General features: G+C 39.7%; 4 protein-coding genes across 4 annotated transcripts; 1 reads left to right on the top strand and 3 right to left on the bottom strand.

Annotated features, from left to right (window-relative positions):
• The first annotated feature begins 28,224 nt into the window (after positions 1 to 28,224).
• On the top strand, positions 28,225 to 63,098 carry NRDE2 (NRDE-2, necessary for RNA interference, domain containing). The gene is made up of 14 exons (XM_009561301.2): positions 28,225 to 28,353; positions 36,175 to 36,283; positions 38,287 to 38,511; positions 40,596 to 40,745; positions 42,204 to 42,666; positions 42,871 to 43,273; positions 46,804 to 46,937; positions 50,267 to 50,387; positions 52,322 to 52,497; positions 53,159 to 53,545; positions 54,577 to 55,505; positions 57,778 to 57,916; positions 61,646 to 61,717; positions 62,371 to 63,098. The coding sequence occupies exons 1-14, from the start codon at positions 28,284 to 28,286 to the stop codon at positions 62,494 to 62,496; spliced, it is 3,504 nt and encodes a 1,167-aa protein (XP_009559596.1). The 5' UTR covers positions 28,225 to 28,283; the 3' UTR covers positions 62,497 to 63,098.
• A 4,499-nt stretch (positions 63,099 to 67,597) lies between these two features.
• On the bottom strand, positions 67,598 to 76,539 carry PSMC1 (proteasome 26S subunit, ATPase 1). Its single transcript, XM_054067134.1, has 11 exons — positions 76,440 to 76,539; positions 75,584 to 75,637; positions 74,649 to 74,745; positions 74,124 to 74,248; positions 73,426 to 73,611; positions 73,096 to 73,224; positions 72,111 to 72,207; positions 71,745 to 71,934; positions 70,635 to 70,786; positions 68,705 to 68,859; positions 67,598 to 67,893 (listed from the first exon to the last, which is right to left on the bottom strand). Exons 1-11 carry the CDS (start codon positions 76,440 to 76,442, stop codon positions 67,759 to 67,761), a joined length of 1,323 nt encoding a protein of 440 aa, XP_053923109.1. The 5' UTR covers positions 76,443 to 76,539; the 3' UTR covers positions 67,598 to 67,758.
• Positions 76,540 to 130,639: 54,100 nt separating this feature from the next.
• On the bottom strand, positions 130,640 to 202,533 carry KCNK13 (potassium two pore domain channel subfamily K member 13). Its single transcript, XM_054069069.1, has 2 exons — positions 202,164 to 202,533; positions 130,640 to 134,712 (listed from the first exon to the last, which is right to left on the bottom strand). Exons 1-2 carry the CDS (start codon positions 202,492 to 202,494, stop codon positions 133,820 to 133,822), a joined length of 1,224 nt encoding a protein of 407 aa, XP_053925044.1. The 5' UTR covers positions 202,495 to 202,533; the 3' UTR covers positions 130,640 to 133,819.
• Positions 202,534 to 211,938: 9,405 nt separating this feature from the next.
• On the bottom strand, positions 211,939 to 268,206 carry TDP1 (tyrosyl-DNA phosphodiesterase 1). Its single transcript, XM_054067971.1, has 16 exons — positions 268,111 to 268,206; positions 264,890 to 265,437; positions 263,326 to 263,369; positions 262,620 to 262,675; positions 261,498 to 261,594; positions 259,264 to 259,298; positions 257,198 to 257,290; positions 255,379 to 255,549; positions 254,751 to 254,829; positions 251,781 to 251,966; positions 250,955 to 251,003; positions 247,859 to 247,925; positions 243,170 to 243,277; positions 239,477 to 239,579; positions 225,954 to 226,068; positions 211,939 to 212,381 (listed from the first exon to the last, which is right to left on the bottom strand). The coding sequence occupies exons 2-16, from the start codon at positions 265,431 to 265,433 to the stop codon at positions 212,308 to 212,310; spliced, it is 1,821 nt and encodes a 606-aa protein (XP_053923946.1). The 5' UTR covers positions 265,434 to 265,437; positions 268,111 to 268,206; the 3' UTR covers positions 211,939 to 212,307.
• Between the last annotated feature and the right edge of the window lie 20,152 nt (positions 268,207 to 288,358).

Genomic DNA, 288,358 nt, shown 5'->3' with positions numbered 1-288,358 from the left:
GAACGGAGCTGGCTTCTTTTTGCAGGGATGTGGGAGACAAATTAAAATCTAGGCCTGCAACATGTGATGTATGGACACAGGTACAGAAGTGGTGTAAGAGGGCAGGTGAGAAGGCACGTATCTTCCTGCACATCCATGCAGACCAGTCTGGGCATGGAAGTTTGATGGTATCAGTTGCACCAAAGGCTTTCCCCTATCGTATGGATTAAGCCTGGGAGGCCCTGCTCCCTTATCAGTCTATTTTACTGTCATGAAACACAAGGCCTGTCTTCTCATTCCTTCTCCCCAACGCGGGATGCCAGAGGTACAAAACGTGGCAGTGCAAAAGTGCTTGTCTGCCCCCTCTGCTGTGAGCAGCATTTCTTGAACTGCTGCTCCAGGTGACTGTGTGAGCAGCAGCTGGAGGAGGACATGCAGAGTAATGTGATGAGTGAGCTCTTAAAGGTCTTGCTGAAACACTGCAAAGTCTGTCAACACAAAAAGAGATGCTTTTGCAAAACAAGATTTGAACAGGAGGGCAGTGCGCAGGCATGTCAGGCTGGCAGGCCTCCATCCAGGAATTGTGAACATGGATGTGCGTCCCAGGCTCCTTGGGCCTGGCCAGAGCCCATTGCAGCTCTGTTGTATAAGGTGCTGCAGACATGCTGTAACTACTTGTGCAGGGGTTTTCTGTGTCTCTTAATTGAAATAACATTGATAAACCAGAAGCAAACAAATAACAAAGCCTTCTCTGCACCAGTAAGAGCATTACAGGACTGCTTTAAAAATGGTGGGAGTGCCAAACAAGCAAAAACTTCTTGGCACATCTGCAAAGGTAAATACAATAACTGTCTGGATGTAGAAGTGGGGTACAGATGCTCATAATATTATCTAAATTCTTCTATATTTCTCTTACTGGCATGTTTTCACTGCTCTTTTTCCAAATCCCATTCTTGAACAGTGAGTCAGCAAGAAGTCTGTGAATGCATCACGGAGCAGTATTTTAAATAAGGTTTCACTGCTAAGTATTTACTAAAGAGTATGTCTACATATGATAATACTGTGAATTTGCATGTGAACATAACAGCCCAATTTCTTGACTCTAGTGGAAGTTTTCTTCCTAACTGAAGTTTTCAGGGTAGCATTTCCCATGTGCTGTTTGAAGGACTTTGAGTTAAATTCCATGGTAATTTGTTTCCTTTATTCTGTTTGCTCCCTAGGAGGTAGAACACTTTTTATTTTAAAATTATTGTGATTTCCTTTTCACAGCCCTACTAAGTACAAACTGCTTTCCTGCTGGCATGAACACTTCTTACTGTCTTTTTTCCAAAAATTATTTTGAAATATTAATAACAACCTAGTCACTCTGCCTTGTAGTCCTAGCCAAGTAGAACAAGTGCAATGAAACCTTTATGGGAAAATTACCTGCCTGTATAATTATAATTGTAATGCTTATGAGTGAGGGTTTGCTAAACTGAAACATAAAAGCAAGATTGCAAACTCATTCTGTTTCTTACTTGGTCGTTTCAAGTGTGATAGCGTTTTCGAAAAATTCATGGTTGAAAATCTTAGGTCTAAAACAGCTTGAGATCTTAACAAATGGAAAGGAAATGGGTATAAAGCACTGGTAAACACATCACACAGTATTCTCCACAACAACCTTAAACATTGTATATTAGTCATAAAGGCAATTTGTTGTATAAATTTACTATAGTGACTGTACAAATAATGAAACTACATTAATGTCGGAGAACTTGAAAAGAGCTTTTAGAAGTGACATCATCATTCAACGGGAAATAAATATGCCAATTTCAGGGTTAACAAGGAAATCATTGTTACCTCAAATAGTCTTCTGTACAGCAAACTGTTTAAAAGGTGAGCTTTGGTGTGTCCAGGTCAGCAATTATACTCTTAAGAATTGCCATACTTTAAGCACAAGTTGCTAGACTGAATCAGTGGGAATAAATGCCAATTACACGTTCTGAGAAAGAGTTACATCGATCAAGTTCAGCTAATTCCAAATCAATCAACTCTGAGTGATAATACTACATTTCATTTTTTCACAAGTGCTCTATGTAGGCCACGTCCAGAGCCATCAATCACTATTGGAAAGGTAATACAGAGCAGTAAGCAGAGTTCATTACAGTTCTAAATACAGCACATTCAAAACATTCTGACTAAAAAGATACACCATCCATTTAAAGCAACCATTTTAAAAGCACTGTATTTACAGCGATGTCATTACACTAACATCTGTTAAATATATGCAGGTCTGCCATCTTATGGAGCCTGAATGGTACTACCAAAGAGCAGAATATGGAACTACGTGTTCGTATTAGGAGAATAGTTTGGATTTTTCCTTTTCAGGTAATGTGTTCTTTCTTCTAGACCTTGCAATAGTTAGACTCTTTTGGTATGTGTATTTATTGCATTTATTTGTGCGTATGCATGTAAACAAGTAAAGGTGTTAGTTGCAAGTTCAAGCATGGAAAAGCTGGGAAGCATTAGAGTTGGAGCTGGTTGTTTATGTTATATTAGACAGCCTTGAAAAACATCATCGTGTGCTATTTTTTTGGGGGGGACCACTGTCTGATTCAGTGTTCAGGTTAGATGGTGCAATTTAGTGAATAGATATCTCAAAGTTTTGCTTTAGCCTCTTTGTTTGGAATGTGACTGTGTTGTATTTGCTGTGAGTAGTCAAGCCCTATTCTGAAAATGAAATTATTAATTTTTATGTGGGCTTTTCTGTAGCTATTATTATTATGAGTATTATTATGAGCAATTTTGAATGAAGTTTGTACAGGCCAAACCAGATAATCGCCATGGAATTTTTCAGCCCAAGTGATTAAAGTTTGGCAAAGATATTAAAGTTGCTAAAATTATGCTCTTTTGTTTGTTTGTTTTTATCTTCTATTTTAATAAAAGCTGATGTCAGATAAACTTCATAAGTGACTTTTGGGTCAGCCAAGAACAAATGCACGAGAACACAAGACTGTCATAATTAGTACACCAAGTATTATTATACATTATTTTCTCTTTAACTAGTGCAAATTTATTTTTAGTTGAAAAGAATTCCTCAGGAAGACTTTATTACTTTGTTTTTTAAAAGTCTGAGGTGAGTTAGGAATGTGGTTTATCTCAGTGGTTGTGATACCGTCAGATATTTTAGTGTAAGCAAATTGTCTAGCATTCAGTGAAGTTTTGCAGAGTTTTACCAGTTGCTGGAAATTCTGGTAGCACCTGGAATCTAAACACTTAAGAGGATGTCTGATTTTACTGAATTCTACCTGTACTAGAAAATACACTGTATTTTCTGTATTTAGTGTCATTTAGAAGTATTCACATCTACCTTGATGCTCTTGCTGGGAAAAGACACGGAGAACAAACTGCCAATTAGATTACTGTCAACTGAATTCAATGATCTGAAATACTACTTAACACCACAATAAAAGACTTTGCATAACTGCTTTTGTGTAACAAGTTATTTTCAGTTATTTCCCACTTATAAGAAGGGGTTTCTCCCGTATTTGATCTTGTTTGATTGCAGCATCAAATTTTCATCTGTCAGAGTTCAATAGTCTCTGACTAGATTCCTTTAGATGCTCCACATGAGGGTTTTATGTTTAATACCAAATTTATATATTTGATATATTTGGTGTTACATGGGATTTTGATTTATGAGACTCATACAACAATGTACTGAAACCAAAACACAAGGATAAAATAGCAATTGCACTATACAGGTGAATCACAATAAAAATGTAGTTCTTGTTATGGGTCACCATCATGATGCTGGGCATCCCTGGTCACCAGGAAGGAGTGTGTGGGTTGAAGCCAGTTTAAGCCCATTGCTTTCTCCAAAGTGCATGTTGTTGGTTGCTCAGTTCCTCTACTCTGTTTTTGGCTGAATCATGTATATACTTCATCCCTGCCGCGTTGGTCTGGCTAGCTCAGGAAGGCATTATTCTCTACTAGTTGTCTTGAGGAAGGCTGTTTATACAGTGTTGACCCACTGGAACAGCCGTATATCTAAACCAAACATAACCATGCAGTCACCTTTCCGTTGAGATAAGTTCAGCTTTAGGATAACTGGTGGTTATTGTTCACACTCTTCATTGAGATAATTATTTTTTTGCTCATCTCCTCTGAGACTTGGTCCATTGTAATGGGTGTACGTGGTTGCATTCCACCCTTTGGCTCAGCCCAGCATTCAACAATTGTTGGTGTCACACAGTGAGCTTAATATATTTGTCATGTGAATTACCAGCCCTCTTGTCTGTGAATGCTGAGGGTGGGAACATGTGGGAAGCCAATTATTTACAGTTTTAGTATGTGATTTAACTTGAGTTATCAATATCAAGGTTAAAAGAAGTAATAATACAATTATTATTAACAATGTAAGCATAGGCTGTAGCATTAGTTTCAGTACATTGGTAGCTTTTGATGACAAAGCGTTAAAGACATCATACCAATTATGTTCAATAAGGCTGATTTCCACTTTCACTAATCAAATCAGTTCATTATTATATCATTTTTGCTTGTCTTTCATTTAAACATTTTCCAATTTCAGACAGATGTTGGGTAACCTGGGCATTTTGTTTGAGAAAATAATCTTGTAGATCAAAGATCGATCCACATATTACTGATATCTTAAACAGTGCAAAATAAGACATCTTTTGTTTGTTCGACAGGAAGTTAACCTGTAAATCTGATTGGCTATTTGATCAAAAATATATGTAATAGAATCATAGAATCATTTAGGTTGGAAAAGACTTTTAAGATCATTGAGTCCAACCATAAACCTAGCACTTCCAAGTCCGCCACTAAGCAATGCCCCTAAGCACCACATCTACACCTCTTTTAAATACCTCCAGGGATGGTGACTTAACCACTTCCCTGGGCAGCTTGTTCCAGTGCTTGACAATCCTTTCAGTGAAGAATTTTTTCCTAATATCCAATCTAAACCTCCTTTGGCACAAGTTGAGGCTTCTGTCACTTGTTGGGAGGAGAGACAGACACTCACCTTGCTAGAACCTTTTAGGTAGTTGTATACAGCAATAAGGTCTTCCCTGAGCCTCCAGCAGCAAATGTTGCCAGGTTGAAAATTTACATCGTCTTCAAAGTGGATAGCATTGAAGGTAGATGCACACACATCCAAAACCATTGCCATATACTTCTATATCATTACTGCAGAAGTGCTGCAAATTAACAGCGGAGTGTTTCATACTGGAGTTCTAGGCATGATAGGGCAAGTCCATCCTCAGCTTAATAGTCAGTAGGTGTAGTGTTTACTAATTTCATAAATGTCAGTTGTATTACAATGCAAACAATCATTTGCTACTATAGGTATCTAAATCTTTTTATTAAAGACTTTATGAATGACAGCAATAATGATGTGATTTTTGTATGAGTGGCACTCAGTGCAGTTCCTTGCAACTGAAATGTTAACTCCTCTGTAGGTGCATTATCATAAGGGCCCTCAATAGTTTTAAGCCGTTCTCCTTTGAATTCGTCTTTCACCATGTCAGGGATCATTGGTTCTAGGGTTTGTCTTTAGCTACTTTTAATGGCTACGCAAATCTGATTAACCTGATATATACTATTTAATTGAAGTAGAATACAAGCTAAAGCAGAGCTGGCTTCCTCTGGTATGGTTTTGGTGGTTAGTCATGGGGACCACAGTGGTACATTAGTTCGTCACTAAAGGTGCCAAGTACCTTGCCAGTCTTGTATAGAAGGTTGAAAAGCTGTTAGTAACCAGTTTGCAGTTATTCTGGTTACACCAGCTTTCATTTCTTCCAATACTGATAATTTATTTGCTAGAGTTTCGGTATCATATGAATTCAATATTCCTGATCCTGTACCAATTCCACCCAGCAAAGTTTGCATGATTGAAACTCTTTTAGTTATATTCTGTTATAGAGAAAGACGATATATTAAGCACAAGTCTTGTTCCCTGCACTGGTGCTTGTGTTGGTTAAGTTAAAATGTATGTCATTAATTTTGGAACCATAATCATGGGCTCTCATCTATCATGCTGTTGCATTAAATAAATGAGTACTTAGTTGCTTTATAAGATACACAATCAGGAACAACTGGTGTCTTAATTTTGTCCATTTTTATCAACTTGCTATTGATTATTAGCAGTGTTTATGGAAAAATTGGTATATGTTATTACTCTGTTCTCACCATTTGCAATTCAAGCATAATTCTTATGAGCTGTTAAGGTATGATTAGCGGCCTTACATGTTGTAGCAACCACTTCATTTTATTGTTAAAATAATTAGCAATTTCCCATCCAGTATTACACATAGTTAAAGTCAGGTTAATTTTAGGTCTTAGGATTTCTCTAACATTATCACCTACTGTCAGTCCTTGACCTTGTGCTAATGCAGACAGTATTCTTTCTCTAACTAGTTTTAAAGTTGGTTGGCAGCTGATGTTGAACACCTAAGCTGTTCCAAATGCAATGTGAAAATAACAGAAGCCATTAGAGACAGTTCTCAGGCATACATTCTCAATGTCAGAATTCCCGTGGTGATAATGTAACTCTGTATTTTCCTGCAAAAGAAGATGTCTAGGTCTTGGACATAATCCAAGCCCCAGTTATTGTCAACTTACTCCGTGCAGAATCCCATACTAATTTTCTTTTGTAAAACTGTATTTTTAAAATGTGATCCTTTATCAGATTGTATTTCTCTGGGGAAGGGAAAAGTAGCAAACCACCGATTTAAAGCAGCAATGATTGCTGGACCAGTTGCAGCTTGTGTCGGGTGCACATTCCCTACAGCACTGTTTCTGCTTCTGTGAGGATGTATTCCCAGCCTTCCGGTGTTCACTTTAAAGGACCAATGTAATCTACTTGACAAGTTTCTTAGTGCAGTTTGTATTCCTTGAGATGGGCAAACTGTTGTCCTTCTACTGTACCGTTGTTTGAAAAAAATGTCATGTATCTACAATATGCATTACATTTCTGTAACCACTTACTAGCCTTTCTGCCTCAGGATTTGCAGTACATTTATTTTACCCAAATGATCAGTTGTCTGATGCCGCTTTGCCTCGGGGTTTTTAGTTTTTGGTGAGCAGATACGTGTACTATGGATAGGCGCTTAGATTGGTATGTAGCATAAATCTTTTTCCAGTGTTTTTCCTTATATGTCTCAACCTGCTGATTGTTTTTCACCCAGTTCTCTAGCCACTGTGAACCAAACTTCTTTCGTCTTGCCTTCCCGTGGTGGCACATCAGTTATTGGAGAGGAGGGTGGATTGGAGTATTCAGTAGGCATGCCAGTTCACTCTGCAGTCTCTGATGGTTTGTTTTCTTTATTCATCCTATCACTTATCACCTGGTGCCAAAGTCCATCGCTGCACAGCAGTTTTCTGAGCTACCATTAGGAATAATGGCTTACCAGTTAAAATTTGTTTTAAAATAAGAATGGGCACACAAATCTTGATTTCCCTTTCTTGAATTGAACTACCAATGGCTTGGTAGTTGGCAGCCCTTCATATGCAGGTAACAGCACTCTCTCAAAGAGACTGTAGTTGGGAACCTTGCCATGATGTAGAGCAGCACATAACAGGTAAGTGTTTTTACTGTGCACATCTTGTTGCTGTAATGCCCATTGATATCCCTCATAACCTACACCTATATGAAGTGTACTTGGGTGTGCAAGGTTAGGGTCCTATAGATTGGTAAGTAATATTTCATCATTTAAAACATCTATTGTTTCGTGACAATTTTGTTTCAAATTCCATGTTGTGTTTTTCTTCAGCAAATTGTAGAGATTTCCCCTAAAATACTGAATCCAGGAATGTGTGACATCCAAAGCCCAGAAGTTTTTAATAGATCTTGTAATGCCTTTTTATCAGAAGGTGCTTGAATGCTTTTTATCGTTGCTAATACAGATTCTGGAACAGTCTTCAGTCCTTCTATCCATTGCATACTTTAAAATGTAGCTTCTTGACTTGGATCTTGGTGTTTCAAGTCAGGAACACTAATATTTAGTTCTTGTAAATGCTAGATGATAGCCTTCATACTTTGGTGAACAATTTCCTCATCATGTCCTTCAGTTAGAATATCATCTATATATTCCAAAATTGCTGCTTCAGGTGGGAGGATGATTGATTCTAGCTCTTTATCTAACATGGCATGGGTAATGGTGGGACTAGATTTAACACCTCCTGGGATAGGTAATAAGACTATATTGTCTTCTTCTCCAAGTAAATGGAAACTGTGTTTTTGTCTTGCTCTTGTATTGAGATCATGAAGACCATACCTTTTGTAGCTAACACTCACACCCACAGAAGAGCATGTTCATATCTACTATGCTGGATACAAGGGCTGTTAAAGGGCCAGTTGCTTTACTTAAAGCCCTTGCAGCCAATAATCATGCGCCATGTCCTCTCTGGTTTCTTAGAAGGCCATACTAAGCTGTTAAATGGTGGGTGAGCTTTTTCTATAGTACTCCATTGCTCTAATTGTTTGACTAATTCTGTCACAGGCTTTATGGCAGGAGTATATAGCTCTGAGCTTTCCTCCATTGTGGGGGTGTGTTGATTGGTAACATGTTTAATTTCTTGGGTATAAGTCTTGTTTGTTATCTATGCTAGATAACATAGATGCCGTGACGGTAAAATAGACTGATAAGGGAGCAGGGGCTCCCAGCCTTAATCCATGGGATAGAGGAGAGCCTTTGGTGCAACTGATACCATCAAACTTCCATGCCCAGACTGGTCTGCATGGATGTGCAGGAAGATACGTGCCTTCTCACCTGCCCTCTTACACCACTTCTGTACCTGTGTCCATACATCACATGTTGCAGGCCTAGATTTTAATTTGTCTCCCACATCCCTGCAAAAAGAAGCCAGCTCCGTTCCCTCATCCATCTCCACTCCATTCGCATCACACTTCCTATCCTGCCTTGCTCCCAGAGTATTGGAAAAGGTGGCTCTGGCCAGGCTCCTGCATGAAGGGCAGTGACGGTGGAGAGGCAAGAGCTGCTGCGAGGTGTTAGCTGCTGCTCATGCAGAACCCCGGGCACAGAGGAGCTTCCTCCTGGGTTCCACATGCTGTTCCAGAGTAACTGCTCTATGCCAGGGCCCACTGGAGACACAGGGAGACATTGCAGCGTAAAGACTAGTGGCTGCTTGGAATTGCTTTTGCAGTGGTCTTTGCTCCACAGCACAGGTGAGTATCTATCTGCCACTTGTGTCATTCCTTGCACCTTAAGGAGTGTTGAAAAAAGTAAAAGTGATGTTTCTAATTAACGGGATTATTGACCTTGTCTGAATCTGGGAACACTTCAGTGCTTAAACCCTTACTGCATTCTGCTGCTTCAATTGATCAGAAGCTGGTCTGAAACAGGAGTGAAGGCAAAATGTGGATCAAGTTTTTGTGCAAAGCTGCATTTAAAAAAAAAAAAAACAAACAACTCTGTCTGCAGAGATTAAAGCATAGTTGAGTTGGTATGGAAAAAAAAATCTATAAACCAGTGACGTTATTTATGCACCTCATCCTTAAAATGTTTATTAATGATAAATCAAATGGCAAAAAATAAATGAAATTGGCATGCACCCTGCTTTCTTTAGCTGCAAAACAGGAGGGATGTAACAGCTCAGAGGTTGATGTATAGAAGTACTATTCTGAATCAAACTTGAGATTCATTGGGTCAGTACCTTTCTACAGCTATGGCAAGATCAAGTCCTTGAATAAAGTACTTACTGCTGGTTACAAGGCACTCTTGTCTCCATAAAAGACTGTAGTCTAAGCTGTAACAGCAAGAGATCTTAAATTTTAAGTATGACATGTAAAAGGCTTCAGGAATTATGGTAAGCAACCACAGCTCTCAGTAGTTTGTTATTCATATACATTTTTAGAATTTACTTGGTTGTTGACCTCAGTGGGTTTCTGTAGCAATTTGTTTCACCATGTAATTAGTCATTGATTTGGCAAAGAGTAATCAAGTACATTATTTCTTCTACAAAAATGATAAAAGATTTTATGTACCATTATAAAGGAGGCAACATGTCAGCTCTCATGTTGTGTCTGAGAAATCAATGCACAGTAAACTTCCTTCAGCTGACTGTATCTTTTAGCTTAAGAAATCATATTTGGATTCTTATGTTAATTTGCAGTATCAACATGTCTTAAGCTGAATGCTTACTCAAACATCATGTTTTCTGGGTTTTCTAATAATTCAAATCAGCTTTTTCTAGTTATTTTCAGCTATCCTATTTCTGTGTTTTGTTTTGTTTGTTTTTTTTTTTACCTAAACACATATATAAATTAGTATAATTTAGTCCAGAATTTGTTTTACTCCTGCTTAACAATAAAAGCCTGCACAGATGGCTGCAAAACAGAACCTTCAAACACAGCCAGATTTGTACATTTGAGCTGATTTCTTCCTTTAAGGGAACTTGGTTCAAAATAATGTACTGCCAAATCCATCCCTGCGGTAATTCTCTTGGCTTCAGTGGATGGGCACATGGGATTGCCTGTGAGATCTGGCTAAGCTACGAAATTCCATGCAATTCCAAAGGGATTTTTTTGACAATATGAAAAAATGAAGTACGAAGAACATGCTACTGTGTTGGGCATTGGACAATTCAACATTTTCTTCAAAGTAGTGACCATGAGAGCCACTTTCCGTTCAGAAGTCACAAAAAGCAACTACAATTTACTTTGATTGAGGTAACGGGCTGTAGAAAATATTGTACTTACTGTGCCACATGCAGGTGCGTACAATGGAAGGGTCAAACACTCCAGATGGTTTTCTGGGGATTTAGAAATCATTTCAGAACTGAGAAAGTGTTCTGGAAGCTGCTGTAATTCTATCTGTGTGGCATCAGAAACGCTGGAATGAAGATTTTTAGAATACAGCTGCCTACAGAGAGTCTGAGAACTACAGGTAAATAAATTGTTTCTACTCATCTGAATTTCTTTGTGCTCCTTCTTCCTAAATAAAAAGGATAATATCAAATTTCATGATTTTCTATTCCTAATGGAAACAATCTTAAAGATAGGGAAAGCTAACTGACTCTTTGGCGCAAAAAGAATTGGCGTTACTAGAGAATAATATCACACGAGACTGCAACATAAGAACAGGCCACCACCCTGTTTGGCTTCATTGTTGTTGTTTATATGGGGCAGACAAAACACATGAAAATGAAAGTCCCAAAGCCAACTGATTTAATGAAACAGTGCACTACCTGTGAGTACTTGCAAAGTGTTAAAATAATTAGGTTTTAATTTTTGATGATCTATTAAAGGCAAAGTAATAGCCATTGCATTAGAGTAAAAATACTTGTCTTCACTTGGAAGTTGGCTTGCTTTCCAATGGCAAAATGTATTCTTTTAAAACAATCCAAAATAGTAATCAGATTTATGGTGCAATATGAATAATGCAGAATAATCAGCTGCAAATCTGCTATCTAGTGCTAAAATGTCCTTCTGCACTGAGAGGTGATCATGTCATCGTAGTTTGTAGAAAATTGCTGAGCTTGTGAGCTTTGTGTTAGCTCTGTAACAGACAACCAAGAAATAGTTGTGTTATAACTTCAGCTGGATCCTCTGTGTCATCCAGCACAGTCGGGCTGGAGCTGAGCCAAAGATGGAATGCTTCTCGACATCCTACCCTAATTGTAATGTTTTCTTCTGCAAGTAATACTCTATAGCGTAAATGCCTCACTGGTGGTATCACCTATGACATTTTGGCCTTTTCATTCTGCTCCCATACTTTCCTCCAGAAACTGGCTGGCTTCTTGCTGCTGGTGTTCAAATTCTATCTCCTTAGTTCCCTGTAGGAGAGTTTCTTGGGTCAGATATCCAAACTAGATCCATGCCTGTGTATCGTATTCACCTGACCTGAAGGGTCTCCCATAATCCTGCGCTCTGGGCATCGTTTCAGCTGTCTCCGCATGAAGTCAGCTGCAGTTGGCCTGTAGCCCAGCCGGGTTTGAGCTGTTCCTGAGGGGAAGCAGGGAGGTGTGACTGCAGCATTCTGTCTGGGACTCCTAGCTCTGGGAACACAGTGAGGAGAAGCCTCGGCTGTTTCTTAAGAGGCAGCTTTGGTTCATCAGAATTTATGATCTCTGGCTGTGCACGAAGGTGCATGTATTGTTTCCAGGCAGGTATAATCTTGCAATAGACATTTGTACAGTGGTGGGCCTCAGCTAATAACTGTGCTGGATACAAAGTCGTTTTACATTTGTAGCACAGATTATCAATGTAGATAATTAATCATAGATAACTGAGAATTGGCTCAATGGGTGTTGCAAGCCTGCTCTCAGTTTTAATCTTGCACAGGCTGTTATTTCACTGCTGTTCAAGCATGAGTATCAGCTTGAGGTGTTCCCACTTCTCTTATTTTCTATTGCCTCTTGAGCCTGTGGCATGTCACACATTCAGTTGTGCTAGCACAACTTTTCAAGATCAGTAATTATTTTGTTTCTAAAATCCAGTCAGTCGCTTGACTTAGTGCGGACAGCCTTTTAAAAAGCCTTAATTAAGCAGTCCTACAAACAGTTGTGTTGGCACAGCTGAGGAGCAAAGGGGATATTAGAAAGCTTTAAGCTACCGTTGCCATTTTTTATCATGAAACAGTAGCCACAGGGCAGCTAGACTCCTGTAATTCCACTAATTTTAATAGCTGTACCTTTTGTAAATTAGGAGTAATCTCAAATAAAACCATGCTTCCAAGATCACCAGACATGTTTACTCTGAAAAGGTGAAATACTAAAAAATGAAAAATGTAGGTAGGTAGCTGGAGATCTGAGAGAAAGCTTTTTGTTCCCTGCAAATAAAATAATTTAGGAATGGCATTAACAAATATTATTTCATTTTTGGATATGAAAACAGTACTTTCTTTGTTTTAGTACTGAACCACCACTTAGAAAACTGCAGGGCAGCAAAATTACAAAGCACATACACAGTACTCTGTATAAAACTAGATGGCTTCACTGAGCAGTGTACCACTGTGCACTTCATGGCTTGTTTGGAATAAAAAACAATAGAGCCTCGGAATCCCAGTCATCTTTGTCAGTGACTTCAGTGAGGAAAAGGTTTCAAATTAATTGGCCTAGGGAGCTCTCTGCCCTACAGGCATCGTGTCATAGGGCCAGAAATTGCACAGAAATGAACCCTTGCTGCTGCCTCTCTTGCTTCACACCAGCTGGGGGTTGGGAAAATGGTACAGGGCAGAGGGAGAGAGCTTATCATCAGGCTTCAAAAGTCACTTCTAAAAGTGGCATGTGATAGGTCACACCATGATTTTCCTTGAGGTGAGAATTTTTGTGTGCTAAAAACTTCATAGAAATGGAAAAGAAATCCACACAAAAGGAATAACTACAGAACAGGCACTTTGCCAATGAACAAAAAAAAAAATCCCTTGACAGGCAAGGGAACTGATAGCTGTCAAGCTGTTTCCTCTACCGGAAAGAAAGAGGTCAGAATCTGCCACTGGAAAAAGCTCCCACCCAATGTGGCTATCAAAACACAGTCGGCAACGCCAGGGAAAGAGATCCCTGAACAACAGAGATCACCTGGAAATAATGTATTTCTTCTGACTTGAGAAGAACAAATTCTATAACCAGGAAACTGTGTTTGGCTACAGCTACTAATTCATAAATGTTATTCAGCAGCTCTCATGATCTAAGTCTAGCCTTTCTTATAGGTTTCCTCGCTCGCTTTTCTCTTTAGTCTCTCCTTATACCCCTCCCCAACTTATCTGTGCTCATGACAACTCACTGAACATATTATGCTGATTATCTGAATATGCTTGTCTCCATGCTTGTCTGCAACTGCCAGTCCTATTAACTTACCTTTCTCAAATTGTTGTTTACTGAAGAGTGATAAAAAGTAATTACTTCTAGCAGCCAAAGAAAAACCCTGATGTTAGTGTTTTAAAATAGAATGCTTTCTAGACTAGATCTTAAGGTCTTCAGGTTTCATATTTCAGCAGTGATACTCTGGTACAGGGCCCCCATTAATGATTATGGTCGTTCAAGCACTTCTATAATGTCAACATTTGATGTTTTTTTCCTTACCAGTATATTGTTACAGATTTGTTTACTAATACATTTGGGATACCAACTCACAAACCCCAGGTACAGTGTTCTATAATAGAACTTGGACGAACCTAGCAGAGTGAGCTTCATGCAGCTCTTCCTAAATGAAGGCTGCTTTGACAGTGGTTAGAGATTCCACAGTTCATACGAGGCTACTGTGTGCTTCTGCCAAAGGCTGTAACATAGTTTGGGGTGGAGTGCAGCTTCCTCACTCAGTGTGTAGGTGCCAGAAGTTTTTTATTTAAGCATATGGTGTGTTCTTCTTTATTAAAATGTCAATATGCTGACTTCGAAAGAAGTACTTCATTCTAAAACTCCCTGGCACCCTTTTGGTAGCAAAGGTGGTAAGAGTACCATTTCAGTGTTATTTGGATTTTATGACATTGAACAGGAATCAATGGTTACAGTTCCTGGGAAATACAGCTGCAGTGTTTTGTCTCTTCCAGTACAAGATTGTCTACCATGGTTGGCTACACTTTAAAGATTAATGAAACTATGCTGTATATACTAATGAACACTAATAATAATTTCTTAGTCATTAATGAATTGAGTAGATATGGTCAGGTGTGTATTTCTGTGTTAGCTGCATTTCTAGTTAGTTCTCTATGGACTTCCTTTTTTTTTATATAAGATTTCTAGTTTGCAATGCTAACCTAATATAATTGCTAGGCTAAATCATACAGAGAACAGCTCATATCTAATAAGGATAATAATGAAAAAGTAGACAAATTAATGGACTAAGGCTGTTTATAGAAGTAAAGTGTATGGAATAATACACTGTCAGTGCAGCATTTTAGAGGTTTCCCATTTTTAAATGATACTCTTCCACTTGTGCAAGAAATTCTGAACAAATTATACTAGATTATACAAATTCAGTAGATTTTTACATTTTTCTCCTTCACCCTTTTCTGTCTCGTGGTTATTTTTCACATGGTCTCACGTTGCTCTAGAAAAAGACTTTATTCCTATTTCTACATGCTTCTCAAAATTCTCTCTCTGGTGGCTTTTCATCAAGAGAAATAATAAACTTTGGGTACTGAGATTTTATTGGGTAATTTTTCCAGTACTTTTTCCTCAATAAAGCAAAGCAATTCTTGTGTTTGAAGAGTAAAGGAGACAATACGAAATGGAAATCTAACTTTTTTTTGTTTCTTGTTTAGTCTTCTAAATCATGAAGAGCTTTAGTCTGGGATCAAACCTGATTGGTTTCCAGAATTGTTTAACCTTTAGTTGGATAAAGGTTAATGTTTCCTTCCTTTTGTATTTTAACTTGCCCTCTCACAAGATCTCAAAGAGCAAAATGTACTTTTTCTTCAAATCTATAGTCAGAAGCAAGATAACCTATGAAAACAACACTCATCAGCTGCATGTGAGGAATTTTCCTGTTTGAATGGATGTGCAGAGAGGATCATGTTCATTTCTATGAAAGGGGAACTATAGCTTCATTTGTTAGAAATACAACCACAACATATACATCACCAGTAATCTATCAGAGGGCTGAGCAGATGTTTAGACATGTTTAGATGAGTAGTAAATGCCATTGCTCTACTTTTGGTCCAATGGAAGGACTCTCGGTATTCAGAATTTCAGCAACAAAACATAGTGAGAGGTACTACAGTGGTCCTATACAGATCTGTCTCTGGACTTGTGCTGCAGAACAGACATGACTAACTTTTGCTTTGAGAAGCATTTTTGTTTCTACATTTTGTTTGTTAATATGACCTGTAAATGAGAAAAGGGGCTTTTTGTTTACACTCCTTTTACACCTAAGTGAAAAAGAAATGCTTTAGGTTGACTATTCCACTTTGTATCCTGAAGCTTCTGGCTTCTAGCCCAAGGCCACTGTGGCTACCTCCCGCCTTGCTGTTTTGCAGAGATGTGCACAGTATTTGGGAAGCACAGTACAATCACGGACAAACTGATAGATACAAGTGAAAAAGCAGAAGATAATCTTTCATACTCCCATGTTCCTTCACCCACATGAACACACATAACGCTTCTTTTGCAACCTACCTAAACCTGGACTGATATGGTGGTGGTTGTTCCTTTGTCTTAGTAATGCCTTGGTTCTATCCCAGTGATATGTCCAACCTTGTATTTCCAAGGGTGGATTTTATGTGCTGCCAAAAGTTAAGTCATGAGAACAGGTAAGAAGTCTTCTGACGGAAAAGGACTGACTTATAGCCAGATGAGTAGAAAGTATTTCAGGTAACGGCTGCAGTTGTGAAATGAACTCAGGGTTTATGAAAGCCCAACAGCTTTGAACCAAATTGCTGATCTGAGAGAACGTGATGAAGAATCTGAGAAGAATTAAAAAAAATAAAGGAAATATGTATATATGGGAGACAGATTTAGTCTGCAAGCTATTTGGAAAAGCGTGCCATCTAATTTTATGCATGGCTGGATGTGGAATAGTGGTTATGAGAGAAAGAATTCTAGAGGGAGGGAGAATGCATACAGGATTGTAGCATGGGTCAGCTTGAAAGGCCTTCAGAAGGTCTTCTAGTCCAGCCTTCTGCTCAAGTGGGAAAGAAGATGATTGCAAATATTTTGATGAAGTTGTGCACATCCATGTTTGTAGTACAGACTGAGTAGCAGATTTTTGGTGTGCTCAGTCTTCTTGGAAATTTAAAACTGCTCCACACCCACAAGTGTGTGTAAAATAAACTATGAAACAAAAACTTGTATAGGCATATATTTTTTTTTTTCTCATACCTTGATGAAGATACGTGGACATTCAAGGTAATCTATCACAGGCCATTTTATTTCACTGAGAACTAGGTTTGAATTACCATCATCCTTACTTTTCCTCCTAACACATTTAATGCACATACAGCTGTTTTTTTCGAGCCCTTTGAATCAAAAGAACTGCTTTTATGCAACTTAATGGGTATAGGAAAACACTGAGGGACAGGTAAGGTGAAGAAGAAGTGCATGGAAGAAGCACGGTCATACCTTTGAAGAAGGACCATAAAAATAAAATTAATGTCCTTTCTTCTCTGCATAAAAATTAAATTTCCTAATGCTATTATAGTGCTTACCAAGCGTACTTGCCTATGCATTGTCCTCTTCTCAAGGTTGCGCAGCGCATTGCTGCTCTTCAGGTCAAAAGTAACAGTACTTCAGTAGAATAATTGCAGTTTGTATAAAAGGACTTTCACTGCTAGTAAGATAGAGGATTTCATTTTAATAAATATATAGTTGTTTAGTCTCAGTTAATATATTATTATGACTTAGTGATGCCATCCATAATTCAGGCATGTTAGGTATGTGTTTTTATAGGCATAATAATCCTCAGAGTGCTGAAAGAACAGGGTGATAGTTCAGGACAGCAGGATTCCAGTTCATTATGCTGTAGATTTTTTTCCATGTGTATATCAGGTAGTTTCAATGCCTGTCATGTCGGTTGTCTAGTGATGGTCATCAGCATTCTGTCAGGGAGGTGACATTGCATACAATTCAAGCATTAAAGAAATTGTCTGGTAATAAAACTTTTCAATAAAGGATATCTATGTAGTATTATTTACAAATTGAAATTTTCTAGAAAACTGGAGGAAAGTTTGGAATCTTGATGGTTGCTAAATTAATGGAATTTTTCAGCATAGATGGAAACTGGGGAAAGGAAAATGTGCAAGCATCACAGATCAGTTGTTGGTGAAACATAGGGATGAGGGAGATTTCTGACAAGGGTAGAGAGAGACTGAAAAATGCAGATGACCTTTGGAAAGCAGGAGCTACTACTACCAGTACCCTCCAGATATTTGTGCAAGTGACAACAAAAGCCTTTTCTTTCATGAGGCACAAAGTGATGCTATGTTAGACTAATTTTAAGTGGGTAAAAATGATGGGGAAGATAGCTGGCTGCATTTAAAATGAAAATAGCAGTTCCCTCTCCATCCCCACCTGGTTGAAAAAGCTAAATTAAATGGAAAAATAAACAAGGCTGTTTCAACAACTAAAGTTTTGAAGGGCTTTTTTAATACCATAAGAACAAATGTTAGTAGATAGACATAGTAATTGAGGTATTTGAATGGCCTGAATAAATCAAAGGCTTAAATGTGACAGAGACCTGGAATTTATCAAACTCAAAGATACAAAAATGTACATTTACATTTTGGTTATGGAAGTGGGATGAGTAAGTCAAGAGTGAAAACAAAGAAAAGGTCTGCATGGCATGGAAAAGGGAAATGAGTGAATGATGAAAGCAATGACTTGGAAGACTTGGAGTTGCAGGAATCAAGGAAGATTTGCCAAACCTAACACAGAGCTAGATCTTGCAAAAGACTAAAACAAAAGCAAAAGACTATTTAGCGACGTAAGTAGCACATTGCAACAAGCATAAAAAGGAGGGGAAGCCCCAAAGCGCTGAGATTATATTTGGTTTAGCTACATTCCCCAGCCTAAATGAGTCATTTTTGCAACTTTCAGGACAAAGATGTAGAAAGCAAAGTCAAAGCTAAGTTTGCTGCTAGAAGAGAAGTGAAAAGAACCACGGCATGGAAGCTAAACAAGAGAGCTCAACTTGCTTAAATGGGGAGGCGTTACTGACTAAGGAAATAACAAGGGCATCAAGTTCTATGGCTTGTGGTAGAGATTTTAATCCATCTGTTGTATTGTGGTGGTGCTATATGGCAAACTTTTCTTTTTATAAGGAATAATTTGCAATTATTCTGTTAGTTTACAATAACACACAAACTTTAAAACAAATTTTGAAAATAGTGAACAGTAAGGATATAAATGGAAGATGGGATAAGATGCAGTCCAACTTTACTAAAGGTGGATCATGAGTGTACTTTAATGGCAGCAGAATTTTTATGGATGGAAACCTGGTAGATCGAATTGATTTTTATCTCAGTAAAGCACTTGGCAATGTAGTACTTGCGACATTATCAGTTGAAATGGGAAATAGCACAAGTAATGTAAGTTAGAGAAAGAACTGCCTAAAAGAAGGATGACAATAGGTCTGTGCTGGAAAGGGCACCACGAGACCAGAGAGGGATTTCAAGTGGAGTTCCTTATACCAGCATTTGGCCCAATCTTAATTAATATAGGCAATGGCACAAAATAAAAGCATGTTTATTAAACTTGCTGATGGCAAAATCTAAGAGGCCTTGCTTACAACAAGGCATATCAAGGATTTCATTACTAAGAAACTGGTGACCTAGTAGCCTGGAGTAACAGAAGTTAAATTAAATTTAATACAAAATACAAGGCCATGTCCTTAGGGGTTGATAACAAGATTTTCTGGTATAACGGGGATTGATCGAAGGGAAGTGATAGATTGGAAATACCCAAGTGTAATTATGGATCATGGTCATTATGAGTCACTAGTATGATTCAGGCAACTAAATGATAAATACAGACTGTAGAATATTTTCAGTAGAGAACGAGAAGTAGATGGTTCTGTAGAGTACCACTGCATCTGGAATACCATGTACAATTCTAGTTTGGAATATGAACAGAGAAAATTGAAAAAAATTCAGTGGACAGAGTGACTATCTTACAAAATTTTAAAATTATTTAATGGAAGAAAGACTGAGTGGTGTATGATTACTGTCTATGCATAGATTACAGCCAGATTAGCACCTTCGTGAAGCAAAAGCTATTTTAAGCCATTGGAAAATGTTGGCCCAGAAACAGAAGTATATAAACGGAGCATGAATGAAAGGAAGAAAGAGGTCAGGATGTTTCCAAACATCAGAAAAATTAGGTTCTGGAACTGTCTTGCAACAGGAGTTTTGGGTAGAAAAGACCAACAAATTTCAAAATGAAATACATAAACAGACTTCTGTGGTAAGGTCTTCTGCAGAGAAGTCTGAACTCAGTCTCAGACCATCCCTTCCAGACCTGTGGTCACAAAAGATTAGAGACCAGGGATAATTGGCTAGATGAACTTTATTTGGGAAAAAGTCTAATGAGAAATTAGGATGGATTTTACGTAAGAGATCATGAAGCCCAGGGAAAAAGCAGAAGACTTGCTTATGTTTCAAAAGGAATGGATAATAGAATATGGAAAATCCCATCTGTTAGACAGTGTAGCCTGTGTATTTTCAAAGTACTGATTATTTAAGCAGGCTAACTATGTTTTACAGGCTACATTTTGAAAGATTCATCAGGGACATTACTTCCCCCTCCCCCCCTACACACACACACACACACACACAAATAAAACATCTTATCCTATGATCCCAAGACACCAAAAAGATCCCCATTACAGTAACTGGAATCTTCATCTGTGGCTGCAGGACGAAGCCACAAAGCCACCTCATGATACTTGTTCTGATTTGAGGATAAAAGGAGTGTGCCAAATGCATTATTCTTACAGGAAGATCTAGTCCTGTGTTGTTTTAATATGAAGCATGGTGGTCCTTCAGGACAGAAGGTATAAGAAAAGGCCAAAAATAAAGGTTGGGGAATGAAGTGAGTTTTTTGTTTGACTGGTTTGGTTTTTTTTTAGGAATCAAACTCCTTTCACTGTGTTTCTCTACCAAAAAAGATACTGGATAAAGTTGCATGGTTTTGGATATGCAGGAATTTCATACATTCAGAATTTCTTAAAGTTCTCTAGAGAGAATGTGTGTATAAAAAGCTAGTGAGCACTTATAGCAACACAGAATGCTCTTCTTATATCTGCAAATACCTCCTTCCTCTTCTGGGTGTAGTTTTGTTTAGAGCACAATTCTCAATAAACGTACTGGGAACAATCTCAAGACCCTAATTTTTTAATAATTTATATAGAAATACAGATTTATATTCATATATGCACATATGAACGTATAGCAAAAGTGAAAATACTTTACAAGTCTGAGGTTTGTATCTAAACCCCTGAGAGGCCTATCTAAATTATGGCTTTGAAACAGAAGTGTTTATATTAATTTGGTTGCTGTTTCTGTTTCATGTTATGGAACAGTATATACATATTTCATACATGCATACAAGGTTAGTCTGACCATGGCTTTAGTTCAGAGTTCCAGGCCAGTGCTGCCATGCAGCTTGAATAATCAAGAACAAAAATGTCCTTTGGGTTTTTATAGCATAGAATGTATATCTGAACTGAACCAGTTACCTTTATTACATATGTCAATCACAAACACACCCTCAATAGCTGACCTAACCAGCAAAAATTTGATACAATGCTTATCATAACTGAAGATTTTACAGATAGAACTTGGATCAGTAGATAAATCACCAGATTCGTAAGAGCATTAGAAAGAAGGTCTGACAACCTTTGTAAAAATATTAGCAACCGTGCATCTGTGAATAATATCAACTTATATATGCTTGGTTCCTATTAGTTTTATCTGTTGAAAGAAGAATGTTCAGTGTGATTCTATATCCCTGTTACATTAATAATTTAAACTACTAAGATTTTATTCAGGTATTATTTAATACATTGTAAGAGGAAAAAGGCAGTAAAATTGTATATTTTCAATGAGCAATAACATAGTTTTCAAAATCTGCATAAAAGAATACATACTGACCTGCAGAATGGGTATTTCGGGGGCAGAATATGATACATCAAATTTAATAGCAGTATTATGCGATCCCCTCAGTCAGGATACTTACTGTACATATAATACAATATGTCATTAAAAGCTGAGCAGAAAGTTAATTACATTTTGTTGCTAAATATAAGTCAGCTCATTTCCCTTTAAAATACAATAGAAGTGCTTTTGAAAGAGATGTAAAGTTATATCTTTGTATCAAACAACATTCAGTTTTGAAATGTCAGTTTTGAGGACTGGAAGAATAATATCTAGACATTTAAGAAGATTTTTTTTTTCTTAGAAAGTGTCTTGTTGAGCTTCCTCTCTCAAACAACGTCAGAAATGTGAGATGATGGAGAGTTCTACATCGTCTCCTCTCTGAAACGTCCTAGGCACGTAATGCCTGGTGCTCATGGGATGAATCTGGTTACTTGGGGAAGCAAGTAGGCAGGGAGGACAGCCGGCAGTGTGGCTGCAGTGGCTGTCAAGCCACAACCAGACTCGGGGGAGGCCAGTCCTCTCCCTTTTCACGTGAATGGTGGAGGTGGGAAAGGTGGGGGGGTGGGAAGTACAACAGCAGCTTTGAAGTGGCATGGAATGGGGTGAAGGTGTCATGATCCTAAGGACACTGACAGGCCTGACTGTTCCTGCCCAGCTTTCTCCAGGGGCTCCCCGACTCTGCCCATGCCCAGGGACCTCATTTCAGCCCCCAGGGTCACCAGCCCCTGCTTCAGCAATACTGCAGCCAGGCTGGTCTCCAGCTCCCCACAGCCCTGCCTGGCCAGGAGTACCTGTGGGCCCATGTCAGTCCCAGGATGATGCCCATTCCAGAGCTGGGACTGTCCCTGGTGCCCTGCTTCTGGCTGGGGAGCTCCTGTCCTGGCCTCAGCAGCTCCTGGTCGCCTAGAAGCTACCAGCCCACACGGGGTAGAAAGAGGAAATAAACTGGCTAGGGGGACCTTATCAGCTGCCACTGAAGTCCCAAACGTGATGCTACTGCAGGAGGTCCTATCTTCTGCATTGTACTCCTGGCCAGGCTGGCCACGGGACAGGGCTGAAGTTACAGCCTGGCAGCAGTGCCCTGCATCAAGCAGAGCTGAAACCCCAGCTCTCGCATTTCTGCCTGCCAAGCGGGTCTCAATAAAAAATTAGCCCTTGGTAAAATTACTGAGTATATCTCAATACATCGGAGTAGTGCTGGCATAGACAAAAGGATTTCTCGGTGAAAGAAACCTGAGAAGGAACTGGGAAAATGTAGAGGAAGGCTGGAAACTTGGCACACCATCAGAACAGAAACCTGTGTTATTGGAAACCCTGTTGTGCTCCATAGGTCTCACTGTAGGGAGATAAAGCTGTAGCACCCTCCTTTTACATATGCCCAGTTCCTCTTTCCGTCGGAACACGCTAAATGTGTCCTGTTAAAACCACATATTTTCTTATTAGAGTAAGCTGTGTAAGTGTTCTTATCATGATACAAGTGCATCATCACACAATGCTGGCAACACTCAGTACATCAGCGAGTTTTGAAAAGGCTGGTGCAGCACAGAGGTGGCAGCCTGCTCATCCATCCCGCAAGGGTCAGCCAGGGCAGTCAAAGAATGCACACAAAAATACATCCAATTGTCCCTCTAGCTCTGTGGGCAGAATTAATTTTGTGTCCTGTCTAACATGACCTCTGCTCTTACAGTCTTACAAAATTCTGCAATATTTCAGGGATGCTCACTTCTTTAAATGAGTGTAATGTAGCCCTTACTCAGAATGGTTGCCTTTATTTCTGATGCTTTTATTCAAGGTACCCACAGCGGATGCTTTAAATTACACCATTTCTCATACTATACTACAAGGCTTGTTATCTAAGTTTTTGCATATGAGAACAAACCTTCCTTTGTGAAAAGGATGGTCTCTTGATATCTTACAGAGAGATGAACCTTGTCTTAGCAGGAGCTCCTTGATCATCAGAATGGAAGGAAGAACTAACTACAGATTTACTACAGAGGAAAAAGAAAGCATGAAGAAGGAACAGAAAACATGAATTATATGAGAGGTGTCAAATCACAGAATGTAAAGTTAGAGTGTGGATGAAATGGCAGAGCAAAATGAGAGTGTGTGATGCCAAGAACCTAACTGCCCTGCTGTGGCCTTTCAGACCCTGGTGAGGGCCCCTGAATTACTAATTCATACTGTCCCCATTTAATGAAAGTCATATTAACAAATATCTAAAACAATTTTATTGTTGTGAGAAAAATATTATGGACCTGATGAGAAGGGAATTTTTTTGTCCCCAAACAGAATGCTGCGTTTTTTGTCAAAATATAAAAAAAGCCTTAAGTCCCAAATCTACTGAAAACTCTCACTCTCACATCTGGTTAGGCAGTTCCACATATTATAAAACATATGGCTTTCCAAAGAAGAAAAAATCATAAAATGGGTTACTAATAAAAAACACTAACTATACCAGACTTCAGTATGTTACAGGCAGGCTGTAAAAAGCGGACCCGAGTGTTCTTAAGTAAGGAACTTGTTAGTTCCCCTAGTTCGTTCCTTCTTATTTACAAGGAACTCTTGTTGCATACAGCTGCTGTGGTTTTGTCTGTATTGAAAAAGGCTTGATGGTTTGTTGTTACTAGGGTAGAACTGAAGAAACAATGCTGAGTGTAACTTCATTCTAGAAATCAAGACATGTTTTGGGCAGGTTATTTACTAAATCCTAAGAAAAGGGTTGGCTCAACTGAGTCAAAGCAAACTATTTATAACAGTACTTTTTGCCTGTAAAGGCTTAGTTAAATATTTGTATAACATTATTAAAATGCATTTTGCAGAGTTTTAAGACAAAAACTGCAAATAAAACTCGTTAGGCGTGGAGCTAAATACATTGCAGAAAACTACATTTCATCAGAATGGGCATTGCTCACTCAAGTAATTCAAGGAAATGTCAATGTGGCAGATTTTATTATGTTACCAGTTTCTACTAATTATAAATAGGAAGTACTTGTACAAATAAATGCAATAAACTAAAAACAATGCTTACAGAAGTTGTGAGTTCCACTTATGATAATAGGCCTGCATTTATGTAGTAGTGTTAAATATGGTGAGGGGTTTCTTTTTTGATGTCACAGTAATATTATATATGTATGGCAACAGTAATAACACCCTTTGTTAATTTATCCCTCTCTTTATCCATAACGGGGGATAATTTCCATGGATGCCAAGCATAAATCTGTACTTAGGTTTATATATAAGCTCTGTCTTCAGTCATCTACTTTACTCTCACGAAGCGCATTTTCTGTATTTACTTTGTTGAGAAGTTGTTAGCTACCATCACTATGAGCAGCTGAGAGATAATGTATCAGAATAATAGAATGGTTTGGGTTGGAAGGGACCTTAAAGATCACCCAGTTCCAACCCCTTGCCACAGACAAGGACACCTTCTACTAGATGAGTCTGCTCAAGGCCCCATCCAACCTGGCATTGAACACCTTCAGGGATGGGGCATCCACAGCTTCCCTGGGCAACCTGTGCCAGTGTCTCAGCACCCTCATCATGAGGAATTTCTTTCTAATATCTAGTCTAAATCTTCCCCCCTCCAATTTAAAGCCATTCCCTCTTGTCCTATCACTACAAGCCTTTGTACAAAGTCCCTCCCCAGCTTTCTTGTAAGGCCCCCTTCAGGTACTGGAAGGCCGCTATAAGGTTTCCCCGGAGCCTTCTCTTCTCCAGGCTGAACAACCCTAACTCTCTCAGCCTGTCCTCATAGCAGAGGTTCTCCAGCCCTCTGGTCACCTTCGCAGCCTCCTCTGGACCCGTTCCTACAGTTCCATATGCTTCTTACATTGAGGATTCCAGAACTGGACACAGTATTCCAGATGAGGTCTCACAAGAGAGGAATAGTGGGGCAGAATCCCCTCCCTCGACCTGCTGGCCACACTGCTTTTGATGCAGCCCAGGATACGGTTGGCCTTCTGGGCTGCGAGCGCACATTGCCGGCTCATGTCCAGCTTCTCATCAATCAGCACCCCCAAGTCTGTCTCCGCAGGACAGCTCTTATTCACATCATCCCCCATCCTGTATTGAGAACACTATTGCATTGACCCAGATGTAGGACCTTGCCCCTGGCCTTGTTGAACCTCATGAGGTTCTCGCAGGCCCCATTTCTCCATCCCATCCTTCTGGCGTGATGGCTGCACCACTCAGCTTGGTGTCATCTGCAAACGTGCTGAGGGTGCACTCGATCTTGCTGTCTGCATCACTGATGAAAATATTAAACAGCGCTGGTCCCAGTACAGACCCCTGAGAGACACTACTTGTCACGGATCTCTATCTGGACATCAAGCTATTGACCACTACTCTCTGAATGTGACCATGCAAACAATTCCTTATCCACCAAACAGTCCACCCATCAAATCTGTATCTTTCCAGTTCAGAGAGAAGGATGTTGTGGGGCACTGTGTCAAAGGCTTTACAGAAGTCCAGATAGAACCCATCTATTGTTTTTCCTGTATCCACTGCTGCGGTTACCCCATCATAGAAAGGCACTAGGTTGGTCAGGCAGGATTTGCCCTTGGTGAAGTCATGTTGGCCATCTTGAATCACCTCCCTGTCCTCCATGTGCTTTAGCATAGCTTGTCCATAACACACTGCGTTGTCCACATTTGAATGTGGAAAAACTTGATAGATGTTGAAAGACTTGAACAAAAACATTACTCCACTGAGCATACATTTTAAAGCCCATTCTTTCCAAGCTGGCAATAAGGCCCTACTCATGTGATGATTTCCAGGCTGTCATTGTCCATGACCACTATTTTGTTCCAAATCCTCTTCTCTCAGTACTTATATTCGTCTCTCCTGTTGATGCAAATGAATGAGCATTTTACAGATTAATAATAAATTAAATGTAGGAAACAAGGATTAAGAAATAGTTTTATAGTTTCTAAAGGAAGAAGTCACCAGTGGGATTCCTCAAGATCTGACTGTTCAACATCTACAAAAAGGCTGCAAATGGCAGTGAACATACAGTCGACAAAGTCTGCATATGGTACAGAAGTATTCAGGATTATCAGCTGGAAAGCTGACTGAGAAAGGTCACTTAAATATTCAGAAATAAATTATAAAATGGCTGAAAAAATCATCCTGGTATGTGCAAAGTGGTATATATGGGGAAGCTAATTCCAAGGTCTATACACAATAGTTACCTATTATCTTTTGCCACTCAGCAATGGGCTCTTAAGACACATGTAGCTCAGGAGAAGCCAAAAGCCAAACAGAATGATCAGAAGATATCGGGAAAAGAGCATAAAACAAACCAATCATTATAATTCCATTTAATCCCTAAATCCATTGTACACCTTTAGCTTAATCACTACATGAAATTCTGGTTGTGCAGTAGGATTAGTGTAGGAGTTAGAAAAACTAAAGGAATTCAACAAGGAGAATATTATGGAAGGGCTTTAGTATGTGAAGAAAAAAAGCAGATTCTCCTCTCTTTTTCAGTCCAGAGAGGAGAATACTGAAGTAAAACATCTCAACAACGTATAAACTTTTGCAGACAAAGTGAAAAGGGATGCTTATTTTTCCTCACCATGCAAGAATCAGGCACTGGGCTTGAGACAAAAAGGAAATAACTGTTTCAGATAACACATAATTAAGAAGTGGAACAACCTGCCGAAGGCAGCGCAAAGTGTGAAAGGACTGAAGATTACATTTGCAGTTCCTTTATGGAGGGCGGGCTCATGGATGCCAGTAGGCACAATGAGTGATTCCCTGGTTGGAGGCTTATAAAGGACTGACTAACTAGAGGTCATTACTTCCCTCAGCCCTTGCTACTGGTGCCCGATGGAGGATGTCTGGCTAGATGGGCCTTCAAACATAAAATGGGTACAAACAGAAAGGAAACATGGCTTCTTAGAACGTTCTCCTTTACGAAGCTGAGCATTCCAGTCTCAAGGAGACATTGTTCAGGTATTCCCTCACAGTGAACTCCACAAGGGAAGAGAGGGTGGTGGTGAAGGAAAGGCTGGCTCTGGAAACCCCATCCCCTCCTCTTCCCTCTGCAGCCCCCTCCTCCAGTCCTTGCAGTGATGGCAGCTGAAGGCACAAGGTATGCAGAGAACCATAGAATCACTAGGTTGGAAAAGACCCTTGAGATCATCAGTCCCAAACATACCTGTCCACTACTAAACCATATCCCTAAGCACTTCATCTACTCATCTTTTAAATACCTCCAGGAATGGTGACTCAGCCACTGCCCTGGGCAGCCTCTGCCAGTGCCTGAGAACCATTTTGGTGAAGAAATTTTTCCGAATGTCCAATCTGAACCTCTCCTGGTGCAACTTGAGGTCATTCCCCCTTGTCCTCTCACCTGTCACTTGGGTGATAAACCAACATCCACCTCTCCACAACCTCCTTTCAGGCAGTTGTAGAGAGTGATAAGATCTCCCCCCAGCCTCCTTTTCTCCAGGCTAAACAACCCCAGTCCCCTCAGCTGCTCCTCATAAGTCTTGTTCTCCAGCCCCTTGCCCAGCTCCATTGCCCTTCTCTAGACACACTCCAGCATTTCACTGTCCTTTTCGTAGTGAGGGCTTAGAGCTGATGCTCGTGTTGCCTTGCACGTACTATGACATGACCCCGAGCTCGCACCGTAGTCAGCACCCGCTCTGACTACGCCGCCATTTTGGGCGGGCGCACGGCGCCTCCCGGCTTGCCCCGCGCCGCCGCCATCTTGCCCGGCTCCCCGTGCGGCGCGGGGCGGGCGGGGACATGGCGCTGTTCCCGGCCTTCGCCGAGCCCGGGGAGCCCCCCGCCGGCGGCACCGGGGGCGCCAGCAAAGGTAAATGGGTGCAGGCGTCCTCTCTCTCTCTCTCGCTCCCCCGCATGGACCCTGCCGCCCTGGGGGCTCTGCCTGTGGCCTCCCCCGCGCAGGGGGCGCCCGAGCGAAGCGCCTTTCTACGGGGGGAGCCCTTGGGAGGGGGCAGCCCCGTGACGGGGGGGTTCGGCTGCTGCCTGAGGAGCAAGCGGTGTCACGAAAAGTGGAGTATTTGCGATTTAAGTTTCGTCTAAGTAACTGTATTATTTTTAAAACTAAACACGATGTCCCTCTGATGGCGTTTTCTTTCAAACAGTGTTTTTCCAGACGCTGTTCATTCTTTGGGGATGGTAACGTCTTGTGTGGGTGTGATCTGTGATGAACAAATGTGTCTTCTTCTGTGATCGCCTGTGTTCGCAGCCTTTCCCCATCTCAAGTGCAAGGTCAGGCAGAGAGCTGGCTCCAGAGCTCCAAGTTAGCAATAGTTTTGACTGTTGTGAAGTTCATAATAACACTAAAATGAGTCCTTGGAAAGTAGTAGAATATGCATAGATTCCTGTGAAAGTTTATATACGTGCTTCTCAGTGGGGAATGCATTTTGTAACCAGCTCTTGTCTCGCTGCACATGATTGAATGGAGATTGCTCCCTCGTGTTACCCAGGCCTGATAAAGGATGCTTCCTTTCTAAAACTTTAGAAATTTAGAGTCTTAGTGTTTATTTGCTGGCTTTTTTGGTATCACCTCCAGCTCTGATGGTAGATGCTCGGATGCAGGGCTGTGAAAATAGCGATCCTTGAGTATCTTAGCTTTGGGTGTGCGGTGGATAAGGTTTGCTTTGTGCAAAAAAACTGATTTTGAGTTGGCTTTATTTTCCTTTCTAGCCTTGGGTAACTGAAAAAAAATTTCTCATTTCCTTGCTTATTAAGCCACATTTCACTTGTAAAGGATATTGTCGTGGAAGGTCGTGAGTGAGATTATGATTCAGTTTATCATATTGACTGCCATGGTTACTGTCCATCAGTTATGCTTTTATTAGATTGCACACTCTCCTGGGTTGAAAACTGGTTGGATGGCCGGGCCCAGAGGGTGGTGGTAAGTGGAGTTAACTCCAGCTGGAGGCCAGTTACAAGTGGGGTTCCCTGGGGCTCGGTACTGGGTCCAGCCCTGTTCAGTGTCTTTATCAATGACCTGGATGAAGGCATTGAGTGCACCCTTAGCAAGTTTGCAGGTGACACTAAGCTGCGTGGAAGCGTGGATCTGCTGGATGGTAGGGAGGCTCTGCAAAGGGATCTGAACAGGCTGGACCACTGGGCCGAGGCCAGTGGCATGAGGTTTAACAAGGCCAAATGCCGGGTCCTGCACTTGGGGCACAACAACCCTATGCAGCGCTACAGACTGGGGGAAGAATGGCTGGAGAGCTGCACGGAAGAGAAGGACCTGGGGGTGCTGGTTGACAGCCGACTGAACATGAGCCAGCAGTGTGCCCAGGTGGCCAAGAAGGCCAATAGCATCTTGGCTTGTACCAGAAACGGTGTGACCAGCAGGTCCAAGGAAGTTATTCTCCCTCTGTACTCGACACTGGTGAGACCGCACCTTGAATACTGTGTTGAGTTCTGGGCCCCTCACCACAAGAAGGATGTTGAGGCTCTGGAGTGTGTCCAGAGAAGAGCAACTAAGCTGGTGAGGGGGCTGGAGAACAAGTCTTACGAGGAGCGGCTGAGAGAGCTGGGGTTGCTTATCCTGGAGAAGAGGAGGCTGAGGGGAAACCTTATTACTCTCTACAGCTACCTGAAAGGAGGTTGTGGAGAGGATGGAGCTGGCCTCTTCTCCCAAGTGACAGGGAGCAGGACAAAGGGGAATGGCCTGAAGATCTGCCAGGGGAGGTTCAAGCTGAATATCAGAAAAAAATTTTTCACGGAAGGAGTCATCATGCACTGGAACAGGCTGCCCAGGGTGGTGGGGGAGTCACCTTCCCTGGAGGTGTTTAAGGAAAGGGTGGATGAGGTGCTGAGGGGCATGTTTTAGGGAGTGTTGGGAATGGTTGGACTCGATCCAGTGGGTCCTTTCCAACCTAGTGATTCTATGATTCTGTGATTCTAAATGAGTAAAGAACCGTGTCTGGTGTAATGCCAAATTCTGAAGAATGCACAACGTTTATTAATTCTCTGGGGAGATGTTTTAAACTATGTTTTTTGCTTGGAGCTTCCACTACTCTTGTGTCTGCCCATTCTCTTGACACCACAGCAAAAGGAGGCTCTAAGAGAATTGTATACCTAGGTTTAATTTCTTTTGTGCTTGGTCCAGCTCTTATGGTAAGTTCTTGAAGCTTTTAGCAATAGAGGCTGGGGTTAGCTCCTTGTTCTAACTCATTTTGCATTACCCGCTGTTGGCATTGCAGCTGCTGATATTCATAGCTAATATTCAAGCTATGTGCAGGAGCCTTTCTGGCAGTGACGCTCGGTGCAGCTAAAACATAGTAAGAGTAGTGGACATAGTAAGATCCCCAATTACAGCTTCTAGGAAGAGAGGAGCCTCTGCCAGACAGAGTTACAGTAAAACTCTCTACTAGAAAGACTCTGCTTGTGTTTTAAAGCTCTGGGAAGTTAGCCTTCGTGTTTGTTATGCTTGGTCTGTGCACTGCAGGCCACCTGTCTGGATGATCAGGTTACACACAAAAAGATGTTAAGGCTGACTTTGGGATCTAGATTTCAGTTATTAGCACTGTTTATAAGTTACATTTTGAACTACTTGAAGTTTTTTATATGACAGTTACTGACAAAACTTTGAGGAACGGTGTTTGCTTTATGTTTTAGCCAATATTGTACTTTGTTTTTAATGAGCACATTTCAGCATAAATTATAAAAATTAAGCATTAACTCAGAATCACATTTATGGTGACATGTATCAAATTTCACATGTTCAGTTTGAGAGAACTTGAGAACTTGACAGGCAGCTTCAATGTCTCTGATAGATGACTCTGCTCAGAGCTGAGGCAAGGTCCATCATAATACAGACATCACAGGGTGTGTTGTGTTTAACGTCATATGCAAAACTGAGGTGTCTTTTGCAGTCATTTATGACTGCTTCATAGTTTGATTGTAAAAGTTGAGGCAATAATGTAAATATGCCAGCCGTGTTTTATTCCTCTGTCCACCTGTGTCTCATACTATCACAAACTACCTTTCCCATTTTTCAATGTAAGTGCTGCTGAAACAGAAGTGTTACTGTACGCTCTTCCTGTCCTGCCAGATTGCTGAGTTGCAGCAACCTCTAGAGTGCAAAGTAGTTTTGTGTATGGTTTCTTACAATTATGTTGTCAAGCTTAATTAGTTTTTGGTAGAAAATAAGTCACAACTTTATCAGTAGCCATACTGAACCAAGCACTGGTAATAATTAAGTCCACTCACAGCGGTAAGGGGTATGCACAGTGTTATTTACAGTCTGAACTACTCTGTAAGACATTGCAGTGGTTTTTGCCGAGAGCAGATTTTAGGGATTGTGAGAGGCAGCAAAAGGCTTTGCATAGCTCTTAAAAATTGTCTCTGTCGACAAGCACTGTAAATCTTAATTTATTTTGTACTTGGGAAGGTATAAAAAGAATGCCATTGGATTACTTCTACTGTTGTGTTTATGAATGTGGCTGGTAGAGTAGAACAAGTTTGTGCATATTGTTACAAAAAAGTATTTTATATCTTTTATTCTTTGAGAATATAAATCTAGTCTGTGAAAATGTTAAAACTTTTTAGGCATCTGACAACAAAAAGTAGCAAAAATGAAAAGATAGAGTTTTAAAGTTTGGAATACATTTTGATGTTTGAAATGTTTGTATCCAGCTGACTGATTCACTGGAGATTATTTACAAGAGGTTTGGTCTTAAATGTTGTGTAATGGAAAAAATTGTTCAGTTATTTCTGAGTATTACGTCAGTTTGATTAAATTGTTCAGAAAATACTGTTATTTGGAGAATTCTAAACATTTCCCCGGTGTATCCACGGAGGAACATTGACTGTGCTACAGGACTTGGTTCTTGCGGTGTGATTCTTCGCATTTTTAAAAATGCAATTTGATCTCATCTGCTGAGGTAGAACCAAGCTGCAGGTGCAGTCAGGGGATTAGTGTTTATGGCTCCATTTCTCAAGATGAGTTTCACTTGGAGGCCCTACAACAATAATTTAGAACCTAAAAAATAAAAGTATTCTGCTTGTGCTCACTGTTGGAATCATATTGCACCAAGTTAGTGAGTGACTTCACATCTGTAAGGGAATAATTGATGCTTTCAGGTAAAGTTAAGTCAAAATAATATCTTGGAAATTAATTTCTAATCGCTAATGGTGATAATAGACATTATCTTGCTATATTTAAAGGCAAATTTCCTATGAAAATGGATCTCATGAACACTTGCTGTACATCTGTCTGCCAGCTTGCTTCCTCAATCTCTCCTCCTGCTCAGGAGTTCTAACCCTTTCAGGCAAATTTCTTGTAGTGGGAGAGAGAAATGACAAAAGTAGACGAGGTCTGTGAAAATCTACATCTGCTTAGAGAAGATAAACCTTGCTTAAGTGCCAGGACAGAGAGGCTGTAAGGTGACTTGGACTGTTACCAGGATGTATGGGTTTAGCAATGAGCACATGTACATCAGCCACCTAATAAACATCTCCAGAGATCACAGTCTGATGCAGCACAGGCTGTCTGTTGGCCAGAGAGTAGTTAGGGGATGCGGCAAAATACTGTAGAAGGGTCTAGAGAACACAGGTAATTCCTGAAGCTGTGACAGTAGTGGGGAGTGTAAAGGATGGAGGACACAACTCGGAAATGGAGGCTTGATCCTTTTGTGACCTGCAGGATTTATTTGCTGGGAGAAGGAGAGGAGTGACGGTTTTGCCAACTCGCTTGTATTTAAGAATGCGGTTCTGGTCTTAAACAGAGAAATATAAAGACAACTGCTTTCCACTATTCTGCCAGTTCAGGTGTAGCCATCTTTGTTTGAAGTGTGTTTTGTGACTTGTAAATGTATAGGGTTGGTCAGCCCCATGTTTTATTGTGCCTTCTAAAACAGCTGGAGTTTTACTGCTTCCTGTGTTTATTTACGTCTCTGTTCATTTTGTCAATGTGGTCAATAATGTAATTTTAAAAAGAAATGTACCAGTTGCTTTCTTGTTTTCAGTTAAGACTGAATTACTTAGTGCTGCTATGAATCTGTATCTTCATTTGGAGGTTTTGCCATAAGGCTCAAGGTTATAAAATTTAGCATGCTTGCTGTTGTATGCAAACTTATTTTTCCCTAGTGTGGGCTGTTCTGTATCTAACGTGTTTGCACTGATGAATAATATAAGAAAAAAATCATTATTGGCATTAATCTTTGGAGAACCTGGTAGTATGCTCCTGAAATTTATGAAAAGCCTGTTTTGATGCTTACAGCATTTTTAAAGACCTTAGATCAAGATCTTAAACATCTCAGACGTTTTTTCTAATTGTCTGAATGTTCTGTCTTGAATTCTGAATTTTGTCATCCACAACTCCGCTTGACTGAAGGCAAATTATTTAATTTCTTTATGCTTTCAAGCTTGCTTTTTTAAAAAAAATGTAATGCGGTGTTTTATTGTCATGAGTATGAGTATTAATATACTTGAACTGATTTATAAACAGTAAATCTTCATTCAAATCAGTACAGAACTACCTTACAATAAATTTTTTTCTACCAGAAAGTATCATTTGTTACACATTACAAAGGAAAACAATAATTTACTAGGAAGAACAGACACTCAGGCTACAGAGAGTATCTTTGTGCCTGAAGTATGTTATTGGAGATCTGGCCAAAGGCCAGTTAGATCTGTTTTGTGTGTCTTTGGAACAGATGTAATAATTTTAAGGAGACCTGACTGCTAATAAGTTATCGTTCTATGCTGTTACATGGTAAACCTTTATGTCAGAGACAGCCAACTGGTGATATTTTCTGTTTTGTTAGGTGTGTCTAGGTAATGCAACACATATCAGAACAAAGATGGGAATTTTTTTTTTTTTTTCAGTGAATTAAGCTCACTGAAGATTTTGGAAGAATGCTTTATGGTAGATTTGCAGTTTTAGAATCATAGACACATGCTTAAAATGAAGGCGTTTGTGCAAACATGGATTAATATAAATTAAATAGCAGATTTTTGTCGTATTTAAAGAGGCAAGTGAGGGTCATGGTTTTAAGGTTTCAGTTTTTATTCTAATTTTACATTAATTTGTCTTAAGTATTTTCCAGAGGCAGGGGTGTGTGTGATCTCATGTTGATTTGCAACAAACTAGGGCAGTGTTTTTGCCTCAGATTTGGTGATTCTGTTTGCTGCTTCCAGCTGGGGAGTGGTGTGTGGGTTGGGGCACTGGTTGGAACCGTGTTTCGGTCTTGACAGTGCTGTGGATTGTGGGTTCTGCTTGGCAGAGAGGTGGAGGTTCAAGACCAACTGCCCCCTGGTCAGTGTAGGAAGGAGCAGTCTCCCAGGAAATGCAAAGTGGAGCTTTGTTTGATTCTTTGTATTTCTTGATGAATTTAACTTCAGTTAACTAACTGTTTTGCAGTTATTATTTTGTGGGCAACAATTCTGAGATATGAGATGGAAGAAAGAATTCTGATATGAAAACCTGTTTCTGAAGGAAATACTTTAGAAGAAGGAGAGATGTATGGCTTGGCAGACAGCAAGTGCATGGTATTTAAGGATTAGAGGTCAGCGTAGTCAAAAGCAGAAAGACAAGAGTGTGATAGGAAGAACGCTGAGGCAAAAATTGTTGTAAAGAGCATGGAGAACAGGCAGGGAGACCAAATTTGTTCCTTTTGTTGTTATCTCCTGTGGTCTGGCACCGGAGATGCTGATGTTGAATTCTGTGCTTGTGTAAAAATAATATTTACTTAGCATGCTAGAAAATTTCGCATACTTAAAAGAATTCTAGAAATGAAATCTCTGAGAAAATGGTTATAGGAGTTGTAATACCATAATAATTTTGGCCAAAATATCCCTCTCCATGGGCTGTCAGTATCTAATCATATCTTGTGGCTGAAATGGTCAAGGTGTTGATACAGAATGCTTAATGAAAATTAATACATGAAAATTGCCATCAATTAGCCTTTTCTTTTCCAGATTATTTAAAAGTCTAATAGTATTTTGATGGTTAGAAAACTGAGAATCTAGTGGCATGTTTTGATGTAGTATAAAACGCTTGAATATTTTTATCAGTAATGTATGTCCCTATCAACAAAATAAGTGTTAGAATTATTTTCCTTACAGTGAATAAAGTACATTTTCGTAACTTTGTGTAAGTTGTATTGTATTCATAAACTACACCTTTCATTTAATTACGCCTTTCAGTATTGTTTCAGTGTTAATATTTAAATGTGTAAATATATACATATATGTAAAAATATATATATTGGTATAATTATGATTAATACAGATAAATTATATGAAGGTTCATTAGAAGATCTTGTATAATTGTGCACATATAACATTTATACAGTAGATAAATAAAAATTTTTACGTAGACAGATTTTTTTTTTAAACTACATAGTAATGTATGAAACATCTGCTTGCAGCATGAACTTTTATGTCTTATGATATTGAGGGTTTTAGAGCTTAGTTTGGTATCAGGGGAAGATTCCAGCTCCTAAATATTTTACTTCATTACAAACTAGCAGAAAGACAAGAGCGTGAGATACTTCTAAATGGAAATTTCATGGACTGCTTTCAGATGTTCAGTTATTACAGGTGACGTAGTGACATTTGCTGTGAATTTAGCTGTCTGCTGATTAGGTTAATGACTCAACTTTAAAAAGTACAGAAGCTAATTTGTACTTTCCTTTACCTGCAGATTTGGACTGGCTTAGTAACCCAAGCTTCTCTACAGAAGATGCACTATTACTGCATCAGCGCACTACAGAAGTTGCAAATCTCATCCCTGAAAAATCACCGCTAATAAGGTAGAATATACTTCAATATCTTTTAAAATAGCCTCTTTCTTATGTCCTTCTTATCTTCTGTTGTGTGAGGACAAAATCAGGATCTTCTGGGGCTGGTTTTCATTCCACTGCTCAGTATTTAAAAAGGCCTGAACTGAGTTATATATAAAAGAGTGAATAATACTTTCGTGTCCTTTAACTTAAAATAATGAGAAATTATGCTTATGCAATTACATTCCCATTTTTTCCCCTCACAGCTGCATTTAAATCATTGTTATTTTGGAATGGAAAGGGAACTGAGTGATCATGATTCTTCATTAGCTTTTGAGTGTCCTAAGTGACCCTTGAAATAGCGTAAAGATTAAGCATCATCTTTGTGATTCCTCTGTGAAAACCAGTTCAATCAACCATTCCACAGTTGGATTTTTTACTTTTTAAAGGCTAGTTGGAGATGTGAATTAATGAAGTATTACATGTATCAAGTTGTGCGACTGTGTCGAACATGCTGATCACTGAAGTGGGTGATGCTATTCTTTTACTAAAATTGGTTCTAAGCAGCCACATTTGCTGAAGAACTGGTTATAATACCTTCATTAGAATAGTTGTTATGTTTGGCATATCTACACTATAACTAGCACTGAATAGTTAATGGAATCAAGTTGCAGCTGCCAAGTTAAAGAATTTGGTCACTTTTTAATTTGATACAAGCTGCTGTGTTTATGGTAAGTAATGTTATAGAATGTCTTTATAATAACAATTGCAGCTGAATACATCTTTTCCTATACATGGTCTTACATTTACATGTATTGTGTGATTGGATTGCACTCGCTGTTCTGTTTATCAGTTGTATATTCTGCTTATATTTCTTCAAATCTTTTCAGGACTTGAATGTCATAAAATTCAGAAATTTACAAATTGCCATTCAGACAGGATGATGTAGTAAACCATATTTAATCTTTGGAAAAGAGCGTTTCAAAGAATAGTTACAGAGAGGTGTTTGATCTTTTTGCTTATTACTAGGGTACATTCCCAGTTCAATAAAAACTAATTATTCCAATGTAGCTGGTGGTTTTGGGGGGGGGTGTTGATTTGATTATTTTGCTTTGAGGAGTATGTGTTTGTTTTAAAGGCCTGTTAATGGTTTTCCTATGGCTTCTTCTTTCTTAGTGCCCTTGAATAAATTGTGTAAGTTTCTTTTTTTGGGTGCCTTGCTTCAGAAATGCTGCATTTTCTTTTATTTATGTATTAGGAATACTGAGACTTGTCACTCCTTTCTTTTATTGAAAGATTCCAGACAAAATGTTTAGAAAGAGCTTGTGCTTTAATTAAGGGGTTAAAGAACCTTCATATTTCAGTTGACTGTTAAGTATAGGAGTGTAGGTACTATTTACAATGATATACGTGTGTTTTGACAAAACTGTCTCTTCTGTTGTCTCTCGGTCAGTTGTCTTGTGTATGTACTGTTTAATACTACCGTACATTATGTCATAGCATTAATTCGATAGTCATCAAAATTTGTTCTTGATCGTCGAGATCTGAATTTCTAATCTGGAAGTGATTTTAAAAGTATATATTTGATATTTCTTAAATAAATCATAAAGAAACAAGGAAAAAAAAACCAGACTCTTATTTTGCAGGTCACCCTGAAAGATTTCTCATCCTTTTAGCTTGACTTAAGTTGTCTTAGCAAAGTTAGGAAATTGTATCACCTCAGTCATCTTCTTTAATTTGGCAGTGATGACGTATTTATTCAGATCACACATTAAAATGCTTTTGACAATTAAAAATTTAAGACTGGTTGTCAGTAGTTCCAGCAGTTGAAAAAAATATAGTTGTTACTCAGTGTGGTTTTTATCACTTTCATCGTATCAGTCACTGCTAACTCTCTTCTCCAAAAATACAAGGAGAGTGAAAGTAAAGGGTGAAATGATTCCGAACTTCCTTATGGTGGTATTTCTTAACAGTTTTTCTACTTGAATATGTAAGTGTATATGTAATAGATAGGTATTCTTGCTTCCAAACAGGACAACTTCAAGATCAGAGTTGTCAGGGGAAAGTGATACAGATGAGAGTCTGAAACAGTCAAGTAAGAAAAGGAAAAAGAAAAAAAAAAAGCATCACTATTATAAGAAGACAAAAAAGAAAACCAAAGGGGACTCCAGTAGCAGTGAATCAGACCTGGACACTAAGCACATCAAGGACAAAGCGTCAGGAAGTGGCAGAAATCGTCAAAAGGAAGCAGCAGCAAAGTATGTATTTATTAATACTATGCAAGATGTAGATTCATTGTGCTTTTGTACTTGTCTCGAACTTTGAATGAAATTCTTGCCACAGGTGGGTCGTTGTTTTCTAAGCTGTGTATGACTAAATCTGCATTCAAAGCAATGAAAATAGAATTAGAACCATTTATTTAGTCGTATCTGAAAAACTGTGTCTAAAGTATTCTGTGAAGTACTGTTCTGCAGAACAAAGCATGCGATGGTGGTAATGAAGTATATTTTTAATGATATATAAAGGTCATGTTGAGTTTGTGTAACATCTTGTTTCCTTTCATGGGTCTTCTCTTGAGAGAGTTTGGAGAAGGGTTGTTGCATTGAACATTATTCTTAATTAGTGTAGACGTCTTAATGTACAGCTATGTTTGCCTTGTAAATATAACTTTCTCTTCACTGAGTTAACATTTACTTTTTTCATATTAAGGCAAAGTTTGTTGTACGGTGTAACAGTTTTCATGTCCAACCATTCATTGTTCTGTGCTATGTGCTTCATACTTCTTGCTCATGGTACATCTAGATGGGTAATTGACCAATTGAAATTGTTTTGCTAGATCTTTTTTGTTAATTCCAGGAGCTCCAAAGTACTGCATAATTAGTGGAGGTGTCGTTTTTATATAGAATGGGAAATGCTAGTGGCTAGCATGGTCTTTGAGCAGTAAGAGAGGTTCTGTGAACACACTGCATATTCAGTTCTAGCATACTGAGCTCTGCTTTTCTCCATCTTTTGGGTTTTGATTATTTCATTCAAAGTGGCCCAGTCTGACTGGCTGTGCATGTCACCTTAGAATAGCCACGTCTCATCATGTTTGCTAGTTTGAGCAGCCATCTTGCCTCTCTTTTGATTACCTAGTTCCTGCTTTTTTATTTCGGCATCAGTAGCTCCAGATCTAATTCACAGCACTGGAATTGCTTCTGCGGACGGTGAAGAACTTGTGGAATTGTTGTTACAGCTACGTATAGTCCAGGCAATCCTTGACTTTCCACTAGTTTACTGCTTTTCGCAAGACAGATTAACCATGAGCTGAGAGCACAGGCTTGTGGGCATGTGTCTATCCCGAGGGATCTTACCAGTGTTTCCCTGTGGAAGAATGGCAGTGGTACTAGGGGAATTGGCTGATGCCTATAGGCACAATCACTTCCTCCCCTGTGAAGACTCTGTTGTTGGCTTGTGGCAGCTAAGGCTTAGTTGGCCGTGAGGGAGCACGATAAAAATCATTGGGATGCTAAGACTGTTCTGCTCTGCCCAGGCACTTCTGTCTTTGTTGGAAGAGTGGGCTGGATGGAATGGACTTACATGTTGAACATGGGCCAGCCAGCTAGTGCTTTGTCCAAATGAAATGGTTGAAATTCTTTCAGGGTGTCTATTTTCACTTTTTCACAGAAATTGCTGGTCTTGAGAGAATACTGAGTTTTCAAGAGACTGTTTTTGAAACCTGAACCACAAAATCATTCTAAATGCCATGGATCCTGTGAAATTTTAGAAAGCTTCTCAAGACTATAAAACTAATTTACTAAGTTACAAATTTGTAACATGAATTCAGATTGGAAGTTCATAGTTGTCTACAGTTCCAAGGCAGGTGGCAATTTCCACTTAAGTGCACTTGTATAACTATAATCCATAAAGCACTCGGCACACTCTTTTATCAAATGCACAGGTCTAATTACAGTTAATCAACATAATATCTTACATATTATTCTCTTTTTCTTAGTTTTAGTATCTTACTAAGACAAAAGTAAATTTTAGAAGTAGTAACGTGTGGTGTTCAGCTTATAGTTTGCCAAGCACTTGATTGGTTAAATCTGGTTATTACCTTTCATAACTCTAAATCCAGTTTTTGGAGGTTCAAAGACTGTTTGTGTTTTGTTTTGATGATCCCATTAGTGTATTTCTAGTTGTCTTTTTCAGAGCATGTGACTGACTTTGCAATAATGGATCATATACCATTGCTTTGAATAAATTAAATTATTTTGAACTACAGAAATGCTGTTTCCTGGGTTTTGTAAATGCTGAGTATGTGCACAAATGTTTAGAATATCTTGCGTCTCCTTTTCTGCAGCCTAGATAAGAAAACATCAAATCTTACTGGCAGTCGCTTTATTTGGCTTGATGATATCCAGGCTTTAACAGCAGAAACCTTCAGAATAGACAAGAAACCAGACCCTGCAAACTGGGCCTACAAATCCCTGTATCGAGGGGACATAGCAAGGTACAGTATGTTGGCCTCTACTGGTATTTGAACTATCACAGCATCACTATGTCAAAATTCATTAATTTGAGTCTGGCTCTGAAATTTTTATATAGAAGATGAGAAAATAAGAAAAGTTAATAGTTTATTTCAGAATTTAAATTTGATTGGGCATAAATACTTTAAAGAGCAAAAGATACTATGAAATGTTGATAAAGCACGTGATTTTAATATATTAAGAAAAATTGTGTGGTAGACTACAGGCACGTGAACTTGCACCACTGCTTTCTGGAGGTAACAACATGAGGCAGATTCTAAAGTATGGTTTTGAGGTCAGAAAACATGGGTTCAGTTGTAGATGATCTTTGGGCAAGTGCCCCTTTTGATCTCTGTTTCTATTTCAGAACGGGAAATGAAGGTACTGATTATTTCATACTAGGTTTGCCAAGAGGTTTACTTAATTCTGTAGTTTGATATCCTTGTGAAAAAAAACCAGTACAGGTCCTTTCATAGTAAACAAGATTCTATGTTAGGTGACTCAGACACTGTACCAAAGAATATCTGTCATGCATTATTACATTTCAAATGAGTATAGATGAAATTGCACATTCAATGTTCGGAGTGATCTGAACTGGTACTATGATGACCCTTCAGAGCATTTCCTCAAGTTAATGGCAAAGCCCAAATAAGGAGCCTACACTGACCTTGTGTGTTATGTATGTAAACTTACTACGTGATGTTCTCAAGGAAAGTTGTTTACTCTATTTAAAAAGTTATTATTTGTGGAGGAGAGAGGACTTACAGGTTTTATTTGTATACTGTATATATTTTTGCAGTAAAATTACATTGCAATTTTCTGCTGCCTTTGGATTCTCAGCTATTGTTTGAGATGAAGTGTTAATTTAACATTGCAGATCACCATGTCTGCCACTGAAATTGCATTCTTGGTAATATTTTAAGATGGCATTTTCCTTTCTTAATCCTTAGGATTATTGTGGCCTTTGTGAACCTTGTCTTTCTTTCCACTCCCCTGTTTTTTTTCTCCACTCCATGGCATATAAAATGTATAGAGGTTTAGGGATGCAGAAAGGTATTACTGAACTGAACTACTGGTTTCTGGTTTTTCAGTTTTAATATAGTCTAAATAGCCTTAAATAATTCTGTCTGTTGTTGTTTTCACAACTTTGTCCACATGGCTTAAAAATGATAGGAGGAAAAATTAATTTTTCTTCTGCTAATAGATACCATTGAACTCGGAGGAAGATTAGTACGATAAGAAATGTTGTGATGGCCCTGAAAAACATGAAAATAAAGTCTTAATTAAGGAGAAAGTTACCAAGTTCTGCATTTTTGAAGGTCCATGCATAAATTATTTTGGTCAATTTGAATTAAAATACTTATTCCAGGCTTTCTCTTAGAAAGAAGGTATCTTTTCTAACGTGTATTTCAGAAGTGTTTAATTGTATTTTTCTTTCTAAGATATAAAAGAAGGGGAGAGTCCTGTCTTGGCTTAGATGCAAAGAAACAGTGTATAACTTGGGACAGTTCTGCGTCAAAAAAGAAGCAATTACAGAGACGACCTGACCGCTACTTCACAAAGGACAATGTGAAGATGCTGAACATAGATGGGATTCCTGTTTGCAATAAAAGTTCTCCATCTGACTCAACTGCTTTTATACCAGTTTTACAAGTGGAAATTGATGATCCTTCTGATACAACGGAGGTAAATCCTCTTGGGATTTATGACCCATCAGTTACAGAGTGGCTACAAGGAAAAGGGTGCAAGAGTGCAGACCATGAGTCTGTAAATACACAGCAAACAAATCAAGATCCTGGGATCAGCATTAGTTCCATTCTAATGGCAAAAGTGGAAGAACATAACAAGAAAGTCAGAGAAAACCCCAGAGATATTAATGCATGGATGGAATTTGTTTCTTTTCAGGTATGTGTTCTGACAGACCTAGTTGTAATAAGTACCTGAATGTTATACTATAGTTTCCTTTGTTTAGGACTTAATCGTAGAATCATATATATCTTCTATTGGTAAAGAATGAGCTGTTAATTCATCTTCACAAATGTCAGCATTCTTCTCATGATTCTAGGATGATTCTTCCTAATGTTGTCATTATTTTTCTTTTGTTTTAAGGATGAGTTAATGAGAGGACCTAGCCCTTATGCAAGTAAGGGGGAGCAGGAAGTAAGAAGAAAATCATTGAAGTTAATCTTAGAGAAGAAACTGGCTATTTTAGAGAGGGCAATTGAAAGCAATCCCAGTAATGTTGATCTGAAACTTGCCAGGCTGAAGATCTGTACAGAATTCTGGGAACCACCATCTTTGATCAAAGAATGGCAGAAGCTGATTTTCTTACATCCCAATAATCCAGAGCTGTGGAAGAAATATCTCCTGTTCTGTCAAAGTCAGTTCACAACCTTTTCTGTTTCAAAAATCAATAGTCTCTATGGAAAATGTTTGACTACATTGGCAGCTGTACAGGATGGCAGCATGGTGTCACATCCTCTACTGCCTGGTACAGAAGAAGCTATGCTAGGTAAGGTTCTTTCTGTTTCTTGTTATGGTCGGAGTTGACCACATTCCCTACAAGAGCAGACATTCCTATGTATTACAGGAATTTTTTATACTCTTCGACATGCCTGGCATACTGATTTCTTAGCAGAGAATAAAAGCAGATATTCCAGTCAAATATGGCTATAGCAGATGCTTTTGTTCCCCAGGAGAGTTTGTTTTACATTCAGTAAAGTCTCATGTGTTGAGTGGTTTACAGTACAAATGTCTAGGCTGGAGAATTGCAGCCAACAGCCAAGAGATGTTTGAAAACTGTTATTAAAACAGCTTATTAAAAAAAAAAGTTGACCTGCGAAAGAAACGGTTATCTCTTGTTCAAAATTTTTTTATAGTTAATAACTTTAATCCAGAAAGAAAGACATGGGTGGGAGGGATGTGAAATTTTCTTGAGCATCCCAGTTTGTAGATGGAGAATTCTAAACTGGAATATCATGTGATTATGCCTTTTTGTATTTATTGTATGCATCTATCTACCACTTATAATTTATCACATTATTACCATTAGAAGGAAAACTAATCAGATGGTTAGGATGCTGGACTGGATTCAGGGAAGAAACGAGTTCATGCTCAGTTCTGGGATGGGCTTTAAATTTATTCAGAGCTAAATGACTTAACCTCTCCCATTTGAATTTTCCTTTTCTACCTTGGAGGGTCACTGTGGTTATCAATCTATGAATACAGTGAGGAGTGGGAATTATTAGTGTAATCATGAATTTATTTGAGGTTTTCTTTTCCTTTTAAAATTTGTTTTAAATCTAGTGAAGAGTACTATGAAGCAGTCCATATTTTTTCTATGTGGCGTAGTCCAAGGAAACTCTGTTTTTACCCAAGCCCTGTAACTGTTTGAGCAACGATGCTATCTGTTATCCAATATCCAGTCTAGACTTATAGATTAAGATGCTGGGTTACAAATTACTTTCAGGTGTTCAGATCTCTTATGGTTTTCAGTTAATTCATCTTGGATCGAGCACAGGAAAAAGTGCCGTAAAGGAAAAATCCTCGGTTGGCAGGTGGATATTGTACTGCCTGATAGCTTCTAATTGCTTATACTGTCTCCAGTTTCGAGCACTTCAGTCACTTCGTACATTTACCACAGTGAATGATTATCAGACAAATGTTTTATTCAGCATTTTTTTTTCCCAGACAGGAAGGTTTTTCTTTCATTTTGTTTCCCTGCATGGAAAATATTTGACTCATTAAATACTGTTTGTCAACTGCTATGAGAAGTTTTTTTTAATGGCACTCCTTTAACTAGTTAACCATATTAGATTGACATTTTTCAAAATACTAGTTTGCTGGCAATGTCTGTAGGTAGGTTAAAGTTAAAGTTAACTCTGTGGTTACTTGACTGTGGTTATTTGTTTATGGACACTGAGGGTTTGGGCTTTTGGTTTCATTGGTTTTGTTGTTTTGTTTCTTGAGTTTTTTTTACCTTTGGAATTCAAATGATAGGAGTGGAGAAATTTCCAGTTGGGAGACTTCTTGATCTAAAAATTTTTCTTGGTGACTCAACTCTAATTCTTGGGATGAATTTGAACTGACAGTGTAATCATTAGCAGGATTACCAAGTTGTTTGTTAAGATAAATATACTAAGAGTTTCACAAATTAATTATGAGGTGAATAGCAGTGTTGATGTTTTATAGGCTTGTTATCTTCAGCCTTTGACCTTTGCTAATGACAAAGCATAATAACTAATTTTAAATAGTGGTGGATCATGCCATCTAGTGTTCAGTTCAGTACACAGTGCTATCTGCTTGGAAGTAAGCAGATGTCTTTTTAAAATGCGAAATCTAAGAAAGCAGATAAAAGTGGATTTAATTATGGATCATTTTTTTACTTAAATTTTGAGATAGTAATTTGTAATATTTTAAATTTACTAGGATCTCTTAATATAAGGCAAATAAAGGTAAGCATAAGTAAATTTCTTTGTTGAAAGGGAGTCCTATTTTTTAAAATTATACCTACTGGTTGATGAAAAACATCCTTATCTTTTAGGTCAGTTCAGCTGCAGAAATGTCTTAGCATCATGGACTAATTAATATGTATTCACACTGACTTCAGCTTTTACCACAAAGAAAATGCTGATCTTCGCATTTCTTCAAATATAGTTTTCTTTTTTATCATGCAGAAAATCGTATGCTTTAATTTATTTTTATCTGCAGTTCAGCAGCAAGTCCTGATGAAAGATTCTCTATAATCAGTCTATTTTAATCAAAGTTCATCCTTTTGAAGCTGAGAAAGAAGGGAAAGACAACATTTTCAGTGTCAGTTGGATACTGAAAGTACCTAAATGTATTAAAAAACTTAAATATACTCTTTTTGTTTAAATATATTTAGAAATCCCAGACTCTTTGTTATTGGAAAGAGTTATTGACTTAGCGGGAAAATCGGATGAAATGCCTAGTTTTTTATTCTAGATGAATTTGAATTTTTATGCGCACACATCTGATGTATTCAGATTACAAGTGAAGGGAGTAAATGGTTTGCTGCTTAGTATTAAAAAAATAAGATGATCATTAGAAGCAATTGATGTTAATGTATGCTGTTACATATGTGTATTTAGACGCTTAAATATTTTGTTTAAAACCCTCCAAAGCGAGTGATTTAGTGAAGACGACTAAGAAAAACCGTTTTCAAAACTATGACTAAATTACTCAAGTCTTGATTTACGTGTTTTGGGTTTTCTTGTAAGCTGATTAACAGTGACAGTTCTGTTAAGACTTGAGTGTAATTTGGAGTGATGGAATGTCTCTGAAACGTCCTTGAACAGCCTGGTAATAGAGGTGTTTATAATACCTGTTATTTTTCCAGCTCTTTCATTTAAGACTCTCATTGCTAATACATTAATAGAAAAAACTGGGGCCTTGCTTTCATTTTGAAGCTGAGACTTGAGGCTCAGTGTATAGGACGGACATAGCAGTGATTATTGAAGTAATTTGTTGATGGTCAAGGGTCGGGACATTTCTCTGCTTTCAAGCAGTAATACTTTGGCCAAAAAATCAGATGTCTCTTAACTGGTTCTTATATAAAAGAAAAGGAAATGGGAATGGCAGTTGGAATGAAAATTGTATATTACTGACACATTACCGGTGTAACTGTCTTGTACAAAAGTTAGGCAACAAGGACTTTTGTTGTAGCCACTTACAGTGTAAATTGTAATAATGCCTTGCATCTACAGACAGCTATGACCCACTCCAACAGATGTTGGATAAAGTGAAGATGGGACCTGTGTGTATAACTTCATCAACAAGGACAGCACATGTGCGCATGAATTAAAAGTGATCTATTTGGCACATTTAAAGCGGGAGTTCTTCATTTAACTACAACAATTTTGATATGCGTTTATGCTAGTTACTCTTTGTGGATACCGTTCCAAAACAGCTATCCTCAACAGTACTTCGTATATACCTTTTGTATAGTTGTAGGCTGTATTCAAATACTCTGCAATAAAATTAATTTGATATATTACAATTTTATCTCTTTTTACTTTACAGCTATATTTATTCAGCAGTGCCACTTTCTGAGACAAGCTGGCCATTCTGAGAAAGCAGTGTCTTTGTTTCAGGCTCTGATTGACTTTACGTTCTTTAAACCTGACAGTGTGAAAGATCTGCCAACAAGGGGACAGGTAGCAATTTTCGTTTAAATGCATGTGTGTCCTTGGGGTTACAATGAATGCTATAACAGAACAAATGTTGATGAATTTTTAAGGACATAGGGAAATATTTTGAATCACAGCTTTGTGGTTCTTCAGAGTGATGCTTGCAGTGGAAAAACGCTCGTTGATCCTCTGGTACAGCATGCCAAATGGCTGCTTCTGCTGTATATAATACAAGACTGGTTAGCAGCCATGAATGGACATGTATGACCTCTTTTTTTATTAAATAAGATGGGCGAAAAATCCCAAACATTTGGTTGACTAAAGTCTGTGTCTGATTAGCATTTCCCCTTCTTTTCCCCAGAACTGCTGTGGTTTTGTTACTGTTGATGGAGAAAGCTGATAAGACCTATAGTCTCTTTCTGTTCCAGACAGTTCTCTCAAATGTTTATGTTCTCTGTTATCTGTTGTTTTCAGTAATTCTTTGATAGCTACATTAGGAACATCTTCATGCTTTAAATTATCTTTTATTTGACTCATGAGTTTCCATTCAGCTTATTCTGTTAAAAGTACTAAATCACTTTTTCTCTTGATTTGCTTAGGAGAATGTTGAGCATGCACCCCAGTAATAATTAGTAAGTTCATATTCAGAGGAGGCTGTTGCAAATTTGTCTGGCACTGAATTGTTGGGAACCACTTCCTTTTTAATGAGTGGTAGAGAGGGCTACTAGTTGGGCAGCTGGGCTACTGTAGAGGACAGAAATTCAATTTCCTTTTATTACCTCACCTTCTTCCCCAGCAGCCACTACTGAGACCCGTGTCTCAGGAAAGGAGCCTCAATTTAAAAGGACAGTGTTTAGAATCATAGAATAGTTAGTGTTGGAAGGGACCTTAAAGATCTAGTTCCAACGCCCCTGCCATGGGCAGGAACATCTCGCTAGATCAGGCTGCCCAAGGCCCCATCCAGCCTGGCCTTGAACCGCCTCCAGGGATGAGGCATCCACAGCTTCCCTTGGCAACCTGTTCCAGTGTCTCACCACTCTCATGGTGAAGAAATTCTTCCTAATGTCTAGTCTAAATCTGCCCCTCTGCAGTTTATATCCGTTCCCCCTCATCCTATCACGACAAGCCTTTATGAATAGTCCCTTTCCAGCTTTCTTGTAGGCCCCTTTCAGGTACTGGAAGGTTGCTATAAGATCTCCTCTGAGCCTTCTCTTCCAGGCTGAACAAGCCCAACTCTCTCAGCCTGTCCTTGTAGGGAAGGTGCACCACTCCTCAGATTGTCTTTGTAGGCCTCCTCTGGACCTGTTCCAACAGTTCCATATCCTTCTTACGTTGAAGATTCCAGAACTGGACACAGTATTCCCGATGAGGTCTCACAAGAGAAGATTAGAGGGGTAGAATCACTTCCCTCGACCTGCTGGCCACGCTGCTTTTGATGGAGCCCAGGATACGGTTGGCCTTCTGGGCCGGCTCATGTCGAGCTTCTCATCAACCAGCACCCACAAATCCTTCTCTGCAGGGCTGCTCTCAATCACATCTTCCCCCATTGTGTACTGAAAACAGGGATTGCTCCAACCCAGGTGTAGAACCTACACTTGGCCTTGTTGAACCTCATGAGGTTCTCACAGCCCCATTTTTCCAGCCTGTCCAGGTCCCTCTGGATGACATCCCGTCTTTCCAGTGTGGCAACTACACCACTCAGCTTGGTGTCATCTGCAAACTTGCTGAGAGTGCACTCAATCTCGCTGTCAATATCATTGATAAAGGTATTGAACAGCACTGGTCCCAGTACGGACCCCTGAGGGACACCACTCATCACGAATCTCCATCTGAACTTTGAGCCATTGACCACTACTCTTTGAATATGACCATCCAAACAGTTTTTTATCCACTATACTGTCCACCCATCAAATCCATATCTCTCCAATTTAGAGAGAAGGATGTTGTGGGGGACCATGTCAAAGGCTTTACAGAAGTACAGATATATCGCATCTGTCGGTTTACCTGTGTCCACTGCTGCAGTTATCCCATCATAGAAAGCCACTAGGTTAGTCATAACAGGATTTGCCCCTGGTGAAGCCATGCTCACTGCCATTAATCACCTCCCTGTCCTCCATGTGCTTTAGAATAGCTTCTAGGAGGATCTGTTCCATGATCTTCTCAGGCACAGAGGTGAGGCTGACAGGTTGGTAGTTCTCAGGGTCGTCTTTTCTACCCTTTTTAAAAATGGGCACAACATTACCCTTCTTCAATTCACCGGGGACTTCTCCTGATAGGTCGGAAAGTACTAGTATTGAAAATTAGGAAAATGCCAGATTTATGGCTGATCACACATTCTGCCCTCTCAGAACAATTATGACTCAGTCTTGAATTACTTGTTTCTGTACTGTTTTCACAGTTCACCTTCTCATTTGGGGCAAAGAATAAATCCATGAGGAGCAGGATTAGATTTTGCAGTTGCTTTAAGCTCTGCATTTTCTGATATATTGATGCTTGATTTTCCTTAAATTTTAGTGTTAATATTTGTATTATTATATATTGCATTGTTGTAATTTTTATTGTTAATATTTATATTATTGTAAATTGTGGTGTTGTAAATTTTATTGTTAATATTTGTATTAAACAGTCACATCTCCAACATACAAGCCAAGATGTGGTACAAAGCAGAAGCATGTAATAGGAGAGAGGCAGTCGTTAGATCTAAGTGTACACAAAGCAGAGGAGGAATTGATGAATCTAAATATGACAGATTGCATATAAGCAGTGACAAAGTCAGAAATAGACTGGACTTGTGATTCACTGGAAAGTGCCTGAAGTTGTTGACTACACTGAAACTCAAGAGGTGAAATAACTTACTGATCTTTTCCTCTTGTCCCCAGTCCAGTCATGTTGATGTCCAATTGTAACATTTTGCTTTGACCAGAGGTTTATTATTGTCTGAATTATCATTCTGTTAGTCATATTCTTTATGGTCCCATGGAAGACAGTAGGGGAGATTTGTTTTCAGATAGCCACATCTTGGGGACTTTGGATCCTTATCCTTGAAGAATCTGTATAGGACATTTGGCACAAAAGTCTTTTGCTTTCTTTAAGGCTTTGTACCTGTTGAAAACATTTTCTTACGTTCATGAGAAGAGTTGACAAGAGTCTTGTTGTGCCACAGGCATAATTGGAGTGCTCAGTTGTTCCTTCTTTTTCTTAAGCAGCATCTTACATAGTCTTTAGTTACAGAAATAGCGCCCAGACAAGAGATTGTAGGGTCTGGAAAACCTAAGTTGACCCTTGTAGTGTCTCTTCAACAGCAAAAATTATTTTTCTGTATGTTTTGTTTTGCTTCTCCCTGCCCGAAACAATAGGTGGAATTCTTTGAACCTTTTTGGGATAGTGGAGAACCACGAATTGGAGAAAAAGGAGCAAGAGGCTGGAAAGCATGGATGCACCAACAAGAAAAGGGTGGCTGGATTGCTCTTAAGCCTGGTATGTCTATGTCAATATTTGTAGTTGTATGTCCACATGTTCTTCTATACATTCTGGTTAAAATTATACCAGCTGTTTCTTCTCATATTTTTGCATACTAATTTTTAAAAATATTTACCAAGATTAAGATACATTGTATCGCACTTCACAGGGAAAAGCATGTGTTCTGTTGTTTATGGAACATTGTCCTTCCTAGGAATGAAAATTTAGGGAGTGGATGGCATATCCTCTGCTGTGCTGCAAAGGCTAAAGGTGCAAGTACTTGGTTGAGACCCACACCTGTGTAAAGAGGAAGAAAGCCACTTCCCTTCTCTTTCATCATATTGATAGACCAGGTGGAATTCTAGCATTAGATGATAGTTGCCTCAAAGATTCCAAGCCTAATGATTTTATTTCTAGAATCAGATTTCAGTGTCTTATACCAAATGATACAGTAGAAATAGGTGGAAAAACTTTTCTTGCTCTTTGTGATGCAGAAAATGAAGGAATTGCTTCTTCACTTGGCTGGAGTGCTTCCAGGTGAGCAGGGATGCAGAAAACACCTCTCAGCTGCTTAGTCCCACCATGTCTTCTCGTCTACAGCGCTGCAGCTGGTGTTAAGGACTATTTATCAGACACATCTTGAAGGGAAGCAGGGGGCTGGAATGTGTCTGACCAAAGATGAGCTGTCTCTGCTTTTGCTGCTCCTGCTGCTACAGCAATTCTAATGAAGCAATTTTCTCTGAAAAATGATCTGGCACTTCCCTTGTCCCTGAATTAAAATGGAATGTCCTTGCCCCTTACCTGAGGTCAGCAGTCCCATTGCTGATTGCTGTAGGCATTTTGACCACAAATTGAGAAGTATTAGTATAGAGAAGAGCACCCCTGCCAGATTTGTGCAGGTCTAGCATACGTCAGTGCTTTTCTTCATTCATGCCAAGCCAAAAAATTCAGGTGTAATCTATAACTGGGTGCAGTCCCTCAAAGTGTTTGGTTTTTTTTTTTTTCCAAACTTTAGTTAATTGTGGAAATGCTGTCATTTTTCATAGAATGGAATAAAAATCTTGCTGCTGCCTGTTTATTTTACCTGAAATTTAAGAAGTGGGAGTGGGAGCATTTCACCTAGATGATTGCAAACGTCAGGAACAGGAATTTGGAGGTGGCATAGCATTAATTTTGTACGAAACAAATAGTGCAAGTAACGATAAATTTTGAGGACTTTACAATAAAGATCTGAAAATTCTCTGCAGGCTTTCCCTTAGTGTATGGGTGCTCATCGGTGTCAGCACAAAGTGAATATATTGTTGTAACAGGAAAACTATGCTAATTGTGTCTAACAGTTCAGAAAGATCATTGTAAATGTGGGATGTGGTTAAGCACTTTGTGTGTTTTTAACTACACTGGTTGTTTCAATTGCACATTAATTAAAATGTTGAAAATACCAGGTATTTTAAAGCAACCTTGCCAAGCTTCATTTGCAGTGTTTAATGTCAATGTACTGCTTTTTTACTTACAGTAGTGTTCTGAGAATGTTTTATGCACGAGTAGTCACAGGACACACTTCACATTGTGTGCCCAGGCAGGAGGTGAAGAACCTAAGTTGTACAAAAGGAGACTGCCTCTTGGTCATTGCTTGCAAATTGCTGTTTATAAAAGTAGTCCACAGCTTGTTGGTGCTTTATTCTCCTCTATGAGAAAGCTTGAGCGCTGACAATGTTTTCACTGGTTCAAAAGGTTTGGAAACCTGCTACTCTGTAAGAGTTGGTGTCAAAAACTAAAACTGTGGTGTGGAAATTTTCAGCTCTGTCTTATGTCTGTTTTAATAACACTGTATTTGTTTACATTTTTAAAGTAGTTAAATTGTGTGTCAAGTCTGGTCTTTGGATTGGCTGGATTAACCATCATTTTCTCTTTAATAATTTTATGTGTGTCTTGGTGTCTTGATTTTATTTTAGATGATGATGATGATGAAGAGATAGATGAAGATCAAGAAATAAAGGATAAAACGCTCCCTAAGTGGCACATTTGGTTAGATATTGAATATTCTCGTGAAGCAAGGCACTGGTTACCTTGGAGGCCAGACAAAACCAAAAAGGAGACTGAAGAAGATTGTGAAGATCCAGAAAGACAGGTCACTGTGATACAATAAAACAAGGGGGGATGATAAGACGAATTATTCTTTAATTTGAATTCATTACCAGTGGATATTTTAGAGGAATAATCCTTTTCTTTGTTTGGAAAAAAAATATTTTCTGTATTTGGAGTTCAAAATTTACTCAAGATTTCTTGCTGAGGCTGCTGAAAGCCATAGGAACCTCATGGTAGTCTTTAGAAAGGGCTGTAGAAAAACTGTCTGTGCTGCTCAGTGTTTTCTTGCATCTGTATGTGGAGATGTCACAGAAGTCTCTGTTTAAGATGATCATGCGTTAAACGAAGGTTTTGTTGCCTTCAAGTGAGATAGACAGCTATATTATTTTTTCCTTCTTGGTGACAGGTCAAGTCAGATATTGATTTTCAAGTAAAAATGTGTTAAAATGCCCTAAGCAATAATACCTTTCAGACCTTCATTGTGTAAGTTTTCTGTGAAGGTCTCTTGATAGCACATTTTTACAGTCTGACTGGAAGAACACATTAACTTGTCTGTTTTTAGTTTCAGTGACATTCTGTTACCATTTAGTGGTAATTATTAATCTTTATTGACTTGGAAATGTTTTTAATTACATAAATTACAGATTTGTTAATTTTATTTGATTGTATAAATTAACAGTTTGGTTTTATTTGCTCTTTTTTAGGTATTATTTGATGATCTCGGACCATCTTTAATCCGACTTTCTAGTCTGGATCTTCAGCATCAACTTTTGTACTCATTTTTGCAATTCCTGGGAGTTCCGTGTACAAGCAAACTCTTTCCTTCCAATCTCTATATTGCCATGGATGAAAATAACATATTTGACAGTGTGCTTTCTGATGAAAAGCCACTGACTTCTGTTGATTGTCCACTTTCTGGGTTCAACAGTATTGGTCACATGGATACCATGCTACGACGGAGACATCACATAGGGCACTATAAAGAAGGAGAGGAATTCATACAGAATGTTTTTCACGTTCTGTTCCAGCTATTTCCAGGAAAGGAAAAATCTAATCTGTCCCTTTGTTGGTTACAGTATGAAATATTTAAGGTAATGAGGAATCTGCATATACTCGCTTTTGTGGTGTGTGGCTTTCTTGTATATTAATGTTTATATTGAGTTAAAATAAATATTGATTAAATATTAGGACTAAGTATTCAAATCAGGAGATGAGGGTTGTACTGGGGGTAAAAAAACCCAGCCTTTTCCTTCAGTACGTGTTACACAGTGGCATATGTGTAACAATATTTTTTGCGGTCTTGGATAAATGTTATTATATGGTACATTGCATCCATTTCTGTCTCCCATACGAGTGATTTTTTACAAGGCAAAGTGAGTCAGTCAGGTTCTCTTACCAAACTGTTCTACAAAGTGTATAATCCCCAATACCATGATATAAACACTTTATCCAGAAACTTAGTACTTCCTATACGAGTTACATGTGTAGTGTTAATAAAAGAAATAACACCTTATCACTTAAGTATGTATTTATTTAAGTGAAACTGCTCTAATAGGAGCATACAAAAGGATGAGTGCCCAGGTTGTCTTCCTAATGCTTCAGGAAGTTTAGTGTTTTGTTTCTGTATGGAGAAGTTCTGTCTCTTACTGAAACACTACCTGACCAGAATATCTCCTGTAATCTTCCCATCCAGTCTCCACATTTGTCTGTCAGCACATTCCCCACTGTGAAAATCTACTTAGAGGTTTAATTGTGCTAGTCATAAACTGCATCTGGCCAGACAGGATCATTTATTTTCCTTTTCTTAACTATCACAGGTTAGCAGCTCTTTTATTTGAACAGTTGGCCTTTTGAAAGAGTGAATGTTGATATTACTTAATGACAGTGGCAGGAATACAAATGATAAGACTGCAATTTGGCTGTGTTGGAGAGAGCTGACAACAGGCAGTGGTGGCAACATACGGTACTCAGGAGCAACAGATATCTTCCTGGTGGTGAAATATGGAACAGTATGAAAACAAACGTATTGATGAAATTTAAAAAAATGCTGTGAGGTTTGTTTTTTATTTCCCCTTTCTTCTCTTTCTCTCTTAACATTTTTTCTGTTTATTCTCCCCTGAAGGTAGTTCAGTGTCTCCAAACAAAAAAAAAGAAGAAGCTGAAAGCACAAGGGAGGAAGAGTAAAAAGTTGGCCAAGAATCTCCTTAAAGCACCCGACAACCGTAACCACCTTTCTCTCTGGAAACTGTATGCCTATCTAGAATGGCTGCTGGGTAACACTGATGATGCCAGGAAGGTATTTGATACAGCTCTTTGCACAGCAGGAACAGGAGGACTGAAGAGTCCCCAACTCTGCAGCCTCAGTCTGCTTTATGCTCAGCTTGAAGTGGAACTATTAGAAAGTCTAGAAGGAGCTGCTATGTCACGTGCCGTTCATGTACTGACCAAAGTGGCTGAAAATGGACCGTATATACCCTATAGTGGACAAGTGTTACCTGTGAATATCTTGAAAGCTCGTAAAACGTACGAGCATGCACTGCAAGATCATTTAAGTAAAACACCAGTTTCTGATAAGGATCAGGTCAGTGCTGCCAATCAGCTGGTTAACTTGGTTGGTTGTTATGCACTGTTCCAGTATTTGACTGTTGGGATTGATGCTGCAGTATTAATATATGCACAGACTTTGGAAAAACTTGAAGCTTCTGGTCTGCAGAAATGTGAAAATACTGGAGAGAATTTTGGTGTTCAAAATTTTCCCACTGCTCTTGAAGCTGTCACAGTGCTGCATACAAATTTACTCAGATTCCACATGAAAATTAGTGTTTATCCATTGAATCCTCTGCGAGAGGCACTAACAGAAGCTCTGAAACGGTATCCTAGCAACCAGTCTCTTTGGAGGTCATATATCAACATCCAAAGGAAGTCTCACTGTGCTAGCAAAGCAAGAAGATTTTTTGATGGTGTCACAAGGTCTACTAACTCTTTAGAGCCATGGCTGTTTGCCATCCAAGCAGAGCAGATGAGAAAAAACCTCATTGAGAAAGTCCAGAGGTAATATCTTGCAGCTCCTTATGATTATGCTTTTTGTGGTCTGTCTGATCACTTAACGTGAGAGAGGAAATGCTGTCATAGATCTCATTTTGCAGATGAAGAAGCTGTATCTAGGGAAAGTTATTTGTTCAGGACTGAATAGTGAGTCAGTGGCAGGATCTTGAGTAGAATTAAAGACCTAGATGAAAATCTTAAGTCCTTTCTACTGGATCAAATTGTGTGATGCTTTGTATTTGATCACTTGCTGCTGTCATCAAGATGGTACACATTTCTTTAAGTGATTTTTAAATAAATAAGAGCCTACTTAGGTGACCAAGGTAGACACTGTGAGATTAGTAACTGCTGCATTTTAATACTACAGCAATTAGGAGTGTAATACAGAGCTACGCTGCAGTTTCTGACTGAGCTCACTGCCCTACTTTACTCTTGGATCACACAGAATACAGTTGTGGCAGATCTGTTTCCATAGTGAGTACTTGGGAGTTGAGTTTTCATAAGGAGCTGTTGCTAGGTAGAAAAGACTGGAAATTTCTTGAATTCGCAGTGCGACACGGGCTCAGATTTTTTTGCTCTTGGGAAGGGAGGAGAGGGTAGGAGATGTGGGGAACACATGTATGTGTTCATTTGTGAACCTTAGTCTCTAGCTGTTGTCTACTTGTTGCTTGGAGCTACCTATCCACCGCTACCTACCTGTCTCTAATAACATTGGCAGCTTGGTTCTTTGTGTCTGCACATAGCAACAGAGATTTCTAGGAAATTGTTATCCGGAAGCTTTACATAGCTGTAAGCTTAGAATATTCACACTTGATGAAATTGCAGAATTATCAGTATGCTTCAAAACGATGGTGCACACACTGCTTTGATCGTCACAGTCTGGCAACAGGCATGCATATATGATAGTGACATTCCTTAGCTGTTACTGTATGTCATCCTAAATTGTAATAAGAATTCTACAGTCACCAAATGTAAAGGATGATTGTAATTTGATTTACCATTAATTACAGACTGGCACTATGATAGATTTTCATGATTGTTACCGGAGACTAATGTTAACATTCCATAATCATTATTTTCTCTGTGACATTTATTTCCTTTTCAGATTGTTCTCTGCTAACATAGCCTTTCCTATAGGTTACATTAATACAGGGATAGATGGAATGTTGCAAGAGCAGAGCTGAACTACTCCAATAGAGAGAAACATGGCCTGTCAGACATGCATAAAACTGGTGTTTATGATGTTGTGACAAACCAAGAAAATGTCTGTATAATATGTGACTATTTCCTATTCTGTTCTATATTTCTGCTGTTCAAGTGCATGGAATTCACTTAAAATGAACACTAAGGGTGAAACAGTACCATATGTAAATCAGCATGAGATACAATGTTTTGAATGTCTGACTTTATGCAGAGTGCATTACATAATTTTCCTGCATGGCAAAGGTTAAGATGAGGGGAAACATGACCTCAAAGACTCTTGAAAAAAGAGGCAAGTTAGGGGCAAGTGTTAAGGGTGGCTGTCTAAGCTGGCTGTCTCTAAGAGAATGCACACAGACAGAAGTCATATTGCCCGGAGTGCTCCAGGCTGTTTCTCAAGCTCAAGCATCAAAAATAAGCCAGCTTGTATCAGCTGTAGATTGAAATAAGTGTTTTGGTGAAAAATACTTACCTGCTTTTGTGTTAACTTGGAATTTAGGGGATTTGAATCTCTGGGTGAAAAAGTAAATTAGTATTGTGATCAGGGTTGACATCCAGAGCTGTAAGCTAGGTCTTGATCCAAGACCAACGAATCGTCTTACAAAGGCACCAAGGGTAAATTTGAACAGGCTTGCCTGAGCACCAGAAAAAGGCTTGCTGACATAGACTTCAATTTGGTTTGAGCTGCTATGCCAAGTTTTGAATAATAAATGATCTTGAATGAACACTGAGATGTGTTTTAAGATCATATGACAGTGGATTATTGTACTCAAAGAGAAATGATCTCCTCCAGTTAGACAGGGTTAAATTTTTAACACGATAAAACAATTTTTATGAAAATACCTCATATATATTCTTTTAACTGATTTTCATATTTAGCTATGTGTTGATTACATTAGCAATTACCAAAAATCTGTATTTTTTTATAACAATCTGTAGCATGAAGTGCAAAAGCCTGGCTCTTGTACAGTGCTGTGCGAACAGAGACAGTACACTGATCTTTATCTTCTCTTACCTGGATGTGATCCTTTAGCTTGGCTTTAAGGGATTGTGGTTTCTTTTTTCCTCTGTGTTTCAGGGCTGGTGTTGGTGAAATACATTCCACTATTCCTGAAACTGGGTTAACAAATCGGATTGTAGCTCTATTTGAACATGCAGTTCAGAGTGAAAATGGTACCCACTGTCCACTGCTGTGGAGGATGTATTTGAACTTTCTGGTAAGAAAAGAGTATCAATTTTCTTTTTTTTTTTTTTTTAACCATATTTGGAATTTCTTATGAGTGCAGCTACAGTCCTGTGTAAAAAGGAATAGTAATGTTTCCATACCTACATGATTTTCAAGGTTATATATTTGAATTGTAGTGCACCTTATTGCTGGGAATATTAGGGAAAATGTAATTCATGTGGATTAGAAGGAGTAATAGTTTCTGACAGTGTTGTTTTAATATACATGTAGGCAAGTAATTGTGATTGCCATCTTGCCTAGATAAAAAAAATATGTCATAAGATGTCAGTAGATGAATTTCACCCACTCTTACTCACAATATAAAGGTAAGTGGGCAGGGCAGCAAAATTTAAGGAAAGAGGAAGCAAATTTTAGGAACTTCAGATTTTACTATTTTTATGTAAGTAAAATCAGCAAAGCTGACATATTTATGTTTTAGAACTGCCTTTTGTGTTCTGCAAGGAAATTGTAAGGACTTCGATATTTCTGTCAAATCTAGCTCCTGATTTTGTATAACTTCACAATCACAAAACGGTTGAGGTTGGTAGGAACTTCTGGAGATCATCTTGTCCAACTCTGCTGTTCAAGCAGAGCCACCTAGAGCCAGTTGTCCGTGATAATGACCAGAGGGCTTTTGAATATCTGCAAGGATGGAGACTCTAACTCTCTGGGAAACTCGCGCTACTGCTTAGTCACCCTCACAGTAAAAAAGTGTTTCCTGATGTTCAGCGGGATTCTGCTGTGTTTCAGTTTGCACATTGCCTCTGGTCCTGTCAGTGGCCACCACTGAAAAGAGCCTGGCTCCCTCTCCTTTTTGCACTCCTTTCAGGCATTTTTGCTTATTGATCAGATTCATCCCTGAGCCTTCTCTTCTCTGAGCTAAACAGTCCCTGTTCTCAACCTCAGGAGAGATATCCTAGTCGCTTTGACATTTTAGTGGCCCTTTGTTGGATTCTCTCCTGTATGACTGTCTAGCTCTTAGGGGGAAGCCAACAACTGAGCACAGGATGCCAGGTGTGGCCTCACCAGTGCTGAATAGAGATGAAGGATTGCTGCTGTGGACCTGCTGGCAATGCTTTGCCTAATGCAGTCCAGAGCACCATTAGCCCTTCTCTGCAGCAAGGGCACATTGCTGGCTCCTGTTCAACTTGGTGTCCACTAGGAACCACAGGTCCTTTTCTGCCAAGCTGCTTTATAGATGGGTGGATCTCAGCATATGTTGGTGCGTGGAGTTGTTCTTCCTCAGGTGCAGAACTTTGCACTTTTGCTTATTGAACTTCTTGAGGTTCCTGTCAGCCCATTTCTCCAGCCTGTCGAGGTATCTCTGGATGGCAGCATGACTCTCAGGTGTATTGGCCGCTCCTCTCAGTTTTGTGTCATCTGCAAGCTTGCTGAGGGTAAACTGCACCCTGTCAGCCAGTTCATGAACAAAGATGTTAAAAGGCATCGGACCCGATATTGACCCTAGGCATACACTGCTAATTACTGGCCTCCAAGTGGACTTTGTTTCACTCATCAACACCCTCTGAGCCCAGGAGTTGAGCCAGTTTTCAATCTACATCACTGTCTGCTCATCCAGTTCTGCTTGTCTCAGAAGATCTTATGGGAGACAGTGTCAAAGGCCTTACTGAAGTCCAAATAGGTGATGTCTGCTGCTCTCTCTTCATCCACCAGGCCACGCATTTCATTATAGTGTTTATCAAGTTGGTCAAGTGTGACTTTTGGTGAATTCAGGCTGACTACTTTAGATGATTTGCTTTTTTTTCGTGTGCCTGGAAATGGTTTCCAGGATTAGCTGCTCCATCACCTTCCAGGGATTAAGGGGAGGATGACTGGTGTGTAGGTCTCTGGGTCCTCCTTCTTGCTATTCTTGAGGATGAGTGACATTTGGCTTTCCTTAGTCTTTGGACACTTCTCTCAGTTGCAGTGATCCAGCTTTCTCAGCTTTTTTGGGTGCATCCCATCAGTGCCCATGGGCTTAGGCATGTCCCATTTGCTTAAGCAATCCCTGACCTGATTCTTTTACACTAAAGCTATGTCTTCCTTGCTCCACATTTCCCCCTGGTCTCTGGGATTCCTAGTGTTGCTGCTAAAGACTGAGGCAAAGGCGGCCTTCCATACATCAGCCTTTTCAATGTCCTGTGTAATCAGAATACCCTGTTCCATTCAGCAATGGGCCCACATTTTCCCTACCCTTGGTTTTGTTACCTATGTACCTACAGAAGCCCTTTTTGTTGTTTTCAACATCCCTTGCCAGATTCGATTCCATCTGGTCTTTAGTATTCCTCACTACATCCCTGGAACAACTTCAAGATCTGAATTAGAAAAAAGTAATGTGTCAGCATCTGTAAGTTTCTGACTTATGGTGGAATAAAGAATATGGTAAAAAGACTTTCAAATGGTCCTGTCAAATATTTTCTCTCTATTTTCTCTATATTGTAGCAACTTTCCCAGATGAAGATTTTTTTGTTGATTTGACATTGGAGCAAGGAAGGTGCGATCCACATGTAAATTAAATGCATGCTAGGATAAACATAACTATAGCTTTTAGAACTTGCCTTGATTTCTCACAATCTTTTTGTATCTTAAAAGCATCATGTATAAAGATTATGCTAGCTGGCATTTCGGAATAACACCAAAAACCAATAATGTTCATTTCTTCTGTAGTTCACCATGGAAGTACATAAATAAAATCAACTTCACATAGGCAGTTTTGTCATGTCGGTTCTTTTCTTGCTTCTGCAAAGTACAACGTGGAAGATTAAAATACAAAAGAAGTGCTTGGAACTCATGTAAGGGGAATTTCATTCCATAGTATTACTCACCTGTTAATGTCCTTGTTGTCAGAGGGGAACAGCAATTATTAGGCTGTGAAATGCGGAGGAGGCAGGGGAAAGAGGGGACTCATTTTGTATTTGAGATCTCGCGTCGGACTGTTACTGTGACCATTCCCAGACAAATACATGGTTGTAAATATTTTATACAACTTTGTTTATAGGAATGTGTAACTGAATTACTGTTACTCTTTGCAAACTACTGATGAGGCAACGGTTTGTGCAAATGCTGAAGTAAAATCACCCAGTGTATATTTTATCATTAATGATTCATTCACTGAAGATATCTTTTTCACAAGAATGAGAAGGAATATTTGTTAGATGCTAAAAAGATGAAGGAAAAAATACATTTACAGTAATAAATAACATTAAATAGCATTGTTATTCAATGAATGTAAGCTGATCCAGCCTTAACAAGCTTCTGCTGAGTAAGAAAGTGTATGTGCATGATCTCTTCAATGCACAAAAAAAATGTATTGCCACCTTCACTGTACCAGAGATGCTTTTATTGTGGTATGTGTGTAGTACATCAGGTGTAAGTTTTAGTTAATGATTAGCACTCTTTCCCCTTGTGGTATTATTGGCAAATACAGGCACGGGGACTGACTGTAACTGAACCATTCAGCAGAAGCTCTTCCTGCTACTCTTGGTTCTATTAGTTGTCTTACAAGTAAAGCCCTGAAGCTTCTTAAAGACATCTCTTCAATTACATCGAAGAATGTCATCAGTGTAACTTAGCAAATTGCACAGCTACCACAGTATATACTGATAAGAATTCCTTAGCAGAGGGAAGCTAAGCTTTTCAGCAGTAATGTCTCTCAGAGACAGTTGTTTTATTATTTCAGCTATTACTGCATTGAAGTATGAACATTTTTTTCCTCACACAGGCTTCACTAGGAGAAAAAGAAAAATGCAAAGGATTGTTTTATAAAGCCCTTCAAAACTGTCCTTGGGCAAAGGTAAGCACAGAAAAAAAAAAAGCCGTTGTCATACTCTAATTTTTGAAGTTCTATATTTAAAAAATAATTAGAATTTAGTAGTTGTTGTAATGAGTCATATGCAAATGAAGGGAGAGATTTTTGAATGAGAAGAACTGTCAGAATTTCTGCAAGTAAGAGATGCATCTGAAATGGAAACATACACAGTTGTCAGTGTTCTTTGCGTTTCAGAACAGGAAGGTGTTGCATTGTATGAGGCAAGGGGGTAATAAATTTCTCTCTGTGTGATCTAGAAGTAATCCCATCTTTCAGACCATGTTTTATCATGAGCATGGTAGTACTAGAAATATATAGGCAAGTAAAAATGTGTGTAGTGAATAGTACAGGAAATTATTCAGGAGCACTTGGGTAATACCTGTCAAATGCTCCAGTGTCTCTTGACCTACATGTTATATTTTGAATAAAATTATTTAGTAAGAGTTAGAAAAGACTTTTAACAGCTACATTGCCAGCACTGTAAAACTACTCATTCTTTTTGTGTTGTTTTAAAGAAATACATGATATTTCTTAACGTTCGTGCTACAGAGTTGTTTGCGTATCTCTGTACTTCTTTATACTCTGTTTCTTGCTTTGATAGAAAGGTGACACAGAAAATGTTCTCACTGTCTTTCTAGGTGCTCTATTTGGATGCAGTAGAGTACTTCCCTGACCATTTGCAAGAGACGCTTGATTTAATGACTGAAAAAGAATTGAGGCTGCGGGTACCTATGGAAGAGCTGGATCTACTATTAGAGGTTTAAAAGGAAGCTGAAGATGAGTGAAAGAAGTATGGAAGCTAGTTCCAAAACTACCAGTTAGACCTGTCTCTTTTCAGCCAGGAACTCTGTTGGGACTTGGGTACTATGTACTTTTTTCAGGGTTTGATTCTTTTTTTTTGAAGCTTTTCTATAAATTGCTATCCTGATGGAGTTCCACTGGCTGCAAGTATTCTGGAATCAAGTACTGCATTTTGCCCACAGAACTGCCTCCACTTTCCTGGAGTATTGCTGGCTCCCACAGAAGGATACCTCTTATAAATATCCTCCTGTTGAATGTTGCCCACATTGCGTTTTCTATTGTTGGAATTTACATTCCCTGCAGTTCAGTAGAGATTCAGTACACGCCAACTATGGCTTGGTGAGCAGCACAGGAAATAAACATCTGCCAAATGGATGCTTCACTGTCCTCCAGTTGGCAGACTTCTGTAATTTCCTTCAGCTTGGTGTGCATGCCTGTGTATATATAACTACCAAGTCATACAGCAGTTACAGTTGTACATAAACCCTTTCTAAAAAGCTAAAAAACTGCTTCTGCAGGCACCTATTTTGGAGTTGTATTTGTATGTTTTGACAGATGACCATTTTAATATGAATATTTATGATAAATATACAAGATTATTTGAAAATTCAAAAGGAACTTGAATTATTTTTTATTTCTTAAATTAACAGAACAGTGAATGTATTAAAAGTGAAGTTAGTTGTACCCATAGTGCATCTCTAAGCAGCTCATTTAAACAAGTTTTTGTAATGGATTACTCTGTTTTGACCCAAATATGTGCAATCATAAGAGAAGTCGAGGTCTGTATCTAATCGTCTCCAAAGAAGGCAAGGTAGTGAAAACGTGACTGTTTAGTTAGTAGCTTCTAATCCAGGAGCCTTCAGGCACGTTCCTACAGCTGCAATATGAAATACAACAACAATTTAAAGATAGTTATGTTACATACATTTTATAAGAAAGAATATGCTGAAACGTGTTTAGCACTTGACACCCAAGTACTCAGAAAATGGATCTTCCTCTGGAAGAGACTACCTGCACCCAAGGAATATCTGAAATTGTTTCAGAGGATTTTCAGGAGAAAACTAACAAATGTCACAGCACTGAGATGATTTGGATCATCCAGCTGGTGAGATGTGATTACATGGAAAACTATGGCTATGAAATGACAAAGCCATTGAACTTAAGGCTCAGGTCTGCCTGTAGAAGCTCAATGCAAGATACAAAACACTTAAGTTTGGCTGCAATTGTTTTAAATATTATCAGGAATATGCAGATTTTTCAATGGTACTGCGGTACTTCTTGAGAGCCGTGCTTCATTGCTGTGGCTGCAGGTGCTTCTGGTTTTGCTATAAAAGTAATTCATTAGTCAGGAAGACCAAGGCACAACTGGAGCTGAACTTGGCAAGAGAAGCAAAGACTAACAAGAAGGGCTTCTGCAGGTATGTCAACCAGAAAAGGAAGGTTAAAGAAAGCGTACCCTGACTGATGAACAAAAATGGTGACCTCATATCAACAGACATGGACAAGGCTGAGGTACTCAACAACTTTTTTGCTTTAGTCTTTGCTGACAACCCCTCTCCTCACCCCTGCTGGGTCAAGGAACAGCAAGATGATGACCAGGGGGGCTTTGCCTTATGTACAACAGATATAAGTCTATGGGACCTGATGAGATGCATCGCAGAGTTTGTAGGGAACGGGCTGATGTGGTGGCCAACCCCTATCTGAAAAGTCACTGGCAGTCAGGAGAAGTCCCTTGTGACTGGGAGAAGGGCAACATTGTGTCTATTTTTGAAGAGGGTAGAAAAGAAAGAACATGGAAGACAGAGAGGGGATTAAAGGCAGCCAGCATGGCTTCACCAGAGGTGGGTCCTGCCTGACCAATGTAGTGGCTTTCTATGATGGGGTAACATCACGCGGGTAAACCGACAGATGTGATCTATCTAGACTTCTGTAAAGCCTTTGACACAGCCCCTCACATGTTTCCCTGTAAATTGGAGAGAGATGGATTTCAAGGGTGGACTGTTCAGTGGATAAGAAAGGGGTTGGATGGTCGTTTTCAGAGAGTAGTGGTCAATGGCTTAATGTCCAGATGGAGATTTGTGACAAGTGGTGTCCCTCAGGGGTCTGTACTGGGACAAGTGCTGTTCAGTATTTTCAACAGTGATACATACAGTGAGATCAAGTGCACCCTCAGCAAGTTTGCAGATGACACCAAGCTGAGTGGTGTGGTTGCCACACTGGAAGGACAGGATGTCATCCAGAGGGACCTGGACAGGCTGGAGAAGTGGGGCCTGTGAGAACCTCATGAGGTTCAACAAGGCCAAGTGCAAGGTCCTCCACCTGGGTTAGGGCAATCCCCGTTTTCAGTACACAGTGGGGGATGATCTGACTGAGAGCAGCTCTGCAGAGAAGGACTTCGGGGTGCTGGTCAATGAGAAGCTCAACATGAGCTGGCAATGCGTGCTCGCAGCCCAGAAGGCCAACTGTATCCTGGGCTGCATCAAAAGCCGCGTGGCCAGCAGGTCGAGGGAGGGGATTCTGCCCCTCTATTCCTCTCTTGTGAGACCTCATCTGGAATACTGTGTCCTGTTCTGGAATCTTCAACCTAAGAAGGATATGGAACTGTTGGAACAGGTCCAGAGGAGGGCTGCAAAGGGCTGGAGCACCTTCCCTATGAGGACAGGCTGAGAGAGTTGGGCTTGTTCAGCCTGGAGAAGAGAAGGCTCTGGGGAAACCTTATAGTGACCTTCCAGTACCTGAAAGGAGCCTTACAAGAAAGCTGGAGAGGGGCTTTTTATAAAGGCATGTGGTGATAGGACAAGAGGGAATGTCTTTTTATTGGAGGGGGGAAACTTTAGATTAGACATTAGGGAAATATTCTTCACTATGAGGGTGGTGAGGCACTGGCACAGGTTGCCCAGGGAAGCTGTGGCTGCCCCATCCCTGGAGGTGTTCAAGGCCAGGTTGGATGGGGCCTTGGGCAGCCTGGTCTATGGGAGGCGTCCCTGCCTATGGATGATCTTTAAGGTTCCTTCCAACCCAAACCATTCTATGATTCTCTGATTAGTATTTGTGAAGAATACTGCCTTTATTTTTAAAATCCATGCTTCTTTCAGAAATGACAGAGCTCACAAGTTGGAGGTAGGAACTCTGTGCACTGAACAGGAACATCACAAATTGTGTCCCATGAAAGCAGAATGTTATTTCCTCTAAGTCCCAGGAGGGGAGAAGCTTCATTGTCCTTATGTTTGTGTTTCTCTTCAGCATCATAGAATCACAGAACAGCCATCGTTAGGAGGAACTCGGAAAGATCATCAGTTCCAACCTTCTGTGGTGACTTTTTGTTTCCAGTCTCTTCCCTGCGTCCCTTCCCCAGCGCCCTTACTTTTGTACAGCTTCTCCCAGCACAGCACCCCTTCATTTGGGGTGGTCAGAGGCTGCTCCCTTTCTCCAGGATCTCCACTAAACCCTGCCTTTAAAGGCAGACTCCAGTAGGTCTTCCTGTCCTTACAGGGAATACATTGTTTGCTTTCTCATCTTGAACTTTGTGAGTTGGGTTCAGAAATGTTGTAGAAAGTGGCAGAAGTTAAATTCTGCTGCAAAAAGTAATAATTTAATTTTCACATACATTTCTTATCCAGTTACTGTTGTAGCAGACAGGGTACCACATTTAGTTTAATACATTGCAGCTTTCATTCATTAGGTTGAACTGACCCCTTTGTGGTTGGTGCTTCTAGCCAGCATTAACAGCCGTGTCCCACAGAAGAAAAGCCACGCTCACCACACACTGTAACGCTCTTCAGCCCCTCAAGCAATGATGAGATCAACTGCCATGATTAGAAAGTGCTAAAAAATCACTGTGTTTTTGTGACCTTTCCATGGATGGATCTCACAAGGTTTATGAGAATGGGTAATAAAACTTTGCTTGTTGTTTTTCTATCTCCAGATGAAAAACAAGTCTATTTCAGGGTTCCTGTCATCCAGATGAAAGAAAAGAACTCTCTTCATCTGTAGGGCTTGTTTTTAACAATAAACCACATCATTTTTAACATAGAAAAACAAACCCAAAATCTCTTGGCCTTGCTGCTACCATTGTTGTTACAGTGCTAGCAGTTATCAAAGGATTTGCTGTGTGTATAAATCTCCAGCAGCTGTTACTAGCCAGGAATTGCTCCCACAGAAAGTTTCAAGAACAAAGACTGCACATTGCTTAACTGGAACTTTATACAAACCTTAATCACACGTACAGTGTTTGGAAATTAATTACTTGAAACTTAACAAGCACTTCACAAAGTACAGCATGTAGAATACTTAACAGGCAGGACATGCATCGCTACAACTTGGCAAAATAGAAATCTGACTCCTGTGAGGATGGAGCTGCAGGCAGTAGATTTGTTTAGAGGGGAAGAATCCATTTTAAGATTACACTGCAGAACAGGCGGCAGTTGAGTTATTCTTTGCAAACCATATACATCTAGCACCCAGGCTGATTGGTGACTTTACAGAACATACATCTTGCCCCGTGTAGTGCACGGCTGTAGAGATGTTGGTTCCTTTCCAAGACCTTCTCTAAGTGCAAAGAAAGTGTCTTTATATAATGAACTGTAACCTTCTGGTAAAAACACATCTATATAAACTCTTTACTGCTACCTTAACCTTAACATGTAGATCCTTAAGAATACTCAGGAGTGTCTACCCTGCTTTCCTGTAAGCACAAGTGCTGGATAGCAATGGGTTCTTTTAAAACTCTGACCGTTACCTAAGGTTGCGTGTTTTCCATTGATTTTTGTGTAAATGCCTTAGGACACTGAGGTAGGCAAAAGTGCCTTTTGTCCTACTTACTTAGCCCCTAAAGAGAGAGATAGAAAAGTAATTAAGAACAAGAGCAGTTATAGAGGAGTTGTAAAAGACTCCCTGCCTAGGAAGGACTGAGAGGTGGGGAACCTGCTTACACCCTCCTCACTGCACACTGTGCTGGGGCAGCACAGGGGGTTGGATCACAGCCCCAGCATTTTTTCTTGAATCTCAGATTGACAACAGCCAGTTCCATGTAAACAACAGATCTCTGCCACCAGAACAGGTCAGTTCAAGTAAATGTTTTATTGGGAAAGGAAGTGTTACACTGACTGAAAACCCACACTCCAGCAGGATTTAACCTCTTCAGGAATAAAAACTAGCTAGACTACGTAGTTTTACACAAGACTGTCAGGAACTCTTGATGATAGTCCCCCAAGGAGACAGACAACTTAAAGATACAGTCCCTCTGGCGTTCCCTCCTGTTTCTTATAGAGAACATTCTCTTTAGACTTTTTGAAGTCTTCATTTGTTACTTTCATTCGCCGTTCCCTCAAAGCCATCAATCCAGCTTCTGTACAAATTGCCTGCAACAGAGAAAGCAAGAATAAGTTGCTGGCTCTGTGCAGCCCCTTCAAGCCACACCTCAGAAGACAGCAGCATCTTCCTATTCCTCTGTAGCAGAAGCAAAGATTGTTAACAAAATCTACATTCTGAAGTTTGATGCTGTTCAGTAGCACTGAAGCATATACAACAATCTGGACAGAGCTAGCTGAGCACATCCTCCTGTAGTTGCAGTAACACCTCCATGACAGAAAGGCAGTTTTGCAACAGCATTTGCATGTGAGGAACAGATGCAGCCACAGCTCTGTAAGAGTGGCCCACATTATCCTTCTGCAATGAGGTGATAAAGTAATGTCATGTTTACTTAAGTGCACCAGTGTGGTAACTCCAGCAAGGTGCTCTGCCTGCTTTAGAAAAACAAACTATGTGTATCTGAAGCTTCCTAATCTACAGTTACATTTATAACTCTTTGCAATATAAGTCTCTAAAAATTATTATCTTGCACAGTCTTACATAATGTTTGAGACACGCTGCATGTTTGGGCAAAATTCCACTTTGCTACTTTTAAGATTTCATACTCAGGTAACAGAGGTACTTACTCTTATCAGCACAAGCTACCTCATAATTATGATTTTGATGAGAATTATGAGTTTCCTGTTACTAAAGTCAAGTACATGGCACTCACTCACAAAAGGTATTTTAAAGCCATCTAGCTGTCCCTCTGTGATGTAAGCACAGGTAATTACAGACCAGTTTGAACAGACTGTTTTTTGATGCAGTAACAATGAAAATTGATTTATGTTTTGAAGTATAACCATAGTCATGTACACTGACCTTAATATCTGCACCACTAAGATCATCTTTTGCCATAATCAGCTCATCCAAAGTCACATCATCTGCCAGTGTCATCCTACTTGTGTGAATCTGAAAGATGCGTTTCTTGGTCTTTTCATCCGGTAGAGGGAACTCTATTTTCCTATCGATACGTCCTGTGTGAAAGAAAGGTTCAGTCTTAGGTGTTTTGCATGCAGCTATAAGAAATGGAGCAAGATGAACATTTCAAGGTTAGACTGACAGTAACTGTTTCTTCACAGCACAATCAACAGCATCTTAGTGTAGAAAGTGCGATCAGACTATTGTGTTTGTAATGAGCAGAAGCTACCAGAGCTGAAAGCCTTTGCACTGCTGAAGAAGTCTGTGTCACTGCCGGGAAGAGACACCTCACCTGGGAAGCACTTGAATCACAGGTAAATATAAAAATCCCTAATGTGTCATAGGCAGAAGAGTATTAATCAAATAATTCTGTTCTTGTAATAAATTTTATTCTATTTTGAGATAACATTTAGCTCCAAAGTTTGATTTTCTGTCACACACACAAAATAAATCACTATGGCAAGGACTCAGGAATTCCTTTCTATATAACCAATCTCCTAAAAAAACCAAACCAAACAAACAAAAACCTCAAAACCCAAAACCTAACTGAAGAAGGAAGCTTTTGCCCAAGATGTTCTGTTGCAAGTCCCTACCAGATGTCTCCTTTCTGTCAGTAGACTTTGGATGTTCTGGTAGTCATTGTTCCAACTTTAATGAGCAACCTTTTAAAAAGATATTTTCTATCTCTGAATCACTCCTCTTTTTCTTTAGATTATTTACCTTTTCTAACAAGGGCTGATGGCCTCACATTGGATATTCCAAACTACCACACACAATGGAAATCAGCCTACTTATCTGCTAGAAGTGCCCTTGTTGCTCAAGCAATGCTTATAATTAAATACCAAACAGGTATAGGAAGTTTCCTTCCAACAAATTTTAGATTCTCTTAGCTTATCTTTTAATATTGGTACAGCATTTTCTGCTCTGTACTGTAACAGCAACTGGTTTTGATATGGAGGAGTAAGGCTAAAATGGCAACAAACCTAGACCTTTTGAAAAAACACAAATACACCTCAGCAGCTTCATACTGTGGAGTTTGCTAAATGCCTTGGGTCCATAAGTCCAGTGACTGCTCAGAGCAGTTCTTTGGCAAATTCATCTTCTGTTACCTTTGTCCTCTTTCTTAACTCCTGTTACTTCAGGAGGAATATCTTCACAACCTCTTCGATACTTCAGATATACTTGAGGACACTAAGAGGAGGCATAGCTTACTCTTTTGATCTTTGTGATGCTTTCTAACTTCTGATTTTACCGAACCTACAGGTGTGCTATATTTTGGTACATTTTTTAGTGGCCATTTAAAAATACTACTTTTGCCTGTTCAAGCCCTTGGCTCAACATGTAATACAGATTCAGAGTACAAGATGACTTCTCCTTCACTTATACCCCAGTGACAGCAGTGTAAGGAAGTAGACTGGTTTCAATGCATCAAAATCCAGGTTTTCATTGTTAAGGCTCAGGTTTTCATCTATGGAGCAGAAATGGGACTGCCCTGCCTTCCCCAGTGGCTGAAGATGTTAACAAAATGCTGCTACATTACAGCTTGCCTTAACAAGTACTTAAAGGAGCTACACCATCTTAATACAAAAGAAGAACATTCAAATTGTTTATGTATATCTAAGAGGAATTAAGACATTCCTTCTCTTCCATAGGTTTTTCTCCCATCTGGAAATTTGTGAATGGGTGCCAACTTTAACAAATACACCAACATGGATGGTGAACACAGACACACTAGTAACTCGCATTCTTTTTACCAGCCTATGGTTGATGAGTTATAACAAGTCCTTTCATAAGAAAAGTGACTTAAGCATTGCAGCAGGAGGTCTCTTACCTGGCCTAATTAAAGCTGGGTCCAGTGTTTCTATTCTGTTTGTAGCCATGATAACTTTAACATCCCCCCGAGAGTCAAAGCCATCCAGCTGGTTCAGCAGCTCCAGCATTGTACGTTGGATCTCTCTCTCACCACCTGAATTTGAGTCATACCTTTAAAGACAACAATATAGTCAGAAAAAGCACTATGCAAATTTAAGAACACACTTTATGTAACTACCACAAACGTATAAATAAAACAGCACGTTTTTTTTAAAACACCCATAACAGTGTTTTTTAAATTTAATGTTCACCCACAGAAAACAAAAAACAGGTTTCAGAATCATTTAGTGACATCTAAGTAAGGAGACACTGAACTATTCTACCTGGAGAAAGTAACAGCCATAATGTGCAGGGAGTCTGCCTTCTCTCTGTGTTTGTTATGTATTAGGAAATCTCTTTATTCTCCTAACAAAATTAACAAATTAACACAAAAAATAGGAAAAAACACTCATTCTTAAAAGCACGTGCATCTCCTTCATAGAAAATACAGCTTGTCACTCATTTTTCCATTTCAGAGTTTTTCCTCATGCAAGCAGTTACAGCTGTCCACCTTACTGGTGTGGATCCTGGTTTAACTCTGCTCTTCCTGAAACACAGCTGTACTTCTCTGCATTGTAACTCATCTATTTCATTTTGCTACTATCAGACTAGATAATCTACATCTGAACAGCATGGAACGAACATAACGTTCGCGAAGAATTCCGTGTGTTCTGCATTTCACCGTTGGTACAATCCTTTCTACCTATGCTGAAACACACAGGGCAGAAACTGCCTCATCCCAGAGTTCAGGCCAGTAGCTGTGCAATAATATGCACGAGCACCTTTTTATTTATTTAAAAAACATTTGACTGCTGTAAAGACTATTTGTGTTAGACGGTTCCAACCAGCCTGAGGGATTTTCAAAGCAATACAACTTGGACAAAATAGCTTACATCAAAAACAGTACTATGAAAGTGGCAGCAGAGCTAAGAAACTGAATTAACACTATGGTTACAAAAGAAGTGTTTCTAGTAAACCTTTTACTGTCCCTGACAATACTTGTGTGTGAAGTGGGAGCTGAATATTGTACCTCTTTGTACCAATGGCATCAATTTCATCAATGAAGACGATCGATGGAGCATGCTCTTCAGCCACACGGAACAGTTCACGCACAAGCTTTGGACCATCACCCAGGTATTTCTGTATAAGTTCTGAACCAACCACTCTCAGGAAGGTTGCTGAGGTTTGGTTTGCCACTGCTTTTGCTAATAAAGTTTTACCTGTTTTTAGTTGGAAATAAAAACTGTAATTAGTTCGCGGGGAGGAAAAGTGCTGTAACCACACAGTCATATGACATCTGAATTTGCGACAGACGTGGCAATGCTTTAGCGATAAGTAAGCATAATTTAATTTGCTTGCGTTAGCTCAGCATAGTTGTTCCTGTACTGTAAGATACCTGTGCCAGGGGGGCCATACAGGATGACTCCTTTGGGTGGCTTTATACCCATCTCTTCATAATATTCAGGATGGGTGAGAGGAAGCTCCACAGACTCCTGCAGCACAAGAAAAGCAAACCTGAGTTTTTATCACTATGAGCACTCTCTACAGAAATTCTGTGGGGCTTTTGAGAACAGTACTTATAAGAGTAATGAAGGCAAAAAGAACTCAACTAATTTCGAGACAGACCTTGAAAAGTATGTCTCTCTCTTGCCTCTAATTCTAAGGTGGACAACTGCTCTATAGAATGCTCTAGTCATCCTATTGTTTCCACTTCTCATGTGGAAGAGGAGCAGTGAGTGTTCCTCCTCCTCCAACCTAAAGGAACAACACTGCATTTAGAACCTGTGAGTTCCTGACTCTCAAACACTCATGGAGGACCTTGGGGTGGGAGAACTCTTTGTGAAAGGATGCCTCCACCATGAGTTATCAGATACAACAGATCAATATTTTAAAGCAGTTTATGATTTTAGACACATACTCAAAGCAAAAGGTTGCTTTGTACCAGGGTTCAGATAGAACTCCACTGGTAGGAAAAAACCGCCAACGAAACAAAACAAGCCAAAAAAACCCTACTCACCAAATCCTTAGACCATACAGCATCAGACACTCAAAACAACCTCTGTACTTATAAAACAACTCACAACTTTAGTTGTTGTAAAATAATAAGTTATTGCAGAGGTTTTATGACCTGAGAGCTCTACACATTCCACAACAACTATGAAAGGTTTCTGTGCGTACAGCTTGCAATGGGTGCGCTACCCACTTAAGAGATTCAAGTCCACGAGCTTGCCTAGCAAAAGCAAATGAAAAAATGCACTACAGCAAGACCGAAGAGAATACTACATACACATCAGCTGGTCCTGCTGTGACACTTTAGAGCTCCCAGTATAACAGCTACACTGCTGGTTTACTTAACAGTGTAAATTAGTACAACTGAATACCTTGATTTCTTGAATCTGGTTGTCAAGGCCACCGATGTCAGCATATGTTTCTTGAGGAGCTTTTTCCACTTTCATCACAGTAACTAAAGGGTCTGTGTCATCCATCAGGACTCCTATCACAGCATGAACCTAATTCAAGCATTAAGAGTTGTCAAAAAAAGCAAGCAGCATTACTAATACAAGCTCAATCCTAAGCCAAATGCCCATCTATTCAGGTGTGTGAAATAAACAGTATTAGCTCTCAGACCCTATGATCCTGTGACTCTCGGAAAAAAAAAAAGCGCTCTCTTAAACACAGTACCAGATCTTCATTTTATAAAAACAACTCACCTTGTGATTCAACAAAACAGAGCAGCCCGGCTCTAGCAGATCCTTGTCCACAAAAGACAGAATACTGACGTAGTGTTCTGATCCTACTGATGTGGACACGATAGCATGGTTGTCATCAATGATCTCCTCCAAGGTACCCACAGACATTGGTGTTCCCCTCAGATCATCCACCTTTGATCTCTCTTCCTGTTGTCAAGAAGAATCCAAGAAGCAACTCAAGAACACAGGGAAGAACATTCTTGCACAACACTGGCTCAACAGTTCACACCAAACATAACAGAATTAGCCTTTGCTAATGTTTCGCTGCCCAAAAGGCATAAAAGCATCAGACAGTAACAAATCCTTCCAGTATTTTAGTCCTATCCTATTAACACCACTATATGAGTGTGCATAGCTAGGATATTCTTTCTCTGTCAAGGGATATCTTGTAGCTGCATTGACAGACCACTAAGAAATAAAATAAGGACAGTGTGGATTCCTCTGTAGTAACTCGTGCTTAGACTCAAACCATTAAAACATAAGAAGAAAACTCTCTGTCTTCTGGACAGTAAATGAGGTTTAATGAAGAACTGCAAAATATATAATACATTTGTATTGACTCACACATTCATGGCACTTTATTTCTGTTGCTTTTGTATGAAGTAGTTTATAATAGAGCACATTGTAATACTAGAAGTAACAGTTCACTCAAATCTCACCTCTTGTTTTTCTTCCAAAGGTTTCATTTGTTCTTGATTCCTGATAAATTCTTCCTCCATTAAGAGGTAATCTTTAATTCTCTCCAGCTTCAACAATTTGAGTCTACACTGTGTGTGAGGAGTCACTGTCATCAAAGTAGAATCACAATATATTAGACCAAGTTTGACATGGTACCAACTGTTCACTAATTCATCACCAGAAATGCTGCTTTTCTGACAACTTCTATACAAGCAGCAGTGGCTATTTTACTTGTTCCACTGTAACTTGAGGTGAAACATTGTATTTAGAAGTGTTTCACCTGCATTTTTCTCATTGCAATTTCTCTAACCTGGGAATTCACGGGGCTGCACCTTGCATAAAAACACAAAGTAAGATTATTGTTTAATTAAGTAAATTAAAACCAAAATCACATTTGGCCTTCTGTTTAATCATTTGCAACCTCTATACAGCCACATCTAAGGGAGAGGATAGCTCTGCATTTCTCAGAGAGCCCATGGGACTGCTGGGGCAGGCAGAATGCTCACCCAGAGGGAGTTTGCTGGCAGCATCCGGTCCTTTGGTTTTCTTCTTCTTTTTCCCCACTCTGGTTGGAACTGGAGGTTCATATTTCTTTTTCTTATCCTTATTCATAAAGAGAAAAAAAAAAACATGAAAAAAAGAAAATCAGGGTATTAACAATGAAAAAAATACATGTGGATATTGGTTGCACAGAGAGCTCAACTGAAGCTGAACAGCTATGGAACAGAATTGCCTCCTCTATGATGTACAGTAAGAAGCCCAATCAGGAGTATTATTATTATTTTTTAAGAAAGTTAAAAAAATTTCTTCTCCTGCTTATTTTACATTCCTCTTTCTAATTTAGATTTCAGCCAATTTTCAGGACACAGAAGGCTGAGCCCTGAAGTAAGTCACAAACAAAACTTGCAGATGAAAGGATAAGGAAAATACTGGATGTCAACATTTCTGCTGCATTTCAACAGGTAATACACATTCAGTTGCCAGCTCAGGCACAGTTTGCTGTGTACATTACATTTCAATCTCCCAAGGGAACTGTAAAAGCCTCTAAGGGTCCACAAGAGGGAGTACAGACCTCATGCAGGTGATAGTCTGATGTCATTTTCAAACCAAAACCAGTTACTTAAGCTACAGCTTGAAGGCAAATAGTCCTTCCTAACCCAGACAGATTTATAGTTTCATTCTTTTTAAAATGAAATAACTACTGCTAAATAATTTCAGTTTTCCTTTACAGTTAAGCCCTGTTTTCTGTTTTTGAACAGCAACTCATCTTCTCCAACATGCACTCAGAAGAGATTAGAGGTTTCACGACAAGCAAGAGCATCATTTCACGCAGTTCTGAGTACAAGAATGAAAAAAAATTAATTGTAAAATAAAGCCTATTGCAGCCAGGCTCCGCAGCAGCACAGCCGTAAGTAGAAGCATTTGTTTTGTTTTCAGTTACCTTGTCATCCTTCTTGCCACCACCAGGACCATGTCCGCCACTCTGACTCTGGCCCTAAGTAAAAAGAAAAAAACAATAAACTAGACTAGACATAAGAAGGAACGTCTTCATGATGAGGGTGCTGAGGCACTGGCACAGGTTGCCCAGGGAAGCTGTGGCTGCCCCATCCCTGGAGGTGTTCAAGGCCAGGTTGGATGGTTTCTTGGGCAGCCTGATCTAGTGGGAGGTGTCCCTGCCCACGGGCAGGGGGTTGGAACTCGATGATCTTTAAGGTCCCTTCCAACCCAAACTATTCTATGATTCTATGAAACAACACAGCAGCCAGATACAAGGCCATCCCTAAGAATCTCACAGCCCACGGTCAGCTCTATGTAAATAATGAGATTTCTCCTATCTAAACAAAGTTCTACTACATTCCAACCAATCGTCAAAAGGCAGTGAATAAAGAGAACCGTGGAGTTACGCGGCAGGAGAGGACGCCTTTACGGCTGAGAGTTTTGACTCATCCGCCACTGCTCCGACTCCCTGTGCTGTCGCACCCCTCGCTACCACACTTTAACGGGCGGCACCAGGCGCCGCGGCGCGTCCCCTTGGCTCTGCCGCCCGCCCTCCAGCGAGCCTCCTCACTCCTACAGCGGCGACCAGCGAGGAGGCCCTGGCCAGCCTCGGCGCCTCCACTCCTGCAGGGCCGGCCTGTGGGCCCCGCTGACTCCGCAAATCTCCGCGCGATGGCGGTGGGCGCCCGAGGAGGCCCGGGACCGACCGACCGAACGACCGGCCGGCCGGCCTCGCTTGCTACCGCGCCAGCAGCACAGCCGGCGGCGCCCCGGGACAGGGGAGCGAGCGGCCCCCTCACCATGTCGCTTGGGCTCCCCGCACGGAAGTGCCGCACCGGAAGTGCTGCGCCGAGGGGCGCGACGCCGCTACGGCGTCCGGCGAGGGACAAGGGCGGTGTGGGCGGGGCGAGGCCGGGACACGTGCTCCGTGCTGCCGCCCCTCCGGGCCGCGGGTCGGTGTCGCCGCGCTCGGGGCGTCGCGCCGGCAGTGAGCGGCAGGGGGCGCCCCGCACTGCCGCTGAGCTTCGCTGCGAGGCACGGGCGGGATCGGGCGGAGTGAGCCGTGCCGGGCCCCGAGCTGCTGGCGTCTAGGGCTGGGAGGGGCGGGATCGGCTGTAAATTGGAGAGGGCAGATTTAGATTGGGCGTTAGGAGGGAACTCTTCACGCGGAGACTGGTGAGGCACTGGCACAGGTTGCCCAGGGAAGCTGTGGCTGCGCCATCCCTGGAGGTGTTCAAGCCCAGGTTGGATGGGGCCTTGGGCAGCCTGGTGGGGTGGAACTGGGTGAGCTTTAGGGTCCTTTCCAACCCAAACCATTCTGTGGTTCTGTGATTCAGAGAAGAGTAACGAAGCTGGTGAGGGGGCTGGAGAACAAATCTTATGAGGAGCAGCTGAGGGAACTGGGGTTGTTTAGCCTGGAGAAGAGGAGGCTGAGGGGAGACCTTATTGCTCTCTACAACTACCTGAAAGGAGGTTGTGTAAAGGAGGGAGCTGGCCTCTTCTCCCAAGTGACAGGGACAGGACAAGGCGGCCTCAAGCTCTGCCAGGGGAGGTTCACCCTGGATATAAAAAAAAAAAAATTCACAGAAAGGGTCATTGGGCACTGGCAGAGGCTGCCCAGGAAGGTGGAGTCACCTTCCCTGGAGCTGTTTAAAAGATGGGTAGATGAGGTGCTCAGGGACATGGTTTAGTGGCAGATAGGAATAGTTGGACTCGATGATCTAAGATTTCAATTTTTTGAACCTGGTCATTTTCCAACCTGGTGATTCTATGATTCCATGATTCTGTCCCCTCAGCAGACACTTTGTGGCCATATTTCAACTGCTGCTTAAGTTGTGGTGGCTTTTCTGAACAATTTCAGATTCATAACACTTCTCACTTAACAAGAGCCATGCTGTACGGCTGAGCGCAGAGGACGTTTTCAGCAGTCTGCTAACAACAGCGTTTCTGCAAAAGTGTGGAACTGCCTTCTCGTCTGTAGAACGCTAGAAGAAAGCAGAGCTCTTTTCCTGTGAGGTATTTCTGGGATACTCCCACAGTTCAGGTCACATCAGAACAAGAAGCTTATGGTACATATTGAAGTTCATAATAGCCAGCTGCCACAATGTCAGTATCCATAAAGAAAAGATGTTAAAACCCCTAAATATGCCAGGAAACTGTATCACAGAATAAATACATCCATTTTATGTATATATGTGTTTATACGGCCTGCTGCTCCACAGAGAATCAATGGAAGGGGGTCTCTGTCAGGACTCCATTTTATACCATAGTTGAATGTCATCTGTGGTCGTCTGACATCTGGGGCTCTGTGCCCTGCAGTAGTTCTCTACCTACTCCCCCAGTGAGGGAGGTGGAGAATGGGGGTTTCAAAGTTGGAAAGCCCCAGTGTTTGTGTCTTTGGGAAGCCCGGCATTTGCCAGGTCCTTGGTAGGCCATGACCTTTATCAGGCCCTTGCCGGGATGTTCACACCTGCTATGGGGTTGCGTTCAGTTCATCGCACATTGTCTATGCCTCTCATTCCTCCTCAAGGGGAGGACTCCTTACCCTCTTCCCCTGCTCCAGCAGGGGGGTCTCTCCCACAGGAGACAGTCCTCCATGAACATCTCCAATGTGGGTCCTTCCTGTGGGCTGCAGTCCTCTACGACCGGCTCCAGCACAAGTTTCCACAGGGTGCCAGCCTCCTTTGGCACCTCCCCTTGCTCCAGCATGGGATCCTCCACAGACTGCAGGTGGATATCCACTGAGACTCCTCATGGGTTGCAGGTTGACAGCCTGCTAGACCTTAGGCTCCTCCACTGGCTGCAGGGGAGCCTCTGCTCAGGTCTCTTGAGTACCTCCTCTCCCTCCTGTCCCAGGAGCAGCACCCAGATTGCAGCAGTATCTCTATCCCCCGAGTAATCTGTAGCATCTTTGAGGCAGCGGGTGAATTAGAAAGTTTCTCAGTAGTTTTTATTATGTGCAGCTGTGTGCAGAATGGTGTATCTGTTTCACGAGTCAGGCTCAGAAATTCAGATCTTGACCTTCGATCATATGATACCCAAATTTGATTGAAGATATAATATTTTCCCTCTTGAGATTTTGGGGAAACCCAATAGGGTTTCCAAATGTCTGACCAATTTTCTTGATTGAAGGCACATCTTTCTCCAGGATTATTATATCACCTATATATTGTAAAATATCTACGTTATCTTGTTTTTCCATTTCTACCCTAAAGTCACTTAGCACATTGTGTACTAGTGTGGGATAACATATATATCCCTGTGGTAAGCCTCTAACTGTATATTGCTTGCCTTCAAAAGTAAAAGCAAACTTATCTTTATCACTGTCAGCAATAGATATGTTGAAAAACACATCCTTAATGTCAACTACCATTTTAAAGGGATTGTCATTGTTTCTTAGGTAACTCAATATTTCTTTCCTATTAGGTACAGCAGCATGCAAAGCATTAACTTTAGCTTTTAGTTTTTTATAATCCACTGTGAATCTCCATTTCCCATTGGTCTTCTTTACTGGCCAAATGGGTGAATTGCATGCAATTCCACCCTCTTGCAATAATCACTTAATTTCAGGTTTAATTCCACAAAATGCTGCAGTGGATAAGGAATACTGTTTCTTGTTCACTACGTGATATCAGGGCAATTCTCCCAAGGTTTTGAAGGTGTTAACTTTAATTTACTCAGATTAAAGTCCGAAAGTCCACATTTTCTCCTTTTTGCCTGTTAAATTGAGACCCTGAAGGTCTCCCAGTCCTAGTCACTTGTACCCATCATGGATATTTATCACCAGGAAAGTATAGTTTGACTTTTCCTATAGGGGCAAAAATGAAATTATTCCCAACTGCTTCAGCTTTAACTGTATAATTGGTCCATAGTCCCCATGGTCTTTCAAATATTCTGAGGTAACATGGACATCTGTGCTTCTGTATCCATGATGCATTTAAGCGGCTTTCTTTCAGGGTCTTGAGGATACCGAAAGATTGTTGTGCTTTACGAGCCTTGAGAGACACCGAAAGATTGTTATGCTAAACGAGCCTTTCTTGTTTTAGGGACATTACTGGCTCTTTTAAGATCCCTGCCATGGCTTTCCTTGCTTTTGATTTTTTTCATCCATATTTCTTAAATCCTGTCTCAAGGGAGTATAAGGAGACTCTTCCTTTTTTTGATGATTCCTTCCTTTTCCATAATTTCCGTACTACCAACTGAGCATGAAGTATTGTGTCTATCTGACATAGAGGCACTCACAGTTTTAAAACCCATTGGAACAGTTCATTATGAGACCCCAGAATCCCAACGTGTTTTAATGTGTTTGGTGGCTCCTTGCAAAAATCCTCCAACTCTGAGTAAGGTAACAGTCTATGCTAACAAATCTGCCCACGAATTTGCTCGGGGAGGACCTTGGAAAGTCAGCATTATGTTTTTTTAGTTCTAATGGAGTCTCATAGGAGCCGATTTATGCCCCTATCACTCAAAGGCATCAGCCATGGATCAGGAGATCTCCCTGTCCAGGGAAGACACAATCAGTCTAATAGGTAATTTTTCTGAGTGGATTCTTGCAGTCCATTTAGGTTTCATAATTCTTTAATACAGGTCTCTATATCTACCAGGAAATAAAGAAAAATGATCAACCACTGAATAGCAAGAATCATAAGAATATAAATATATATTTCTTTTTTAGCTTAATAATTATCAAGGAAACAACTGAGTAGTACATCAAATGTTCACTCTCAGGAGCTGGATTGACTATATGACACTTAATTGTAGTGTAAATAGATACCAATAATTTTTACTTTCCCTTTCTGTTCTAGGACCTGAAGTGTACTGGCATGTTATAAAATATCTGTCTATCCCATTTAACTGCTGGCTATGTTTGGGGTTGATTTATGCCACAGCTGGTTTGTTTAAACCTATTTTTCTGCTGTATCTATTAATTTGGATAGTTTACTGGAGTTTCCAGCTATTGACTCATCTGTATCACTTTGTCTTCAAGTACTTATTCCTCTGCACAACAGCTCCCACTGGTATGCGTTGGTGTTGTGAAGTCTGATTACTACCGAAAGACAGGCTTCTCAGAGCAGGAATTACTTGGAACTGGACAAGCAGAATTCAAAACGTCCAAAGTGAATGTATACTTTCAAAAATTTCAATATAAAATTCTTAGGAACCTTTCAGTGCTGTAGCAAAGTCTAACACCTTGAAGACTGACTCATACATGTTTTCAGAACACTGCAGAACAAGTAATTATATTAAAAATTATGCTTGTAATATACTGTGACTTTATATAGTCTCATTTGGAAGTCTGAAAGCAACACACAGTTCCCCTCAGTTAAACCTCATAGTCTTGTAGGCAGGTAGGTGAAGGAGGCAGTATCAATCTTATCACCCAACAGCTGAAGTGAAATTACTTCTCTTACTGTAAGCAGTATCAGATTTCCCTCATTCACTTGGTGACACATTCCCATCAGTGATGGCAAAGTTTGACCCAAAGGGTTCCAATGAGTGAAAGCAGCACAAGAACAAAATGGCATCATCCTAAAACCAACTGGAAGTGAGTGCAAGAAGAAAATGTCTTTATCTCTGTTTCTGAAACAGTGCTTGGCAAAGTATTAGGTAGTGTGGCTTGTTAGTTCTTGTATTTCTGTAAGAAAAGGTCCTATAGTACTTCAGCAGTGAGCGAAGAACTGTGTTGCTATGGTGACTTTTTGTTGCGAGGCAGGCAAAAGTAATAACCAATTGATTTGCCTGTAAGGTCTAACATATTAGCCAGTCTGCATTTTCTAAGGCTTTTGGTAGCTTTATGAAAGCTGATACAAAAGACTGCCTGATGAGGAAATTACTGAACTTGGGGAAAGAAAAAGAGGAGCGAAGAAATACAGAGATATAATCTAAATGAAATACAGAGTTCTTACCTGGCCACTTAATAATTGTTGATGTTGAAAAGATGCTCCTCAGAGTTGACCCATTGATATACTAGTACTCTAGGATGGTTTAAACCAACTGAATGCTTCATCATCAATTACATCAGCATTTACATATACTGAGTTTGTTCCCGAGCCACTTTGCAGGAGTCGGTCAATTGATGAGGGCACTGAAATAGTTTTCATGGAAAGAGAAAAACAGGCTTTTCCTCTCATTTTACAGAAAGCAGTATTTCTAAAGACGCATATGAATGCTTTCTAAATATGATACTGACTACTACTTAGTCTGCGAGTCTGACATCCTTCGGCAGTAATAGATGTTTGCCAAGTCTGTGCGCTTTATTGAATTACTAACTGCTAATGATCTGTATGTTTTTCCTCATGAAAGGGCAGAGTTATTATAATTACTTATCTAACGCTGCAAGTGCTCATACTTTGCAACACTCAGGAAAGGCATTGTGGCTGCTCCACAGGGTTTCTGTACTCACAGTACAGTGCAGGAGGGAGGCCAGAGGGAAAAATCAATGAAGATACACTAGCCAGGGATTCATTAAAGACAGTTGTTTTGAGGAGAGATTTGAAATCAAAAAGCACTTAGGGACAGTCCCAAAGCCTACTGAAGCAGATGGAAAGAAAGGCTGAATCTAACAATGAATAGCATAAGTGGACTGAATGCACCAGAGTATTAAAGAGAAGCAGAAAATGAAGAGAAGGGAGAGAGATATCGTAAGTGTAGGAGAATGGGAAATCATTGTCTGAGACACCAGAAAAATAAGTGGAAAAATCTTACTCTCCGTAGTAACCTAGGAGTCACCAGCTTCACCACCTTGCCACTGGAATTGAGATGAAGATATGTTGGTTTTAATTCCTCCTCACTGAAGTACTGGTTGTGCGTTAGTCTGTTGGCTATAATGTAATCACTGTCATTTCCTGCAGCACTGTAATGTAATACTGCACAAGCGTCTCACCATGTTCATATCCTCTATTGAATAATTGTGGCTTCAGTTTCATGATGCATAGTCTGTTCAATCGGCATGTATTGCCCTGCATCAGTGCAAGGACTGCCACTGTCTGTGCTGTGATCATTTGGTAGGATTTGCCTGTATACCCTCTAACACAAGTTAAAGGCTTCATCCAAAGGTATATAGAATTATGCAAGTTAGAAGTAGAAGAGACATTACTTTTTGCAAAATATGTTTCTCAATCAGCAGAAAAAAAATGATGTAAACTATTAAGAGTACCACCAAGCTGAGTCTGAAGTGACATATCTGACACAGTATACGTGTGAGTCAACAGCAAGATGCAAAATTCTCTAGTCCATTACCCTGATTTCACTGCTCTTAACACCTAAAGACAACTTTCTGCAGCAGCATTGTCTCATGTCCAAATAATGATCCAGCTTACACATATTTATACATAAAATGTGGTAGCGTCATTGCACAATCATGGCTTCAGAAGCTTTGTGAATGTGTTCCAGTTAATTAAATATGAAACAGGAATAGTAATTACAACAATGTTGACATATTCTGCTGTCAGCTCTGAAAAGGAGAACTCTTTACCTCATGGTAAACTGAACCTCCTCAGCCTGAGAATAAAAAAGATAGATGCCTGCTCAGAGAAACAATGGCTTGCAAAACTAAAAGAATTCCAGCTAAAATAGTATGTTAAACTCAGTGCACCATTGGCAATAATTATGAAGGAATGTATCTATCTTTGGATCTAAGAGTATAATTTAATTTAGAGAAATTAGTGTCTTCCCATGACTGATTGTACTTTTATTATCAATATCTGTCTTTGTGAGCATATGTGCTCCATCCACCTGTGCTTCCCTGTGATTGACTTTAGTGATAACATAGTGTTTGCAATATATCACCAGGATTCAGAGTAGAAAAACATTTGCAATTTCAAAACTCTCTGGTGTCGGGTGTCAGATCTAAGTTGTTTCTAATTAATTCCCTGGAGGTCTGGCTACAAACTCAGTTTAGGGCTAAAAGTAAAATTTGCATATATTTCTCTCCTTCTCTCCCAAACTCAGACGGTCATGCAAGCCCTGGCTGACCAAGCATATGTTTTATGTTTATGCTGTAGGAAAGACACAGAACTGGAAGTATCAAAGACAGAGTCTGCCTGTAGGATTAGTTTTATACTTTCACCAAATAAAGGTGAAAGACTACATTGTTCAGCATATGTTTAGCTTACTAAAGGTGCTTCTGTCCAGATAAATGAAATGCTTGATTTGAAGAAAGATTAACAACTCAGTTCATCAAGGTGTGCTAGGAGTGTACATGCATGTGCAAAGGACAAGATAACTGCGTAGCTGAGTTTGCAGATGGAATTTGAAAAGGACCTTATGGCAGGACAAGTCGGGGAGGAAAGGTAGCGATGCCCAGGCTGCATATTGCAAGGCAAATTGTGGGAAACAACTGCCTGAACCTTTTAAACTACACTAGTAGTATATCTGGTAGAAAATACACCTTAAGAATAAATCATCCATTGTAAGAAACAGTGCCTTGACAACAGGACAATGTTGCTCCATAAATACACAGGTGACATTTTACAGTTAGAAGTAAAATTCATTAACGGTTTGACATTTTTAGATTTATTCTCATTTCAGTGATTCTCAAATAGAGATTGCCAGCAGAGACCTTCATGTGTGTATGTGCACTTTTTTCTCTAGGTTAGCATGTTTTTCCCCATTGTTATTCATTTATTGTTTGCTGTTGTTCTTATTGACGGTATATGCAGTGGTGATACAATCTAGGTAACCTGTCTCCCTACACAGGAAGTTCACAGCTGCAGAGAAGAATAAGCGAGACACATAAAATGTAGGCCAGTTTAGACACATGATAAAGTGAAAGATCAAACAATGACAGCATGGGATCTGATAATAAAAATGCAACATTGCATTTCTATTAAAAATCCCAAACCAACTAAGCAGTATCTAAATGTACATCCGAGTATACACATGGCAAGATCTGAGGCAAACAAAAGAATAGTTTGTAAACACTTGAGGAATATAACCACTAAGAAGGGAGAGGTAGGATGTAAATCAGAAAGAAGCAGAACATAATCTTAACTGCACCAAAAAAGCTTCCTAAAGATGAGCCTGTAGAGTATTCTTCTGAACAGAGCATTGGAAATCTAAATCCTAAAGACATTTAAAAGGACAATGAGACAAATGTTTGGGCACCCACTGTTGGTTATTTTCTCACCCTGGCCTTGAGTGGATCCAAGTACAGGGAAGAGAGTTCTGCTTCCTAGAAGTGTGTGGCACTTCATTTCTTTCTGTCAAAGTCTGCTTTCTTGGGACATCCCCATCAAGAATTACTCACTTCATGGTCTTTTTAGCCCACAATGCTCCTTTTGTAAATGAAGAATTGGTCATACAGTATGAATAACATTTGGAAATGGACCTTTTGAGCACATTTAATTGAGACTGAATATAGCACTATTGCAATAAAATAAATCTAGTTCAGCCTTCAACAGCTGGGAGCACCGTACAATTTGTATTGCATAGACCCAATAGTTCTCTCCGTTTTCTGCATTTAGGGGGTTGTTGGAAGCCATTTATTCATTGCATTATGGTTGTTCTGGGCACCTGTAATGCCTATGGCTCTGTGAATTCCCAGAAAACAAGTATTAATGATCCTGCGTACATCTATTTATATAGTGACTGTGGAGTTGTCTCTGGAAGTCCCCTCTGAACTCACAAATGTCTCATGTTGCATATGTGGGCACACTGAAGAGTCCCTGCCCAGCTGATTAGAGTTGGCCCCAGCCACGCAGCAGCTCTGCTGGGGAGAAAAGCCTTGCTGGCTTCTGTGGGACAGGGACATGGGAAGCAGTCAAGGGGAACCTGCCAAATTTGCTATTTGTTCCTTAAAAGCACTGTCAATCTGTTTCATAAGGACTTCAGGGCATTTTCTACTAAGACCAGACTTTCATCTGTTCAGAGTGGAGCATAGTTACTAGTTTGTAAATTAGAAGTGTGTTCAAGTTTGTGTTATAGCATGTAAATGGAAAGTATCACGGTTGCCCTAGAAGCTAGGCAAGAACTCTCTCCCATTGTTTGTGACTTCCACTCTGCTCTGAATATGGGACTTCATATGGAGATGAAATGTTTTCTTCTCTGCCATATAGGTGGTAAATAACATTCATTCATCTCTTCGTTATGTCTCCTTGATAATGAGACACTGTTTGCCATATTTCCCTGAAGCATTGTTCCTCTGAAGCAACTCTCAAGTCCTTGGAAGTGAGCATCCCAACAAAGGCAAGATCTGAGCATCAGGACTTGGATGAATGCAAACCACATTATCTAAACCCAAACTGATTTCATAGCAGAGGTGGCTAAGCAGGATAATTCTCTGAAACCTGGACACCAGCGATGTGTTTCCAGAAAGCTGGTACATTTCAGGAATCAGCTCTGATCAAGGAGAGTGAAAACTTCTCAGTATTTCATCCTGGGCTACTCTCTAAAGATGCCATGCTTCTATAACAGGTAGTACACAGCATTCCTTAAACGCCACATGGTACCTGTGAATCTTGTTCTGGAAGTGACAAGGGGAAGAATTCACAGTCATGTGATTCCAGAGGATTTTGGTGGGCGTCTGGAGCCCAACTTCACATTTACCCATTTCAGAATCTAGATTGATGCCCTTTATCTCTATAGTAACAACAAATTGCCCTGTAATATGAATCATACTCAGACAGAGGAGAAGTTGGCACATTACTTTAAGTAATTATGATAACTAGCTAAAACTGTTAATATAAAATACCTATTCCTTAGCCAGAAGAATCTATAGCCTGTATAGTTATGGTCCTTTTTACTTATGCTAGATTCCAAAATGTTAATATGCTGTCATTAAAATATAAGGAAAATTTTAAACAATCTAATATGACTCATTGCCTTGCAAGGAGACTGTCTCTCTTTTTATTAACTAACTGCAATCTGTATCTCCCTGAGGTATTTTGAGAAGCTGATCTGTCTTTCAACTGCTGAGCAGGTTATTGGTTATATCACAGCAGGATAAATAGTATCAAAATAAGTGACACACAAATGATGCATTTGCATAGTGAATGGCAGCACTGCCAATTATGGCTTGTGTGGACTTCATTGAAAGCCTGCATATTGTTCAATATCTTAAACAAGATAAAATAGAAGCAGGAATCTCTAGCGCGGTAGATTTACTACCCCAACCGGCTGTGTTTTTAGAGATCCTACTGCCAGTTTAGAAGTGATTGGCTGTGTAATTACAGATATGATTACAAATATTAGATCAACAAGCTGACAATAATCATGGTAGCCAGATTTTAGTCTCTGGCAGAAATGAGATTAACAATTGAGAAGTCCTCTCCTGGAGACTAACCAGATTTCCTGTACGACATAAGCATTCTTTATTAAGCTTGTTGAATGAAAAGGCCACAGTACTTCCTGAAATGGCAGTTCCAAGAAAACTACCTTTTCATCTACTTTTCTTTCTCTGAATAGGTCAGTGTCTGATGCTCATCTCGGTTTGTACTACAGACAACTCATGTGTGCAGAATGGGAGCCAGCTTTGATGAGCAATCCAGACCTGGCAGGGAAGGAAGCAGAGCTGGATTTCTTCTAGGGGAGGCGTCTCATCTGATTCTGGAGCAGGACAACTCATGCAAGTACTGGACAAGCAGAGGAAGGCTGGTGCATGGGCTGTTCTGGGCAGCAGCCAGGTTTGAATTGCAGCATTGGAAGTCACCAATGTCCAGTGCGGAGTAGGAAGAGATTTTGCCTGAAGGCAGTGCAGCCCCTAGGAAGGCAGCCAGCACCATGTGCTTGAGGGTCTGCGAATTTATAGACTGGGTACCTTCTGTTCTTGCTGTTTCACGCAGTCCCACACTCTCCCCCTCAAGGATGCTAAAACCCTTGTGAGAGGCTCTTCTCCGACTTATCTTCTTCTTTTCCTGGTGATTTTTATGTGGAGACTGCTGACAATCCAACCCCACACTGACAACTGCTGGCTGCAATGTCTGCATGTAGATTTCACAGCACTGCCAACCCCAAATCCCAAAGGCATGCTGTAAGCACAAAACCGAGAATCAGACTTTTTCCCATGATTTTTAGAAACAGGTTTTAATGATCCCTCTGTCCTCAGCCTAATGACATAACAGCATGCACCAGAACCTTGTGTTTAAGCTTTTCTTTGTGATAATGACAGTACTTTCTTTTACAGAAGAAAGCTGAGGAGCTCCTGGATCACAGTGAGGCAGGGGCTGGGAGCTCCAAGGAAACTGGCCAATGTTTGCAACAAACCAATAAAATTAGCAGTGATGACAGAAACCACGATTGCTGGTGATGGCTAGAGGAGTAAAGTGGTGACCTTGCAAGGCAATGATAAACCAGTAAGAGCTAGTGGGCTAGACAGAGGGCAATAACAGCTGAAGCAATGAAAGGAGAGGCAAAAGAGCAGAGCTTTATAGGGGTGTGCTGCCTGGCCACTGCCTGAAGCATGAAGAGATTTCAGCTGGATCCTGTCACCCGTAGCCAGAGAAGGTATTTCAGGAAGAGGAGAGTGAGAGTCTTGAGGAGATGTGTAACAGTGAGTAGAAAAAATGGGACCATCAGCATTTTTTCATTATTAGCCTGTGGTAGGAACATTGGAAAGTTGCTGTTTTACATACATTCCAAATAAAAATGGAGTCTGACATCCTCAATTAAAACAAAGCCAGCAGGAATACAATGTCTCTGGCCATGCCTTCAGACTCTTTAGAGGAGGCAACTCCCTGCACACACTGTCAAATAATAAATGTATATGGAGTTGGACCATTTGCTGTACCAAGGCACCAGCAAAATGAGGTACTTTACAATGAGAGCACTGTTGAGAAAAAGAAGAGATGAGACTTCCCTCTCGTGTGGCTTGTTGCAACTGGTTATGGTAGCAACTCACTGTGAGCTCATGAAAAGTGTTGGATTAACATAGTTTTTGCATTTAAACACAATATGTATTTGGAACATGTGAGAAACCTGTTGTTTTTTTGGCCACCTCTATATTACTCCTGGCAGTGCGGAGAAGCTCTGAAGTCCTTTGTACAGAAGTAATTGAAAAGAAATCATCACTGTCTGAACATGAATGCACCGCTCAGGTTATTGACTGGTTTTGGTCATTGTGCTAATTCAGCTGGCTCAAAGTACATTTATACTAGTGCTGACTGTAAGAGTTTCCCTGCTGTAAGCAGTGGCTGCGGCAAAGAGCTCAGATGAGAGTCCAGAAGCAGCACTAATACAAATATTGGGAGTTTTCTGAGTAAAAAAAAAGTGGAAATCTGTTACTGCTTTGTAAATTCTTTTCGTTAGGCTTAGGTGCATGGGAGCAGAGACATTTCATGATGCTTGAGTATTATGTTATTGAACAGCTATTTTTACAATTAGCCTTAATAGAAAAATCCTCTTAAAAGTATATTTCAGTTAATTGCCTGAACTCTGCCTTTAGCTCAGTTATTAATTTCCTATCTAATTACTAAGTCATATTTCCTCTTCCTCTGCTATTTTATCCCTTATAAAGAGCTAGCCTGAATATTTACATCCTTACTGCTTTATACCTAACATGTAAATTGCTTGGGGCAGTTTGTTAAGCAAAGCTCATTAGTTTGCTTGCCTGGATTGCCTACACACTTCTCTGCAGCTGCAAGTTCAGGGGCTCACAAATGCTGGTGACCCCATTTTAGGAGGTGCCATACTCCTTTCTGGCACACAGCCCTTCTTTCACTGCAACAAACCTGGTGCTGCCAGGCAGGCACCAGCACACTGATTACCTTCATTAGCAGCCACTTCAGAGAAGGAAAATATCAAGTTAACTTTGAGACTGGATTCACTTAGCATCAATAGCGGTGTTTCCCCTAACTGCAGGATGACACCTTTGGGAGGATTTGCAGGACTGACATTCATCTGCAAGCCAGCAGGTATCATTTGATACACTCTTTTCCACTGCTCACTCTCCCTCATAAGTTACACTGTTTGACTCCTTTTCTTTGCTCCTTTTCCAAATCATAGGGTCACAGGCTGTCTCTCTGTGGTTTTTATTCCCTCACAATCTGTGTGGGAAATGCTTAAGTAGAAAAATCCCTGGAAGCTGAAAGGCTGCTGCATAAAGTCCCCTGGACTTGTGCTATTGACTGCTGTTTGAAGCACAGCTAGACTTCTGGCCTGACCTGATCCGGCATGGTTTCATTAAGGCATATCCCATGAGTGCATTTTTCTTAGTTGTTAGTGCATTGTAATATAGAGGATGGTTTGTATACAGGAAAATGTTGAAATGAGCCTATACTGCTGCAACAAAGACACATCTATTCTTCTGTGCTTCATGAGGAATAAAAGCTCCTTCCTAGCCACAGAGAGCATGGCATTATGCAATAAAGAAACTTTTTTGTTCCATTGACAACTTTGTTTTAGGAAGGCTATGGGGGATCCTTGTCGGAGTAGCACCTCTTTAGGTAAAGGATGCCCGGGAATCACCAGATGCTGCCTCAAGAGATCTCCATTTTGCAGGCTGTTTCTGAGGTGCAGAAAGCAATTTATGAGACAGGGGACAAAGAAGTGCGTTTGCAAAGTGTGCTGACACAGGAGAGATGAGGGAAAACAACACCTGCCCATACCATGCAGGCTTATGAGGAGGAGCAGAATGGCCTAAAGTACTCTAATCCTTTCCCCTGCTGGCACTGGCGTGTGAAGCATGTGCTCTCTTAACTCACCAGAATCTGCTCAGAGCAGAGTCGTGTTCCTGTCTCCTGGGCTGGCAGCCACAGCATCTGTCTGTCGGCCAGGGATTGGCTGCCTCTGTCCTCAGCAAATTTAATTTTGGAGTCAAGAAAAACTTTACCTTGTGCATCAGAATCAAAACAGCTACCAAGCACATAACATATTCCAATAAGTTCAAAAAACTGGGAAGGGCTTTTTGAGTCATGAAACTCAGTCCCTACAATCCCAGGGAGCCACACAATAGCCATTTTATCCACTGCATTCTCCAGAGCATCCCCTCCATGCCATAGCTCTGGGCTGGAAATATTTCCCCATGTCCTGTGATAAATATCACCTCTTTTGTACACACTACCAGAGGTCCACAAGACTGTAATGCACGGTTGCAAAAAGGCACAGGAGACATGGAGAGACTTAGCACAGCTTGAGGTCTCTGCAGCAGTGGGGCTTTATTGGGTGAACATGCCAGTCTGGTCTAGAAACTGGCATCAGATAATCTACCCTTCAATTCAGATTTTAATCTACCGATTCTTCCTTTTGTCACTTGCAGACAATGAATTTCAGTGACTGTTTTCTCCCTGTAAATTCCATGGATGGTTTTGTCGCGGTGCCTGGTGCCATCTTTGTTTCTGTCTAGAAGCTGTCTAATGGCTTCTTACTCAATCGCTTCTGATTGGAGATTCCAGATTGTTTACCTGCATTTAATTTGGTTTCTTACACAATTGCGCACCAGAAACCACGTCCACAAATGAGAGAATAGGGTTGTGTTGCGAATCAGTGCCTTGCCGATTTATCATATTCCACCAAGCCTAAACTCTTAGCACAAGCAGCCACGTGTTACTTTGCTCTAAATTTGCCCAAGAGATCAAATGGACATTACACTGTTTCTTTTTCAAAGAAAAGGAAGCATTAAAATTAAAGTGAATGTCAAAGATATTCCAAGGCCTGTTGTCACACTTAACAATACACTATTCCTATTGATTCATCTAGAGTGCATGAACAACGTCCAAGCCATGGCACAGAGTGAATCTGAAGTCTATCAGGAGGGAACTGGTCCATGGAAAGGCAAAATGATAGGCAGAGGGGTATTGGCCTCCGTGTTCCCCAGCACTGCAAGCAGACTGCTGGGGCACTCATTGCACAGGCAGCTGCCTCTTGGCAGAGGCTGTACTAGAAGGCACACATGCAGAGAGCAGAGAGCCTGTCATGAGTGGAAATGTGTGTACAAATTCTTACCAAAAGGAAGCTATAAAACAGTGATGAAGTACGAGGGCAGTGCCAACACTCCCAACCTCTCAGCTGTCTTCCTGCTTTACACGTTAGCCCCACAGAGGTCTTCCCAGGTATTTTTCCCACAGCTGGGCCAGAGCAGCCACCTCTCTCCCTGCACTGGCCGGTTATCTTCTTTTGTTAGGATGAAAGGCACAACTGTGGTAATACAATTGCTTTTATATTTTGTTGACCCCCGCCTTTGCAGCTGCTGCTGCTACTGTCCTTGCACAAAGATGCCAACTCTGAGCTAGAGATGCAGTCTGAAGCAGCCTCCAAGCCTTCAGGGTGGAGTGAGGCATGAAGGAAAGAGCAAGCCACAGGAGGGTGGCTGCCAGGATTTTGTAGTAGAATATGCCAATGCATCTGCCTGTCTGTGGGAGATGTGAGAGTGCTTTGGGGTTAACTGTGGTGAGGCATTTCTTTTTCATACCTCTAGAAATCACTCTGAGCACGAGTACATTCCGGCAGGCGTATGTACCACTACTACTCATGATGTCAGCTAGGGAGAACATTTGGATTTGAAATATCTAGAAAGGACTGAACTGCCTCAGAAAACTGGGACAGTCAAGCCGTGAACATCTTGCACCCTGGAGCCCCCGCTGCTCTTCAACATCTGTTAATTCTCACAACATGCTAGAGTGTCGATTGGTATTCCTTTGTTTTTAGAAAGACAAACAGCTTGAAGAATAGGTGAGTGATGCCAGAAAAACAGTTCTATTTTGTATGATTTTACCAAATTTGTAGATCCCCTTAAACACTGGAGGAAATTTTATATACAGGTGCAGAGCTCTGGAGCTGGGGTCTGGATAAGAATGCCAAAAAGGGATCAGTAGGGCACAACCCCTTGCCCTCAAGGTGTAGCTACATTGCAATTAGTAACTAATGGTGCCATGCATTGGTGCAGTGTGGAGAATGGAGGGGTTTATAGAGGATTTTCCTGCTCAAAGGCAAAAGCAATCACTTAGATAACTAAAGAAAGCTTTCATGTCAGTCTGATGCCATTATGTTTAATGGAGCTGAATGTGTGACTTCTGAAATAAAATAGTCTTACAGCAGTGGGAGGAGAGAGACATACATTTTACATTGTAGCAGCCTCATGGGAAGGAGAAGAAAGCTATAGGTACTGTGAGGCTAATCACAGAACTGTGCGCCTAATCACAGAACTGTGCTTATTCTGTGCATTGCAAAAGTGAGCATGGGATTCATATTTACGCAAATCCTCAGGGGGAGCTGAGAAAAGGCAGAGTGACTGGCTTCCCTGCCAGCGCAGCCCAACAGGCACACACATCTCTGGCTGCCTCTTCTCTCCTTCGTAATTTCTGCTTTGCTTTCAATGTCATTCAATTCCAGAACTCTTGTTGTGTGTGTTTGGTAAAATTAACCTTCCCAGCAAAACAGATTCTCTCCTAAAATTTCAGAACTTTTAAAATGAATAGGTTAATAAATTTTATTTTGGATTCTCTGGTGAGAGGGGTAAGCTTGAATTTTTCTTTTCCATACCCATACACAGTCTACATTGGACTACTATGCAGTGGAAAACTGGAAGCAAAGAAACACTCCTCCTCTCCCTTAAACATGGTCAGGGTCTCACTCTCTAGTGCCACACAGGATCTTGCAGAACGGTATGGTTTGACTCTTACTTTTCCCCACTGACGTTTGTCTACCTAACATTGACTCTCTGGTCTCAGTTTTCCTCTCCATTGGGCAAGACTTGCTAGCTTAAATAACAGATCCACAAAGAATACATGTGCCCAAATTCACACAAATGGCCATAGCATGACAATACAAAAAGTCTGAGATGCTAAACTCTAAACACAGTTGCTGCCCAGCCCTGGAGATGCCTGCAGTAATTTCCATGGTTATGTCCTCAGAGTGGGTCCGTAAGCAGCTATGTTTTGGCTGAACACCTGGCTTACACTGCAGCATTTAGATGCTGCTCTGGCTGTTTCGTCTGCAGGTGGTTTTGGAGCATGTCTGATTGGCCTTGGAACAGTGTGGACCTGGGAGCAATGGGACCTCCTACTTACCCTTCCTCCAGTTATCACAGTGGCTGCAGCAGTGTACATATGCTGTTTGCCTTGGATGTCAAACAGACATGCACTTTTTCTGCCTACCCCCAAAAGCATAAACAAATGTATAAGTCATAGGGGAGATGATGGGTTAGGAACAGCTGAAAACAGCCTCTCATAGAAGTTACCCAAAATTCTGGTTCATATGGTCTGCAGATTATGAATATGCTATATTTCCCTACATCAAAGTCTTATTCATAGCCCAATTAGCAATTGTGGCCATGCTTGCAGTGCTTTTTACATGGGCAGATCAGCAGTGATGTTGCTACAGGGCAGGAAAAATCCCAAACTAAATGCAAAATACACATTAGCCTCTGGTCATCTTTCAGAGTTGGGCAGCTGGAACCAAACCACATGACTCGGACCATTTTTTTAGGAAATAACTAGAAACCATGTGGCTTTGTGGCATGGCTGACTGCAATCACTCTGTTCATATTTTCACTGTATCATTCAAGTAAATTTTGGAAGAGTAGGTGGCAATATGACTGCCAGTTAGCTTTTTCCTGCCTCTTCTGTTATAATTATGTGTCCATGTTCCTTATTATTCAAGGAATCTTTGGGTTTTCATGACTATTTAATTAATCTTAATATTTTTGGAATTACAAATCACATGCCCGGTTTCTCCATTTATCAGGGGAGCAAAACATTCAATTAGTTTTACAGTACAGAATTCCCATAGGGTCTGATTGTTACAGATTGATTATGAATCACTTTATTACATCTATCACTCAATCATTTCTATAACCAGCAGAAACCAAAAGGTTTTATATTTAAATGATGTCATTTTGGTCGCAGTTCAACAGAGCATTTAAGGTCATGCTTATGGCCTAGGATGTCACCAGGACTCAGTATGGATTTCGGCAAATGAAAGGTGCATTGTTGTGTCAGGAAAGAACCTGAAAGAGCTAAGCCGTATGAAAACAGAATATCTACCTCTTAGAGCACATTCCCTCCACACAGGACAGCGGTGATGCACCTCCTGCCAAGCTGTTTATCTTACAAGTTACACAGATGGTGTCTGCAGGAGTTAAGGGATGCTGGTAGAATCATCATCACTGTTTTTATCTGATTCATGTTTCTGAGGGTCTTGACCCCAGATCAGTATAACAAGAACACATACTGCAATCTCACTGCAGATAACTAGGGTGAAATCCATGCTGACCTGACAGCACACGCTAGCTGTTACCGCTCCCTCCCACTGCAGCCCTGCAGGGCTGTGTGATAGCTCTCCCTTACACTATGGTAGGAGGTACTGGAGCCCTGTAGTGGCTCACTCCTACTCTAAGGCTGACAATCATAACACATGCTTTTTAGAAAAATATTTTTCTTTGCTAGCTTGTGTTCAAAGGGAGAAGGGAGAGCCGTTAAAAGCTGCTTTCTGTGTACCCTCCACAGCCCCATTTTATCCAAATGAGGTGTACTATAGCAGCTGCTGATGCAGATCTCGGGGTGCAGGAGATCCACTGAGGACTGGCAAAGCAAGTGAAAACTCATCTATACCAAAAGGAAGCAAATGCCATTCAAAACCTAAATCTGACTGTGACAACTTGCAAAAGACTCAAAGGAAGCCACTCAAATCAACTCACTATTTTATTACCAATTGCAATCCTTGGAACTTACTCAATACTTTGCATTCAGTAGATTAAAACACTATAATAAAATTAAACCCCCCAAATTCCCAAAGGAAGATACCATGTTAGTTTACAGCATGGAAGCACTGGGAAGCTGTTTCCTCAACAGCAGCGTCTGAACAACCTTGCAGTCCATGCAGACTGGAGAGCTGGGGTGGAGATCCATGCAGCTGTGTGTTTGCCTCCCAGTGTACTCTCGGGTAATCTGCTCTGCACTAGCTGGGCTGTGAAGGAACAACTGTAATGCATGTCATGGGATCAAGCCTGGGAACAGACTATCAGTTCTCCATCTGACCCTGCAATTCTCTCTTTCAGATCAAAGAGGACAGACATAGAAGTTTTCTTCTGGAAGTATGAGAAAAAATGGGTTTATTGCTTTGTTTGTGGTTTTGGGTTTTTTTCATGCTTGGTTGTTGTGTTTGGTTATTTTTTTTCTGTCAATAATACAAAGTTCTACCTTTTTTTTTCCTGGGAGAATTTCCATCAGTGCTGTAGCCCCTTTGTAAAAGGCCACCAAATTCATCAGTTATGATGTGCCTTTAGTGAAGCCATGTTTCAATCACCTACTTGTTTTCCATGAGCCTCAGCAGAGTTTCCAGGAGGGTCTGCTCCATGATCTTGCCAGGCACAGAGGTGAGATGACTGGCCTGTAGATCTCTGGGTCTTCCTTTTATCCTTTTAAAAAAATTGAGGTTGTTTCCCCTTTTCCTATCAGTGGGAACTTCACTGGACTGCCAGGACTTTTCAGGCATGATAGATAGTGGCTTAGCACTTCGTCTGCCATTTCCCTCAGGACCCGCAGATACATCTCATCATGCCCCATGATCTCACACCCGATCCTCTTCTACAGTGAGTGGTTCTTTGATCTCCCAGTCCCTGCCTTTGCCTTCTGTACCTTGGGCAGTATGACTCAAGCCCTTAACAGTGAAGACTGAGGCAATATGTCATTGACGACCTTAGCCTTCTCCATATCCAGGGTAACTAGGCTCTACCCTCCAAGGCATTGGCATAGAGACACTTAAGTTGGGCCCCTGATAAAGTTGTCTTACTGGCTGGAAGTCCTTTGTGTTGCACTTCAAGCGCTCTCCTGCTGACCTGCAATCCTTCTTCAGATTCTGGGCATCTATTGCTGCCACTGGCATCAAATTAGTAGGAGCGGGATACATTGAGGTTCCCCTCCCTCAGCAACTTTAGTTTAAAACCCTTTTCACCAAATTGGCAAGTCTATGACCAAGGATGCTCTTGCCTTTCTCTGACAGATGGACCCCCATCAGCTCCCAGTAGACCAGACTGTCAAAGCGAGTCCCATGGTCTAAGTAGCTGAACCTGGCTGTAGAACTAGTCCTGCATCATTTGTTGTTTTGCCAGATTTGATTGACCCTTTCAAACCCCATCCCTTTGAGCAAAGGGATTGTTGAAAAAACTGCCTGTGCTCCAGAGTCTTTTACCATTGTTCTCAGGGCTCTGTAATCCGCTGTGATCAGTGTGCTGCTCCTGCAGTTCAGAATAGTCCCTACTGGGGGGATTTCAATTTTGTCCAGATATTTCCAAAACTAATATTAAAGTAACAGCTACTCTGAGAAAAGTTTGTACCTCTGATGCTACAACAATTTAGCACATTAATTCCTGAGTGAAATGCACTCTGGTGTTGATTCATGTAGTCTGTATTGACAGGGTTTCTCCCAGAAGAGAGTGCATTTCCTACTTCCTTCAACTTTTGTTATTTATTAGTCTTAAGAGTCTGAAAGTCTTTAAATCATCAGGAAGAAGTACAGGAACACACTGGAATGGAGTGGAAGTTAATATGCTGTCGCAACAGTTATACTCATTTGGGAAGACAATTCGTAATTACTTTCAGGTCCATAAAGATAAATGGAAAGGACTTAATGCACGCTGCAGTGCATAAATACTGTTTATTACCTGTGCTTTTCTTCTGCATGCCACAAAAATAAACTACTGTAATCCATTCTCCAGGTGGGCAAACTGAATTACCGAGAGCTTAAGTTACCTTTCCAAACCCTTCCTCTGAACAAACCTCATCCAGGCAAAGTCCAGGCTTCATAATGCCATATCTGATGCACCATAGTGCATGAAGTACTAATCACATATAGAGAACCAGTACAGTTGTGCTCCAGGCCACAGATTTCACATCTCAGTTTCCCATTTCCCAAGCCTCAGCTGCATTGGTGAGTTTGTGTGGGCAGGTCTACTGGAAGATTCCCACCTGAAGGCCGCTAAATGCAAGATGAGTGCAGCTTGAGTGCCAAGGTCTGATTTTTTGAAGGTTCAAGGGAAAATGAGTGTCAAACAGGTAGTCTGAGACCCTGTTTTGGTCTGCACATCTAGAAATTACAATCTAAGGCACCCACAGATACATCTGGACTGAAAATGAGCAGGGACTAGATCATCTAAGGATGTGGTTTTGCACCTTCCCCACTCCGCCCTCCATAAACCAAGACTCTAGCTCCCACAGGACCTTCTGGTGAAGGCCAGCTGAGATTTCTGCTGCTCTAGTGAACAGACATTTCTTTTCCCCAGTACTCGGAGCGTGGACAAGAGCCCTCCATCCCTCCAGAAGCAAGCTTTGGTTTCGGACTGAATAGTCTCAAGCTGTGCACTGGGGCAGCTTGCACTTTGACTGACTGTGGTTTGTCTCTAGACCTGGGTCTACTGTCTCATAATGCAGAATCCGGTAAGAATTCACTCAAGTAGCTGAAATTCCTTTATAATATTTGCACTGACAGGCTTGCCAATCTTGTGTTTTCGTCTCCATGAAGTTATGAAGCTGATGTAAACTGCTTATTCTGTGGTCTGGTTGATTTAATAACAATGCAGTTGCATGTATGTGTTGGCCACTCCAGGACTAAGTATTATTGCGTGGCATATGGATCTGCTGCTAACAATCAGACTATGACAGTGAATCTTATCACAAGAAGACTTTCTTCAGTCTCTTCCAGCTGCTCAATAAAGATAGATATTCAATGGCCAACCTGTTAAATTAGAACGGTTTATCTCCTCTGAGTTCAGATAACCACAATAAATGTAACACACTTTTGCACCGTCACTGAGGACAGAACTCAAATAACACTCAAAAGAGAACCATGAAAAAGCCAAAACATGATTCGTTCATCGTACTGTGGGAAGATAAACGTTCCTCTGCTTTTATACTTCAAGCAAAACAAGCTTCATTAGAAGTCTATTCACAGCTCATAACAAGCTATAGACTCAAAAAGAGTCAGTGCACTTCAAAAGAGGTGTAAAGGCCATTGTCAGTCAGAAAAGCTATAATTAATCATAATCATATTCTATGGTGACTAATTGGGAATTATACTATTATATTGTTCTTGTTTTCCAAACAAACCATAGCCACTTTAAATCGCTGAAGGGAAATATCACCTGTGATCCTAAGAAATGCTGTGATATATTTGGGTATTTAGTGTTATCATTTCTATCTATGTTTGAATTTGTTTACCGCATATGGCTCACTCTTGAACAGATGGAAGGAATTTTTGCTTCTGAATGTTGCTCTGATGGTGGAGGGTCAAGAATCATTCAGTTAAAACATATCGTTGCAAAGGGCAATAGTGACTGAAAAGTGAGTGTGGTTGCTTTCCTTTCCTTCACAGGCGACCAACTGCTCTCTGAAGAAGCTGGACCGTGTGCTTATGTCGAGACAGGCACCCGCTGCCGCTGGCTATGCACCTCTCTGCTTCCCCTGTGGTACCTGTGGAATATGCAGGTATAGAGAAAGTTAATGGGTAAATATGGTTTGATTATGCAAGTAAGATGTCAGCCCCAAGGATATCAGCTTGTTTTGAGACATCTTGTTGTGCAACACTTGTTTTTACCTTTGAGGATTAACTGTCAGTCACAATAAAATCTTGACTCAGTCATGAATATGCCCAAATATGAACCCTGAGAAAAGGATTCTAAGGCTTATAAAATGGCACCAAACAGGGCTCTTTTGTGTATTCATTAGAACAAATCAAACATTTCTGTTTAAAGAGTTTCCAGTATTATTGGTACTGTAAGAAATAATTGCCCAGACAGGCCCAGTGGTTTGAATCAATGCAGCAGCTATTATATCACTGAGTATATTCTGTAATTATTCTGTACTTAAACGGTGGCTTGAGTCTCATCTCCCCCACTCCATCATCCTGATCAAAGCTAGCTGCATATAACAAATGCTCTCAAAGTCTCCCTTCTCCTACCATACATGCTGCCAGCAAGCCTTGTTGTCCTATTTCTCACAAGCTCAAATACTTTGGCTTTTTGCACCAGGTTTTCCACCCAAGCAGAATGCAGCTGCTGCACTGTGGGCTCTCACCCAATACCCAAGAAGAGCTGCTACTCTTACACCCTTTACCAGTGCTACATCATCTGACTCATGCAATTCAGCACCTGCTCTTGCTGCCTCCCTGTCTGCACATTTATTCACTGCGTAAAGTCTGCTCCCATGTCCCAGGCTCCCTCCATTTCCCACCTCACACAATACAGCGGTTCATGTACTTTTAGACCAATAGCCTTGCTTTTGTTCTGACTGTACATTTTAGGAGACACCTCCCCAGCTAAGAGTCAAAAAGGACTTTGGCACTTGCTCATGATGGAGAGCCTGTGGCACATATAGGCTTCTACAGGAAATTGGCTCTGCTGGGAAGACCAATTAAGAATAATGTGTTTTGCCTTCCCTGCACTGTGCCTTTTAGCAAAGGTCACCCTGTTGATGTTTAAACCCCAAAACCACAGCAGAAGATGTCACCATCAGTACTTGAAGGGGGCCTACAACGAAGCTGGAGAGGGACTGTTTACAAAGGCTTGTAGTGATAGGACAAGGTGGAATGGCTATAAACTGGAGAGAGGCAGATCTAGACTAGACATAAGGAAGAATTTCTTCACGCTGAGTGTGGTGAGGCACTGGCACAGGTTGCCCAGGGAAGCTGTGGCTGCGCCATCCCTGGAGGTGTTCAAGACCAGGTTGGATGGGGCCTTGGGCAGCCTGGTGTGGTGGGAGGTGTCCCTGCCCATGGCAGGGGGGTTGCAACTGGGTGATCTCAATGTCCCTTCCAATCCAAACTCTTCTGTGATTCTATGATTCCATGATTGTACGATTCTACAATTCTATGATTCTGTGTTCCTGCTGCTGCTGTAACTCTTTCACTTCTCAGGACAGTAAAGAAGGAGAGCAAGAAGCAAAGCAAGCCCAGCTGTTGCCATGCCCCACTGAGGAAGCTGTGCCCTGTAGAATGCTACCAGATTTGCAGAAGGGCTGCTGCAGGGGGTGGTCTGAGTGGCCGAGCACAGGTGCACGTATGGCAAACTAGGGGACCCGCAGCTGTTAGAAGTACTGGTCAAAGCACCTCACTGAGGGGAATGGGGCCACTGCTGTAACCAGCGTTGGGCATTTTGGTGCATTTGTCTGAGCACAAGATTTCCCCTTCATTTCAAATTACCAGACAATAAATTCCCTGCACAAAACAAGGGGGTTTGGAAGCTTTACTCAGAAGGGGAAGACTTGCTTCTTGCGTAGCTTTCACCTGTATTGCCTAGTTAGCTTCCTGCACTCTGGTCTGTGTTGTTTTAGAACCTAATATATCCCATGTCCGAAGTCATTCCTGTTTCTATGTCATGCTTCATTGCCCCAGTTTGCAGGAAGTACTTGGATGTTAAATTTGATTTAAGCCATTATGTTTCATTTTTATTGAGAATCTTTGACTCATCATTTATTCAGCTGCTTCAGTCTCTTGTGTGGCAGGCTGCCCATTGCCAAGGCATACAGGCACCCCATCACCGGTTTGGAAACAGGCAGACTGACAAGCCCCAAATCCTGAGAGACTGGGCCAGATTTTACATGGGGTGATTCATCTTTCAATGGACAACTTCCAGCTGCTGATACTGGGAGGCTTAGTCCTCTGTATTGACAGCACAAATCTCTCAGCCAGTCTTAGCTATTTTAAGCAATACAAAGAGATCGCGTCTAAACTAGCTGATCCCTGATGGGAAAGGGCTTGCCACTGTTTATTTGTAATATGAAGGCTATGTACTCTCTCTAGTGCTCTCTCTGGTAGCCCTTGACATCAGCGAGAACAGAACAGAGGCAGACGTGTCTGTGTGTGTCATTTTGATCATCCGTGGTATCAAGATTATGAATCAAGACTGAAGACTGAATGTGAGGCATCTTGTAATGAAGCAGCATTGCTGGGAGCTGGAAGGAGGAGAGTCCATGGTACTCTCCTTACAGCCTCAGAGGCCCCAAATCAGTGAGTCAGTTTTGAGAGATCCTGGGATTGATTTCTAATTATCCTGATGGCAGTCTGCTCTCCAGTGTTGTTGAGAGGCAGAATTGTTTCACTAGACTGTAAAACGCATGAACAGCAGACAAGATTTATGACACGTTCTGTGTGAGCAATGAAGATGTTTTAGTAGTTACAAACATTGTCAGATACAATGAGTAACTGGTATTTTTCAAAATTAAGGTGTATTTTAAAGTTATCCTTAGAAAGCCTTAGAAACATTAAAAAGAATTGCAAAATCAAATTAGGGACTTCAGGGTGCATTCATAAAGCATAGTTGATGTTACTTTTAGACAACTAAAAAAAAAAATAGATTCTCAAAATGGATGTTCTGTTACTACCCAGCCCTTGAGCACGTATAAGACAGACTCAGTAAACACACAGAGCTTTTGGGCATGTGGACAACAACCAAAGTTGGAGTGGCATCCAGCCTCTTCAAGCCTATGAATTTGTGTTAGGCCAAGTGCTGTCTGACTCACAACGCTTGTGTGACTTTCGTCCAACAAACTGGGATAATTACTACATCAAAACACCACACGTTTTGGGAGAGGTAATGCCATCCTGTTTAGGCAATGCTTAGGGCAGTCTCCATGAAGATTTGCTACATCCTAGGCGAATGTTCTTAACACAAGCTATAAAGTTTACGGGAACATCAGCGCCAAAACCTGCTAAATACTCTTGAGGAATTGCCTGCTGTTTCTGGTGATTCCTGCTCACCTCACCTCACCAGCAGTGGCTATGCAAGAGTGTCTGTCAGCCCTGCATGGAGCCGTGTTCTGAACTTGTGACTGCTCCTGCACGACTTCCTGACACCATCAAATCTAACTTCTAAGACAGGGCTGACAAAGAGGTGTGGGGCTGCAGAGGCCAAAGGGAGTTTGCATGCTGCTATTTACATCTGTGCCTGCCTAAATACCTTCGAGTATCCTGCTCCCAGGACAATGCACACCATTTCAGCCTCAAGAGTAAACGTCACAGAAGACAAAAAATCAATCAGATGACAGAATAGCAGGATCTGGATCCTAAGAGTCACATAGATCTTACAGCACAAATGACTACTGACATAAACAGCTGCTGTGTTGTATAAAACTCTGCATAAATGTTTTACGGGTTTGGACCCCCAACAGCCTACTTAGTGCCAAAAGACTTGCTTGCCACACACTCTGAATTCTTTCCTGCATGTTTTTCTTATTTTATTGTTTTACTTAAAATACACAGGAAGAAGATGCTTTAACATTGTTTACATTACTATTTGAAGCATGATTATTGCAAAATTTGTACAGGATGATGAAACAGAGTAGAGAATAACCCTAATTTTGGATAAATTAATTTCCTAACATCTTAAGTTTGGGAGAGAAAAATAAAATTTTCTGTTCTATAACCCTTTATAGTGTTTTATTCAAAATCCAATTCAATCACAGCTACATGCAGGCACACAGCCCCGACAGAAGCCTATCTATCACTAGCAAAAAAGTGGAAGTCCATTTTCTGCCCCCACTCCTAGGAAGGACTGGTATAATAGGGCTGCAGGGAAAGGGAGTGCTCTTTCTTAAATTTCGTTCTTTCACTTCTTATCCCTAAGGCAGCAGTATATATATATATATATATATATGTATGTATGTATGTTTAAGTCCTAGCTCAAGGATATTAAAGTTGCCACAGGGAAAATAATTTTATTGGATAACCATCCAACAAATAACTAAAGCAATTTTCTGCCTTCAGACCTGTCTACTTGCCCTCCTTAAATGAACAGCTTCTCAAACCAAAATACTTTCTGGTGTAAAAAACATCTGTCCTGCTTATTCACACCTAGCAGGGTGAACAGTTCACTTAGTAGGCTTGAAAGAAGATCATTCTAAGCATCATTTGCAGCTGGACAAAGCTTGCCCCTGGGCTCCCTGAAAGTCTTTACTGTCTAGGTCTTTCTGTCACAATGTGCCCAAGACAGTGGGGAGGTTTCTGGCAGTGTCAGAGCATACAGGGCAGTGGTCTGTGAGCCAGAATAGGTAGGCGCTTCTTGCTGCAATTACGTGGCCCTGGCCAAGATACTTCTTGCCCTACCTCTTCTGTGGATTGTCTGCTGCTGGGCCAGGGGTTTTATGCAGCAGGGGCTGGCTGAAGCAGAACAAGCCAGGATCCTTCCTAAAGCCATGGAGAAGAGGAACAGTTTGCCTTAACTGTCAGAGATGGAGGAGGCCTTTCCACCTCCTCAAGATGTTCACAAACCAAATGCTAGCTCATGAAGTGAGGCTGGGGAGAGCTTTCAGTGTGCCCTAAAGGCTGGGATGTTCCTTTGAACAGTTCAGAACTTTCCAGTGTACAGGACAGAGAAGGGCAGCACTCAGTGTTGGCATTGTTCTCTGCATCATGGTTCTCCTTCACTGTTTTCTTTCTGAATTATTTTATCTTTCCAAACCTGATTTACAAATAATAAGGAAAATATAGCCAAGGGAGACAAGAGGGACCGCTGCCTGCCAGGAGTCAGAAGAGTAGACACCTTGCTCTAGAGCGGGAGCCAGGTCCCTTTACATGCAAAGGAAATCAAAGAATCATAGAATATTGTGGGTTGGAGGGGACCTGTAAGGATCATTAAGCCCAACTCCCTGCTCCTTGTGGGACTACCTGAAAATAAAACATATGACTAAAAGCATCATCCAGACGCTCCTTGAACTCTGACAAGCTTGGTGCCATGACCATTTCCCTGGAGAATCTCTTACAGTGACAGAGCACCCTCTCAGTGAAGAACCTTTTCCGAATGTCCATTCTGAACTACCCTCAATGCAGCTTCATTCCATTTTGTTGTGTACTATTTCAGGTCACCATAGAGAGGAGATCAGCACCTGCCTCTCACTGCCCTCCTCAAGGAAGTTGTAGACTGCCATGAAGTCACCTCTTCTCATCTCCAAGCTGAACAACTCCCCAGATCTCTTCCTGCAGGTCTGCTCTCCAGCTTCTCTCTCCCAATTTGTATGTACGAGTACAAGCAGTATTACCCAATCCCAGGTGCAGAATCTGGCACTTGCTTTTGTTAAATTTCATAGGGTTGGTGATTGCCAAGTCTATCCAGATCTCTCTGAAAGGTGTCTCTGCCCTCAAGGGAATCCACAGCTCCTCCCAGTTTCATTTCGTTGGCAATCTTACTTAATTTACACCTGATTCTGGTATCCAGATAATTTATAAAACATTAAAGAACACTGGCCCTAAAATTGAGTCCCCCAAAATCTAAAGAATTTCACATAACCACATAGAGCACTAGTTTTCCATCTAATCTTAACAGTACTTGCTTTAAGTCAGTCTTTTGAAGCTCTGTATTAAGTCACCTCACTGGTAAAGATGTAGATATGAATGTCAACAGAAGATTCAACTTTCACATTCATCACTGTAAGTTCAGTTTATAAAACACACCTGCTTTGGTATGTAGAAGTGGTAGTCCTATTTTGGCTTGATATGTTAATGAATTTACTAATGTAATCATCTCACTGTCTGGTTTACTTGTGAGTAGGAAAGTCTGGGCTAATAATCTTTTTAGAGGAAATAATACTTACTTAGTATAACTTGCAATTGTTTTTATTAGGCAACCCATGAAGAAGAGAACATGCCTTTGTCCTAAAAGTCTTCTAATTTTCTTGAGACAAGTTACAAAAAATTACAGAAGGGGCATCACATTGTGAACTGTAAGAAAATCTTCCCACTTTTTTTTGTACCTCAGAGTATCTTTTAAAGTAGAATGCTCAGTGCAAGTTCCATTATAAATGACCTAATTATACTTACTGAAGTTGCTAAGTCAAGCACAGCACTTTTAGAAATTCTAGGTTGTCTGATTATTATTTTCTCTTCTTATTCATGTGATTAGGCTGCATTTTTTTGTTTTATATGAGTTTTGGAAGAGTTCGATAGCCCCAGTAAGAGTCCTGTCTCTGCAAATAAACATCCAAACTGTCTATAAGTACGCATAAAAACAAAGGCCCTGGCTTGAAGCAGATGAAGCATACCTACATGGGTATGTCAGCAACAGAGGGAAAATCAGTGTAATTCCTTTCTACAAGAGGGGACCTTCAAGCTAAGGGAGAAAAGGTAGACGCCACATATCTTTGCTCAGCTCTGATGCCATCTTCCCATGGTATTTTCATAAGCAATCTACAGAAATGTGCTCTAAGTGAGACTGCTTAAAGGTGAATCTCAACTGCCTCAAAACTGTGTCAGAGACATGGCTCACCGTCAGAATGCAGGAAGAGAGGCTTGGTATAAATTCCATATTTTCACCAGTGAACAGGTCAAAGTTAATACTTCCTTTTCTGGGTTGAAAGCTACAGATACCATGGAATGTTTTTGAATGGCACACGGTAGAAGCAGCCAGGAGCTGAAGGCAGAGGTGTAGAGAGAGGTCAGGCTGTGGCTCCCTCACCCTAAGTTCTCTGCAAACAGCATCATGAGGCTTTCTGTCTTACTGAGAGCAAAGATAGCTGTTGTTCAGCCAAAAGAGACCTGCATTGCAGAAATTATTCTGAGACCATTCTTTCATAATTTTGTTTGAATACAAGAATATGTGTGCCTCAGATGTCAGGAGTGATTATGGCAATTAGATGAACGATTAGGGCAGATCAATGATTGCAAAATCTCACAGCAGTTTACTGATTAAATGGAATATATTTTCAACCTAATTTTCCTCCATCCAGCTTCAAAAACATAGCTAATATTTTATGTAACTGAATTCCCTAAACTTAGTGGTTTGGAATCTAGCCAAATGTCCTTAAGATTGATGAGATTATCTAACAGTATCCTAAAACAGTTTTGGAGTGCTAAGTTTATACCAAATCAGGAGCTGTGCATGCAACATTCACAGTGTGCAGAGCACTTTACAGTGGTACATAGCTTGCCCTGTACCACAGAGCTCCTGATTGTGATGGTACATCGCAAAGACAGTTTGAGAACCCCTGGTGTAAAATTGAGGAGTTGAAGTCCACAGTAACAGCCTGTAACACTAATGATGTTCATTAACACTTCTCACTCATCATTTTGCCTAGAATAAACTATGGTATGCTGCAAACATGGGATTAAAAGTTAATGAACAAGTGCCAGGATCTTCCCCTTCCCGCCTGTTAAAACTGGAATGCTGAAATGGTAAGCACTGACTATATAATTGCTGCAGCTCATGGGAAATATATAACAGTATGTCTTTCCCAGAGACTGTCACATGAGGTTAAATTCTCCTTTTCTGACTTGATGTTAGTCATCTGCCAGTATCATTACCCATGAGCAAAACTTGGAATTGTGTGTTTAGTTAGGGCAGTAATACCAGGAGACATCATAACACAAAACAGTGCAGTACTGAACTACAAGTATTTTTTCCAAGAACATTTTACATAAAAAACCAAAGCTGAGAAAACTTGCTCAAAACCAGGTGGTACACCAATGTTGTGAGTGTCTGTGTCAGACACAATTCCCAAAGTGATCTTGAGCTGCCTTGGGGTGTCTCATACTACAGTGTCAGCCTTTGAGCCCCTAATTACCCATACAGTTGTATATGTGCAAACGTTTCTGCACTTCTTGACAGTGCTCAGAAGCTACCTGTCTGGGGAGTTTTCTACTCCAGGGCAACAACGAGGAGGACAAAAAGACTTTGGCTTTTGTTCTGTAGCAGGTTATATATAGGTTCCCATGGGAGCAATAGACACCTTCACATCCCTCTGAAAGGGCCACTTGCACTCTTTCCCTCTGTGTGGCAACGTCCTACTGCTGCTTAATGTATGACTACCATACAGCTTTGTAATGCAAAGAACAGTTTTTAAGCTGAACATTTTGCAGATTCAAGTCTTGGTAGCCTCAGACTGCACGTGACCCTGGGCAGCTCCTCAGTGTGATGGAGGCCATGTTCACAGTCATAGAGGAGGATGCTTCTTTCCTTTCTCAAATGCTGTGGTGGCAACTGTCACCAAGAAACCAAACCAGCGGGAAGTGAATAAACATCAAAATCAAACTCCAGCCTTCCCTAACTTGCAAGATTACATAAATCAGTATATTGCTGCTTCCCCTTACACTTGAATCTAATGTTTTCATGCCCACCATACTATTAATTTCAGACCGGCTAAAATCTGTAAGTGAGCTGAGCTGGGACATAATGGAACATGCAGAAAGGATTGTTTCAAAGCAATAAAACTATCCTTTGGATGAAGGGTGTGCATCTTTTATAGTATGAGAAATAGGAAAGCAATAACTGAAATCCACAGTACAGTCAGATCCTTAAAATGAAATGATTAATAATTTAGTCAGTGTTGATAAAACTTAGGTAGTTTTTCATGAGAAAGATGCTTCATCAGAAGAAAAGATATTTTTGTTCTTTTCACTACTGCTGTTATCTTAATTGAAGTAGTATCATATGTCATTTTGCCTTATAAGAAAAAATAAGTACTTTTCCACCAACTTTGCAAAGTGTGTGTCTGAAAGGGATACATGGGTGTTTACATAGTTGTAAAAAAATTATTAGAAATGCAAAATGTGTATTGCCTCCCTTCAATTGGAAGGATGGAGAAACAGGCAAATGAGTGAGACTTTTCTGGGTCAGCTAGAATATCATATGATGAGGGTGGAGATGGCTCAGTGCTAAAGGTCTTCGAGAGTTTTGAGCAGGAGCCTTTTCTGTAGAAACATGCCAGTTTTAGTAACACTGGCCTTATTCTTCACTGCTTTTCTCTTACGCATTCTGTCTAGATGTTTAAAATGTTACACTCGACCCACGAAACTCCAATGCATGATTTCTTTTACACAGAACTAAGTATGACAGTAACATCCGTCTGAACAGAACCATTCAATATTAGACATGACAATCTTCTAAGGAATATAAGCTGCACTATTTCTGGACATAAGCTACATTATAAATGAAATACATAAATGATAAATTTCTCTGATAAGCAGATTCTTTCATAGCTATCCATTAATAAAGTTCAGGAAGTCTTCTCTAAGACATCCTGCACTGGTTGCTACCACACAGATTTGAATACACCATTCATCTGATTCAGAATTATATCATTCTCTCCCCATAAAGATAAAGAAAAGTCCTTGGTTATTCTAGGTTTTTTGGTTTTTTTTTTTTTTCAGGAGGTGGTTGTGTGGAATAAGAAAAGGAATTGGAGAATTTACGGTTTTGAAGCTTTTACCTCTGAATGCTCCCTACCCCTCTTACATTCAAGAATGTTACATTTCAAATAGAAACGGATTAACTGCACTTCAGTGGGGGGGGGGAAGAAAATTACCACTAAATCCAAAGTATTTCCACAGTTAAGGGCATTGGAATCTGGAGTACAGGTACACCAAAATAAAATAAAATTACATTATAATAATATTTTCCCTATGCAAGTATTGTCATTCTTTAAAATACTGATTCTGAAAGGTATTATTTTAAAAGAGAGACTGCCGTAGCAACAGATTTTGGAGCCAGACACATGTATATATCAGTTGGACAGGATCATTTTATCCAGAATGTCTTTATACCGCTTAATGGAGTAACAAGAGTGGTAGGTTATGACAGGCACTAGCACTAATTTGCACAAGCCTGCCAGCAAACTTTGGTGTTACTTTTGCATCTAAGGCACGCCACAGTGTTTGTACTGAAATTGTTATTCAAACTCACTGAACTGAGGGGGAGGGGGCTCTCTATAGTGACTACTATGACAGAATTAGTATCAGACCTCGGAATCCGTGAACTGCAGCTCTTTAAGCATGATCCCATCATGTCCAGCAGCGACCGAAAGAAAAGACAAAGCAATAACAAAATAAATATCAGCTTTTTTTTCACCCTTCAGTAACAAGCTGAGGAAAAATTCAGAAAGATGCAATGGTTCTGAAGAATCTGAGGCCAGAAATATCCTGTGTGTTGAAGCATAATGTAATTACCTGATGATAGGCTATGCTAGGGCAGGTCTTTACCTCCCTCTCTTTTAGTGTAGCTGTATTACATAGTGATATTTGTATAAAATATTTAGACACTCACAGTGTGATAACTTTACCTCTCGGGTAACCTAGCAGGTGAAATACCTGGTTTTCAGGCCCTGTTCCTATGTAACTAAATGTTATATATGAAAATTGTACTGTCAGCAAGATATTCCCTGGGAGAAGGAAGAACCCAGCTTGAATGCTTGGTGCAACTTGAAGTTAGACCTCTTGCAGTCTGGGCATATACTCCAACCATGGAAGCTATGAGATCACTATCAAGGCTAACAATAAGAGGGGCTTTTATTGTTCAGTTCTGGCCATTTGACCAACATCTATATTTTATGACTGAGAAAATTAACTTTTTATCTTGTCAATGTACTGTTCTGTTAAACTTGCATTACCTAAGAAGACAATTAAGGAATAAAGTGAAGTACTAAGCAATTGATCACCAGGAGCTGGCTTTGAGCCGAGGTCGGCTCAGGAAATGTGTTTCCACCCAGATGGATCTGTGCAGGGAGAGCACAATCACAGCTTCAGAAGTGCACGAATGGGCAGTAAAGCTGGTGGAGCTGAAGGGTGCTTATGAAAAATGCAGGCAGTATAATAGATGTTTTAACTGGGAATGTGACATTTGAGTCTGGCATAGCAACTTCCTAGTCTATACAGGGAAGGATAGAGGAAAGGTTGGAAGTTGCATGGTGAGAACAGAGTTGGCCTAGAGGACTGTTGCAGACCTAGTCTGTAGCTGGCAAGGCCATGGAAGGTTTGTTGCGGTCTGCATAATCACTAGCTCAAAAACATCTCATGAAGCCCAAACACTGCAGACATGTTTCTACATCCCTTGTGAAATGTTGGCACAAGTATAGAACACTCAAAGGAGAGAAGGAAAAGGTACACCTATCCATTGGAAAAAAATGGAATTGAAGCAGACACTAAGCTGAGTGGTGCTGTTGCCACACCGGAAGGACAGGATGTCGTCCAGAGTGACCTGGGCAGGCTGGAGAAGTGGGCCTCTGAGAACCTCGTGAGGTTCAACAAGGCCAAGTCCAAGGTCCTGCACCTGGGTTGGAGCAATCCCCATTTTCAATACAGGATGGGGTATGATGTGATTGAGAGCAGCCCTGCAGAGAAGGACTTGGCGGTGCTGGTTGATGAGAAGCTCAACATGAACTGGAAATGTGCGCTCACAGCCCAGAAGGCCAACCGTATCCTGGGCTGCATCAAAAGAAGCGTGGCCAGCAGGGAGAGGGAAGTGATTCTGCCCCTCCGTTCCTCTCTTTTGAGACCTCATCTGGAATACTGTGTCCAGTTCTGGAACCCTCGGTGTAAGAAGGATATGGAGCTGTTGGAACAAGTCCAGGCTACAAAGACAATGGGAGGGCTGGAGCACTTCTGCCATAATGACAGGCTGAGAGAGTTGGGGTTGTTCAACCTGGAGAAGAGAAGGGTCTGAGCAGATCTTACAGTGACCTTCTAGTACCTGAGGGGGGCTGTAGGAAAGCTGGAGAGGGGCTATTCATAAAGGTTTGTGGTGATAGGACAAGGGGGAATGGGTATAAACTGGAGAGGGGCAGATTTAGACTAGACATTAGGAAGAATTTCTTCATGCTGAGGGTGGTGAGGCATTGGCATAGGTTGCCCAGGGAAGCTGTGGCTGCCCCATCCCTGGGAGTGTTCAAGGCCAGGTTGGATGGGGCCTTGGGCAGCCTGATCTAGTGGGAGGTGTCCCTGCGCATGGCAGCGGGGTTGGAACTATATGATCTTTAAGGTCCCTTCCCAAACTATTCTATGATTGTACGATTCTACAATTCTATGATTCTATGATTCTATGAACCGCTACTGTTTCACCACAAGTAGCAAACCAAAGTATCTCCAAGTGACATCAGAAAAAAAATATGGCTGTTCAGTAAAACAGTTTTTCACACTTGCAGTTCCGAGCAGTCCGTGTTACCATAGGCAGTGTAGCAGACACCACCATACTTCAACTACCTCTGTATGAATGCATATTTGAAAAATCCAGCTAGTTAATGGGACATTTATAAGCAAGAGGAAGAGGGAAGCAATAGTTTCCTTCTGAGATGTTTATCTGAGGAGCACAGGACACATATGAGTGATTTAGTAAGAGGTGGAATTATCTCTCTCTCCTTATGGGCTCCGTTTTCTATTTGTTAGAGACAAGCAGCCCTCTGAAGGCTCAAAGTACCATTGTGTCTTTTTCTATAGACTCAGATAATTTTTTCCAAGAAAATATTCAATTGGGTCACTTGAGGTTTCTGAGTTTTGTCAGGAAGAGGTCTAGTTGCTGTACACAGTGAACAGAAATCACAGGGTCTTACTTTGATAAGCAAAGATAGTCCAGGCTGTTGGGGAAAAATTGTAATTTCTATAGCTTATTGGCTTCAAAATGCTGCCTTAATGAATACATTTTTGAATTTTACTTGTTTCACATTCTGAACAGATAACCTGGCAAGATCTATGGATGTTTAACCAGTTCCTGTCTTTGCCACAACACATGCAATAGTGTAATGATTAGCACAGAGCCACTTGCCTGATTTGAGTTCTGATTCTTGAAGGCATTTCTTTACTTTTGATATATTAGGAGTAGTTTACTCTTCTCTGCCCACAAACCAACATCCTGAACCTTGTCTAGCATCCCTACCTATAGCCCGTGTTCAGTATGTCTGCTAGAACTGAAGTTCAATCTTATTTCTCTCAGGCAGAGTAGTGGCTTGAATGACTCCTTAAGAAATACGAGCACATGCCACTCCAGATAAACACTAGTAAGTATGATGTAAATCCAAAACACTTAACACACTTTATTCAAATATGGATGCAGCCCATTGCTGTGCAAGATTAATTCTCCTCCCTGAGAAGAGTGAGGTAGAGTGGACTGGAAGCCAAAGTACTCAGAAGAGACTCCTCATGGTAATCACTACTGACAACAAAAGAGAAACATCTTAAATATACCAGAGAACAACCTGCACTGTGATCCTTTATTAAAACAAGTGTTAGTAAGGTATCTAACCCAGCTTGGTAATAAGCAGAATATTTACAAATTACCTGGCATCATATTCTCAGAATATTAGAGCTATTATAGATCAAAAATATTTTAACAAAATATGTATTTAAAGTGGTGCTGCTTTGGGGATAACTATGGGGAACTCATGAATTCTCTGGGCAACCTGTTCCAGTGCTTCACCACTGACACAGCAAATTATTTTTTCCTAATATCTAATCTAAATCTCCCCTCTTTCAGTTTAAAACTCTTACCCCTCATCCTATGACTGCACTCCCTGATAAAGAGACCCTCCCCAACTTTCCTGTAGGCCCCTTTGTAGTACTGGAAGGCTGCTATAAGGTCTCCTGGAGCCTTCCCTTCTCTAGGCTAAAAAAGGCCAACTCTCTCAACCTGTTTTGATAGGACAAATAAAAGAGAAGCCTTGGAGGCGTTAGTTCACATAAGTTAAACTAGATTCTTCTCTAGATGAATCTTAGAAAATCCACTTGAGTACATTTAAACAACTAAAATCTTGGAACGAGCAGATATTTTTGCTCTAGGTATGATAGTAGTATGTGCAAATAAATCCTCTGCTAGTTTTTAAATTATCTGTCTGGACAACAGTGGCAAGACTTCACTCTGCTGTTTTCCCTACTGCAATGCCTGAATGTTCTTATGCGACAGTATTCCAGGTCTCCTCAGTGTTGTTATTCTACTTTTACAGTTACTTCCTCTTAGAGAGCAAGAAAAAATATCCATGGCTTTGAATTGTGCCCTTATAGACTTGAAAAGACGTGTGCTCCAAAACTGCATAGACATCCCCACCTGTGAAATTGGCAAGTCTGAAGAAAAATACTAAACTTTAGTCTAGGGAAAAAAACTTGAGGTAAAATTAAATGATTCGTTATAATTTTTTCCTGTAGCTATTCCTGGAGAAGCCAGAATGAAGTATTCTGTAATCTCTGCAAATAAAGAATGGAAAGGAGAAGAATGTTTCCTTATTCTTTTTGAGGTCATCATCACAAATTCCATTTAAACAGGCTACAAGAATGCTGATGTAACAATCAGAGTGAAATGGAACCTTCTATCATCTCCTTTTCAATCAAACATTTTAATTTAGAAGCAGAAGACTGTAGTTCAGGAAGATACGGAAACTCATTCTGCTCCTCGATATCACATAATTAATTCATAAGGGTGCTACATCTGCTATTTGCAGGGGAAAGAGGGAGTGCCATAAATGCAGAGGAAACTGCCACGGTACTAAGTAGCATATTTCCATGAGTGTCCACCGATTTCTATCAATCTGCATATGTAGACTTCCTCTGGGCACAGCTTCCAACATTCAGATAAAAAATAATGGTCAAGAGAGGTAAATAAGAACCCTTACATTTATTTTCATCAGCAACAAGTGGGTTTAGATTGTCACGGTGTCACTGGCATACTATGAAACCTCTGAGTCAATCAGGAAGTAACTGGAAGTAATCAGTAAATTGAGGGAGTCTTGAAAGTGAAAAACAGGATAAGTTTAGCAGGAAGGTCTGTGAAACTTGACATGAAGGACAATTCTCCCCTCAGCTGCTCTCAGTATTGGTGAAAACAAATGTATTGTCAAAAGGTAGTTCAATCTACTTGGCTGCCCCTTAGGGTAAGAACAAGACTTTTCAGACATGATTAGAGTAACCACACAAAGTAGAAGATGTACAAATTGAAAAAAAAATCCCCAAATCTGCCTCATTACTTCATTAGGACTGTAATAATCAGAATCATAGAATCATAGAAAAGTTTGGGTTGGAAGGGACCTTAAAGATCATCGAGTTCCGCCCCCCTGCCGTGGGCAGGGAAAATAATAATGATAATAATCACTAAGAGAAACCAGTCACCCAAGTAAATTTCACAAGTAACACTTTAAGTGGAAGAAAAATGCAGAACTTGTGGTTATTTCATCTGAAGACTGAGATACTTAGAAATCAAAGACCAAAAAAAGAGAACCCAACAAATAATGCTACTCACTAAAGGAAGCCAAGTTAGAATGCAAACAAATGAAGACTACAATAAAACATTGCATAGCCTGTTCTATGATCTTCTTTTATCATGTCAGTACACTGGTCTTGTCCAAAGATCTAATCCTTTGGATAAGCTTTCAATTCTGTCTCTAATGTTCACCAGAAGTGATGAAGATTCAGTGTCTGGAAGGCAGGATCCTAAACTTGGGATCTGAACACGCTGAAAAGAGTAGAGGGGAAAGATTGTGAATTTTCAATACCCATACATTCCTGGAAGCTCCTCTAGTCTCATTGGTATTGATATGAAGGAAGGGTAATGTCAGGTAATGACAAGGCAGCGTCATGTACTCAGAGCTCTTAACATCGAACAAGCCTGCTGCTGTGTAAAACACAACACATTCCTAACAGATTACTTGCTGGTTGGTACCGATGGCACAGGAAACGAGGAGCAGCAAGAGGAAATTAAAATAATTTCAAAGCTACCGACAGCCAATGAATAAAGAACAACCAGAATCACAATGACTATTACATGCATTTGTTCTGTCTCAGCTTGGTAAACAGTTATCAGGCCTGCTCCATCACCAGTCTGTCGTGCCGCAGACCGTGCCTGACAGTCAGGATGAAAATGGTGGGTTTTTTTTCCAGCTAGCTAGCTGTATTATTCACTAAAATAGATCACACAGAATTTATTCCTTAGAGCAAAGCCTTTCTTGGTCAAAAAAAAAAAAAAAAAAAGAAGGCAGTGTTTTAATGTCTCCACTGTGACCTTAGTAATTGCCTTTTCTCTCTATAATTGTGTTAGGAAGATAAAGAAATTGAAGATGTGAAACGTGCTGAGTGGAGGCTGCAAGACTGAGCTCTTCCATGATGTTTGCTGCAGCTCTGGTCCCTCAGCTTTCCCTGACCACGACTCAGTGGCACATACAGAGACTGGGCTTGACGCCTACACGTACCTCCAGGTTTCCTTCAAAAGGAAGTGGTGGCACAAGCAAAGGAGGTGATTTGAGCTGCTTTCCAACAAGCCTCTCACAAAGCCTGGTGTGGAGGAGAAGGTGACCTGAACTATGGGACATACTAGGGAGAGTTCTTGTCCCACCACGTAGGTGCAGCCTCAATAATGATCACAGCAGTATCACAGAGGTCGGTTTTCAGATCAATACTTATACGTGGAAGCACGCTTAACAGACCTTTTCCTCAACTTCTCAGTCTCTTACTAACTGAAGAACTTTTCAGGCCCATAGTAATATTTTTCTAACACAGATATATCCCAATGAAATTAGTCCATAAACCTGTGGCAGAAGCACTAACCTGGGATATAGAAGTCTACTCTTTAGAAGACCAAAAATCGAGTCTGATAACTTGTTTCCAACAGAACTTCCATCTGAGTATTTGTCCTCCTCATAAACAAAGCCAGTGCATTTTCCTGCGACATTCATTATCTCACAACAAGGAAAGCAGGAGGAGAGGCTTTCAGGAATCTGTAAAACACAAACCTCAGGTGGTGGTCTAAGAACAGCATAATCGTTTACTTCCTGAGTGGGAACTGAGGTCTCTCTTCGCTCACTGCTGATACTGTATTTGTCAGGAGCACAAACGCAGCCACAAGAATAGATGCTGAAAAATAGAACTGAAGACATAAAAACTGTCTTAATTATAGTGAGTGAGTTTCAATGAACAGAAACATCTGCCTTTCAGCAGACAGCGTGCATAGGAGCTGTGTGCATGGATTTGATACACTGCATTAGAAGGGACAAGTGTCTCATTTAGCTGTTTGCGCAGAGCATGAGAGCATTTTGACAAGCTGTGCTAGTGTACCGATAGAGAGGGTTAGAGACACTCTGGCACAAAATGGCCTGAGTCCATGACAGGCAAATTAAATTAGAGAGCATTCAATGAGCAGGCTCCCATTTTGGCAGCGGGCGCTGATCATGTCTCCAGTCACAGGACACAGGAACAGCCTTGTGCAGCGCTGTGTCAGGCAAACGGCTGGTGGGATCCGGGGACATCACTGGTGGGACTTCCCTGAGGATCCAAAACTGAGCCAAGGCAAACCATGAACCTTGTCATGCTCTCACCTCCCCTTGAGAAGCTCCTGCCTGAAACAGCTGGTTCTCAGCTCCGTCAGATGAGACATCCGTGCCTAGGGTCAGCCCTGGCTCTCTGCGCCCGAGCTCAGCCTGGCAGCTGTGGAAGGGGGAGCAGGGACGGTGTGTGGGGCTAAAAGCAACCCTCTGCTTGGGGGGCTGCTATGGGGGCCTGACTGCGTCCCCGTGGTACTGCAGGAGCAACAAAAAGCCCTCTCGCTTGACAGGCTTGGAATCTCTGCTTATATAACAGCATTTTGACCTCTGCAAACGCCTCTCTTTTGTGTTGCAAAGTGCAAAATCCCAACTCGACCCCAAATCACCACCTAGAATTTTCTATGTCTTGGAGCAGTGCAGCTCATACTGCCCTTACACACACTGAAAAGGTGTTTGGAAAAAAAGCCCGACACGTTTCCTAATGTCTGCCTGTTTGTAGTACTAAGCAAATAGTTACTTTGGTCAGTGTTACCTGGAAATATGATCCACACACATATGATATTTTATTGAATAGAAAAATATCAGTTACTTAATTTTTAAATAACTTACAAGCCATTTCTGTGCGTGAGAATAAATGGATTGCATGCTATTAGTACTGTCATAGCTTCTTGTTGTGGGAGCAAAACTCAGTGACAATAGTGCTTTTATAGGGTCAGATTTTATACTTCCTTGCTGCTTTCAGCATGCTACACCTATCTTTCTAATAGCTGGTTGATAACTGAATATCTCTCAGTGAGAACATGCCATCAAATGAATAGATAATTCAAGAAATGGTAGGAAAATCACTTCGAAAGACTTGAATTTCATAAAATGTGAGTTTTGAATGATCTATTATCACAGCTGCCTGTCTCTGTTGAACACTATCCTAATCCTTGATGCTAAGCTTATGGACCAATTTCCAACCTCTGCAAAAAGCAAATAGCTCTTAAAGTAGAACGTGATGATGGAATAGAACACTTAAAATACAATCTAAAAGATTCAGACAGCTACATGTGTTTGCCACACTGGTATTAATTTTTCTTATGGGTCTTTTAATGTAAATGTACTTCTACACCGTACTCCTGCTACACTATTCTAACATCTAACTGCTGCAAGATTTGGAAATGTGGGTACTCCAGAAGGCTTTGGAGAGAGCAGGGCATTATTTTAATGGGAAAGAGTTGTCCTCACAGTGCCAAGGGCCAGATCTTTCTTTGGTTTGAATCCATCAGTTTAGCCCCACCTGAAAAATGTGTTTGTGTAACTGCTTTGCCCTTAAACAGTCCACAGCATTTACCAAAGCTGGAAATGAACTTAGCAGTTTGTGTCTGTTTGTAACAAGGCTGTTGCTTTCCTGAGCTTTTCTCAGTGGAGAAGAAAATCCTTAAAGGTGGTTGCAGTGTATAAACACAGATTTCACTTTTTCAATAAATATTGTGTTATGGCATCTGTATTTCTGTAGGCACATATATTGTTCTAATGTAAATTTGATTTATTCCTGTGCTTCCTGAGCAGTTTAGTAACATGGGAAACGGTGTTTAGGAGAACAGAAGAGGCTTATTGGTCTGATTGTGAATCCCTAATGACAGCTGCTAAAAAGAAAACTTCCACATACAATTTTTGTAAAATTTTGTGTTTTACAGGAGAGGGCATTTTTTTCTTCACACCATCTGCCTGGATGAGTGATGATTCAGAAGCATTATTTTATTTCAGATGGCACAATTACTATTTGTGTAGACATAATTTTAAAAAATTCTACTGCATTTTTTACATTATTGTTTTTCTGCTTTAACTAAACACATCTTAAAAGTGCACTTTTTGCCCTTGCATTTGCCCCTTTTTTTGGCATTTTTTTCTAATTCAATCTTTTTACTGCTTCAGCAGAGATAACCAAATGGGTTGCAATATTTACCTTTTCTGTTGCTTTTATTCTGCAAGTGGTCGTTCTGTGGGGCACCCTGGGACTTGAATGAGACATGTGAGCCTTATTCCTGTTGTACCTTGTGTAAGATGGATAGCTGCCCTCCTAAGCACCGAGCAGAGCTTGTTCTGGAGAACTGGCTTTTCTCAGTCATCCTCTCAGCCCCTTTTTTCCCCTCTTCTTTCCAGTCACAGTATAAGCAAGACTTATGCTTATTTCACCACTCAGATCTGCAGTAGTCTTGACAATTTGCTTTTCTATCTGTGTGCCTTGGGAATCAGCATTTAGTGACCTCTGATTTGACTATTTTTAATAGTCTATATTTAATTGGGCTTTATTTTTTTATTTTTGTAATTGTGTTTTTTTTGTCAAGCTATTGCAATAAGAACCAGGATAAGGACATATATCTGAACTATATAGCGTTATAACACATCTTCTTAATACAGTTTAACATGCTAATTCTTTTTCACTTTCTATGCATCTTGAGCAGATATCATCATTAGCTGCCTTTGGAGATACAGGCTATAGCTGTTTTACTTACTTCCATAAGTATCTTTCAGAACCCATCTCATGCAATTTAGGATTTATCCTCTGAAAAAAAATATACTGCAGTTGTCTGTGGTATTACATCTGCTAGTAACACAGTGTATTTGGAGTACCTCAGAGTTATCTCTAGCTTGATTAATGTTAAATGCTATAATTTGTTTACATTTTACACTGATCCCGAAATATGCCAATATTTTTTCCTGGAATGCCCTGATTCTGTTTGGTTATTACAGTATTTGTGCTGGCAGCTGGATTGAGTCAGATGCAGATTTCTTTCCCACCATCACAATATGTGTTTAGTATTAGAAGTATGTCATGCTTACAGCCTCCTGCTTACAGTTCTTACTGGTAATGAGCTGGGAACACAGCAGTTTGGAGTCTTTGAAAGCATTTGAGCCTCTTTGTTATTTTCAACTATATTTGATGCAGGTGTAGAAATATGAAAGATTAGATTTCTACAGATTTGTGAAGATATGTGCCTAGGACAGAAGTGTGCCTGAGGGAAGGGCAGGGCAAGATGTTGTCTGGTCTGTTAGCAGCCTGCTTTGCCACTGCCAGTTTAGGATGCCCTGGCCAGAGGACAGGGGGCAATGCAGGAGACAGGGGTATTAAAAATGTGGAAAATAGTTAGGATATCATAGTTGGCTAGCTGTGGCTACAAGAAAGAGCTGAGACTATCTGAATATTGGATATTGGATATCCACTAGTGTTATTGGATTAGGATATCATTGGGAATAGCAGAGAGGCTGGATTTCTTTGCTGGTTGTATAGGGAATACATGGATGTTTCAGGGAACAAGTATGAACTACTGGCTGGGCAGCGAATATTCTGTCAGAGGCGAGACAGACTGGTGGAGACCAGGCAGACAGCCCGAGGTGCAGCCTTCTCTGCTGCTGCAGAGCCTGAAGATGGGGTTGCAGATGGGCATCAGGGAAAGAGGAGCCTGGGAGGGCCCCAGCACATATGGCTGCCTAGCTGGCCGGTCTGCTCCCTGGGAAAATGAGGGCTGGATAACCATGAACACCAACCCGCAAGGGCAGGGAAATACCGTGGTACTGAAAACACAGCAGCTCTTGTGGGATAGGGCTGTGTGTGCTTTTGAAACGACCTGAAGTTCTGCCAGGGGAGGATGTTAGAAAAAATTTCTTTACTGAAAGTGTGGTCAAGCGTTGGAACAGGCTGCCCAGGGAAGTGGTGTAGTCATCATCCTTGGAGATGTTCAAAAAGAGTGTAGAAGTGGCACTTCAGTACATGGTTTAGTAGGCAGGGTGGTTTGGGGGTGATGGTTGGACTTGGTGATCTTGGAAGTCTTTTCCAGCCTCAGTGATTCTGTGATTCTATTAACTATCCAGGAGCGAAGGGGCCCCAGCTCAGCGTGTGCTGCAGGAAGCATGCAGTGGCTACATTCATGTCGAAAGAAATACCTGGGGTCTTGCAGTCACATTGCCCACTTTCTATGGAGCTGTGTCACATAGTCCCCTGCTGCAGCTCACGAAGGTAATAGGATTACGAGGATGCTGCATGCAGCAGGCTTTTTTTCTTACATGTGTAAGGGCAACTTGTTTAAAAGGTAGCCCTAAATATGTCTCACTTTACCATGTATCTGAAAGGAGACCTGTGCTTCCCTTTTAAAAGTCTCAACCTACACTGAGTCCTCATAGACATCCATTGTCAGTTCCTAGTGGTACTAAGAAGATGAGAAGTGTGTTTAGTGAGTTCTCATTACTTGCCTTTATGTGGCCCTGTTCTACACTGTCTCTGTTGTTTGCTATTTCTATTAACTTTTATTTGCTTCCAGAGGCCCCATTTAGCTCTGTGCTGTTTCATGCTGGAAATTGCTTATTGCAGTCATTACTGCTATCAAACAGTTGTGATGTAATTCCTCTCGTGAGCCCATTCACAGTTTATAAAAATCAAGGAAGCGATGACTTTACTGTATTAACCTGCTTCCTACAAAGTGGGTTTTCTATATTTAGGGCTATCAAGGAATGTGAGAGGGAGATTGACCACTGGTATAACACCCTGTTCTCCCTGTCGGGAGACCCAACAGGTAGACATGCCTTGTATGACAGAGGACTCCCCATCCTCTCTCCAGTCAGCCGAGGAGAGAAATTTAGGAGATGAAGGAGAATGGCAACAGATACCAGCCCGGCGCAGCAGTCGTATCTCCCCTGTGCCAGCCTCAACCTCCCAGGTTGACTTGCAAAATAGATATGAAGCTCTGCAAGTGGAAGCAAACCTCAATGAGGATGGTGGGTCTCACAGCCTAGAAATGTTCCCTAGGTTAAGACACCCTAAGCCGTCCATCAAACCGACTTCTGTGAAGACGAAAAGATGGGTCATTGTCATAGGGGACTCCCTTCTGAAGGGAACAGAAGGCCCGATCTGCAGACCAGACCCATTACATAGGGAAATCTGCTGCCTACCTGGGGCCTTGGTTAAAGATGTGGAAAGAAAACTTCCAACCCTGGTCAGGCCAATGGATTATTATCCACCATTGATTTTCCAAGTAGGTAGTAATGAAATCCATACAAGAAATCCGAGGGCAATTAAAAGGCACTTCAGGGCCTTAGGATGAACAGTGAAGGGATCGGGGGCACGGTAAGTGTTCTCATCTGTCATTCCAGCTACAGGGAATGACAAGGGGAAGACTAGGAAGAGCCAAGAAATAAATACCTGGCTCCAAGCTCGGCGTGAGGAGCAAAACTTTGGGTTCTTTGAACATGGACTGGTGTACACAGCACCAGGCTTGCTGTCCAAGGATGGGGTGCACTTGTCCCCAAAGGGTAAAAAGATAATTACCAAGAAGCTAGCAGGGCTCATTAATAGAGCGCTGAACTAGATGTGAAGGGGGAGGGGGACAAAACCAGGCTTGATAGGAAAAAGCCTGGGAATGGCACTCCAGTGTCTGGGGAATGGTGTGCAGGTGAGGACCTTTGGTCTGCCACCTCTGAGGAAGTGAGAGATAGCACTTCAAATGGCAGCACAGATGTAAAAGTTACTGATGGGTTAGAAAATTCAGTGAGTAGTCACTTAGGAACTGGGACTATTCCACTTAGGAGTGTAGCAGGATCAACAGCCCAGCTGAAGTGTATCTACACCAATGCACGCAACATGGGCAATAAACAAGAGGAACTAGAAGTAATTATAAGGCAAGAAGAATATGGTATAATTGCTGTCAAGGAAACATGGTGGGATGACTCACATAACTGGAGTGCTGCTATGGCTGGGCATAAACCCTTCAGGTGTGATAGGCAAGGAAGTAGAGGTGGTGAGGCAGCCGTCTATGTTAGAGAGTGTTTTGATAGCCTAGAGCTTAATGATGGTAATGATAGGGTTGAGTGCTTATGGGTAAAAATCACCAGAGCACCTAACAAGACAGATATACTGGTGGAAGTCTGCTATAGACCACCAAGCCAGGAAGAAGAGGCTGATGAGTTACTCTACAAGCAACTGGGAGAAGTCTCACAATCACTAGCCCTTGTCTTTGTGGGGGACTTCAATTTGCCAGCTGTCTGCTGGAATTATAATACAGCTGAGAGGAAACAGTTTAGGAGGTTCCTAAAGTGTGTGGAAGACATCTCCCTTACACAGCTGGTGAGTGCTGAGGGGAGATCTTATCACTGTCTATAACTACCTGAAAGGATGTTACAGTGAGGTGGGAGTTGGTCTCTACGCCCAAGTGACAGGAGGCGAGAGGAAATGGCCTCAAGCTGTGCCAGGGCAGGTTCAGACTGGACATTGGGAAAGATTTCTTCACAGAAAGGGTCATTGGGCACTGGAACAGGCTGGCCAGGGAGGTGGTTGAGTCACCAGCCCTGGAGGTATTTAAGAGATGGGTAGATGAAGTGCTTAGGGATACAATTTAGTAGTACACAGGTACAGTGGGACCCGATGATCTCAAAAGTCTTCTCCAACCTAGAGATTCTAAGATTTAACATGTAACTCTCCAGGGTTCAGAGAGGGAACAGCACGACTGAGCTTTAGCTCAGGCCATCTTCCCTGCAAGGAAGATTTATTTACAATGGGTATATGGTAGGAACACAAAGTACGTTTTATACTTTTTTTTTTCTGTCAGGTAGGCATTTGCTAGTGGACCATAAGCCAAGATGCCTTAGGCAAATTAATAATGAAATCACTCACATTCAGTACATTCATTATAAATCCACAAGATTTGTTTGTTTGGAATTGAAGCATGGATATTTCTATAATCTGCTGGTCACACAGCTCTATTACTTCTATCCTCACAGACATCAGTGTTTCAAAAAGATAATCAACAGCCTGACACATAAAGGAAAAATCAATCTTGAAAAATCTTTTTGTCACATACACCCACAAAAATTGTTCTGTATTTCAGTACTTTTAGTCAATCAGATTAAATATGTCTAACGTATCCTAAAATAGGATGTGGTGTACAAACTTAAATGGAAATTGAACTAATATTTATAGAAAAATATTCCATGCTGATGTTTGAGTTTTTTTAGTGGATTTTAACCAGTAGAACAGAAATACATGGTGTGGAGGAAAGAAAAACCAGCCCAAATCCTACCCAAATTGCCAAAGCACTTCTATATTTTTCAGAATTAATTCTTCAAAGTGATCTTTCAAGTAGTTTAATCTATTTCTGTAGCTTTGGAAATACAACTATTTTATAAGATGTAACTGTAAGAGGACAGGGTGGAGTTTTGTGTAAGAGGCTTGGTAAATCAAGATTTACTTTCATTTGATTTTAAATGTTAGCTACTTTTTTCCCCTAGTAACCAGTTGCAAAAATTCACTCAGAGATCTGAAAGCCAAAATTATTCTAGCTCATGTCTCAGAACCTGGAATAAAAATACCGCAATTGCAGCTTAATGTTATTTACACTTGATGAAACTAGCATGAGACGAGTGCAAAATCAGTTGGGAAACAGTATTCAGACAACAGTACATGCAGAGTGATGGTTTAGTTTCAAACTGGAAGAAGGTATCTGCTGGATTCTGTAGAACTTGCTGTGTGTCAATATTTGTATGATGAGAACACAATTTTGAAGTCTGAAGGTGATCTCAGGCAGTCAGAGGTGGCAAAGATGCTGGAGGATTAAGATTCAAACAAAAATGGATATGGGAAAGGTTTCTGAAGCAGTTCAACAACAACACGTAAGTTGGTTCATAGGAATCATCATCTGTGTAGACTGAAGGTACTACAGTGTAGGTAAACAGTTTTGCCCCCCAAAATTTGGTATTAATAGCACATGACAAAATGAAGATGAATCAACAGTGTTTTAAAATAGCAAGCACCAGCCTAGAACCTAAATGAACAGGTTTTTCTATGTAAGATGTGAAAAATAATCATGCTGCTCCATGTTCTATTAACAAAATATTTTCTGTGTCACTGGATCTGATTTTTAGTACCACACTTCAAAAGCGGGGGAAAAAAGTGGATCAAGCAGACAATCTGGAGCACAGTAAAGCAACTGTAGAAAATGTCCCTCACAGAAAGGGATTTTTCTGGTTGGGGGTAGCAAATCCACGAGGAGATACTGTTAAAAAAAACATTCCTTTGGAAAAGGAAGGGAACATTCTGTTCTCTGCATGCTAGAACGCAAACAATTTATTTGGAAAAATGTTTAAAATTAAAACTAATGATACTCTGTAACAGGTTGCCCAGAACAACCGTGCAATCTCTGGCACTGGAAGTTCATTAAGAGCATAACAAAGTCCTCTGCTTTCTTATAGTTGTAGACTCTGGTCTGCAGGTACTAGTTCTTGTTATTGCACAGACCTGTTACGTGGTCGCATACAAGGACCAAATAGTTTGCAAATATGGTGACACATTTCTGTAGTTTCACTTGTTTAATCTTTTAAGCCTTGGGCATCCAAAAAAAGCTAACAGAAGCAGCTAGCAAACACACTGATTGAGCTCTAAGTAAGTTAAAGTCCTGGAGGATTAAAGGGGTCTTTTTTAAGAGATTCTAATATATCACAGTGCTCTTTTTCATGCTTTGTGGAACCTGGCATTTCAGGAATTTGTAGAAGGAAGGTTAGAAAATCTTACTGCTGATATGAAACAATTTGTCAATCAAAGATGACTACTTTTACTAAAAGCTAGATATATTATAAGACAAAAGCTTAGGTCTGTGATCAGTGGACCACATGAAGCTGTTTTCCCTTCGGATCTATGCTGCAAGCACGTGTAAGCTCTGTTTGACACTTTCTTGGCTGACAGGACATTTCGAACATCATTCTATCTTTGTGCCTCACTTACTTTTCCTCGACCTGCTTTGTGTGGCTTTTCCTGTATCTAACAAATTGTGAGCCTGCCTCTCAGATTTTTTTCTCAGGTGGAGTGCTAATGTTTATCAACAGGTGTAGACAGTTGATCCTGTGTGAGTCCTTTCTCCCTCTTTGGCAATTTTGTTTGAAACTGGCCAATGCTTAAAATAGAGCAGAGGTACACAAATGCACATGCACAATTTGATCCCATGCACTTTGTTTACAAAAGGCATCAGGGAAAAATGCTTTAAGAACATCTTATTGTTGCCTCTGGCACTGGTGGGAGAAATTCTACTCAAATGCCAGTGAAATCGTGGCTGAGAAACTGATGAGAAAATATTTAACATCTATGCCATGGTGATGTTTTATAGCAGCCATGAAGATTAGACCTTATCAAGGGAAAAAAATTGAAGTCAGTACTACTGTTTCCCCAATACATGAGGAACTCTGGAGAGTTACTGATTGTTACTGTCCTCACAGGGCAATGCAGACCCATTCATTTACTAAAAATATAGTAAGCCAAAAGCAAAAAATATTGGTACTATGAAGCTGAATTAACTCATCAGTCTTCACTGAAGGCGTCTGTAGAGAACGTAAGCATCCATGCAAATTGCAGCCCAACAGGATATACAAAAAGGCTCAGAATATCCCTTGCAGCTGTCAAGGGGTCAAAGACACTTCTGCTGCTCTCCATCCAAGTACCTGTATGTGATACTTTCATTCCAACTTCCTAAAAAATACCTTGCGACTCCCAGTGGAAGTAGGAATGAAAATAATAAAGGCACATCTTTATCATTACATTTAATGGATGAGGAATGGCTCTGAATCTATATTGAATAAAGAGAAGTTTGTTTTGCAAAAATCTTTTTTTGACAGTGAGTCTGCTTTCAAGTGCAATATTCAACAGCGGAAACCCGATAATATTGAGCTGGAAGAAGGTTTTGGTGAACTAAGATTCACTAAGGTCAATGTAAAGAAAAAAAGGATGGAAGAGGATCTTGCAAGTATGGACTGAGGGAAGAATGTTGAAGGAAAGAACAAGTTGCCGCAGGCAGTCAGCAAAGAGCAAAATCCGTCCTTGTGGAACTGCAGAAAGGTTCAGGGAAAATGTGATACTTGTTAGAGTTTTCCAGCTGACGAAATGAGTGACTAGCAAAGAATTCTTAGAGATAATAATTTGGATACTTTCAATTTTAAGTGAGTCTTCCTTATAATTAGATTATTATTATTTTGTAGACCAATGATCCCTGGTAAGAAGTTGATGTAGAACACAGTACTGCATGAGTAGAATTAACATTTACACAGCTGGTTGTAAAAGCAAAGCAAAAGGCTAGTCAACATTTCCTTGGATTATTTTGTAAAGTGAAATTTATTCTTGTGAAAAATGACAGATAATGAGCCCAGTAGAAAAGTCTCCATTGATTCCAGTGGAGCAGAATCAGTTCCCAAGACATGAACGCAGCCAAATCCAACATGCAAAGCCAAACCAAGATGCTATGTGTTGCTTGCCAAAAGGGTAATACCCCTGCCTAGGAGCCTAGGGCTGACAGACTGACTGACCTTTTCAGTCCTTGCCATCTCAAATGAAACTGCCAACAATAATGACATCTAGCGATCAAAATACCCATCTGCTATGTATTGGGCTGAGAAAAGTGGCTGCGTAGATGCTATTTACAAAGAAAAGTGTTTAACACAGAGCTAAGTATTTGCCCAAATGCAATACCTGCAGAGGAAGGGGTGTGACTTCCTCTTCGTATGGGGTGGTGGTCAATAGTTCATGTGAAGGGCACTTTGAGCACACTGTGAACAGTGGCAGACACAGAAGCAGCATCACCCAGTAAATTGCAGGTATTTGCACCGAGACAGGCGGGAACTAGCTGGAACTGTTTTGGAAAAGGGTTTAGAGACTATATGGCATCCAGAGGTCCTTCCTCAGGAAATTCATATCTGAATTTCTGAACTGGTGGTTCTGGACAGCATTATCTCTGCTTCTGGCCCTGTTCACTAGATGGAAGCAATGTGACACCCAGACATTAGTAGCCAGCAATCGCTGCTGCTGCAGCAATATGGACTGTAGTGGTCACAGAGTGTCTCCCTGACCATTGCAGAGGTGTGAGGAACGGTGATTCCACCCACTATTTTGACCACCAGCTTGTTTCCAGCATTTTGGACAGTTGAACAAAACAACTTCAAAGTTCTTTGATTTGGACTGTAAGTATTCAGTAATAAGACTAAACCTCTTAGGTGAGAAATTAAACTCTGATGCAAACTTCAAGTTAGCATAAAGAGGAGACAGCTCCAAACAGTATATCTGAATGTTATGAAAGTTTATTTTAATTTTCCTTCGTGTGCGTCTTTTTCTTCCAAAGATATGAAAAAGCAAGGTTAAGTTTTCTCAGGTAAGACCACAAACAGAAAACACTGACCATGTTCTATTGCTTTGAAAGGGAGAATATATTTGAAAGACATTTTAAAAGATAAAGTCTGAAAACTAGGCTGTCTTGCTTCGATCTGGGAGATTCTTCATGGACACCTAGTAGGAAATTCATTCGGCATCCAGGAACTGGCACACTTGCTTGGAATTCTAATTTTATATATATAAAGTTATATATATATAACTTGCTATTAATTCTAATTTTAATCAAACTTCCCAAAAGCTAGGCAGCCTGAGGAAAATTACATTTAATTTTAAACAAATGCCACTAGTATACTTTTTAAAATCTTTTCAAATTATTGAAAAAAATTGCAAATTATTTCAAACCATGAGAATGGTGGGCAAATATTAAAATGGAGTCGTAGAAAAACAGAATATGAATAAGTGAATCTATTCCACAAGGTTGTTCTTACATTTACTAATGCTTTTAAAAATCTGCAGTGATGGTAGTTTTCTCTGGTTTGATGTGAGGCAGCTGTATAGAAATGGACCATATCACACAGAATCACACAGAATCACACAGAATCACACAGAATCACAAGGTTGGAAAGGACCCATTGGATCATCGAGTCCAACCATTCCTAACACTCCCTAAACCATGTCCCTAAGCACTTCATCCACCCGTTCCTTAAACACCTCCAGGGAAGGTGACTCAACCACCATAAAGCTTCCGACTACTTGGACCTGAAGTGTCTGTCTTTGTGTACCCACTGTGTTTCTTTTGAATCTGACACAGACAGGACTGTGTTAGTCCACTTAGATGAACAATGGCTTTAATTTTCCTAAATTAATGAATGTGATCTTTTAAGCAGTAATCACAGTCTTGTATGGGCATTGTTGATGAGAGATGTTTGGAAAATAGGGAAGAGGGAAGGGGTTGTATTCTTATTTCCTGGATTAAACAAAACACTACTGTGAAATTTCTCCAACAGACAGATTGTACTGGTCTATTTGGCAGTATTTTCAACCCAGGGGGAAAGATAACACTTGGTGATTCTCTGCAACTTGTATATGAAATTGTACGAAAGAACTTTACTACTTTTTGAAGATTTCAAGGAATTACAGTATTAGCCAAATGTCGGTAACCTAACTCAAAACAACAGATGATGCAAACTGTATTGATTGAAATCCTGACCCTTCTCTTAGCTAAGGCTCACTGTGCTGCTTTTCCCAGAATGGGGACATCAGCAGGTCATAGCAAAAAGCCCCACTTCCATAGCTGTTGGAGAAGAGTCATCCAAACAAATTAATCCACCTCCAGAGGAACTTTATTCAAATATAATGTTAATCAGAAAGTTTTCCCCAACATGACCTCTTTCTCTTGATGAATTCAGTCTCAGAAATGGAGCTGGTTTGTTTTTCACACCCAGGCCAACCTTCTCTTTGTTATTCAATTTATAAATTTGTCAAATATGATTAAAACTAGCAGAGGCCAAGATTAAATCAAACAAACTGTAAACATCACTTGTGCTATTTGGTTGATGCAAAGCTTTCACTATAAAAGGCTTTTAAATAAATGAATTCAGCTATTACTGCACTGAAACCTTGCTCCAAGTGTTCGAACTTTTCAGGGACACTGTCAGGTCAGCGTAGATTCCAAAACTAAAACATGGCTAGGATTTCAAAATTGCCTAAGTGAATCAGGTACCTGACTTCTAACGAAAGTCAACATACAGCAGGGAGTGAATTGACTTTCAGCAGGAATTAGATGCCTTTGAAAAGCCTATTCATGTCTGTAAACAGAGGACTATGTCCTTCATGGAGATAAATTAATGTAACTACTTTGACACCAACATACCCAACAAAGCATCTGATAAGCAAATCTTACAAAACCTAACACTAGCGAAAAAAAAAACCCTAAGAGCTGCCTTTACTTATACTTGCAATACTTATTAATAAATATTCTAATACTTATCACATATTTTGATTAACACTAAGTATTTCCTGTTCATTGTGACAATTATATTGTACAACAATGATATTATTAAGGGATGGCATAACTTCAAGCCCAACTTCCAGGCAATTAGTCCATTAAGCACTTTCAGTTTCAGTCTACCAGGCTGCAACTTGCTGTGCAACCCACTGATTTTAGTGGTACTCGTGACCTGTGAAGTGTGGATTCAGAGCCTCATTACATACAAGGTTGTCCTCAAGACACTTTTGCTGTAACCCCGCCTCCCTACCCTGAATCTCATTAGCCACCATGCAAATTCATAACAGACAATGATGAAACTCAGTTCTTTAGAAAGCAAGTTTCTGTTTCGTTGATTGAGATTTCAGTATTAAGAAATATGACATTAAAATTTAGATTATACAGCTTTGAAAATACATCCCTGGCTATTTGACAATATATCCTTTAATTCTTCAACATTTCTTTAAGAAGCAATAAAAGAAATGTGATGATGTCTGTATTTTTATTGTATCTTATTTTTTTACATGGGATTTACAAGGCATTTCTCACTTTTATGCTAAATTCTGCTCTTTTTGGCATGTGTATGTTCATATCTTCATGTTTTACAATTTTAATAACCTGATGATGAACCTACATTATGAACTGCACTTTTGGGGATTTCTCTGTCCAATGTCTTTAGAAAAAAGAACCATTGTACTGGAATCAGAAATTTCCCTTTTCAATGTTAAAATTCTTCTTATTTATCTTCAAATATTCTCTAAGAATTCTACTGGTCTCCTAGATAAAGCTACCTCGTTCAATGTTCAGCGTGGCTTCTAGAGGGCAAACTCAATGACAAAGTTAGAGGGCTTTTGGGAGCAGGATGACATCACGATACAAGACGGCAAGGTCACAGAATGTACTGGTCCTTCATCTCTGAAATGGTAATTCACATCTGAACAGAGAAAATTAGACAAAATTTGTGCAACTATTCCCTCTTTATCCTCAGTGGACAATAATGAGACCAAAAAGCTGCTGCAGAGAGCCCTGTAACTTGGGTCGTGAGGAAGCCCGTGCTTGAGAGAGAAGGTCAGGACTTGTTGACAAAGGCAGAGCTAGCATACACCAAAGATCTCATACAGCCTTGCCTAATCTGTTTGATCAAGTTTACATATCAGTCCCTTGCTTTCATAACCACAGAACTTTTCAGATCTATTGAAAATAGCTGATAAAGATTCCTTTATAGAGATGGGTAACTGACTCATTGCATCACAAAGAATGAAAACAGAATAACTGCCTCACGTCTTGGCAGCAGTTGAAACCACCTGAAGACCGTCTTAATGATCTGCTACTGGGCTGTGTCATCTTCTAAAACTTAAATAATCTTTGTTGAATTGACTGCTGAGATCGTAATGTTTCATCTCTTTCCAACAGTGTATATTTTTTTCTCTCCTTCAATTTCCTTTCTCATCTACTTGCTATAAATATTGGCCTGTGTTTAGATATCCAGAGCCAATTTTGAAAGCTAATTAGATATGGAAGGATTTGAGTAAAAATCCTATATGAAATCCAGATCCTTCATTAATGATGACATAGAACTACAGAATAAATTAACTAAAGAAACTTGCATGTTTTCATTATTTATCTAAGATCATAATATGCATTGCCTCAATCACCTGGAAAGGAGAGTAGTGTGGAGTCACTCATGTATTCAGTGCTCAGCAAAATCTGACATTTGCAATGGAAGTTACTAACTGTCATAAATGGAGAAGGAAGCTGTGGTTTTCAAGACTGCGGCTGTCCTGCCCAGAATGAGAGCCCTGCTTAAGCAGTACGCCAAGTCCTAAACTATTTCTGCTAGCTGGCAGCATAAGGAACACCTCTGCAACAAAGAGATCTCGGGGTTACAGGCAGTGAACAGAGGCAATGCTGTAGGAATGTGGAAAGAAGACTTCAGAGCAGTACTTTTGTCTTTTTATATCAAAGTATTTTTATTCAGTGAGTTTGAAACAAAGAAGGTCTTGGGAGAAAAAAACCTTAACAATGTAATGGATCCTGGGTACTATAAAATTATCTGAAATAATTCAGTGGCAATTTTTTGGTAATACATACCATTACCTCTCCCCACATGCTTCCCCCCTCAAAACAAGTCAGACTGCTTTTCTTACCAAATTTTGGGTTTAGGAACTGATTTGGCTTTTGTATGGATGCAAATATGAAGGGATACTACTAGGGAAACTCCACTGCTACGCAGCTGAGTTAATCCCAGAATTTGGACTATTAGCTTCAGCTGGAAACTCTCCTTGTAACTAAAGATGGAAGGATTTGACTTTTAATCAGGACATTTTAGCTGTAATATATCAAAAAGAACTTTCAATACTTTTCACTGGGTTAAGTACATTTGTTTAATCTAATATTTGGTTTTACTTTATTATATGAAAGGATTCCAAGAGGTATTTTTTTTTGTTTTCAAATTAAAATATTGCTTAAAATGAGTATTAAAACTTATCCTACAGTATTAGGAACCTAACTGAAAGGACTTTTGGCCAGAATGAAGAAAAAAGATATGATATTAATTCCTAATACAATTAAACTGAAGAGGCTATCTGAATTTTTCTGAATGACAAAAATTAAGAACTGCATACTGCTGCTTTTAATCCCCTAAAATTGTAATATTCTGCACGAATTTCTAGCTGTGAGTAAACATTTGATCTTGATGCATTTATTGTTTTCTTCAAGGGGGAACTGGTTCAGGTCCTTTTTGACCAATTCTGCTCTCACATACTGTTTAGTTTTAATCCATTGCACAGTTAAAGGAGTCAGGAATTCAACCCAGTCTTCTTTAAATTCTTGCTAGGCTTTATGTTAATTTAATCTCTTATTTCTCCAGTTACCTAGTACAAAGAATAATTTCACAGTCTTTATAAAGATTACCTTGTTTCCTGTTTTCATATTCTTCTCACTATTATTATTATTATTATTATTATTATTATTCTCGCTGAAGTCTCCTTTCTAGTCATAATGAACCCTTGGAGCATTTCATTGAGAAAAATGGGGAGTTAAACATTTTCTGTTTCCCTAATCAAGACCCTGTCATTATCATCACCAAAAGCCAGAAACACAGGTGAAGGATGACAGAATTACATGAAAGGTAAAAAGGACACTGCCAAAGTGATTTTGTGATCACAGTCACTTATAATAATACACTGAATGTTGTCATGGCAATCTAATTGCATACTAAAGCCTGTTGTGTAAACTCAGTTACTATTTGCATTACATAATGCCGATGCTCAATTGCATCAGTCACAATTGAGCATAATATGAATAGAAATTTGGAAAAATCTTTGATTGCCATTGTGGAATAATTCATGCAACTTGTCAGCATGACAGTTTTCAATTTAATTTGATATTTTTGAAACAGAAAGCTACAGTGATTCAATTCTAGAAGAAAAAGTAGCCTAGAAAAAAATCGTGTGTTTTGCAAATGGAGAGAAGAAAACAAAACTAAGAAAAATATTTATTCTAGTACTTTTGACAGTATCCTTTTAAAGGGAAGGCTAAATTAAATTCTAAAGGCTGAATTCTCTTCTCATGCACATCACAACAGTTCCAGAGTAGTCCTACCAACTTTCATAAATTACTTCAGATTTACACAAACATTAATGGCAGCAGAAGCTGGCTTTTCAAGCCTAGCTGTTTCACAATAAAAATATTTAAGTTGTAATATAAAAAAGAAAATAGTTCAGTGGGTTTGTTCCATTAAATTAGATTTGTAATACCACAGAGAAAGGCTGATGCCTCTTTTGGTCTCAGAAAAAACTACTTTCAGAAAACAGGTATGATAAAGGCAAAACAGAAAGCTCAGAACACTATTTGAATTAAGAATGCATTCAGTAGACAAATTTGGTTTCTTTTCATAGCACAGATTTCTTAACCTGAAGTCTGTATTTCACATAAACGGAGGAGAACAAGACATGGAACAATGTTCCGAAGACTAAATTAAATTTTTCCTGCAGTCACCTGTTTGAGGAACACAAGGAAGGGCAAGAAGGAAGGCTGAGGCTGGTGCAATGCAAAGAGCCAAGACATTAAGTGACAGCCCCAAAAAAGTGTCAGAGGTCTCCCAACAGGAGGTATGCCATTCACACCCATCCCACTCTCTGGCGATACTCTCTCCCTAGCTGCTTCCACTTAATTCATGCTCTTTCTATACTTGTTGAAATGGTTCATACTGTTATTATTTTACCTATCTACACTTGTCTCTGCCAGTCTGTTATTCATAATTGCTAAGGCTCCAACCCCACCAGAGAACCCATTTTGCTTTGAACTAGAGCTCATTTGCCTTGGGTAGCCATTAGCAGTTTCTGACAACTGTTTCTGCATGATGGCCAGTGAGACTTTGTTGGAGGCCAGGAAGTCTTTCATGGAGATCATCTCGCCTGACAGCCGGCGTCCATCTGTGTCACTGTCATTGACAACATCAGTCTCAATGGAGATGTTTCTCCGGCTGCGCACATTTCCTGGCATTACCACATTCCTCCGTGAATGAAAGAATTTTCTTTGGCATCTGTGGCAGCACCTGCAGTCCAGCTTCTTTAATATCCAGTTTATGGATTGTTTGATGACAATAGAGATCACATTAAATAAGGAATAGATGCAGCACACCCCCATGAGTATGAAAACAAAATTGCCAAAGCGGTAAAGGCCTTGGCTCTCATAGTTCATGTTCTGGCTACTGACCAGATCACCAAAACCAATGGTGCTGAAGGCCACGAAGCAGAAGTAAAGAGAGTCAAAGTAACTCCACCCTTCAATCGGTGTGTACATCGCAGAGGCACAGCAGGAAATTATGAGTGATGCTACACACAAAATCAGCATGACATAGTACACAGAGGGCTTCCAGCCTGCCAGGCTGTCCACCTCAGAGGTCCCTGAGCCCCTACGGCTGTTGTGAGGGAGGACCCCTTTCCTCCTCAGCTGTCTTTCATGGCAGGACTTCATGATGTAGGCTATGACAGTGATTAAGCGCTCCAGGAACAAGTTGAAGAATAAAATGGTCCCTGCACATCCTATAAGGCCATAAAATATAAGGAAGATTTTGCCTCCGACAGTGGCTGGGGTGGTCATGCCAAACCCTGGAAGACAAAACAGAACAGATGAATAAAAAAGCTGTAGTTATCATGTCAGGAGTTTTGTCACAGAAAGCACTGGCAGCAAATCCCTGTGACACATACCAGCTCTGGAAAAGAGTGAGGACACTCTCCCAAACTGTTACCAACTTGTGCTTTACCTTGTCCTAGCAGTAAGGGGAAGAAAACTCATGACAGCATTTCCTCCAGAATGAGAAAGAAAGAAAAAGCAGAAAAAAACACACTGGAAAGAAAAGAGAGTTTAACAAAGGTTTGAATTTTGATCTGGTTGCTAAGGTCACTCCATCCCTCTTTGTGCCTTGGATCACTTCCAGGCTTTGGGGTTATAGCACCCCCTTCCTCCTCTCTTATGTTGCTCTGCACCATGGATCTGATCCAAGGCTGTCTCTTAATTTGCAGGGGTCCATCCCCACCAAATCTTTGTAACCTAAGATGAAACCTTTCTGCGCCAGACTTGGCTCCTGCTGTAAATGCGGGTGGTGAATCAACCAGCACCAAGCATCCACCACAGCCCAGCTGGGGAAGGGAAATCCAGGCTGCGAGTGCACATCGGAGGGACCCCTGACAGGGGCAGCAGCCCCTCATGAGGGCCCCCAGCAGGCATTAGAGCCGCTCTGCGGCACATACTGGTGGTGTGGTCACCCATTATCAGTCCTCCTTTCAATCAGCATCGCTGAAGTTTTTGTATTTCCCTGCGTCCCACTCCACAGCTCAATCTGTATGTAAGTCTTATTTAAAGTCTCCCCTGGTCTCATTCCCTGTCATGGGATTTCTCAGGTCAGAAGTGCTTCAGCTTTCTCTCAAATCCCTCCCTTCATAAATCCTACAAATATTAATTTTATTTTACAACTCCTGATAAGACAATCTTGCTTTTGTAAGATATTACTAAAAAAACAAAATCATGCCCAGAACATCATTGAGCAAATTCGAGTAATAGTCATGATAAATAACTTTGATGCTGTTTTATTAGGATTAATCAGGGATTACATAACTGATTAATTAAGCCAAAATGATCTTGCTGAGAGAACAGAAAGATCACGTTGGACAAGAGACACTTTTATTTGTTTCCCTGTCTTTGTAATTGTGAGATGCTAATTATGAAATAAAGATGGTAAACTCTGGAGATAAAGGAAATCATATTGTTTGGTAAGCTTGTGCTTGGAAAACAGAGAACAGCAATGTGAAGAGACCATATTTCCAATAGCAATGAATTACACTCATCTTCCCTTCACGGGAAGATTACCAGCACTTGTTCCTCACTAACACTGCTCTTGCCTCACACAGTTAAGTGTCATTCCTCACCTTCACCCCCGTGGCATGACCTTCTCTGAATGACAGCCCCATGTGTGGGCTCTCAAGGCTCGCTGCATCACCTTACCCTGCATCCACAGCCAAACCACAGTATCCGGATCTAAAGGTGGTACACAGCTCCACATCAAATTTCTGTGCTAGAAAGAGCTGAACTGCAGCTCTGTACCATGGGAAACAGCACCACGAGACAAAACACATAGAGAAAATATTCTTCATGACATTGCCATTGTTCCCCGTGGCATGTAAATATTTCCACTCACTTTTTTCCTTCTCCTTGTGCTCCATGACCTGACCCCCTGTAATCCCAGTTTTGATGGATATTTTCTGGTCAGTCTGGTTTCTATGCAAGTCATGACCTCCACCCTGTGGACAGACATGTAAAGATCCACAGACAAGGGGAACTTTTCTGCAGCTGGTAGGATCTGCCCAAAGCAGCCAGTGGAGAGGGAGGTGGGGGGCCACTGCATCCCTGGTCCACCCTGTTCTTTGAAGAAGAGAAGTAGCTGCAGGCTAGGCAGAGGCGGAAGGGTGAAGAGCAGTGGGGAGCAGCATGCATCTCTCACAGCATAAAGCAAATGCCCTGGGAAGAGAAATGCAGCTCGGTCTCACGCCTCCAACATGGCATCACACCTTCGGGCTGCTTCCCACAGGCCCCTCTCAGGACCCTGCCACTGACATCACAGCTACAGCTTGAGCTCCTCGGGTTCATTTGTTTGGCTGAATGGATTTTACGATAGAGCTCAGATCTCTGTGGGTAGAAACCCACTAGCGGTCTTTACAAAGGCACCCAAAAAGCCATGATGAGAAATACATAGCGAACTATAAATACCCAAAGATGCAGAACATCGATCCAGAGAAACAGTGCAGCTCTGACTGTGACTCTGCCCGTTGTCAGCTGCCTCTCTTCAGCAGGGACATTGTTTTGACATCCTGGAGTAAATGTAATTTTTTGTTCATTTTTCAACTTATAAACTCAATATGTAGCAATCAATACTAACATTTCCACAGAAGTACCAAAACAGAAAACTCAAAGTGGTATAAAGACACTAATTTAACAAATATTTTCCTTCAAAGATCATTTGTCAAAACTGAGCTAAGTTTTTAGTTCCAGAAATAATTTCACTTCTTGAAATGCTTTGTATTTCCATTTCCAGGGCCACGCCATACCTGGTTAACTTTGACCATCACAGTAAATATATTCGGGATTAATTTGGGATGCTGTATTATAAAGTTTGACAGGACTTGTTTGGTAGTAAGTGCATTTTTCTCCAAATGCACTCTTGGGGGTGTTTGAAATATTCATAAATCCAAATATATTTGGTGAATTGTTTCAGTCAAGTAATGTAGGAGGGCAAAATTGTAAAAGGCTGTAAAAGCTGAAATGAAACTAGATATTCTTTTTTGCCATTTTTGTATTAAATCTTTTCATTTTGAAATATAAGTCACCTTTTGGTTAAAAAATTTCATTTGGAAGAAAAAGAACGGAAAAAATACTTAAAAAAATCTTTCATAAAGGAACACATTTCACTAATAACCAAATTAAACCTATGAAAGATTCAATTATATTTTATCCGTCTGAAAGACATAAAAATAATCTATTTCTACACAGCTTCAGGTTAAGTTTTTGTTCTATTTTTTTTCTTATATGCCATCAAACTAGAAATGCACTGCTTATCAATCTCTACTAAAAAATGTATTCTTTCAAAAACCCTTTTTGCACAACATCCCTGCACACACTACCTGGAAGTAAATTGTCATCCTTGATGGGATCTGCCTCTTTTTCCTCCCAAAGTTCTGTAAGGAAAAATGTGGCTCATTTGTGGACAAAAAGGTGCAGTAGTAGGATTTGCTCTTGTTTTAGTAAAATTAGTGGTGATCTTGTGCTGTGCAAACCCAGAGAATCTATGGATAAGTCAATTCTTTCATGAGGTCAGTGAAAGCTCTCCCTCTAATCTAAAGACACCAACATAAGACTCTTGTCTGCATGCTGGGAACACACGTTACTCAAGCATCTGAGAAGCCTTGAGCTGTTCTCTCTGAAAGAAAAGACAATGCTTATTAGGACAGCAATATCTGTCCTGATGACAGAGATCTCCATAAGTCCTGGAGGTACGGACCTATCTCCATACATCCCCACTGCATCCTCAATCTGGTCAGGGCCTGAGGTGGCTCTTCTGTGTGGAGAGCATAGGCTGGTGCAGAGTCACATGATTACTCCAGGTGAACCTGGGACACAAACCCAGACCTGGTAGCTGCAAAGTGCGCTCGTGTTCCCCTACAAAGACACAGTATTAGTGTCTCACTGTATATTTTCCAGAAGACTGATGACAGAGGAATAGGTCACAGAGTATGTGAATTACTACTGTCACACTTGATTGAAGTAGCAATTTTAATCTAAAATATTTAATTTTGGAGTCTAAATATATCAGTTTGAAGTCTTGGCAGAATGGTAGGACGCCTGTTCCTCTCCCTGGTGTCTTTTTCCAGTTCCTGCACCATCCCACGAGAATTGTGCTTCCCCTGTTTCTTGCTGGGGTACCCCCAACTGGGCCAGCAATCCCCATTTCCATGCCCATGACCTGTACAGGTAGAATTGCTCTGAACTGTCCTCTCTTCATAACAGAGGGTACAGCCTTACAAAACAGCAGACTTTTCATTTAATCCCTTAAAATGTTAAATGAAGGGAAAGCCCTCATAACTTCCTGCAGATGCTAGAGAAAAGATTGTGCATATAGACTTGCCAGTTTATTTTCGCTATCTTTTTTAGATGTCACATGCAAGTCCTTCTCCACTGTAATGATAAGATCAGGTTTATTCACAAACTGGACCTGCCTATCTCTTATAGCTGCAAGTCATGTTTCTCAGCAAATGTAGTTCTTGGTAGTGTCATTGGCAAATCAATCGTCAATACATACACTACAGTAGTGCAACTAAGCCTTCCTAGTTGCTTGGCTTTTCTTAGGGCCAAAATGGTGAGTTGAGAAGCAATTGCCCTATTTTTGCTTTCTACCTACTGCAGATGGTGGTCATCCATGTTCTAGGTGCCAGCTGGGGTGTCAGCTATCATGGGGTTGGAGACTTCAGGTGAGCAGGACCAAGCTGCAAGAAGACAGAAGCGCCATACTGGGTCAGATTGCCATCTTTGACAGTGAAAGGATATGAGAAAGTGTGAATAGGGAAGAAAATAAGAACAGAGTGATCTTTCTCTGGAATATCCTCCCAGATCGCAGAAATCAGTTTAGAGGATTTGAGGACATTATATATAATAATTTGATCATCAGTCTTGTCAAATCATTTTTTAAATCACTTACACTGTCAGTCTCCATTAAATCTCAGGCAGTAAGTTCCCCGATGTCATTATGATTTATGGAAGTCTTTCTTTAACCTTCAGTCTGACATTTCAGGCTTCCCACTTTTTGCAGTTAGCTGTAGCGATCATCATTCTCAATGCACATTTCCCTTTCTGATACAGACCTCTATTATGTCCTCTTTCTCATTTCTTCCCCAATCTGAGGAGGTCTACAACATTTATTCTATAGTTTCCAGTATGCTAAGACATACTTCTAACCAGTTCTATTACCTTTCTTGTTTCTTTTTTTACCTTAATAGAATCTTTCAAAGATAAAGGAGCAGGACTAGAACAGTATTTGCAACGCAGAAGTACTTTTGAATTGATGGAGGGAATACTGATGTATTGCACTTTGCTCTGTTTTTCACAGAAATTCCTGTTTTCTTTTTTTAATGGCTATTGACCGCTGAACTGATATTTTCAGCAAACTATCCACAGTGGGTCTTAGCTCCCTTGCTCAAGAAGTGATAGCTGTCTCACAGGTCTTTGATGTCTGGCTGTAATTACATCTATCTTTTCCCATGCACATTACTTTGCACATGTCACCACTGAATTTCACCTGTTTCTTACTTAGTTATTCAGTAATATGAAATTTTTCTGCAATTCATTACAGTCAGATTTGTAGCTGACCACCCTGAATACTTCTCTGTCCTAAGGAAATGCTATTATACATTTATCTACTTCTTTTCTTACATTGTTTCTCACTGTTGAAATGTGCAGGTCAGCAAAATGCCTAAGAGATCCTGTTGCCAATGTGCTTCCATTTTGAAAATGTAATATTGACACCTATAATTTTCTTCTATTCTTTTTAAACAATTATTAATCAATTATAGGACTCAACTTTTCAGACCATTAGAGTTTTAATTCTTTAGATGTTTGTGAAAAAGCTTTCTGAATGTCCAGGTACACTGTTATTTTAGTGCAACATGACATCCCTCGGCAAAAGCTGTGTTACCTTTTTGAATGTCCTAAATATTCTGGTTTACACTTTCCTACTGTACCTCTGTGGAAGACAAACTTACTGGCCTATGGTTTCTAAGGACATTTTTGCCACCTCTTTTACAAACTGTTGTTACATCTGTTATTATTTCTTCTCCATGCACCAAAGCTGATTTGGATCTATAAACCACACCTAGTTAAGCAGCAGTTTCATGTTTGAGTCCTTTCATAAGCCCTCTGTGAAAAGCTTCAGTCCTAGCTGTCTCAAAAAGAGAATCCAAATAGAAGAAGTAGAGCAGAAACCAACAGTCAAATAGAAAGAAATGCCTTAGTAAGCAATTAGAGCAACAGCCTAATCCATGCAGCGTTAACAGTGAAAAAGCGAGAAGTTAAATTGGTAGACTAAGGAGCAAATACAGAATGAAATTATGAAATCATATAAAAGAGGAAATAAAAGGAGTGGCTGACACAAGAGCTGATTTGAAAATATAAGATTGCTTCTTGTGATGAAGAAATAAAACCAGAAAACAACTGTAGTAAAAAAATTATAGTGATTTTTTTTATGGTGTGAGATGAAATAGAGCTCATGAATTTCAGTAATTTTTATTTTATATGTTGGGTGATGTTTCTTGAAAAAGAGTTATTTCAAGTAGGAATCAAGATTATAGTTAATTGAGCGGGAATGAGATAATCTTAAGTTTGGAAAATTGGATGTTTTTAAGATACTGAGAAGTTGTTCAATGGATTTGTTAGACACATCTGCAGATATAGGGCTACAAAGATATACCTGCAGATATTAGGGCTACAAAGATGATCCAAGGGCTGGAGCAACTTACATATGAGGACAGGCTGACAGAGTTGGGCTTATTCAGCCTGGAGAAGAGAAAGCTCAGAGGAGATCTTTCTTTCCAGTACCTGAAGGGGCTACAAGAAAGCTGATGAGAGACTGTTCATAAAGGTTTCTGGTGATAGGACGAGGGGGAACGGGTGTAAACTGGAGAGGGGCAGATTTAGACTAGACATTAGGAAGAATTTCTTCACCATGAGAGTGGTGAGTCACTGGCACAGGTTGCCCAGGGAAGCTGTGGATGCCCCATCCCTGGAGGTGTTCAAGGCCAGGTTGGATGGGGCCTTGGGCAGTCTGGTGTGGTGGGAGGTGTTCCTGCCCATGGCAGGGGGTTGGAACTGGATGATCTGTAAGGTCCCTTCCAACCCAAATTATTCTATGATTCTACGATTCTATGATTCTATATTGCCATTGATAGATATGCACGACAAACCTTAACTTAATCAGCTCAACAATGAAGAAGGCCTCCTTAGTAAAAATTTCAGGTTTCCTATTCTGAAATCAGAGTTATACTGGTTTCCCTGTGTCCCATAATACATTGATTACTACAGCCTGGTATTATCTTTCCTAATATGTAGATGAACTGAGCGACTACATTCCATGTAGTTTCAATTTTCCTTCAAATATTGCATTTTTTTTCCACATGCTGCTTAACCAAGGATTCAAATTTGTTTGCTGAATAATCATAATTCTGAAATTCTCTGCAGCAGAGCTACATTTTCAGAAGTTGGAAGCAATTTAAACTGTAGTATAACATAATCGTGCTTCATGATTTTCTGAAGGAAGTACTGGGTATAGCCAAAGAAAAGCAAGCAACTGTTGCATAAGGTCTTATGAACAGTGTGATAAGAACGACTGAGATCCACCAAGAAGTTCTCCTCAAGCAGAATCCTCTGACAGAAAGTAAATATTGACTACCATTAAGCAAATATTGATCTCAATCTCACAGTTATACTTCTGTATTGAAATCTAACAAGAAGAAACAGGCGTTGACTTTTTATACTCAATTAAATCTACAATTTTCTATACTTAACCTCTCCACAATTTCTACAATTAATCAACTCTACAAAAAAAAATCATTTTTCTAATTTCTTTCCTCAATACTCTGATTTATCAGCCTCTGAAGGTATAGAAAAGCTGAAATAAAACAAGCACCAGCCTGCAAAGGCCAGACCCCTAGGGACCAGGCTGTGCAGCTATCCCATCCAGCCATTATGGCTCTGCTGGATTCTCCCCATCCTGCCAGCATCCTGTTCTCCAGCCAAGTGAGCACCATCCAGGGGACTTGTGCCACCATGTCCTGGCAGGTCCTTAAGAAGCCAAAGGGCACAACATGCAGCCTCAGGGAATCCAGCTGCCTACTCCAAGCCAATATTAGGTTATTTCATCTTTTCTGTTGTAAATTGCTCCAGTGGTACAAACTGCCATAAGCATTTCTCCTGGATCGCTACCCACAGTCATCCATCTGTCTCTGCCTAGAGGAACATGGTTCGGCACATGGTTTAAGTCTGGATGCCCTGACATTCACCGTTGACAATAATTAAACCTTCAGTTTTCATTTCCTGATATGCTGATGCTATTAAAGAGTGTGAGAAACAGTTCAGCAATCCTAATCCCTCATGAATGAAGCCTGGGGTGCTGAATATTGTGTGTGTAGGAAGACTAGGATAGACATACAGATTCTACAGTTAATTTTGGATCACGAGATTGGGTCTTTCTATTGTTCTGCAAAATATCTCTCTTTTCTGAGAGATTTCATTTCCTTTTTGAATGTGTGCAGTTTGCTTCTCCTGCCTTTCCCACAAAAAGGAAGTGGGTAGAAAGAGGCGGTAACACCATAGCAACATTAATGACTCATTGTAGTACTAGAAATATAAATATAATGACAAAACAGCTTTCTAGTTTAACCTACAATCAGAGTTCTTTGTCTGATGTTATGGCTGAATTCCTAGTGTATTTTCTATTTATTTGATTAGCTCTTGTCCTTATTTTCCCCTATCAGCTCTACTTTGGTCATGACTCACTGGGAAAATTATGAATTTCACCAGTGGAAGAGTCACTGGAAAAAGACTGAGGATTATGACAGATGCGAACCAAGCTACACAGGAACAAGACTTTCAACTGCAGTGAAAAGATCATAAAGCAAACAGTAATTAGGAAAGAAAATACAGAAAGTCTTAGATACCTGCAAAGATGCTGATCCTCCTTTCCTCACATTCTGCACTGAGCTTCTACATAAGGATGCTTTGTGCTTCTAAAAGACAGGCAGAAGAAATTACTCCAAGAGAAGATGCACTTCAAAGACTTTAATAAGAAAATGTCCTGTACTGCATACTGTTCCTACACTGTGCAGACACTAACAATTTGGAAAAATTCACTTCTGCCATGATAGCCTATTCTGGTGCCATTGGAGCAGAACAAGTAGTCTTAGGAAAACTCCTATTCTGCTGGAGTAACTATCACCCATAGGAACGTTTGTAGGAGAAGATAAAGCACTCTCAAATCATGTCACATTGCTCCCCTTAGGACACTGCTACATCAGCAAGCTTGTAACAGAGTCCTGTTCTGGAAAAGAACAAGGACATTAGTTCCTTCCCAGGAACAGAAGAAAAAGATACATTTAAGTGAAGACTTTCACTGTGAGAGTAGACATCCATGGAAGTAGGCACAGTCCTCTCAAAGCTATCTGACAGCAGTAAACTTGGACTTGGTCCAGTTTCTGATATGAAAAAAAAATATCTAGCCTGGTTTAGTTGGCTAAGTGTATGCAAAAAACCCACCACCGCCGCCCACCCCTCCCCCCCTGCTCTGAGGTTTCCCATCAGGGGAAGCTCAGCATGTGCAGGAACCATTAATTTCAAAACCTTGGCCCTCTTTCTGACCATGAGGGGAGAATGAGTGAACTGCATTCTGAAACTCTCCATTACTTAACAAAATTATTTGATAAAATAATATTTATCAGGGAAAAAACTGAAACTCTCCATTACTTAACAAAATTATTTGATAAAATAATATTTATCAGGGACAGCCTGGTGTGTAGTAGTATTTATTTTATTGGCAATGCTATTTTCTTGTGCAGATGGCTACATCGTGGAGACGGGCTCAGCCTGCCCAGGAAGGCAGGGGATATATGGCTGTAACAGCACTCCTTTGTGCTATATGCTCTTCTGTTTCCAGATCTGCCTGCCCAGGCATCTCGAGCACTCTGTGGAGCTGCAAAAGCTGGAAATGTCTCCAGGGCTATTACAGCTGAGTCATATCCGCAGATACGTTGCTACACTGAGTGACCAACTGCATGGTGACCTGGGACCCTGCCTTAAGTGCTGTTGCTGCTGCTTCCTTTTGCAGCAGTCTCCTCCTGCAATGTCGTGTTCACGCTGAGAGAGATGTAACCTTCTGCAGAGCTCCTAGCAGGATTAACTCCATTCCTAAAGGGCAATATTGATTTTTAAACTAATGATATAAGATGGTTCGATGAAACAATAGTTACCCAAGTACAATTTATATTTTCTCATATATATATATATATAACTTTATGCCCGCTTTCTAACTTGTCTGGAGAGTCCTCAAACCTCTCCACTGTTTCATGAAAGCTGAAGGACAGTAGGGAGGTGGTGCTTCAAGGTCTGCACAAGTCATACGCTCAGTCTGTGCCACCGTGGGGATATAAAAGACTTGTGTGAAGGATTGTGCATAACACTTTGCCTCTACGAAAAGTCTTCTGAGAACCCAGTCTTTTAACACTGATGTAGGTTAGTATCACACTGAGTGTGCGACTGGGGCTTCGAGGGGAGAAATAGCAAAATCTTCAAGCTTTCACATCTTTGTTTTTGGAGAGCATAAGAAAATCTAGTTATCTGCTAGAATAGAATAGAAAAGAATCATTAAGGTTGGAAAAGACCTCTAAGAACATGAAGTCCAACTGACAGCTCAAGATCACCATGCCTACTAACCCATGTCCCAAAGTGCCATGTCTACATGTTTTATGACCATCTCCAGGGATGGTGACTCTACCACTTTCTTGGGCAGCTTGCTCCGGTGTTCCACCACTCTTTCAGTAGAGAATTTTTTCCCAACAGCCAATCCAAACCTCCCCTGACACAACTTGAGACATTTCCCTTCATCCTATTACTTGTTACTTGGGAGAAGAAACCAGCACCTGCCTCACTGCAACCTCCTTTTGGGTACTTGTAGAGAGTGATAAGGTCTCCCCTCAGCCTCCTCTTCTCCAGAATAAACAGTCACAGTTCCCTTAGCCACTCCTCGTAAGACTGGTGCTCCAAACCCTTCACCAGCTTTGTTGCCCTTCTCTAGACTCACTCCAGTACCTCAATGTCTTTTTTGTAGTGAGGGGCCCAAAATGGAACACAGCATTCAAGATGTGGTCTCATTAGCACCAAGAACAACAAGATGATCACTTCCCTAGTCTTGCTGGTCATAATACGTCTGATATGAGCCAGGATACCATTGCCTTATTGGCCACCTGGGCACACTGCTGGCTCATATTCTGCTGGCTATCGACCAGCATCCCCAGGTCCTTTTCCACCAAGCAGCTTTCCAGCCACTCTTCCCCAAGCCTGTAGCATTGCGTGGGGTTGTTGTGACCAAAGTGCAGAACCTGGCACCTGGCCTTCTTGAACTCCATACAGCAGACCTCGGCCAATCTATCCAACCTGTCCAGATCCCTCTGTACAATCTTCCTTCCCTCAAGTACTGATCAACACTCTCACCCAATTTGGTGTCATCTGCAAACTTATCAAAGCTGCAGTCAAACCCTTGCCCAGGTCACTGATAAAGATATGAAACAGAACTGGCCCCAACACTGAGCCCTGGGGAACACCACTTGTGACCGAGCACCAACTGGTTTCATTCCTACTTGCCACCACTCTCTGGGCTTAGTTGGTGTATGTGAGGCAACATCTGTATGTAACACAGGGAAGTTCAGCTCACAGTGATTCACTGTTAAAACCAGTCTGGAGAGTTGGATACCAGTTGATGCCTTTCTCTCTTTTCACATGTATAAATCACATCTTCTGCCTTGAACAGAAACCTAACTTAAGAAGAAATTCTAATATCAAGAAATCTAAATACATAAGTAAAAATAATGCTAAAGGGGCAACACTGGATGAAAAATATGATAAATATTCAATTTTAATAGAAATTGTCTCTATGGGTCTGTTGATAGCTCTGTTATAATGTCTATGTTTCCCTTAAATCATAACTCTCTGGGAGAGACAGCCTCTGTAATTTTCATTATTGTAAGTTTTTCCCATAAGGTAATTTATGAAAGCCTTGCCATTCTGCTTTATATAATTAAGGATATATTTTATCTAAGGTTCATTCCAGGTCCTATGTAAGAAATGTCCAGGTCCTATGTAAGCCTTGTTACAGCTCCTATACAATCATAAATTCCATGTATCGGTACCCCTACCTTCTGGCTTCTCTTTAAAATTTTTGTATAGTTTTTCAGAGCCTAAGGGGCTATGTCCGATGCCTTCCCATCATCCCTAGACAGATGTGTCAGTCCGCACACCTTTTGTGTTACTATAAGGACAGAGCAGGGCTCGGTTTTTAAAACACCGTATTATGATTTTAGAACTATTTTTGTGACTTATTGAACAGCCATTTAAAAGTGTGTGTAGTTTTTATCTAGTCCCAAAGCATAAGAACATCTATCTAATTACTGTAAATTTTATTAAGATATTTGCATTCAATATTTCATAAAATATTAATTTTAATATTTTGTATGAAAAGATACTCCAGCCCTATATATGTGGGCACACCACCACATCTAGTCCAGCCTGAATACCCATCAGACCCAGACATCAATAGTTTTCCAGCTCTAAAAAGAACAATATTGGTAACTGCTGAGACTGCAGGAGGCTGAAGTGCTTGATTATATCTATGCTAATACTTCCATCCCCTGGGAAGGAAGGGTTTAGTCCCTGCAGCTGTTTACAAATGTGGTGTAGACACCAGCTTCCACCTCTCTTTTCCATAGAAACGTCCAGCCCTGATGGTGACATCAATCCCAGCTTTGTGGGGCTCAGAGCCCCTTTCGGATGCAAACCTACATGTGTGGCCTCACCTGAAACCCTACGCTAAAATGTGCTTTGCAGCTGCCACCTTGGTATGGGTACCACAATAATGATGAGTGTTACCTCTGTGGATTAGTAGCACCAACTGCAATTCCGTGAGTGAAGCTGTCCCCCATCTCAGGCCTCCAGCAGAGGCTGCAGCTCTGAGGCCACAGTCTGAGTCTATTTGGACCCAGATTTTTGATATTTCTTTTTGGAGAAGTGTAAACCCTACAATTTACAATAAAAAAGAAAAACCCAAACCCTTCTCTTTGACACCTCAAGAACAGAAGGATACTAAAGCAATAGTGTTTCTCTTGTTCAAAGTAAAAATCCCTAAAATTAATTAGATTGTTATGTGCTGCAGTGATGCCCAGGTTGTGCCTTGTGAGGAGAGCGCGTCTCTTCGTCCAGCCTGGCTGCACCAAAACCAGGCGACTCATCTGACCCTGCCACTAATCCAATGCTTCACCGAAGTTCTCTCTCCAGGCTGGAATCCAACACACCTCACAGAGGTTGGCAAAACTGTGTTAAAGAAGTTTGACAGAAGTTCAAACTACAGCAAATTGTTAGACCCCTACAGCGGGTAAGCAGATTATTTGACACTAACTGGTTTTCATTAAAATTATAATAGCTGCAATATCCTAAACTCCAAGCTAAACACAAATTTATCAAAGAAACAATATGGAAATAGGGTAGAATAAACTCATGCTTTACATAGTTAAAAAAAATGCCATGGCTGAGGTGACAGTTTATATAATACAGTAAAAAATAGCAGTATCACCAGCTCCATTCCTGTTAAAAAACACCATAAAAATAAAATCCAAATTTTAATCACAACAGAAATACTTTCAGTTTAAAAGGCATATGCCTTCGGATTTAAGGTCATAACAGTCTGATTTGTGACGTAAGTTCAGTTAACATTTAGCACCAAAAGAAGTCCCTGTACAGACATATTTATAGGGAAAAATGCTTAAAAAATATTGTCCTTCTCTTACTGATCCCAGATGAGTATGTTCTGAAGACAGTGATGTGTTAAAGAATCAAAACCGGTCCTAAATATCTTGAAGCACGACTGCAATAGGCATTTAAAAATATTTCTTTCTCTCAGTTCCTAACAGAAGAAGCAACTTAAAATAACATATATGTGCAAAAATGGAAAATATAGATATCTGTCAGATAAGCATGTGTATATATGATAAGTTTATATGTATATAAACCTTTTTCTCTGAATAGCCTGCATTACTAAGAACTAACAGAAACTTCATGCTGTAATTCATCTTGATAATACTTAATCTGAATCATGAATATAGTTAACACTATTTCAAGGGCTTATTTCAGTAAATCAGTCTGTGTAACATAGTAACTTCAGCTCTTACAGAGTAGGAACACAATGTTGTGAACTATCTAAGCTACAGGCTCATCTACACTAAAACTTTCCCTTTAAATAGTGTAAATCTGCCTGTGTTTTAAGGGTTTGTAAAGGTTATCTTACATTTGCTTATTGTGAATTTTATTCTTGGCATGGATACATAAGATATCTTACTTTTCTCAGAGAAAAAAGAGTTTATGTGCCAGTATTATTTCACTTAATACTGTAGAAAAGGAAAGCACGTCTGCCAGCTTCCGTGATCTGCTTTTTCAGTCCGAGGCATATCAATACAGATTTCTTCTCAGTTAAAGCTTTACTGGTTTTTCTCATTTAGGCGTAAAACTATAGGAATTAAGGCAAGTTTTTTTTGTTACGCCCTGTGGGGGGAAAAAAAAGGGAGAAAATGTGGTACCTGCTTGTATCCTCTTGGTAACACGAGGCAAGGGAAATGCTGTTGGTGGTTTTTTTTAGTGAAAAAAACTTTTTTGTAAAGTTAAAGCCCCTCCCTGGCTTTAAATACCAAGACAATACCTGAGCAATTAAATACCTGAGCAATTAAATACCTGAGCAATTTTATGCAACAGCGGCGCTTGCGGTTTAACTAAATCAGAAAGACCTTGGCTGTGAATGTTAAGCTCAAAAAGGTAAAGAAAAGAAATTCCAGCATTACAGGCTGGAAGGAAGCTGCACACAGAAAAGCTAATTTTTGGTAATGTGAAGAAACAGTATATATGCATGTGTGTCTGTGTGTGATTACATTCTCCTAACCAATTTCAAGCCTTATCTTGATGGCAGTGAAGGAAGTTGAGAGCCATTGCTATCAGAACCACCAAGTGCCGAGGGCCTCAGTATTTGAAGGACAAATCAAAAGAGCATAGCATAAAAGATAGCACAAACACTGCTTTGGTTCCTCAGAGACTGTCAGACATCCCCCAAAATCTAAGAATAAAACAAAAAAATCCATAGTTCCCAAGTGGGTTCTGCAGGAACTCCAAATGCAAAGCAAAGACCATGAGCTCACACCATATAGAAAAAGCTGTTAGTATGGCATGTAGTAAGGTTTTTGAAATATTTGGTATAGAAAAGGAAACAGATATAAGTATTGTGATTAAAATCACAAAAAGTAGTAGACGATGCTGATAGCAAACATTACTAGAGACTTCAGTGAATAATTATCACTAGAGGACTGGTCACAAAATTAAATTCTGTGAGTGCTTGACATGAGCATATGATGACAAAATTGAACACTTGCTTTATTAAGTCTGAATTTCTTATCCATTTATCTGTGTCTCACAAGATACAAATTATGAGTGGACAAAGACTATTTGTCACCCTTTTTGACATTTTGAAAGAAAAAAATTATGCTTGGAGGCCTGACACTTGGACACTCGGGAATAAAACCTGCATTTGTGAAGTAATCATAGAATCATAGAATCGTTTGGGTTGGAAAGGACCTTAAAGGTCATCCAGTTCCAACCCCCCTGCCATGGGCAGGGACACCTCCCACTAGATCAGGCTGCCCAAGGCCCCATCCAACCTGGCCTTGAACACCTCCAGGGATGGGGAAGCCACAGCTTCCCTGGGCAACTTGTGCCAGTGCCTTGCCACCCTCATAGTTAAGAAATTCTTCCTAATGTCCAGTCTAAATCTGCCCCTCTCCAGTTTATACGCATCCCTCCTGGTCCTGTCAACACTAGCCTTTATGAATAGCCCCTCTACAGCTTTCCTGTAGCCCTTTCAGGCACTGGAAGGTCGCTATAAGATCTGCTCAGACCCTTCTCTTCTCCAGGCTGAACAACCCCAACTCTCTCAGCCTGTCCCCATAGGGAAGGTGCTGCAGCCCTGCAATCATCTTTGTAGCCCTCCTCTGGACCCGTTCCAACAGCTCCATATCCTTCTTATGTTGAGGATTCCAGAACTGGATGCAGTACTCCAGGTGAGGTCTCAGAAGAGAGAAATAGAAGGGCAGAATCCCCTCCCTCAACCTGCTGGCCACGCTTCTTTTGATGCAGCCCAGGATACGGTTGGCCTTCTGGGCTGCAAGCGCACATTGCCGGCTCATGTTGAGCTTCTCATCGACTAGCATCCCCAAGTCCTTCTCTGCAGGGCTGCTCTCAATCACATCATCTCCCATCGTGTAATAATAGGATCACAGAATGGTTTGGGTGGAAGGGAACTTTAAACATTATCACGTCCAATCCCCCTGATGCGGTCAGGGACATCTTTCACAAGATCAGGTTACTCAACCTGAATAATGTCAAGCTACTCCAAAGAATACATCCCTTACAAAAGAAGTGTTATTGCTACCAGGTGCAAAAATGTCAAGACAAACTCAGGATGCCATAGAGTGGAAAAAACAAAGCAAAGCAATGTGACAGCAATGGAACGAACAATGAATTTTGCCTTGGAGAAAACAGTAAGACATTGCTCAAACTGTACACTGGCTTCTATCTGCACAACAAGGCATATAGTTTTGGTTTTGTAACATCTGGCTTTTTCAATAAGCAAGGACTTGCTAAGTTACTGACTCAAGGATATTCCAAATGTAATGCATGTGTCCCTTCCTGTGAAGCCAGAAATTCTCTATTAGTAGAGATCTAGTGGCATATGTCTATAAGACAAGCCGAAGTTCAGTGACACAGCCTACTGATACGACTTTACAGGTTCAAGCACATGTGTAAAAAGGTACCCATATGTAAAACAGGACAAGGAGGTTCACACTGCACTACTCCAAACACTTCACAGCAACTTTGCTTGCTATTGAAGTGTTGTGCCACTGCAAATACTAAAAAAACTCTCAGCACAATACCTACTGCAAGGGCAGATTCTCCTCTTACCTATAATGATAATGTCCAGTCCCGCTCTCTGTATTCAAAATCTCAGCGTCAGCTGCCTTACCCATGCAAACAATTAAGAGCAAGACAAACATGCAGAGAATGGCAGAATTAAATTAAATTACAGCAAGAGTGGCCAAAAGCCACAAAGCTAGGCATTTTCTGATATAACTGTGATGTACTAGGACAACTTAAAATCAGTGTGCTGAGTAGGATGGGAACTCTTCTAGAGGTTAAAAAGGATGCCAGGCTATCCAGTTAGATATTTACAGATTTGTGAAATAAAATCATACTTTAATGATGTCTGGAAACAGGAGACATTCATATATACAGAGATAAAACTGAAACTAATCCTTTTAGACTTAAAATTGTGAAACTGTTTCTGAAACATTTTTGATTGAAGTGCCCAATAGTAGCCTTTTAGAGATTCATAAAAACTCTTTATTTGCTTTCTCTCTGCTTTATGAGGTTCCCCTCTGCAAGTTTGTTAACTGAATTAACTGCTTTTGTTTGTAAGCAAACACTGCACTGCTGTTAGAAACATAAGCCGTTTCAGAGGGTATCTGCAGGTACCCGGCCCAATGAAGGACATTCTTACTGGAGGTCAGTTTTGTGAGCTTCCAGAAGGGAGCTCTTCTCTGAGCCACTACTTGAAGTGATGCCAATCACTGAGTTGAAATCATAAGGATGAAAAATAGAAGAGTGAAAACTTTGGGGGGTAATGCCTGGCTGAACTTTAAAGAGATTACATGGACTTTGGAGTCCACACAAACACACAAATTTACTTCCCCAAAATCTGAAAGATCTAACCTAGGGCTGTGTCCTGGGCCTTGAGCTAAAAAACAGTTACTTATGAAAGGCCCATCATTTCAAGCACTGATGTTAAATGAAGGAAAGGCATTTAAAAAGCACAAAGAGAAATGCATCACAAGAATAATCCTAGACATTTCAGATTATTTTGGAAAATAGCTTTTCCCAGTCTTTTGGAGACTATTAAGCCTGGAAGGAGAGAGGTTTGGCTGTTGGCAGCTTGTGTACAACACTCTGCTTTGTAAATACTTTTTTCACAGATGCGTTGTAGTTTACTCGGTACTGTTAATGCTGATCAGTTAAATAACTACATTTAATTACAATTATTTTTTACATTCTGCTTATGAAAATCATGAAGCTGAGAAAACTTTTACTGCATATGTTTATCCCAGGAACTGAAGTATCACCTATTCAGTTCTCAATATATTCTGCCAGGGAAGGAAGAAATTAATGAATAACTCTAAATATAATGTGCTTGGCTCATCCTAAAACCCTTGGAAAACAACAAATTCCTGGCTCATTCTGGAATTTTTGAAGGTGTCATCTGTACCAATAATAGGTTTAGATGCTTCTAACCTCATTATTCACAGAGCTTATTCCCAAATAAACAGCACTATTTACTTTTGAAAAGAAGCACATCAATTAAATAACAGGATTTCTCAGGGCTGTTAAGTGACCAGTACCTGGCTAATTGTGTGAAAATAAATCTGAAAGTTTTGAGGCCATTTTTCAAGTCTTTTCTGCTAAAAGGACTCTGCAGTCTTTTGTCTCTCTATAATGGCTCCCTGGAAACCATCTCCAAACCAGTTTGCCATACATGAAAAGGAAACAGAGCTTTGATAAAGCATATAATGCACCTGCTGAAAAACAGGTGCAAAAAACTGTATATAAAGGAATCTCTTTTATAACAAAAAGCCTGTCTGAGAAGCAGTTGAGGAGAAGGAGTTTATCAGGCTTCCATTAGAGGATCATTTTCTTCTGAAAACAAGGCTTGTGAACTACATTGAAAAAAAAAAAAATTTCCTTTTCACCCAGACAGGAGCTGGAGAAATTAATGGTTTCAAAGTCACAGCAACTTTCTTAGCAGGCAGAGAAATAAGTGACATTCTCCAAAGGACAGTTTTAAATTAATGGAAAAAGATTTAAGCTTTTATGTTGTGTTTTCAAAAAATTCTCCACACATAATGATGCAGAATGATGTAGACAGAGAAAAATTAACCCTGTTTCAACAGTATAGACAGCCCATAACTGCCAAAATCCCACAAGTACAAAATACGGAAAAAACCAACCCCAAACACACCAAGCTGTTGTTAGGAGTATTGTTTGATTTGAATACGTGCTAACATTAAAATGCTGAACAACCTCATTAGCTGGTCTATTACAAAAATATTTTGTTATATAACAAAAGGGAGCTGTAGACCAAAAACTGGTTAGTAATTATTCCAATGCACTTGACTTCATCAAGGCTATTACAGCTCCTGAGGTGCTGATACTTTAATGAAAACTATGGCTCACTTAGTGATCCCATATTTTGCTTCGTGCTGACTGTTGCTGCCTTCCAGAATCCCTGTGAATACCTGAAAATCTGCATCACACACAGTGGATTTGACCAAAACACCCCTCCGTCCCTTTTGCTCTGGCCTCATAGAAAGTGAAAACTGGGTAAAATACTTTTTGCTTAGTACATTATATTTTAAGATGTGATCTTAAAGTTTGACTTTGAACAAAATTTTGCTTTAAAAAATATAACAATGAATGTTTTCTTAGAAGTGGTTAAAGCGAAACTATCAAAAAGTAAAACCAGCCACCAGCTGTCTTGCAGTCCGCTTACTTGGAAATATGACAATGACATTCCTTACCAGATTCATGTCTGGGATTGCAAAAACATGTTTGTAGATAATCTTGACAGAGTTATGGCTTTATGATTTAACTTTTACAAAATGCACCACTAAAAGTCCTCTTTAACAGAAGCACTGGCATAAAAAGCTTTAAGTGTATATATATATATATGATAAATCCTTCTGGTTGAGGTAAGAAAAAAGCATCCAGTGCTACCCATGAGAAAGAGGTGTTTTGAGTATCCAGTGCAAAATATAACAAAAAATCCACTCTTATTTGAACATCTAATGACTATTTTGGAATGGTACTTTGAGTTCAGGAAAAGAGTACTGAAAGGAGGCATTGAATATTCCCACCAAATACACTGGTTCCAGGCAGCATGTAGTACCCAGCTTTTAGTTTGCAATAGCCCTCCAGTTTTAGGATCTGGAGTCTTTGGACTTCAAAATCCTAGTGCAGTGCAGCAACTTTGCTAAAGCAAATGGAGATGTGTTCTGCTCTTTTCTGAATGATGATCATGTCAGGGTCATGTTTATTTACAGATGACATGAAGTTTGCCATAAGAGTTTGCATGCAGCTCAGTAATGTACTTATTTATTCTTCAGATGAGGACGCAATGCCGTAGGATATAAATAAAAAAACCCTCTATAAATGGTTGTTACTTGATCATGTACAGAAACAACCAGTTTAAATCTGTATTCATTTTTACTGAGGGCATTGGATAATCCCAGTGAATAAAATCAACAGATAATATTAAACTATTAGCTAATAATCCACTGTATCAGCAGTATCACAGGACTGAAGTCTATCCTTACTATCTCTGTGGGTTTTTTAATATATCTATAATGCAGAGTCGAAAGCTTTCCCTACAACTGTTATCTATTGGATCACCTAAAGTAATTAATTAAGAAGCACTTTTAAATGACCTTTTCTTCCCGACTGGAACATTTTAATCCTTGTCTTTTTGGGAGCTAAGTAATTCTTCAGTCAGAAACAAGAACTGTTTTGTAATCATTATACTTGTATTCAGCTCTCAGTTGCTTGTTTAAGTTACCATTCCTGATGAACAGTTCAGCAGTAAACATCTGTTCACACACTTTTAAAGATGTCTTTGATTACAGGAAGATGCTTCAAATGATCTGCCTTTGAAAACAGATTAGAGACAGGGCAGACTGTCCTGATAGACCCTTTCCATGCTCTCAGAAAATTTGAAGGGAAATGTCAGTGCATATGTGACATGTGTTTCACAAATTTTGTGTTAAAAATCTTCAAACGCCAACAAAATGCTTCTTAGCCAATGTTGCTGTGGATCATCAAATGTTTCCACATCCTAAATGCTGAGCTTCATTTTGTTTCCATGACTAATGAAGCAAAAGCTTTTGATAAATGGCTTCACAAATTAGTAAAAATGTCCCCTCTCTGTTGAAAATTTTTGGTATATGTGTCTTCTTAAAAAGCTTTGAAGAACTTGGATTCTTCAGCAATTCTGTGGTCTTTCAGACCTAAGGACTGAGCTGTTTAGAGGAAGTGCCTAAAATTTTACTCAAAATTTCAAACTATTTTTGGGTAGCTGCCACCATAGCTGTGTATTACTGAACCTCCTTTCCTGGAACACTTTTCTTCTTAAGTCTATTTACGCTGGTGTTTACAGTGGAAGCCTCCTGGCTTGGAAACCATGTTGTTATCTTGGCTTAGAAGTGCTTTTTGGCTGCTTGTCAACAAAAAAAATAAAAATTGACCACTTCAAATTTCCCACTTCATTTGAGGGATGATACATTATCTTTAAAAATGCTTTTTTAAATCTGGATCTGAAATACTGTCAACTAGTGAAGACATATCGGTTTCAAAGATTATAAAAATATTAAATTTTTACACACAAACTAAAATTATTTAATGAGGTGATAACATACAGTGTTTTACAGCTGTTTGATAAAAGCAACTCCCTTCCAAACTATGTTAATATTGCGTTTGAGATGATTTTCATATCATTTATTTCATACTCTGTGTGTCCTTTAAAGACCTCTGTCAGGTATGACCAGCAATGGAGGGCAAACAATATATTGCATTCTGCAGGACTGCCAGTGTGTTGTTTCTGAAAGGCTTTAGAAGTCGTCTCCACATATTGAGAATGAAGAGAAGAAACGATAATACATCATAGCTTCTGCTTTTCATGTAGTTGATCAATAGCTTTCCCGGCTGCATGCTGTCTTTCATTTTTTGTCCTTTCTGCTGTTTGCTATCTATTTGCCCGTGCAAATCTGTTCCTTGGTTCAAACCATTATATGGATTCACTGAAACATTTCTCCAACAAGAGTTCAGACTAAGAGTGTTTTTTTCCCTTCCTGTCTGGGTAGGGGAAAAAACATTGATCAACGAACAATAGAGAAAAAGTGATGAATTGGTTTTAGGAGCTGCCTTCTAGACATCCACGTTTCCACACCATATTCCAGCTCCTGGGAAGGATAATTTGTCCTTCTGTTTGAAAACTGCTTTTTTTGAGTACAGCCTCAGTCTGAGCAGCCCATTGCTGCCTTCTCTTCCAAATGACCACACAAGGAAGGGAAAATTTGCCAACTGAGAAATGTTTACGTTCTTTTCCACAACTCACAGAAATGGATTTCTTCATCTCTTGTAAGGCAGAACTAATCCTTATTCCTTCCTAAAAAGCTGTTTAAAGACAGAACAACACACTTGCATTCCCACCCCATTTCTCATCTCTGTGCATAACATCTCACACCCAGAGTTCTCATATTCTAGAAAAACATGATGTGATAGGTACACATTTCTCAGATTAAATGTCAATGTCATGGGAAAAAATTAGTGAATTAATAGGAAGACATAGTATGGGTCAATATCACCAAATGCATGTGTGAACACTTCCACAAAAACTTTTTGGCAGTATGTAAGAGAAAAAGCTAGTTACATCTTTTGATTCAACAAGAAGCTTTGGCATTAACAGGTATTTGGTCTGCGTTAATCTGAATAGCAAGGAGAATTCTGAATTATTAGTAGTTCCTTTCACATTTGCAGCCCCTTCTTTATTGAAGCACTTCATTATAAACTGTCCTTGCTATCTTCTTCGCAACCTTGCAAGAGACATCCTTCTATTTCAGTAGGATGGAAGTCAGAAGGAGTTAATAAAATTGAATATCATCAGTTGCAGTAGAAGATATGTTTCTTAAAATTACGTTAAATGCTTGAATTTAGTTGCTCATTACTTTTATTTCCAGTAGGCAGGAAACTCCAGTTGACCAAGCAGTAATTACACACTAGTTTTAGCCAGATTTCTGTACCCTTTGTACATGACAGCTTATCAGAGAAATTCACTGGGAAATCAGATTTTGGCCATGATACAAACCATACTCTACAAATTAGATGTAAATCCATTAGGATAAATAGAATTATACTGGTTTTGCAGCAATAAGAGGTAAAATTTGATCCACAGCCGTGGCATTCATTGGGAGTTAACTATTTATCATAAAAATATTTTAGTTGATAGAAGGATAAATGCTAAAAATAGAATAGCTACTTTTGCCAGCATTTTAGTTAGGGTTTTGCCTGCTGCTATTGATGTGAAATTCCTGGAAATAGCTACTTATGTGTTAGGGAGTGAAGTTTTACCATTAATTTTTGTGATGAGAGAAGATATCATATTGCAGAAACAAACTGTGGAAAACAAAGGAATGGTGTAAACTGAAAATCATACATAGCAATGTTCCATACCACTCTTGTCTTTTCCCAGGTTCGTTTAACCTTTCCAAAGATCATTCAGCTTCTTAAAACCTGACAGCTGATTCTGAGGAATGCATGAAAAAGCTTCATAACATCCAATGATGATTTGAGGACTCCGTGTAAAGCAAAATAAGTTCAAAGATAAGTTTGCAGTTGTATAAAATTGTCAACTTAGGGCTGACACGTATCAACATCCTCTCTGGAGTAACGAAAGAAACATAACAGCAGATGAAGATGTCAAGGGTCTAAAGCCAGAAAACAATCACTTTAATTCCTTTCCTTCTCAGGGAAGAAAAAATCGGTGACGGTAGGTCCTGCAAAGGAACAAACTGAACTGTTTTAAAGGAAAAAAAACCAGAGTAAAAGGCTGCCAGCAGAAGAAGAGCCCAGAGAATGTGACTTTCTGCAGAGCAGGAGCCATGCTTCTCTAGAGCAGAAGTTGTGATAGCTATGAGGAAAAAGATGGGAGATACTGGAAAGACCAGTTCAATACATCTTGGCAAACAGGCATTTCAGCTTCATTTGAATATTTATTCTACTTTTCAGAGAAAGTCATGGTTGATTTTGAACATTTGAACAGTTTTTGTGGGATGGGCTTCAATATGTGGTCCTGAAAAAGTAAACCACACATCAGAGGTCCCTGGGGCTCTGGGAAGAGTGGGGCTTATACTGACAAGGTCTCTTATGGGATCAGTATCGGTCCTGGAAGCCATGACAGACAAACAGTGACAGCTGTAAAATAAAAAAAATAATCAGTCTGTTCCTAGAAACTTGCTACAGAAAAAAAAAAAGGTTTCGAACTCAAACTCGGGAAGCTAAAGCACAATGTCCAAGAAGATGGATGCAAGCATAGAAGTTTGGTGAAAACAGAAAGTCATTGAAAGAGGGACTACACAGACAGATGATTTGTCTTGGTTGAAAAACAAAACAAAACAAAACAAAAGATAAAAGTATATAATCTTTCCATTAACATACTCTGGGAACAAACAGAGCTAGGAAAACTAGGATGTAAAAACACCCGTGCTGCAGCTGGATGTATGTCAAAGATCTACTGGCTGAAGACAAGAGGATATATCAACTATAAATTAAATCTTTAAATACTTAACTGAGGACCAAAGCAAAAATGGTACATCAGCACCCAAAGTGTGCCTCATGAAAAATTTAGATGGTAAAATCTAAGAAAGAGATACATGAAACCCTAGGCATTGACAAATCTGCAGGTAGTCATGGTCCCTCCCCTGAAACTTCTCTAGATGCTTATTTTTGCCCATGTGTGCCTACAGAAGCTGTTACCTCCACTGGCCTGAGCATTTCTGGGATGCACAGGCAAGGCAGTCCTCTGCTGAGGTCCCCGCAGCACTTGTACCATTGGCTGTACTTTAACCATGGTTAATGTGCAGCAGCAAGACTGCATTTAGTAGGAAACGCAACAACTAGTGCTACTACCACTTAAAAGCCCAGCTGGCAACATCTGCCTCTTATGGGAAGTTTGAGATTTGGATTTGGTTCATTTGACGTCACTCCCTTGTGCAGAGCATGGGGGTGGAAGCAGCATGCATAGAACTTGTGTAAAGCATGGTAAGGGATTCCCTTCCACGCTGCGAGGAGCAAAGCTGGAATTAGGAGGCATGGCATCCCAGTCCAGCTGCTTTCCAGCACTCCCTGCCTCAGTACAGCTACTTAGCGCCCCACGGCCAAAGCAGTGAGTGCTGTAATTGCATAGCTGTGGCTCCTTCTTCCTCTCTGCACACAGTCTCAGAGCACACACAGATGGGGAGCTCCTACTCATGATGCTCAAAAGGATTTAAGGAGAGGCAGCTGCAGGAAAACTGGTACATTCAAATTCCATGGATTTTGCTTGTGAGTGGATGCTGGCAGTGCAGGCTTCTCTGAATCAACTTGGTTTCTTGCATTACCCACATTTACGCTGACCTTTGCAGCACTGTGTGAGATACATCAGGCTTCTGACATCCCCTAAACATGTTCTGAATATAAGATGCCATCAGATACACCTGCACAGTAACTAGATAGCTTTCATGAAAAGCAGCATGCCATATATCTCCATGGACTTTAGAGTAACCCAAGAATAGGGAATGGAATAACTCACTATTGTTTTAACGAGGTATGAAGTTGCACACCTAATCAGATGATTAATGTAAAAAATATTAAAAAAAAATCATCAAATATCTACTTGAATGGGCCTCTGTTCAGAGTCTCAGGGTTTCAGTTTAGGTATCAGGACTATGGACGCAGCCTCATAAACATTCTGCTTTATGAGTTACTTCACATCCAAACCTTCTTTTTTTCCTACATTCCTTCTTTACCAATGAGTCCATCTGAACTTTCAAAGTGAAGGTGGCTTCATTTTTTATTTTTTTTCATCATGTCACTGTCAGTAAAAATGCAGAAGAGACATTCTACACGTTGATACAGACATGAGATCTTCTGAATGTGCCAGTTTCGCAGGAATCAGTATTGGGACCAGTTTCATTTAGCAACTGCACCAGTAACTTGGAGAAGAGAGTGCACTGTGAGATCCTCAGGTTTGTGGATGACACCAAGTTTATTTGGTAATCAAATGCAAGGAGAGATTTCACAGAATGCAGTGAGTTTGCAGAAAGGTAACAGATCTTGGAATCACTATTGGCATTTCTCCGAAATTATTGGCTCAGTGTGCAGCAGCACTCAAAAGGAAAAAAGGCAGACCAGGAAAAGGGCACTAAAAAGAGAAACAAGGGCACTAGAACATCCTCAACTGCATTCAGTTCTGTCTCTGCATGTCAAGAAGGAGGATCTGGAGTTGAAGAAGATACAAAGGATGACTAAAGTGATTAAGGGAATGGAATACCTTTTTTTAAGAGGTAAGAACTTCTCTATTTAGAGAGCAATGATCTGATATGATTAAGGGTTGCAAAATCCATGGAATAGAAAAGCTGAGTTGGAATATGGTATTTACCAGATTCTGAAATACCAGAACTAGCGTATCATTCTATGAAACAAGTAAGAAACTGCTTTAAAACTTAAAGAAAGTTCTTTTTTTTACACAAAGGGTTTTGAGCATATTGAATTTGCCTCCAAAGAACAGACAGACAGTGTAAGCAAACTCAAAACAGAACTGAACAAATTCATAGACAAACAGTCCAAGAGCAGAGAATAACTGGAATGGGTCAGAACATACCTTCTAACATCACACACCCAATGATTGCGAGTGCTGAGGGAATATGAGGGGAATGGACCCATGATGTCCACCAGGCTCACATTCCCAAATGGCACCACCTCCTGCTGCTGTTGGAACATGACACAGGACTAAAGCGACCATTGGTCTGGTTTTTTTTTGAAATTTCTCATGTTTTTATAGGAGCCTTGCTTCCTTGCTTGCCCAGTCAGGGTTTGCATGTTACTCCAACTTTGCTGAAAGTTTGGGAGTTAGTTTCTTTGTGTCCTTCCTCCCACTGTCTCCTTTAGTTTGGGGTTAATTTCTACTGCATTCTATAGCAGAAGTATTAATTCAAACTCAGAAAATCCTTTTTACCTTGCTTCATTACTTACTAAAGCATATATCTTAGGAAACAGCTACTACGAAAACATCTTGTAAACATCTAATGAATCACCTTCCATTATTTCATACAGATTAAGCATAATACACTTACTGACACAATAAAAAACAACACTGAGATGAGGGAGCATGGGCTGACTGACATCATGCACATGATTAAATTTTCAGTATCTCCTCCCAAACAGGTGTCAGTGTGAGAGCTAATCTGTTTTCATAAAATTATTACAGTACATTAGCAAACCAGGATTACTTTACTACATGCAAATTTAAATTTGAGTACAAGATTCTATGGCTAAAAAGATACAGTTTGAATTGTAAATCACTGTAGTGTCTCCATACATTATTAAGGTACATATTTTCCTTCAACACAGAATAATTGTGGCTACACATATTTCAGTTTTCCTTCACAACTCAATTACAAAAAGGCACAGGTGCTGCGTAGATGACCTGCCCTGTCTCTTGCCAAAGCTGAGGCCTTGGAGATTGTGCAGAAGAGGATGTGCAGTTCTTGTCATTCCACTGAACATTCACAGTTTCAGTCAAAGACTTTGCTATTTTTACCCTGGAACAATTGAATCTGAGGAGATGTCTGATGATTCAGGGAAAGACACCATTTGCTTTGCAGCCCATTCAGCATGAGGAACAGTAACTGCTTTTTTCAGGGACTTCACTCACTGCGGGTTTACTGAAAGCACTGATGCCTATGGTATTCTCTTACTTTGGTACATGACAAAATTCAAATAAAAAAACCCTCAAGCTGCCATGCTTTATGTATCCCCATAAAAAGTAAATGATAAAAATCTGAGTTCATCCTTTAGACTGTACAGTTATGCTTCTTATGCTACAAATGAATATTGCTTTACTAGTTCTACTTGGATTAGTAAATTCTGAGTCTTCATTATGGCATCCTCCAATTAATTCTATTTTAAATAGTCTGAAGTGGCTGTTCCTAAACTCAGCACGGTGGGGGCAGTAATTCAGCATAGTTACAACTTAACGATGTGAGCGGGTGTGAGGAAACAACAGATTTGTTCCAGGGCTGTGTAAGGAGGCATGTGCTAAAGCAGCCTGCTCAAGGATCAGTCTTCCATAATGTAATAATATCAACTGGTAGAGTGTAAATGGCTTTAAAATGAAACATCCTTTACCGTTTTGGCTCGTAAGATGCTAGAACATAATTTAAAAACTGCTGGATTCCCCATTTTATGCAACCCTTTGTTGCAGCAATGCTCTTTTTGGAGTGAGGCAAAGCATACAGCACTGGCTGTACCGATCCCCTGTGAGCTGGAGCAGGCATGCAAACAGTTTTGCAGGCTGAACTAATTTAAAAATTTAAAACGTGAGTTGAGTGCTTTGAGTAGGAAGGTAATTATGAGTCTTTGAGTTTTTCTACCCACTGCACTAGCTAAGGAAAATCTAGGTTCCCACTACCATTTCCATAAGCTTCTCCTCCAGGATTTACACACTACTATGTATTTTCCAAGTGTTTCTAAAATGTGTGCTTTACATAACAAATAGAAATTCACTTCTAGTTTGAAAAACTATAATATACTTCTATTTCCTCATGTTAATTAGAGATCTGCCACAGACACTGCTTTTCTAGTTTGGTTTTTAGACATAAAAACAGCACTAGCTTTAAGAACAGAGATAGTAAACTCCCTCCTATTAAGACAAATTCAGTGTAATGCACACCAAATAAGAAAATGAAAGCATTTTTAGCACTGATGAGGGACAGGCTCAAGGACTTTGAAGCTTCAATGCCCAGTTTCAAGCCGCACCACTATTCTGAGTTACAACATGCCAACTTCAGCATTTCTTGCTCAGAGACCTCATTGCATCAAGCCTTGCTAAATGCTGTTGCAGTTTTGCTATTTGAGTAAATGGTATTTGCATAATCTGATGGGTTAAAAGATACAGATCCATGGTTTCACACAACTGGCAGGTGGTGGCATATGTTGGCAAAGAAAGAAAGTAAGGATGCAGAAGGAATTTGGTGTGAGGATAAATGACCTGATGTAGAGAGTTTAGATCTGAGTTCAAACGCCGCAGCATCGAGGCTGAAAAAGATGGGGATTTGGATCTCCAGGAATGCAAAGTTGACAGATACTGTCTCCATATCAGCATTGGGCATCTTTTACGAAATTCTTTCTACTTGTATGCACCTACCAAGTTTTGTCTGACCCCTGTTGCTGCAGCTTACACCAGCATTGCCTGCATAAATACAGAAGTTGTCAGTTACACAGACAAAAAAATTTTGCTTTCGTAATTTACACCAAAATTTGATAAGTCTTTATCTCTGTGGCAATGGCAGCAGAAGCAGCACTTGCTCACTTTATACTGGCACTGGCTTTCTTGCTGTGCCAGTGCAATTGTCTGATCCAGAGGAATGTTGATCCAAAGGAAAGGTTAAAAATAACACTTTTGTCAGAGTATTTTTAACCAGATGAGTTCCTTGATCCAGCTAATTGCGCAGCCCTACAAGAATCAGGTAGGTGGGAGAGAGGAGGTGGTTCTGGATGTTCGGTGTGAACGGGATTCGGGGCTATGGGGTGCAACACCACCTCTGAAGAAAGATGCACAATGTTGGGGATGTGTTTTTTTCACCAGACCAGCTTATAGTGAGTAAGAGATCCATCAAATGCTTTTTGCTTAGGCTGGGCTGTCCTTTCATTCCAGGAAACTGTTGTTTTCTGAAGGTACATTTTCTTCCATCTCTGCTCACCAGAAAAGGCTGAGAGCACCCTTCCAGAGCTGCTGCTGGCGCAGGCAGAGGTCCCCTCCGGAGGACTGGAGAGACAGCACCAGGGAGGCCTTTTCAAATGCATGTTGCTATGGGCAACTGTACATAGAAGAACGTAGAAGTAGAGACAACAGCCCAGCAGGAACAGCTCTCACAGTGCGTATAAAAGCGGATATAGCAGCAACTCAAGCAGTCTGCCAGCAACTGCAAAAAGTCAGAGCCAATACATCAATGGGCTAAAAGTTATCACTCATGGCAGCAGATGTGAGTTTTCACACGTTTTGCCCTAAAATGAGGGAGCAGAGGTGCCTGCTCCTCTGAGGACAGGGAGCAGACGGAGAGGTGCAGAAACTCAGCAACACTGTCAGTTTTAAACCATCCTTTGCCATCCCTCTTCTCATGAAAAACCAGCTGACAACTGCTGAGGGAGAGTTGTGATCAATTCGCTACCTTCCTCACACCTAGGTGGCCGCATTTTATTTTTTTTTTATTATTATTATCTGGAACCATCAGGGAAATTCATATTTATCTTCTCTTAAGGCTCTTGCAGTGTGTCTGGCAGGCACTTACACAAACCAATTTAATCTGAGAAGTTTAGTTGTTCAGGAAAAGAGCAGATAACCTTCTGTGCAACCCTGCATTGAAGAAAAAAAGTTAGTTCTTTCCACTAACACAGAAGGGAACAGAAGCAGCTGTTATGCACCTGAGTTTAAAAGCTGACTTTCACCTTCAGTTGCTTTACAATTGCATTTAGAAATCTGAGATGGACAACTCCATGCATACCATCATGCCTCACTTTCGGCCATGACTGCATGGCACCAAGCCAGAAAGCACTGTGAAAAACAGATATCAGGTACATCAATGCTACTGCTGGAAACCCACGACAGAAGTGTTTTTCCTCTGCATCTTCCAGTTCGCCTTCCCTTGCTCTCACCCTTGCATAGTGGTGCAGAGAAGCCAGAAGTGCAATACTGCTGCTTCCATCTCAAAGGCCACCTGGACAATCAAGTCATTGATTTTTCTTAATTTAGCAGCTGATCCTGTTGCTGTTGCCTTTCTCTTACTACATCCAAGACAAAAAAAGTACCACCTTGCTCGCCTGTTTTACTTTTCCTTAGGCACTTTGGTGGCAGAGGTCCAGCCAGCTCAGGATCAGGGAGCTGAACAAAGACATTAGACAGCCAGGATTCTTTGGGACACACTTGTTCAGATTAGACTCCATTCAAATCTGCTTTATATAAAGGTGGCTAAATCCATTTTTTTGCTTTTTTTTTTTTCAACTACAGCGAATTTCTCACTTTTTAAGACAAACTTACATTAGACTAAAGTCTCCTGGGATCTCATTTAGCCAAACACTATTCATGTGCTGCTTTGAGTTTCACAAATTATGACATTTGTTTCTAAGGCAAGAAATCAATTGCAAAGATAAACCAGAACTTACCCTGAAATTTGCAAGCAGTTTTTTAATTTCTTATCATTTATCTTAGTCTTCTCTTTCCCAGAGTATACAAGCAAGGTCTATGAAGAAGTGATAGAGAAAGAGTCATTGCCAGTTTATATTTCATCACCATTTTTTCAATGGAGGATGACTTTTATCCAAGCCCAACTTTAACAAATTGAACTAAATCATATCATGAACTATCACATCTGCAGGTCTCCAATTATTTCTAGTATCGCTAAACAAGTACAGTAAGAAGTCTGATAGCACTGCATAGAAAAACCTGAGATATCTTCTAATTAGGTATGATTCTATCTGACGGCATCATCCAGCTTTCCTGACTCTGTTTTTTCTCTTCTCACTTTTAATACAGGCATAGTTTGCTAGAAACCAATAATCTCAATTTCTTAAGATTTTTAAGCTCCTTTTCCCTGCTATTTATGTGCATGTAAACTAACTGGAACATAGCAAAAGAGAATTATCGCTCTATATAGGAAATACAGAACAGGACAAAATATCCCTTTAAAGCAGAGGTAGAGCACATACATATCCACAGGTGAAGCACTGTGTCTATGAAACACCCTCCCCCGTGTAACATGGGAAAGTGTTGAAGAAATTGAATGAATGAAAATAAAGTCCAAAATATTGAGAAATTAAATTTATCTTTTCTACGTCCCCTTAAAAGAAATGTATTTGATTTTAGCATACTTGATGTGATGCAATTGTTGACCCCAAAAATTAAGAAGTAATATCTAACATTTCCCATGGTGGAACAAGCGAACAATTCCATTAATACAATCTGAGTCCTGCCAATTTGAAGTAATAATATGCAGGAAACTGCCATGTTCGCTCCTCATGGAAAGTTAAGCATATCTCCACAGGCAATGGACACTTTTGAGTCCAATTCCCACACCTTAAAACTCCTCTTTTTCTGACATTTTTTCTTGCCTTCCAGGATGAATCTCACTGAAGCACAATGAGCAATAAAAAACTGCTTCAAAAAGATGCTGTCTCTTAGTTTGACAGATAGATAGAAATTAAAGCCTCGCAAGGAAATGTGGGGCTTCTGCCTTGATGGGAAATCAAAACCTTGATGGTGATGGGAAACAGGAACCTCAACTGTTTTAAAAACAGCTGTTGATGGCACAGGCAAATAAGAAGCAAGTGTGCAATGTGTGCAGCAACACTGCCTCAAACACACAGGCTTCTCCTGGAGTTTCTCATCAAAAGGTTAATGTCTGAAAATATTGTCACTGCTTTAAAAACTTACATATTTGCTTAGTTTGTCCTGTGGTGGGAAATTACTGGCTGGAACTGGACAAATTAAACTGCATGTGTATATCTTTGAAAGACAGATGAATAAACCAATGAGTGGTTAGACAATTGCACTGATGATATTTTAGCGCAATGTTACAATGCATCTATCTGAAATGTTCTTTCAGTTATACAGAAATCTGATGTGCTGTGCTTTTTTTGAAAAACAACAACAGAGCATTTCAGTAATTGCCATCTGTGGCCTTTCTGAAGGGTTTTTCAGTTATTTAGCAGTTAGTTGTAATGGGTAAGAGTTCTGTCTTTATGTCTGGGAGGATTCTAGGGAACCAATGTTCAACATCACAATAGTTTGGCTACAAACACTACAGAAAAATTATGAATTAAAAATATTTCCATTAAATAACCACCATGCCTTCCACAATAATCTGTTCATCAGCATATGGAGAGGGAATTAAAGGCTAGAATGAAACATTACATTAGATTTCTAGACTGCCTGGAGAAAAACAGATTCTGCAGAGCATCACTATGATACCCACAACGCAGTGAAACATGGGAGGAGTCCCTGTTTTTCTTATGTATGACCTGAAGTTCAGAAAACATGGCAAATAAAAAATGGAAAAGCTGTTCATGTCTGAAAGAGAATATATTATGTAAGACAGAAGATAATGTTTGAAGCAATAAAATTATTTAGATTAAGGAAAATAATACATAGCTGTTTACTTTCAGTTACATCAATATTCTTTCTGGCAATTCTTCTTGACATAAGAAAGTAATGAAATCTTCATCAGGCAAAACCACCCTTCTTAATAGATTCTGAATGGAAGAATCCCTAACTGTAAATACTGATAGAAAATTCTGCTTTAAATCCAACAGTTAAAATGAACCATTGAAAGACTGAGCTGGCCAAATCATACAAACCAATATACTAGATTGCCTATCTCTAAAATCAGTTTTCGGTTCCTCATGCAGTCACAAAAGTATCATGCACCCTCCTTTTTCAGAAATTAGAATGAACTCAAGACTTTCTTTGGAAAACAAGTCTTGTGATATTCTGATATTCCCAATGCCCTTTCCTAAACCTTTGTCTTCTCCATTTAAGAGCGAGATTCATTGGCACTCAATACCACATAGTTGCTGGTGGAGCTGTAACCTCTCTACTTCTCTGTATCTCATTGCTGGAACAGTTGAAAATAAGCCCTGGATCTCTTAGTTTCAAAGCCAATGCAGGCTGCACGCCGAGCTGCTGACCATGCCAATCCCCAGAACTGCTTAGGAGCATTTCCATTCTGCAAATACCAGCTGCAACCTTTGTCGCAAAATGCACAGCACATCCCATTTGCCGTGAATGGAAAGTGTGCTGCCTGCTAGGGCTCGTTAGCCAGTAAAACCATAAGACACTTGGGAATTAACCTGGGCACATGAGTTTCTACCTGCTGTTAGGAACATGCATACCTCCTCTGCCAAAGGAGAAGCCTGACCTCCTCTTGCACTTTCCCTATTCTTTTTATGTAGTTTGAAGTAGGAAAGACAAAGCATAGACTAGACCAAGACACAGAGACCTGGAGAAGAGTTTACTAATACATGTCAGGTGTCCTATTTAGAAAAACAGATTTAGTGAAAAAAAACCAAGTAATGAAGCAGGATATTAAAGAGAGCCGGTTGTAATGGAAGTCTGTCAGTGCCTCAGCATTACTTGCCCTCGAAGCAGGTGAGGCCATAGGCAAATGCATCTCTATAACGGTAAAGCAGAAAGGGGTAAGCTAAAGAATCTGTTCCATCGGGTTAAATGTGCAAAAAAACCTCCCTGTATTTTGAGTGAAAGCTTGCCTTGCCAGTGGCAAAGCATCACCTTGAAAACTGAAGCAGCTAAAGAAAATTATGATTAACAAGGCTTTAAAATCAGTATTTATTTGTACTTTTCATAACTCATAAACACAAATATTACATTCCATTACCAATGTCATTAAAGTGAATCTTCCTGCAGTTGTGTTAGATAATTAAGCATTTTTGCCTAATTTGGCAGATGTTTAAACTGAGGCATGGGAAGAGCAAAGCCTGTCTATCAGCTAATGGCAGAACCTCAAGTAAATGCTAAACGGCTCTAACACCCATTTCTTTAAACAGCTTGCAGTACTAATTCCTTGACTAAGCAGCTGTCCCATGAGTATGAAATGAATGCTTGTCAGGAAAACACATTAAAATGTTAAATGTAACAAAAAGACTCTGCAACTCGTATCATCTAACAGATGAATCTCATTGGTATCTCCTGGTAGTGCACAGCTGACCTCTAACTGACTTTCATGGACAAGTTATTCTACATTTGCTCCACACAGCACTTCCATTACTAAAGCTTCAGTGCACTGCTGCTGTGGCAGAAAGCATGAACTGCAAAAGGTCACAAACAGCAATGGCCTTGCATCATCATACTCTGTGATATTCCCACATTTCCAGCCTCCTGACAAGGCAACTGCAGCACAGCTAAGATTACCATCTGTCCAGCTTTGGAGGCCAGTTTCAGTGGCTGCTCTCAGCCTTGCGTGCTCTTCTACATGTCAACATCACCTAATTACATCTGTGGTTTTAACAGAGACCCAGGCGTTGATGTTCAAATATTCTGCCTGCTACTTAGTACAAGGCAATATACGTAGCACAGGAGCCCTGCACTGGGTCACAAGCTGGAAAAGACTGTAAATGGCATTACATAAAGGCAAAAGTATGTTTTTAAAATTACATTTGCTTCACTATTCTCATGCTACTCTCTGGCTTCCCAAGGAATACAGATACATCATTGTGGGGTATGTGTGCCCCAAAGAGTGTCATCCATCTCTGAAAATAATCCAGTAGCTAGTTTTCAGAAAGAGAAGGGCTGTTGCGTGCTGACCATAAGACAAATTGGCTGCAGAGAGTTTCCTTCTCTCTATGCCAGTTAGAGAGCAGTTTCAACCCCAAAGCATAACAACTTAGATGGCTTGTAAAAAACACTCTGAAAAATTATCTCTATTTGTAGATATTCTCATTAGCCACACACAGATACTCACACAGAAAAATTTTAGACTAGCCAAAGAGTTTGGTCTAGTGCTATGTTACTCCTTTCTTATGTCTTTTTAACTCCGTTACAAAGAATCTGTTTACACCGGGGCAACACAAGGATGAGTCAGACACCAAAATAGCAAATTCAGTGACATATAAATGTGCGGTAAACAACAGATGTAAAACTTTGCACAAATGACTCAGAATCTAGCAAACAAAATAAATATTATATCAAAGGGCTAACAAAAATCAGACAAAATAACCATCAAACCCAAAATCATGTTAATAGCTTAGTTGAGTAATAAGCTACATAATATTTCAGCTACACTACTTTTATGCTATCTACAAAAAAATCTGAAAAGATTTAGTATTCTGAAAGCTTTCTACTTGTTGAGCATAGCTTCTCCATTAATACAAAGTTAAATGGTACTCCAGAATGTAAAGTGGGATTCTTATTATATCAAGATTTCTAATCCACTGAAGTTATTAAATTGGCTAAAAAGCATCATGTAGTAGGATCTGCATAACTTCTAATAAAATATTCCCCTTAGACTCAGAACAGATTAAAAAATCTCTTCCAGTACAAGAATCACTTCTTACCGGAAAAGACATTTCATATGTGCCTCTTCTACTTGTGACTGGACACATCAGTTCCCTCAGCATTTGCAACTGTAGACCAAGTTGGCACAATTGCAAACTTTGAAGGAAATAATAGAAAAAGTATCACAGGATTTTTAATTGCCTTGAACTCAACCTAGCAGCCAGAACGCTTAGAAGCAAGCATCTTCTAGACCACCGCTGATTCAAATCCACAATATGACACTTAACAGCTAATAAAATTTCCATTTTTTTTCCCTGATATTTATCTTCAACTTTTTCTTGCTTAATTTTGGCCTATTACTATTAATCACACTCCTTTTCATGCTAAATAAATCCACTCCTCCTATATGTTTGCCTTTTGAAATATTTATAGATATTTGAAAACTGTCACTACTTTATCCTATACTATCAAATATTTACAGGCTGCTACTTAACTGCCTCTTATCTTGCTATTAATATTACCTTGTTTATCCTCCTCCATCTACCTGCACCTTGACCCCCTGGAAGTTTGTGTGGCTCTCTGCTGAATTCCCTTTATTCTGTAAATACGTTGCTGAAAATAGAAAAAAAAAAAAAAAGTAAAATCAAAGGGGTCCAAAAAACTATGTGCCTTTACCCACCTGATGCTGTGGGTGAACATTTCTGGTCCCCGAAAGCCTCCTCCACTTTGGCCAGGCACGTGGAGGGGAGGTGCCCATCCTCTGGCACCATTTGTCTCCCCTCTGCCTGGCTGTGGACAAGCACATGGACTTCCAAACCCTGTTCTGATACCCAAATTTCTAGGCTTCAAGAGATATCGTCAGCTTCAGGGTTTTCTAGAGTCACAGTGCCAGAGAGGCAGTACCAGGACTGGTTCTACCCTGCTACTGAAATAACTGAGGGTAAGAGGTGCTCTAGGGAAGCTCCCGAGTGCAGGTATCTGCAGAACAAGGAGAAGGACATCTTTCCTCTAGTTCCTCATCGCCTCCACAAAATTCAATGAATTGACCAAGCAATAACTGAGTTTTCAGGTTTCTAGAAGTACAATGGAAATACATAACCTGACTTATAAAAAACAACTGTATGTCCCTTGCACTAAAGCATTTATCATGAGAACATGCTATTACTGCTTCATGTTACTACTGTGTTCGTGACTCAGGAAAGGAAGGGAACTGTAGGGTTGCTTTTTTAAAGAAAATATTTGCTGGAATTCTTTATTAGAAAAGAGAGAGTTTATTTTTAAACATCTGTAAAAATCACTTAGATTCCTTGCAGTTCTTTCGAACTTACTGAAATCTGTGATATATTCATACCTACAACAATCACATGAATATATTTATTAGGAAACTCATGTCTGCAGCCTCATACTGTCATTTGCTCTAAAACTCCATTTCCACTGATGTTCATGTTCTGAACAATGCTCTGAGTTAGCAGAGTTAACTCAGGGCAGCTCTAATGAGCGCTTACAAGAAAAACCTGTATGTAGGTCCCTGCTAAAGCTTGCGGCGTCTCTCCAAAATCCAAACATGGCCTCAGTGGTAAAATGCACAGTTACAAGTAAATTTACCCCTCAAGGTGGCCTGTGTTTTAGATTAAGTGGCTTTTTTTCAATTTTTCTGTGATGCAAACAGGCTCTCAAAACTTTATTTCCAAGCATTGATTTTAAATCACCATTCACATGCATAGGACACAACTGCTATCAAAGGCTACTTTATAGACTTTGGCCTTTTTTATTTCACAATATATATTTTATATAGTTTTATATTTTATAATATAATTATATATATTTTATTTCATAATATATATTTTATTTCATAACTGGCCATGGACAAAGTTAAAATGCACATCATATGCCAAAATGGCAATAATACAATGCATACATAGGCTAGGTTAATTTTAGCAGTAGCCATTTTGCTGTTACTATGGCAAGTGTGAAAGCATTCCCATTATTTAAGGCAGGATTTTGCAGTGCTGTAAGTCCTCATGCTGCTATTTTCTCAATGCTGTAAGAACAAACTATCCCTGAGATACTTAAACCCCCATTTTTCATATGCGAATCACTTCTACAACCATCTCCGGCTTTTCCCATGTGGAAAAACATTTCTAGCCCATGTCCCGGCACGTCAGTCACAGAGCTGAGGCTTTCGTGGCAGGTTCAGTGCAGCATCTGGACCTGATCCTGCCTAAAACTGCACGCATCCACTGGCTCTCCTCCTGATTTCATCCTCGAGCAGAGAGATCACAACTGGGCCTTGAATTTTGCTGATGAAGTTGTTCAGTAAAGAATCCCCCAGAAGAAACAGAAAACATCACCAGACTGTGGAAAAGAATAGGAAAATATATATGGAAAACCATGTATAAAGCAAAATAAAATAAAGGAATGGTTAGTGAACTGAACTAGTCTAATATGAACCTGCTTAGACTAGTCAAATGTACGCCTCTGGAAGGAACAGAACTCAGCCTTTCACAATAAAAGAGATGCTAACTTCCCACACCAACCTATTTTATCATTAAAAAGATGTAGCGCTAAGTAATGATCAAAATAGCTAACAAATGCTAGAACATAAAGATCAGGAGATAAGATTCATCTAAAATACAGTACAGGCTAAGGTACTATATGTATAATTAAAGTCAAGCACTTATGTAAATTGCTGGAGTTGGGGTCAGCGTGCAGAGCCCTGGTCCACATCACTGGTGTGATCTCATCGTAGTTATCATCAAGGGATCTCCAGCTATGGGCTTCTCTCAGCGTAGGAGAAAGAGGATTCAGGGTAATAATAATAATGATGAAAAGCACTGGAAATCTGCTGAATGAAGAGAGATTGAAAAGGCTCTGGATGTAAAATATGAAGAGAAGATACACAAAAATAAAGAAGGATACTTACTTGATGTAAAGAAAGTGAAGCATTCTGGCTCATGTTTTCTAACCCAAGAACAAGAGGGTATTTGTTTCAATACAAAAACTGATGAAGAAGAGAAAATATTTTCACATTATATGTAATGAGGAGATGAGGATTGCACTTTGCCACCCACTTGCACAAAGCAACCCAGAAGTGTGTGTGAGAACTTTATCCACTACTGCAATTTAAATATGTATAAATCCAAAAGGTCATCTCATCTATTATTCCACCCAGAGTAAGGCCTAGTATGGTTCTCCAATTGCTTAGTAAGATCCAAAAGGCACTGAAATACATTTCTGCTAATATCTAGTCTGACTTTCTCAGTTCACCAAACACACCTCACCCTGCTCACCGGACTGAGAGCAGACTCTCCCCTCTGCCTTTGCAGGTTCCTTTCATGTAGTGGAAGATTCTTAGCCCATTTTTCTTCCTCTTCTTTCTTCAGCACAAGATCAAATCTTCAGGTTTTGCTACCAGACAATGTTTTAAGGCTTTGATCATACTTGACCACCTCATCTGGATTCTCTCCAACTTAGTTCCACTTCCTTCTTTCTCAGGGTGTGGTGTCCAGAATGGAGGAGTACTCCAGTAATTGCAAACAGGGTCTGAGCAGATGGCAGCAGTTGCTTTCCATGCCTTACAAGCAATATTCTTGTTTATACACCACAAAGGGAGACCCTTTTTTTCCCAGTAAGATGTCTTCTCACATTCAGCTTATGATCCTCTATAACGCCCAGGTGCTTTCGTTGAAAAATTTCCACATAACTTGTTGTCCAGCTTCTGTACTCGCATACTTGGTCATTCTCCAGTGCAGGATTCTGCGTACTGCATAACTTTCCTCCAATTTGAGTTCTCATCCTGCTACTCAAAACACTTGCACCCTTCTCACCATTATGACAGCTCTAAGTTCAATAGGTGGAATCATAAAACTGTAGGATTATTTGGGTCAGAACAAACCTTAAAGATCATCCAGTTCCACACAGCCCCTGCCATAGGCAGGGGCACCTTCCACTAGGTCAGGTGGCTCAAAGCCTCATCCAGCCTGGTCTTGAACACCTTCAGGAATGGGACATTCATGACTCCTCTGGGCAACTTGTTCCAGTGCCTCATCAACCTCACAGGAAAAAAATTTCTTCCTAGTATCTAACCTAAATCTGCCCTCTTTCAGCTTAAAACTATTACCTCTCTTCCTATCACTGCGCTCCCTGATAAAGAGCCTCTCCCCAGCTTTCCTGGAGCCCCACTGAATAACTGCAGGGCTGCTATAAGGTCTCCTCGGAGCCTTCTCTTCTCCAGGCTAAACAAGCACAACTCCCTCAGCCTGTCTTCACAGGGGAGGTGCTTCAGCCCTTTGATCATGTTTATGGCCTCCTCTGGACTTGGTCTAACAGATTCATGTCCTTCCTGTGTTGAGGACTCCAGAACTGAACGCAGTACTCCAGGTGAGGACTCATGAGAAAGGAGCAGAGGACGAGAATCACCCCTCCTAATCTGCTGGTTGCAATTCTTTCAATGCAGCCCAGGATACGGTAAGTTAAGTAAATTACAGAAATCGTGGAAAGAATTCCAATAAAAATACTGAATAATTGTACTGGGACCAGACTACCTTGCCGCAGGAGCACCGCTTGACACATGTATACGCATTCACAGTGATAACTTCTGTTTGAACAGTTTTGAAGTCAGTTTATACCCACTTCACAGTAATTTAATCTAGACCATGTTTATGCAGGATATGCATGAACAGCCATGTGAGACAGTAACAAAATTTATGCTAAAATTATGATCTCTCTGTTTTTCCACTGAAAAGGTCCATTACCTTGTCATGAAAAAAAACTAATTCATGCAAGCCATCCCTCATACACCAGCTCTCATTGGTCTGGCCCTCATTTCCTTCCTCCTCAAGTTTTCTCAGCTTAAAGGAAAAAAAATTTCTTTCTTTTCCATTTGCTGTCAGTATATCAACATATATATATTTAGCCTGAAATGTATTTCTGCTGTTCTGTATTCCATATTATAAAAGAGGGAAAGAAAGAAAACACCCAGTTCATAGATGAAAGATTCTGGCTGTAACTGTAGTCCCTGTAGATGCAGGGATTTAAACTTCAGGCTGCCTTTTCCCCTGACTACATTACTAAAGTGGACTACAAACTGGCAATATAGCACAACAGACCTGGTGGGTTTTTTCCCTTGAAATGGTCTGAAACTGGAATGATCTAGAATGAAAAATACTGAAGTATAGCTAGGTAGGAATTTCCAGGAGAAAAAAAAGTTTTGAGAAGCAAAATCAATTATTCTCAGAAAGCAAATGATAAAAAAAACAAGGCCCAAAAAATGGTTAACTAAGTGAATCAGCGAGATCACCTAGCACGCTCACCTTACCTGTCCAATTCTCAGAGCTGTTCTTTCTTGCTCCTACTTGAGAGCCACTGTTCATAAAAAAAACAGCATTTTTTTCTATAAAATAATCTTATTCTTTAAAAGGATATTTTCTAATTATTTCAATAGAATATCTCCCCTCCTCAATCTAATACCAGTAACAAACAGCTGTAACTTTTCAATGGCTGCAACCAAGCCATTTGAATCAATGAACAGTCTCCAATTTATTCCACATATTTTTTCAATCAATAAAAGAAGTTCCTCAAAATTTGGGGGGGGGAAGTGCATATTTAAATGGCTCTTTTTTTTCTTAATATTTTTTTACTATTTGGAAAATGTCCTTTTTAATTAATTTGTTTCTTTTTATTCCAAAGGGATAGTAAAAACTCTGTCAAATATGTAAGAGTATACAGTCTTATATACAGCTTATATACTATGAAAGAGAGGAAAGGACAGGACAGGACAGGACAGAACAGAGCATCTCCTGAACTAGGTGGTTAATGATTTATTTTCTAAAATAATCATAAGTTAATTAAGAACATTTAATTTTCATAAACAGAAGTCAATCAGCGGAAGTCAACATAGATTTGTCACAGCTTGCTTTGTCAAGATATTGCACAAATATTTCTGCTATCTTCCTTTTCAGTTGTTACTATCTGATCTGTAACTCCTTCCTGCATTTCAGTGCTTGAATAACAGTCTGTCACTACAGCAGTCATTCGTCCACTTCAAAACTTTCTTTGAAGTTGTTACTAACACTTCAGTATTTTATTTCTTTCTGACTCCCACTGTGTATTTACCAAAGCTGCTCATTGTATGTCTCTTAACTAGCTAATGATTCCTTCAGCAAATTATGCCCAGCTGTTCCCAAAGAATTTAAGTTAAACTCCATCCTTCCTCCTCCAGGAAAGCAATTGCAAAATACTTTCCCCATAGTTTCCTGGTGTTCTTCTAAAATGCTACCTTTCAGTCAATAACTTCATGCTCTTTTATTGTCCTTCTATTGTCTTTAGGTTCCAAGAGAATAAGTGGTTATTTCATACAAAGCATGAAACGTGACAAGCTCACCTCTTTATGCGATCCAGTTAACAACTTCCTATTGAAGTAACACCAGATACATATGATCTTATTAATGAGAACATAATCTAGCAAGCTTTAAATGAGGTTGCTATGAAAAGTAAGGGGTAGTGTGACATCTGTGGCAGCGAGTACAAGTTTCTCTTGCAGGATTTAACTGTACTGTTCAGCTGTCAAATAGGGAGAAAAAGATGTTGCAGAATCTTGGGGTTCGTGGCACTAGCACAGCTTTCCTACGTGATGCAGTGTATCTTTGCCTTGGTTCTTTACAAAGAAATCTTTAGGCAAACAAGACGTGTTCATCCAGACAAGCCAGTGTGCCCCTATTCCTATTTCTATTTTGAATTAATTCTGCAAGTAAAGATGAGCAGTGCTTATGTAAGGCCAAAAACCAACAAATGCCTCTCTTCATGCTGAGACACCGAGCCTGTGTGCCTTCTATTCGTGCACTGTTGTTGTGGTGGTGGGATGTAAAGATCACAGAGCATTTCAGAAGCGTAGGGAAGTTCTGTAGTCCTAACCATGCTCCCATATGCCAAGGCATGGATCCCTTTTACTGAGAAGGGGAAGCCCCAAATATCACCATACTACAAGATCAAATTTGGAAATACAGGAAGATCTGCAGGAAAAAACTCACTTCAGAGATAACTAAAATAAACACTAACTTTCGGTAACTTGCAAATCATCCCTGACTTCATATCTATTAGAACTCTGCTATAATCCGAAACTCAGATCAATTTTAATGTTCAAGACTATCTGCAACAAATTGACAGCAACACTTTGGCTACCACATCTGTCCAAGTATGAAAACTAATTTCAGAGTCTAATGTCTTGCACTGAGATAACCAAGTCCATGTAGTCCAAAAGGACAAATTTATTCTATTTTTCTACTTAAAATACCGTGTCAAGTGATGCACCTTTGCAAGACGACACTATTTGCAGTACTGCAAAGATCTCAGTCAAATCATACCTTTGAGCACTACCTGACAAGCAGAGCTTGTTGATTTTTTGGCACATTTCTCATTGCAAAGCACTGATCCAATCTTACAGTATTCCAGGGTTAAATACAAACCACTACAACTTACAGAATTGGATGCATCACCATGAAAACATGAAATTATCCATTCCTTAAAGACATTTCTTTCCTTCTAGTTCACACATATACATTTAAGAATAAAGAATAAAGCACCTTTTCTCAAGGAATATACACAGTATTATAGAGCTTGAAATAAAGAAAAATACCTAATCCTAACTTGTTTAGGTAAGGAACTGTGATGTAGTTTCATTTTCCTTTCTTCCTCCCCTTATGAATTGACTACCAAGAAATAAAAGTCTTCCCGAGTTCCAAATTCAAGACTTCCAGGACTTAGAGCAGGGTGTAATATAAGACAGTAGACTCGTGGCTCAAAGCACATTCTATTCCCAGCAATAATCAGTGGCACTACCTCTATCAGGGAGGAACTAAAATCACTATTAGCAGTGAGTTTCACATCCAATGAGTTAAGCAAGAACGTTAGCAGCGTACAATGTGCAATCACTGTTTTTTCCTACTGGCAGAGCTACTAATTTCATTGCTATATGGCTCCTGAAGTGAGGACAGAAGTCTTGGGATGATTTGCATTTCAATATGGAAACCAGAAGAACTGGAGAGCTGCAAATTCAGTTTCATAAACTCATATTGCCATGGGTACAGGACGGCATTAGCTGTGATATTTTCCTAGCAACTAATAAACATTGTATCAGGCCAGCAGGCTCTCCTGCCTATGCCTGCAATAATATTTTCTCTGGCTGGTGCTATATATTGCTTCTAAATGAAGGCTCCATATTTTTAAAGTTATAAATACCTAGGTGAATCAGTGAATGGTTTCCATCCTTCACATTTCAAGGCTGATTATTTGTCCTGGATTTTCCCTACTAGCTACTGAGAACCTGGACAAGCTATGAGTCCTAGGATTACAGTGTGAGATGGAAGACTGAAAATCTTCTCCACAGAATTTTCCTCAACTGACTCAAAGCTGCTTTCTCCAGTAACTCTTTTCTTATCGCTGCTGAGGAAGACCCATTGTCTTCTTGATTTTCATTAAATGTGATCATGAGCAACGTGTAAGAGTCAGAGATGATTCGTCGGATTTTATGGGGGAAAAGCATGGCTGCCCAATTTTTACCCAGCAAGTCTTACATAGCCCCATAGCAATGAGGAGAAATGGCATTTTTCATCAGAAAAAATGGTGAAGGTTACAATAATGATGTCTGATGATAGCATCTGAAAGATGAAAGTAAAGGTTTGTCTTAGTCATTTTCATTTGCTGCTCAGAAGTAGCTCAACTTTTAATGTGTGTGTGAATGTCTCTATCCTTCCTGCTTTACATTCTAGTTTATTTAAAAATTTTACAAAGTAAAACTTTTTTTAAGCAAAGATCTATCTTACTTTGTAAAGATCTAGAACTCATGGGTTCGCTGCTAGGAGAAACCCTCTGTTGAACCTACAAATATACACATAAAACATATAAAGGCAAAACCATTCTTACCTCGCCTAGCCAGGCATTAACAACAAAGAAATTATACCCACAAGCAAGTTGTAAAGCTCAAAGCTTTCAGAGATCTAAAGAAAAGCTTGGCATACGAAAGACTAATAGCAACAGCAACTGAAAAAATAAGTACACATACCATTTTAGTTGGGCTTACAATAAACAGGAGCTTATCCGCCCACCTGCTCATCTCTCTGATTATCTGTCAGTCATATTCTGCTCGAGCAATTTTTGGAGCTGCTGATCAGCTCTGTCAAACTTGAAACAGAGCTAGAAGTCTACATGACAATTATGATCCTACAGATTTTCTGACAGTAAGAGTTTGTGTAGCAGAGAGAGAAGCTAATTCATGTTATTCTAAAGCAAGAGCCATCTGAAAAAACTTCAATATATTTGTTTAACAGCAATCTGCATATATACATTGCCCAGCATTTAGCAAAGCAGGTCGTGGTAAGACATAGCATGTGGTGACTTTTGTGAAAGAAAGGGGAACAGAAGATACATTGGGACCCTTAACAGTTACTGTAGAGTGGGTTGGCTGAGTGACTGGAAAGAAAAAACTAAAGGAAAACAGAGTTAAAGGAAAAAAAATTAAAAAACCCCAATAGAATTGATACAATTTTAGTAGTTTCAACACATCCTCACAAACATCTAGGCCAGTTGGAAAGTTACACACTCACAGTTCACTTGAAGCCTAAGTTGCACATAGGAAATGAGTTTCTACCCAAGTTTAAGCTAATATTGCAGCTATGCACCTGCAGATTAGCACAGTTTGTAGGCAAAATGGCCCTGGAAGTCAGGCTCCTGGCGGCACATCAAGGCAGTCCCTGGCAGTGAGGCTTTGTGTGCCAAAAGCTTGTGACTTAAGGTCAGAAAGCCACCCAGTTAAGGCTTCACACTTCATGCATACAGTTGACTTATGATGATGAAACTGTTACTGCCATGGCTCATTATACTATGTCAAAGGGGACAATGACTGTTTTCCCAACAAAATGAAACTAAACTGCTACCAATTACACTCCAGAAAGATTTGAAGGAGATAATAATCTCTAAAATGCTCCAGAGTCATTGGTTTCTATAGCTAATTTGTGCATGTTTTGACTGTAATCACTGAATCCTTTGATGTTTCCAGAGGTTCCCAGGGCTCTGATATCAGAAGCGCTGGCAAATTCTTCAGTCCTCAGATCAACAGCAGGAGGATTGATTCAACAGCAAGTATTGAGTCTATTCTTTTAATTCACTAAACAGCTTCAAGCCTACATTTTTTTGTCATAATTCCTTATTAAAAAAATTAAAACATAAAATTAAATAGATACTAAAAACTTGAGACTTAATGGATCTGAAAAATCACTAGCCTTTTGCCCTTCTGAGAATTGTTTGTAGTTTTACAGGACTTCATTTGCTCTTCTGTTTCACCTTGCTGTAAGAAATGCCAGTATGAAGAAAACTAACTACACTCCACAGTCCTGTGAAAAAATAAATGGAAAAAAAAGGAAAAAAGAAATTTCAGCTACATTAATTACATGTTTTATGTGTAATTGCAGAAGGAAAATTTTAAACTCATTCTGCACCGACCTGTTTGTACATATTACTTGCCTGGAATAAGAAAATAAGTAGTTCTGTTACTTCAGGGTGATGATCGAGGATGTGTATGATTAAGTATCAGCACAAATCTGCATTGTATGTGAGACACCGTTTTCAGCACTATCTATTTTAGGCACATTTTCAACACAGAAATTCAAAAGTGCCAGTCAGACTGTCTCCCTTTTGCAGATACCTAATTTTCAAAATCTCTAGAGCCCTGTTGTTCCTCCATGAAGTATCCGAAGCACCTAAATACAAGTTGCCATTAATACCCTATAGCAACTCACCCTGACCATCCAAACCTTGCATTCCAGGAGTCATGCAAAAAGATATGTATACTCTCTTTATGTCTCTTGACTTAAATTTGTTGACTTTATTAGGCACTGAAAATTATGAATTCTGTTTAAAATCACTAGTGGTGGTGCCTAATTTTATTGCATATAGTGAGCAATGACTGAAGCAACCAATCACCTGGGAAGTCAGAAGCTTCAACTCTTAAGATCTATTTGCCCACAGGGAGGTTTCAAGCATTGCTGTCATTCCCTGGAGCAGTATTTAAACCACCAACTTGAAAACAGGCTGAGACAGAGTCTTTTCTGTTTCTTCTTAGGGAACCTGGGCCACAGAGCCAAAGGTAACAGGAGGAGAAATGGAGCATGAACATAGAACTGCCAGGGAAGATACTGACCATGTACCCTCCACTTTTTTATTTTACCAGTATAGCAAAGTCCTGACACTGATTGTCACCTTTCATCCCTACCCTAGGAAAATGAGATACTTCAGAGGAATCTGCTCCTGGAAGAAACATTCCTGTCAGCCCCTTAGGTTATCATACCAGACAGCTGGCCCAGGAAAAGGCCCCCGGGGGCTCCTCCAGAGCTCGATCCTAGAAGAGCACTCTTCAGAAAAGACAAGATCCAGTCCGAGAGAGCCTGAAAGCCTCAGACACACCTGTGTTGCCATCAGGGACAAGGTAATGGTCCGAACAAATGAACTACTAGATAAAAAGGAACAAAGAGGGGTGGGAGGGGAAGAAAATTCAGGGGCAAAAACTGTGGTTGTTGGAAGTGATTCTATATAAAGTCAAAAAAGCATTTGAATTAAAACATTCAAAGCAGTGTCAGTTGGATTCCTGCTGCCATCAGACCCCACAGCTTTACTGAGTCCTGAAACAAAAAAATGACCCAGAGAGGCTCCGAGGAGGATATACTTCTCTGAATGGACTAGTTGCAAACTCTACATCCTCCATTTAGAAATAAACTTCTGAAATTAAACCCCCTACTACTACTGCTTCTATTTGAGCAAAACTGGACTCGGGATTTTAGAAAACAAAATCAAACCAGTTCATGGTGCTTCAGGGTCTGACCATCTTAAAGTACTAATTGTGCAGTGGTTAATCTACTCTGCTGAGTATCTCTTTCTTTTACATGGCTTAGTTTTGAGGGATCTTGCATAGATTTACTTTTTTGGGTGTCCTCTGAAAGTGCAAGTGCTACAGACAGTACGTTGGTAGAAAATTAGTAGCCATGTTGCTCAAAAGTCTGCCCATTCTTTTGAAACGGTTGTTGTCCCAAGTACTTAAAAGTTGTATTTGACTGAGGTTTTTGCTTCACTTCATCTATAGGTATTTTGATCACCTCCTAATTAATGTGGTAATTACAAGCAACTATATTTACATCTAACACAAAGCGCATTGTTAAAGTTTGTCATATCCACTTAACTTTCCTTTCTGGTAGGCTAACACTACCTTGTGACCTTAACATCTGCCTTTCTGCCATACTGCAGCTTGCTTACTTACTGTGTTAATCAGTAAAGTTATTCAATGTTAACAATTGGCAATTAAATATGAAATGTCTGTGTGACTCATGTCTCTCAGGATGCTTTTTCCAAGAAAAGCCTACAAAAGTCTTAAAATGCATTATAATTCTGTTGTTTGTTAAGGCCAGGCTGGATGGGGCATTGGGCAGCCTGATTTAGTGGGATGTCCCTGCCCATGGCAGGGGCGTTGGAACTGGATGACCTTTAAGGTCCCTTCCAACCCTAACTATTCTATGATTCTATGGACAAAGCCTCATTAAAGCCATGAAAGGGAGCTACACACCTCTGCAGGGCCAAATCCATGTTTTGTCACTGATTTGAGTTATCTGTTCTCCAGGTTAGAGCCCTGCAAGAGCACAAGCCTCAGAAATGGTTGTGAAGTTCTACTTCACCTCCTTATGTTTGCGACCATCATCACTGTCAGGATTTTTACCAAGGAGAATTTGAATTTGGCTCTGTGGTTAAGGCAGAGGTTTCTGACATCCTCTATGGAACAAAAAAGTTCATTAGTTTTCTCTGGATTCAAGTAAAATTCTGTTGGCTGCTGCAGATGAACTTCACCGGCTAGAACAAACTGACTTCTTAACAAGTCCCACAATAGTTATTTGATGTGAAGAAAAGCCCACATTGCCAGACGCTTGATTTGTTTCTAATTTTAAAAATAGAATATCTTTTTAAAAATGAAAAACAATAAGGGAACAAAGAAAGAAAATTACTTATACTCTAATTGTTTCTGCATCGTGGAATTAACTAGGAATTTTCTAACAAAACATTTTTTTCATAGGGAAATAACAAAGCATTAAACCCAAGCACAGTTCACAGAAACATTTTGGTTTTGACATATTTTTCCCAAAATAGAAACAGGATTCTGACAATTGAGAAACCATCTTCCTTAGTGCTCTGCTAAAGAGCCTCCGGGTTCCCTGTGTGTGGCTGAGAGACAGCCCTGCTCTGTGGGTCCAGCAACAAGGAACTTGTAACCCCAAAACAACCTGTGGCAGAGGTTCATGACAGCCCAGCTGGGCTGGAGGCTCTTGGATGTACAGTGCTCCTCACGCTCTCTTTGATGTAGGGAGAAACTATTCTTATCCTGGGAAGAGGTCTCCAAATATCCCAATGCCAGAAACTTTCGAAAAGCCATTCCCCTTTTCAGATTCAGCAAGTGGAGCCCTTGGTGCACTTGGCAGCATGCAGAATCCCTGACGCTACATATCTGGCTGCTCCCTGTTGCTTTGAAAAGTGAGAAAAAAACATTCTTGTAGACAACTTTTTGTACATGATCTGCAGAACCTTTTGGAGTCTCTGTGCAAAAGCATCTTGAGTCTAAATTAGCTCCACCTGACCAGGTCACCTGCTTCACCTAACTTTTCTGAAGATGCTGCTACTGCAAAGTGTCCTCTAGCACTGTAACTGAGCACTAACACTGTGTCCTGGGTCAGTTCCACAGTTCAAGCATTTAGTGGGCCAATTATCTACTACTAGCTAGCACCTTTCTTAACAAAGTTGAGCATCTGTTTTGTAAACAGTTCCGGTAAGAAACACATTTTCATTTTATAACTTGGTGTGTAATTCTGAATTACTCAATAGCACTGCAGAAATGAAGTCACAGGTATCCTGCAGTCTAATTTACCATTACTGGGTACATAAAATATTGACCAAATGTTTGGACTTAAATTATTCTTGATCAGAAGCTGAAATTCAGCTGGAGTCAGGAGGAGATTGCCCCCTTAACATCTACCTCTCTGTAGCTGGTGATCTGCACTCCATGATTCTGGCACTACAGCAGAATACAGGGCCAGGGCCCACTAAGCATTACACAGAAAATAACACTTGCAGAACACAACAAAATAGAAGAATTCAGAAGAAAATATTTTTTCGGAAACGAGTCCTTCCTTGGCTACAAGAGGCATAATTCCCTTGCAGTGAGGGTAGAGTGAGCTGGGTATTGTGGGCCAGAATGACAGATCTTCATCATAGGAGATTCTTACAGCAGCAAGTATTAGTTAAACACTTCTACATACTGCTTTGCTGAGAGGATCTTCTTTCTCTGAAATTGCAGGTATCAATCAAGATAAGAGGGTTCATTTTTTCCAGTTGTATAATTCGGATCCAGTTAACAGATAGGATTACAGACAAAACAACTCAGGGAGAGAAAAGGGGACTGCATTTGCAACCAAGACGCTATTGAAGATGAATGGAAATAAATGATGCGATTGTAATGTTTCAGCCCAATCAGATGAGTCTCCCCTACTGTGGATACTTGTTTTCCTGTAAATTCATAGCAGTTTACATTTATTCCTTTCTTCCACAGCTATTTTATGGTACAGCTTAAGTCACTCAACCTTTCTAATTTGAGAGCAAGGCAAAAGCTGGCTTCTGACCCCCACCGCAGCCCCCTCACTGCAGACAGCTGTACCTCGGACCGCTGGCCTGCACGAGGAACAAGTGCTGGAAAGTGCTTATGGAAGTCATTGTAGCTCTTCTTCTCACCCACAGTTCATGCTTTGATTTTTCTCTGTGTGGATCAGGTGCTGTTTCTCCATCATGTCTAAGATATCTCAAACTAATACTTAGATGTGTTTCACACTTTTTCTTTTATTATTACTCATTATGTCAGGAGTTGACATGATTTTGTCAGGATTGCAAACACTTGCCAATGCTCCCCCTTTAATTTGCCAGGGAGGCAATTCTTGGTATGAGACTGTTGTATCTCACAGCTCTAGTAGCAAATAAACACATCAGAAACTGCGCTGGCATTTTTGTATGCTTCCACACTGCTCATTTTCATGCTGGATTTGGGCTACTCCCTATGACTTCCATCTTGTGCAACATGTTCTGTCATGGAAAAAATGATCTGTTTGCAGTTGAAAGTGCTGCTGATATAATACCTCTCTAAGAACCCCCCATATATGAAGAAATGCTACTTTAAGTCAATTATTCTAGCCAGCACTTGATTGACCCTAGTATGGACAGAGTTACACCCCAGATAAAGGGATTGCTCTACTCTAATTTCTCCTGAGCAACTGGGGTGTGGGTGGGTGTGAATGGCAGCAGGATCACCCTAGGGATCCCGTGGAATCAGAGCAGTTTTGAATTCCAGCTACCATTGCACAAGACTTTGAGATATGATGCCCCAAAAGTATGCAGAATCAGTGACAACTAACACACTTTTTCCACCCTTTCCTCAGTTAACTTTGGTGACTGCTTAAATACCAACCTGCCTGTCCTGGAGCATCGTGACTCTATCCATCAGGAGAATTTTGTGCCACCAAGGTAGGTGCTGTAAGCGGCACTGATCGGGTAGCTATAGCAGTGTGATCTAGAGCTCTGCAGCAAGGATTGTGCAGAAATCCGCTTAATTTTTTAAGTCCTTAAGAAGGTTCCCAGCCACTGTGTCAGCATGGGAGAAGGTTCTGAGCAGGATGGCCAGGTTGAAGCTGCAACAGAGGAAAGCAATGTATAAAGAGAGGCAGTTTTCACTCTAATTAGGTTCCTGGTTCACGCTAGTTCCTTTTCCAGGAAATTTTTAGAACAGTCATAGGATGTGTCCCATACCTATCCATACCTACAGATGAAGGTTTAACTTCTGTGTTCTTTATTAGGATGAGATTAAGCAAATGTTAAGCCTTTGCCACAAGTAACAAAACCCACAAACTATATCCACTCCAAATGACTGTTTTCTACAAATGCTACAAAATTATTAAAATGCTTCCCACTGAAGAGGTGAGAAGAAAAACAGGCACTCCTTGTCTGAAATAGATGGACAAACACCATTAATGAATGGATCCTTTCATTGTCTCAAAGGTCTTTCCTCCCCAGGAACTACAGATACGCTAATTATCAACAAAACCTCAAGCTCCCAGTCCTTAATTAAGAACTGAAATGTTGTAGGAACAAGCATCTGTGTGATGCTATAATTTTCACGTTTAAGAGACGGAATCTATCCTAGAACTCATTAAAGCAGGCAGTCCGGGAACATGCAAGCCAAAAGCTTTTGGAGCATAGCTTCACTGTTAAGAAGCAAGTGTCTACACTCAACATGTTCTTTAGCCAGACCTATGTCTTCAAAAGACCTGGAATATCTGCGAATGAAGGACCAAGCCATTTATCCTAGATAATACTCAGTGGCAGAAAAAGGCAGCTGGATCACTTCAGTGTGAGCAAAGGACAGTGAGTACCTCTGCTGCTGCTGAAGGTCAGCAGGTGACTCTAAGCCTGTGACATCTAAGCCTATGACTTCTTCAACACTTGCTTGCCCACTGGCCCTTTACAGGGAGGTCCTTTTTCTCTGCAGCTGCTATAATTACTTCCACTGGCCACTTCTCCCTCATTTCTGCCTGCTCGTTGCCCAGGTACCTCCTTTACAAAGAGTAGTGATATCCAGCTGACTTCCACTCAGCACGGACAGAAGATTAAAATCAGGATTCACATCTTCTTTTCTGATGGGGTATTTAGGATAAATAATCTCAGAGGTGATGGAAAAGAACTTTAGGAAGAGCAAATACACGAACTAGTACTAACGGATGATATTTGATGGTTTTTATTCAATGGGAGCAAAATTTGATTTTTAAAGCGCAAGTCTGCTCTGAAACATGACTGTAAAATCACCTAGTAAACAAAGCAGACCTGTTCTCTGTGTATTTTGAGTCATGCCAATGTTTTCTTTTGAGGGAGAAGGCTCTGCAGACAGGTTATATAAAACATTGAATTTAGTGCCTTGAATGCTGGCAAGATAAAAAAATTAATCTTAAAATTATCTGCCCTTCAATGCAACAGCCTCTCCAAGATACAACATAGACTTGTAGACTAAATGTTATTTCAAAAAATAGTATTTTATTCTTAATTTGAGTAGTCAAACACATTACAATTCATATAGAAGTATGCCACAAAAGATAACTTTTAAGCTGATGGCTAATTCACCTACCTTGTTATTTACGTGCTCAACTTTAAACATATCAGGAAAATGGTTTCAGAGTTTCTGCAATAATATCTCATCCAGTTAATTTCTTTTTCCAGTACACTCCTGAATCAGCTCTTGAAACAGGAGATAATTCAATTTGGGGGAGCGACAGAGAAAAAACATCACAAACAGGAGCATTTCTCCTTATAAAAGGACTACTTGCAAAGCAGTAACCTGGCTCTTGCTGTATAAATTCCAAAACATTTAGTATCTAGTTATGACAAGTCTGCCACACGCTTCCTCCAATTTCTCTGCTGTTGCAGATTCCAGACAAAGAAATTGGAAGGAACAAATGTGGGGAACCTTGAAATTGTCACTAACAGCCCTCAAGAGTAAATGAGGGCATTCAAGAGTAAATGTTTTATTTCTTTGCAATACTTCAATACTAATAGCTTCTGAAACACATTTCCTTCCTCTATGATGTTTTTCAAGTTTATATAGGGGTGTTTTGTCACTGGCACTGAACTAGAGCAGTTCTGCCGTGAAAGAAGGCTGTGGTGTAATAGTAGACAAAACCCCATGAGCTATCAGAAAACAGTGTCCACCCAAAAATGTGAGGGAAACTCCTTTTATGTACCCATATTGGGAGCACCCAAATTTAAAAAAGGGCAAGGCTAACGTTTTCCTCTTACACAGGGTACCAGGGAGTTCTAACGATACGGGACTTTGGTTTACAGCTCACCTGGAAGGCAGAGTCTCTTTCAGCACAAGGATGTCTGAATTTATGTTAAAGCCGCACTTTGGAGGAGGGAATGGCCAGTATTGCTCCCCAGAGCACACAGGACAGTCTTAAGAACTTTCTCAGTAAGCCACAAACCAAGCTTGTACCTGCTTATTCGATGAACTGGGAATACTGCAGTCTGAGATGGACGATGCAGACTCCAGTTCTTTGGGCAGATGAAAATTCCTATTTAGAAGCATTACACATAAAAGATGAAAGGAAGAAGAGCAGCCTGTATAACAAAATTAACTCCTACTTGAAAAAAGGGAGAAACTGGCCATTATAAAATACATTTTTTTTGTTACAACAAACACCACCACAGTGCCAGCATCCAGGGAACAGAATAGAGATGTGGTGTAGGGAGAATACAAGAGGAAGGAATTAACAACAAAAAAAAAAATAACCCACCCACAACATGAAAGAGAAGTTGCATTTAAAGAGAAAGTTCTACTCTAATAGCACTATCTTATTTATGTATTTATAGAAATAACTACTGAAGAAAATTAATTTCTGCTTCTAACTGGACTACAACATTTCCTCATTTTTGAAGCAATTCATGTAATGTGCTGGTTTTGCTCTAAGTAGCTTTAAGATTTTTGAGCTTGACTACATAAGCAACTTCATGTCTGTGCGTAAGAACACGGAATACAATATTATTCCTGTTTGGTAAGCATCATTCTCTACCAGACAGAATCATCAAAGCTCAACTGTCTGCACAGGCTACGTCCACATTGCTGGCATGAAAAAGAGAATCACAAGTACAGATGTACACAAGGAACAGTCTATTTTAGCAAAAAGGACGGACAGCTGTTCCTGTAAAGTTCTGACTAATTACTGCAAGAAAGTGTTGCAGGAAAGTACAAAATGGATGCAAAACCACGCTTAAAATAGAAAACTTTTTTTAGTCTGCATCTTTAGTACATTTAAATTCAATGTTTTGTTACTTGATTTGCTTTTTTTAACAATGCTGCAGTTTTACAGTGAAGTAATATATACTTCCCACTTATTTGTTTCTTTTAATAACCAAAGGCTATGGGATTTTCAGCAGAACTGCTTTCTATTAAAAAGTGTCACACTTAAAATAGTCATAATTTCTTCTGTATGAATAAAATCACATTTAGGGTTTTATTAATATTCTTATTGTGAGAACAAAAAAAAAAAACTCAAGTTCAAAATTGGCTGAGGTTGCAAAAAGCCTGGGCTACATTTGCAGTCAACAGCACCTTCTGATATACTGAATTTTCACAAGTCATGAGACTGAAACAGTTCCACAAGCTATATTCTTCCTTTAGGGATGGCAGTATTAAATACTTAAGCCACAAGAATGATATAAAAATCTCAATCTCATAACCTTAAATATTTTCTTGGCAATCTAAATTATATAATAATATTTCAAAGAATACTATTCATACATAAAACTTTTTTTCTTTTCTAATATTGAAAAAATCTGGTTTGAAATAGCTTTTACTGTGCTGAAAAAGCTTTAATACATTAACTGCTGGTGTGTCAATCACCTGAACAAATATTTTAACAGATGAAATAACCAGTAAATAACCAGTACTGAATAACCAGTATTATTCATACAAGTAAACATAAATAGCAATCAAAGCCTTTATTTTCAGTACTTTACATCTTGACTCAAGTATTGTAAAATTTATTTCAGACAGCTATTACTGGGACTTAAGTTTGCAACCCTTCCCACAAGATTTATTATTTAATTAGCACAACATTCCCATTCTTTTTATAGGTTGGCTAATCCAAGTCAAAATAATTGAAGCGACTAGTTTTTAATAACTTAAGTCAATACAGTCACTCCCTCCTCTTTTTTTTTTTTTTTTTAATAACAATCTCACTACTCGCTGTACCTAGACCCTCTTTATTCCTAAAATTCATTCCCTGGACAAATTAATACAACTCCCATAACCATCAAGTAATTGGTTTAAATGAGCATTTTTCTTTTCTCCGTTCTCAGCCCTGACTAGGCTTTGACTTTCAATTAAAAAAGTAACTTTCCCTACAGGAAACAAGAAAACTTAGTGCTGCATGTGTCACCACTCCGGTCAGAAACCCTTATTTGCTGTGTGCTCCCATACTTGGAATTAGCCACCAGCTCAGCCAGCAGCATGCTCCTCAGGAAACTTCAGGCTTGGAAATTGGTAGATACCTAGGAAGCAAATAGCTTGGGGATGGAGGCTATGCAGTTCAGCACCGCCTGCAATGTTCCTTCCCACGTTTGCCTAGTGAACTCGCAATGTTTCCTTGGGTAACAGAGACCACCTACAAAGGTCCCCGCTGCATGTCACCTGAAGGATGACATTGCATTTTCACCAGTGTTCTGTGCAAAAAAATGCCTTGGCTTAGCTGTATACAGACTTTCTAAAGTTTAACGGTATTAAATCACTCCTGAATATAGGATTTGGCCAAATCATTCAGGCCTTGCAACAACTTCAGATATCTAAGACAGACTTATTATATCTCTGTGTCTGAAAAGTGAGATACCACAACAGTGGCCTCAGCAATGTCCCACCTGTACACGAAGGGCATTCCCAGCCACCCTTCCTCCCTCTATTGCCCACTGTCCCCTGGTTTCTGCAGGGAAACAATGCAAGGGTGGAGCCTCAAAATGAGCGACAATTTATTTTGCTAAGGAGATGAAGGGAGCAGTTGAGGGCACAGTGGAGAACATCCACTGCTCGGTTTATATGGAATTTCATTGCCTTAATTCTTCATCTGTGGAATACAGAAAACAGTACTTGCCTTATGTTCTTTGTCTCCAAGTCATACTAGTATATGTTATTGTAGTAGAAGGAGGTACGATTAATTACAGCTGCCAGAAGAGAGACTTCCAGCAATGTACTTAGCTCCTTACAGGACCAAGCTCTTCAGAGTAAAGATATTTACTTTTTGCTGCTTTTTGCTCAATTGTTTTCCTTTCAAGGTTTTTTTTTTTTCTCAATCCAGCAGCAGTAAAAATATTGTTATATCTGATTTCACTGTTTTAATTAAGTGCTTAGTCCATGATCAGTTCTATTTTAGGCTGGGTTTAAGTTTATTTAATTTGAGATGTATACTAAGCAGGGTAACATAATTGCACATGTCAAAGCTTGCTTCATTCTCATACTAAAATGTTGCTTTAATTTCCTGCAGGTTTCAAAAAAAAAATCTATGAAGTTCCATGTAAATTTGTCACCCAATTTTTTTAATCTGCATTCTAAAAATACAAGTGAAAAATTGCTAAAGAACAAGACTGTGCATGCAGTGTGCCAAACACCTTGCTTTTTTTTTTTTCTTCTTTTCTGAGAATAACATGGATAATGAATACAAACCACCATAAAACCTGGGCAGAAAAGTTCTGGCAGAGGCATAGAAAGGTCATCTTGCCCAGTGATGGAATTAGAAGATTCCACCGTCATTCTTGTGGGATGTCTGGTGATGGAGTCTGTACAGCGTTCCTAGGGAGACTGTACAACTGCCTCACCTTGATAAGTGTCAGGAAACTTTTTCTAACGTATAAGCAGACTCTTCTTTGCTGCAATTTAAGCCCATTAACCTATGTCCTACCTGCCACGCACTTTGAGAATAGAATGTTCAATCCTTCTTGTATTGGATTTTCATATATTATGTTCTCCCTCTTTAATTTCCCTCTTTCAGGAAGTTCCTTGATTCCTTTAGATTTCTGCATAAGTACTGTTTTCTAGATGTCTGATCATACCAATCTTCTCCTTCTAGACCCTGCTTCTAGAAATGAAGCAGCCAAAATCTGAAAACTGTAGTCCAGACAGTGCTTCCCAATAGAGCATATGGTGGAAATACTACACTGCAATCTCATATATCTCTATGTGATTTAAAACATTTTTTTTTACAAAGGCACAGCAACAGTTTGGACCAGAAACAGGCGTCAGGCCCCTGCAGAACCCCATGTGACACACCCTTCTATTCTGACGATGATCCAGTGCAAACTATTCGGCGCATAGAATTCCCAGCTGGTCCCATTGCAAGTTCATCACAACCATGTTTCCTCAGGTTGCTTATCAAATATGAGCCAAGGTCAAATGTCATGCTGAAGTCAAGATACCTGATATCAGTTGCTTATTTGTTATATACAGGGCTAGTTGTCTTGTCATACAACAAAACAGACTAAATTTGACAAGATCTACGAGGGATAATTTCATGCTGACAATTACTTGACTCATTGTTTCCATTTTGATGTTTACAAATAGTTGATCTGATTACCCACTTGAGAAATTTTCAGCAAATTAAAGTTAGGTTTTTGGGCTACCATTTTCTTTTTAAATTCCTTCCTATTAGCACCCCTTTGTTAAAGACTGGCAAAATGGTTACCATTATAAGTTGCCTGGAATTTCAGCCTCTTTCATGAATTGCCAAAGGGCTCCTTATGTTTTTAGTAATTACTTCAAATATACCAGAATGAAGTGGACTTGGCTTACATGATTTGATAAGATCTGACAGATTTAGGAATTCTAACCTGTTTTTTTGCTTTCCCCTGTATCACAAATGTTAATTGTAACGCACATCAGTTCAGAGTTGACCTTTGCAGGAGACAGAAAAAGGCATTAACTATTTCATCCTTCTTGAAGTAATTTGTTGAGAGCTCTTCCTCTTTTCTATACAGCAGTTCAATATTTTTCTTAGTCTTTATCAGTAGTGTATTGATGAATGAGTTCACATCATCCTTGATACCTCTTGCTAACAGCATCACGTTTTGAGAGGCTGGACTTTCTATTCTGTTCCTATATTTCCATATTATTCCTTTTATTTCTCTTCAATGATCTCATTTTCTATTAATTTTCCGTATGCTTCCTTCTTGTAACTGAAATTACTTACTAACTTAAAATTTAGACATAGAATCATAGAATGGTTTGGGTGGGAAGGAACCTTAAAGTACCCAGTTCCAACCCCCCCTGCAATGAGCAGGGACACCTTCCACTACAACAGGTTGCTCAAAGCTTCATCCGGACTGGTCTTTTGGTCTTTTACTACAGTTTGTGTCCTCCTTCTATATTTGGATCACTTGAGCCAGCATCTTTCCTACCTTTTGTCTGAGAAACTGCTAGCCTGCTTTAACTAATTTTTCCTTTTGTTTTGCTTCCCCCGATATTGTAAACTGTGGATCTTGGAGTTTATTAAAAGTTTTGCTTTTGAAAATCCCTGGTTTTCTGTTCTTCTTCCTTCTCCTCTGAAGAGTAATGATCTTTGACACTCTCTGGTCACAGAAGTTGCCTTCTACACTTCCACTGAAACTAGGCTGAGTCAAATCCAGAATCATTTCCCCTTAAGTTGCTTCTAATTTTCAAAAACTTGCTAGAGAACTTGTGCTCATGCCCCAGCTCGTAAACCACTGAACAGATAAATCCTCTATTATGATCAAGTCATGCCCTGGAGAATCTTGCCAACTCCTCACAAAAAAAACTAATCCAAATCTTCAAGAGAAGCTGTAAGTGGTAAAAATACTTCTTTCTTCTGCAGACTTCAGAGTGCTTTTTACTATTTGCTAATCTTGTTTAAGAGAGAGGGAAGCTGTGGCAGCGAAGTTATAGTCAGTACTGCCAACAGTGGTGTGTTGGTTTGGTTCTGCTACTGCCTGGATGCCCCTCTTTAGATTGCTAGGATGGGATTTATTTCACCCAAATTTCAACACCAATTGTATACATATCCACCTTTGCATTTGGCACCTCAGCTGTTTTTTCCCAGTCAGGGAAGAGGAACAGCATGTATTAATAAATCTGACCTATTTTAGGTATCTTCTGTAAAACTGGATGATTGAAGATCACTTGAAGGCTCTGGCACTTACAGAAGTAAGAAACTTAACAGAGGAGAACTGACCCGGCCTTTCCCCTAACCTTGTAGGTTACAACCATGTGGTTTAACCACGTTTAACTTTGTTTTAACCAGTGTCTAAGAGAGAACATGCTAGGCTATCACATCTGAACTCTTTTTAGATCTTGCTTGTACAAGGATTTCCAGGTTGATTTGATTTCATACTTCCTTTCTACCTGGTTTGTTTAGTTTAAAGAGTTCTACTTGGCTCAGTGTACAGCAGAGACTGGCAGATATTCTGTCACTGTAACTACCATTCTCTTTTTTTCCCCATTTTTTCCTATGTCTTTGCTTTATACAGATCTACTATATATTACAGAAAGCTTTCAGTAAAAGTTACGATGAACCATAAATACGCTTGAGTATTTAAGTCTTTCAAAGGTGGGAAACGTTCTAGTTTATTAACAGATACAGTCCTAGGATGGTAGCAATTACAAGTTAAGTGAGTTGACAACTACTTGCTACCTCTGTAAAGGATGTAAATGGCCTCAGCTTACCTGCACTTTCGCAAAAGCATCAGCCTAAGCAAAACACAGGACCAAAGGGGAGGTGGAGGGCAGAAGGGGAGAGAGATGAAGGATGGGAGCATAAAGTGAAGAGCATTTTGCTCTAGAGATGCCTCTCCTGAAGCACCCTCTCAAGCCCAAAGGAAGGGAATCAGTCCCATCCTCATTCTCAGAGCACACACAGCTTTGAGGCTTTTAGGGCTATCAGTGCAGGAGTATTACAAGGCATTTTTAAAGATGACCTGTAATTAATCAATGACTTTTTTATATTCATTAGACAAAACTTTTATCAAATTATCAAAATGACAGAGGAAATATTCTCCCTCTTTTTTTTTTTTTTTTTTCATTCTGTCAAATAAACCACCTTGTTCTTCACTGCTTCTAATCTCATTGTTTCTGGCTATTTTTTCCTCTTTTTGGCACGGGGCAAGCATTGTATTCCTCCTTCTTTTCTAGCTCTACTCTTAACACCTCTATTGAGTGAGATTTTTTTATATCTTTAATTAAAATCCCCTTTGCAGTCCTCTTAACGCAAATGCTACATTATTTAGAAAAAAAATAAACCCAGTTCTGTTGTATTTACACAATGAAGGCCAGCAGGATTGTTTCAATACCTTCTGAAAAAACAGCTTCCAAAGCAATCAGTGTAACATTTTTTCCCATTTTGTTTCTTGTATCTCCGTGAAATATTTCAAAGCAGATTGCTGCCCTCTAAATTTCATCTCCTTGCTAAATGTTACTTACTAAGCTAGATGCAATTTTCACTTTTAAATTATTGCCATACAGTTGTTTATCATTAATTACTGCAACGATGTTTTTATGAAGCTGGTTTTGTATGTTATTTCTGCTCACAGAATTCCTAGTTTTCTGCACTGAAAATATGAGATCTTTGAATATTTTGTCATAGCGGAAACTAATTATAATTCTTGAAGTATGCCAACAGGAAAAGGACAGCAGACATGACATTTGGTAACCTGTATTTCACTTTTTCAAGCCACAAGTGGAACATGCTTGTCAAGTTAGAGACTGCAGGACATGGTAGATTCAAAGGGAAAGACAGTGGGTGTCACACTAATGCCAGCAGTTATGACCTGCATTGACATTTGGGGTATTTCTATCCTTCTGACTGCTGTACAATAGAAGAAAGCAGGGAAATCATCACCACGTTACCTTCAACAGAGCTTGTTGGAACTAAATGTTTTATTTCTAATTGTTTATCTGAAAGACAATCTGAACAGCCTGGTGTAATCTTCTCACTTCTGCTGACAGCAAGATGACCAAAAGCAGTTTATATCCAGGAAAGAACTCAGAGGCTTAGTGATTCCAGGAATGTAATCTAGTTGCTCTGGTTCTGTACATCAAACCAGGGAGAAGGTACCCTCCAAAGGGTATCTGAAACAACCTCGATGCTGAACAATATGTTCTTCATTGGAATATCTCCATGACTCAGAGCCACCTTGGTGAAAAGCATCTTGAAATAGTAAAAGATCCATAAATATTAAAATTATGCACACATCATGCTCCACTAAACATGCCCTTCATCAAGAACAGCCAGAATGTGAGAGCTGTGGTCAAAACAGGTAACTGAAACCCGAACTCTTCTACTTGTGGCAGAATCAATATGCTTTAATCAATATGCTTTTGTTTAACAGCTCCATGCCACTGTTTTTAAGGAAAAGAAGGATGTCTTTAAAAGAAAACGTATAAGGAGTAGTACTTGGGACAGGATTCAGGGTCTGATGGTGCTTTCTGAAGTTTGTGATGAGGCAACTGACATTCAAGGACAAGAATTACAATACATTTTCTGGGCATAAAAATGAGTTTTACTTTGAGTCAAAGAATAGTTTTATTCTCAGTGTTGGACTGGATAAAGTAAACCAGGGAGATGACATGCTTTATTAATGAATGAGGGATATAGCTAGGAGTATAAATAAAAGCACGGAGTTGTATTGCTTTCCTCTAAATACTACAATACACTTACCGCATATGTACAACGTTTTTGAAGCATAGTCTCACCAAAAGGAAAGAAAAGACTGAAATCTATGATTAGAAAATTCCAGAAACTGAATGCATCTATGAAAAATAAAATACTAGCTTCTATGAGCTTATTTCATTGTTGCACCTGGGATGACAGAGCCTTGGTTATGTCTCAGTGGCTGAAGAAGCTGACTTTGAATTATTAGGGCTGCTTGCAGCATAAACAAAATTTCAAGAAGAAAAATGTTAGCTAGGAGAACAATGCATCTTGTGATGTACAAGTACAAATTTTTCAGGTGTGGTATGGTTAGGTAGTAGCACATCCATTGGTCTCTGTGACACCAGGAGTCCGCTTGGCCCCAGCGTGGAGCATTCGGTGCAGTTTCCACCCTTTGATCACTCTACATTTAGTAAAGACATGGTGATAGGAAGGCTACAAGCAGCAGCCCAGCTCTCTGGTTTTAATGACCGTGGTGGTTTGCTGGGCATTATTTCCCGCCCCCCTCCCTTTTATTTTTGCACAGCTGTAACTCCACTCAGTAGGAGGTACTGCATTTACACAGGTGAAAATGAGGAATCAAGCACTTCCTCTGGCATTGATCAGCACTCCCTCCTTCACTTTCTCACAGACTGCTATAATGTAGACATTGCAGCTGTCTCACTCCAAGTAGATTTCTTCATTAGTAAATGAGGGTTCCATCAGCAGCCCTCCCTAGGCTGCTTGAAGAGGATACTGTGACCCCTTCTACCTCCCTACCATAAAAATCGCACCCTTTGCTCCAGGAAATTTTACCTTGGGTCCTCCGTAATGCATCAGTGGACAAATCTCTTTTCTCACCTTGCAACAAGACTTTACACCTCCAGCCCAACATGCTACAGTTTCTTGCAGAGTGGAAGGATGCGAACTTTGATAATTTCTCCAGAAAATGGGCCTCATTTTGTGAGGATGATACAATTTCTGCCTTTGCCTCACTGCTTATAAACAGTGCATACAGAAAAGACGAGAGGCAACAGGCACAAACTGAAATACAAGGAGGAACAGGAGGAAAAAAAAAAACTTTTTTACTGACAGTGTAGTCAAACACTGGCAGAAATTGCCCTGAGAGCTTATGGAGTCTCTGTCCATGGAGACGTCCAAACCCCAACAAGACACAGCCCTGAGCAGATGGCTGTAGCTAACCCTGCTTGCAGTGGAGAGGATCTCCAGAGATCCCTTTGAACCTTACCAGCCTATGAAAAGGGCAGTCATAGCATAGGTCAGTCTGAGGAATTGCTTCCTTTAGGCTATGCCTTTATGACAAGACACATTTTATTCCATTTACAGTTAAACAGCTTTTAATCAAGGTCACAACATGGGCTGGGGTGTGCCTAAGTGGGGTTTTTTTTAAAAAAGAAAAAGGAAACAAAGTTCTTCCAGTTTTGTAACCATGCAAAGAAAAACAGCTGGATAAGGGTATATAAATGTACTAATACATAATAAGGGTATATCGATGTACTAATACATAATTCTTAGTTTTATGCAACTAAAGTCAATAACTTCTTCTTATCAAATGGTTTCAAAGGGCAGTGAAGGCTCCAGATGCTGCAAATGCCCCACAGTATGCTAATCCTCTGTATTGCTTGAAGCCAGCAGTGTCCACCTATTACCAGTGGAACTGAGGGTGCCCAGGTGTCTGTCAGAAAAGGTAAGCAGCAATCCAACGCATAGATCTTCAAACACCTGGGCAGCTGCTCCTGAGCTCTTGGAGGCACTGCTGTCCCAAGGTACCACAGAGGTCTTTAGATCTCAAGAGTGCCTTCTGATGGTCACAACCTTATGGTCTAATGCTGCTGAGCACTCACAGCCTACCACATGCTGTATCTTCTGTATAAACGACATAAACATTCACTGAAGCGCAAACTGGGACTTAGACCTCATTTTACTTTCTGATCTGCAGAATATTTTATTAGTCTATGCAAAGAAGATGAGTTTCAGCAGAAAACACTGAGACTCCTGGCTTAAAATTATTCCCTAGACTGGTGGTCAGGGCACTCTGCTGAGACACAGGGATGTTGCTTCAAGTCCTTACTGAGAAAGAAGTTGCTTCAGTCTCTCACATCCTGAGACAGTACTACTGCCATCCAATTTACAGGCAAAAGAGACATTATTTTCTGTGACAAAAGGCTGATCAGAAACCAAAGTAGACTTACAGTCGATCTTGCTATTCACATGCAGGCTCCTTCCCTGAGGTTAGTTAGGCACCTGCCTTCAACCCCATCTTCTTCCTTGGGATCACCTCCTGGCTAGTCAAGGCAGTCTCCCAGTTGGGCAGGTGTTTGTGGCTACCTTCTTACGTTCTAACATTTCCATTTATTTATAGGTAACCTTAGTGCTCAGTACTGGATCACACTAAGCAAAAAGACATGTCAAAATTAGGAGTTACAGGATGAGCACTGACAGGAATAAACATTTCTACAGAATAAACTCTAAATTGCTAAACTGAAAAAAGATGTTATTTATTTTTTATTAGTTCAGCTCTGTTTAGCCTTGTGCTTTCTTGAAAAATGAAAATAGGCCAGTCATATATAGTTTCGACCTCTTGACTCAATGCACTCATATCATGCTCTGATATCTGGGTGACAAACATTGTATGTGAATCTTAATGAAAAAGACAGTATTATTCCCTCAGATATGGCAAAACTCTCTTCTTTCCTCTCAAAGCCAAAAATATATGACGGTATTTCTCATTAGCTAAAGCACAGGAGGTGATGCTACAAGGTAATGTTTGAGTCATGCTTTAGCAGTACATCAGAGTGGTTTGTTTCGCCTTATTTACTGCAGAAAAAATAAATTTACTCTGATAAAGTGGCAAAATAATTTCCACTGTGCAAAAGAGAAAAAACCCATAAAGTTTACAAAATAAACAAGAGATGGCTGCTATTACAACAATTTACCTGCTAACCCAAAAGCTTCTAGACCAATATACAGTACTGAGAGTGGAAAGTTAAATGATATTAGAAATGTGCCACAAAAGTACCTATTGCTGAAAAAGTGTTTTTAACTGAAGGCACCAAATTTTATTTACCTGGAGAAATGATTTTAGCCACCAGAAGTACAGACTGAAAAACACACTAAATAATCCACTTTCCTCAGCACTAGCAAAGTCACAGCTGGAATAATACATCAATTTGGGGGCACCATACTCGGGTAGGAAAGAAGACATGGACCATTTTAAAAGTTCTGAGAAGAGAGCAAAAGTATTGATTCCAGATGTGTAAAGCAAAATCTATTGGCAAGACCCCAATATAGCTGATAAAAAGGAGTGTGTAGTTGCAGGCAACACTCCTGCACAGCACCTGAGGGGACACAGCAGTCTTGCGAATGTCTGGAGAGCCCAGCTCGTAGCACAAGCTAAGATAAAGAGCTGAAACGCACAGTCTCAAAGAGCAGCAATGCTACTGAAAGGATTAAGAAAGAGGGACACCACTGACAAGACTGAGACAGTGCAATGCCACTGACGGGATCAAGAAAGAATGATGCAACTGATAACTGCACACACTGAGAAAGTGACAGCATTGGTAAGCCCAAGAAACAGCAAGCCAGGTCAAAAGAAGGGACAAGACACAAACTACCAAAGTCTACAGACCATAGATAATCTGAAGGAAAAAGAGTTCTCAAGGACATTTTCCGCAGAAGCATTGATGGAGCTCTGAATTGTGGTCAATGGAAATCAGCAAGTCGAGAAATTACCAGACAGCGTGAGTGGATAAGTGGATGCTTGTGTTTGCAAGTGCCTACAGGTAATAAGACCACCCCTTTTCTTCTTAACAATCTCATTTATACAAGATAAACACTAACGTTACAGACTGCTGGCATCAGTTAACACATGCAAGAATTAACTGTATCGCTGCAAAGGGGAGACACAACATTGCGGCTCTCTGAATTGAGAGAAGACTGAAGGGGCAGATGACAATGGTCTTCAAGGCCATTCTCTGGGTATGAAGGATGGTAAGCCAAAAATAATGTGAGTCACAGAACTGCAGTAAGGTCAGCATCATGAAAATCTTTTCTTCTGGTGAGGATAATAAGACACAATGCCTTGTGGTAACTGTGGGTTCGCCAACATCGCAGGTTTGAAATGGTAGCTTAGACAATCAGGAAAAATAGCTGCATATTCCTCCTTTAGGAATAAAGGTGGACTTTGGAGATCCGGTCCCAGCTCTCTTTACTGTGATTTTACGGCTAGAGCAAAGGTTAGCATCAAGACTGTATTTTGATTCTACAAGAAGCACACCTTAACGGAGATGTTACAACTGCAAACAAACTACAGCAGTTTGCAGAAGTGGACTTAAAAAAGTTTTAAGTTATTTAAATTACCAGTTCAGCAGAACATTTAAGCACAGCTCTTGGGTCTTAGGTTGTAGAACACCCAAATCTTGATGCACTGAGGAAATATAAAACCAGCCCGATGATACCTTTCACAACAAAATTACCTCCAGACCTAAGAAACTCTGTATTAGGAAGAGGTTGAGCAGAACCACTGGAAAGCATCAGGCAGTCTGCAAACTGCAGGACAGCACAAACTCTCACAAGTCCCGCATAAAACAAGGCATCCTGAAACGCCTCTGTGGGGAATAAGCGTTAAAGGAGATTTCCCGAAGAACCGCTGTTATCACAAGCCCGTTTTTCCGTGTGCATTTCACACGTGGAGGGAGACCGACAAGAACTGGAGATACCGCTACCGAGTGACCCCATCTGCCACGGTGCTAAGCGCACACAAGACTGCCTGGCCGTGACTAAAGCGAGCTCCGTTTCTCCAGGGCTTTAAGCTGTCTGCAACCGCCCGAACGAAGCCTTTCCGCCGGCGCTCAGGGGCTCCCCGGGCGCCCCTCTCAGTCTCTTTTCAATCTAATTAGACTCCCGTCAGTCCCCTTGGAATTTCTCCTCAACATCACTTTCCCTGAAGGCTCCTCCAACCTGAATAAACCCGAGTTTATCCACACATGAAAGCAGCGGTGCCCACCGACTCGTGGATTCTGCCTCAGAAAGGGTTTGAGACCCACCTTCCCAAGTCGCGCGCTTTGCAGCCGGACACTTCAAAATCGATTTTAGGGTTCTTGTGGAGACCAGACCAGTTCCTCAGAACGGTCCCGTCTGAGCTTACAGCCCGCGAAGCCACCCACCTCCAGCTCCGAGATTCGCTATAAGAGGATGTCCCGGGATTTAAGGGCTCGCGGCTGCGGTGCCAGCGTTTTCCCACGCTGCCCAGCGAAGCTCCCGGGACAAAAAACTCCACGGGGCGCTGCGCCGAGCGCGGAGCCCGGCTGGGGATGCCCGGGGCTCCGGGGAGCGCCTCTGCGACGGGAGAAGGGACAGAGAGGAGCGGTGCGAGAGAAAGCGCCGTGCCCACCGCCCCGGCCGCCCCCGCCGCGCCGCCGCTCACCGATGGTGGAAACCACGGTGCCCACGAAGTAGAAAGCGCCGGTGAAATCCCACCGGGGCCGCACGTCGTCGACGCGGATGCCGGCCACGCTGGCCTCCTCGTACTCGCGGAGGAAGCGGCGGAGCTCGGCGCGGCTGAGGTTGTGCCGGCGGGTGAAGTTGTCGAGGCGGCGCTCCCAGCGCTCCTTGGCGGCGCGCTCCGTGGGCAGCTCGATGGCCGAGAAGACGGCGGCGCCGCACAGCATGTACAGCGCGATCAGCAGCGCCAGCAGCAGGAACCGCGCCGTGTCCGCGTTCAGCCGCCCTGCGCCGGGGCAGCAGCCGCACGCCATCCCGCTCCGAGCCTACATCGCGCCTCGTCCCGCTCCGCGCCGCCGGGTTCCCCCGCCCCGGGCGGCGAGGCGGGGCCGGCGGCAGCCCCCGAGGGGCCCCGAGCGCCCGCCCCGGCTGTGGGCGCCGCCCGGGACCCCCCGCACCGCGAGCCCCGGCTGCGGGCGGCAGAGGCACGTGGAGTTACGGGGGCGGGCTGCTCTTCCAGGAGAGGATTCCTCCGAAATACCTCGTTTGCCTCCAGCAGGGATGACAGGTGACAGGGTCAGGGTCTGAACTGGGTGGAAAACTGGTTCGATGGCTGGGAAACTGGTTGGATGGCCGGGCCCAAAGAGCGGTGGTAAATGGAGTTAACTCCAGCTGGAGGCCGGTCACAGGTGGTGCCCCCAGGGCTCGGTACTGGGTCCGGCCCTCTTCAATGTCTTTATCAACGACCTGGATGAAGGCATTGAGTGCACCCTCAGCAAGTTTGCAGATGACACTAAGCTGGGTGGAAGCGTGGATCTGCTGGAGGGTAGGGAGGCTCTGCAAAGGGATCTGAACAGGCTGGACTGCTGGGCTGAGACCAATGGGATGAGGTTTAACGAGGCCAAATGCCGGGTCCTGCACTTGGGGCACAACAACCCTATGCAGCGCTACAGACTGGGGGAAGTCTGGCTAGAAAGCTGCCTGGAGGAGAAGGACCTGGGGGTGTTGGTTGACAGCCGACTGAACATGAGCCAGCAGTGTGCCCAGGTGGCCAAGAAGGCCAATGGCATCTTGGCTTGTATCAGAAACGGTGTGACCAGCAGGTCCAAGGAAGTTATTCTCCCTCTGTACTCGGCAGTGGTGAGACTGCACCTCGAACACTGTTCAGTTCTGGGCCCCTCACCACAAGAAGGATGTTGAGGCTCTGGAGCGTGTCCAGAGAAGAGCAACAAAGCTGGTGAGGGGGCTGGAGAACAAGTCTTACGAGGAGCAGCTGAGAGAGCTGGGGTTGTTTAGCCTGGAGAAGAGGAGGCTGAGGGGAGACCTTATTACTCTCTACAACTGCCTGAAAGGTTGTGGAGAGGATGGAGCTGGCCTCTTCTCCCAAGTGACAGGGGACAGGACAAGGGGGAATGGCCTCAAGCTCTGCCAGGGGAGGTTCAGGCTGGACATCAGAAAAAAATTTTCCCAGAAAGGGTCATCGGGCACTGGCAGAGGCTGCCCAGGGAAGTGATGGAGTCACCATCCCTGGAGGTATTTAAAAGATAGGCAGATGAGGTGCTCAGGGATGTGGTTTAGTGACAGATAGGAATGGTTGGACTCAGTGATCTAAGAGGTCTTTTCCAACCTGGTGATTTTATGTTTCTTTAGGGCTCTAACTGCAGCTTGACAGGTTCTTGCAGTTCCATCCTCCGGCATGGGGCAGCTGGAGTTTGAAAATGCATCATTTTAAGGGTAAAAAAGCTCTCGATCCAAGCCTTCTGGAAAAATCATCGTTGCTATAAAAAGAAAAATCTAAACTTCGCAATATCAGGCAATTACCGCAGAGCTGAATTCTACTTTAAAATTACTGGGGCTAGAATTCAGCTCTATTAAGCATATTAGTGTATAAACACAGTGTATAAACACACTATGCTTTTTCCCAGTGAAAGGCAGTGTACTTATATTTTATTTTAGAAAGCAGGTTAATGAGGTATTACTTCAACACTTACCCTTTCCCCCATTCTCTATCAATTATGTTGCAGCTAAAATGCAACGGGAACTAAGGGTAAGATCTTAGTAATTATGGATCTCCCTTAATCGCAGATAATCATATACTTTGTGTTGAATGATAGAATAGTTTGGGTTGGAAGGGACCTGAAAGATCATCCAGTTGCAACCCCCCTGCCATGGGCAGGGACACGTCCTACCAGACCAGGCTGCCCAAGGCCCCATACAACTTGGCCTTGAACACCTCCAGGGATGGCGCAGCCACAGCTCCCCTGGGCAACCTGTGCCAGTGCTTCACCACCCTCATGGTGAAGAAATTCTTCTGTTTAGCCTAAATCTGCCCCTTTCCAGTTTATACCTGTTCCCCCTCGTCCTATCACTACAAGCCTTTGTGAACAGTCCCTCCCCAGCTTTCCTGTAGCCCCTTCAGGTACTGGAAGGTCGCTATAAGTTCTTCTTGGAGCCTTCTCTTCTCCAGGCTGAACAAGCTGAACTCTCAGCCTGTCCTTGCATGGGAGGTAAGAACCATTGGCGGTCTCACAGTGTTTGTACCTTGGGTATTGGTCTGAGCCCTGGGGAGGACTGTGTGCACTTCTGTGCAGGTGTTCCCTGACTGCATGGCACAGAGAGAAGCCAAGTCCTTTTCCTGTGTTGCACAGTAAAGCAGCAGCTGAGGATGAATGGGACTCTTGCTTCCTCTTTATTTTTTTTTTTCTCCCGTTTGTTGTTATTCAGAGGTCATATTCAGGATTTTATTCTCTTTTAATTAGGCTTCAGTGTAGACTGACATAGGACAATCAAAATTAGCAGCGATGCTGGAAGACATTGAGCGGCCAAAAAAAATTAGACAAGATGCCAAACCAACCACTCTGTCTCAAGTGCTAAAGGTAATCATGTGCTTCCATAAAAAACGCTGATTTATCTTTAAAGAAATGTATAATTTCTATTACAGGAGAAAAAAAAAATCACCTGTATTTCCCTGCTTTTCCAGTCTTTGCCAGCCAGAAAGAACAGGGATCTGAATCAGTTCACTCCCAGCTAGCAGAGGCAGCAAAACTGACTGAGCACCCTTGCCATGCACTGAAGTCTCCTTCCACTGAAGCTGTTCTTGGGTGGCTTGGATTAGCACAGTGGGAACAGAAGCCTTTAACTGCTTGCAACCATGACACCAATGTGATTGCCCAAAGGAAGGTGAAGAATACTATCCAAAGAGTTATCCGAAGAAAATAATCCAAAAATATAGAGTTCCTCCTATTATTTACATGTTATTTTGTTAGTGAGGGATAGCTATTTTTGTGTTGGTCTTGGGCACAGAGGGAGCATTACAGCAGTGAAGCTAAGAACATGTGGCATTGTTTTGAAAGACAATGAGCTAGGTATACCACTGTCACTAGGCACCAAAAATTGCAAACTCCCCTAATTTGTCAAATCTGATCTACACCAAACTAAAACAATATAAAGCGTGCAGTGATTTAGTCTCTTAAGAAAGCAGCTTTTTGAGGGCATGCTCCCTGTTAAGGGAAAGAGCAGGTGTGAGTTGATATTGACTGGAATCCTGAAGTAGAAAATGAGAAGGTGGCTGACAGATATCACAGGTGTTTTTATTGTTTTAAGTTCCTTCTCTTCCTTTACTTCCCCGTTTTAATTAAGGTACTTATTTTAAAGACTACTTTCTTGTTAAAAAAAGATCATGATTCCCATTGTGCTTGGGTAAATAGCTGGAAAAATTTCGGTGTGTGTAGAGCAGGAACGGTGTAGGGATGCAGTCACCCATTCAGAACATTTAAGCAAGGCTGAATAAAGAAATGCAATGTGTTCACTGGCATAAGGAAAATAAAAGTTATCGTTTAGTTTCAGGTTAAAAAAAATTGGTTAACAATGTTGCTGACATTTAAATTAACCCCAATTTGAAGCTAACATTTTGTGATCCCCAACACTGAATGCTTTGCCATTAACCTCAGTACAGTCACTTGAGGCACCATGATCAGGAAACCTGCTCCGTTTGCTCCACTCCTCAGCACCACCAGCACACATCTTCCTGGTGTCTGTATGTGTGCAGGCATTTAGTGACAAAAGGATTGGTGGCAGCGAGGCTTAGCACAATTGTAAATAATAGAAAAAAATCAATGCATTTACTAGTTCTGTTCATAATGTTAACTGATAACCCTGAAATTAAGAAATCTACAGTCAGTGAGTACCCTAGTAATGATTACAACCATATGTTCGGTCAGAACGGAGCTATTATTAATTCATCAGCAAAATCCCTGGAAGACTCACAGAGATCTAGTTACACTCTCTCATTGACGGTGTCAATACTTTTTAATTAAACAACTCCTTGGAAGTGATAAGCTGGTACACTTAACTAAAATGCACTGCTTTATTTATTCTTTTAAATACCTCCAGGGATGGTGACTCAACCACTTCCCTGGGCAGCCTGTTGCAATGCTTGACAACCCTTTCAGTGAAATAGTATTTCCTAATAACCAACCTAAAGCTCCCGTGGTGCAACTTGAGGCCATTCCCTCTCATCCTACTTCTTGTTACTTGGGAAAAAAACCAACACCTGTGTCACTACAACCTCCTTTCAGGTAGTTGTAGAGAGCAATAAGGTCTCCCCTCAGCCTTCCCTTCTCCAGACTGGACATCCCCAGTTCCCCCATCTGCTCCTCATACAACTTGTTCTCCAGACCTTTTCTCACCAGCTTTGGTGCCCTTCTCTGGAGCTGTTTCAACTCTTCAATGTCTTTTTTGTAGTAAGGGCCCCAAAACTGAGCACAGTGTTCAAGGTGCAGCCTCACCAGTGCTGAGTACATGGGCACGATCACTTCCCTAGTTGTGCTGGCCACACCTTTTCTTACACGAGTTAGGATGCCATTGGCTACCTCTGCCACTGCTGGCTCATGTTCAGCCAGAATGTTTCTACCTGCTTCTATCTAGTGTACTCATCCCTCACAAATTAGAAGATGCTTAGCTGTAAAAGTGACTGAACCTGACTGTATAAAAGAGATTTTCAAGAATGCGATATGTGAAAACTTTTTCCAGCTCTTTCACATCAGTTACTGAAGTGTCACTGATAATCATAGTCTTCTGTGTCTTCTTGGGGAAGACAATATTTGATTTATACTTAGAGAATATCCTATAAGGGTATTTTTATTTGAAGATATTTGCAAATTACAGTTTACTGTTGGGGAAGTGAGGCAGAGATAAACAGTGCTTAAAAATTCCTACCGGGGACTCTTGAAGAACAGCTTCCACTTTTGGAGACCACTTTGCATTTGCATGTTGTTTATCTTCCAGCCTTTCAACAGATAAGAAAAACTCAGGCAGGTTGACAGCTAACTTTTCAAACTGCATAAAAATCAACACAATTCAGAGCAAAGTATTTGCTTATTCATGCTTATTGGAACTAGAACTGTGTGCAGGAGTGATTTGCATGTTAAGTCAGAAATGGAGACACATGATTCAGCTTGGGTGAAGTCAGAACAGAATCAGAAAAAGAGTTGGTAAGAGTTTGGGACCCCCCTCATATTCCTCCATTCTAAGCAATGGAAAATGGTTTCAACTGCAGGATGATCTTTTTACTCTGATTAATACAATGGGGTCACATTGCTTTGAAGGTGCTGCAGCAACATTTAGAAACTGGGAATTAGTTGAGCAGTGATAAAATTTTGATAAACAGAGAAGCAGAAAAGCTAGTATTTTACAAAGAGGAAAAAAAAAGGCAAGGATATAGACTGCAGATTAACACAGGGACTTAATTCCCTGAACTTGCACAGTTCCTTTCAGCCGCCAGTACTTCTTTGCTGTTTCTTTCTCTTGCCCTTCAGGATGCCACTTACTGTTGCTCAGATTAAAAGAACTCAGAGGTAAGAGAGAGGGAACGGTGTGACTACTGTCAGTGTTCAGCTAGTATTCTGACATCCTGGGTCACAGTGATTAATTCTAGAGCTGCAAAATGTCAGCAAGTTTATTAATGTCAGTATAAATATCTGTGAGATTAGGTAGCATCTAGCATGACATCTCCATTCTAGCTTTTTTCAAATACACACATTGGGTCACCAGTGTGCCACAGGGAATATCTGTATATTACATTAATATACTGATTTCAGTATTCAGTTCTCAGTATCACATCTCTCTATTAATTTTACTTGGAATTTTTTGTGCAATTATTTTTGTTACTGTGTTCATATTTGTTTACTGCAAGACAGGCTGGAATATCAAAACCACAGAATGTCTTAGCAGAAGGAAGTACAAGGAATTAACACATCATTAATTGCTGAAAAAACCCCACATTGACGCATTTAGGAAAGCCACCAAATGGTACAGCTCTAATATTGTTGCATGTTTGCGCACCTAGCATGGAACAAAACACATGGTAGCATGGTACCTTTTATACCTTTTTACCTTCTGTGATGCTGTTTTTAATCTCCAGTGTGGCAAAAAAGACTCCAGGTGAATCACTGCATCATGGTCTCAAACAAACTGAATTAGATCACTGCTTTACTATGTGAGTCTAATAAGAAACTGCACAATGTTAGCTGCTCTTGACAGAAGATTTAACCTTTTCATAATCACAACCAGCCATTAAGTTTCCTTCCCTGTCCCAGGAAGAAGTAAACTGGTGTTAGCCCATTACATTAATGGCTGCAGCACTGAAGTCATTGCCATTGTGAAACCAACTTTCTGGCCACCCACCTTGGATCTCCTTCGGCAGAGTGTGCGGCAGCTCTAGTTTGCTTTCCTTCCCTGCTGTGACCTTTCTGATGGATGATTTGAAACACCAGGTTGAGATCTTGTACAGCTGAGGATTAGGGGTCAGCTGAGCTTTTACAAAACATAAGCGACTGCATTAGCCATTAAAACTGGCTAGGGTTGATTAAGTTGTTTTAGCCACTTAGGCACAGAAAAATACACCACTTCATTCTCTACAGCCTAATCAGTAGCACTGCAGAAATGTCCGCATGTTATTTGCACCAGCGTGTATTGATTTGCATTACAATAAATCCTTACGCTGTTGTTATAATGGAAAACACTTAATTTTGAAGAGGCAGCAGAAGAGATTCATCCTCAGCAGTAGCAAGAGAAATTAATTAGCAATTTATTGAGTAAAAAAAGATGTGCTGAGTAACAATTGCTTCTATAGACAATGCTATTCTCTTTTTATCTTTTTTTGATTTTTTTTTAAATTCAAATCTGCTTTAAAAATAAAGCAGCACACAGACCTCACTTTAACCAAGGATCCCAGATTCAAATTCGTCTTCATCTCAGATATTCTGCAGTGTGTTGGACTAATCTGTTTTCTTCTCTTTATTCATAGTTTCCTCTACTTTTCCTCAGACAGAATTGAAATCCACCGTTCTTTCAGATAAAGATTATTATAAACAGTTTAACTCCTTACCAGAATTAAATGAAATGGGAGTGAAATCAGTAAAATTGTGGAAAAAGAAATGAAACAAAAAAACAATTAGAAAAATAGAATTCCAAGATATTATGCACAAGAATTTTTAAGTTTTATTCTGACTCTTAAAAAGTGTTCTTAAATCTGCCCTGGCACGTGAGAGGCTGCACAAGTAGAAAATTGTGATTAAACAGCATTTTCTGGCCAAAAATGTTTTGTCAAGAGCCGTCCTGCCAGTTCCAATAAGTCACGAAGCCCAGCTGTGTCAGCTGACGGCAAAGGACTGTTGCTCCCCTGGATCTTTAGTTACCATTAGGCAGTTTCTTCAAAATAAATTTTCCTTGCCATTCTGGAAGAGCAGAAGTTAAAACAAACTACACACGAATCTGTTTCAACCAAAGTCAACCCTTATTTGAACCACTAGCTTGCCTCACATCACATACCATCCAGGAAAACAACCCCCCAGTCTTCACTCTCCTCACCTCTGCCACCGAGCAGTGCCTCACTTCCATGCTTAATGCCACATTCCAAGTCGCTTTGGGTCACAGCTCTGTGTTGGCATGATTTCCTTAGTTTTCCTAGCAGAAGTGATCACTTGGTTTACACTGATGAATTTTGGAAGGATCTTCTGAAAGTGCATTATCACGAGCCCTGGAGAGCTGAACTTAAATCCTACTTAAGTTCCTGGAAACTCAAAAATTCAGCTTAAATTTAACCAGGAGTGCCTCGGAGCCAGTCAAATATAAGTGCTCATAATACGTAGCATTAATAAATCTTAACATTCTTCACAACCTCATGATCATAGAATGGTTTGAGTTGGAAGGGACCTTAAAGATCATGCAGTTCCAACCCCGCTGCCATGGGCAGGGACATGTCCCATTAGACCAGGCTGCCCAAAGCCCCATCCAACCTGGCCTTGAACACCTCCAGGGATGGGGCAGCCACAGCTTCCCTGAGCAACTGTTCCAGTGCTTCACCACCCTCATAGTGAAGGATTTCTTCTTAATGTCTAATGTAAATCTTCCCCCCCTTTCCTGTTAGTCAACCTTCTAGAAGTCTTAGAGATTTCCTTATACCAAGACATCTTTTTACTTAGAACTTTTCCAATTCTTACAGAATGAAAATAATTAAAATGAGATCATACTGTCTTAAAAAGAAACTATAACACTGGTTATGAAGTAAATTGTTGGTTTTCAGAGCACACTTCTCCACTTCGATGTCACTTTTCCTGATCCTTATGTCTTCAGGCTCATCAGGGACAGAACTGAACAGTTTCTGCGTGTAGGATAAAGATTCTGGGTTCAGAATCGAGGAAAGGTGGAAAGGAGAAAGTAATCTTCCTGTACGTTCCACGGGCACCCCAGCAGCACTCTGACCCATACTCAGCTCACATTATTTGCAGAGTTCTCAAAACCAGATAAAGCACTAACAATTATTACTGGGCCTCCAAATTCCCAACACGAGCCAAGGAATGAGCAACCTAAATTCCTGATATTTGCTGTGAAGGGTGAGCGTAAAATTCCTCTGTGTTATAGGCAATGCTATTCCATTGTCTAGCTCCATTTACCCTTTGAATAAGAAACTGTACAATAATTTCCTTTCCCTAACAATAACTCAAAGACATAACCTTTTTGATTTGAAAGACCATCTGATAACAGCACTAGGCAACTTGTATGTAACTATAGAGAGTAGAACATAAGGTAGAGGATATGAAAGATGGGAGAGGAGCAGTACTTCATAGTGTTTCCCTACAGATTGGTCTGTGACAGTGTAGGAAAATGAAAGAAAACAACTCCTTGCTAGGCAGATGCCATAAGAATTTCCTAAACACATCTCTTTACTATGGTAATTTTTTGAATGGAAGAGAGATAAACATTAGATTAACATCAGGAGGTAGTGCACTCCCAGCGTACTGCAAACCATCTTGGGGAGTGACACTGCTAAATGAACAAGTCAGTGTTGGGACTGCTACCCAGTCAGATTATTTGGGATCCTGAGGGAATTATGAAGTATGACACTATACTACAAGATTCCCAGGCTGCAGGACCAGTTGTTCATACACCCCATAGCACTATTTCCGACTACTCTTCAGCACCCAAACCCATCCACAGCAGGTTAGTGTTGCGGACAGTACCTGGGTGTCTGCAAGAGTGGGAAAAAAAAAAAAAGAAAAAAACAAAAATTAGGAAATAACTGACAAGAAGCCAAATACTACAAGAAGGCAAAGCTACAAATATTAGAGCTTGTATTGGGAGTGATAATTGCAAAGCAAGCGTTCAATCCAATTTTAAATGGACATATTTAGAAGAAGATGGAATAAAGGATATATAAACAAGACCAATTTTATTTTTGTTTAAATTTTACATACAACAAATTTTATTCTAGCCACTGGGGCAAACTGACAGTCTCACAGACCGGTACATTTTAAACTCATTACAGCTACAAATACAGAGAGAGTCTCTGAGAACAGTCGACAATTGTGTTTGATCTTGAAGAGTGTATTAGGAACCACAGTAAGGAAAAAGTATATAAAAAGGTATTAAAAAAAATAACAGTGTTAAGAGTCCATTTATAATAATACAGTTACAAATCCCTCCCAGAATCTGCCCATTATCAACATTTCAATGTTTTTTTTCAACTACAAATTAACCATTTGAACAGACATCATAGCTTAATAACCAGAAAAAAGCAGTCTTGCAAGTAGCATGGCAGGCTCAGTATCACAGAACACTGGAAACATTCACGATGGAACCCACATATTTCCATGTGTGTCAGGGGCATTAGTGTAAGGAATATTCCAAATCCATGGTTGATCTGTAAACCAAAACAAAAACATGCTTATGACACATTCAGCTATTAAATGTAAAAATTTGATCCTCCTCCTCCCCTCCCTTCAGAGGAAGAGGAATGTTGAAATTCCCACAGGTTTTCATGTAACCCATGTGCAATTTCAGTTTACTGGAGATTTTTATTCAGCTATTTTTAAAACTGTATGGTTTAGAGTTTTCAACAGGCTTTGCATTTCCTGTGAATAATTTAAATACAGTTATCACAAGCTAACATACTTCCCCACCAGCTGCAAAAGAATTGTATTTCAGACAGTATACAAGAACAGAAATGCAGCTGAATTTGGTTTGGCCCATAGGCAGCAAGTTTTGTGCGGCACATCTCTTAACCCAATGGAATTATAAATAAGTGCAGTGACATATTAGTATTTTTCACAGGGACAGCAAGCATTATGTATCTGAGAACAACCCTGCCTGAACTCTGAAATGTTCAAATTCACACCTCACTTCTTCAAACACTAAATTTTTTTCCAATGAGCCATGGGGTTGCAGCAGACAGTTCCCTTCCTCCACTTCTCAGAATACAGAAGCTATTCTCACTCCGGGAAAGGAGAAAAGGCAACACAGCAGGAGCCAACTGCCAGCTCTGCAACCTGCTCTAGGTTCTTCCTCCAGCAGCTGGTCTGTGGCCAACCTATTATTTTACTTCTCTCAGGCTACACCTACTGAAATACAGAGAAGACTCCTTCAATCCTTTCAGTGATTTTTCTCAAATAAGAAGTTTATATAATCTACCCTGCTTCTTTTCTCCATCTACAAAATTACCCCTGAAGGAAGACAGTGACACTGATCCATACAACACAAGATTAAACTGAATTGTACCAAGGATGAAAGAGTAGTTCCTTTATCAAAATCAAGCTACTCATATAGATGACAGACTACATACACTTGCTAAATAAGATTTGCTACATGCTTGTCAATTGAAATATTAAGCTATTGATTAGGGTTACTATTATCCAATTCTACGTTTATGGGCTCTGATGCCACTTGTTAGAATATATAGACTAGAGAATTACTATTGCCAGAAAATGAAAGTAAGAAAGTGACAGAAACAGTAATGAAGGGATGTACAAATTACACAACAGCACACTGTGAGCAGTGCCAAGCCAATTAAACACAGGGCAGGGAAAGCGTTTCCACCAAGTACTCATTAATACTTGCTACAAGAGTACATTTAATTCTAGAAGTACTGTAATTCAGTATATAGCAGTGAAAGATAACGCAGCTATGCTGTGTTTTACAGAAGTGTCTGTTTACAGTAGTAAGATGGCAACAAGAAAAAAACAACTCTAAATTACAACACAATTTAATCCACTTGACTTGAAGAAAGACTTCATGTTTATGAAGACCAACAGGGATGTTACAAGTCACGGGAATGTGAACACCAGCAAAAGAACAGTCTGTGCAACAAATGCCATCTTTCACATAACATTATTATAAAAGAAAACTAAAAGCAAACATCCTTGTGTTTTCCTGACTTAAACTCATGATATAGCCTCTAGGTGGAAGAAGTAGTTGGCTAGCCCTTGGCTATACTGGATGGATGATTTCCAAGCACAAAGAGTTAAGGCACCATAAAGCTGAAGCAACTATAGCACTTAATTCATAATGCACTGAAAAAATTATTCTAGGATTCTGGATCAACTGCTGGATTTCTAGACTTTGAGTGACCTCTTATAAAAAAAAGCCCAAAACAATAAAACACAGTAGCACCTTTATTTTCCTAAGCTTGTTTTATCAGTCTACTGCCATGCGGACCATTTATATTTCAGATTAATATTTTACCACATAGTAAATAATAGTTTCCTAGTAAATCCTACTATGAAGCAGCAATCCTGAAGGTAAGGTGAAAAACATTAGAAGTTATAAGAACGGGTACAGAATAAAAAGTATACTTTATTTTGAATACTATGTCCAGCTCTGGAGTCCTCAGCACAGGAAGTAATGGACCTGTTGGAGCAAGTCCAGAGGAGGGCTACAAAAATGATCAGAGGGATGGAGCACCTGCCCTATGAGGAAATGCTGAGAATTAGGGTTGTTCAGCCTGGAAAAGAGAAGGCTCTGGGGAGACTTGATTTTGGCCTTTAAATACTTCAAAGGGGCTGATAAGAAAGATGGGGACAGGCTTTTCAGCAAGGCCTGTAGCAACAGGACGAGAGGTTCTAAACTAAAAGAGGGTAGATACAGACTACCTATAAGGAAGACTTTTTTTTACAATGAGGGTGATGAAACACTGGAGCAGGTTGCCCAGAGAGGCTGTGGATGCCCCATCCCTGGAAACATTCAAGGTCAGGTTGGATGAGACTCTGAGCAACCTGATCTAGTTAAAGATATCCCTGCTCACTGCAGGGGGGGCTGTTCTAGTTGATATTTGAAGTTCCCTTCCAACCCAAATTATTCTATGAAAGGAAATGTTAGAAGAAACATTGGGAATCCCGAGCATACATTCAACTTTAATTGCTGACATGTGTCTATGACATCAGAATAAACTCAGTCCCACTCAAGCACTGGAATCTGTCACTTGGAGTACATTATGCAGCTTGGAGCTACCTACCTTCACTACAATCTGCAGGTACTCTGTTAAATTCAGCAAAACATAGAGGCAGAAGAAGACTTAGATGTACAGAAACAGCCTCAGTCTCCCTTAAAGAACCTGGAAGCTTCCATACCCAATTTAGTTATTATTTTTTATTGTGGCTATTCTAATAACATTTTTAAGATAGCTATTAATGCAATTAGAACATTAATAGAACAAATTTCAATTAATTAATGCAGCACGAGAAAGAAAATGTGTATAAATACTGTATGACTGTAGCTGTTTACTGCTGCATACTAAAATGATTGTCAAACTTCCAAAAATTAAACCTGTTGATCTTCTCGAAAAAAAAGTAACTTCCCTATTTCCCTTACAACTGAAATATTCTATTCTAGTCTAGTCTATTCATAGCCCCAGTAGATCTATTTTTGAAGTCTGCTCAATGTACTTACCTTCCACACCTTTCAAGTCCAGTCTTTCATTTCTGTTACTCGAATTCTGTCTCAACTGCATCTTACTGGAATTAACTGTTATTTAGTGACTCAGTACCACTGCTTTCTCCTTGCCTCACTTATAAGCAGCAGAACTCTAGCACCAGAGTTAGGGCACAGTAAAATGAACAGAGCCATTGGTACTTTGCTGCTGCTTTAAGACTACCTGAAATCTCAAAGCACTATTTCAGTTGTACTCAATTATTCTCTCACAGCTGAATAGACTATCACATTTTCATTTGAAGATAAGAGTCCCTGGAGAACAAGATAAGTTTTTTTAAGTACATCCGATAAATCACTCACAGGATCCTTCACATTTTGAGATCATGTTACAGACTAGAAAGTCAAGAGCTGATAATGGTACAACAAAGGTGTTTTGCAAGTTTTAACAATAGTATTTTACAAATGCAGTATATTGTGTAGGTCAAAACCGTGTCAGCAAGCCATCTTAAAACTTTGTGTTCTGTTAAGTAAGTATGGCAGTTAAGTATGTACAGCCAAAACCAGAACAGTCTGTGAATTACAGGAACATGCAATCAAATAGTAAAGTATAAAATACAATTGAAGCATCTTTGTGATCCTCTTCCTACTGTTTAAAATACAAGTGCCTTTTGCACTGTGAGTAGAGATCTGGATGGAAGCTATACCTGGTTGATACCCTAACACAGGGATTGGATTCTTACATCATCTTTCAAAATGAGTATTCCAGCTGAAAAATGCAGCTTTTAAGTACTAAGTGCTCACATATATAGGAAGGTTACTCACAAATAACTTAGTGATTCTACATATATATTCTAATGTGGCAAACTTACTTCCTGCTGTATGAGACTAGAAAGTTCTCCCATTCAGCATTTGAGAAAGGTGCACACTATACTTCACTCTATTCTCCCCACCCTTTGGATGAGCAAGAAAAGGAACTAATCTTGTTACTTTCAATGCAAAAATCATACCCGAAAGATCTCAAGAAGGGGGAAAGTCAAATGGGGTACAGATTATCAATCACAAATATTATTCATAAACAAAGTAATAATTCCTGAAGGCCAGCACTATGACCGCTCATTGGTGAAAAAAATTACAAAGAAAAACAAAACCAAAACCCAGTACTGCATTTTAAAAGCAGGTTTTGCTTTGTTTCTGAAAGTGTTGATGTGATAACAAAGTAAGTTCTTTGGATTTTTCTGAGGCATTTCTCAAATTGTTCTAAAAAAAATCCTTGATGCACTTAGTTCCAAGTTCATCCTGTACAGCCGAAGACTTCCTCAGTCAGTAAATACTGTAGTATGTGAATCAGAAATTAAGTGATATTCCTTGACTACAGCAAGCAGCTTGTACCTTTCCCTGCACAAAGGTACAAAAAAACCCTCTGGGGTGGGATCCCTTCATGTAATTTAAGTCTGTTGTAATAAACTTCTCAATAGTGTTAAACAAGAGTAAGTTTTTTTGTTGAGGACATCAGTCCTCAAGCACTAAATGAAATTCTGTACTTCGAGAGCATCAGGACATCTTGTATCGGTAAGAGAGGTAATAGCAACATTGCAACTGAGAAGTGGCAATGCAGCTCAAAGAGTAGATAATTTTATAAAACCAAATAGCAGTAACTCATCTGAAAGATTAAAAAAGGAAATAAAAATCTGAATATTATCAAAGGCACAAAGAAATTTTATTTATAAAGATATCTTGTTAAGTAACATTGGCTGCTGCGTGCGTGTTTCCCAAATAGCAGACTGGATCATTTTGTTTTCCTTGCAAGAAATACAAATTATATTCCTGGTCTATAGGTTTCTTTTATCTTAGTATCCTCAATACATGCTGTTTTGTCATAGTTATTTTGTTATGATAGCTTGAATCTGTTGGTTAACAACAGAGCAGTTCAGGAAATTGTTGCATCTATATAGCTTATCTGTTAAGTTATTAGATAGTGCTACCAGCTACCAGGTAATATAGGTGGGTATTTTTAATTCTTTAAATGTTTTGCCCTGAAGATGCATCTTCCATGCTCAAATGGCCTTCTGCTGTTCAGCTGACTACTGGAGGTGAACAACTGCAATTGCTCAAAACAGCACTTTGCAAAGAGTTAATAATTTACGTATTGCACACAACAAATGTTATCTGCCAAAAATTAATGAGGTCCTTTGTCACTTCAGAGTGGGAACGTTCTTAATCTTTATTTTAAAACTGCCAGATGTAAAACACGCTTGTTATTCCCTGCAGCAAGAGAAAGATGCAAGCTATGTATATCATGCATAAAACTGGTTTGTGATGATAATTTAAAGCAGTTGGAAAGAAATAATCTAAAGGAAAAATGCCCAAGTAAAAGTTCTCTGTGTAACCTCAACACTGATCTGTTAGGATGACATATTGTTACATTTCCTCAGACTTGAACTACAAATCTTGCACTCTGCACAAGATGGATCAAATCACAAACGTTCAACTACTAGGCTGGATATCATACATCTATCCAAAATAAAGTGTATTTTTAAATTCTTGGGATGGCAACTATTGAAGCAAAGTATTGACCATCTGGTGAATTTGCCATCTCACGATGATGCTCTTAAATAATAATCTGAAGCATAATTTGGAAGATCCCTCTCAGGTAAACACAAGCTCAAAGAAATTGGCAAGTTAACATGTGGCAAATCAGATCAGACAATCTAATGGCTCCTTCTAGTCTTCAAGTCTGTAATCCTATCAAAACAGTACAACAGAAGTGGTCAAACTAAGTGGTGACTAACTCAAGATTCCTCTTTGATACAAAGTGTCATTATAAAAAGGTTGAAGGAAAACAGTTTTTGCTGTGTACTCAAATATTACACTTGAAATCTGGGAGGCCATTTGAGGAAGTGTGTGGTGTCAAGCTGTCTTAAGAGAGCTTCAAGCTCAAATTGCAGGTTTACCAGTCCATAACAATGCTTTTGGTTCCACCTCGGAAGAAAAGGATGTCAACACAGACTAAGACTGGTTCTAACCCACACACCTCACCACCTGCCCTGATATATGAACTACAATGAAAATGTATATTTGCTGCTTTAAAAAAATAACACTAAATTTCTACATATACTCACATACTATGTTTGCCATTTCACTTATTTAACACTCAGAGCAATGTTTTCCACTCAATGTATAAGCAAACCTAGAAACAGGATGACCTTCTAATTGTCATCTCAGAGGAAAGGGTATTCTCTCAGAATTCGTACCATATTAAGCATACTGAGAGGACCCGAGTTCATTAAAGTTCATATAGAATGCTAATGCTGCCCGTTGAGTTCTTTCAAACTCTAGAAAGTACTCAGGTCCTACATAGCTATGCAATATTATAGAAAAAAGTAGGGTATTGAAAAATGTCACTTCGCCCCCAGTCTTCTTTCTTAATTTTAGTTTCCTCAAAAATATTTTAATTACTTGGCAGAGAAAGTGAAGAATTCTAGATCTCTGGATGAAACACAAAAGTGGGAGAAAGGTGGACACCATGTACAGCAACATTTTCCCAGAAGTCATCTGACCTCCTGAGGATACAGCATGCTCCTGTAAGGGAGCTGGAGCTCACAGTATCAAAGGATTCTGCTAGCTCAGCTGCACAAAATACTGATCTCTTCTTGCAGGCACTCTGACACAAGGCAAGAGAAATGAAAAATATCACCACTCTTTAAATAATAGAATAAACACAAATATCTAAAACTACCACAGAGCTGGAGGCAAATATGCTATGAACTTTTTCTTGTTTTAATCCAACACAACAGCAGTTATGTGTAATAAAAAAGATGGAGCATTACTAGTTTCCTGAAACCACTAAAAATATTTACCAAATATAATTTCACCAAACTTCCAATTCTCACTCGTTGAAAACAAGACAAAATATCAAGCACTGAATATCTGAAGTTATAAGGAACAGGTCAATTTGCTTTACCACATTAAGTATGGCAATGGAATATTGAGCAGTGAGCTGGGCCCGTCACAAGGGAGAGCGCTGTTCCTGCAAGATGCATTACAGATCCTTTTGTGCATTCTTACGAAATCAAAATCACAGATGTCAGAGGTTGAAAACTTCAGCTACAGAACTAATGACTTGTTAAGTGGACTGTTCATTTCTCCACAATGCTTCATCTCACATTACAGCTAATTTCAATCTCATTTGCCCACCATTCTTCTAGCCTCTTACAGCATGAGGTTTGACAGCTTTAATCCCCAGGTACCAAAGGTAAAATAGATTTTCCTGCTGGAAAATAATGAAATACATTTTAATAGATCTTTTACAAATTGTTAAAACTGCTCAGGAAAGAAATCTTCAACAAACAGTGAAATAACCAAAACCTTATGTAATTCATAAAATTGGCATATATAGAGTGTAATATGTGGTTTCACGCTAGCTTTAATCTGAACTGAGCTGGAACTTGTCTTATTTTCTTGTACACAAATGTTTTTTCTGCATACTGTTAGCCAACTGAACAGTCAGTTTCATTTCTTGATTTAAATATATACACTGAAGAGAAAGATGATTCAGAAATTAATTGTTTATCAGAAATCACTTACGCTCCTTCTTTGTAGGTGTTACTTCCAGAGGGTTTAAGCAGTTCCAAAGCTTTTTGAACTAAAGAGCTCAGGAAAAGCTTGTATAAATTCCTGCCTTGTAACTCAGTCACAAATCAAAGAACTGCTTATAAACATATTTTTAGCTCATCCCTTTTCAGTAGCACTGTAAGAGAGTTCTGTAACAAGTGCATGCGACCAATAAATCTGAAATCTGGCAGAATAATAACGCAAAGAATTGTTTCAGAAATGTTTTACCTGCTGAGGTCCCTAAAAAAATACAGAAAACGGAGCCAATTAAGCAAAAACCTAATCACTCTTAAAGGTGTCTAGAAAGTGAAGTGCAACTCTCTAGAAAAAAAAAGAGACAAAGTAGCCTAAAACACTGCAGCTTACTATAACACAACAACAACATGGTTTACAATAGATGTAAACCACAGATTCACTTATTCACTAGGCTAATTACTTTCTAAAAGGTCCAAAAGTATTTTTTTCAACCATGACAGTGTAGTTGGTTTTTTGTATGTCTGTTTTTTTTTGTTTGTTTGTTTTTTAAATTATCCTATGCAGCCAAAATGAGCTACTTGACATGAAAATATTTCTGGTGTGATTTCTCTCACAGAAGAAATCTTACAAACTCACCTCATCTTGAAGTGACTATGATGCTACCAACTATAGTTTTGAGATCCCATTGTGCTCCCTTCAGATCAAAAGACTCTGGTTGGCACAAGAAGCTGGAATTTACCTGTCCATGTATTGTAAAATATAGCTTTGTGTAAGTTTGAAATACAACTGAAAACTAAACAAAAGCAATGGGAAAACTTTAAATGTGTCACAGAGGTGACAGGTCATAACTACCCTATCACTGACAACCTTAAGGGACATCAATACATCCTTGAGTGATATAAAGCTTAGCCTATGATTACATTTCAGTAAAGGATAATTCATCTCTCTGGGAGGGGAAAAAACAGCGCAAAACTAAAAAAGTTACCTGTCTCACAATGATCTCAATTTATACTCTTTGAAGTCTTTGGAAGAAGAGGAGAAGAAAATATTCACAATTATTTTTCCAAGAGATCCTATTTCTCCATTCTACCCAAGTTTCTAAGTTTGAGTTTCAGAATGAAACTCACTGACTAACAGGGCAAACCAGGCAAAGTTGGTCAAATTTTCTGTATTTTTTTCCCCTCCACATTATATGGGGTGGGGGAAAAGTAGGACAGGGACCAAATTATTTCATTATTATTGAACTTAATGGACTTCAAAAGATTGTGGATCAACTTCATGAATTATTATAACTGCAACGAGTCAGATTACCTACATCATGTACCAATGATTTTACCATTGTGTGTCTTGAGAATTATTTTCTTACTTTTCAAGACTCATGATGCATTTAATTCATTATAAAAATTTTCAAACTGGAGCTCCAGTCTCATCTGATCAACAGTAATTAATATGATAGAAAGCCATTGTGACAGAATGACAAAGAATCTCTGCAATTAAATTATTTCCACAAACTAAGGAATTTGAATTCGCACAAGTAGAGGTGTTTTAGTATACCTATCGTCTACTTAGAACTTTACATGGCAAGTGTATGGCTCTGTATGCTCCTGACCATCTGTTCACTACTCCGCCTGTTTCTCCTCCCTCCTGCTGCTGATAGGATTTTTCTGATTATAATGAAAGTGATGTGTACTTTGTTTTCCCATGACTAGAGAATCTGAGTTCATGGAAAATCCCCCGGAGCTTTTTCTCCTTCAATTACAGGGATCAGTCAATATGATTTCTTCAGGGAAAGGATAATTACTAGCATTTCTGCTTCTCAAGACTTTATTAAAATAGACCTATTTATATCACTCTCCAAAGACTCTGGGAGTTGATAATCTGTCCTGAACAATACAGTTATATTATAAGTCTATCCCATAACATGGGAATTCTTTAAACATCTTTTCCAGGAGGAGGCTGAGGAACTGAAACAGAATATTCACAAAAGATGTGTAAAAGCATAGGCAGATGACTTTGCTTTCATTGCCAATGGCTAGACAACTTGATTTCTGACATCTGTTCATATTATAGTAGAAAGCAGAGAACCAAAAGCTGAGCTACAGACAAATGAATTCTCTACAGAAATAAGCTTTCCATGCAAAATTGCAAAAAAGTTATTTGGGGAAAAAAATCTTTACATTCAGTCGAAACATGCACATGCACTGACACATTAGGTTAAATGCAGGAATTAAAACAAGAATGATATTAAATATAAAACTACATTCTTGTACCAGGAAGACAGCATATGTAACACATTTCAGAATACACAGAGATTCTGATTTTTAATCTTTGTTTTAAAATATATAAAAATTTAAGTATGACCTTTAAAAAACCTTCCAAAACTCATTTTGAGCATTAGTTGCCAAGCAGACAGTGCATATGCGTCCCAGAGCACGGCAGTTAAAACTGGCTGTATGTAAAAATTAATCCACAACTACAGACATTCATAGAGCTTACTGGAACATCAGGTAATATCTGACTGCTTCTTAAGAAGAGTTGAAAGCCAGGTCACATATTTTTCCCTTTTAGTTAGCTAGTAATCCAGGCACAACCCCTGCCACTCCTCCCTAAAACATTAACAGTACTTAAGTAGCATGTTTTGTACTAAATAAAACACTATAATAGATTGTATTATTATTTGTGCACTGAGTTTTTTTTTTTTCCTCTGTGGAAACTGAAGAACAATTTAAGAATTTTTAGGTAAGAAGTAAGCTCTTAAAGCAGAAAAGTAATCTTTAAAAGCTATAAATGTAACACACATCAAATTGAACAGGTGAATGCTGGGCTATGTAGCTGGCACAATACTCAAGGTTTTGGCTTCTATGATCATGGATCTACCTGTGAGAAGCCACGTTTGTTGGGAGCTGATGGGATTCACCTGGCCAACTCAGGCAAGAGCCTCTTTGCCAACAAGCTGGATGGACTTGTAAGTACGACTTTAATCTGGACTGAGAAGCAGAAAGCGATGGAGTTTTGAGCAATACAGAAGAGCCAGCCAGGGGCTGCAGGTGCATGAGGAAACAACAGGCAAATACTTATGAAATACTGCAAAAGAATTAGGAATTATTCCTCTAAAAAGACAACGTAGTTAACAGCCCAGCTGAAGTGCCTCTATACCAATACACACAGCATGAATAACAAACAGGAGCTGGAAGGCACTGTGCAGCTAGAAAGCCCTGATTTAATCATTATCAGTGAAACTTGGTGGGATGAAGCACATGACTGGAGCACTGCAGTCAATGGCTATAAAATACTCAGAAGTAACAGGCAAAAAAGAAAAGGGAAGGGATATCTTCCATGTAAAAAAAAAGTGGATTGACAGCACAGAGCTGTATTTGAAAAACAGCAATGAACACGCTGAGAGCTTTAGGGTGAAAAAAATCAGGGCTCAAGCCAAGAAAGGAAACCTCATAGTTGGTGTTTACTATAGGTCACTTGATCAAGAGGAGTACACTGCCAAAGCATTCTTAGTACAACTTCAGGAAGCATCAAGCTCACTGTCTCTTGTCCTGCTGGGGGACTTCAATCATCCCACAATGATGTGTCAATATCTTTATTAACTATATAAGATCCTATTTATTTCTTAGGTTTTAAACATTTTCTCTTCACATCGTTTGTTAGTTCAAATAGTATCAAAGTATCATAGTATAGTTAGGGTTGGAAGGGACCTTAAAGATCATCTAGTTCCAACCCCTCTGCCATGGGCAGGAACATCCCACAAAATAAGGCTGCCCAAGGCCCCATCCAACCTGGCCTTGAACACCTCCAGCGACAGGGCATCCACAACCTCCCTGGGCAACCTGTTCCAGTGTCTCACCACTCTCATGGTGAAGAAATTCTTCCTAATGTCCAGTTTATACCCATTCCCCCTGGTCCTATCCCCACAATAGGAAGGCCTTTAGGAATAGCCCCTCTCCAGCTTTCCTGTAGGCTCCCTTCAGGTACTGGAAGGATGCTATGAGATCTCCTCGGAGCCTTCTCTTCTCCAGGCTGAACAGGCCCAACTCTCTCAGCCTGTCCTTATAGCAGAAGTGCTCCAGCCCTCTGATCATCTTTGTAGCCCTCCTCTGGACCCCTTCCAACAGCCCCATATCCTTCTTATGTTGAGGATTCCAGAACTGGACACAGTATTCCAGATGAGGTCTCACAAGAGAGGAACAGAGGGGAAGAATCACCTCCCTCGACCTGCTGGCCATGCTTCTTGTGATGCAGCCCAGGATACAGTTGGCCTTCTGGGCTGCGAGCGCACATTGTCGACTCACGTCAAGGTTCTCATCGACTAGCAGTCTCAAGTCCTTCTCTGCAGGGCTGCTCTCAAGCATGTCATCCCCCATCGTGTACTGAAAACAGGGATTGCCCCAATCCAGATGTAGGACCTTACACTTGGCCTTGTTGAACCTCATGAGGTTCACAGAGCCTGACTTCTCCAGCCTGTCCAGGTCCCTCTGGATGACATCCCGTCCTTCCGGTGTGACAACTACAGCACTCAGCTTGGTGTCATCTGCAATTGCTGAGGGTGCACTCGATCTCACTGTCAATATCATTGGTAAAGATATTGAACAGCACTGGCCTCGGTACGGACCCATGAGGGACACCACTTGTCATGGGTCTCCATCTGGACTTTGAGCCATTGACCACTACTCTCTGAATACGACCATCCAATCAGTTTCTTATCCACCGCACCATCCACCCATCCAATCCATATCTCTTCCATTTAGGAAGAAGGATGTTGTGGGGGACCACGTCAAAGGCTTTACAGAAGTCCAGATAGATCACATCCGTTGCTTTACCCCTGTCCACTGCTGTGGTTACCCCATCACAGAAAGCCACCAAGTTGGTCAGACATGACTTGCCCCTGGTGAAGCTATGCTCGCTGCCATTAATCATCTCCTTGCCCTCCACATGCTTTAGCATAGCTTCTAGGAGGATCTGTTCCATGATCTTCGCAGGCACAGAGGTGAGGCTGACAGGTCCGTAGTTCTCAGGGTCATCTTTTCAACCCTCTTTAAAAATGGGCGCAATGTTACCCTTTTTCCAGTCACCCCGGACTTCTCCTGATTGCCATGACTTTTCGAATATCATGGAGAGTGGCTTTAGAAAGATTTTAATTGCTACAAATACTACCTTTCCTGAACACTTTGTTACTCTCTGTCATTTCAAGCTCTGCTGTAGATAATGTCTCTTTTAGACCAGGGCTTCTCAAAAAAAGAGAAGTTAGCATGCATTAGTTCTAGGAACAAATATATAAAAATTTACTTTTCCCAAATATTGCAGGTTGCACATCATCATGTATTTTTAGGTTTTCAAGCCATCATCACCCCATAGCAGCTTTACTTATCACTTTCCCGATTTGCATGTTCTAGAGATTGTCTCAGAACCTGAGAAGGCTGTGATTTTGTAAATCTCTTTAAGTGTTATGAAATATACCCCCTCCATCCCTCCAAGGAGGATTCCAACACACATCTTCAAGAAAATGAAGTCAAACTATGAAATACAGAATGGAACAAAAGAAATTCTTCTTTCTTCTGACTTGCAGCAATTCTTTCACACTCCCACTTCCAGAGGAATGTTTTTTCCTTACACCTGCTCTCTTTCAAACATTCCTGTCTCTGAACACTCCTTCCCCCGTTAGTTCTACAGAAAAACAATTTGATTCCATAAAGAATATCTATTTTCCTAACGCATAAAAGAATCCCAGAAAAAGAACGAACAAATATTTAGCTGATACAAAATTTAAACAGCAATAAAGAAAAAAAATAGAACCAAAAGATTCTATAGTTGCTTTCTTTGACAACACAAGTGGAAAGTAAGACGAATCTCTAATGCAGTCATGTCACAAAAGGGTTAAAATAAAGCTTTGGAATACAGAAGTGTTCAAATGACTGTATTACTCAAATCAGCTTGCTCCATATATAACACACCTACTTCTGAAGTCATACCTTACCTTTGCTTCCATACTTTTCTGGTGGCAGGTCATAAGGTACAGGAAAACATGTTGCTGAATCATTACTTTCTGAAAGCAGTTTCCCTTTCACGTGAAAGTAACCTTTGTCCAATCCCTATAAAGGAAGGGAAACATACAGAAGACAAATTTATTAGGTTTTGGGAGAAAAAGACAAACCTAATCCACATTAGATTCTTTTGCCACCTTTACTGAGATTAAATACTTTGTAAAGCACCTTCTTATCTTAAGAACTCAACTTGTCTTATCACTGCTGTTTCAGGCTCTTCTATTTTTCACATTCACAGGCTTGACCATGCAGTTAGGTCCACCTTGGATATACTCTACCTTCTTAGTCCCTTAATTATTCAACCTATTTCCATGTTCACTAGATACACAGATCTGTGTAAACTATTCTATCTACATTGCCTAAGGTCTTTGCTAGCACCACGTGGGCAGCATAACACAATAAAACAACATGTTGCTTCTTTTACGTAAAAGTGTACAGATGTTGTAATAAAACTTTAACTGCTAAACAAAATATTAACACTTTTGGTGTGTTGTATTTAACTAAAGGGAAAACCTTTAAAAATTTCTTCGTTGTTTAGTTTCATCTTGACCACATCAGTCAGATGTTCAGTCTGCTTCATGAAATGAATTAAAATCCAAATTCTGATACAGAAACAGGTCTTCAAACCTACGTTTTTCGGATACCTTGAGTAACATAACCCATATATGCTAAAAAAAACTATTGAAGATTTGAAACTGCTTGCATAAAAGTTTCAAAGACCACACATATTAAAGCAACAGTGAATTTTAAACAAGGTTAAGGACTACAAAAATCCAGCTATATTACAATATAAGAGCAGATAGATTTAAAGTGATTCAAGTAGCTTTGGCAGATGATATTGCTTAGCCACTTCTCTGGAGAAACTGGATCCCATTCACCAAATGCAATGAGTTCTACAAAAGCAAATCTCCAACACTGAGATTTCCAATGGCCTATTGTCCATCAAAGACAATTTGACTAGAATAGACTAATAAGTTTAAAGGCTATCAAGCTTTTATTATTTATTTCTAAGACATTACTAAACAACTGTATTTCCCTTTCTAAAAGTGCAGAATATTGGAATAGTTTGGGTGGGAAAGGACCCTTAAAGGTCATCTAGTCCAATCTCCCTGCAGTGAGCAGTGACTCCTCAACTACGCTGGATTGCTCAGAGCTCCATTTAACCTGACCTAATGTTTCCATGGATGGTGGATCCACAATCTCTCTGGGCAACCTGCCACAGACAACGTCAAGTTGCTCAGAGCTCCATTTAACCTAACCTAATGTTTCCAGGGATGGTGGATCCACAATCTCTCTGGGCAACCTGCCACAGACAACATCAAGCTGTATTATGGTAGTTCCAGCAACTCATTTCAAGAAACTCTTTTAGAAGCTAGATGCTTCTTTTGCCTCAGGACCCAAAGTAACAGGAAACTACTAGTTATGATACAAGAAACAGTGATATAATTCCAAGGACTAGGTAAAAGCCACTGCCTCTTAAAGGAAAGAACCGGGGAAAGAAACAAACAAGGTCCACGCTAAAGGACTGTGTGAATAGAATTTCATTTTAAATTTGTCCTTTGGCGGAATTCTGATAAAACTTCATTAGAACCAGGCTACATCCTTTTGTCGAGCGTAGCCTTTAAGAAACAAGCAATGTGTTCAAAACTAATGCAAAGATGTAAGAACACTTTTTAAATCTTATTAATATCAAAGGGTTTGAAAATGTTTGAACAGAAAAATACAAAACTCAGAATTACTTAGAAAAAATGCAACAACCAAGTTGTACATCTTTACTTCCAATGAACTTGAATCACTCAGAGATTGATAGAAATTTAATGTAAAAATGCAAATAACCATACTTATGTCTGTAGTGGAAAGAATACGAAATATGCCTAGGATGCTATAGCTCAAAAAGAACAGGAACTGTGTAAGTGGTAGTGGTGGCAAGAGCTTTTTTCCACAACTCATAGTAGTCAGGTTTCAGTAGGTGGAAGGTCTGGGTGGTGTGCAGGGTAGCACAACATCTACTTAGGCCTCTACATACATACATAATAATCTTAGTTTAATTCAGGTATCAAGAACTATGACCCATGTACTCCACTCTGCAGTTCACTGTAGTGGGTGCTTTCACATAACATGACAGGAAAAAAAAAAACACTTGTAGGGTTTTTAATCTCATTTTCTTTCCTGCTATCCATCTTTATTTTCAACCCAGTAATGTTTTGGGATTTGCTTCATTTCTTCTATCCCTCTGTGCCCTGTTTTAACTGCAGTATATTTCTTTTCAGGCATTTTGCATCCCTCTCTTGTTTTACACCTTTGCTTTCCCCCTCTTTGTTCTTCCTCAGTAGTCACCAGTTATGTATTCTCCTCTCCTCTGAGAGTCTTATTTCTCTGCTAATGCTGTCCTCCAACATTGCTGGACTCCCCCAGTTGATCCCAGACTGTTTTATTTGTCTGTCAAAATTTAAGCTGTAGAGTTCTTCCATTCAGGAAATGCTGATCTAAGAAAAGACATTTAGTCTTCCTCAAAACATCCCAGAGTAAGTCTACATTCTTTAATGAGGCTCTGTGAGGAGATTCACATGCTTTTAAAAATAACTCTCATGTGTCTATCTTCACACACATATGATCACACAGAAATTTAAATAAGTCACACATTTTGGCTGTTTTGACCATTTCCTGGATGTTTACAGCTCTCACTGCTGTTTCCCAAAACCAAACCAGCATGATCATGCCTAAAGAAATTCTGCCTGCCTTGTAAATTTTCCTCAGCCGTGCTCTAATTTTTAAGAATTTTTCCCTCTGCAGCTACATTTTGTTCTTTGACTGCTCCTTACAGCAATACATTTTTAAATGTTAAGAGAGGCTTTCCTAACTGAGAAATGTAATTTTTTTTTTGTACTTATGAAATTTTAGATACTATGGTGGGTTCTATTATTGCCTTAGCATCATACATTGTGAAAGTAGGCACTGGGAGGAAGAATGGGAAAAAGTAGAACAGCTTTTAAAATTCTGCTGTCCAGACAGCCTTTTTCTTTTCCCCCCACAAACACAAGGCAGATTGCAAGTGATAAAAAATATCACACAAGATAAATTGCTATCCCTACTTGTGAGAGAATTAACACTGGTATCACTACAGTATTTTGACACCACTGAAGTAATATCTCATACAATAGAGTTGATTATTCCACTGGACGATTATGGGTCTCCCTTTTCCTATGCCAGTAAACCGGAAAAAAGCCTGCTGTTTGGCAAAGCTATTTAAAAACTCACTAGTTTGGGACAGTAAAAAGTTAGAGGCACAGAAACTTTGCAGTGACCATGCTCCTCGGGCCAGGAAAACACACAATTAAATCCTTCCTCAACACTGAGGCACATTTATACAAAACAGAGCGTTACTGAATTATATAAGAACATTTTTTTCTAAGAAACCTACACTGACAAATTCAGGAATCTAAATCCAAAGTTCCTCAGCTTGAAAAACATGACTCTAGGTGTGTTTACCACTGGAGGTTGAAAACCTTATAGCAGTTCTGTGAACCCTAAAAGCAAGATTTAACATCCTAAAGCCCACATATAAAATCTTGGTTTACCTACACTGTGTTTGTTTCCCCACTTCTACTCTATTTCATACAGGACATCAGACCATCAGAAACTAGAGAAATCAAAGAAGGAAGTGGTACTACATTACTTTGGAAGTTAACATTACAGTCAAAGAGATTAACCTACTTAATTTTAGTTCTGGTATGAGTTGAACTATGACTGAAGGTGCCTGGTCCAGTTGTTTGAACTTAGCAAAAATTTAAGCATTTCAGTTCTAATGAGCAACCCCCTCAATACTGTAGCACACAGCAGCATTAAGTAGGCAATAATGGGTAATTTCTCAGTTTAATAGCAATCACTGTATTTCCGAGTTTATACTTCCAAAAGCTGACTGGCTAGTACCATATTTTTCAGACCTTTTAGAAGATGGAAGTATTTCACAAACTTTTATACCATTTCAAGTTTATTCAAACTTTTATACCATTTCAAGTTTATTCAAACTTTTATACCATTTCAAGCTTATTTCAAGCATTATACCAGGTCAAGCTCAGTGTAGCTTAGAACCTTACTGGTCAGAAGCTGTGAGGAGCAACTATTTATTTAAAGAGCTTTCCAGTAGACACTTCTAGGATTTTTCAAACAAAGTAATTACTACAACATGCTTCCCAGAACTACTTGCTGTTAGGTGATGGGGTTCTCTCAAGTTGTTTTACATGATAAAGATGTAATTTATTTCAGCCTCTGGAAAGGAATCCCGAGCAGCTGAAAGAACAAGCTGAGCACAAGTGAGAGTGAAGATGTAGGAGGTGAGAAATAGAAACAGAGATAGAAAAGGAAATGCAGTTCAAACACAGGGCATGATCATTTTTTTTAAACATTATTTTTTAATCAAGAGAAGCTTGTGTTCCAATGTCAGATTCAGCTGATTTTCCCCTAAACAGTAAAACTGTAAAGGATGACAGCTGCTGCTATGCTGAGAACAACCATTCAACGTATTTCTGAGAGTCTGCATTAGCACACCAGGCAAAGACACTACCTCAAAGCACGCATTCTGGAACCTGTTTAAAAAACAGACAAAAACTGGCAGTCAACAGATGGCAAGTGAGGAACGATCCACCTCCAAATTGGTATTCAGCAGAAAATAGAAGGCATAAACTGCAGAGCTGGTGGAGTTTTTAAGATCAGGAATATTAAATGTGTGCTATGCAAGTTCTAACTTCTACGAGAATAACTGTCATTAACTTTGTGATCAAATGGCATGAAACAATCTGAAGAAACAGACTATCAGAAATTATTTTTCTGTATTAAATTATTAGGCAGTATTAAATTAGCTTTCCAATAGCTGGAGTGTACCGAGTCTCTTGAGGCCTAGGAATGCTCAGTTACATTTCAATATGCTTAATTTAGTTTGCATTCTGAGATTTCTACTTGCAAAAAACTTTAAACATTCAGTTTCTAGAAGTGTTGGTCTATTCCTAGTTCCCCATTGTCTTCACGTAAGACTACTCTGCCACACAGTATGTTAAAACCACACTTTACCAATGAAAAACTTAATAACCAGATTATCACAGCAGCACTTTACAGAGTTAACATACAGGGGCATATATGTAAGACAGTCACAAGCTAAGCATTACAACTTCAATATCAGATGATTGCATGTACATAAGGCAAGTATTAATGTTTGTCTCTCCAACTACATCCTTGTTATCAAATGTCTCTGCAAGCACTTCCCAGTAAAGGAAAGAAAGCTGCAGTCCCTCTCCCTACATTGCTCCCATATGCACCAGATCACATCACTACTGACAGGTCAATTTTTTCCTAGTTGCCAGTCTTCACAATGAAGTATCAATATACAGGGAACTGTGAGGACAAGAACTAAGTATTCTCTTCCAAAATAAGTGTTGGATGCTACATATTTTTTTTTTAAGTTCCAGCTTTTCAAGCTTCAATTAAATTGTGTTCTGAGAGGTCCAAAACTCACATGTAAGACTATCTCATGCACACCAACAGATTTTAGTACAGCCATCTGTAGAGGAGCATTTTTGAATGCTTTATATAATTTACATAAGACAAATAAGAGCTGTGAGGGCTGACAAGAAAGCACTGTTCTTACAGAAAGTATCTTTATATTGCATACATTTTAATTAGCGCTATTTGACAAAATCAAACTAAACTTTATCATTAAGCACAATAGAATTGTTTCCCATGTGTACAACCTTCTGTCAATTCTGGGTGAACAACTTTCTCATTCACTTGTTGAAAAGAAATCAAAGCCTAACCTACTACATACCACTTGGTAAAAAAAAAAAATATATATAGCAGGCCAAACAGGTGCAGTGAAGAGAACCTTGAGAACATCTTTGTATCAGATTTATATCTGGATCTGGTTTTCCAGATCTATACCAGCATCTCATGTGCACCATTGTCCCCCCACTCACTACCCTCACAATCCAAACGAAACAGAAGGAAAAAAAATAAATACAGAAAAGCAGCAAGAATGATCAAACAATCTCTACCCTAGGAGCAAGTCAGCAGGCTAAGGACTCTTCAGCCCAGAAACAGATAAAGGTCTATAAAAAGAGTGGTGTGGAAAAGATGAAGAGGGGTCACATTGTTATCTTGTCTTTGATGCAAGAATGGAAAACAATAAAATCAAACTAATTTTCAGAACACTGTGCTTAATATGACATTGTTACATTGTGGAACTCAGCCAGAGCCAGCTGTGAATGGCAGAAACTCATAGACATTTAAGAGATGTTCACAAAGAGGCTAAAGTCTCTAGGTGAAGAAATCTTCGAGGATGAAGTACTACATACATGCCTGCCCACTATACTTTTCTATATGTATCTGCTTTTAGCTAATAAGAGTTTTGAAATAGGCCTTTGATATGAAAGCCTTTTACTCCGCCAACAGTGGCTACTCTAAATTAATCAGTGTCGCAACAAGTGAAAGATCTGGGGGCTTGACTTTGCCATCTATAGTACACAACACATTTTCCACAGCCAGGTCCTAGCCTTTTACAACTCTTAATCCAAAACTTCACTGATCAGCCCCCTCCAAAGGCTCTGATTCCCAAACCAGGCCAAAACATTATCTCAATTCTATGATATTCCCCTTTCTTCTCTGCCCCCTTTAACTTGTCCTTCCTACTTCTTCCTTGCAATAGGATGCACCTGACCATGTTGAGATGGTTCACAGAACACTTAAAAAACTTGTACAATTTGATTTTGGCCAATTCGAGCTGGTTTAAAGCACAAGGAATCCACCGACCACCAGTACCAGGACAACTAAAGAAGTAAAGACAGCCATGGACAGGCTACAGTCAGGGGACAGGCCAACAGATGACACAGTTCCACATGTTAAGCTAATCTATTGCTTTGACATATTTGAGGTAAGTCAGATGCTAACTTGCCTTATCAGGTGGTTAATTCTCTAACAGACTGATCTGCTGAGTCAGACAGGTACAGCAACTTACATGTCACCAGCACGTGCTCTTGAGTTGCAGCAAAGCTTCACTATATATTATGCTTCCTAGGCTGACAGACTAAGTAGATGGCAGTCATAAGTTTAAGGAAGAAAGGCCTTGAACATCAGACAAAAATGACTGCCACAATCCCAAGATTATTATTGAAAGAATGCCCTACAACTACCCAGAGAGATCAACAACTTGGCTAGGTTTGAGTAACTTCTGTTGTTTTGATCCACTGTACGTAGAGAAATTGGATTAATTTACTCTAACGGAGTAACTAGCTACTTCAATTTCTGCCGAAGGCTCCTTTTTAACTGAATATAGTTACAAAATTTCCTCAGAATTTTATGACAAAAGATGGCCCAATAAACAAAACTCTCATGCCTAATGACACCTTTGAAATGAATTATTTTTGACAGACTGAGATCCCAAGGGTAAGTTGCTATCACTATAAAATTTACTGCAGAGTATCAGAGTGAAACACAGTCTTAGAAAAAGTTATGCTAAATTAAATCTCATTTAAAGATATTTGGAACCATCTTCTTGAAATGCTGACTTTTAAAGCTGCATGAAGGAAAAACTCTGCCAAAAGCATTTGCCTAAAACATTTCAAATGTATTTAATGAAAGGCATGTTACTGTAGCAACAAAAGCTTATACAGATATGCCTGAGGAAGGATTGAAGTAGCATGCACAACCTCTAGAGTACTCATAACAAGATACTTACAGTGGTTCTGTATTAACTCTAGTACCTGGACTGGAGTTTTGCCAATTTGCACTGAACTCTACTGCTATAACCATCAAATGGCAATTTCCAAGAAAAAAACATCTTGTGTGCATTAAGCAATTTTTGGTTTTCAGATCAGAGAATCATAGAGTTGGAAGGGACCTTAAAGATCATCTACTTCCAAGCCCCCTGCCACGAGCAGGGACACCTCCCACTAGATCAGGTTGCTCAAGGTCCCATCCAACCTTGCCTTGAACACTGCCAGGGATGGGGCAGCCACAACTTCCATGGGCAACCTGTGCCAGTGCCTCACCACCCTCACAGTGAACTGGAAGGTCGCTATAAGGTCTCCTCAGGGCTTTCTCTTCTCCAGGCTCAACAACCTTGACTCTCTCAGTCTGTCTGTTGTAGTTTGTGAAGCAGAAGTTTGGGAGACATGAAATAATTTCAGGGTAACTAAGGTTCATCTAGCTTGTAGGCTGAACAGTCCCAACTCTCTCAGCCTGTACTCCTAGCAGAAGTGCTCCAGCCCTCTGATCACCTTTGTAGCCTTCCTCTGGACCCCTTCTAATAGCTCCATATCCTTCTTATGTTGTGGATTCCAGAACTGGATACAGCATTCCAGGTGAGGTCTCACAAGAGAATCCCCTCCCTCGACCTGCTGGCCACGCTTCTTGTGATGCAACCCAGGTCGGCCTTCTGGGCTGCGAGCGCACATTTCCACCTCACGTTGAGCTTCTCGTCAGTCAGCACACCCAAGTCCTTCCCTGCAGGGCTGCTCTCAATCACATCATCCCCCACGGTGTACTGAAACCACAGATTGACCCGACTCAGGTGTAGGACCTTGCACTTGGCCTTGTAGAACCTCATGAGGTTCACAGAGCCCCACTTCTCCAGCCTGTCCAGGTCCCTCTGGATGACATCCTCTCCTTCCGGTGTGGCAACTGCACCACTCAGCTTGGTGTCATCTGCAAACTTGTTGAGGGTGCACTCGATCTCACTGTCTATAGCATTGATAAAGATATTAAACACCACTGATCCTTTTACGGACCCCTGAGAGACACCACTTGTCCTGGATCTCCATCTGGATATCAAGCTGTTGACCACTACTCTCTGAATATGACCATCCAACCAATTTCTCATCCACCGAACAGCCCATCCATCCAATCCATATCTCTTCCATTTAGGGAGAAGGATGCTATGGGAGACGTTGTTGTATAAAATATAAGATACAAGACTGCATTATGCATACATCATAAGGATAAATTTACACTGCAATAAAAAACAGCCATTCAAATCCTTGAAGCCTACAGCTAAATCCATCAGCAGTACTTACTTGTTGGCAGTGACTCATCTTCCAGGCACGTAAGTTTTTGCACTCGGAGAAGTCAATGGGTTCTCAAACAACCCCACTGGACACCCCATAACCCCAAAACAGCTTACTTACACTTCTGTAACTACGTCAGAGGTACAAGTCGAAGTTCAGTTTTGAAAACACTAGGCCTTAGCTTTTGCATTTGACAATGACTATATTAAGTATAAGTTGTGTTTATCTTCAACTTTTAAAAGAAAATTCAAAGCAGCACAGAAACTGTATTTTTTCATAACATTTTTTTCCTTATTAAGAAGGTGGAAACTCCCAAGATGAAAACTAGGACTTCATTATTGCTGCAGGGTCAACAGTTATACAGGTGTTACACCAGGCAGCAGAACAATACCATTACAGTCTTAAAAGTCTGAAATCTTTTTTTTAGGAGACAGTTACAACAATCAGATATTAGGTAGTAGTGGAGTAGATCAGTAGCAGACAAATCCTACTTCTCTAATTAATCTGATATTACCTTGCAGACATAATATATATGAGACTACAGTTCCTGCCCTCAGTGTGTAACATGTATTAATTGTCCCCCCTTTTTGCTATTACAAACATTGAAAACAAAATGAACATTTTTCTTCCCCTTCCTCAAGGGTTAAATTTTCATCACAGCAAGTTTTCACACTGTCTGCTGCTTCAGCTAATGTCAAATTAAGAGCTATATAGCAATAGGTGAATTTGACCTTTTTCTGAACATAGTGGGGGCTGGAATAGTAACACCCTGGCAGTCTCTTTCAGAGGGCTGATCGAAAGGAAAAAAAACAGAATGCCAGAAGTCAAGAAGCCTTATACATTTAAAACCTAAGTGTTCTCTAGGGTTCATTTCACACAAAAATTTAGAGTGCGCATATGAACACAGCAGGCAGCAAAAACTGCTGAAAAGCCCTTAAGATTTAAAGCAATGCTGTCCCCTTCTCACATCTAGCAGAATTATCTGTCGCCTCTAAACAGAGGTTTGGCAAAAAAGGGAGAGGTCAAATCTTTGTAGTGTTTCAGTGAAACCCTTTCACTCATAAGGAGACCAATGTCTTTTTTCGCCTCTCAACCTAATGACCAGAAAACTTGAGCTTCATTAGAACTGTTTACCCAAGAGTATCTTCCAAAATCGTTCTTTACCATTGTCACTACTAGTAGACTACTTATCTGGAATTACAGAGGAATCTCTATAAATTTTCTTGTGTCAACAGGGCTGCCAGCTGCTGCTAAAGGCTGGAGATGCTTAGTAAGTATCCAATGTAGTTTTAAACATCAGTAAACTTAGCTTAAACGTTGCATTTAAATTCCAATTATTTTGATAAAACACAAGAATAGAAATACTTCTTCCATTTTAATAATTCCATTAAAAATTCCATTTTAATAATTCTCTATCTCTTAAATACCTAAAGCAGATTTTACTCCAACTGCTAAGATTGGACTGTGAGCAGAAAAATAATAATAGTTTTGGTCTAAATAAACAGCCAGAATGACAAAAGTCATCAATAGCAAAAAGATCTAACTAGTTTGCAAAGAAGGTAAAATTTTGACTTTGGATTGCTGGAATTTTCTAAGGCTTGAGTGCTTCAGAATCTTTTCTATTTCTGATCAGTTAATGCTCTTGACCAAATAATTGTGTTAATTTTGATCAAGTTTGATTTTACAATGAAACCAAGTTAGTTACAGAAATGCTCAAAAGAATGAGACTAAAGGCATTAGGACACAGAATGTTACGCATGGGAAGAAAATTGAAGATTTTTACATAAGTTTTGGTTGTCTGAAAAACATTCTGCTGATCCTCCTGCCCCTGCTCCATGCAAGAAATCCACACAGAATGCAAGATTTGGCATAGAATGCAAGCCAAAGATTCTTACAAGGGATTGGGGGGGGGTTTGTTTGTTTGGCTGAGGTTTTTTTTTGTGGGGTTTTAGTTTTTTTGTTTTGTTTTACATGACAATCTTGCAGATTGCTCAGATCTGAAAGAAGTATGGTCACTAATGGCACAAAAAATCTAACTCAGCTATTCCTGATTTTCTACTAATTTGAAGTATGTTTTCCCAAATTAGCAATGCATGGAAAAGCCAGAATTGGAACTGAAATACTGAAATTATGTAAATAACGAGTGCACGATCTGGTGATTGGTTGTGTTCATACAAAAAACTTAATCCACTAATTACAATCATGCCAGTACCATACATAAATTGTTTGGCAGTATCCGGAAATAACAGTAACCAACTTATTTTACCCTTGAGGTCAATTGCTGTCAAAAGCAAAATCTTTTTGCATAACTTTTCCCCCCAACACTTCATTATTCTGTGTTAATAGTTGTTTATGCAAGCAATGCTTGCTTTGCTTTTTTCAGAGTGCAGTGATACCAAAACCAATGCTTCCTACTACAGGAAATTGTAGGATTTTCCTTGTTTCAGTCTGATTAATGCATTTTCTCCAAAAGTTTTTTTCCCCGCATAAACTATACTGGAGAATGATGTTCAAGACTGCCTCTGAAGTTCACAATATCAGAGACCACACTACCACATAAATGCCTTAATAAATGTCGAGTGAGATACAAGAGTTCTTTACAGCCAGAAACCAATCTTAATAATGAGATCCTAGGAGACTGCAATTACACAGTGATGGTAGGTAAACATTTCTACAATGTCATAAGATGAGTAAATATTCATTTGGGAGAACATCACTAATCAACAGAAATGAAACATTATGTGACCATCCATGAATATTATCTAGGAAAGATATATTATTCATCAGAAAAATACTTTTAAGGACTTTTAGCATACAGGCACTTTACAGACAGAAACTTGTGATTTCTCCTCTGGAAAAGAAGAAATTTCACACAGGAAGAAGTCTGAATGCTTTCTGATCATAGACAAACTGCTGTAGATTACATTTTTGTACTAACATGTTCACCACAGAGAACAAGCAGTAAAAAGCAGGAAAAAGAAACTTGCATCTCCCCACTATCAGGCAGTAGATCTAAATAAGACAAAAACCCAATCTAAACAAAAAAGGGAAGCTTTTTTCTTAAATATAATGCATAACTAAGTTGCAGGACTCACTACTATATGGTTCTGCAGGTGTCTAAAAAGCAGCAAGGTAGTTCAATAAGGAACTTGATGTGTTAAGAGATTAAACAGAGTTGTGGCTACAAACCAATGTGATCCGGACACCATTTTCCTGCTGGAAAGTCTTTAAAATAAATTATAGGGAACATACACTAAAGAGCGATCACATGCATGCTGTTTATTGCGCTAATCCCCATGGCATCTGCTACAACTGCTGTAAGACTAAACTACATGCTAGATGGACCTTAGTTACCCTGAAATTATTTCACGTCTCCCAAACTTCTGCTTCACAAACTACAATATGACAGACTGAGAGAGTCAAGGTTGTTGAGCCTGGAGAAGAGAAAGCTCTGAGGAGACCTTACAGTGACCTTTCAGTACCTGAAGAGGGCTACAAGAAAGCTGGGGAGGGACTTTTTATAAAGGCCTGTAGTGATAGGACGAGGGGGAAGGGCTGTAAATTGGAGAGGGGCATATTTAGACTAGACATAAGGAGGAAATTATTCACTGTGAATGGGGTGAGGCACTGGCACAGGTTGCCCAGGGAAGTTGTGGCTGCCCCATCCCTGGAGGTGTTCAAGGCCAGGTTGGGTGGGGCCTTGGGCAGCCTGGTCTGGTGAGAGGTGTCCCTGCTCATGGCAGGGGGGCTGGAATTAGATGATCTTTAAGGTCCCTTACAACTCAAACCATTCTATGATTCTATGAATATTTTTTTTGGGTCAAATCTGTCTTCCATGTACCGAGACTGCTGCCGCATAGGTTTGGAAGATTTATCCTTCAACTTTTGAACAGTTTTTTATGAAAATGTTCTTAGATTTATATTGGTGATTTTCAAAGACACGTTTAAACTTGTTCTCAAAGCAGGAAGTTTGAAAAGAGACAGCCACGTGGCTTTGGCAAATGTATTTCAGGGAAAGAGCAAGACCAGCAATCACTTCAACATTAAGAATTGTTTTTTCAAATTACAACCCTTACACTTCACTTCAATGTGAACAGCTTAGTTTTAAAAAAACACGAAAGAGACGGCTTCATCACCCTGTTCAATAACATTCAGTATACATTACAATTTTAAAATATTGCCATTCAATAACATGACAAACATCACATCAATACCAAAATCCATATTTGCTGAGTAGGAAAACAGACTGTTTCTACATTAGAAAATACCTCGTGCAATTCCTCTTGCTAATAGCTTTCTAACCTGTAAACGCAGAACATCACAAGATTATCCAGTCACATTTGTATTCATCAATATTTGCAGATTCTCAGCATATCCCAGGATTTGTACTTGAACTACGAACTTACAAATGCTGAAGGCAAGAAAAGGACTCCAAGTTCATAAGAACGGATCATCAGTTGGGTGCCATTTCTCTCCAGAGCTCCCCAAGCTGCTTTAGATAGATTAGCACTGGAAAGAGAAAAAAAGCATCTCAGTCAGGCATAATCCTTGTCACAGAAAATGCTTCTGCACCACAGCTGTAGTAATGCACTACTAGGTGGAAAATCTCATATCAACATGAACAGTCTTTTTCTAAGAAGTGATTTGGGCATTATTCCTTATTGCTATTTTTACAGTGAAGTGGGAGCAGCAGAAACAATGCCTATAAAGGCATTTACACAACACCTGGATAACAATACTTCCTACTTGTGGCCTATAGAACTACAAGACAAACCTGGCTGTTTGAAACTTAATCACAGGATCATAGAATGGTTTGGGTTAGAAGGGACCTTAAAGATCATCCAGTTCCAAGCCCCCTGCCATGGGCAGGGACATTTCCACCACACTAGGCTGCTCAAGGCCCCACTGAACCAGGTTTTGATGACCTACAGGGATGGGGCACCCTTGACTTCTCTGGGCAACTGAAGTGGCAGGGCGTGATCAACAGGTCTGAAATGACATGTATGTCCCATGGATGATTCGTATTCCATTGCTATGTGCATAGCTCAGTCTGTAACTTTCCACACTGCTATCATCAATAGAGTTGTACCATTCTATTTCTAATACATAAATGTGTGAGAAAATGTTTCATTATCAGTAGAACTGTGCTGTGTGAAAGAGAGAGGAGCTGGACAGGAATGCTGTGTTTCTACAGCCCCTAACTTAAAGAAATATCCAGCAGCTTCCTCCTGCCCTCTCCTGGGACCTTGGACACGTTCTAGGAGAAGAAGGGGCGCAGTAAGCAGCTGAGCCAGACTGCTTTTTGATCATCTTTGTGGCTCTCCTCTGGACTCGCTTTAACAGACCCACGTCCTTCCTGTGTTGAGGACACCAGAACCGAACACCATACTCCAGGTGAGATCTCACAAGGGTGAGTAGAGGGGCAGACAGAATCACCTCCCTTGACCTGCCACTCACACTTCTTTCGATGCAACCCAGGATACTTTCTAGGCTGAAAGTACACATTGTCAGCTCTCGTTGAGCTTTTCATACACCAGCACCCCTAAGTCCTCCTCTTCAAGGCTGCTCCCAATGCATTCTCCACCTAGCCTGTAATTGTGCTTGGGACTGCCCCAATCCAGATGCAGGACCCTGCACTTGGCCTTGTTGAACTTCATGAAGTTAACACAGGCCCACCTCTCAAGCCTCTCGAGCCTCTGGATGGCATCCCTTCCCTCCAGTTTGTCAACCATACCACACAGTTTGGTGTCATCAGCAAACTTGCTGAGGGTGCACTCAATCCCACTGTCCATGTCTCTGACAAAGATGTGAAACAACACTAGTGGCAATACTGACCCCTAAGGAATACTACTCATCACTGTTCTCCACCTGGACATCAAGCCATTGACCACAACTTGTTGAGTGCAACCATCCAGACAATTCCTTATCTACAGAGTTGTCCATTCATCAAATCCGTATCTCTCCAATTTAGGGACCAGAATGTCATGCAGGACAGTGTCAAGTGCTCTGCACAAGTCCAAGTAGATTATATCAGTTATTTTTCCCTTACCTACCAATGCTGTAGCTCTGCTGTAAAAGGACAACAAATTTGTCAGGCATGACTTGCCCTTAGTGAAGTCATGTTGGCTGTCACCAATCACCTCCTTGTTTTCCATGTGCCTCAGCAGAGTTTCCCAGAGGATCTGCTCCATGATTTTCCCTGGCACAGAGGTGAGACTGACCAGCCTTTTTTAAAAATGGACATTACATCTCTCCTTTTCCAGTCAGTAGGGACTTCACTGGACTGCCAAGACTTCTCAAACATGACGGATAATGGCTTAGCAACTTTGTCCACCAGTTCCCTCAGGACGCACAGATGCATTTCATCACATCCCATGGACTTGTGCATCTACAAGTTCCTTAGATGATTTCACACCTGATTCTCTCCTACAGTGGGTGGTTCTTCAATCTCCCAGTCCCTGCCTTTGTCTTCTGTGCCTTACGTGGTATGGCTTGAGTCCTTACCAGTGAAGGGCAAAGCAAAAAAATCATTGAGTACCTTAGACTTCTCCATATCCAGGGTAACCAGGTCTCCCATTTCCTTCTGGAGAGGGTCCACATTCTCCCTAGTCTTCCTTTTATCACCGACATACCCATAGAAGCTTTCTTGATGTCCTTCACATCCTTGGACAGATTTTATTCTACCTGGGCTTTTAGTTTTTCTAACCTGATCCCTGGCTGCTTGGACAATTTCTCCCCTCACAATCTACCTGTTCTTGCTTTCACCCTATATAGGCTTCCTTTTTCAGTTTCATTTTGCACAGGAGTTCCTTGTTCATCCATGCAGGTCTCCTGGCATTTTTGCCCAACTTCCTCTTTGTTGAGATGCACGTTTCAGAAAGGAACTTGGTATTTTTAAATAGCTTCAATTTCATGACTTAAGAAGAATGAAGGCTAGTTCAATTATGACTAGTTACATTATAAAACATTTTGTATAGCATATTTCTACAAGTGTTAAACACTCTTCTCCTAGCATTTTGTTATTCTGATATATTTATGAAAACAAGTATTTATTGAAGAGGTATTTTTGTTTTAATGTGCTATTCAGCACCATGCTGGCTGTATTTAATCCTTTATCAATATCTGCTATGATGTTTATCAAATTGGGAGTCAAAATAAATGCAATTCTGTTGTTAAAATCTACTTCTACAGCAAAAAGCAAAGCTTAAACATTACATTTTAATTGAAGACATATTGGATGTTTTCTGATAGTAGCAAATAGTGAAATAGAAGCAAAAATAGAAGCAACCATGAATTTCTGTAGTAGATGAGCTCAGTATCATATTTGAATGAGTTAAATCCTTTAAAAAGTACCTTAATCACTACTAATATTGCAGGCAACAGTACCAGTGAGTGATGAAATTTAAGGAACTAGAATATAATGAGGAAAAAATAATAAAGTAATTGAGCATCTAAAAGTAAGGATACAAAGATCATGATCTTTGGCGTATAGGGCTACACAAAAATCAGTTTTGGCAAAACTGAAACATAACTGTATTTTTTGTTCACAGTAAGACATTCTCTCTTCATGTCAAGAAATTTCTTCCTCCCTTTTCTAGCTTTTTTAACAATCAAAAAATAGAAATACAAAGCTAGGCTTAAAGCTAGATTGTTGAACAACTCATTCTGACGAAAGGTTAGATTGCAAGTACTAGGCATCTATATATTTTGTAATGATAAGGCAACACAAGGATAAATTTAGATTTAACTCCTATCTATTTTGTGCAAATCAACACATTCATATACAGCATGTGCTAAAGAAACTTGATCCAAGGTGTAAAAATATTTATCACTTCAGTTGATGTTGAACCCTGAAATTGGCAGTTACAACCCTCACAAGATTTTCATGTCGTTGTCAACAGTTCCAGACAAGAATTTCAACTTGCAGCACCAAAAAGGGGCAATGCAATGAAGAAACATTAATTATGGACAAAAATTCATATTACTACTTCTGGTATTATGAGGGATATTGCAGTGACTCACTTGGGCCTGAGATTGACAAGAGTTTTCTATATTACTTTTTCTTCATGAAGTGAGAGGTGTATGGGTTAGTTGTTTACCTTGTCACTAAGAACCATGCAATCTTCTTGAAGTCAGGAGAAGGTCTCATGTATGTCTTAATGTGAGGCATAGCATGACTTCGACCTGAGACTTCTGCTGACCATTTGCTACAAAAAGAAGAAGTTCTTTTTACCACACAGATTCATTTTGAGGTCTAAAAAATACTCAGCATACTTAAGCACCATGTTTTCAGTAATGCTATCTTACACTTGTCCCATTTGGTACTTGTTTCCCCTACAAAAAGGCAGAAAATACTTTGACTAAATTTTTAATCCTGAAATCCAACCTAACTAGAAGCCAGAAGGGTAGGATTTTTTTTCATTTACATACCAGACAGATTTCTCCTCTATCAGGCTCTCCTAACAAGTTTTTTCCATTCCTTCACTCCAGCTAGCACTCAAGAAACTAACTCCAAACTTCCAGCTACTATTTTTTCTTTGAAGACTATCAATGGTTATGCTTTTAAGCAAAAGAGCTTGGCACCAAATTAAATCTCACCAATTCCCCAAGCTTATTACAATTTATTATGCATGAAGTAGAGGCAGGGAGCTACTAACAGACTGTTGGCACCACCCTTCCTGTTCCCTTTTCTGTGCTCCTAAGCCACAGAGAAATTTGAAGGCTTGAGAGTAGAGGTCTATACAGGCATATATAAAAAAACCCTAGTTTAAAGCAACAAGCCATTGCTAGGGTAAGTCGGCATCAACATTACAGAATTAAACCGTAAGCAAGCAGTAAATATTTGTACATAACTGAGGGCATGTAATCATGGTATTTGGAAGGGCCTTTAACTCATAGCTTTTAGTCCTTACTCTAAATTAGGAAGAAGGCTTCCAAATACACCTTTTTGTTCATTTTTTTTTTTCGTTGGTGTTTTCTTGGGGGTTTCTTTGTTTTTTTTTGTTTTTTTTTTTTTTTTAAAGTAATTATTTCACTGAAAAACTCGGCTATTAGGAAAGACATTATTAGCAAAGAAGTATTTAAGAAATATTTTCCCTTCAGTCTAAATGTCAGCTTATCTCCAGACTGCATAATGGAATGATAAATGGAAAGAACTGGAAGGGTTTCAGATGGATATATCTCATTTAATCAGTTCTTAATACAAATAAATTTCAACTTTACCATGGAACTTTCTTGGTATATTAAAAAAAAAAAAAAAAGGCAAAACAGATTACAAGAAGTCTAAAGTAAAATACAAGTGCAGTTGCTTTGCACAGCAAGTATATGAGCATATATATATCAATATAATAATTTTAGGCTACTTCTAGTCAAATTGGCTTTAACACATTCTAAGCTGTAAACTTTTTATCAGAATGCAGCTGGCAGAGAATGTGCACAGGATTGATCTCATGTTGCAGTAAACTTCAGGCATATTCAGTGTCAGAGATAAATATGGTAAGTTAAATGAAACTAGCTTTAAGAAATTTTGTGAGGCAAAACCACAGCTTGAAGTAGTTATTGTTGTTTCAACAGTTAGAGGTCCTGGTACCATGTAAACTAAAAGCTCTCGTGTGGTGAGAGGAAAAGGAGTTACACAAGTGCATATTATCAGAATTTGAACAGCAAAAGATGAAAGCTTTTTTTGATAGATTTTTTTATCTTTTACACTCCTAGGACTAGAACTCTTTATCACTAACACAACTTAACTCTGACTTTAGACCACTAATCCTGACATTTTGCCAATAACCTGCTGCTACATCCTCCTTTCCAGTCTTTTGTGGCATTTCAGTCAGCAGCTTTTCTTTTTAATCTTCACATTAAAGGCTGTGTAATTAAGTGCACTGAATTAAAGAGGTAATCTACTTTCAAGCTCTTGAAATGCAACAGCTTTTGCCCCTTCTAAGCCTTCCAATTTTCAAATTCACATAATTTGGGATTTTTTGGGAAAGAAGGAGGGAAAAAAATGTTCTCTACCACAAATAAGGTAACTTTTGCAATGCAGAAGACACTTTGCACTCACTCTGCACAAATATGAATGCTTACAAGTCATTGCTTTTACATGTACTTCACTTGCAAAATTTCAGAAGTATTATTTGTTTTACTCTGCAATGAACTTTTGAGTCTCAAAAGGAGACTACACTGCAATCACAGTGCATTTGGCTGGAAGACATACAGCAAGTGTTGATTGCCACCAACATGTGATACTTCTGACACAAATGAGGTAAAGAGGCAGCCACAGGCCCCATTACAAGTGGAGGTAATGAGACAGGGAAGCCAGATATCCCCAACATCCTGGAAATTTATCTGTGCAGACACACTCAACCCATAAGCAGAGCCAGGAACGGTTTCTTCCTACTCTACCATCTCTTTCATGACTTAGTTCTTATTTCAAATAGCAAATGTGTTTTCCCTCTCAAGATACTAGCAACTAGGCTTGAGCGTAGTTTAAACAACTCATGCCATTAGTCTCAACCATAAGAGACCAGGAGGTCCTCTGTGTAAATCCTCCATATAGCTCATCTTTCACAATGTTGGGATAACACCGTGGTTCCTCTAACTGAGAGGAATGATGATTATTCTTCAAAACTCTACAGGCCTACACAACACAAAGCTCTAATAGAACTACAAATATGGGCTTGTTAACAGTGAGTCCAACAAGCTGTTGTCAAACCAATTTCTTCCATTCTCTGAAAATAAGAATTTGACAAGGAACCTGCAGAAACACATTGCATGCGGTATTAGAAGTCAATCAACTAAAAGATGCATTAAAATACATTTTATGTACTGTCAAAGATGATCAACTATTCCAAAAGCAGCAATTAACAGAAACCATTAAGCATGGCAAATCTCTTCTTATCAATGAGTAATAATGAATACTGGAAGAAAAAAAACCAGCAACCTTCACAGAAAAAAATGAGCAAATCTCACCACTTACACAGTAGCTAATCTAAGAAAGCAGTCTACTCATCATCTGCTGTGATCAGAGAAAAAGAAATCAATATTAACTTTAGTTATCTTATTCTTTTGAGAAATTGCTTTACGAAATTTGAGAAATTACAATTCAGGCATGCATTACTGGTTACTTAAATACACTGAACTGTCAGAAAAGATAGAAAAGCAGCCACAGGCATTATAAGAACTGTATGTCTGGGGCAGAGTTTCTACCTGTTTGGGTGAGACTATATGAAACCATTTTTCAACTCCATTAATTTCTCCCTACTTGTAAGAAGGAACCATTCCTTCTCCTCTACTGTAAATACTTTATACTTATCTTCTTTCATCTCTGGTAGGATCCCTAATTCATTGCTGGTTTTGTATTATTTTCCAGTTAGGTAAAGAAACTCTTCTAATCCTTCTACAACCCAAAGCTTTGCCTTATGGCAACTCTTTAAAATAGCTCATCTTGTATTAAAACTCAATTGAAACAGGACCTACCACTTTCTGTATCTCTCTGGTTACCACAGATAAGAAGCTGCTGTATGTCATCTGCTCTATGGTAACAGCTCACACGCAGGTCCTCCTCAAGGGCTACTGTCTTTTATCACTGTTGGGTAAGAATCTGCACCTGGGTAGTCACTACACATCAATTATACAAGGCCACTCATCACCTCCAACCAATTCAACAGATGAATTTACATCGACCCTTTTGTAGCCAGAATAGGACTCCAATACACCCAATGAGACAGTTCTGTGGGTGTTTTCTCATTAAACAAGAATAAAACTATGAATGGTCTCATTATCAGGTAATGTTCTGTGCACTAAATAAGAGACCAACTGAAAAAAGGTTACATTTTTCTTTCAGTGAGATTCTCATGAGGTATATGCCTACAGAAACTGAATTACAAATACCCCCAACCTTATGACCGCCTCACTTTTTTTGAATCATGACTGAATAATCTTGAAGTCTTGAAGGTGTTCATAGTTCTCCTCCTTTGCTGAATGTGCTCAGAGGGCACACTTGAAAGGCAGGAGAGACAAAGCCTCACATGCTTGCTGTTCCAGTTCCATTCCTTTGGAAAAGTTTCTGGTGAAAGGAATGAGGAGCTATGGTCTTATAAGAGGTTACCAGATCTAATTTTTTTTTTAATCTGTGCAAAACAACTTTTCCCATTGTTCTCAAAACATGTTTAAGTTTTTAAAGATACAGCCCGAGGGAGACATCTGGCATAGAATGTGTTAGACTGTTAGAATTTGGCAATATTAGTAGCAAGTGAAAATAGAAGTTCTTAATGGAAAACATCAGGCATCTTTACCAAAAGATAGCATTACCACAAGAGACAGAATTTTTGCAGGACTGCAGCACTCAAACAAACCAAAAAAAGCGTTCCTAACCCTGTTGTGGCTCAGTTGATATCCTGTTATACCAAGGCATAAGTGGGAAAGAGAAATACAATGACAAAAAAAAAGGAGTAACATTATTCCATTTCCAAAAAGGAAAGCTTAAATAGAAGTTGACAGAATCAAAAATTTAGTAATGTTCTCCATTAGCAATGTTCTCCATTAGCAATGTTTAGTAATGTTCTCCCATATCAATTTTACAGGTAAAAAGCAGTTTTGACTACGTTTTGGAGATAAGACCACCATATAAGGAACTAAAGGCTTTGCTTTTAAAGAGTTTAAGAATATCATGCTTCTGACCATTTCCCCTTAATTTGCTTTTAATACTCAAACATTAGAGCACTCTAGGTTTAAACATACAGTATAAGAAGGAAAGAAAAACCACCACCAAACAAGTGAGTTTTACTTACTGAAAATAGGAATGCAACCACAGCTGTTTCTGTGCTGTTTGTATACTATATGGAAGTGAGCCACCAGCTTAAGAAAAAAAGAGAATACATACATTTGTTACTTGAAAAACACTGTAAAAACAGCATGCATCTTGTGGAAAAAGTTATTTGTACTATCCTCATGACTTATTTTCAGAAAATGTTACATAGTGTGCTTTTTTTCATTCTTAAAGTTTAGCAAGTTCCTGAGCATTATGTGGCAGATCTACACTATGAAAAAGAGCAACAGTATGTAGGCTATAGAATTAAGTCCTCTTAGAAGATAAACATTTATGGGTAATTTTTTTAATCATGATACCACTTGATCTCAACAGATTAGAATCACTCCCCACACAAGCTAGAGGGAATAAAATAAGCAGCTTTCAGAATAAAAATACCAAACAACAAATCACCAAGCGACATTAAAGAACAAGAACTTCTCTGAGGAAATTATATTTGTATTGACTTGGTCTTTTGCTAATACATGTTGTAATTTGTTGAAAAGAATTTAACAATCAGCCATGGAAATTTGAATTGTATTAGAGTTGCGTATTAAAAGTATGATGCAAAACCTACTGCATTCAACCTGTCCCTCTCGGTGCCCAGAAGACACTATCTAAGGATCTGCTGCAAAAGCTTTACTACTCTCAGGTATGCACTAACTGCAGGAGTCCACAGAGCTGTTCATTTGCCCAAATACGGAGTTATGCAATTCACCAAATTGTTTCACTATACGAAAGTAGTGACAGTAAGGATTCACCATGCAGACTGCACCTCTGACTTTTAAGAGTATTCATTTTGCTAAACAGATACTGTAGTCAACCAGATGTATTTCAAAAGACTCTTAACTTACTTGTTGGAACCATAGATACCTATAAACCCATTGGCTGCAGTTTCTCTGTATGTCAAAGCACTTCTCATTTTAGAGGAAAGGCAGAGATGAAAGCATTCCTGCTAGTTCTGTGTTCAAATTCCATCAATTGTTAGAAGGTCTCCTCTTTCATACTACATAGGAGCATTGTTACCCATCCAGCTTGGAACTGGAACGCATGTTTATGGATTCAGCAATGCTAAAGAATCACTGAGCTGTTGAAGTATGACACCATCTAGTATAACTCCCTGCTCAAAGCAGGGTAGAACAGGGCACATTGCTCAGTGCAGTGTACTGTCAGGTTTTGACCATCTCCAACACTGGAGACTTCACCACCTCTGAATAACCCGTTCCAGTTAAACATCAGAAAACATTTTTTCTGTAAGGGTACGCTAGAATCTCCTGTATCTCAATTTATATTCATTGCCTCTTGTTCTTTCACTGGCCACCATGGGAAGAATCTACCTCTATTTTTCATCCTCCTATTTATACACCTTGATAAGAAAGTTCTGTTCTTATCAAGGTGTATAAATATTCTCCAGGTTGAATAATTATCCATCTCTCTCTGCCTCTCCTTGTATGACAGATGCTCTCAATCCCTTATCAGTCTTTGTGGCCTTTTGCTGGACTCTGTTCAATATGTGCACATCTGTTTGATACTGGGAAGGCAACAACTGGACACAGCACTTCAGATATGGTCTCAACAGCTCTAAAGAGAGAACAGGTCACCTCTCTCAGCCTGCTGACAACGTGCTTCCTAATGCAGACCAGGATGCTGTCAGCCTTTTAGCCACAAGAGTGCATTGCTGGTTCAGCTTAGTGACCAGGTCTTTTCTGCAAAGCTGCTTTCCTCCCAGTCAACCCCCAATTTGTACTGATGTTTGGGATTGTTCTTGTCCCAGTGTGGTACCTTGCATTGCCCTCTGCTGAACTGCGTGAGGTTCCCATCAGCCCATTTCTCCAGCCTGTACAGTCCCCCTGAATAGCTGGACAATCATCTGATACATCAACCACTCCTCCCAAGTTTGTATCATCTGCAAAGTCACTGAGAGTGTACTCTGCCCCACTATCCAGGTCATTAATGAAAATATCAAACACACGGCCCCAGTATCAATGCTTGGCACACACCACCACTAGTGGCTGACCTCCAGTTGGTCTTCATGCCATTGATCACAACCATCAAGGCCTGGCAGCTCAGCCAGTTTCCAATCCACCTCACTGTCCACTCATCCAGTCTGTACTTCAACAGCTCAACTTGTTTTAGGAGATAGCACTGGAAGCCTTAAAGTAAAGGTAAACAACATCCAGTGCACTCCTCCCATCAAGCCAGTCATCTCACTGTAGAAGGACATCCGGCTAATTAAGCATAATTTCTCCTTTATAAATCCATGTTGACTGCTCCCAATCACCTTCTTATCCACCATATATTTGGAAGTAGTTTCCAGAACGCTTTTATCATTTTCCCAGGGTTGACAGGCCTATAGTTCTCAAATGCTCCTTCTTACACTTCCTGAAGGCAGGAGAGTTCCTTTCTTTCAGTCCTCATGAATCATTTCCAATTGCCTTGACCTTTTGAAGGCTAATCAACAACAGCCTCGCACTGACATGAGCCAGCTCCCTTAAGCATACATGGATATAACCCACATAAAATCTTGCTTTTTAGAAACAGAAGCTTCACTGCATCAGAACACTACAGTACCACTTCCTCTTCCAGGCTGCCTGAGGCCAAGCTTTCTATACAAATATGCTGACTTCATAAACACAAACATGGGAAGACTGAATAGTGCAAATGCATTCTGCAATATTAAAACAATGACTAATGAGTAGTGAAATGTCTTATTCTCTATTGTATTTAATGTGCAGGATGACCCTGCAAAGAAAATACAAGGAAAACTTGGCACACTTAAAACCTGAATTTTCTGCCAAAATGAAAGCATGACTGGAGTTAGAACAGCAGGCAAGAGCCGTTTTTTCCTACACAGTGACATATGAACAGACTTAAACATTATATACCAATGCCCACAAAGCTTCTTCTATTCAATCATAATAGGAGTCAGTGCTACAGTAACAGTAATAACGGGATTCTACTGCCACTTATTCTACCAAGTTCTCAGCAAGATGACAACTTCAAGTCCATTCAACAGCAACCACTGAAGTTACTTTGCAGTACATTATGACCACAAAAAGCTAACAGGTTATCTGCTTACCGGGATAGCCTTCCAGACTTTGTCTCACATTGTTCACAGTAGGATAAACCTTCATGGAGGGGGCAAAAAAAAAAAAAAAAGAGTAACTTTAATAATGCAGCTCTAAAAGTGACACAAGATGTCACTTTTAAAACAAAAATCACCTTAAAGAAAACCTGCTTGAAAAAACATTAAAAGCTTCATTTTTCAGAATGAATAAAATAACACTGCAACTTAAAATTAGAAACATGCCAGTAACAAAGATATTTTTTACCTGTGTTGCAGAGCTTAGCAAAATCAGCTAGCAAGAACTCAAACAATGCCACTTCAACAGCAGTCAAAGTAAACTCTTAATATCACTTTAAGAGATTTTTAGACTTGTATCTCAAGCATATAGGGATAATTAGTACATGCTAAGGGCATCGTTCTACAACATTTTGCCCTTCATTTGACAAGCTCCTGCCATAAATTTGTTTCTGCTCCTTCCCTTAATGGTGGTAATAACCTAAAATAACCAGATCAGAAAATTTGGTTTAGGTATTAATCACTCAGGTTTCAGTTACCTCTCAACAGCAGAAACATCTGCATCTACAAAATTAAACGGAAGATAAGCTATAGAATGAGAATGTAATTTTTATTAGATTACATATAATTCAGAGGCATGCAGATAGAGATCACAGCACATTTTTATGGCATACCATACATGAGTAAATGTCACCAAGTGGTATCGTTATGATTTCAGGATGAAAACTGCATTAATGTCTTCCAAAAGTTAAAAGCAAACCAATGACTATAGTTTTAAGCAACCAATGAATAAATAAAGGTCATTAGCATCTAAAAGACATACCAAATGAATCGGAACATCACATTTATGAAGACCTCTAACACTGCTGCCTGCAGCCACCAGGCTCTCCTGGAACTCTGAGAACAGCCATTTGGACTCATCAGCTCCCATTGAACCAATGCTTGAGAACTGTCCAACAATAGGCCAGGATTCCTGTGCTGGTATTAACGAAGCATGCTCTTTCAAAAGCTAGTGAGGGAAATTAAAACATTGTTAGAATTCAAGAGGCAAATAAAACCTTACTTAGGGGGTTGATATCTCTTCTGATATAATAAAACCTCTATCATTCACTACTGACAACAAAAGAGATTAACTCATACGATCTATTTAACTTCATAATAAAAAAAGTCACAGAATTGTTTAATTCAGCAAAGACCGTTAAAATTGTTGAGCCCAACTGTTAGCCTAACACTGCCAAGCCTACCGATAACCATATCTTGAAGTGCTACACCTACATATCCTTTAAGCACCTTCAGGGATGGTGACTCAACTACTTTCCTGGGCAGTCTGTTTCAATGCCTGACAACCCTTTCAGTGAAGAAATTTTTCCTAATATCCAACCAAAACGTCCCCTGGCACAGCTTGAGGCCATTTCCTCTCATTCTATTACTTGTTACTTGAAAGGAGAGACCAACACTCACCTAACTAAAACGTCCTTTCAGGTAGCGGTGAAGAGTAATAAGGTCTCACTGCTCCACCTCCTTTTCTCCAGGCTGAACAACCCCTGTTCTCTCAGCTGCTCCTCGTAAGACTTGTGCTTCAGACCCTTCACCAGCTTTGTTGCCCTTCTCTGGACACACTCCCACAACTCAGTATTTTTCTTGCAGTGAGGGCCCCAAAATCAAACACAGTATTTGAGATGCAGCCTCACCAGTGCTGAGTACAGGGGCACCATTGCCTTTCCAGTCCTGCTGGCCACACAGTTTCTGATACAAACCAGGATGCTATTGGCCACCTTGGCACACTGCTGGCTTACATTCAGCCAGCAGACTCACTCTCAAGCAGATCAAGGCTCCCGCACAACTTGGTGTCATTTACTAACTTACTGAGAGTGCAAAATTCCCTCGTCCAGATCATCGATAAAGATATTAAACAGAACTGGCCCAACACTGAGCCGTAGGTAACATCACTTGTGACTGGCTGCCAACTGGATTTAACTCCATTCACCACAACTCTTTGGGCCCAGCCATTCAGCCAGTTTTTTTACCTAAAGAATATTACACCTGTCCAAGACATAAATCCCTAGTTTCTCCAGAAGAACACTGAGGGAAACTGTATCCATGATTTTACTAAAGTCTAGGTAGACAACATCCACAGCCTTTCCCTCATCTACTAAGCAGGTCACCTGGGCACAGAAGATTAGGTTAGTTAGGCAAAATCTGCCTTTCCTAAACCCATGCTGACTGGGCCTGATCACCTAGTTATCCTGCAAATGTCTGTAAGTCATCAGGCTCTCCAAATAAAGCCACTGTTCCTCCAAGAGAAGAACATCAAAAGTTTTATTCAAAAGCACCAAAGCCAACCATTAAGTAACAGATAAAAAGAATGCTAGCAGCTCTTCCTAAAAACATGAAACATTAATTTACTGTGACTTCTGAAGCTAAACAACTAAATCTTTTTCTATTTGGTGGTTGGCGTCCACAAAATTCCTATCATATCCTAAACCCCTGCTACAATAGAAGCCAGAATAAGAGGGGGAAAAAGAACAATTGAAAAGAAAAATGAAATAATCCTTTTAAAGGAGTTCTTTAGCTGCGAATGGAATTTAAAGTCACATGAAAAACAGATGGATATAGGCACATACAATTTAGTATGTAGTAGCTACCCTTCCCCCCATTTAGAGAGGGCATCTAAGTAAATAGCTTCAGTCAGTGTGGTGTCACCAGGTCTAACTACATTGGCACTAATAATCTTTTTAATCACTCAAATATTTGCCACAAGACCATCTTTATCCTTTATAGGCTTTTTTTTGTTTGTGTGTTTGGTTTTTTTTGTTTGGCTGCTTTGGTTTTTTTTTTCCGGTTTGCATTTTTTTGTTTGGCTGAGGAGGGGGGGTTGTCTGTGGTGTTTTTTTTTTTCCATTCAGTGTCTTACTAAGGGAAAAAAACCATGTAGACGACATACATCAAAAAGGGCAACCTCCTTATGAGGAAGGAAGGGAAGGTTTAATTTTGTGTTGAAAAGCAATGTGATAAATAGAAACTTCGTAAGTCACTGAAGTTTGCCATGGACAACATTGGAATTCTATGTAAAAATCACAACAGAATTTGAAATAATGCCACTTCAGGAGATGCAGACTGAAATTTCTCCTATTACAAGAGGCATTTAACACATGACATGAAATACCTTACCTGATTCTAAATAAATACTGAAAAAAAGGGGCCCTATGAACTCGAGATACACAATCCTGTATGAAGATTTACCATTATGGCTTATCTAAATAATGTGGGAGGGTAAATAATACAGGCATTGTTGAGGTAAAAAAACCCAAAAAACCCACATTCCTAATCATTCAGCTGATTACAAAGTTAGGGTAGTAGAACAAAACTAACACTTGATGGAATTGATGACCTCAGCTATGATCAAACTGCTTTTTAATTTGATTTTTTCTGCCAGGTCATTAGAGAAAAAGAAACTGTAATAGCCCTTAAAATTTAGGTAAATAAAACAAGCCTGTTCCCTATGTTCAGGTAAGTCTCTAGCAACACATCTTTCCTCAAAGACTGCCTTTGAAAAAGGCTATATTTAGTTTCCAGTCACAGAAGATTGGATTTTGATAGTGTCACACTTGTTAGAAACACCAACAGCAGGTAGGAAGTCATTTAGTGATGATGTCTCCTCAGGTATCTGTAAGCACATGACAATTTAGACCACAAGCTGACCACGGTAATAATGCCCAGGAATATCGCGTGCAAAGTCTGCACTGTCATAAGTTGCAATGACATTAGCAAAAAAAGGCAACAGCTTTAGTACCTTTCTGAGCCTAAGATGACCCCACTTTTCTTTATCACTACCTTGATATCGTCCGGGGGTAGAACCAAGCAGATACACTCTACAGAAAGGAAAAAAAAACAAAACACTAAGTTATTTGCAGCTCTGGAGTGTTTTGGTTTGTAAAGTAGTAAGGCACTTGAGTAAAACCTATCAGCAAGGTTGAACATTGAAATGCAACCAGAAATATTTAATCTTTCACACTCAAAATTTGCAATATAAAGAAAAGTGGATTTTAAGCTGCATAATTTATTATTAGCATCCTATATGGCTGTCATGCACCACTAGGCTGTTCTATAGCATAGACAGGAGATGCATTTATTTCTGCGTACAAAAATGCAGAGTGCAGATGATGTTATCAAGTTACTGCTGATGCACCTTTTTTTCATTTCTTTAAAAGGTATGTTTATAAAACTAGAAGTTGGTTCATTCAACAAATTGCATAAAGTTATGCAATTTGCATATGCTTGGACACAAGTCTAAAACACTTGGACACTTAAGTCTAAAACAAGGTATACTTACAAAATAAACCCATTGTCTAGTAGATCCAAACAAATATGTTTACTTTCTTTGAAAAAAGCAAGTTAGTGTAACACAAAATACCATATACCTTGTCTCTGATAAATCATGTTCCTGAATCAGATCTGTCCATTCCTTAAGCGCGGGAGAATTGTAAGCCGTTAAGTAACTTATTAGGTCAGATTTAAAATGAGTTTCAGATTCACCAGCAGAACCAGTTGTTCCCTTAGGTAGCCTTGGATATAAAGGGCTTAGCCATATTCTTAAAAAAAAAAAAAAAAAAAAAAAAAAAAGCCATAGAAACAAGGACACCACACAATGAAACATGGATTTAGTAAGTGATTAAAACACACCTGAAGGTCCTAAATGACTATTAGAAAGATTTATGGCAGTACTTCTCTATAAAGCAACTTCTTTTTATTTTACAATTACAAGATTGCCCAGAGTCAATACCATAAAGTTAATACTTTCAAATGAAAACAATCTCACATTTATCTATGCATATATTCACAGCGCTCATCACTGTTAAACAGGTCAGGCTCAGACTTATCACCCAGTAATCCTTTCATGAAGATTTTCTGTATGAACAGAACACTGCAATGCATTCTGCTAAGTTACTGGTTTGTGTAATGATATCGAAAAAACACCAACTACAGCATCTGAAAGTTCTGCTGTTTGAAGAGTAGACCACAATGGTAACTTGCCCCTCCAGAACTTTCATCAGAATAAAATAGGGTAGACACTATGCAGGGAAGACATCTAGCATTTCTTTCCACATTACTGCAGTCATGGAAACCAAAGGTTCTGCATTATCAACTTCACAACATATTGATACTATCCTTTAATTCAGAAGCCTATAAAACAAAGAAGCCAGCGAACCATCATACTGGTGATACTGCATAGTACTGCAGCATGCAAAAGCTACAAAGACTAACCTTTCTCGTGTTTGACAAGGAGGGCATATTGTTAAGCATGCCAAATAGATATTTTCATGCCTTCTAGGCTTTCTGAGAAGCTAACTGCCAAAAGATACTGAAGCCATCCTTAAGTAAAAGATTTAAAGGCAAAAAATCAGGTTATAATTTTGCCAGTCAAAAAGCGTTACAAGAACTTGCCTCAGATAAGTGAAAAGCCTCAAAAATTTGTCATATTTAAGGCAACAAAATGTATGTCAAGGTGGCAGTACCTATTGAAAAGCCATTTTCCAATTAGTTTGACACAGAAAGCTTATACCCTAAGTTACTGTCAAGAACTAAGTGAAAAATGCTCCCATAAAAATAGCGAAGAAAACAAGAGGTCGAGAGGCCTTGTATTACCATATCATGTAGTCCTGTTTTTTGTGCTTTAAACAGAACTATGGCCCAAGTTGGTCGTTAAATCTAAAAACATCTATCAAAAAAAATAAAAACAACACAAAAAAAATGGGTGGATACTGGGTCATCAACTGCATTAAGGAAGAAATGGTGACCAGCATTTTCAGGTTACATTCTAGATACAGTCACAGCAGAACATTTGCACATTCACATTATTCTTGCACTATTAAGATTTTTTTAAAATAGTTTCTTCAGATTTGTATAAGCAGTACTTTATGGCTAGGTAGTTTTTTTATAAAGAGGCAGCATGGCATAATAGGTCATCTGAAATGAGTCAGACTGAGTTTAAGGCAAGAGCCTACTCAGAAATACATATATATACACAGTTTTATTTTTTACAGTAGAAAACAAATAAAGATCAGGCTTAGACAGCTACCACCATTCTAGGTTTGATTCTTTTTTTGAAGGACAGCTCTATCTTAGGACCATAAGACTTCTTGCACCATACCATCTGTCCTAATATCCTGTCTCCAGCAGCAGTAGATGCCTACATAAAGTATTAAGGTAAACATACACCCTATAGACATTGCTGCTTACCCCTGAGTTTTCTGGTGCCAATCATCAGCAATAAGATTGGATGTATGTATTACAACTCGGAGACCTTCTTCATATAACAACAGCATCATTTTCCTTTAAAAAAAAACATTTTATCTGTTTCAAGTACACTGACAGTAGAAGATAAATTAACGATTCATTAAAATGCTCAAAGACATTATTTTCAGAAGATTTGTTCTGCATGGCACTAACATTTAAGCTTTGATCCACGTGCATGCCAAACTCACATGGTAGTCATTAGTCTATCTCCACATTCTGTCAGCAGCGTTATATGATACATTTCAGAGTACAGCTTAACATCTCATGCAACTTATTTCCCAAAGCAAAAATAAATACTTGTAGAACACTTTCTATATTTGCTATGTTCTTCAGACAAACTCGTTCCTTTGAAGACAGTTAAAACCCAAATATTTAAGGAACACTAAAAGGCCTTTGGTTACAGCCAAATTTAAACCTAGTTCTTTTATCTAAAATTGACAACTTTCATTTTAAAAGATAACATGTAGATAACTGACCATTGGGATGGCAAAAAAAAAAAGCTATCCATCATAAATCTAAACTTAAGCTACAGCGCAAAGGAATTTCAAAACCAGTAACTGAGTTCAAAATAAATGTCTATTTTATCTAACAGAAGTGCTCCAATCTTCATATACAAGTTTTCAATAGTTGTATAAAGACAGCATATCCATGTGACCTTGAAAGATCAGATCGTTTCCATAGAAACCAAGGCTCAAGAAATGAAAACTTAAGGAAAAACAGAATTATTTCCATTGCTGTGCCTTGGCAAGATAATGCTGCACCAATCATATCAGGTTCAAATTTAGACAACGATTTATTCAGCAGTTTCTGCTGTTAAGAGTTCAGCAAACCAGCATTCAAGTACCTGCACATTTTCCTGTGCTTACCGCATAGTTTACTCAACCCGCAAGAGATTCTCCACATATGTGTGTGCCTTGATCTAGGCACAAATTGAGTTCACAGTAAAGTAAGTATCTTACAGCAAAATAAAGTGCAAGATTAAGGTATATAAAGTGATAACTGACCAAAACACCACTACCTCAAAAAAATTACTAACATAAATGGAATTTAAGCTTTATATCATAAGACAGGAATGATGTGAATTTAAGCCTTTATATTTGATGGGTGAAATCTGTTAATTGCTTCTATGTCTCTCACTAAACCTGAGAGAAGAAAGATTCATTTTTAACATGCTGATTTCTTTCCATTACTTGCATATTCTTGTCCAAACAGGCAACAAGTAAGTCTGTATACTTTCTACCAGAAAAGCAGATGTACCTTAATTGGGCATTTCACATCAATGTTTTAGTGTAATGTTTCATAAAACAAGGAAAACAAAAGGATTAATTAAAAAAATACTGCAATGCCCTGAAAACAAAGACCTTTGTTATGAGCCATAAGATTAAACCTATTTTTATCTGTAGCTTGCAATCTACAAGTTCCCTTTGTGACGTTTCTTAATAACAAACTAAAGCTTTTTCTTTTAAAAGACCCCAAAGTTTAGTAATTATTTCCAGACCATCCATGTTAACTGCAAAAACAAGGCAGGAAATTAGTGCTATATCTGACCTGCCAATGACTGATCAAACTGCATTACAGTTTTCATATTAAGTCATAAGCCAGGACCTGCAGGTCACTGACTTCAAATGTTTAACTTGAACTTCTATCTAACAGCAGATTTGTTTCCTTAAACTAGAACAATCCTATCATTTATAAATACAGAATAGTTACAGAAATTTCTCTTCAAGACTCAGTAATTTCTGTGAAACCTAGTCTTATGGCTTTAAAATAACCTGCAGATAAATGAAACAGATACACATAGAATATGAAAGATGCTACTTTTAAATTTTGTCAATATACAGCAGGCCTTCAAAATTATCATGTTTTAAAAAAGTAATAATCTGTCTTCTTATCCCATAAATACTTAAAGAAACTAGACACTAGTTACAAGTACAATTACAGTAACTGCATGTATCAATTCTATGGTCATCTCTAGGAGTGGAACCTTCTGCTTCATAGCTGTTACTTACGTATGATGAGTTCCAAATGCAATATCCAGTTTAGCCTATAAAATTAAAAAACTGATCAGTTAAAAACTCCTATTGCACATTCCTATATACAAGAACATTAAAGAAGGAGAGGCGTTTCTTCATTTTGTTTCATTTCACTGCTCTCTAGTGGACAAATCACAAAAGACAGTATTTTTTCCCCTCAACACCTTTGAATGTACTCTCTGATTTCTAGAGGTTAGACTTTAAATGGCAATGCAAATCTTTGCTGGAACTGCTCCAGCAGAATTTCTGGTATCTTACCAGCAATATTTACAAAAACAGCTAGCCTTGTAGAAAAGGACCTGAAGGTTCTGCTGGAAAACCAGTTGAACAGAAGCCAGCAATGTACCCTTGCAGCAAAGATGACTGACAGTGTCCTGGACTGCATTAGGAGTGTTGCCCCAGGCTGAGGGAGGTGATCCTCTATTCAGCCTTGGTGAGGCTACACCTGCAGTACTGAGTCCATTTCTGGAGGCCCCCATAGAGCAGATACAGACTTACTGAAGACAGTCTAAACAAACGCCTACCAAGATGATCAAGGGACTGGAGTATCTGTACTATCAGGAAAGGCTGAGAGCTGGGACTCTTCAGAGAAAGGACTCAGAGGAGACCTGATCACTGTGTACAAATACCTGAAGAGCAGGCGCAAATCAGAGGAAGTCAGGCTCTTTTCAGTAGTGAAAAGCCCAGTGACAGGCTCAGAGGCAATGGGCAAAAACTGAAACAGCTTCCCTCTGAACATCAGGAGACACCTTCTTTACTGTGCGGATGACCGAGCACTGGCATCTACTGCCCAGAGGGGTTATGGAGCCTCCATCCTTTAGTTACTCAAAACCTATCTGGACATTGCCCTGGACAACTGGCTTTAAGTGACCCTGACTGAGGAGGGAGGGTTGGACCAGATGACCTCCAGAAGTCCCTTTCAATGTCAATCATTCCATGATTCTGAAGCATATAATGACTGTTAGAGCAGAAGCTGCCTGGCAGAAGCCACACCAGATAGAAATGCCTTTTTATCAGTGCTCTGCTCTTAAGGAGTATTTACAGCACAATTTCTAGGAAGAGAATGAAACATGAGTTACAGATATTAAGAAAATACTTTTAGGCAGCAATGGCTCCAACGTTGTGCCTAGTTAATATGGGTGTGGAAGAGAAAATTAAAATACTTACATTTCATTTTGGAGTACTAACATAATGGAAGGCACACAGATTATCAGAAGAATCTGAAGCAGTATACCCAAATAGGAACATCATCATAAATGCCTTTTTCACCCACTACTTACTATTAACTACACTGACAAGTTTATCATACAGGACATATTACATCCAAATTCTTGTTCCATGTGAAAAGGAAACATATGCAAACCCAAGAATTTACTGCTAGCATACTTCAAATATTTATCCAAAATTGTTGCTATTCTACAGCTTAGTGTAAACACCTGATTAGCACAACACACAGCAGCCCAGAAATCCTGGCCTTGAGAACTCGTTTGGCATCAATACAGCAGTCCCTAGGAAGATTAGGGCTACCAGACTGCCTGAGAGCAAAGAAAATTCAAACATCATGCTCTTCCTAACAAAGAGTAAGATATACTCATGATTAATACCCTATTCTACCCAGCAAATCTCAAAACACTGGTATGTTTCCATAGGCGGATTTCCCCCCCCCACACCCCCACCAAGGCTGACACCAATAACTTTGACTTACGGACAGGAAAAGAATGAGCATAACATCAGAACAAAAAATTGCTACGAGCACAATTCCTGGCACATGCATTTAACAGTAATATAGAGACTATTTGTAACTGCATTTTCTTGTTGAAAACATTTTTGGACACAATCCTTTGATGTGATTTAATTACAGTGACACTAGGACTAGGTTCTGCACTTTACGCAAAAAGTACTTCCTTTTCAGCCATTAAAAGAATTTGAGTGCAACATGTTATCAGAAATCTACAGCAGTCACGGGAGCCCTATGACATTTCTGTGGGCAGCTGTTCGGTGCAATCCTTTTGTGGGTGACAGTCTGCTACAACCACGGAAGACCAGGAGCATAGTTACCATGTTCCTACGGTCCTGGTAAGTATAGTACTGAAAGAATAACAATAAATTCCTGACTTCCCATAAGGTGTGTTTCTCTTCAACCATAACAAGATATTTGAGTGCAACAGAAGGTATAATTTCAAACAAAGGATGATACAAACATTAATTACCTGACAGAAACTAATGTTCTCATAAGGGCGTGCTTGTGCAAGCAGTTCAGCTTTGGATTCTCTCTTTTCACCATGAACTATCAACAACGGCTTCTTCCTTAAATAAAAGATTACTATTAAAACAAATTGAATTCATAAACACCTAAATTAGTCCATGTAGTTATGACTTCCAGCCCCTAAATCTGATAGCCCAGCAGGAAAATGGCACTAAAATCTATATGACTTATAAACTAACTCAAAAAAAAGCAGTAGCTACAATAGAACCGCTAAGAGAAAGACACTACAAAACTTTAGTGGAAAAAAAAATGGAAAACAGGAAGTGTGGAGTAAATCAGATGCCAAAATAGAAAGTCATAACACAAAATCTTCTAAGAAACTCTTGTCTGTACATCCGGAAACAGACAGATAAAAGCTCTCAAAACCTATTGATATAGACAGCGTGTACCTAAAACAATTTAATCATTCAGAGTTGGCAAAAGTGAGAGGGAAAAGCAGAGGACTAAGTCTACTCAGGCAGTAGTTTCATGTTCGCTTATCTAACACTAATATTCTACTGCATTTCCAGTAAAATGCAAGAAAAAAAAGGACAGAAAACTGTATCTCATATGCTTACTTAATCTGCAGTAAGCTGCAACTACAAGAATGGAATTTAAAAGCAAATTACAAACTACTTTCATGACAACATCCAGCAATGCCAACTATATCATAACCATGACATATCATCATGACACTTTTCTCAGTTTTCTTGTGCCCCTTCTACGTTCCCTTCTTTCTCGCGCTTTACCTTGTTCTTGTCTCAGTACACTGTATGGCAAAAACTTTAGTTTCATCATTACGGGTCGTTTACTGCATTGTCATTGTGGACCACAATGGGACCTCCTAAATATTAATTAAATCATAAGCGATCCATAATGAACTCTGATAACTCAACAGTCTTGAAAAGAGGCAAGAAATCAATAGAGAACTACAACTAGAATACGTACACAAGGAAAACCAGGAGTCTACAAATACACAATTGGTAATAATTTGCAACTGCAAACAAGTGTTTATCACTGCGTTATAACAGCAACTTACGTGAACAGAATAATTTGGAAATTCTTCATCTTTCTAAAAGAAACATACCTGAATTCCCGCGGATACTGTCTTACAAGCCATCCCACATCTATACAGTAGTTGAACTTGTACATAAGAAAAAGAAAACAGACTCATTAAAAAGAAAAAGCAAGTTGTGAGAACAATGAACTATAAAAAGCTCTCTAAGTCAAGTCATTGCTCAATATCACTTACACAATAGACATTTTTAAAAACAGATGTATTTTTTAATTTCACCTACTTTCTTTCATGTCTCCTAGTAATTCAGGAATTAATTTAAATGTTTACTAGTGTTAATAAAATTAATATGCAGGAAAAAAAAGATTAGCATACATACGGTGTAAAAGCTTTGGTTCAAGAACCATCTCTTTGTTATGTGCTTATATCATGAATAGTAGCAAAAGCTTCTATGCAATAACAAAATTATCATTCCTAGAGTAAAAGGCTTTTTTCTAGAAAAAAAATTTGCATGCACACAAACATACATTTTTCAACTGCACGTTCCCCAAAATCAGGAGAGAGAAAGCAGTCTGAATTGCCTGAATTCTAAGCAGAACATGAGATGACTTCTATTATTTCAATAAATTGTTGTACAGTTGAAAACATCTAGAGTTTCCTCTGTTTTTTAACAGTTTCCTGCTAGTATCAGCTACATGGCACAAATGCTAATTACCAAGGTTAAAGTTAATAAAGTGAAATAAGCAAGAGAAATCAATTTGGCAAACAGGAAACTCACCTGGGCAGAAGATACAAGAGTCCCAAAAAGAGGAGACAAAATATCTATTAAAAACATTAAAACATAATTGAGTAAAAAAAGGTTCAAGTAAACATTTCACATCTTGAACAGCGTGATAGCTACTACAACACAAATGCCAGATTGTACACAGACCTGGTTTAACTCAGACATTCACAATTAAGTTTACTGTTTTCAATATTCAAGTCGTCGATCCTCTTGTGAAATCCTTATGGGTTTATGTTTACAAAAAGCATTAATCCTCTCAGAAGAAAGCAAATTTTAAAAAATTACTAGGAAAGACCAAGATCACCTGGAGAAAGGGACATCAAACTATTCTCTCCTGGAGAGACGGCTTGAAAAACTCTGGCAGGATGGAAACAATAAGGGTATAGTTAACGCCTAAAGACTTATCTGTTGCAGACTGATTGCAGGATATGTGTATCCCTAGCTTACTCATGGTAACACAGAAAACTAATTCAACTGAGGATTTATAAAATCAATAACTGAAGCACAGTAGCAACTTGAAAAACATATCCTACAAATACTTTCTAGGACAGACAAAATATTTCATGCCCTATCTCTACAGAAATCTGGTTTTGCAGATTAAACAATCCTCAGCCTCTCCCCCAGCTCAATTAATCACCTAGCAGGACAACTACTCCTGAGGGGACAGGCCAAAAGCCCCAACAAATTCACAAATAAAGACATAATGCAGTAAGGCAAGCAAGGTCTCTGACACCAGACTGCCACCAATAATCAAAGCTTGTAGAGAGCAGATGAGGCTGAGGAAAAGTTACTATTAATTGTATAGGTCTTCAGTCACTTGTTCGCCTTCAAAAACCTATCTTATTTTACTGTATTTCTGTGCATAAGCTTGCTTTTAATGCTTGTTTCCAATTCTGTCTTGTAATGTGAGATTTCATTTCTGAATGAGGTTTACAAGTACACAGTGCTGTGCCCCTTTACATCAAAGTATAAAACAATTACATAGCATTCCTGAGGCACCAGTATCATGCAAAGGCTCCACTCCACCTTGACTTACACTCATATCTAATTGAATTGAATTGTGGTCATTAGTCACAGCCACAGAACTTCAGTAGTAGTCTTATACTGCATCAAGTAAAAAAGAATCACTAGGTCCAAATCACTCAGCAGCTTGAAGACAAGTGCTAACAGCTACTCAAAGAGCATGGTTAGGCACTTAAGAAAAGTTTCCTCTTAAGAGCCATTGAGGCAAGTGGTTTTCCCTAGATTAACTCACACAGAAAACAGCAACAAGAAGTACCATAAGATCTGCCTTGGCTAAATCAACATTAGATTTGTACAGGATAGCTCAGAAGTTAGAACAGAATCAGTATCAGCAAATTGATGATTTATACACTATACTTCTAAAAGAAAAATGCAAAGATAACAGAACCAATTCCTACAACTTGCATATTAAGAATATGAATTCTTGGCTAAACCAAGGAATATAACCATTTAAAGATACCCACAAACTAAAAATAAGCGTTGTCTTGCAAACAAGTGTCCTAAAAACCCACTTCTGTAGAAGCCACTTGTTCACCTTTTATGTGCAGGGCTCCACAATTATAGCTCTGTTCAATTCCTCTGACTTTAGTGAGAAAAAACCTGAAAGGGTTTCCTCCATTCAAGAAATTCCAGGTATCTTGGGCTTCACTGGGTGTTTCATCATACTCCTCTGCTTTCTGATTGTCTGAGAGCTCATCATCTTTGCAGAGATTCAGATGTTCTTCAGGTACGTCATACTTTTCTTCTTTCAGTGCTTCTTTGTGGGCATACTTTTCCTGATCTTCAGGCTCTTCATCACTACTAGAAAGACACCAGCCTAAGCCTTCTTGGCTAGTTCTCTGTTTTTCTGCTGGAGGTTTTTCTGTAGAAACTTCCTGATCACTGAACTTCAGAGGAGAAGCTTTTCTCTTGTGAGCAGCTTTCCTAGCTTCAGAGCATGGATATTGTGGCCCACTAGTTCTGCCTTGTGCAGCATCCAATAGTGAAGATGTAGATGGTTTTTCGCTGTCAGAATTCTCCTCAGTACTTTCATCACTGCTAGATACTGTCCATCTTCCATGTGCACCTTCCTGAAGCATGTTCCTAGGGAATAAAAGGCAAACCACAAAAATATCACAGAATCACAGAATCACAAGGTTGGAAAGGACCCATTGGATCATTGAGTCCAACCATTCCTAACACTCCCTAAACCATGTCCCTAAGCACTTCATCCACCCGTTCCTTAAACACCTCCAGGGAAGGCGACTCGACCACCTCCCTGGGCAGCCTGTTCCAGTACCCAATGACTCTTACTGTGAAGAATTTTTTTCTGATATCCAACCTGAACCTCCCCTGACAGAGCTTCAGGCCATTCCCTCTTGTCCTGTTCCCTGTCACCTGGGAGAAGAGGCCAGCTCCCTCCTCTCCACAACCTCCTTTCAGGTAGTTGTAGAGAGTAATAAGGTCTCCCCTCAGCCTCCTCTTCTCCAGGCTAAACAACCCCAGCTCTCTCAGCCGCTCCTCATAAGACTTGTTCTCCAGCCCCCTCACCAGCTTAGTTGCTCTTCTCTGGACACGCTCCAGAGCCTCAACATCCTTCTTGTGGTGAGGGGTCCAGAACTGAACACAGTACTCAAGGTGCGGTCTCACCAGTGCTGAGTACAGAGGGAGAATCACCTCCCTGGACCTGCTGGTGACCCCATTTCTGATACAAGCCAAGATGCCGTTGGCCTTCTTGGCCACCTGGGCACACTGCTGGCTCATGTTCAGTCGGCTGTCAACCAGCACCCCCAGGTCCTTTTCTTCCGTGCAGCTCTCCAGCCATTCTTCCCCCAGTCTGTAGCGCTGCATAGGGTTGTTGTGCCCCAAGTGCAGGACCCGGCATTTGGCCTTGTTAAACCTCATTCCATTGGTCTCGGCCCAGCAGTCCAGCCTGTTCAGATCCCTTTGCAGAGCCTCCCTACCCTCCAGCAGATCGACACTTCCTCCCAGCTTAGTGTCATCTGCAAACTTGCTAAGGGTGCACTCGATGCCTTCATCCAGGTAGTATGGTGCATTTAAGCTAAACTCAAGTCCATTTTCCTCCCTATTTCCCATTTGCATATTCCTAGGGAATAAAAGGCAAACCACAAAAATATGGTGCATTTAAGCTAAACTCAAGTCCATTTTCCTCCCTATTTCCCATTTGCTTATTACTAGGGAGCTTTGCTTTTTGTATTTGGCAGAATCTCCATGCAGCATTCCTGGAGATGTTCAAGGCCAGGCTGGATGGTGCTTTGAGCAACATGATCCAGTGGGAGGTCATTCCTGCTCATGGCAGGGGGGTTGGACCTGGATGGCCTTTAAACGTCCCTTCTAATCCAACTCATTCTATGAACTTCTGACACAGTATAATGTCATAGTGCACAAAGTTTATTTGTTTCTGTGCCCAGGAAACAAAGAAACATGTGCAATGGAAGCCATTACCAAGTGGGAAACAGCTCAGGTGGAAATCTCCACACAGAAATTGGACTGAGCTAGTGACACATGCAGGAAAGCATTTCAGAACCAGTGCTGTGAAAAGCCAAACTCAATGCCAATTTGATTACTAAGCAGGTATTCTATATTATGTGGTGTTGGGCACAGAGGAGAGAATTCCACCTAACGCGTGCCACTACTGAGGCTGGTTACATGACTTTTCTACTGGTTAAACATACATTCTCACATAGATTTTGAGAAACACGTTACACATTCATTATTCTTCTGAGCCCCTCAGTGAACTCAGGTCTGTGTTCTTTGTTTCTGCTGCAGAACTGTTTTTTTCCTTTTTAGCCAGCCGTGCTGCAGTGGCCTTGAAGCATCAGCCAGAGATAAATTTCTTTAAGATACACAATACTTGATTTGTTGCTTGTTTCAACTAGTAAACCTTCACCAATCTAAACTCCTGTTATAAACACATTCTTTCTAACCCCAAACTGTCCAAGATTTATTGTTTAAGCCAATTCATCCTGTGAGAAACACTTATTCACTAGTAAAATATTGAAAAGGACAAAGTTTTTGAAGCAAAGGCAATAATATTTTTATTTTACAATTCATCACCGAATTGGATGCCCTTCTAAAAAGTCATCCCATCTTACAAAAGCAGTAGGTAGTTTTAGACAAAGAACAGTAAAAGTCCTCAAAGAAGGTTTAATTCTTAGGTTATCCAGCCATGTCTGGAGACTCTCTTCAGGTTATCTCTTGACCTAAGACAGCTACATTTTATGAGACAATTAAGCACATCAATAGATTCTTGCAACTCTAAGAGAGCGTTTATTCTTTCAGGTTATTTATCTGTGTCTGGAGACTATCTGCATATTATCTCTTGATGCAAGACAGATTTATACGACAAGATAATTAAACATACAAACCAGCTGCAGCAAACCTGATCAGTTAATTCTCACAATTCCCTTAACGTGGCAACTTATTCCTTCCTCTAGGACTGAAATCAGCACCCTACAGATGTTTCTCACGCCGAGAGGACCCGGGAGAGCGAGAAAGGGCAGCCCACACCAGCTGCCCCTGCGAGACCACGGCCCCCATCATCCCCGGGGGGCGGGGCCTGCGACGGCGAGAGGGCGGGCCCAGGGACGGCGAGAGGACCGCCGCTGCCGGCTGAGGAGGGTACGCGCCAGGGGCTCCAGGGACCGCTCTCCCACACAAACACCCGCACTCAAGCATCCGCCGCCGCCGCCCCGCCACGACCCTCACGATCCTCGCCGCTCGCCCCCGCTGCAGGGGCGGGGGACAGCGGCTTACCTTTAGGCCCCGCCGGCGCACCCGCAGCTTGAGAGGAGAACGCCGGGCCCGCCTTCCCGCAGCCCCGCCCCGCCCCGCCTCCCGAGCCGGCGGCGCGCGACCCAGTTCAGCCAATCGCCGCTGGCGCCGCGGGGACGTGGAGGGGGCGTCCCCCGCGCTGCCGAAAGGGTTTCTCTGGGCCCCCGACGGGCGCCCGGCCGCCGAGGGGTGCTTTACTAGATACGGCCCCTCTCTCAAAGCCGCTAAGCCGGGAACAGCCATGTCTCAGTGACTCGAATTAATTTAATCAGGGGCTTTATTTGACCTTAATGTTTACTGTAGGGCAGGTGCGGTATTTGCATAATCGTTGGTTCAGCTCGGTGTTTAATTTTACTGTGTCTGAAGTGCCCCGCTAATGAGATAACTGCTTGTCGGCTTCGAGAAGGGGGTGGGAAGGAAACAGGTGTGAAATTAATCAAAGTGAGAGCAGGGATGTATCGCAGCCTCTCTGCCCACCAAGGCGAGCTGCCAAAGCGCTGAGTTCTCGGCACTGTCGTTCATCTCAGGCGTGTGGCTGCAGGGAGCAGGTGATGTGAGTGGGGTGTGTTGACATGAGATAGAATCAGCAAGATGCATCCAGGAAAGTGTAAACTGATTTTCATAGAATCATAGGGTTAGAGTGGGAAGGGACCTTAAAAATCATGTAGTTCAAACCCCCTTGCTATGGGCAGGGACATCCCACTAAATCAGGCTCCTCAAGACCCCATCCAACCTGGCCTTGAACACCTCAACTTGTTTGTGTCATCTTAAAAGTACTTTCCTGCAGAACTGGTGTAATGCTGCTGCTAGTGGCACAGGTTGCCCGGGGAAGTTGTGGCTGCCCCATCCCCAGAGGTGTTCAAGGCCAGGTTGAAAGAGGCTTTGAGCAACTTGATCCGGTGGAAGGTGTCCCTCCCCACGGCAGCAGGGTTGGAACTGGATGATCTTTAAGGTCTCTTCCAACCCAAACCATTCTGATTCTTCCCAAGACAATCTGTGGATGGGCTCTTCAGTACTGCAAGATTAAATGTTGCATTATCAACTCTTGCTGAAGGTCTTTTGTGGGAAAAACTCTAATGCAAGTTGTGTGGTTTTGTATGTTATATGCACAATCTCTTGTCTAAGTGTAGACTATGAAAACACTATTTGTTTTCTAAAAGCTTTCTTCAGAAAGTGTAGTGGCCTGTGACTATTTGCATTCCAGTCTCTCCTCATAGATCCTTCCTATACTGTGACTTAATTGAGAGTTAAAGATGCCCACCATTTTTCAAGGAAAAAAAAAAATCAAGATCTTAACCAAAACACATTTAGTGTAACTTGGTCTGTAGAAGTCTATACTGTATATTCACTTTGTGCAGGATTTTGAAGCATGTGATGAAGATAACAAAGCTATTTAAGCAGAGAGGACTTTAAAGTTGCTGTTGCAATATTGTTTGTTTATAAACACTCAACAGTATATATTTTTTTCATTTATATTTAGAAGATGCAGTTTACATAGATGTCTCTGTATTGGGAATGTTCTGTACTGACTGATCCACACTAATTGGAATGGATTACTGGAGCCTGGGTAAACAGAAATACCCACAGATTCTTAAAGTAATTTTCTTATCTGAAAGTATTTATTTCAAAAGAAAATAATTAAGCCCCTACCTTCCCTGCTGCAGATGGTGGTGAGCGGAAGGATGCATTTTATTGCATATGTGTAGAAGAAGTATGAAATAAGTGACTTACTGAGTTTGTTCTTGATCAGTTATGGAATTTTATTAGTTACCACTCAGTGGATTCTGTAGACATGAAACTACCGTATGTCCTCATAATGAACATGTATTCTCAAAAAGAGAGCTATTTTGGGGTTTAAGTAACAGCTGGGCATTCTTAGCCAGCACTTCTCCAATACAAGGCTATATCTGTACAAAGATCTTAAAACAAAAGTTTATTGAGAGAAATCACATGTTGCATACTCACAGGGAGGTACAGGATAAATTGTATGGCTTAATGTAGTTCTGGAAGTTAGATTTCTACACTAGTACTGCAAATGATCTCAGAAAGAATATGAAGAACACACATGCAAGATTTTAAAATAAATACGTGTGCCTGTGAGTTTGTCTTTCTTGTGGCATGACAATACAAGCTTGACCGATTTACTATGAAGTGTATTTAGCATAACAATTATGATTCATCTTTCTTCTCCAGTCTCACCAATCTTCTTCTCCAAGGACCACTTATGACTAATTTTTTTTTTTTACTTAAATACATATTTTAGGAAAATAGTCTTATCAAGGTCATACACAAGATTTTGTTTATGATGATTTAAAGTAAAAAACACAGGTAAAGTAAAAATGTTTTATTAATCTGTTAAAGTAGACATCTTTGATACATTTCAGCTGTGGATAAACATTTTCTCAATGAGTTAAAGCCAGGTCTAAAAATAATTTAGACTTCTAAAATGTACCTTAACTGCTGAATTGTGGGTCTGAAAATGCTCAGCTTCCTTTTTTTCTGTCTTGTCCTGTGTATTTTCATTGTCATGTAAAAATTAACTATTCTGTTAAATTCCCTGAATATTTCTTCTAGTAGGAGTACTCAAAACATGCTTAAGGCATTCAAACAAGAACAAGTTCTGTGCATAAGTCACTGATGGCTCCTTCCTGGAAAGAGAATGGGAGTGGAGGACTCCAGGGGAAAAAAGGAGGTGCAGGTTTAGTTATTTCTTCTTGAAAAGGTGCCAAGTCACACCTGCTGTGTCTCTAGGCAGTGCTGGGACCACCTGGCTGTAGACCATTTTGTCTGTGCAGCTGCACAAAAATTAATTGAGCTCATTTGTTCCAGGAGTCATTCTGTCGTCTAGTGGTTCTCCTAGCTTCTTAAATGGGACTAATTCCAGCAACTATTGCTCTTTACTCAATGACTGCTCACTGTGAAATACTAAAAGATCCCTGGGTAGACAGTTACTTTTCTTTATAGCTTTTGCTAACGTGCATTAACTATGGTTTATGGCACAGCCACACCTTTTGCTTTTGCCAAAGCAAAAGCATTGCTATTTTGTACTCCAGTTCTGAGAAACACAGTTTTCTCTGCACCAGATAAGAACAAACATAGATGTTAGAATCCTAAAAGTTGATTTTTAGGATGGAGTTCTTGAGCATGTTATTGTGCATTTTACTTTGTTGTCAAAATGATTAAAATCAGGGACTGTCCTAACACCCTTTGTATTTCTTCAGAAGTCACTAAGAACAGCCCTGGCAAGGAGGGCTTTCTTACGAGTGCTTTTCCAAGAAATAGGGAAAGGTGGGCACACATTGCCTCTTAAGTTAAGGTGAAACTGTTTTCTCAATTGTACTACAGACTAATATGATTTTTTTTCAGCAGAAATGGCAATTACTTACCATCATCAACTGCAATCGAGCAACTGCAGTTTTACTATATTGTTGCTGCGTCTTTTTTAACATATTCTATGAATTAAAAGTAATACTGACTTTACCCTCTAGATGTCAGTAATGTATCTATACTAGAGAAGATGGAACCTAAGAATTTTACATTCCCACTCCACTTGCTTTTCCAAAATAATTTGTTGTAACAAATCTATATTTTTTAATGAAATATTATTTTTGCGTGGTTATTCATACAGATTCTGAATTTACTGGTGTTTAAAATTGTCATGCCTTAGCCCAGCAGGCAGCTAAACATCACACAGCTATTCACTTCCCCACACACCCTCCATGCAGTGGGATAAGGGGACAGACTCCGGGGAAAAAAGTAGTACTTTTGGATTGAGATAAAGATAGTTTACTGGGACAGAAAAGGAAGGGAGTTAATAATAATGATGATGATGACGATAATATACAAAACAAGTGATGCGCAATACAATCGCTTACCACCTTCTCACTGATCTCCAGCCAGTTCCCAAGCCCTGGTGCCCCCAGCCAGCTCCTTGACTCTGCCATTTTGATATTCAACATCATGTCTTATGGTATGGAATATCCCTTTGGCCAGTTTGGGTCAGCTGTCATGGCTGTGTCCCTTCCCAACTTCTTGTGTACCTCTAGCCTTCTTGCTGGCAGGTCATGGGAAGCTGAAAAGACCTTGACTAATATAAGCATTACCTAGCAATGTCTAAATCATCAGCATGTTATCAACTTTATTCTTGTACTAAATCCAAAATGCAGCACTATACCAGCTACTAGGAAGAAAATTATCCCAGCCAAAACCAGAACAAAAATTAAGCCTTCTGAAACAAGTAACTGGGAAAACATGAAAATAGAAAGAAATTAACCTGATTGTTGGACTGATACACTATACGTATATTTGATACATTTACAAGCATATTAAAAATATCATTTCTGGGAACTAGCAGCATTGTGGGGATCATGTTTGTGGGACTTACTTTTTTTTCTCTGTAAGTTGGGTTCAGTGATCCTGTTTTCCCTGCAGTTATTTGAACTGATCTAAAATGTTCTTGCATGTCAGCAGCCGTACAGCTTTCTAACTGCACATTCAGGTGTTAAGTGTTTCAGATGAAAACGGTACTGAAAAGGGGAATAGTCGTCATGAAAATATGTTGTTTCCCCAGCTGAGGTTTCATTCCTGGTACTGTTATGCTGAGATCTGACTAAAAGCAGTCTCTACACAGTGCCCAGGAGGCCAGCCCCCTCAAAAAGTCCAGTGTTTTCCCTGACCCTGCTCCATCCCTTTACCTCAGGACACCAGTAGGTCAGCATCTGCTGCTGGAGATGCCAAGAGCAGGGCACCCTGACATTCAGGGTACAGAAGGGCAGTCGGAGCTCAGGGCTGCTTACAACTTCCAGATGCTCTTCTGGCACATCTTATCAAAGCTTTCTACAAAGGACTCCCTGGTCTATTTGTATGCCTGACTCAGTCTAGGTGAAAAGCATTGCAGGCCAAATGGAACGTAGTTTTAGGTTAACTGGTCACGGCGTGTTTGGCTTGTCCACTCTCCAGAATGGATTATGCTTAGGTTGCACTAGAAGCTGTTAACATATTGTCTCCTCCCATGTGAGTTGTCTCAGTGCTGCAGTTATGTGCAGTAATAATATAGATGTGAGAATTTAGACTAACAAATACTTAGTAATACTAAAAAGCAGTATAAATATAGCCCTAATTGGATCTCTGTGCTTTTTGGATATATTCTCCCTTTCTGTTCCTTACACTGTTCAAAGATCTTTTGCAGTGAACTCTTGGTCACTTCCTAATTCAGTTCTGAAAAGCCAAATTTTTGTTTGCATCATGTCATTTAACTTTTTGCTTTTGTACTATTAATGAATCTTGGTAAAACATTAATATTAGTGAGTATTAGTGAATCTTGGTAACACACTAATTAGCATGTGTCACTGCTGTGTTCCTATCAGATAAAATTGTGAGGTAAGATCATACTGAAAGACAGTAAAGGAGATACACAGAACATGAAATGAGGCAGTAGTGGATTGGTTTCAGGATGGTCGTAGAAGCTGAATTATGAGCATTGATTTTTTCATTTCCTTCTCTTTTTTTTTTTTTAATTCTCTACCTTTTCATTAAGGTTTTTAGTTTAGACAGAGCTATAAAAATAATTTTGATCCAGTTAGGTTTAAGGAAATAGTTTGTATTCAATCTGAATATTGAAACAGAAAGTTCTTTCATTGCTTACAGGAAATAACAAATTTAGGGGTTGATGCTCCAAAAATTAATTTTTAATGTTACAGTTCCTTTGTGTGTAATTGAACTCCAATCTGTATGAAGTTAAGCATGTTTGTTTAAGTGTACTTAGTTTAAGATTTGGATATTGATTAGGTTTCTGTCAGGGCTACATACATCCTTAGTTTACTGGATGAAAAAAAGATGGATTTATTTTAATTAGAATAAAATATTCTCTTACTTAAATGCTATAGATTATACTGTTGTAGAACATGTATTATTATGAGATCGATATTTAGTGAAATCACATATTATTGATAGAAAATGGAAATCATACAGGAGTTCAGATATATCACTAATATAGAAAATGTCTGTGGCATATCTCCAGTGTTCCGGATGGAACTGACTTCGGTAACGTCTTCTGTGACACCACAAAATTCAGGTAATATGCAGACACCTATCTGTCAATGATTTCTACTTCTTTTTCATTCATGAATTTAAAACATCTGAAGCTTACACTCTCGAGTTTTGAAGAAAATGGTGTAGATTAATGATAATACATGCAATTGTATGAGATAAACTAAGATGAAGTGCTGGGTCCTGCACTTGGGTCACAACAACCCCATGCATCACTACAGGCTCAGGAAAGAGTGGATGGAAAGCTGCATGGTGGAAAGGGACATGGAGGTATTGGTTGACAGCTGGCTGAATATGAGCCAGCAGTGTGCCCAGATGGCCAAGAAGGCCAATGGCATCCTGGCTTGTATCAGAAATGGTGTGGCCAGCAGGACTAGGGAAGTGATCGTGCCCTTGTACTTGGCACCGGTGAGGCCTCATCTTGGATACTGTGTTCAGTTTTGGGGCCCTTAACAAGAAAGACACTGAGGTGCTGGAGCATGTCCAGAGAAGGGCAATGAAGCTAGTGAAGGGTCTGTAGCCCAAGTCTTATAAGGAGTGACTAAGGGAACTGGGGCTGTTCATTCTGGAGGAGGCTGAGGGGAGACCTTATTGCTCTCTACAACTTCCTGAAAGGACGTTGTAGTGAGGTGGGTGTTCATCTCCCACGTAATAAGCAATAGAACAAGAGGAAAGAGCTTCAAGTTGTGCCAGGGGTGGTTTCAGTTGGGCGTGAGGAAAAATTTCTTCACCAAAAAAGGGTTGTCAAGCACTGGAATGGGCTGCCCTGGGATGTGGTTGTTACTATCACTGGAGGTATTTAAAAGATATGTAGATGTGGCAGTTAGGGATATGGTTTAGTGGTAGACTTGGGCTTGACAGTGCTAGATTAAGGGTTGGACTGCATGATCTTAAGGGTCTTTCCAACCTACATGATGCTATGATTCTATTCTATGATTCTATAAATGAGATGACCTTGGCTATTTAAAAGAATCATATGATTTCATTTAGTGTTGTAATATTTTTACTGCTGGTAATGTTGTGTTTAGCTTGAACTTATTCTTGCTTCTCAAAAGGCATTTCTTAATAGCAACGTTATACAGATCACGGATAGATAAAAGTAATCAGTGATTTTTAGTGTTCAAGTTGGTAAGTGATTGTTGTGGTTTAATCTAAATTAGAGTCAGTTTTCTGACTGTAACTCAGTCTCCTCTTAGAAATTTCATTTTCTGAAAGCTGACAGAGTGTTTTTGAGACCATTCCTCTCTAGGAGTGATAACACAGGACATTGATATCAGAAAGGCCAATACTATTGCTGTAGTAACCAAGGCCATCCTTGAGTGACAAAAAAGGCTGCACCTGCAAGGAAGGGAGAGCAAGACAGGTGGCCCTAAACCGAACAACAGAGTATTCCATGCCATATACATCATACTCGATATCAAATTGAGAGATCACAAGGGTCTCACCTTCATTTGCATTGCAGACATCCAGTGAGGCCCTTGTCTGTCTTATTACTCCTGATCCCTGAGCCATGCATTGCTGAATCCAGTTTCAGAGGGGGCTCCCTCCTAGCCATGTACCCATTCCCTCGTGTCTGGTCTACAGTATTTGTGGTGAAGTGCAGACATCGACGGGTGGGATGGGGACACAATCTCATATATTTGTGTATATTTTATTACATTCTAGTTATTATTATTATTATTACTATTGTTGCTGTTGTTACTATTATTTGATTAAAGCGGTAGTTTTAGTTTCCAACCCACAAGTCTTTTCATTTTCCTTTCCTCTTTTCCGGGAGAGTGGAGGGAAGGGATTTAGGAGCCCAACTGCACAGTTTTAGCTGCTGAAATAAGCTGGATTGGGGCCACACTGTGACACGTGAAAAAAGTTCTATCAGTTTTTTGATAACTGTTCCACTGTTTACTTGTGCAAATATGGAGTCGAACACCACAGTTCAATAAATATCTCTTTCTATAACAACCCTCTCATTTATATAGTTGTGCTTGCATTTTTTCTTGTCTTTGACCTTATTGTTTACACCCGTACATCTATTTATGGAGTCATGCAGCAAGCCTTATTAGAGAAATGATCATATGAAAATGAAATGGCAAAACATGTAGCTGCTTTTATCAATAAGTTTCCTCATCCCTTTCCCCACATGGCCCCACAAGTATTTGTATCAATATATTCGAATGACCTTGTGGAAACTGTTTCTGTTTATTCTAGCATTGATGCCAAAACCCATGTTCATTAAACCACTCCCTTACTTGTATTATAAATCTTTAGGCAACAAATACAGAGTAAAGATTTTACTTGGATTTTTTTCGAGAGGAAAACCACATATGAATGCCTGAACCAGAAATGGTGAATTGTATGTAAAATAGATAATGGGTTCCTTAATACCTTATTGGCTTGAATATGTTTTTAAGATGACATTTTTGTATTTTGAGATATACAGAACAGCCTGTTCTAGTAGCACATAAATTGCCCACTCTCGAGATCAATGAATAAGCAGCACTCTATTATAGAAGTAATTCTATAAAAGGAAAATTGTATACTATAATTTTCTGGGCTCGTATGTTACTCTGAAAGAGAAAAAATAAATGGATGGAAAGCTTATATTGCTTTTTATGGTTTCACTTCCTTGCAGGCAAGTTCAGCATGTTTAGGCAACCTCTGTCATTAAAGAAATTGTGCACGTACAGAACCTTGCAGTTGAAAGCAGCAATCTTTGTAATCCTGGAAACTGAGACTGTAGCATTTTTTAATATATAATTTCTCAAGAAGAAATAAGGAATGAAACACTGGAAAACCATAAGCTTGGAGATTAAATTTTGAATTGAGACAGCAGGTGGAGCTGAAAGAGTTGTACTTTTGAACCACTGCAGATAGAATAGGATATGAATGAATCAAAAAGAGAAGTACAGAGCTTTTGTTATGTTAATTGATGAAGAAAAATTCTTGTAGGATACAATCATGTTGCCTTCTAAGGAAAATTAAATTGCTTAAAATGAGCAAAAAACATATATTAGAATGTTATGAGAAAATATTTGTCAGTGTTTAAATATTGCAGTGAAGTGGGATTTTTTTGCCAAAAATATGTATCTGCAAAAATATTTCTATAAAAGTTGCATAAGTTTTTGTATAAAAATGTTGCATGTTTCATGGTGGGGTGAAATTTTGGGGGGGGGCAATTTTTATTTCTTAATTTTTCTGTTTTACTTTGATTTTAGAAGAGATGGTCAATTAAGGACTTACATACTAGGTTTGCAGTTCAATCTCTTTAATTTTCAGTTCATTAAAAGGATAAGGTGAATGTACAAGTATAGACTTTCATATAGTATGCAGGAGGAATAACCAATCCAGGTTTACATTCAGTTTTATTATGGTTTCCATGGGAATCTATATTTGAGGTTTTAGATTATTTCAGAGTTGTTTCACTGCTGGGAATGATGCCAGATAAATTGTTTATGCAGCATAGATCTTTGTCCATGGCACGCAAGTGCTAGTGGCTTAGAAAAGTCCATGTTTCTTTTCAGTGCAAAGAAACTTGAGATGGCAGGTAAGAAGAAGAAGAAAGTAGAGGTAAACAGAAACATTATATTCATGTGTAGAAAATATGTGAGAAAATTTAAACAATATTGAAATGTTTACATGATCATGATCTAGATTTGAAGAGTATTATTTCAGTTTTATTTTTGTGTTTGTTTATATGATTAAAATTATTCTTAATTATTAGACCACAGTCATGCATGTTTTTAAGAAGAAAAATAGACCTGACTTTTTTTTGCAGGGAGATTTATTTATATTTGTCATTTCTCTAGATCTATTATTTGAAAAGTTTTGAATCTCATTGAGTGCAAAGAAGGCTGCATAGTTACGCAGTAATGAAAGAAGGCAAATATTTACTGCTTTTACTGTGCAAGGTAAATGTTTTCCTAAATATTTGGAGTATTTCTTTAATTCTAAAACAATTAAGCAAAATGAGCACCTGAAAGAAATTAAAAAAAAGTTAATATCAGATGTCCTAGGTGCTGCAAAGTTAAGTAAAACAGAGTAACAGAGTAACAAAGACCATGATGATATTACTGTAAATGAAGTCACGATCAGTAGACTGTGGTGTTCTAGATGGTAGCTCTGGAGCTACTATGAGCTTCTGCAGCTGTTAGAGGAAATCTCTAGCCACTCACCCTACCTACATGCTGTTACTGCCTCTATTTCTGTACTCATACTCCTATATCTCCACTCAATTATTTATGCCACATATTTTATGGATTTCTGACCCTGGTGATAGCTATAGATCTTATTTCTCATGATACACCAAGGAAGAGAAACCAAAACAACAAGGTTTTTTTCCTAGTTCTTGTTGGGAAGTAGATATTGTGATTATTTTTTATTCCTGCTGAACAGCAAATTGGCTCTCCCATCACCTAACTGGAAAAAGGAAAACTTCATCTGTAGCCTCTGAGCTGATGGACATTCAGATGATCTTTTGCCTTTTTCTTCCTGACCTGACATAGGACTATGGTCCTTCAAAAGAGGGAAAGTGAAACATATGGCAGACCAGATGTTGGGATGATCAGATAAGCATCCACTCAGCTTTTCGCTATGAACTAAAAGTAGCTTTTGAAGTGTTATTTTTAGTGAGTTATTTCAAAGGACTTAGCTGTTTCAAGCACTGTGCTTTTGTTTGTCTTGCTATCTGCTGCATACAACTGTGACAGCCCTATTTGAGATGCTGTATTTTCCAGTTGCATTTGGAAGTAAATTCATAACCTAAGTGATTGATCAGTTGATATTACTCTCACATAATTTATTCAGGCTTGTAACTCTGCAGCAGGATTGAACTGAAGAATTTTTCTGTGAAAGAGAATTGTGGAAACAAAATACTTAGACTAACTAAGATGTCAGTGAAAATGATAGATTTGAAATGTAATTCTGCATATTCTAAAATCTATATTTTAAATTTTTTACATATTTGAAATTTTCTATTCAAAATGTCTACTTTTAAAATTAAAAAATAAGAAGGTTGTACGTGTTGTAGGCACAGTACTTTTGAATGGAGTTCACAGTGGCAGAAAGAAATTGTCAGTATAAAATGTTTCTTAGACTGTTTGTCTATATTATGTAGCCATCCTAAAATAATTTTGCAAATACAGTAACTTAAAGTGCATGTAGTCACTTCAGAAATATGAATTGATTAGCTCATGTGCAAACATAATTATATTTAGTAGTTTACAAACAAACCTTCATTTATATTCTTTTTTTCTCTGATCTAATCTTGATTTAAAAGGCAGAGGATTTTTTACTTTTGAAGACTTCAAGAAAGCCTTCAGTTCTGTTTCTCCTAAGTTATCTGAAATAATCGTAGTTGAACCCTTTGGGTAAGTTTAATAAAGAGATCTTTACTCCTAGATAGCAGGCTTTTTGTCGTATATATTTCAGTTAATAAAAATGATTAGATCCTATCATGCAACCGAAGGCATAAGTTTATAAACATTACTGTTTCAGTTCTTTTTACTAATAAATATTATAAACATAAATAATAAGTGTAAATAATGTAATAATTAATATAAATGGTATAAATAGAAATAAGGAAAATAAGAGCTATAATTAAAATAATATATATTACCAGATACACAAAGTAATTTGTTGCTGTACTGTTTCTTAAGAAGCCTAAAATTACTTACACTTGTGGTTTCCTCCTGTAATGAGGGAACCTGCATTCAAGGTGCTGTCTCTTGAAAAATTCAGTTAAAATGTAGAGCATATTGCAAGATAGTTGTGGTGAGATTTCTTGCAAGGCGAGATTGGCTCTGAAGTGATAGGGTAAAATTTTGAGACTATTTGGAAGACCATAAAAAATCGTGATCTTATACCTGCAGATGCCAGTAAACGTTATTTAACAAATGTTCTATAAAACATTGCATTGCAAAGTGTGAAACTTCCTTTTTGTGATGTGAATGATTTGTTTGGAAGTTCTCATTCATTAAGAGAAGTCCTTTGCTTTTGATGACTTGGCTTCAGATAGCTTGCTAAGCACTGTCTTTAAAAGGTGGGGTAGGACTTGGGATTGATTTTCCATTTTGCAGTTATCTGGAGTCATGGTACAAAGCGTTGTATGAGAACAGGAATTGGTCTGTACATCTTTCAAGCCACTAGCATGCAATAGAGTACAAAACAGTAGACTAATTAACGTCTTAGAACATACTCTTTTCATTGCAAAGATGTAATATATTTTGTGGAGAGTAATTATTTTAAGAAGACTTGAAAAGTTATGTAGTATTTTTTCAATAATACTGATATTAGTATTACTTTTTCTAGATTCTAGTACTTTTTCTAGATTCTAGTATATACTTTTTGGTATATTATCAGGAAATGAATAGGAAAATATAGGTAGAATAGGTGCTGTCTTGAGGTGTTATCCTTTTTAAATGTTTTATTTTAAGGACTTCTATGAAGGACCCAATGTCTAAATTTTCTGTACCATGATTAAAATGTTTTTCTTGAATATTAATGATTTTTAGGACAGAAAAGCATATGTAGCTGCATGTTCATATTGTTTTATTTTGTTTTCTTACATATGTTTCTTCATTATCTTTCTCATTTGAAAAGTTGTCAAATAAATTCAGACTTAGTTGTATATTGTATAATAGTTCTGAAAACTTTTGGCCTATCTTTCTGTCAATTAAACTCCTCAATTTCAAATTTAGATTAGAATCCTAATGAATTTAATAATTCAGTAAATGTCTAAGTCCAGCAAATGAAATTTGTGATTGCATATTTATGAAGGAAATATGGAACTTAGAAACATAGAAAAAATTCTTCTTTAAGAAGAAGTTTGCATGTTTCTTTGGCTGCTCATGAAAAAATTGCACAATAGTATTGTGTAATACAGATTTCTTTAGGACTTAACAGGCCAAATCTGCATGGAACTTTTCAGAATTGTAATTTGAAATTTGAGTCCTTCTAAATCATATTTTATGTACACATTCTTTTTAAATATTTCTTTTAAATCTTGCTGCTTATGTGTCATAGAAGAGTCCAGAGTCCAGAGTCTTCAGTCGTGAGGTTCAGACCGGACCCCCTAACAACAAGGCATCACCTTCTAAGCTGGGGATTGTAGATTCATGTCTCATCTGCTATACAAGAGTCCCAAAAGACCTTCTTGCCGAGTCACAAGGTTCAGACTGGACCCTCTTGCTTTCTAAACTTTCTCCCAGAGAGGAGTCCGGGGGTAGCTGCATCCAGTATTAGCCGCTGACTGTAATGAAGAGTTCGGATCCTAGATTCTGCCAGATAGTCAGTTTATTTTCAGCCCAGGCTGGGTGCCTGCAGAGGAGCACACCCGAAACAGGGAAATCTCTGGGCAATTATACCCTTACAGCCGAAGACCCACCACCCTCCTAGCCCATGCTCTTCTCTCGCTGTCCATGCAATAGCTGGTCCAATGTTATGTCAGTGTCTGGGATCTTCAGCCCTGAAGCTCTTTTTTGTTCTGTGAATGTTCATCCTCCTGTCTTATCTGTACCAAGGTCCCCTCGCCAATCTATTCCTTAATTTGGAGGCCTTTTCCCATACATCATAAGTTTTGGTTCTTGATATCTTTGTGGAGCAATATGCCCTGTATCTCTCTGTTTAGTCATTCTTGCTAACAAAGTTCACTTATGTCAAGCTATCTGTTCATACTAAGCTATAAGCAAATTGCAATTTAACTTATCTCTAAGCCATTAATTTTCACATTCTTTAAGCAAACTTATTTTAATCCCCAACAGTATGATGAACTTTATGTGGGGAAACAGAGCTAAGACTTCTGTCCTAAATTGAGCTGTACAATAGAATTAAAAGTGTACAAAAAGAGAAACAGAGGAAATATTTTGGGTAGAGATATTTTCCAGAAACTTCAATGTATTTGTGGCACAAAATCTGTATTACAATGGATTGCTAAAACAAACAGTATATGTAATTTCATATTTGTTCGTATTTTTCTTGTTCTTCCATCTTTTTAGTACAGAGATCAGAATTAAGTTTTGGAATTGAACAGAGTATTGAAATATGTCTTTTCTGTTAGGTAAATTAATTTACAATGCATATACATGTAAGATAGTTAGCATCTTTAGGTGTGATAACTGCGATCAAGTGTGAGTTCTAAAACTATGTCTATATTAGCAATTAATTCACCACATAGGGATCAGGTCTGTGGAGCAAGTTCGTGCTGAGCTCCCAGTATATGTATGAAATATGTTGAGTCAATTACTTGGACTAATTCTGGTCTGGTCAACAGATTGAATAATCACTGGAAGTTGGAGTGCTTTGAGTGCATGCTGGGAGCACATCTCTCAGTTTAATTTCATCTGGAAGGAATGCAGTTTGTATACTGTGATCACTGGGATATTAACTGTAGTACAATTAGTGAGGAAGACAGGGAGATTCAACTCAAGAGAGCATTCCAAATTGTAAGTAAAACATATTAGCATGTTGAGACAAGGAAAAAAACGCAAAACATAATTGTTGTATTTCAGAGCCTTATGAATTTGTTATATGAAAAGGGGTTTTATGTTTGTTTATAAAATTTTCACTTTGGTGGAAATGATATCTCCAAACCAGATAAGGTACTCGTGGGTTCCTTTAATTTGGAACATTGCATGTTTTATTTTCTTTAACCTTAAATGAAGTAAAATATTACAGAATAATCTGCCTGCAGTTAGTGTCACAAGAGCTAAAAGGAAAGGGAAGGAAAGAGAAGTAGAAAAAAAAGTTAAAGGTGCATGCATAATACTTAGTTTCTCCAGTTGCCATACAGAGCAGGGAATTATTTTCTGTTAGAGTGTAATTCTCAACATATTCTTAGATATAAAAATTGAAAATAAGGGTATTCAAGCTATGAAGAAGACAAGGAAGGAAGAATATTAGAAATTGATTTGCATTACGAATGAAGGACCCCACTGGAGTAATTTAGTTTTCAGATCAAGTAGGCTTGATTTGTAGGTGTGCAAAATGCTCATAATGAGGCATCCGTACATGTCGAATTGATTTTAACAAACTTGAAGCTTGAAAATGGATTTCCTCTATTTATCATTTATGTATTTTATTAATATTAAAATATTATTTAAATGTTAATATAATATAGTAAGAAGGTAAAGATTAATGGCTTATTTTTTCTAACCTATCAGTACGACAACTGTTATGCTCAAAATCTTGTAATGGCTGAAGGATACATAAAAGCCTGATACATAAAGCCAAAATTTATTTTTGCTGTATGAAAACCTTAGCTATCTAGTCAAAGAATTATTAGTAGTACAGATTTATTAATTATAAAATTACCAAAAAGAGAAAAGAAAAGAAAAGAAAAGAAAAGAAAAGAAAAGAAAAGAAAAGAAAAGAAAAGAAAAGAAAAGAAAAGAAAAGAAAAGAAAAGAAAAGAAAAGAAAAGAAAAGAAAAGAAAAGACAGAAGTCTCAGTGCAGTTAAACACCTTATACACCTCATAGCATCTACCCCTTTGCTGTTGTTAGTCTTCCACTGTCCCTCTTGGTCATGAGGTTGACAGATCCAAGGCAGGCATGGTAGGGTGAATTGCCATTATCCTGACATCTTCACCAGGATTATGATATTCATAATGATGTTTTCTTCTCTCTAACTCTGGCATCCACTTTGCCACTTTGGGTCATTTTTACACATTTTCCAACACAGTGTACACCGTCTTCTTTCTGCGTTGATCTGCAAGCCCATGTTGCATCCGAATTTACTACACATGACACATATTACTTTGTTTAGGTAATTGTTCTTCGCTGTCTTTGTCATCCATAAACCCACTTTTGTCCAGCTTCTGTGTCTGAAATTCTTTAGCTGACCATTTGTGAGCTGTTTATAGTCTTGCTTCTCCAGTGGTAGCCTGTGACCTATATCTTAATATCCTATGCCTGTCCTCCTCTGTTCTATATGCTGTGTCCTTTTGTCTGAAGGCCTCTGCTATCATGCCAGGTCTGTGTTTCTCTGCATCATTATCTTAAACTCATAAATATTTAATTTTACGTTGAAGAAATTCTTGTTACTACTGTCTCAAGCTTGAAGTCTGACAAGCCTCAGTCCTCAGACCTTGCAAACTTATTGCAGATTTTGTGGCCTGTTACAAGAAATGGCTGTACTGTCTTTACTGGAATACAGGCTATGAAACATGAAGTTAATATTTCTGCTTTACTTTAACCTATATATTCCTATATAGACGTATAAAGATGTCATTAATTCATTTGAATTGGTTATAAAGCTTCAAGATGGGGTGGTGTTCAATGCTCTGTCTTGTGAAAGAAAAAGGGTACCTCATTCAGTAGTGTTTCTAAGTATAGTAAGTGGGTGGTTTTGTGTTTTTTTAATTTCATGGGAATACAACCAAGCATAAATATATTTTCATCTCACATTGATATTATTTAAAGTAATAAGATAATATTTAAAGTAGACATTGTTTCTTCCAAGGGATTGTTTCTTTACAGAAGTCAGTAATACAGTGCAGTTAGCTGTTGCTAAAGTTTGTAAAATAGGGGTGATTTTTCAGTTGATTGTATTACTGACCATATCCTTACCTGAACATTTATTGTTTCTGAGGTAATATTGCAGTTATATTGAACAAAATGCTTGAGTGCTAATCATGCCCCTGGTGTGCACTTGATTAAATACCATCATACCATAAAACCTCAACATTTTTGACACAGGAGTTGCAGAAGTACCTGCTAAGGTAAGTGGTGCAATGATATGTTCTTTCATGGTAAGGCTCTTTCTAATGGGTAGCACACACAAGAATAATGCTGTTACACTGCATGTAGCTACATGGATATGAAATGTGACAAGTCCTCTGCAGCAATAATTTGTGATAAATGACTGTCCGTAAGTGAACATGTTGTCTTTTAAAGTGGGATTCACATTCTTGAAAAAATATTTAAAATACTGTTTTCCTTTTTTTTGTGAATATGAATGTCATATTCAAATTATACAATATTATTAATTACTGCTGCTGAGAAAACATTTGTCTTATCCCTACCATTTGTTTAGAAAAAATAGGTTATTTATATGCTAAATCCTTAGACCATGATAATGGAAATAGTAACAGAAGTGAGCTGAAAACTGATCACATGTGAATGTGAGTGAACCTATAAATGATGAAAAATGTCTCACAAACCGCAAGTGGACAGAAAAGTCTCATAGTTTTTAAAGCTAGCAAGCATAAATCAGATCTTAAGAAAAGAAGGCATTCATGATCTGCATTTTATGCTGCTGTGTCTTTAGATTGATAAGATCACACAGCAGAGGTACATTAGTACTTTTGTATATACGGGTACGTTCCATACAAAAAAAAATGAGCTAATTGTCTCGTATTTCTTTCATATAATTATCTAGTAATGAGAAAATAACCTGTTTTTCAGAGCCAACCTATGGAAGAAATCTTATGCTCTTTTATGCAAGTTTGATATATAGACATGTACTGCAGAGCACAGTGAATATGAAACATTCATCTTCCTATGGCTAGTTGCCATGGAAACATAGTACACAGTACAATGTCATTCCAGCTCTGGTGATGCCTGCAGTAGTTTATTCCTTTGTTGTTCTTGTTTCTTAAGCAACTGTCTTGCAGCCTTTCATATTATCACACTTCATCACCTGTACAAGTCTCTTTCGTTATCTCTAGAGAACCATCTCTAACAGAAAAGATCCATTTTTTTGTCTACCCATGCATATCAATGTATGTACTTCTTTTTTTTTTCAAATCATGGGTTAAAAGCTTGTCCCATGGCCACAAATAATATACCATTGCCCTAAAACTGGTAAAAGAAGGTGTTAAACCAGTCTGAGCATCAAAGTGTAAAGAACCTGGCTCAGCATCTTAATTTACTGTCTTTATCAGGGACTGGAATAAGACTGGCTTTCTGTAACCGTTATCTCACTCCAGGAAGATAGAAAGTAAAAATAAGCCAACAGATTCTCTTACCTATCCTTAGCTGGCATGTGTGAGGTCGACAAATCTCCAACAGCTGTCTTATAATACAAGCTCTGTACCACCCATGTGAGATAAGAAATGAGAGGAACCAGGGAAAAAAGAGATCCTCATAATTAATCTACAAAAGTGATAAGAATGTTCAGGAGGATGAGTCAAATGGAATTTTTTTATTGAGAAGCACCGCCCTAACACAAGTTCTTCTTTTTCAAGGCAGTGCCTTTTTGGTACGTTACACAAGCAACCAGTGTACAGTTAAGGCTGTACGTGTTCCAGGTCCTGCCTAAGTGGGCCAATACTTTGCAAGAAAATGTATGGTTGAAAAGATTTTGTAGAGAATCCAGAGTTAACACCTAAACATAGATGCATTTTTTGTGTAATATTAATAATGAGTTTGGGTTTAATTTTCCTACCCATAATTCTGTTATGAATTTTGTAATCCAATTACTGAAGAGCATACTTTGCTACTTGTGTTGGGTTGACCCCAACCAGAAATTAAGCACCCACCAACTGATGTCACATTGGAATAGCAGAGAGAATCAGAAGAGAAAAAGCAAGAAAATTCATGGGCTGAGAAGACACTGTAACAACTGAAGCAAAGCTGCACAAGCAAACAAAATAGAAAATGGAATTTATCCATTATTTCTTATTAGCAGGCAGATGTTTAGCTGCTTTGTGGAAATGAACATGCATAATTGTTACTTAGAAAGATAAACACCATAACCGCAAACTTACTTCTTCATCCTTTCCCCAAGCTTTTATTGCTGAGCATGGTGTTATAGAACCATAATATGTTTTGGATTGGAAAGGACTGTTAAAAAACATCTAATCCAACCCCCTTGTTGTAGACATGGACATCTTACACTAGATCAGGTCGTTCAAACCCTCATCCAACCTGACCTTGAACACCTCCAGGGATGGGGCATCCACAGCTTCTTGGGGCAACCTGTTCCAGTGTCTCACCACCCTTCTATAAAAAATTTCTTCCTCATAGCCAATCCAAGTCTGCCCTTTCTCATTTTAAAACTGTTGCCCTTGTCCTGTCACTACAGGCCTTGGTGAAAAGTCTCTCTCTGTCTCTCTTAACAGCTCCCTTTATATATTGCAAGACCCCAATAAGGTCTCCCTGGAGCCTTCTCTTCTCCAGGCTGAATGACCTCAATGGTCTCAGCCTTTCTTTTATTGCAACAATAGGTAGTATCATAAGTCTCTTTAGAGCACGAGAAAAAATTTCGTATTTTATGGAACATCCCCTTGCTCAGTTTGGGTAAGCCATCCCAGCTATGTCCTCTCCTAATTTCTTGTCCATCTCCAGCCTACTCACTAGGGGAACAGAGTGGGAAAAAGAAAGCCTGTAGGCTGTGCAAGCACTGCTCAGCAATAGCCAAACGCTGATAAGTTATTGAAAGTCTTTTAGTCACAAATCCAAAATACAGCACCATCTTGCTACTGTGAAGAAAATTAACTCTGTCCCAGCCAGAGGTAGTGCACTACTGTAAATTCAAAATATCCATTCATTCTAACTGCTTAATAAAAAAGCCATCACTAGCTAAGTCCTGAAGTAACCGTGCATGCTGTTCCTATGGAGCAGTAAGCCATTGTACCTCTGTTTCGCACCTAGTGAAAGCATGGAGCTTTCTCTGTGAATAAATCTGACAACAAATCATGCTAATAAAAATTTTAAATAGAATTTCTAGCAGGTATGACCGAGGTTTACCTATTTACCCAATGCTACAGAAAATTAATTCTAAATGTTGAACTTCTTTGAGTATCACTGTATATGAAGAGAAAGGGACTGCTAGAACAATTGACATAAGCACACATATGAATTTTTGCACGCTTGAGAGCAAAACCTAGCATGCAAATTTTGTACAATATGCTGTACAGTTACACACCTACTCCTAAATAGTTCAACATATTTTTTTCTATTTGGGAAAAAAATACTACATGAAATAAATCTTATAATATTTTTTTAAAGTTAGTAACTTAAATTAAGTTCATATTTAAATTAAAAATTCATGTTTTTTCTGGTTTTGAGGATATGTTGAAACAAATATTTGCAATTATGTTAGCAAATTTAAATAAGTCACTGGTTCATGCCTCTTAGTTATAACTCCTGCCATTCACTCTGGCCTTCTCTCACTGTTCCTTGAAGTACAGAGTAAATTGTTTAACTTAAACCATTCTTAGTTCACGTGACTCTATCTTAGTATTGCCA

Source organism: Cuculus canorus, chromosome 5, assembly GCF_017976375.1.
Source record: "Cuculus canorus isolate bCucCan1 chromosome 5, bCucCan1.pri, whole genome shotgun sequence".
Lineage (NCBI taxonomy): Eukaryota > Metazoa > Chordata > Aves > Cuculiformes > Cuculidae > Cuculus > Cuculus canorus.
The sequence above is the reverse complement of the archived record's forward strand: the minus strand, read 5'-3'. Positions and strand labels throughout refer to the sequence as shown.

What these genes read in the sequence shown, in the direction of transcription:
- NRDE2 (XM_009561301.2), top strand. Translation starts at nt 28,284, where the DNA reads ATGGCGCTGTTCCCGGCCTTCGCCGAGCCCGGGGAGCCCCCCGCCGGC. An exon ending in CACCGGGGGCGCCAGCAAAG is followed by an intron (nt 28,354 to 36,174) that starts GTAAATGGGTGC and finishes CTTTACCTGCAG; the next exon opens with ATTTGGACTGGCTTAGTAAC. An exon ending in TACAGTATGAAATATTTAAG is followed by an intron (nt 53,546 to 54,576) that starts GTAATGAGGAAT and finishes TCTCCCCTGAAG; the next exon opens with GTAGTTCAGTGTCTCCAAAC.
- KCNK13 (XM_054069069.1), bottom strand. Translation starts at nt 202,494, where the DNA reads ATGGCGTGCGGCTGCTGCCCCGGCGCAGGGCGGCTGAACGCGGACACG. An exon ending in CACCGTGGTTTCCACCATCG is followed by an intron (nt 134,713 to 202,163) that starts GTGAGCGGCGGC and finishes TTTGTCTTCCAG; the next exon opens with GGTTTGGCATGACCACCCCA.
- TDP1 (XM_054067971.1), bottom strand. Translation starts at nt 265,433, where the DNA reads ATGCTTCAGGAAGGTGCACATGGAAGATGGACAGTATCTAGCAGTGAT. An exon ending in AGAACATTAGTTTCTGTCAG is followed by an intron (nt 259,299 to 261,497) that starts GTAATTAATGTT and finishes TTAATTTTATAG; the next exon opens with GCTAAACTGGATATTGCATT. An exon ending in GCATTTGGAACTCATCATAC is followed by an intron (nt 257,291 to 259,263) that starts GTAAGTAACAGC and finishes TTTTTTTTAAAG; the next exon opens with GAAAATGATGCTGTTGTTAT.
- PSMC1 (XM_054067134.1), bottom strand. An exon ending in TGCCAGCAAACTCCCTCTGG is followed by an intron (nt 74,249 to 74,648) that starts GTGAGCATTCTG and finishes CTTTGATGACAG; the next exon opens with TGACTCCTCACACACAGTGT. An exon ending in GATGCCATTGGTACAAAGAG is followed by an intron (nt 70,787 to 71,744) that starts GTACAATATTCA and finishes TTGTCTTTAAAG; the next exon opens with GTATGACTCAAATTCAGGTG.